At 51.3% G+C, this 278,128-nt stretch overlaps 14 protein-coding genes and 3 long non-coding RNA genes across 19 annotated transcripts; 11 read left to right on the top strand and 6 right to left on the bottom strand.

Annotated features, from left to right (window-relative positions):
• Positions 1-13,245: 13,245 nt before the first annotated feature.
• Positions 13,246-115,061, top strand: LOC111946061 (uncharacterized). The gene is made up of 7 exons (XM_086873312.1): positions 13,246-13,254; positions 13,812-14,323; positions 21,998-22,004; positions 56,062-56,808; positions 76,720-77,443; positions 93,960-93,966; positions 114,275-115,061. Exons 1-7 carry the CDS (start codon positions 13,246-13,248, stop codon positions 115,059-115,061), a joined length of 2,793 nt encoding a protein of 930 aa, XP_086729438.1.
• Positions 20,325-30,771, top strand: LOC111942687 (olfactory receptor 14J1-like). The gene is made up of 3 exons (XM_086873357.1): positions 20,325-21,180; positions 22,116-22,241; positions 29,766-30,771. The coding sequence occupies exons 2-3, from the start codon at positions 22,211-22,213 to the stop codon at positions 30,722-30,724; spliced, it is 990 nt and encodes a 329-aa protein (XP_086729483.1). The 5' UTR covers positions 20,325-21,180; positions 22,116-22,210; the 3' UTR covers positions 30,725-30,771.
• LOC147646536 (maestro heat-like repeat-containing protein family member 7) lies at positions 41,173-50,467 on the bottom strand. Of its 2 annotated transcripts, XR_015281848.1 has the most exons (17): positions 47,130-50,467; positions 46,797-46,938; positions 46,418-46,482; positions 45,946-46,299; positions 45,613-45,761; positions 45,208-45,355; positions 44,811-45,001; positions 44,591-44,728; positions 44,193-44,307; positions 43,883-44,020; positions 43,474-43,650; positions 43,185-43,340; positions 42,924-43,025; positions 42,423-42,525; positions 42,086-42,142; positions 41,348-41,744; positions 41,173-41,276 (listed from the first exon to the last, which is right to left on the bottom strand). XR_015281848.1 is itself a non-coding variant. In XM_086873326.1 (16 exons), the coding sequence occupies exons 2-16, from the start codon at positions 46,912-46,914 to the stop codon at positions 41,620-41,622; spliced, it is 2,136 nt and encodes a 711-aa protein (XP_086729452.1). In that variant the 5' UTR covers positions 46,915-46,938; positions 47,130-50,467; the 3' UTR covers positions 41,173-41,619. The 2 variants fall into 2 exon arrangements, 1 of the variants encoding a protein (XP_086729452.1); XM_086873326.1 differs by having other exon boundaries at positions 41,173-41,744.
• On the top strand, positions 50,398-51,786 carry LOC147646537 (endogenous retrovirus group K member 5 Gag polyprotein-like). The gene has a single exon (XM_086873295.1). It carries the CDS (start codon positions 50,398-50,400, stop codon positions 51,640-51,642), a length of 1,245 nt encoding a protein of 414 aa, XP_086729421.1. The 3' UTR covers positions 51,643-51,786.
• Positions 78,813-90,113, top strand: LOC147646538 (serine/threonine-protein kinase pim-1-like). Its single transcript, XM_086873297.1, has 6 exons — positions 78,813-78,830; positions 88,305-88,508; positions 88,619-88,669; positions 88,874-89,240; positions 89,874-90,050; positions 90,100-90,113. The coding sequence occupies exons 1-6, from the start codon at positions 78,813-78,815 to the stop codon at positions 90,111-90,113; spliced, it is 831 nt and encodes a 276-aa protein (XP_086729423.1).
• Positions 91,414-92,869, top strand: LOC147646539 (uncharacterized). The gene is made up of 2 exons (XR_015281855.1): positions 91,414-91,544; positions 91,831-92,869. It is a non-coding gene; the product is annotated as an uncharacterized LOC147646539 (long non-coding RNA).
• LOC147646540 (uncharacterized) lies at positions 102,700-110,140 on the bottom strand. Its single transcript, XM_086873341.1, has 14 exons — positions 109,059-110,140; positions 108,631-108,702; positions 107,784-107,891; positions 107,058-107,129; positions 106,608-106,679; positions 106,334-106,405; positions 106,151-106,252; positions 105,597-105,704; positions 105,242-105,313; positions 105,082-105,153; positions 104,896-104,994; positions 104,395-104,475; positions 103,608-103,770; positions 102,700-103,076 (listed from the first exon to the last, which is right to left on the bottom strand). The coding sequence occupies exons 1-14, from the start codon at positions 109,153-109,155 to the stop codon at positions 103,028-103,030; spliced, it is 1,239 nt and encodes a 412-aa protein (XP_086729467.1). The 5' UTR covers positions 109,156-110,140; the 3' UTR covers positions 102,700-103,027.
• Positions 115,062-130,393: 15,332 nt separating the features above from the next.
• Positions 130,394-137,771, top strand: LOC147646541 (uncharacterized). 2 transcript variants are annotated; one of them, XR_015281850.1, is made up of 13 exons: positions 130,394-130,620; positions 130,977-131,048; positions 131,137-131,901; positions 132,556-132,627; positions 132,971-133,036; positions 133,244-133,315; positions 133,403-133,504; positions 134,341-134,412; positions 134,501-134,572; positions 134,660-134,758; positions 135,179-135,251; positions 135,879-136,041; positions 136,573-137,771. XR_015281850.1 is itself a non-coding variant. In XM_086873369.1 (12 exons), the coding sequence occupies exons 3-11, from the start codon at positions 131,733-131,735 to the stop codon at positions 135,208-135,210; spliced, it is 756 nt and encodes a 251-aa protein (XP_086729495.1). In that variant the 5' UTR covers positions 130,398-130,620; positions 130,977-131,208; positions 131,296-131,732; the 3' UTR covers positions 135,211-135,251; positions 135,879-137,771. The 2 variants fall into 2 exon arrangements, 1 of the variants encoding a protein (XP_086729495.1); XM_086873369.1 differs by having other exon boundaries at positions 130,398-130,620; positions 130,977-131,208; positions 131,296-131,901; positions 135,879-137,771.
• A 27,944-nt stretch (positions 137,772-165,715) lies between these two features.
• On the top strand, positions 165,716-167,120 carry LOC111941943 (serine/threonine-protein kinase pim-1-like). Its single transcript, XM_086873377.1, has 3 exons — positions 165,716-166,055; positions 166,458-166,634; positions 166,933-167,120. The coding sequence occupies exons 1-3, from the start codon at positions 165,725-165,727 to the stop codon at positions 167,034-167,036; spliced, it is 612 nt and encodes a 203-aa protein (XP_086729503.1). The 5' UTR covers positions 165,716-165,724; the 3' UTR covers positions 167,037-167,120.
• A 2,797-nt stretch (positions 167,121-169,917) lies between these two features.
• Positions 169,918-188,013, bottom strand: LOC147646542 (serine/threonine-protein kinase pim-1-like). The gene is made up of 5 exons (XM_086873298.1): positions 187,987-188,013; positions 171,523-171,889; positions 170,713-170,889; positions 170,309-170,456; positions 169,918-170,119 (listed from the first exon to the last, which is right to left on the bottom strand). Exons 1-4 carry the CDS (start codon positions 188,011-188,013, stop codon positions 170,350-170,352), a joined length of 678 nt encoding a protein of 225 aa, XP_086729424.1. The 3' UTR covers positions 169,918-170,119; positions 170,309-170,349.
• Positions 188,014-191,059: 3,046 nt separating this feature from the next.
• Positions 191,060-194,837, top strand: LOC147646543 (uncharacterized). The gene is made up of 6 exons (XM_086873366.1): positions 191,060-191,278; positions 191,635-191,706; positions 192,305-192,403; positions 192,854-192,961; positions 193,592-193,766; positions 194,294-194,837. The coding sequence occupies exons 1-6, from the start codon at positions 191,182-191,184 to the stop codon at positions 194,535-194,537; spliced, it is 795 nt and encodes a 264-aa protein (XP_086729492.1). The 5' UTR covers positions 191,060-191,181; the 3' UTR covers positions 194,538-194,837.
• A 4,452-nt stretch (positions 194,838-199,289) lies between these two features.
• LOC147646544 (uncharacterized) lies at positions 199,290-209,168 on the bottom strand. The gene is made up of 4 exons (XM_086873354.1): positions 206,330-209,168; positions 204,917-205,070; positions 201,545-201,623; positions 199,290-201,358 (listed from the first exon to the last, which is right to left on the bottom strand). The coding sequence occupies exons 3-4, from the start codon at positions 201,594-201,596 to the stop codon at positions 200,379-200,381; spliced, it is 1,032 nt and encodes a 343-aa protein (XP_086729480.1). The 5' UTR covers positions 201,597-201,623; positions 204,917-205,070; positions 206,330-209,168; the 3' UTR covers positions 199,290-200,378.
• Positions 209,169-215,517: 6,349 nt separating this feature from the next.
• Positions 215,518-227,420, top strand: LOC147646545 (serine/threonine-protein kinase pim-1-like). Its single transcript, XM_086873313.1, has 4 exons — positions 215,518-215,622; positions 226,288-226,654; positions 227,181-227,357; positions 227,407-227,420. Exons 1-4 carry the CDS (start codon positions 215,518-215,520, stop codon positions 227,418-227,420), a joined length of 663 nt encoding a protein of 220 aa, XP_086729439.1.
• Positions 227,421-227,616: 196 nt separating this feature from the next.
• Positions 227,617-228,732, top strand: LOC147646546 (uncharacterized). The gene is made up of 3 exons (XR_015281847.1): positions 227,617-227,761; positions 227,951-228,167; positions 228,715-228,732. It is a non-coding gene; the product is annotated as an uncharacterized LOC147646546 (long non-coding RNA).
• A 6,020-nt stretch (positions 228,733-234,752) lies between these two features.
• Positions 234,753-236,954, top strand: LOC147646547 (olfactory receptor 14C36-like). Its single transcript, XM_086873318.1, has 2 exons — positions 234,753-234,959; positions 235,630-236,954. The coding sequence occupies exons 1-2, from the start codon at positions 234,860-234,862 to the stop codon at positions 236,607-236,609; spliced, it is 1,080 nt and encodes a 359-aa protein (XP_086729444.1). The 5' UTR covers positions 234,753-234,859; the 3' UTR covers positions 236,610-236,954.
• An 11,111-nt stretch (positions 236,955-248,065) lies between these two features.
• LOC111922616 (uncharacterized) lies at positions 248,066-255,504 on the bottom strand. The gene is made up of 3 exons (XR_015281856.1): positions 255,363-255,504; positions 250,117-254,510; positions 248,066-249,930 (listed from the first exon to the last, which is right to left on the bottom strand). It is a non-coding gene; the product is annotated as an uncharacterized LOC111922616 (long non-coding RNA).
• An 18,662-nt stretch (positions 255,505-274,166) lies between these two features.
• LOC147646548 (olfactory receptor 14J1-like) lies at positions 274,167-275,099 on the bottom strand. The gene has a single exon (XM_086873315.1). The coding sequence runs from the start codon at positions 275,097-275,099 to the stop codon at positions 274,167-274,169; it is 933 nt and encodes a 310-aa protein (XP_086729441.1).
• Between the last annotated feature and the right edge of the window lie 3,029 nt (positions 275,100-278,128).

Genomic DNA, 278,128 nt, shown 5'->3' on the forward strand with positions numbered 1-278,128 from the left:
CTACAGGAGGACTTACATTACTTACTCTGGATTTAAACACTCGACCCAAGCGAACTGTTGTTCTCAATTATAATGGAGAATCCCACCAATTAGAAGGACTATTGGATACTGGGGCAGACTCAAGTATTGTTGCTCCACAATATTGGCCCCAGGAATGGCCTATGTTGCCTAGTATGGTTACTGTTACAGGGGTGGGAGGTTTAACTTTAGCAAAAAGGTCTCCACAAATCTAGATTCAATTAGATGGGAAGGTCATCAGTTCTATTTTGTCAATTGTTCCATTACCAGACAAGGTTCAATGTCTAATTGGACGAGATATTTTGTCACAACTTGGTGTTGTTTTGACTAATGAGCACCCTTTAGAATAGAGGCCATTGTTTGGACTTTCCCAATCCCACTCAAATGGATAATCCAGGAACCAGTATGGGTTGAACAGTGGCCTTTAAAAAGGGAAAGTCTGCAACAAGCTCATCAGTTAGTGCTGGAACAATATCAACAAGGACATTTAAAGTTGTCAACAAGTCCTTGGAATACTCCTATTTTTGTTATAAAAAAGAAATCTGGGAAATACCGATTGCTGCATGACTTACGTGCAGTAAATGAACAAATGGAGCCAATGGGGGCGCTACAACCTGGTTTGCCCAATCCTGCAATGTTACCAAAAGATTGGCCCTTGTTAATAATTGATTTAAAAGACTGTTTTTTCACTATCTCATTGCATGAACAGGATACTTGCAGATTTGCTTTTACCTTGCCTTCATTAAATCGAGCAGAACCAGACAAGAGGTTTGAATGGACAGTTTTACCACAAGGTATGCGTAATTCTCCTACCTTGTGCCAGCTTTATGTTGATAACGCTTTGCAGCCACTACGTGCTCGATGGCCTACAACTATTATTTATCACTATATGGATGATATTCTTTTTGCTCAGTCACAACCTTTTACAGATAAACAAGTTAAGGACATTCAAACACAACTATTTCAGAATGGACTGGTTGTTGCACCTGAGAAAATACAGCAGTCATCCCCATGGAAATATCTCGGGTGGACTTTAACTGAACAGTATGTTGCCCCTCAGAAACTGTCACTTAACATGTCACTTCATACTGTTCATGATGCTCAGCGATTGCTTGGAGATTTACAATGGCTTAAACCTGTTGTGGGTATTCCTAATGAACTTTTACAATACTTACGACCTTTGTTAAAAGGAACTGATCCTACAGCACCTATACAGGTCACCAGTGAACAACAAGAAGCTCTCAATAAAATAATGGACTGTATCCAAACAGGTGTTATTCGTAGGCGAGATCCAGACTTAGACATTAATCTTACTGTATGGTTTGGCCCTCAATATCTTATCGGTGCCTTAACGCAGCAACAAAAGAAAACAGGGGAGATATGGGTATTAGAATGGTTGTTGCCACCACTACATCAGAGACATACCTTGATTCAAAAAATTGAAATTTTAGCAAACTTGATAAAACAAGGTCGGAAGCGATTGTGGCAAATTATGGGCACAGATCCAGCTGAAATTACATTTGTAAAGTGTGTAAAGAAAAGTGGTGGATACATTCTAAGTGGGGTCGATCTCCAAGAGGGATTTGTACAGAGTGTTATAACTTTGAAAGAAATTTAACTGAGATTGCATTACAGGAAGGTGTGCAAACAGGACAATTTGAAAAAGGATCTGATAGATGGTGGGAGATTTTTGCTTTTGGCATAAATCCAGAAAATTATTGTTATCATCCTAATACCCCTTTACCATATATTATTGAGATAATCACAATACGTTGTCGCAAGACACTGACACAGGTGAGGTGTGATATTCCAGGGGTAAAAAATAAAAATTGGGAGCAATTCTTAAAACGGCAGTCTCGAGAAAAGGGGTCTTTCCCTGAAAGTTATCCCTGCTGCCGAGAAGATGGAACACCCCGTGGTTCGAAGCAACCGAATCGACGGGCGAGGCAGAGGGGTAAAAGAAAAGGGAAGCAAGATCTTACATGGGATCCAGCCAAGATGCTGGCTGAACTGCCGCAATCCTTTTGAAGTCCTTAAAGGACTACCTCTGATCAGGTTGTTGTTGTGGTTTACTATAATAGAGGGAAATGAAGGATTTTTGATTGACATGGATGAAAGACAAAATATGTGGGTAACGTGGGCTAATCAAACTGGACAGGATACTTTTTGCCTTTCAATGGCTACCCCTTCGGATCCTTTTCGAACTTGTTTAGTGGGCGCACCTTTGGATGATTCATTCAATGCCACAATGTTTAAAAACTGGACAAAGAATTGGAAAACACCCAAGGAAGCTAACAAAACATTATGTGAAATTCCATCAGGTAAATTAATGATCAATATCTGTGACACAGGTTTAATCTCAGCAAATCCCATTGGTGCTCAAAATTGGTACATTGCTACAGGTTTAAATGTTACTGGGTCAGAACCACAAGAGTTAAGACTGTTAGGTTCAGCCCCTAGCAACTACTGTTTGGTTTTTGTCAATTGGGCTAGGAACAATTATGCAAAAAGGTTTCATGGGCCAAATGGTACAAATGTTTCTCCACAAAATTTGCTATATTTGCAAAATAACGATGCATACTGTGGTAATTGGTCTCACAAGGTAAATTCTAGCAGTTCACCTCTACAATTACCACCTGGTATTTTTCTAATCTGTGGAGATCGTGCATGGCAAGGATTGCCAGCAAACCTTTATGGTGGGCCTTGTTATTTTGGGAAATTGACATTGTTTGCACCCACTATACAGCAGCTCTTAGAAACCAATAGAACCAAGTTACGAACAAAGAGAAGTGTGTTTCAATTGGGACCAGAATGCAAAGATAAGGTTGAACTTTGGGAACGTCCTACAGTGATTGTGTCATCTATTTTTACACCTGGAGTATCTAGTGCTCAAGCCTTAACACAGTTACGACGACTGGCATGCTGGACAAGAAAACAGTTTAATATTACATCAAAGGTTTTGTCTGATTTGCTTTCGGATATGAACAGTGTTAGGCATGCTGTATTGCAGAATAGAGCTGCTATTGATTTTTTGCTATTAGCACAAGGCCATGGCTGTGAGGATTTTGATGGGATGTGTTGCATGAATCTTTCTGATCATTCAATGTCTATTTATGCTCGTCTTCAACAACTACAGAGCAATATGAAAAAATTAACCATAGAAACAAATCCTTTAGAGGAATGGTTTCAATCCCTAGGTCTCACAGGATGGTTAAAAAATTTGGCACAAATGGCAATTGTTGTTATATTGATCATTGTGATTGTGTTATTGTTTATTCCTTGCATACTGCAATGCTTGCAAAACATGGTAAAAAAGGCTACTTCTACAGTTTTGTTAGTACAAAAAGAAAACAGGGGAATTATAGAGGAATGGCTAGAGAGCAAAGGTCATATTCCCATGCAGCAGTTAGCTGGGAAAGAATTAGACAATAGAGTACAGTTGGTGTGAGATGTTGCAAAGTCAGGAAGGCCTTGGTGATAGCTGTTAACTGAGAGCAGGACGCTGTGATCAGAAGAATGTGAATTCAGCATAGATGAGCGATCACAGGAATGTAGAATTAGGTGGAGTTGACCTTAAATGAAGTATCCAATAATGAGCTTGCTTTTTGCACTATGTATGAGCCTAATTATTGATGCTATATAAGTGGTGTTAGAGTTACCAATAAACGAGACTTGCTGATCATTCATATTGAGTGCTGCATTTCTCCCACTGAACTCATCAGTACCTTAGTGAATTTAGTGTTTTAATAGCAGATGAGAAGAGACCCTCAACATGTCAAGGTCAGTTGTACCAGTCAGGAGGCCCCTGGGAGGCCAAACCAGCCAGACCTGTTCTATGTTCCCTTGATTTTATGAAGCTCCATAGAGTCACAATGGACCCTTACTTCCATGGGGCCCTTCAGTGTCATAATGGTGCTGTGATTCCATGGGATCCTGCAGTGTCAGAGTGGAGCACTGATTATAAGAAGACCTGCAGTGTCACAGTGGACTCTTGATTCCATGGAGTACCACAGTGTCACAATGGCCTCAGGATCCATCAGGCCCTGCAGTGTCACAATGGTCCCAGCGATTCCATGAGGCCTTGCAGTGTCACAATGGTCTGTGTGGTCCCACAGGCCCCTCAATGTCACGTGACTCCTCTGTTCCATGAGGCCTGAAATGTCACAATGGACCTTGGCGGTTTGCAGTGTCACAAAGGTCTCCTCTGGCTCCACAGTGTCACCCTGGACCTTTGGTTCCATGCAGCCCTGCAGTGTCACAAAGGCCTCTTGGTTTCACGAGGCCCCACAGTATCCCAATGGTCCTCTTGGTTCTGTGGGGACCACAATGGTCTCACTGGTTCCATGAGGTCTCACAGTGTCACAATGCTTTGTTTATTTCATGGTGCCCCACAGTGTCACAATGGTCCCTTGGTTCCATGGGCCCTGTGCTGGTGCATTCCCCCCTCCCCTTCTCAGGCCGCCCTGCCAGCTGAGAAATGCTCCTTGGGCCTGGGCCTTGGCCAACAGCCCCTGGGCTCAGCTCCTCTGCAGCTCATCAGAAACACTGTCTGCTCCCAGGCACTGCTGCTGCCCAAGCAGCTCCTGCTTGCTTCAGGAGCAGCCCTGGGAACTGTTCCTGTTCCCTGCGTGGCACAACATCCCTGTTCTCAGCCTTGCAAAGAAAGCTGTTGATGCCAGGTGTGGCCAGGATGAAACATTGCTGTGCCTGAAGCCCCTCTCTTGGGGCCCTACAAACAGCGCTCCAAAAGGAGCCCCTTGCAGCTCTCCTGGGCCAGCCACCTCCCTCGGAGTGGGGCCTCTGTGAGCCGGGAACTCTCCTGTTTGCTGCACTCGGGGCATCCCCGAACAAGGACGGAGCCTGGGCCGATCCCCCCACTCCTCCAGGCTCAGCCCTTGGCCCGCTGGGGAGATACCAAAGCATCGGCAGGGAGCATTTCCCTGCCCTGCAGGGGAATTTCTCACAGCTGCCTTGCACTGCCTCTTTGTGTCTGTGTGCACACACAAGTGCTGTGCCCTGGCAAATGTGGCAGAAATGCTGCTCTTGGAGGGGTTGGAGTGCCTTGGAGATCTGAGTCAGGCAGGCCTGTGAGGAAGGTTCAGTCACATGGTATAAGCAAAGTTCAATGCTGCCTAGTGTTCTTCTTTTGCTCCATTGTTATGTTTAATATAAATTATGAGCTAATTTAAATACTGTTTAGTATTATTCCTCTGCTAATTTGCTTAGTCATAGGTTGTAAGATGGGTTAAATACAGTAAATGCTGTTGTTTTGCTAAATTGTGACATTTGAGGTTTCATTTAAGGTTAAGGTATAACTGCAGTCCTGTTAAGTTTGTGCTCTGTTAAGTGAGCCAACTCTGGGATGTTGTCATGTGTTGTCATACAGCTGTACTGTTGTCATTCCGATTGGGAACGGCTAGAAAGAACGACATAAACTCTCAAGGGAGTTTCAACACGAGAATTCTCTGGTTTATTGCTTCAGGCTTGTCTTATAGACTGGTACGTGGAAGGTACAGAAAGGAAATTCGTATTGGTTAGCAAAGTGCTACATCACCATCATTGGTCAGGAGCACTCTACCCCCCTGACCTTCTCCTGCAAGGGAAAACAAGACTGCAAAACAACACCTGCAAGGCTGTTTAGCGTCCCTGAGAATTGTTTTAATTCCTTCTCATATTTTTCCCAGGCTATTTTCTCAGGCAGCCCGAGGAGCCATGCGGCCTGTAATTTCTGCAGCTCCCTGCAGCTTGTTCCAAAGCTAGCATCCATATACTGTGATGTCACAGAAGACTGTGATGTCAAAAATTCAACCTGTGATGTCACAGTTTGTTCTGTGATGTCACATCCTGGTCTGTGATGTCACAGAGCCACCCTCTATGATGTCAGTCTGCTCAATGGTCTCACACCATCCTTTATGATGTCACAGCCAGCGCTGTGATGTCATAACCCCATCAGTGATGTCATACAACCATCTCTGTGATGTCATACAGATACCCTGTAATGTCACAGCACATACTTTGACCTCAAAACCAGGTCTATGATGACATACAGCCATGCTATGATGTCACAGCCATCTCTATGATGTCACACAGTCCCCTCTATGATGCTGTAGCTGCTCAGTGACCTCACACAACAAATTCTGGGATGTCACAACCCCATCTGTGACCTCACACAACCCACTCAGAGCTGTCACACAGCCCCTTTCTGACATCACAGCTGCTCTGGGGCTCCAGGACACAGCCACAGAGGTGCTGCTGGGACACAGCCCCCTCTGGCACATCCCACAGCCCCTGCCAGTGCTGAGCCCCTGGCAGCTCTGTCTGGGCCTGCTCTCTGTGTCCCTGAGCTGCCCTGGCAGGGCCCCAGCCCTGCTGGGCTGTGCTCAGGAGCTGCTCCTGGCCAGAGCTGTCTCCCTGTTGCTATGGTCTGTTCCCATGGCAACATCTGCCCCACTGTTATGGTCTGATTCCATGGTAACCATAACCACTCCCCTGTTGCTATGCTATTTACATGACAACCATCACAGGCCCTGTTGCTAAGATCAGTCCCTTAGCAGCTCCATGGAGACCCCATGCCAGGGGTGGTTGCCATGGACACCAGCTCAGGCCTGGAGCCAGAGTCCGTTGCCATGGCAACCATTTGCAGTCCCATCCCCAGGCTCATGGGATCCCAGAGCCACAGAATTGGCTGAGTTGGGAGGGAGCCATGGGGATCCTCCAGTCCAACTGCTGGCCCTGCACAGGACACCCCAACAATCCCAGCCTGGGCCTGGCAGCGCTGGCCAAACGCTGCTGGAGCTCAGCCAGCCCTGGAGCTGGGAGCCTTCCCTGGGGAGCCTGTTCAGTGCCCCAGCAGCCTCACGGGAAAAACCTTTTCCTCACATCCAGCCTAAACCTGCCCGCCTCCGCTCCAGCCGCTCCCTCCACTCCTGTCCCTGGGCACCAGAGGGAAGAGGTTCCCGCAGCCCCCAGCCAGGGACCCGCTCCCAAGGCTGCTGCCATGGCAACCAGGCCTGGCACCAGCTGGGATGCTCGGTTTCCACGGGCTGGGCTTCAGGAATGGCATTCCCCAATTTCCTGCTCCCGCTGAAACCACGCTGCTGCTCGCTTCCCTCCCACCTCCCATGGAAAGCACAAAAGGCAAAGATCCCAGGCTGGCATAAGAAGAATTTATTGAGAACAGCAACGAGATAAGAAACAAACAGACACAGAAACAATTTTGGTAACAGAAAGGATAAGACAAACCATTCACAGGGAAAACTAAAATACCACCAACTGACTCTTCCTGGCCACGTATTTCCTCCTGCCAAGAAAGGACACCCTTCTCTGGTGAGAGAGGGGGAGTCCTTTTCCTGCCCCTGGCAATGACCTGAGATGGGATTGAATATAATGGACCATGATCACAGTCTCACATTCTTTGATTCCACATCATGACATTGCCATGAGCAGGAAAAGGTACAGGTGTCTTCCCAGCATGGATCCCAGGGAACATGGATCACCAGGTCTCTTCCCAATGTGGATTCTCCATGGGCGGATGAAGCTGGAGCAGTGCACAAAGCTCTTCCTGTATTTTGAGGCACTTGCAGGGCTTCCCTTACCGGTGCCACCGTTGGTGTCTGCCAAAGTTAGACCTGTCTGAGAAGCTCTTCCCACACTGGGGACACTTGTAAGGCCTCTCCCCAGTGTGGATATGTTTGTGGGTATTGAGGTTGGATCTGTGGCTGAAGCTCTTCCCACATTCCCCACACTTGTAGGGTCTCTCCCCAGTGTGGATGCGCCGGTGGGTGATGAGGTGGGAGTTTTGCTTGAAGCCCTCCCCACAGTCGGGGCAGCGGAAGGGCCTCTCATCCGTGTGAATTCGCTGGTGCAGGAGGAGATTGGAGCTGGTCTGAAACCTCTTCCCACACTCGGGACACTCATAGGGCCTCTCCCCACTGTGGATGCGCTGGTGGATGATGAGGTGGGAGCTCCTGCTGAAGCCCTTCCCACATTCCCCACACTCATAGGCCCATTCCCCAGTGTGGATCATCTGGTGGCGGATCAGGCTGTTGCTCTGGCTGAAGCTCTTCCCACACTCCAAGCACTTGTAGCGCTTCTCCCCATCCTGAAGCTGCTCATGGACCACCAGCTCAGAGCCCTGGCTGGATCTCCGGCCGCCTTCCCGGCACAGGGTGGGTCTTTCCTCCTTAGAGCACCCTGGGATGGGTTTGGAGCCCCTCCTCCTGCAGGATCTCCAGGGATTTTCCTCCCCGTTGGATTCCTCCACTGTGGAGCTGCTCACAATGGCCTCTTCCACCAGGTTCTGCTGTGAGGATTTGTCCTCCCTGGTCTCCATCCTCAGCTCCTTGTCTGGGGGAGGAAGGACAAGGAGAGGATGGGATTTGCCTCCGTGCCAGAGGGAAGGGGAAGGAGATCCCCCCAGTGCGTCCCCGGCAGGACGGCGTCGGCAGCGGGGTTGTCCTGCAGGCGGGGGCCAGGCTGGGCTGGGAGATGGAGCAGGAGAGAGGGGGAAAGGGGCACTGACTTCCTCCTCACCTGCCTGGGTGTCCTGGAGCATCTTCCTCTTCCTCACAGCCTGCTTCTCCATCCAGCCAAAGTTTGGGATTGGAAACTCCTGGTTTGGCAGAAAACAAGGAATGAGCACATTGAGTTTGATGGTCCCTCTTACCAAGCCCATCTCTAGAAGTCACCCGGGCCTCTGACGTGACTTAGTTTGAAAGGAGTTTGCTAAGGAAGGCAGAAATCACCACTGAAATGGATAAAAAATATAAGCATCCCATCCCCTCCGAATTATTATAATCTTGAAACCAAAGTGCAGTCAGGTAACAATATGGGAAAAGGAATATAAATTCTTTACTAAAGAAAGGAAAATGAAAATGCAGCAGTACAAAAAAAAAAAAAAAACACAACAAAAAGCAACCCACCGACAGAGTCAGAACCTTACACCCCGTTGGTCAGGGTGCTGGTAGCAGTCTGATTAAACGGTGGCTGCAGTACTCCTGGAGACACAGATGTGGTTCTGTTGAAGCAATGATCCTGTTGAAGATTGTAACTTACCTCTGAAGTTCTGGTGCTGTAGATGGGTCTGGTCTCTCCACAGGGAATCCAGTGGACAAAGACTGCCTGTGGTGTTCTGATTCCCAGATTTTATCCAGTCAGGAATGCTTGGCTCCTCCCCCTGGGTGCAGCATCTCACAATGGGATGATGTCATTTTATCAGTCCTGCAGTGAGACTCAATGGCCCATTAACAGAAGATATCCCCCTGGAGGAAGGATGGGTGGTGGAAGAGATAAAGAACACTGCCCCACCTGGTTTTAACAGCTGGCCCATTAACAGGAGATATCCCCCAGTTATGAGGGAATGGGTGATGAAAGAAATAAAGAAAACTGCTCTACCACGTTTTAACAAATGGTGATAGAATACATACTTTTGGTTACATCTTGCATTGCAACCGAAGACATGTGGTCCATAAAAATTTTAGACCACCAAAATTCAGCACTGAAAATGCCTTCCAGGAGTTCTCCATCTCTGTTCTCTCCCTATTGATGTTCAGCGTTTCCCCCCTGTCTCAGCTGCTGGGGGTCACACTTGTACTGGGAGTCCCCTGTCTACTGGGTCCCTCCCCTGCCCAGTGTGCTGGGAGTGCCAGGAATCTGAAAAGTTCCCCCTGTTTCCATCTCCCCACTTAGGGATGCTGGGACACCCCAGTAGCCCCTCAAGGGGAATTTCCCACTCAGCTTTGGAGTTCTTCATTCTTCAAACATCCCCCCCAAAAAACACAACCCCTCAGGATATCTCGGCTGAGCTCCCCCTCCCCGGTCACCTGTGGCATGGGGGTGATGGTCCCATAAGTGGGGGGGCTGTGAATTCAGGGAGTGCTTGACCTCGTGATTCCTTCTCCTTTCTCTGATCTTCCTTTGTCCCTCCTTCAGGCTGAAGAATCTGCTCAAGGAGTCAGAAGCAAAACTCCAAGTCCCTTGGAGCATCAATCAGCCCCACTGTGGGCAGGGACTGCCAAAGGCTCCCCAGGGACTGGTGAGAGCAGATCCTGGAGGCCAGGATTGCCGGGAGCCAAAGGCTCTGAGCAGGGAACTGCAATGCTGAGCCAGCCCTGGCTGGGTTGGAGGAAGCAGAAAGGCCAAGCCCTGAGCCCAGGCCTGGCCCAGCAGGGCCTGTCCCTCACGGGTGGCTCGGGGCTCTTTGTGGGGCAGTGGGATGTAAGGGGCAGCAAGGACAAATGCCATAAACCTGTGTGACACTCCAGATCCTTATGGAACCAAGGGGCCAGTGTGACATTGTGGGAAGTTGTGGAACCAAGGGGATCATTGTGGCACTCTTGGGCCCATGGAACCAAGGGACCAGTGGGACACTCTGGGGCCTTATGGAAACAAGAGGTCACTGTTAGCCTGCGGGGCTGTAACACCCCAGAACACTTCAATGCTGGTGGTAACCAAAGGTTCCTCTGCTTGAGTTTGGTGCACAGGAGAAACAACAACCAGATCTTCTCAGCATGGACAGATGCAAAGAATATTCTTGGTAGGAAGGGACCCACAAGGACCATCAAGTCCAGCTCTTAAGTGAATGGCCCCACAAGGACTGAACCCACAACCTCAGTAATACTGGCACCATGCTCTGACCAACTGAGCTAAGAGGTCAAAATGACACAAAATTTAACAGGCAAAATACAGACAATCAAGGAATTTTGGCAAAGGGTTTAATACAACATCCAACTGAACATAAAACTCTTACCATAGCATTAACTTTGCAAACTTAGCTCATTTATCCTAAAAAGTGTTAACCCTTAAGATTTTGGGTAACATTAAGATATCCAAAAATGTTCCAGGTACGTAGGATAGGAAGGAGAAGAAAAGGAGACCAGAAACACGTAAGATCGACAGAAAAACACTTCCAGGATGATCCCAGTCACTCCCACTACAATCTCAGTCACCCCCAGTATGAGCTGTTACACCCAGCCACCCCCAGTATGGTTCCATTCACACCCAGGCCCTCCCAGCATGATTCCAGTCATGGCCAGAGTGACTCCCTGTCACTCCCAGGATGGGCCCAGTTGCTCCCAGTCACCTCCAGCATGATTCCAGTCACAGCCAGCACCTTTTCAGTCACTCACATTATGATACCAGTTAGTTCCACTTGGATCCCAGTATAATCCCAGCATGGGCACAGCTGTTCCCAGGATTATCCAGTGTGGTTCCAGTTGTTCCCATTTACCTGCACTGTGGTTTCAGTCTCTCCCAGTCTATCCAAGTTGCTCCTAGTCACTCCTCAGGTGCTTCCAGCCTGATCCCAGTTGCTCCCAGACACTCCCAGTCACCCTGAGTGCAGTACTAGTTGCTGCCAGTATGGTCCCAGTCTTGCCCAGCATGGCCCAACTTCTCCCACTGTGATCCCAGTAGGATGCCAGTTACCCTCAGGATGGTTCCAGCTGCTCCCTGTTCCTCCCAGCATGATTCCAGTTGATGCCAGTTGGCCCCAGTATAGTCCCAGTCACTTCCCAGATGATCCCAGCTGCTCCCTGCATGGTCCCAGTTATGCCCAGCTGGAGTTGCCCCCAGTGTAGACCCTGTCACTCCCAGTTGTTCCCAGATGTCCCCAGCATGGTTCCCATTGTTCCCAGTGTGTTCCCAGTCATCCCCAGTATGATCACAGACACTCCCAGTATATCCCAGCTGCCCTCAGCATGTCCATAGCCATTCCCAGACACCCCTAGTAATCCCAGTTAGGTGCTTGTTATCCCAGTATGATCTCAGGTCCAGTATATTCCAGTCAAGCTGGGATTCACTTCCTGAATTCACAGCCCCCCCATCCGTGGGATAAACACCCCCCTATCCCACAGGTTGCCAGGGAGGGGGAGCTCGGCCCAGATATCCTGTGGGGTTCCTGGGTTGGGTTTTTGGGGGTGATGATTAGAGAATGAAGAACACCAAGGCTGAGAAAAAAATGCCCTTTGGGGGGACATTTGGGGTTCCCAGTGGCAGCTGCTGGCAGAGGCAGCCTGGAGGAGCAGAGCCCTGTGACCCCCAGGACCCCAAAGTGGGGAGCCCAGAGAGGAGGAGCGCCATGATTTGTGGGACCCTCAATTGCATAGAGAGGGGCAGGGGGGTCTCCTTGGACCCAATGCACCCCCAACTAGGGAATAAGGGGAGCAGGGACCCTGGGACCCCAAAAACTTCCAGCATCCCTAAGTGGGGAGATGGAAATGGGAGAAAGTTTTCAAATTCCTGGGGCACTCCCAGCAGCCAGAAGAGGTCAGGGACCGAGAAGACAGGGGACCCACAGTACAAGTGTGACCCCCAGCAGCTGGGACAGGGGTGAAACCCTGAATACCAAAAGGGAGAGAACACAAATGGAACTAGAACTCCTGGGAGGCATTTTCAGGGCCAAATTTTAGTGGTGTACAATTTTTATGGACCCCATGTCTTGGGTTGCCATTCAAGATTCAACCAAAAGTATGTATTCTATCACCATCTGTTAAAAACTAGTGGAGCAGTTTTCATTATCTCCTCCATGACCCATCCCTCATAACTGGGGGATATCTTCTGTTAATGGGCCAGCTGTTAAAACCAGGTGGGGCAATGTTCTTTATCTCTTCCACCACCCATCCTTCCTCCAGGGGGATATCTTCTGTTAATGGGCCATTGAGTCTCTCTGCATGACAGATAAAATGACATCATCCCATTGTGAGATGCTCCACCCAGGGGGAGGAGCCAAACATTCCTGCATGGATATAATCTTGGAATCAGAGCACCACAGGCAGTCTTTCTCCACTGGATCCCAGAGGAGAGACCAGACCCATCTACAGCACCGGAACTTCAGAGGTAAGCTACAATCTTCTATGGAATCACTGCTTCAACAGAACCACATCAGTCACTCCAGGAGGACTGCAGCCACCATTTAATCAGACTGCTACCAGCACCCTGACCAACGGGGTGTAAGGTTGTATTCTAACTCTGTTGGTGGGTTGTTTTTTTGTTGTTTGGTTTTTTTTTTTTTTTTGTACTGCTACATTTTCATTTTCCTTTCTTTAGTAAATATCTATTATTCCTATTCCCAGATCATTACCTGAGAGCACTTTGATTTCAAGATTATAAGAATTTGGAGGGGATGGGATGTTTACATTTTTATGCATGTCAGTGCAGGTTTCTGCCTTCCTTACCAAACACCTTTCCTTTCAAACCAAGACACCTCTGATGCCCCAATGACTTCTAAATATGGACTTGGTAAGAAGGACCATCAAACTCCATGTGCTCATTCCTTGTTTTCTCCGAAACCAGGATTTCTCATTCCCAAACCTTGGCCAGATGGAGAAGCAGGCTGTGACAAGAGGAAGATGCCATGGGACACCCAGGCAGGTGAGGAGGAAGTCAGTGCCCCTTTCCCCCTCTCTCCTGCTCCATCTCCCAGCCCAGCCTGGCCCCCGGCTGCAGGACAACCCCGCTGCCGACGCCGTCCTGCCGGGGACGCACTGGGGGGATCTCCTTCCCCTTCCCTCTGGCACGGAGGCAAATCCCATCCTCTCCTTGTCCTTCCTCCCCCAGACAAGGAGCTGAGGATGGAGACCAGGGAGGACAAATCCCCTCAACAGAAGCTCATGGAACAGGCTGTTCTGAGCAGCTCCACGGCACAGGAATCCAATGGGGAGGAAAATCCCCAGAGATCCCACAGGAGGAGGGGCTCCAGAGCCATCCCAGGGTGCTCTGAGGAGGAAAGACCCACCCTGTGCCAGGAAGGCGGCCAGAGATCCAGCCAGGGCTCTGAGCTGTAGGTTTATGAGCAGCTTCAGGATGGGGAGAAGCGCTACAAGTGCTTGGAGTGTGGGAAGAGCTTCAGCCGAAGCAACCAACTGATCCGCCACCAGATGATCCACACTGGGGAATGGGCCTACGAGTGTGGGGAATGTGGGAAGGGCTTCAGCTGCAGCTCCCAGCTCATCATCCACCAGCGCATCCACATGGGGGAGAGGCCCTATGAGTGTTCTGAGTGTGGGAAGAGGTTTCAGAGGAGCTCAGATCTCCTCCTGCACCAGCGGATTCACACGGATGAGAGGCCTTTCCGTTGCCCCGACTGTGGGGAGGGCTTCAATCGAAACTCCAACCTCATCAGGCACCGACGCATCCACACTGGGGAGAGGCTCTACAAGTGTCCCCAGTGTGGGAAGAGCTTCAGCTGCAGCTCCCACCTCAATACCCATAAACGTATCCACACTGGGGAGAGGCCCTACGAGTGTACCCAGTGTGGGAAGAGCTTCTCAGACAAATCTAACTTGACCAGACACCAACGGAGGCACCAGTAAGGGAAGCCCAGCGAGTGCCCCAAGTGCAGGAAAAGCTTTCTCCACAGCTCCAGCCTCATCCCCCCTTGGAGGACCAAGGTTAGGAGGAGACCTGGTGATCCATGTTCCCTGTGATCCATGCTGGGAAGACACCTGTACCTTTTCCTGCCTATGGCAAGGACATGATGTGAGATTAAAGAACTTGAGAGTCTGACCATGTCCCTGTCATTATATTCAATCCCCTTTAGGTCATTACCAGGGGCAGGAAAAGGATTCCCTCTCTCTCACCAGAGGAGAAGAGTGTCCTTTCCAGGCCGGAGGAAATATGTGGCAGGGAAGAGGCCGTCCAGTAGTGTTGTCGTTTTCCCTGTAAATAGTTTGGTTTATCTCTTCTGTTACCAAAATTGTTTCTGTTCCTGTTTGTTTTTTATGTCATTGCTGTTCTCAATAAATTCTTCTTATCCCAGCCCAGGATCTTTGCCTTTTGTGCTTTCCATAGGAGTTGGGAGGGAAGCGAGTGGCAGCAAGGTTTCAGCAGGAAATTGGGGAATGCCATTCCTGAAGCCCAGCCCATGGAAACCGAGCATCCCAGCTGGTGCCAGGCCTGGTTGCCATGGCAGCAGCCTTGGGAGCGGGTCCCTGGCTGGGGGCTGCGGGAACCTCTTCCCTCTGGTGCCCAGGGACAGGAGTGGAGGGAGCGGCTGGAGCTGAGGGGGTGTTATGGGGTGACTTTACCTTTAAGGTTGTTTTGAGAGCTAAGGAAGTTGAAGTTGCTAGGGACTGATGGGAGTCTTTTCTCCTGACCAATTATTGGTCATTACTGGGAATTGACAGCAGTTTTGACCATTGAAAAGTGGGATCAACTTGTGAACGCTACCTTAAGATGTAAAGCCAGAGTACTCTTGTCTCTCTTTGTTTCCTGGCTGTGAAAGGTAACAGAGCTCCAGGCCTCCCGTTCCCTGCCCGCCCATGCGGCTGGGCAGGGGCTGGGCTGAGCTGCCATGTCTCCCGGTCAGGAGATGGGGCCTGCGGGGGGCTTGCCCTGGGCTCTGGCCGGGCCAGGCCGGTTCCTGGCTCAGCTGCAGGTTTTGCTGTGACTGAATTCACCAGGGACTGCCGAGTGAAGAAAGAAAGGGGCTCTGAACCTGCGGCGAGCTGAGGCGGCGACTACACTTTCCAGAGCAGCCATGAAAAATCTTCTATTGCAGACAGCTCTAGCCGCTGCTCCAGCAGAGATCACAGAACCACTTACAAAAGCCTGGGCAAGATTTTAACCCTTTCATTACCCAGATGAGACTTGCAGATTAATTTTTTTTATCCAGAGAAAGAAAAAGAGAGTAATCAACATGTAAAGAGACTTTATAAAACTATCGGAGACAATAAAGAAAAGAATTAAGTTTCAGAAGGGGTAGAGAATAAGAAAATGCTTTATGAGCTGAAATACCTTTCTCTTGAGGCTATGGGAATGGACAATAAGGTCTCGAAAAAACTCCTTTAATTCATGACAGAGTATATGGGGAGGAATGGAGTGTTCAAAGTGTGAATTTTGAATAAAAAGTAGAGTGATTGTGGTGCGGTGAGGTGCTGGAACAGGGTGAAGCGAAAATTTGAGGCCTTGGGAGCCAATGAGAAAACTGTTTTCCAGTAGAGCTCACAAGGACAGATGAAGAAGACTTTTGCCTTTGAATAACTCATCCTTAAAATGCCATCCCTAGACTCATGGCCCATACACACCTCAGAGTGATGTGAAATGGGAGGAGTGAGCTCTGATAGCAGCATTTCTGGGCAGCTGACATCAGGGCAATAGAAAACGATAGCAGAAATAGTTTTCTTGTGAGAAACTCTATAGATTAGCAGAAAGAGACTTCTGTTTCTCTACAAAGACTGATAAAAAGACTCTGTCGAGAATTGGGACTGTTCTGGACACCAAAGTTCCAAGGTTCTTTGGTCTCTGTGTTGTCATGTGAACAAAAGAATGGTGGGTAGTAGGGGATAAAAAGAGTTTTCTGGAAGTTTATTCTGGTGTTCTTATTCTTATATTTTGTCAATAAACTTTCTTTATTCCTTTTAAGATTTAAGCCTGTTTTGCTCTTGTTCTAATCCATATCTCACAGCAAAAAATAAGTAATTTTTTTTAGTTACTCATTTAAAACCATGACATTTAATTTTTGGAGAATGCGGGTAAAAAAAATTAGCATATCTGGACCACTACGTTAATAGTGTTACTGTGAGATAAAAGGTTAATTAAGAGCAAAGCATGATTGTCTTAAATTTATATAGCAGTGATAGTAAAAGTCTCGGGGTGGAAAGTAGTGAATATTTGTTTCTTCTTTTCTGTCAATTTATTGTTTTAAGTTGTATATTAAATATAATTGATAATTTTTAGGTAGGGGTTCACAAGTTGAAGGGGTGGAAAGTCATGGGGTGACTTTACCTTTAAGGTGGTTTTGAGAGCTAAGGAAGATCCCCATGGGTCCCTCCCAACTCAGCCAATTCTGTGGCTCTGGGATCCCATGAGCCTGGGGATGGGACTGCAAATGGTTGCCATGGCAACGGGCTCTGGCTCCAGGCCTGAGCTGGTGTCCATGGCAACCACCCCTGGCATGGGGTCTCCATGGAGCTGCCAAGGGACTGACCATAGCAACAGGGGCTGTGATGGTTGTCATGGAAACAGACCATAGCAACAGGGGGATGGTGATGGTTGCCTACCAAGGATCAGATGTGTTACAGGCCCTCAGATGGGCTCCATGGGAACATTCCAAAAGTCTCCAGGCTGTTCAAGAGCTGGAATGTCACAGGCACTCCAAGGGGCTCCACAGAGACCTCCCAGGGGTTTCTGGGGATGCTGAAGAGCCATGTGGTCAGACGCAGTCCCAGCAATTCCATGGTGACATCCCAGGGGACCTTGGGCTGCCAAGGCACCGCTCTGCCACAGGCACTCCCGGGGCTGTGCTCTGAAAAGCCACTGCTGCTCCAGGAGCCTGACTGGGAAGCAATTGGCCCCAGAACCTTGGGGACAAGATAATAATGAAACAACTCTTCATGGCAGCAGAGACAAGGCAGAGGCAGAGGAAAGGGGAGAGCCAGGCCCAGGGGACATGGCTGCAATGGTGATGGCTGTGAGGTCAGTGCCACTGCAGCAGCCTGGCTGGCCCTCAGCAGACATTCTGGCCAGGAGGGTTGTGAGGGCACCCAGCACATCAGAGAACCCCCACAACAGCAATTCCATCCTTGGGGAGGGGAGGGGCTTTCACTGTGTCAGGTTGCACAGAGCTCCTGCTCTGGGAGCATTCCTGGGATGTGGCATCCATTTGTCTGCAAAAGCAGTTGCAGTTTTGTGCCACTCTGATTGTAAAACATTTCCACCTTCTAACAAATCTAAATCCATTCTTGTTCAGCTTAATGATATTGATCCCTGTCAATGCAAGACTTGGTAGAAAATAACTTTGACCAGTGTTTCCATTTTTACAGACCATGGAGAAGACCTAAAAATCCAGGATGGGGTTTGGATGCCTCATCACATAAGAAGCAGGTAGAGGCTGAGGGCCCTGCGCTGTGCAGCTGCAAGGCCCTGCCAGAGGCAACTTGTGCAGCCCTTTGGCCATGGCTGCTGGCCCTGGGCCTCAGCCCTTGGCCCTTGGCATTCCTGAAACACATCCAGCTTTGCTCAGCACCACAGACACCTTTCCCTTGCTTGTCCCCAGCTGCCATCAGGGCCTCCAGTCTTCTGCTCTGCCTGGAACCTGGGGACGCTTTCTCACTCGTGTCTCTCATTTCAGCTACAAGAAACTTCAGTGTTTCCATCTGACTTGGAGCTCTTGAGAAGTTTCTGGAGCACACTCTGAGGGACTGATGTGTGATGCAGAGAGCCCCAAAGGCCCGAGAGGGTGATGAAAGTGCTGGTGCTGTGTCTGTGCTGCTGAGCTGGGCCGGGCTCCTGGCCCAGAGGCAGCTCCTGGCAAGGGCAGCGCTGCAGAGAGACAGCTCTGGCCAGGAGCAGCTCCTGAGCACAGCCCAGCAGGGCTGGGGCCCTGCCAGGGCAGCTCAGGGACACAGAGAGCAGGCCCAGACAGAGCTGCCAGGGGCTCAGCACTGGCAGGGGCTGTGGGATGTGCCAGAGGGGGCTGTGTCCCAGCAGCACCTCTGTGGCTGTGTCCTGGAGCCCCAGAAGAGCTGTGATGTCAGAAAGGGGCTGTGTGACAGCTCCGAGTGGGTTGTGTGAGGTCACACACATGAGATGGGGCTGTGACATCCCAGAGTTTGTTGTGTGAGGTCCCTGAGCAGCTATGGCATCAGAGAGAGGAATGTGTGAAAGCAGGGTGTGACATTGCAGTGTGGCTCTGTAACATCACAGTGTGGGCTGGGTGATACCACTTAGTGGGTTGTGACATCACAGAGAGGACTGTGGCACCACATGTTTGTGATAGAAAATCCTAGAGTGGGCAGTGACATCATAGAAGAGCCATGTGACATCTCAGGTCAGGTTGTATGACATCACAGTTCTGACTGTGACATCATAGAGTGAATGATGACATCATATGTTGCTGTGTGATGTCACAGGAGGAAATGTGACATCATGAGGTGGATTTGTGTCATCTTAGGGGGGCTGTGACATCACAAAACAGGCTGTGACATCAGAGAATGGTAGTGTAACATCCCAGAGCAGCTTGTGTGACATCAGCGAGTGTGATGTGACATCACAGGTGGCTGTGTGACATCACAGGGTGTACTGTGAGGTCACTGGGGAGGTCTCTCCGCACCGACCCCCCCTCACAGTTCCCCCCAGAGAAGTCCAACACTGCCCTTGCAGCAGCCTGTCTGCACAGAAACAATTCCAGGGCTCTCTGCATTTCCCTTCCCTCACTCTTGCCTCACTCACACACCTCCCAACAACCCACTTGGTGCTTTCAGCTGCAAGGAGTTCAAAGCTTGTCTGTCCTTCAGCAGCTGCTCTAATTCTGCCTTCAGCCAACTCTGGGGTTGTGTTTATTGTAGAACTCCCTGTGTGTCTGAAACATTCCTTGTGTGGCTCTGCCTTGGGGAAGGGGAACCTCCTTGGTGGCACCTTGGGCTTGGCACACACTTGAGGAGGGTGTCTGTTTTCCATGGGGAAACTCAGCAGTTTTAGATTGCTAAAATCAAAGAAGGAAAACCCGTCTTTGCCTGAGTGCAGCCAGTTCTGTGAGCAAAGCAGGTCCCAGGGGAGTGAGGAGAGACAGGATGGGGCTGGGGAATGTGGAGCAAGGTTGTCCCCACTGGGTCAGACCTCAAGGCACAGCTTCTCTGACCTGGCCAGACCTCCTTAGGAGAGACCCTGGATCAATATCCGTCACTGAATGCTGCAATCACCTCTGCTCTAAAGACAACAGGAATAAAAGACACCCTTTAGAATAGGAATACCTATTTCCTAGAAGCTCTTTGAACTATTTCTCCATACCTATTGTAGGAAACTTTCCTAAGAACTGCACCAGACCAGAGGGAAATCAAGGCACAGCCATGGTTTGTTAGGACTTGCTTGATCCTAATGAGCCCCGTGGTGCATTTGGAGCTGAGCCCTTGAACCTCAGGACCTGAGAGGAGACTGCACAAACCTTTCCAGGAGCCCAAGTCAGAGGAAAAACCCAAAGTGTCTCCAAGCATTAATGGGTGCCACTGAGGTCCATCCCCAACACAGGCTCCTCATGGACTCCTTGGAGAAGAGAACTGGAGGCCAGGATTGCACAAAAACCTCCCAGAGACTCAGTGTGGGAAGGAAAATCCAAAGTAGCTGAAAAAGCCCTGAGTATCTCAAAGTATTGATGAGCCCCACTGAGTGTCAATGCAAAGCTCCCAAGGGACTCGTTAAAGCAGATAATTGGGGCCAGGATTGCACAAACTTCTCAGAGACTCGGGGTGGGAAGGAAAAAGGAAAGTACCTTAAGAACCTGAAGTACCTTGAAGCATTAATGAGCCCCACTGAGTGTTGTTACTGACAAAGGCTCTCAAGGGACTAATTACAGCAGATAATTGGAGGCCAGGATTGCACAAAGCTCTCAAAGACTCCAAAGCAAAAGCCAAAGTCCTTTGAAAAAGCTGCAGTCCCTGGGAGCATGAAGGAGCCCCCAGGGCCATTCCTGAGCAAGGCTCCCCAGGGACTCCTTCCAGCAGATCCCTGAGGCCACTGGCATGTGGGCTAGGGGGGATGCTGAGGGCAGGCCAAGGGGGTGACAGTGGCCAGCCTTGCTGGGGCTGTGCCAGGAGGCCCCAGGGCCTCAGGACAAGGTGTCTCCTCACAGCCCTTGCTGGCACAGCATTGGCTGCTGTGGCCCAGGGCACCAAGCCTTGGCTTCTCTTTGTCCCCAGCTGTCATCAGTGCCTCCAGTTCTCTGCTCTGCCTGGGGCCTGGGGACACTTTCTCAGTCACATCCCTCAGTGGGACCCATTAAAAGTGAAAGAAACTTTGGAGTTGGATTCTGACTTGGAGTTCTTGAGAGCTTTCTTCCCCTCCCTGTCAGGGACTGATGTTCAGGGCCTCAGCACAAAGCCCCAAGAGGCTCATTAAAGTCCTGCTGCTGTGTCTGTGCTGCTGAGCTGGGCCGGGCTCCTGGCACAGAGGCAGCTCCTGGAAACCAAGAAGAGCTTCAAAAGCACATTTCTCTTGCTGAGCAGCTCTTCTGCCAGCCCAGCAGGGCTGGGGCACTGCCTGCAGCCACCCTGGGCACAGCCCAGAGGCACAGAGAGCTTCAATCAGTCAGGGCTGGGAAGGTGCTGAGAAGTGCCTGGGGCAGAATCCCTGCCAGCCCTTGGCACAGGAAGCCTCTGGCTGCAGGACAATGCAGCTGCAGCTCCTGGAGGCATCTCCTCAAGCTGGAACATGCCAGTGCCTACAGACTCTGTGAGTACATTCTCTGCCTGTCCCTTGTGCAGAGCAGCCAGGGGTGCCCAGGGCTGTCCTGCAGAGCAGGGTCCTGCAGCCCAGGGCGCTGTGCTGGGGCAGGGACTCTGCTGCCTGCCAGGGACAGCTCTCAGCCGGCCCGGGGAGCTGCTCCCAGCGCTGGGGAGAAGCTGTGGGGGGAAGGAGCCACCCTGAGCAGGGCAGGGGCTGCTGCTGAGAGGGGCTGTGTGGGGCAGGGCTGCTCCCAGCTCCAGACCTGCCTGGGCACAGCTCCAGAGGACACTTCCCAAAAGAAGGTGAGACTGGGATGGATGTAAAGATCAGGAGCTTTCCTGAGACTGTTTTCAATGTCTTGCTTTAAGCAGGGTGGGAAAGCTGGGATGATGACAAAAAGATTTTTGCTTTTTATATATGTTTAATATATTTTTAGATCTGTAAACTATTATTATATAGTTATAAAATGATAATCCTTAATTAACTCTATTAAACTACTATTATATACTTATATAACTATTATCTTTAATTAATTCTGGTATGTTTCCTAACCTTTCTCTTAGATTTTAGAACTATAATCTCATCTTCTAAATAGATTTCTGAAATACTGTATAGTCTTATCATCAGGGAGAGGAGCTACAAGAAGAGCATTTTGTTTTGTAACCAGAATGTGAGCAGTCATAACAAAAATTGGGGCAAAGAAACCCTTGGACCTACTCTAATAGATTGTCTCAGGGGTGTGTAACTGGGGCAGCTGAATCTCCTATTGAATGTTTCTGTTAAATATCCTAATTAATCAACCTTAATAAATTGCTGAAATAAGGGGCCAGGTGTGCCCCATCTCCAATGGGACACCTGGAAGCTTCCAATGAAGCCATTTTTTACTTTACTGTTCTAACACTGTTGCAGAGGTTTGGGGTTTTTTTCTCTTTTGATTATAGACAACAAAGGGGATGAGAGAAGCAGAAGAGGAATTGTAATCCCAGAATCACAGAACATTCTGAGTTGAAGGGGACACAACAGGAACAGCAAAGTAATGTTGGAACATTTACAGAGATGCCAGAATTGTAAGTTTGGGTGCTCAGTCTCTCTGCTGGGAGCCTCCTAAACAGCCTAAATGCACTGCTCTGATATTGTCATTGTTATCTGGGGCTCTCAGGGAGGCTCTGGCATCTGCAGCAGCTGAGTCAGGCCCTGCCCTTGGGACTGCTGCCAGGCAGGTGTGTCCATGGGAATGGGGTGTCCCAGCTTCCCTGTGACTGGTGGGGCTGTGGGCAAAGCAGTCCATGGGAAAGGGGAATGAGCTGAGCCCCCTCCCTGAGATCCCATCATGGGCACACCTGGGCATCTCCTTGCTGTGTCCTTCCAAGCTCTGAGCTGCCCTCCTGGCTGCAAATCTGTGCCAGAGCCTCTCAGAGTTCCCTGAATGTCCCACGGGGAAGGGCAGAGATGCCACAGCTGAGGAAATGCTGTTGGCTCTGCCAAGGGAGCCGTGAGTGTCCTTGGCAGAGGGGGGTGCTGAGCCCTTGCCCAGAGACCTTTAGAGAGGGTGAGACATTCAGGGATCCCTCTGCTCTGGGCAGGGTCTGGTTTATGCCAGGGTGACACAGGAGTGTGATTGTGCTCTGATTCCAGCCAAAGGTGCAAACCCAGGGCAGTTGGGAACAAGCCCATTGTCCTGGGTTGCAGTATATTCTATCACCATCCTCATGTACTGTTGAAACCAGGTGAGGCAGTGCTCCCTGCCTCCCCCCCCCCCCCCCGGGCTACCTTCTGTTAATGGGCCCATCAATGCCCTGCCCCATGACTCATAGATAACTTCCCCCTGTATTGTCCCCTGTTAATGGGCCCACCACTGCCTTGCTGCATGACTCAGAGATAACTTCCTCCTGGACTGTTTTCTGTTAATGGCTCATCAAGGCCTTATCTCATGACTCACCATCCCATTGTGAGATGCTCCTCCCCGAGGGAGGAGCCAAGCATTCCATACTGGATATAAGCTGAGAATTCGAACACCACAGCAGCCCTTACCTACGGGACTTCCAGAGGACAGGAGCTACTGCTGGACTTTCAGCTGAAGACCAGACCCCCTTTCTTCCAGAGGATCACGCTTCAACAAGACCACCTCATCTGGACGACTACCATCACCCTAACAGGGTTCCAAGCTGTATTCTGACTCTGTCAGTGTTTTTGATATTATTACATTTATTCTTTTTATCATTTTCCTATTAAATTATAATTCTGACTTGCGATCTCTCACTGGTTTGATTTCAAACTAGTACATATTTTGGCGCCCAACGTGGGGCACGAACCTGAGAGAAAGTCAGAATTGCAATTTCATATTAACAGAAACCTATCCACCATGGTGGTTGGCTTGTCTATATGGGTACTGTATCTTGCTCTCTATATTTTCCCTCACATGGGGAACTACTTGCCTGTTGTATTGCTCCTGTTGAGACCAGGGAATGGTATGAGAATTGCTTTATTGGTTTATTATGCTTATGGCATGATAACCTGTGAGGCAATGAATACCATTCGGAATATATACTCAATTTTGTTTGCTTGTCCTAGTCTGGGCTGCTACATCTGGGACCTTCTCAACAATCACACCCTGCCCTTGGTGGGAAGAGTGGAGAGTGGTTTCTTCCAGCCTTTCAGGTCAGGCACAGCAGTTTTTAAAAATATTGAGTTCTCTCTGGATGCCAAGGACAGCCTAGTCTTGCTGTTTTGTTTTCTCTGCATGGCCTGCACCATGTACACCATGCTTAGAAACAAAGCACTGTTTGGTGTAGTACAGCGTCTTCTTGAGGAGGAAGAGAAAAGAACCAAGAGCAGAGCAACAGCATCCATGACCACACAGACTGCCACAGAGGAGAAAGAAACCAAGAGCAAAGCCACAGCGTCCGTGTCTACGCAGACTGCCACAGAGGAGAAAGAAACCAAGAGCAAAGCAACAGCATCCGTGTCCACTCAGACTGCCACAGAGGAGAAAGGAACCAAGAGCAAAACAACAGCGTCCATGTCTACGCAGACTACCACAGAGGAGAAAGGAACCAAAAGGGCCATGAGCACCTCCACACAAACAGTCACCGAACCAGAGCAGCCTAAACCGGTAGAAGTTGCCCCCATTCAGAAAAAGAAATCAAAAAGCAAATCAGTCCGCATAGTGACTGATGAAGGTGAGGCAGGACCTTCACACGCAGCGGAGGAGACAGAACCAGAGATTATCACTCGCTCTCTATCCCTAGGTGAGCTGCGTGACCTGCGGAGGGAATTCACCCGCCAGACGAACGAGTCCATCCTAACCTGGCTGCTCCGCATCTGGGACGCTGCAGCAAACGACACCATCCTGGATAGAAGTGAGGCCAGGCAACTGGGATCGCTGTCCCGGGATGTGGTCATTGACCAGGGGATTGGGAGAACCCAAGAAACTCTCAGCCTCTGGAGGCGACTGCTGACAAGTGTAAGGGACAGATACCTCTGCAAAGAAGACCTCCAGGTGCACCAGGGAAAATAGAGCACAATGGAACAGGGTATCCGATGCCTGAGGGAGTTGGCTGTGCTGGAGATCATTTTTGCAGAAGATGAGAGATTTCCTAAGAGCCCAGATGGTGTCCAGTGCACGTCACAGATGTGGCTGAGATTTGCACGGCTTGGACCAGAGATGTACTCCCGTTACCTGGCAACACTGCAATGGAGGGAAGGTGAGGACAGGGTGGGTGTCCTGGCCAATAAACTAAGAATCTACGAGGACACTGTCACTGCCCCGTTTCGCACCCATGTCTCATCTGTGGAAACAAGGCTGGCTGAGCAAGTCCGGAGCTTGATTGAAGAGGGCCATCAGAAACTAAAAAAAGAACTTAAAGAAGAAATTTACCACGTCTCCCCAAAACCAACAAGAGTCTCTGCTATTAAGAGTAGGCATTCCCCAGCCAGGGAGAAAGGATACACTCCACGAGGTAACCTCTGGTTTTTTCTCCAGGAGCATGGAGAAGACATGAGGAAGTGAGATGGAAAACCCACCTCCTCCTTAGCAGCCCGGGTACGTGAACTAAAAAGAGGGACAACTACCACAAGGAGCTCATCTAGAGCCAGCGCCGCTCCGGTCTCTCGTGGCCAGAACATCAGAAGGTATAGAAATGATGATATGAGTGATCCTCTTGAAGAGACATCAAGAGCATATTCACCGGAGGACAGCAACGTGCACCATGACCAGGATTAGAGGGTCCCTGCCTCTAGCCAGGTAGAGGAGAGGGACAACCGGATCTATTGGACAGTGTGGATCCGATGGCCTGGCACATCTGACCCACAAAGATATACGGCTTTGGTTGATACCGGCGCTCAATGCACTCTAATGCCATCAAGGTATGTGGGAGCGGAACCCATTTCTATTTCTAGGGTGACAGGAGGATCCCAGGAGCTCACGGTACTGGAAGCTGAAGTGAGTTTAACTGGGAATGAGTGGCAGAAACACCCCATCGTGACTGGTCCAGAGGCCCCATGCATCCTCGGCATAGATTACCTCAGGAACGGGTACTTCAAAGACCCAAAAGGTTATCGCTGGGCTTTTGGGATAGCTGCTCTAGAGACAGAAGGCATCAGACAACTGAGTACCTTGCCTGGTCTCTCAGACAACCCTTCTGCTGTGGGACTACTGAGAGTTGAAGAACAACAGGTACCAATTGCCAGAGCAACAGTGCACCGTCGGCAATACCGCACCGACAGAAACTCTGTGGTCCCCATCCATACGATGATTCGTGAGCTGGAGAGCCAAGGGGTGGTCAGCAAGGCTCGTTCACCCTTTAACAGCCCCATATGGCCAGTGCGTAAGTCCAGTGGAGAATGGAGACTGACGGTAAATTACCGTGGACTGAATGAAGTCACGCCACCACTGAGTGCAGCCGTACCAGACATGCTGGAGCTTCAGTATGAGCTAGAATCCAAGGCAGCAAAGTAGTACGCGACCATTGATATTGCAAATGCGTTTTTCTCCATTCCTCTGGCAGCAGAGTGCAGGCCTCAGTTTGCCTTCACCTGGAGGGGTGTGCAGTATACCTGGAACCGATTGCCCCAGGAGTGGAAGCACAGTCCTACTATCTGCCATGGACTGATCCAGACTGTGCTAGAAAAGGGTGAGGCTCCAGAACACCTGCAGTACATTGATGACATCATTGTGTGAGGGAACACGGCAGCAGAAGTATTTGAGAAGAGACAGAAGATCATCCAGATTCTCCTGAAGGCTGGTTTTGCCATCAAGAGGAGCAAAGTCAAGGGACCTGCCCGGGAGATCCAGTTCCTGGGAGTAAAGTGGCAAGATAGACGGCGTCAGATTCCCACTGAAGTCATCAATAAGATCACTGCGATGTCTCCACCGACCAACAAGAAGGAAACACAAGCTTTCCTAGGTGCCATAGACTTTTAGAGAATGCACATTCCTGAATATAGCCAGATTGTGAGCCCTCTCTACCTGGTTACCCGCAAGAAGAACAATTTCCATTGGGGCCCTGAACAGCAACAAGCTTTCGCCCAGATCAAGCAAGAAATCGCTCATGCGGTAGCCCTTGGTCCAGTCAGAACGGGGCCAGAAGTGAAAAACGTGCTCTACTCTGCAGCCGGGAACAATGGTCTGTCCTGGAGCCTTTGGCAGAAGGTGCCTGGTGAGACTCGGAGTCGACCACTGGGATTCTGGAGCCGAAGCTACAGAGGATCCGAGGCCAACTACACCCCAACAAAGAAGGAAATTTTAGCCGCCTATGAAAGAGTCCAAGCTGCCTCAGAAGTCATTAGTACTGAAGCGCAGCTGCTTCTGGCACCCCGACTGCTGGTGCTGGGGTGGATGTTCAAGGGAAAGATTCCTTCCACGCATCATGCCACCGATGCTACTTGGAGCAAATGGATTGCCCTCATTACACAGCGTGCCCGTATTAGAAACCTGAACCGCCCTGAGATTCTGGAAATTATAACAAACTGGCCTGAAGGTGAGACTTTTGGATTATCTTCTGAAGAAGAGGAGCAAGTGACACGTGCTGAGGAAGCCCCACCATATAATGAGCTACCGGAGAGTGAAAGACGATATGCCCTCTTCACCGATGGTTCCTGCCGAATTGTAAGCACTAACCGGAAATAGAAAGCTGCTGTATGGAGCCCCACACGACGAGTTGCACAAACTACCGAGGGAGAGGGTGGATCGAGTCAGGTCGCAGAACTTAAAGCTGTCCAGCTGGCTTTAGATATTGCTGAAAGAGAGAAGTAGCCGAGGCTCTATCTCTACACTGACTCCTGGATAGTAGCTAATGCTCTGTGGAGATGGCTGGATCGCTAGAGAAAAGCCAACTGGCAGCGCAGAGGGAAACCCATCTGGGCCGCTGAGATTTGGCAAGACATCGCCGCTCGGGTAGAGAAGCTGATCGTGAAGGTTCGACACGTAGATGCTCATGTACCCAAAAGTCAGGCTAATGAAGAGCACCGTAACAATGAGCAGGTAGATCGAGCTGCCAAAAGTGAAAATATCACAGGTGGATCTGGACTGGCAGTACAAGGGAGAATTATTTTTAGCTCGTTGGGCCCATGATGCCTCTGGTCATCAGGGACGAGATGCAACGTACCGATGGGCTTGTGAGCGAGGAGTGGACCTTACTATGGACAGCATCTCACAAGTTATCCACAACTGCGAGACCTGCGCTGCAATCAAACAGGCCAAGCGGGTGAAGCCTCTGTGGTACGGTGGAAGATGGTCCAAGTACAGGTATGGGGAAGCCTGGCAAATTGACTACATCACCCTTCCCCAAACCCGCCAAGGCAAGCGCTACGTGTTGACCATAGTAGAAGCAACCACTGGATAGCTGGAGACATACCCTGTGCCTCATGCTACTGCCCGGAACACCATCTTGGGCCTAGAAAAGCAAGTCCTTTAGAGACATGGCACTCCTGAGAGAATCGAGTCAGACAACGGGACGCATTTCAAGAACAGCCTCGTAAGTACTTAGGCCAGAAAACATAGAATTGAATGGATCTATCATATCCCTTATCATGCACCAGCTGCTGGGAAAGTTGAACGGTACAATGGACTACTCAAGACTACCCTAAAAGCACTTGGTAGAGGAACCTTCAAAAATTGAGAAGTGAACTTAGCAAAGGCCACCTAGATGGTTAACACCAGAGGATCCATCAATCGAGCTGGTCCTGCCCAGTCTGAACCCTTGCACACGGTAGATAGAGATAAAGTCCCTGTAGTACACATGAGAAGTATGTTAGGAAAGACTGTTTAAATTAATCCCACCTCAGGCAAGAGCAAACCTATCCGTGGGATTGTCTTCGCTCAAAGACCTGGTTGCACTTGGTGAGTAATGCAGAAAGATGGGGAAACCCGATGTGTGCCACAAAGAGACCTCATTTTAAGTGAGAACTGTGTGTAAGGTTCCATTGTATATATATATATATGTGTGTGTGTGTGTGTGGAGTTTAAAGAAGGTACTGATTTGGAATTATGTAGATGGTAATAGAATAAAGGGTGGATTATGTCCTGGGTTGCAGTATATTCTATCACCATCCTCATGTACTGTTGAAACCAGGTGAGGCAGTGCTCCCTGCCTCCCCCCCCCCCCCCGGGCTACCTTCTGTTAATGGGCCCATCAATGCCCTGCCCCATGACTCATAGATAACTTCCCCCTGTATTGTCCCCTGTTAATGGGCCCACCACTGCCTTGCTGCATGACTCAGAGATAACTTCCTCCTGGACTGTTTTCTGTTAATGGCTCATCAAGGCCTTATCTCATGACTCACCATCCCATTGTGAGATGCTCCTCCCCGAGGGAGGAGCCAAGCATTCCATACTGGATATAAGCTGAGAATTCGAACACCACAGCAGCCCTTACCTACGGGACTTCCAGAGGACAGGAGCTACTGCTGGACTTTCAGCTGAAGACCAGACCCCCTTTCTTCCAGAGGATCACGCTTCAACAAGACCACCTCATCTGGACGACTACCATCACCCTAACAGGGTTCCAAGCTGTATTCTGACTCTGTCAGTGTTTTTGATATTATTACATTTATTCTTTTTATCATTTTCCTATTAAATTATAATTCTGACTTGCGATCTCTCACTGGTTTGATTTCAAACTAGTACACCCATCCAGCCCCTCACCTTCCCTAAGCCACAGGGAATCCTTTGCCTCTCACATCTCTCAGTGGGAAATTCTGAGTGCAGCAGAAATGCTGGGGATTTCTGACCTCAGAGAACCAGCAATGATTTGTGGGCAGGAAAAGAATATTTAAAATTTCTTCCTGCTCTCAATATCTTTTAGAAGTGGGAATAAAGATGGCAACAAGCCCTTCTGCATTAGGAGTGATTTCCCTGACAAATCCTGAATATACAGCTTTTCCCCTCTGTTACATGGCCACAAACCCAGGGCAGCAGGGCAAGGATGGCTCCTGGAGAGCCCCCAGGCACGGGCCTGGCTGTTCTTGGCACACTCAGACAGCACAGCTGGAGCACAGTCAGGGACCTGGGTGAAGTTTTCCCAGAGCAGCAACAAGGGTGGGTGAGTCCCAGCCTCTCCTGATTTGTCACTGCTCTTTTTCTTCATGAACAGGTCCCCATGTGCAGCCACAGCAGATGTCCAACAGCAGCTCCATCAGCCACTTCCTCCTGCTGGCATTGGCAGACACGCGGCAGCTGCAGCTCCTGCACTTCTGCCTCTTCCTGGGCATCTCCCTGGCTGCCCTCCTGGGCAACGGCCTCATCATCAGCGCCGTAGCCTGCAGCCACCACCTGCACAGCCCCATGTTCTTGTTCCTGCTCAACCTGGCCCTCACTGACCTGGGCTCCATCTGCACCACTGTGCCCAAAGCCATGCACAATTCCCTCTGGGACACCAGACACATCTCCTACACAGGATGCGCTGCACAAGTATTTTTTTTGTTTTTCTGTGCTGCAACAGAGTATTTTCTCCTGACCATCATGTGCTACGACCGCTACGTGTCCATCTGCAAACCCCTGCACTACGGGACCCTCCTGGGCAGCAGAGCTTGTGCCCACATGGCAGCAGCTGCCTGGGCCAGTGCCTTTCTCTATTCACTGCTGCACACGGCCAATACATTTTCCCTGCCCCTGTGCCATGGCAATGCCCTGGGCCAGTTCTTCTGTGAAATCCCACAGATCCTCAAGCTCTCCTGCTCCAATTCCTACACTAGAGAACTTGGGCTCATTGCAGTCAGTGCCTGTTTGGTACTTGGCTGTTTTGTGTTCATTGTTTTCTCCTATGTGCAGATCTTCAGGGCTGTGCTGAGGATCCCCTCTGAGCAGGGACAAAGGCACAAAGCCTTTTCCACCTGCCTCCCTCACCTGGCTGTGGTCTCCCTGTTTATCAGCACTGGTACATTTGCTCACCTGAAGCCACCCTCCATCTCCTCCCCATCCCTGGATCTGGCAGTGTCAGTTCTGTACTCAGTGGTGCCTCCAGCCCTGAACCCCCTCATCTACAGCCTGAGGAACCAGGAGCTCAAGGCTGCAGTGTGGAGAATGATCACTGGATCATTTCAGGAACATTAAACTGCAGGCCAATTCCTGCAAATAACTTGTAATAAAACTTATCTTTGATACTTCTTGGTGGTCTCATTAAGGAGGTTCATTTATTTAGTTTTGTGTTTTAAAATTGTCTTCAATAACATGTCATTGTTTTGTGCCATTTCTCATTTTGTTTCTCTCCACCTTCCCTGAGGCCACAGACTGTGTCTATGAGGGGCTGTGCTCTTGGTGGCTTTCAATGAACTAAAGAATCTCCCAGCAAACTTTTCTCCAGAGATCCCCCTTTTGTTCCCTTCTCTGGAGCTGCAGCAGCAGTGTCTGTGTGCAGAGCTGGGGGCAGATCAGTGCTGGCACAGCAGCTGTGGCCAGGAGCAGCAGCACTTGGTGTTGCCAGTGCTGCTCCCGTGCCACTGCCCCGCTGCCCTCCTGGCCCTGGTGTTGCTGCAGGGCCTGAGTGCTCTCGGGGCCGGGCACAGCCCTGGGGGTGGCAGTGCCGGGGCTGCAGCAGGGACAGGCCATGGGCACTGCTGGGGCAGCGCTGACGCCTCAGGGCAGGGCCTGGGGGCTCCAGGCTCCTTGCCCAGGCTCTCTCAAGAACACGGCCAGGCCAAAGCTCAGCACAGAAAACCCCTGTGAGCAGCCCCAGGCTGGCCGTGGGCAGGCTGGGGGCAAACAGCATGGCTGGGGCTCTGCAAGGTCCCTGGGGGAGACGGGAAGGAGCAGCAGAGCAGGGGCTGATCCATCCCCACTGCGCTGGACACCCCAGGGCAGCGTCCCAGAGCGTCCTCATGGAGCTGCCAACAACATCCCCCCTGTGCAGCCCTGGCCTCTCCCCCAGCTCAGAGAGGTGCTGCATCCTTGCAGGCACATGTCATGAATAAAATCTCTCAAGAAATCCACCCCGGATAAAATACTGTGTTTAGTTAGGTACAGTTAATGTTCTTATCCCATTTGTAAACCTTGTACCCCTTGTTTACTCCAATGGTTATTAGTAATTACTTTTTAATTAATTAATTAATTAGTAATTAATTACTTACCAGTTTCTGAAGTGTTTTAAAGGTTCTTATGAGACATTCCTGTACCCTTTTCCTTACTTCCCTGCTACCTTGTAAAACAGCTGCTCCCATGGGGGCTAAATCCAACTAACAAAAGCAACCCATTAGAAAGGTATGCCACAGAACGAGGCAACTCCCATGGTCACTGTGCCACACTAGAACAAAGAAACTCCCAGGAAGCTGTGTAACCGAGTAAAATGCAAACTAAGGCATGCAGGACACCAAAACAATGAGCTAACAGAGGAATAAAAGGACAAGGAAACGTATTCGAGCAAGCTATGACGCAAGATCATCTCCCTGCATCAACTAAACCTGCTTAGAAACCATCTTCCTGCATCACCATGACCTGAAGAGGACTGGAAAGGACTGACAGCCCTAGACAGCAAACCAGATCAACAGGTCACTGGCTACTCTCATGAGGACGGCAGCCCCAGCTCTGCAGTGTGTGCTGCAAAGCTGAATTGTGTCTCCTCCTTGGAGCTGACAGTGTGAGAATGGCCGTGATGGAAGCAATCCCTTGGGTCCCCCCCACCCCAAGAGCTGAATCCTAATAAAGGCATCAAACGGGAGTCTTGTCTCCTGGCCAATTTCTTTCAATTACCCTGTGCCGCACGGGCCATTGTTGCAGTGTGTTTATTTTGTTCTGATTATTAAGTGAATGGTTTGCTCCTGTTGTTATGCCCCTATGATTCTGTAATGGTTTTGCCCTCCTGTCAGTTTTTGTAAACCACTCCCCTTTTTCCTGAACCTTCCTTGTCTATCACCTTTAGCCTGCCCCTGGTCCCTGTCATTCAATGTAAACCCAACCCTTTGTTCCAGCAGGTTCCCTGCCTTTCATCCCCTACTCAAAGCCCCATTGGCTTTGCGACTGCCGCCCCTCCCAAATGTTACCCCTATTGGCTCCTAGTATTGTGAACCCTCCTCCTGACTCCTCCCATACTGTATTCCCATTGGTCCTTGGTTTGTACCCTCCCCTCTTTAAATAGGAGAGCACAGGAGTGCTCAGGGCACAGAGTCCTTGGATCCCTGTGTGTCTTTGAGCCCTCGTCCTGTCACCGCTCCTTTCCCTCAGTAAATCCTGTTTCTGGAAAGCTGCTTGGACTCTGGGTCTCCTCCATCTCCTCACTGAAGCCCACGACGCTAAGATCCGCAGAGCCTTGAGTGGCGGAGAGGCTCTGAAGGCTCGGTCTAGGGAAAACAGCTCCCAGACCGTTCCCCACTCCTGGCGCCGCCAGCTGTCAGTGAGCAGAGCTAGCCCAGGTGTGAAGGGCCGTGGCGGGCAGCGTCAGGCCATGGCCGAGGGGGCCTGGACCCACCCGGAGCTCCTCCCGGAGCCCAGCGGACTCCAGCTCAGCGGGGGCCGGCAGCGGGGCATGGCTTAGGCTCAGCAAGGTGTGAGCAGCCGTGGTCCGGCCCAGCCTCAGCCGGGGTCCCGCAGCCTCCCGTCCCCACCCGGTCACTGCTGGGGCCAGCCCGGCCCCGCCAGGCCGAGCCTGTGCGATTCAGCCCTTCTGGGACACAGGGCCAGAAAGACTTCAGCCCTGAAGCAGCAGGCTTTGAGTTCAAGCCTTGGGAAGCACTTGCCAAAGGCTTGATGGCAATTCATACGTTCATCAAGTCACCCCACTGAAAATTATGTTTCTAGAATCTTCCCATGTCTCTCCCCTGACTGGTTGCAATTTGTCGCAGTATTTTGCATCTTTCTAACCCCAGTCTGTGTCTGGACCCATGCCCTCAGACTGCGCCCTCACACCTCCCCTAGATATTGTTGTGTCTGCCCCTAGGCCTGGTCTTTGCACTTTGCTCCTGTGCTGTGCAGGCTTTATGGGCCTCATCCCTACTTGATTTTCCTATTCCAGTTGGTTTTGGGGACGCCAGCGAACCCCCTCCTTTAATTTCCTCCTCGGTTGCCCGGGTGTCAGGGGACCCTGAAGCTTTAAGGATTGTTGTGGCCACTGTCAGCACGACTGCAAGGGCCGCAGTGCAGCGGGGCCCGGCCCGACCGGCAGCCGGGTACCTCCTCAAAGGTGGAAGCAAGAGAGAGATTTCCCTGGCTTGCCTGTCTGCAAAATGTCAATCTCACAGAGGTGGATCCAGCTTTTTAAATGCTTTAATAGGTAGTCAGTTCCCACAGCTAGCCAGCTCTTGGATTTTGCTTGGCACAGGGGCAGCTCTCGCTTAGCAGCTCCTCTCAGTAAAATCATTTCCATGGGGGGCTTCTTCCCTGCTCACCAAATAGCAATTCATGCAAAAGCAGCACAAACTGTTCTTCCTGTCCTCCTATCTTTGCCAGAGAGTGCCTCTCAAAGGGATAATAATTGGGAGGGAGGGGGTTTACATTTTCCATTGCAAAGGAGCCTCCTGCCTCCCTTAGCAGGCCCCTGTCTTTCAAACGAAGACACACACGGTCTCCTTTTGCACCTTCACTTGGCCCCAGCCACTCCTGATCATTTGAAGGAGCGGCTCAGAAGAAGGGGCTGCAATCCCCCAAGGCCTGGGCTGCTCCAGGCCGCTCCTGGTGCCTTGGGCTGTTGAAGGGGTGCCGGGGTGGCCTTTGTGACACAGGCGCGGGGTGCCGGGGTGGCCTTTGTGACACAGGCACAGGGTGCTGGGGTGCCCTTTGTGACACAGGCAGGGGGTGCCGGGGTGCCCTTTGTGACACAGGCACGGGGTGCTGGGGTGCCCTTTGTGACACAGGCAGGGTGCGTCAGGGGCCGTGGTGACGCGGGACCTTGTGGTGCCCAAAGTCCATTGTGACATGGCAGAGCCCCGCCCCGGCTGGGGGGTATATAAAGGGCTTGTGGGGCCCGGGTCAGTCCCAGGACAGTGGCTGTGTCCAGGTACCTGTGTGCACCAGAGGACTGCAGGCACGGAGGAGGAGAAGGCGAAGCCCAAGTCCCAGCCCCCCAGGCCCTGGCCCGGCTCACAGAGAGCCCAGGCCTTGAGGGAGCAGCAGGAGGAGGCTGAGAGGGCAAGCAGAGGGAGGAGAGGAGCCGTGGAGTCCTGCGCTGAGGAAGAGCCAGAGCTCTGCCGAGGAGAAATGAACAAGTTCCAGCAAGGGACTCCAGGGGAAGCCTGCACTGAGCCACAGCTGTCCCCAGGAGAAGCCCAGAGTGGCCAGGAGCTCTCTGAGTGAGATGAAGGCCTTGAGCAAGAGCTGGTCCAAGTATGGGGGAGCTACTGGCATTTCCGGGACTGGGATGAGGGCAGGGAGCAAGAGCCCTCCCCAGCTGTCTCCGAGTGGGGCGAGTGCAGGGAGCAGGAGCCGTGGCAGGCGGACAGCGATCACTGTCAGGAATTCTCAGATTGGGAAGAATCTCCTGAGCAGCGGCTGTCCCCAGGAGAAGGCACGAGCCGCCGGGCACTCTTGGACTGGGAAGCTTGCCGCAAGCAAGAGCTGTGCCAGGATGGCCAGGAGGTGACTGGAGGCAAAGCAAAGAGAAAATCCTCCAGGTCCAGCTGGGATGATGACAGTGATGGAGAGCTGGCTCAGGACAGCAGGGAATACTGCGACATCCTGTGCAGCCAGCTCAAGGCCTGGCAGCGGGAGGATGATGACTGGGATGAGGTGAGCGTCCTGGAGCTGCACGAGGAAAGAGAAGAGGCCAGGCAGCAGAGACTGGCAGATTTAGCCCAAGAGGGAATCCTGCTGCCTGTCCCTCGAGAAGCTTGGGTGGAGTGCCAGGAGCCTGAGCTGTGCCCGCAAGAGCAACTCTGTGCCGGGCCTGGCCCTCTGGCAGCCCAAGCCACGGTGGAAGATGTCTCTGATCCTGGGCAGCTGCTTCCCCACAGAAAAGGCCGCTCGCTCTTGAGGCGGGCACTGCGGGGGCTGCGGGGGCTGCGGGGGCTGTTCCACTGTCCCTGCCTGGCGGCACAGCCACAGGATCAGCGCCTGCTGCCAGCAGCGCCGGGCTGCAGATGGCGGCTGCCCCGCGGCCTGCCCCGCGCCCCGAGGGAGCCGCACGGGCTGCCCCGGCCTGCGCTGGCCTTGCGGGCCGAGTCGGCCCCGGCCGCTCTGCGGCACCCCCGGGGCGGCTCCCCGAGGGCACACGGCAGCCCAAAGCGGCACCCGAAGGGGGACCCTCGCTGCCGGGGCTCAGCGCCGCATCCCGGCCCATCGTCCGGCCGGGAAGGCACCTGGAAAGTCATCGGCTCCCAGCGGCAGCCTGGCACCGCCAGCGGCACCCCTGCACCGGGTCCCCGAGGGCCACAGCCACACGGCTCTTGGCCCTTTGCAGGGACACTGGCTCCAGCTCCTCCCTGCTGGACTCCAAGGCCATTTCCTCTCCTCTGGAAAGGACTCCATGCTGATCCTGGGGCACTTTGGCCATGAGGAATGGACACAGACAGGAGGTGTTGCTCCCAGGACACGACGGCGGCCTGCTGGACTGCAACACACACAATTCTAACAAAAGAAAAGAAAGTTGTGTTTAGGAAGTAGTAGTAGGAAAGAAAAAAACCCAACACCCCCCCCACTAAAACCTGCATAAGACCCTCCAGAAACCAAAAAATGATAAAGAATAAGAATAGGAATATTAGGAAGAAGAGGTAGAAGCTGAAGTAGATGAAGACATAGTAGTACTTAAAACATGGAAAATTAAGAATAAGAATAAAATGTTGGAGTCTGGAATACAGAGTGTGTGCCCTTGTTTCTGATACTTAGTTATAAGATCCAGGTATAAGTTCCCCCAGGCAGGGCAGGTCCCTGGGTGCTGCCCCTGGCCCAGATAGTTTTCAGACGGGAAAAACTATCAGAGGTAAGGTTTTAGAAGACAAAATGTCTTCTCTGCTGAAGAGTGAAAGACAATCTGTGATGCCTGCTGCTTTTGTGATACTTTCTTTCGGTTTCGCCCAGTAGTGCAGCTGCAGACTGGGCACGCTGTATCATCAATATCTGACACTCACACTCCCTTCACTCTTGACTACTTGCTTAAAGCTCCTCTCTTATTATGTGTGCAGGACCCCAGCCTCAGCCAGGGCAGTAAATGGCAGCAGTTTCACATCAGGATGTGGTGACAGCAGTGCCTGCAAACACTCTGCTGTAGCACTGGCAGCGTGGGCTCCCTCCTGAAGGACGAGATGGATCTTCCCCAGCCCCGACAGACAGAGTCCCCTCTTTGCTACCTGCCCCTGATCCTGAGCCCAGAGATGCTGTCTGCCAGCACGTGTGAGAGCTGGTTCTCTGAGGAGATCAGAGGATGTGAGAGCCTGGCAATTTCATCCCAGAGAAGTAAATCCTCGGTGAGAGAGGCTGGCTGCTGGCATTACAATATTCTCAATGCTAATTACCAGAAATCTAGTTTCCAAATCTTTTCACTTTTAAGATACCACTGCAGCAATCAGGCTGAAGTGGGATAATTAAACGAAGCACTGTCTCCTCTCCCCTCCTCCCCCCATCACTCTGCAGCCCTGTCTGTCATTTCCCAGCACGGAATGGCTGAGATGTGGGAGGCTGATAGGAAAGCTCAGTATGTAAAATGCTGAGTGCATTTTACAGGAGGTGCGGCTTCAGCACAGCTTCCTCACTAGGAAAGAGCCACAAGGAGCCCTGGCTGCTCCTGTGGATGGTTTATCACTGAGCTGAGTCCAGTCAAAAGTCGGTGAAAAAGATGTAGGCAAAGAAAGAGAAGAAGGAATGAGAATATTTTGCCCTTTTCCCAAAGCAAGAACAGGCAAAATCTCGCTCTCCTTTTGAAACCCACAGGTTGTGAATCCAGTTTTGGCAGCTGTGATAAATGTGCTGAAGCATCCAAATACTTGGGGTATAAGGAAAGGATTACTGCTTGTCAGAAGTTGTCTATCTTTTGAATATTCTGCCCAAAGCAGCAAACAATTGAGTAACAACTTGGTACTGACAGCTCTTCCTTAAGATACAGCAACCTCAGCCATTGCCTTAGTCCACAGTCTTCTCTCTGTCTCCACGGCTTAATAAAACAACTTTAAATGTTGCAGTTTTGGTCTTAAACCAAGAAGAGGAATTGTTCTTTCACATTGTCGTGGTTTTAAAGCAGTAACTAAAAAATTACTAGAAAACTTACTTATTTCTTGCTGTGAGATATGGCTTAGAGCAAGAGCAAAACAGGCTTAAAACTTAAAAGGAAATAAAGGAAGTTTATTAACAAAACTACAAGAATAAGAAAACTAGAATAACCTCCAGAAAACCCCTATTTTTCCCTCACTACCCAACCATTCCCTTGTTCACATGACAGCATAGAGACAAAAAACTTTGGAACTTTGGTGTTTAAAACAGTCCCAATTCCTGCTAGAGTCTTTTCATCAGTCTTCGTAGAGAAACAGAAGTCTTCTTCTGCTAATCTACGGAGTTTCTCACAAGAAAACTATTTCTGTTATAGCTTTCTATTTCTCTGATGTCAGCTGCCCGGAAATCTGTCATCAGTTCTCTCCTCCCATTTCACATCGCTCTGAGGTGTGTATGGGTCAAATGAGTCTAGGGATGTCATTTTTAAGGATTCAAAGGCAAAAGTTCTCTTCATCTGTCTCTGTGAGCCTCCCTGGAAACAGAAATTTTTCTCTTTGCCTCTCAAGGCTCCAAATCTTCAACTATTACTTCTCCCCTCTGTTCCAGCACTTCACTGTATCACAATTACTCCACCTTTTACTCAAAATCCACACTTTGAACCACTCTATTCCTTCCAATATACTCTGAATTAAAGGAGCTCTTTTTCAGAACGCTATTGTCCATCTCCATTGCTTTAACAGAAAAATATTTCAGCTTAATTAAGGCATCTCTTTATTCTCTCTTCCCCATCTAAAACTTAACTCTTTTCTTCACTGTCTTTGACGGTTTTATGATGTCTTCTTCATGTTATCTCACTCTCACTCTTATCCTTCTCTCTCTCTGAGAAAAAGGAGTAATCTGTCAGTCTCATCCAAGTAGTAAAAGAGTTAAAGTCTTGGAAAGCTGCAGATGTTCGTGGTGTCAGGTTTCAGTTCAGCAGCAGAAACTGCAAACCAAGCCAGGCCGGCTCCATTTCCCCCCTCCCCACCCTCTGTGGCCTTGTCCAGCCTGGAGGGTGGGGAGGAGGCTGAGACAGAGCCTGTTACCTCGTCAGAAGCCAGAAACCAAAGAGAACAAAAGAACCCTGGCTTTACATCTTAAGGTTGTGTTCACAAGTTGATCTCACTTCTCAATGGTTAAAACCACCGCCAATTCTCAGAAATGACCAATAATTGGTCAGAGGAAAAACTCTTATCAGCCTCTCCCAGCTTCAACTTCCTCCCAGCTCCCGAACATATCTTAAAGGTAAAATCACCCCAGGACAACTGTGCATCTCAATACCCAGTTCCTGTAACTCTCCCCCTCTCTCGGAACCTTCGTTAACAATCCAACAGAAAAATTCTCCAGACCGTGCATCTCAGTACTCAGCTCTCATAAAATCTACTCAGACTTTTCCTCCCTTCTCGGAAACTTAGTTAAAAAACCAACAGAAAATATGAATATGCAACAAACTTCAGAAGAAAGAAAAAACCGAGACTGCACAGCCTCAAGCTGTAAAAACTGTATCAAAACTCATCTCTCCAAAAGACAGGCGGTGAGCTTGGGGGAATCAGTGTGACAGAGGCTGGTTCAGAGTTCACCCAGCGCCGATCCTGAGCTCGAAGCTGACTGTGATTGTAGCTGTTTTCATCATTTGATTTTGCAAATTTTTCAATAAAATTGTTATTGATAAATTTGGCTGAATTTCATTTATTACAGTGTACATGCACCTCAGCTGGGCTACTGATTTCACCCCTACCTCAGGCTCACCACCCTTGGGGCTGCTTCCAGACAGCCCAGCTGCATCCCCTTCCCCCTTCAAACCTAGTTTAAAGCCCTCTCAGTGAGTTCTGCCACTTCGTAAGATAAAATTCTTCTACCCTTAAGAGAGATGCAGCCCATCCAGTTCCAGCAGGCCGGGTGCCAGAAAAGTTGCCCCAAGATCAGAGAACCCAGAATTCTGCCGATGACACCAACCCTTGAGCCACTTGTTGATAATGTGGGCTCCCCTATTCCTTTCACTTCTTTTCTGCCACCAAAGGGACTGAGGAAAAGTCTACCTGTGCTCCTGCCCCATCAACCACTGAGCCAGTGCCCTGAAGTCCCTTTGAATTGCCCTGGCACTCCTCTTTTCAGTCTCATCTCTGCCAGCCTGGAGTAGCAGCAGTGGATAATAACCAGAGGGCTGGATCAGCCCAGGAAGTCTCTCAGTGATGCCCCGTAGCCGAGTCCCAGGGAGGCAGCAGACCTCCCTGTGGGATGGCTCCAGTCAGCATGAGGGGCCCTCTGTTCCCCTCAGAAGGGAGTCACCCACTACAACCACCTTTTTTTTTCTTTTTAATAAACTTTGTAACAAAAAGCCAGGCACTGGTAGATGGTGAAATTCTGATTTATAAATATTTTTTCCCATTTTTTATTGTTTTTTCCCCTCTTCACTCCAATAGCATCACAAGTATTGAGAATGAAAAAAGGCCACAGTCCATCATCATTTTCACCGTTTTACAGACGTTTCTAAGAATATTCAGGAATGAGGATGGGCAAAAACAGCACTGCAGGAGCAGGAGTTGACTTCCAGTCCCATCAGAAAGGAAAAGGGGGATCTTCCTGGAAAAAAATCCAATAATATTTTTAAAAAGCCCTAAAAAGTTCCCAAATAAAATAAAAAATTTGGGCCCTCCCAGGCCCTGGTAGCCTGCTGGGCTGGAATTTCTCCTATTCCACCTCCAAATTATTCTTTACCAGTGGATTTGTCTAGAATTTTGTCCCTACTTTCCCCTATTTTTCCTTCTTAAAAATTCTTTTTTCCCCCAGTTCCTTTCTGCTTGTTTCCACTATGTTTTCCTCATTTCCAGTGCTGTATGGGATTTTTTTGGATCTGGATTGTGTCCTGCCTCTCTCCCCACCTTCCGGACCCCTAAATCCCAAAAGAGAATAACCCAAAAAACCTCGGAAGACTGAATCAGTACACGTGGCATTGTACTGTCATTGGAGTGTTCCTAGAAAAACGGGCAGAAATTTGGGATGAACATTCCCTCTCCAGTAGATCCATCAATACCTGCAATGCAGAAGTGGAAAAAGCTGCTGAAATTGGGATTTTGCCTTTCCAGGAGAGATTTTGAACCTGGCTTTATTCATTAACCTTTCAACGTGCACAACAGAGGACGGAACACGGCAGGGCCTTAGACACAACTTTGGTCCCTGACACACACAGGCTCCTTGTCCCACTACTGGCCTTCAGTAACACCTTGAACTCCACAATGCTGTGGAGCCGGGCCTTCAGCACAGGGACCTTTCCAGCCTGATCTGCGCTCCTTCCTCTGCGTCTCTGCACAAAACACGGCGCAGGAGAGAACGGCAGGAGGGGCCTGTGTGTCACAGCGCTCTGGATTTGTGACCCTTCAGCTCCACACAGATGCAGGTCAAGTGAAAAAGGAAAACTGTTTATTGATGAAATGCGAAGCAAAGGGATGAGCAGAGGGGCAAAAAAGGGGATGGGGAGTGTCTGAGGGCTGGAAGGAGGGAGCTACCAAAAGGGATGGAGAGTGGAGGGAAAAAGAAGGGATGGGCAGTGTCTGAGGGCTGCAGGGAGGGAACTATCAAAAGGGAGGGAGAGTGGAGGGAAAAAGAAGGGACGGGCAGTGTCTGAGGGCTGGAAGGAGGGAGCTACCAAAAGGGAGGGAAAGTGGAGGGAAAAAGAAGGGATGGGCAGTGTCTGAGGGCTGCAGGGACAGAGCTATCTACAGGCAGGGGGAGAGCGCTGAAGCCATGTGAGCTTCCCACAGGCTCAGCTGTGCAAGTCATCAGCAGTGCCTGGAGCTCCAGCTGGTCTCTTCTGGTCTCAGCGTAGTCTCATTTTCCACAGCATCTTAAATGAAGACTGGTTCTCCTAAGCCAGCAGACAAACGTAGCTCTGCAGCTCTTTTAGAGAATATCTCTTGAAGATCTGTGTTTGTCTGAGAAGGGTTGTCATCTCTCCTCAGGGCTTGAAGTGCTGGAAGAGAGGGGTACAGAGCCACGATCAGAGCCCGGATCTGTGGGAATCCTAGGAGAAAGTCCTGCCAGGGCCATCCCAGCCTGCTCTTACTGTGGCCACAGGAGTTAAGGGGCCAACAGGACCACCTGCAAGGTACTGGATAAGAATCTCTCCCAACTACATCACCACCCAAATCTCTCACCCTGCATCCCTGAAATCTCTCTGTGATATTCCCACACCACCAAGGTGTCCACACAGAGAGAGAAGCCCTCTGAAGCCATGGCACGGATTACAGCTCCCTGCCCGGGCATTTCAGATCCCCCAGTGCCAGCCCCTCACTGCCCGCTGCCCTCACTCACCCTCGATGAGGGCCTGCAGCTCTTTCTTCTGCCCCCTCAGGAGCCGCCCGGCCATCCCTGGGAACACAGAGCCTGTCAGGGCCCCAGCGGCACAGCTCCCTGCCAGCGGCGCTGCCAGCCCTGTGGCCACACGGCCTCCCGCCCCGGCAGGGCTCAGCCCGGGCCCTTGCCGCATCCTGACTCAGCCCAAGGGCACGGCTGCCAGAGGCCGGCAGCAGCAGCCCCGAGGGCAGCCGGGGCTCCAGGGCGCCGGGCCCGGGTGCCGCTGCCGGGGCAGCAGCCGGGGCCGGGGCCGAGCTGCGGCGGGGCGGGGAGGGAGCCCGGGCTCGTGGCTCACCGATGAACCTGATGGCCGCCTCTTGTAAGGGCTCCTGTGGGCAGTCCAGGTACGGCAGGGCCCGGCGCAGCTGCTCGGCCGCTCGGTTCCTGTCCTGTGCCAGCTGGAGAGAGCGGCAGGAGGGAAGGGTTGGTGCGGGCTCTGCCCCTCGGCCGGGCACTGCCTGCGGCCAGCCCCGGCCTCCCGTGCCCGCCCAGCCCTGAGGCCCGGCCAGCAGCCGCTGGCGCCGGGCTCTGGAGGGGGCAGAGGGCCGGCTGCTGCCCGGGGAGCCGCGGTGCCGCCCCTGCCCGCAGCCCCAGTGTGGGGCTCCATTGGCACCCGGCTCGGGGCCACAGGAGCCTGGAGAAGAAGCCGTGCGGCCCAGGGAAGGGAGCAGCGTGTGGGGCGCAGGCTGGTGCCCCTGGGTGCAGCACCGGGCAGGGGCCACAGCTGCCAGCCCCACACACTGAGCACCGGGACCAGGGGGCTTCTCAAATTTGAGCTAATCCGGGCTGCCCTTACCAGACACTCAGCAAACTTTGATAGCTGCTCCTTCCTAATCAGCTGCTTCAGATTCCTCCTCTTGAGGAACACGGCAACACGAAGCAGCGTTTCCCGAGAGGCCTGGAGAGCAGCAGAGATGCAGAGATGGCACTGCAGCCCAGGGCACAGGACTCTTGTCTGGGTGACAGGGCCCTGAGGAAGCCACAGCCTGGAAGGTTCCAGGACAGGAGGAAGCCGATGCCCTTCCCAGGGATGCACCGGCATCACACAAAACCTGACCTTCGCCACATGCTGGTTCTCATCATGGCAGTGGATGAAGAGTGGAAGCAGGCTCTGGTTCAAAATCTTCTCCAGGGGCTTCTTTCCCTCATCCACTACCAAGTCCATCGCCTTGAAGAAGAGATCAAGGGAGAGCAACTGTACATGGCTGTGGTCCTGGAGGAAAAGAAGAGAAAAAGACCTTAATACCAATTCCCCCAGGCTCACCTGGGCAAAGGCCCAGAAATCTGTAAGACACAAAGTTTCTGGGCAGCAGCCAGTGCCCATGTCTGGGGGCACAGAGCCTTACATGGTCAAAGAGCAGCAGGAGTGCCTGAGCCAGCTTTGGGGCAGTGGTGCTGCGTATCATGATGTCTTTATTCTTGAGAATACTGATGAACACACGGAGGGCCATGCCAACTACATCTCCATCTGCATCACCCAGCAGCTCCTGAAGGCTTCGAGACAGGCTGCACATTCTTATGGCCTGTGTGGAACACAAGGCTGTGCTGGGAAGCCCTGAACGGCTGCAGTGCCAAGACCGCCCTGGCACTGCAACCCCACCCTGCTGCTGCCGGGCCCAGAGGCCAAAGGCCTGTCCCAAAGCACTCAGGCAGGTGAGGCAGGAGAGCTGGGAGCAGCTGCCTCAGCTCCTGAAGCCCAGCCAGCCCAAGGGGCTGCTTTCCCCAGCACAGCTTCAGCTGCTGCCCTGTCCTCACCATCGAGGGTTCCCTGCTGAGCACCACGAGGCCTCTGAGCGCCAGGCGACGCCTCTGTCTGCACTCACTCTGCAGGTGCCTTGATGCGATCTCAAGGACACTGTCACCGTGTTTAGTCAAGTCCAAGCACTCGAGGACCTGAAAGGCACAGGGCAGTGACAGGGGAGCCGGCTGGCAGGAGCCTGGAACTGGGCAGGGCTGGGCCCAGGCAGCAGCACAGGGCGCGGGCACCGTCCCAGGCAGCTGTGGCTATGCAAGGGGACAGGGCTGGCAGGCAGCTCAGTGAGGTAGTGCTGGCCATCGGGCTCACCTCCACAAGGAATGCCAGGAAGGACAGATCACAGCATGGCTCCTCCCTTCTGAGTGACTTGAGCAGGTCGAGTGCAATATGGGAACAGAAGGGGATCAAGCCACGGAGCATCTCCCTGTCAGGGGAAAACAGCACCAAGACCCTGATGGTGGGGGGGGTGGGGGGACAAACCTCTCCCAGGAAAGAATCACAGAGATCTGGCCTTTCCCCAGAATCCCTGGAGGGACCATGGGTGCTTTGGGAAGTGGCTCCTTTTGGGCACCCTCCTCTCAGCCTTTTGCAGTCTGCTTAGCCATCTCTCAGTGATGAGGCCCTCTGGCCAGGACCACAGGGACTGTGTGACACACCCCAGGCACAGGGCACAGATTTCAGAGGCAGTTGGGAGAAGTGAGGCTCACCTGGCCAGCAGACCCACGGCATAGTGCTGGGTGTCAGCACAGAGCAGCGTGTCCCAGCCACGCTTGCGTCCCATTTCCATGACCACACTCTCACACCGCAGTCGGCAGAGCAGAGATTTCATGGCCTGCACTGCAAACCTGTGTGCAGAGCAAAGCCCAGGTCACACTGGGTACACTGGTGTCAGCCACAAGGGCATGGGAAGGACAGGAGGACTGGCACCTGTTGGGGTTGCTGGGAAGGCGGTGTTGCTCCCGGCATGTTTTCCAGAAGCTGTCAACTTCCACTGGTGGCATCTGCTGAGTGGTGATGACAACATGGAACAGCAGAGCCACAAACAGGCGGGCAGAATAAAGCATCATCGCCTCGCAGCACTGTGGCATCTGGACAATCACCCAGAGCACCAGAGTTGCCTGCAAAAGAAGCACACCAAGGCAGTGCTCAGTGCCGAGGTGTCCATGGCGCAGGGCCTGAGGGGAGACACAGGGGGAGCAGCAGGCCTGGTGCCCCCTGAGCCTGCCCCTAGCCCAGGTTTCAGCCCAGCGCCTTAGGCAGGGAGAAGACAGAGAGCTCCTGGGGAAGCAAGCTCCAGGTGATCAAAGGCCATCTCCATACTTACACTCAAGGGAAAAACGTCCTTGTTGTCTCCATCAGAGGTGCAGGTGCTGCAAAGGGGCCAGTTCTCCATCACACAGAGCAGTGTTGGCAGCACTTTCTCTACTGTTGGTCCCGATGAGCCTATGGTTTGCCACATCATGGCAGCAGCTCTGTGGGATCAGAGCTCTGTGTCAGGGGTGTCTCAGTCACAGAGCCATGCCCTTTGTAGCTGTGGGGACCCAAGTGACAGAGCCCTGGTGCCCTGAAGGGCAGGGAGGGAGCACTGGCAGCAGCATCAGGACACAGAGGGGCCCGAGGCTCCTGGACCTCTCTGCCTGTTGGGCAGAGCCCATTGGACAGGCTGTGCAGGGCCATGGGCCATAAAGGCTGGTGAGCCCTGAGCTCTCAAGGCACGTGGGCCCCATACCTGTCACACGATGGGGCACAATGCAGGAGGGTCAGCGCCACATCAGCAGGGTGTTCTTCAGCCAGCCTTATAATGTCAATTTGCTGCCTGACATCCACAGTGACATGGGACACCAGACTCTGGTGAATGTTCCTCACAGTAGCTGACACCTGGAGGAGGCATGGGGAAGACATGGAGTGCTGTCCAAGGCAGCAACTTCCCCAGCTTCCCCCAAGAAGTGCTTCCCTTCCCATCACACTGTGCTGGCCTCAAAGGGTGAGGAGGCCCTGTGGATGTGGCGTGAGGGGGCACAGGATCATGGGAGACCTCCAGTTCTGGCCCCAGGCTGGGTACCTGCTGGTCAGAAGAAGCAGCTCTCTTCTCAACAACGTCAGAAGAAACACGAGGGTCCTTGAAATAATCCCATATGAGCTCTTGGCTTATAGTGGGAGTGGGTGTCCTGTTGGCCTTTGCGATGCCCTGAGTCCCTCCGGTGTCATCATTTTGAATGCCCTCAGTCCCTGCCATGTCAGCCTTTGCCCTGTCAAACTCCACTGCAGCGTCAGACTCTTGTGAGTGCTCAGCTGAATCCGGGCTGACATCAGGCTCTGCCTGGAGCTCGGTCAGCCTGCAGTCAGGCTCAGCTGCGCCCTCAGTTGCTGCTGTGGTGTTCCTTCTACGCCGAATGCGCAGGAATTTGCGGAACCTCTGTGCAGAATGAACAAAGGACTGGGAAGAGAGGCATGTTCCATGGAGTGCTCCAAGCTCCACTGCTGGGCTGAGCAGTGCCAGCAGGCCCAGCCCAGGTGGGGATGGCTGCAGGTACCTGCGCTGCTCTTCGGAAGCGGCAACGGGCAGGCTCCTGCTCTTGTGTCTTTTCCATGGCTGCATCTGGCAAAGAGCAGCCAGAGCTGAGGGGCTGCAGGAGAGGCTGGAGAACACAGCCCAGCCCTGCACTCCCCAGGCAGGGACAGCCCTGGGATGGCTCAGGGGATGGAGCAGGGCCACTGCCAGGGGTCAGCCCCAGCCCCTATTCTGTCTTGTCCTTTCGGCATGTCCACATGGGATGGGACGGGATGGGACGGGACGGGACGGGACGGGACGGGATGGGATGGGATGGGATGGGATGGGATGGGATGGGATGGGATGGGGCAGGGCCCAGCTGACTGCAGCCATCAGCCCTGTGGCCCAGTTCTGCCACTCACCATCCTGCAGTGGCTGGAACTTCTTTGGCTCTTCCGGCTGTTGTGCTAGGGCAGGTCCAGGGTCTGTCTTTCTTTTCCCCCTGAACACTTTGAAGACGCTGAGGAATATGCCCGCCATTACACAATCTTGCCTTGAAGGCACCTTAAAGAGAGATGCCGTGGGAAATCTCTGAGTCAACAAGTCCTGCAGTTGTGCCTTGAAGGCACCTGCGAGAGAGAAGCCCCAGGAAGGCTATAGGACAGCAAGTCCTGCAGTCTGGTCTCGAGGGCTCCTGCCACAATGACTGGAGACTCCTCGTAAATGACTGTGGTCACCAGGTCCCACAGTCTCACCTTGAGGACAGAGGCCAGAAGGATGGGAGATGCCTCAGAAAAGCTCCAGGTCCAAGTACCGGAGTCTGGCCTTGAAGGCACCTGCAAAAGAAAAGTCTTGGGAAGGCCACGGGCCACCAAGTCCCGCAGTCTTGCCCCGCAGGCACCTGCAAAAGAAAAGCCTCGGGAAAGCCACGGGCCACCAAGGCCCGCAGTCTTGCCACGAGGTCACCTGTACAAGTAAAGACTTGGAAAAGCTCCGGGTCCGACACAAACGAGTGTGCTGTGCGGGGGCTCCTCACAGCACCGCTCTGCCGCGTCCTGTCCCGTCGCGTGCACTGGGCACTGTGGCATGGCCCTGTCACCACCAGCTCCTATGTCACCACATGTCACAAAGGGCCCTCTGACACCCTGTCCCTTTCCATCCCATGGTGACCATGTGTCACAAAGGGTCCTTGCACACACTGCCACCTGCCCTTGGGTTGCCCCCATCCCCCCCAAAGTGGCCCAGGTTGGAAGGAATCCCTTGCCCAAAGTGTCTAAGACAGCCCAACAGGATCTTTAGGAACGCCTCAAACCATCAGCAAACACTGCCCTGCTCTGCAGGCTCAGGGCAGCAGAAGGAGCCCCCAGGGCTGCCGACGCAGCCGCAGCAGGAAGGGCACGGGGCCTTGCACAGAATCTGCACAGGGGCCTGGCAGCACTGAAATCAGCAGGTGTGGCAGTGTCCCCACCAAGGCAGACCTGCCACCCCAGCCGAGCCCTGGCAGTGCTGGTGCCCTTCTCCTGCCCCAGAGCCCTGTGCTCCTGGGGGGTTTCTGTGCCAGAGGGCAGCCAAAGCCCCATGCACTGGGGGATGGGCTCCTTCCTGCAGGGGCTGTTGGCAGGAGCTCCTGGAGCTACTGCTGGCAATGCTTAGTCTTGGTCAGATTAATTACATGTGGGAATTATTTTCCCATTGATGTCATTTCCTGCAGCTATAAAACATCTTTGTGGGGAAGGCAGAGAAGGATCTGGCATTTAAGAATCCTCAATTCATGAGAGCTTCCCCATTGCTCAACTCAAGAATTTCCTACAAGTTGCAGACTTCAACAATTAATTGGAATGGCCAGAGAATGTGAAAGAGTTGCAAGTTTGCTTCCCATCTCAAAGCAGCAAGTCCTTTGCCTTAACATCATCCATTGAGAGTCACTTTACAAAATATAACACTACACAGAGGCTAAAAAAAGGCCATTCTTTCGTTTGCAAACCTTTGCTTTTCTATGGAGGGATGATAATATCCTAATTCTCTGAAAAATTAAAGCTCTCAAGGAATGAAAGTTCACTCAGTATTACAAAAGTAGTCCAAACGATTGAGTAGATTACAAAAAGGCTAATCCTCCCCCTGGTACAGATATCTAGGTGGCCAATAAATTACAGCTCTCCCCTCTTCTTTTTTTGCATGAGAAGCAGGACCACTAACAGGAAAAGTCACAGATATTCCTTATGTCCTCCATAACCAAAGCTGAGCCAAACCATGGATGCTCCTGTCAAACTGACTCAAATTCCAGCCTAGACCTCTCACTTCCAGACAACTTCTTCCCCAACACACCCACCAACACCAATGCTCCCAAAACACGCTCACGGAACTCCTCAACACCCCAGCAGGACCCTCAACTGTTCCCATCCCACCACAGAGCTTTCCCACCCTCCAGCAGACCCCCTGGTTCCCTGCACATGCCATGGGATGGCACTCAGCAGGATCTGCCCCAAGGCCTTGCGCGGTAGCAAGCTCAGGCTGCCAGTCCACTGGTTCCTGGATCATCCTTCCCATTGACCCTTCCTGTGCACAGCTGTTACATTTACACATTTGAGCCAGCTTGGACTTCTCCCCCTAACCAGGATTGCTGGGAAAGGATGGAGAGCAGCCTGGCAAGCTCTTTCTCCAGCTCCCTCTTTACTCTTGGGGCAGGTAGAACATTCCACAGGAAAGCAACTGGTGCCACAAGGAGTGGGTGACATCAGGGGAGATCACTCAGAACTGCTAAATCCTGAGGGAACACCGCTGGGTTTGACCTTTGGGTACCTGCACAAACGTCAAGTCAGCTGCCTTAGTTTCCAGGACAGCCCTGTGTTGGCCAGCATCCTGACGTGGATGCAGGACTGCTGCAAGGCACTGCTGGGACCCAGCAGGACAGAACTGGCTGTCTTGTTTACATGTTGAAAATGAGTTATGTGGAGACTTTTGTGGCAGAATGGTTAGGCGAGAAAGGCCATGACTGTACAAACTTGCTAGAGATAAAACACCACTAGTGCAGAGGCAGTCTCAAGGACGGATTGCCCTTGAGATATGGGGAGGAGAACAAGAATGTGGTAAACAGAACGAGAAAGAAGAACCAGGGACGGTCTGGTAACCGCAAGAATGCAGAAGCACATAGCTATGTACCGCAGTGACGTAGATAGCAGAATAACCAATGATGAGCTATACTTTTGCAATATGTATGAGCTAATTAAATCATGTATTTAAACACGAGTGTAATGATCAATAAACGAGATTTGCTTGACGACCACCTGGTGTCTGCGTCTCCCTTCTCCGACAAATGGTGACCCCGACGTGGACCCCCTGCTGAGAAGAAAGCGGGGGAGAGAACACGCCACGGTCGGTGAAGTAGTGTTGGGACCCGAGGCACCCGGGTCGGTGCTAAACGACGAAGGGAAAGCACCCTCAAGGACTACATCGGTGGTCTTGAGCCATACGTGCTGCCGGAGCCGGAGAGGTGCAACAGCGCTGACGACAAAAATGGACAGGCAAGCAGCATATGATTTATTTTTGGGGTTATTAGATAAGCTGGGGGTTAGAGACATAAATCCTAGAAAAGACGTACCGGGATTGCTAGCATGGGGTCACGCGAAGGGTTGTTTTTCCAACCCGCACATGGTACATGAATTGAGTGAGTGGCGTAAGTTAGGAGATGTGTTGTGTGAAGCAGTCTTAGAAGAAGATAAAACAGCAAAAAAGTTAGGAAAAATTTGGCGAGTTGTGCATAATACTCTATTGAAACATCAGGCAGAAAAAAGAGCGGCTCAGCAAGCAGTAGAAGCCTATAAAAGGAATTCACGGTATGGAGATCATGAACCTTTAGCACCAAGTGTCTCTCAAGTAATTATACCTGCTTCTAGCAGTTTGGGCACAGATGATTGTGCTTGGCCCTCGGCGCCCCCTCTCAATGAGTCCACAGAGGACGTTGAAGTGCCTGTCGTAGCCACCTCTGATATTAAGGACCCTTCAGCCCAATCTGTTAAGCCTGGAATGCGTAGTTCACAATCTCCGCCAGAGCCAGATCCTGTCCCTGAGGCAGAGAGTGACCTGTGGGAGGAAATGGCTAGACAGAGGAGAGAAGCATGGAACGCATTGGCTAAGCATGGGCTAGAGAGTGGGGATGAAGTCACCGTGGAGGCGGCGAGGACGTGGGCTCTGCCTGTAGTTTACACCCCGGGGGTAAACCAACAAGGACAAGCTGTTCAGTTAGGGACCTATACACCTCTTGATTGGAAGTTGTTAGCTCAGCTGCGACAGACAGTGAGTCAATTTGGATTTAAGAGTGAACCAGCTAAACAAATGATAGACTACATATTTGATACGCATTTGCTAACTGTCAATGACTGTAGAAGCATTGTGAAACTGATGTTTACTCAACATCAGCAGCTGCTGTTTAACGCACATTGGCAAGCTTTAGTTCAAGAGTCGGTTGGAGTTCAAAGAGGACCCGGTGATCCGTTACAGGGAATTACAGTGGAAGAGATGATGGGATTAGGAAATTATAGAAGAACCGAGGCTCAGATGATTTCCGGACCAGACAAAGTTAGGGAAGCTATGCGTCTGGTTAGAGTTGCTATCAGTCAGGTGAAAGATAGCTCAGGAATTCCCATGTATATGGGAATCAAACAAGGGAGAGAGGAGTCTTTTGGAGACTTTGTTGATAAGGCTGCTACCGCTATAGAACGAGCAGGGGTCCCTGAGTATATGCGAGGGGCTTTGCTTAAACAGTGTGCCTTGCAGAATAGTAACGAGACTACTAAAAGAGTTCTGTCGACCGTGGGGGCTAATTGGACGATTGAGGAAGCCTTAGAAAGAATGGCATTACAACCAACAGGGCAACAAGCATTCCTAGTGAATGCCATTAAAGCATTAGGAGAGGGGTTACAGAAACAGGCAGAAAGTACACAGACACAAGTGTTAGCTGCTCTTGCTCCGCTCCGCGCTCAAGCAGCGGCAACCGCGGCGGCGACCCAGAAGCCCCCTTCCATGAAATGCTACCGCTGTGGAGGAGGAGGGCACATGAGGCGACAATGCCGCGCGACTGGGGTCTGGTGCCAAAATTGTCAAAGCAATACGCACAACTCTTCTGCCTGCCGCCGACGTTCGGGAAACTCACGGCGGAGCGCGAATGGCGGCCGCGCTCAGACACAAGTTGCTGCCGCGACGTCAGCGCCACCTCGTGTCTACAACCAGCCACTGCCGGGAGCTTGGGACTTGACTTGGCAGCAGCAATAAAAACAACGCTGATGACAACACACCCTGTTCGAATTCCTACGGGAGTTTACGGCCCAATAAAGATTAGGGGACAAGTATATGGAGGACTTTTATTGGGGCGCTCCTCGATTTCTGTGATGGGCCTATTTGTTTTACCTGGAGTCATAGATGCAGACTATACCGGAGAGATACAAATTATGGCATATACGCTGTACCCTCCAATTACTGTTGAAGCCGGTCAACGCATTGCCCAACTTATACCACTGCCACAAACAACCAAAGGCATTCAAACATTGATGCAAGGCCCTCGGAATAATCAAGGATTTGGATCATCAGGGATAGCCATGCTCACAATGGACTTAAACAGCAGACCAAAAAAGAAAATAACATTGAAATATGCTGAACAATCAGTAGAACTTTGGGGCTTGTTGGACACGGGAGCAGACACCAGCATAGTATCTCCGGAGTATTGGCCTAGCAGTTGGCCATCCAGACAAACCATGGATACAGTGACCGGAGTTGGGGGATACACGCTAGCTAAAAGAACACCCCCTATACAAGTGATCATAGATGGGCAAACATTAGTGGCTGTGTTGTCCGTTGTCCCTTTACCTCCAACAGTACAGTGTTTAATAGGAAGGGACATTTTAGTCCAGCTTGGAGTTGTTCTATCTAATGAGCACCCTTTGGAGTAATTGCCATTGCTTGGACTTTCCCTATTCCACTTACCTGGACAACCGACAAACCAGTGGTGGTTAAGCAATGGCCTCTAAAAAGGGAAAGTTTGTTGCAAGCACATCAACTAGTCAGAGAACAATTTCAACAAGGTCATCTAAAATTGTCTACTAGCCCATGGAATACTCCTATATTTGTGATCAAGAAGAAATCTGGAAAGTATCGTCTTTTGCATGACTTGAGAGCAGTAAATGATCAAATGGAAGCTATGGGAGCATTGCAACCAGGTCTTCCGAATCCAGCTATGCTCCCACAACATTGGGGCCTTCTGATCATCGATTTAAAGGACTGTTTTTTCACTATCGCCCTCCACCCACAAGATACAAAGCGATTTGCCTTTACCTTGCCTGCAATTAACAGAGGGGAACCTGATAAGCGATTTGAATGGACAGTATTGCCTCAGGGCATGCGTAACTCCCCTACCTTGTGTCAACTATATGTCGATGCAGCCCTACAGCCTTTAAGGCAAAAGTGGCCTGAGACCATAATTTATCATTACATGGATGATATTCTTTTTGCTCAAAAGTCCCAATTCACTTCTGATCAATTGAGAGAGATCCAAACTACATTAGCAAAAGCATCTCTTGTGGTTGCTCAAGAAAAAATACAACAGACCGCACCTTGGAAGTACCTGGGATGGACTATTACCAATCAAATTGTGCGTCCACAAAAACTGCAGCTCTCAACAAAAATTGTCACTTTAAATGACGCGCAACGCCTACTTGATCTTCAATGGTTGAAACCCATAGTTGGCATCCCAAACACCTTACTAAACTGCCTTCGCCCACTGTTGAAGGGAACAGATCCCAGTTCGCATGTCACGATTTCCCCTCAACAGAACAAAGCAATCAAAGATATTCTCCAGTGTATAGAAGTAGGTTTTGTTTCCCGTCGCGATATTGACTTGCCCATTGACCTTACTATATGGAATACCTCAGAACATCTTCTCAGCGCTCTTACACAATTGCAGAAAAAAGCGGGGGAAATGAGGGTCCTGGAATGGCTATCCCCACCACTACAAGCAAAAAGGACAATAAGTACAAAAATTGAACAGATGGCCACCCTGTTATGTAAAGGCCGTACCAGGATAATAGAAATTACTGGAACTGAACCTACAACAATTTACATACCTATAAAAAACGAAGACCTAGACTGGTACCTGCATAATTCGGAGGAGTTACAGACAGCGTTGCTGGGATCAGGAGCATCTGTTTGTACAGGACCTTTAATACCACGACATTTCCTATGGTTAAAAGATTGGGACTGGGTTGCAAAACCGTTGCGGTCAGACCAGCCTATACCAGAAGCCGTTACGGTCTTCACAGATGCCGGGAAAAAGTCAAGGAAAGCAGCCATAACCTGGAGGGAAGGGTCCCAATGGAAACATCACCTGATTGAAGCGGCTCCAGAAGACAGTCTGCAAACATTAGAACTTCTTGCCGTTGTGTGGGCATTAAGTAAACTACAAGGGCCTTTAAATGTAGTCACAGATTCTTACTATGTAGCAGGGGTAGGACAAAGAATAGAAGATGCAGCAGTCAAGGAAGTCCAGAACAAAAGACTATATGAATTGTTGTTGCAACTAAAACGGGCTGTGAGGGCTAGAACAGAACCCTATTGTGTTATTCACATTCGAAGCCACAAGTGGGATGTAGGATTAGGAGAAGGAAATGCAAGGGCAGATAGATTAGTAATGAATGTAGTTGATGACAAAATAACAGAAGCCAAGGAGTCGCATGCTCGATTCCACCAGAATGCAAAAGGATTGGTGCGAGAATATAGAATAGCAATCCAAGAAGCAAAAGCTATAGTAAGAGCTTGTCCAGTTTGCAGTCATCACAATAGTGGTACAGGGTTGGGTTGTGGTGTAAACCCTAGAGGGCTGAAGAGTAATGACATTTGGCAGATGGATATCACGCACGTTTCTGAATTTGGCAGAATGAAGTATGTGCATGTCACCATAGATACATATAGCAAATATATCTGGGCCACAGCTCAATCGGGGGAAAAGGCAAATCAGGTGATTAGGCATTTAACCAGCTGTCTCGCAGTAATGGGACTGCCAAGAGAAATAAAGACTGATAATGGACCTGCATATATTAGTCAGAAGGTCAGTCGATTTATGAGATTGTGGGGAATCAAACATGTTACAGGAATTCCTCACTCACCCACGGGGCAAGCCATAGTTGAAAGAGCAAATGGAACCTTGAAACAGTATCTAAGAAAGCAGGAGCAAATAACAGATCCGCAGGAAAAATTAGCCAGGACTCTTTTTGTTCTAAATCATTTATGTGTTTTTGGGGATGAAAGTGAACCACCAGCAGTTAAGCATGCAGAAAGGGAAGGACAGAAGGAGAGACAGAGTCTAAAAGCTGTCGTTCGATATAGAGACCCAAAAACAGGACTATGGAACGGTCCTGCGGAAGTCTTGTATTGGGGCAGAGGTTATGTTTGTGTTTCCACCCCCTCAGGAACACTGTGGATTCCAGCTAGATGGGTGAAGCCCTGGATTGATACAGCCAATGGCCAGTAACCTCCTTGAGTCAGCCCCAGTAGGTGAATAGTTAGACTCCTGGAGTATGAGAGGATGAGTGAAAAATGTACTTATGATGTTGGCTAGACCAGTTTTGCTTGTTGTTATAATTTTGCTTTTTGGACCATGTATTTTACAATGCATTCAGAACCGCTTAATTGCATTAACTACGGCCTTGTTAGAAAAACACGCTAACCTCGTAATCCAAAAAGAAAACGGGGGAAGTGTGGAGACTTTTGTGGCAGAATGGTTAGGCGAGAAAGGCCATGACTGTACAAACTTGCTAGAGATAAAACACCACTAGTGCAGAGGCAGTCTCAAAGACGGATTGCCCTTGAGATATGGGGAGGAGAACAAGAATGTGGTAGACAGAATGAGAAAGAAGAACCAGGGACGGTCTGGTAATCGCAAGAATGCAGAAGCACATAGCTATGTACCGCAGTAACATAGATAGCAGAATAACCAATGATGAGCTATACTTTTGCAATATGTATGAGCTAATTAAATCATGTATTTAAACACGAGTGTAATGATCAATAAACGAGATTTGCTTGACGACCACCTGGTGTCTGCGTCTCCCTTCTCCGACAGACTTGGGCAGGAGAAACACCCTAACCCAATGTGCTTGTGAATTGTATTTTTCCCCAAACCAGGATTTCCCGTTCCCAAACTTTGGCTGGATGGAGAAGGAGGCTGTGAGGAAGAGGAAGATGCCCCAGGACACCCAGGCAGGTGAGGAGGAAGTCAGTGCCCCTTTCCCCCTCTCTCCTGCTCCATCTCCCAGCCCAGCACGGCCCCCGGCTGCAGGACAACCCCGCTGCCGACGCCGTCCTGCCGGGGACGCACTGGGGGGATCTCCTTCCCCTTCCCTCTGGCACGGAGGCAAATCCCATCCTCTCCTTGTCCTTCCTCCCCCAGACAAGGAGCTGAGGATGGAGACCAGGGAGGAAAAATCCCCACGGCAGAACCTCATGGAAGAGGCTGATTTGAGCAGCTCCACAGCACAGGAATCCAACAGGGAGGAAAAGCCATGGAGATCCCATAGGAGGAGGGGCTCCAAACCCATCCCAGGGTGCTCTGAGGAGGAAAGACCCACCCTGTGCCGGGAAGGCGGCCGGAGATCCAGCCAGGGCTCTGAGCTGGTGGTCCATGAGCAGCCTCAGGATGGGGAGAAGCCCTACAAGTGCTTGGAGTGTGGGAAGAGCTTCAGCCAGAGGAAAACCCTGATCCGCCACCAGATGATCCACACTGGGGAATGGGCCTATCAGTGTGGGCAATGTGGGAAGGGCTTCAGCTGCATCTCCCAACTCATCATCCACCAGCGCATCCACACTGGGGAGAGGCCCTACGAGTGTCCTGAGTGTGGGAAGAGGTTTCAGAGGAGCTCCACTCTCCTCAGGCACCAGCGGATTCACACGGATGAGAGGCCCTTCTGCTGCCCTGACTGTGGGGAGGGCTTCAAGCAGAACTCCCACCTCATCAGGCACCGGCGCATCCACACTGGGGAGAGGCCCTACGAGTGTGGGGAATGTGGGAAGAGCTTCAGCTGGAGCTCCAGCCTGATCTGCCACCAGAAGATCCACACCAGGGAACAGCCCTATGAGTGTGGGGAGTGTGGGATGACCTTCAGCCGGAGGTCCCAGCTGACCATCCACCAGATGATCCACACTGGGGAGAGGCCCTATGAGTGTCCCGAGTGTGGGAAGAGGTTTCAGACCAGCTCCCATCTCCTCCTGCACCAGCGGATTCACACGGATGAGAGGCCCTTCCGCTGCCCTGACTGTGGGGAGGGCTTCAAGCACAACTCCCACCTCATCAGGCACCGGCGCATCCACACTGGGGAGAGGCCCTACGAGTGTCCCCAGTGTGGGAAGAGCTTCACCCAGAGCTCTCACTTGACCCAGCACCAAGAGAGGCACCGTTAAGGGAAGCCCTGTGAGTGCCCCAAGTGCAGGAAGAGCTTTGTGCACTGCCCCAGCTCCATCCCCATCAGAGGACCCACGTTGGGCAGAGCTCTGATGACCCACGTTCCCAGTGATCTGTGCTGGCAACACACTGGGCTGGTGGTCATTCTGGTTTGGTTCTATCTTTTGATTCATCTTCATCTCTTTAAAACAGACAAAATTGGAATAAAAGTCTACAAATTCATCAAAGGCATCTACAACCTCACATTTACTAATGCTTCAAGGGAATCTGGGAGATACTTGGGAGTATTCAGGGGTTGTGGGGTTATTTGGTGGAGTTGTCTCCATTTCTTGGCACTCAAGGAGACGAGAGGGTTCGATCTGTCACCTCAAAACCACTCAGTCCCACTGAAATCTACTCAATCCCACCCAAAATGACTGGATTCCGCAGCCCCTCAGGGTGTGTTGCCTTAAATTTTAGCTTTCATATCTTTCATGTTCTGCACTGCCTAGGTTTGTAGTTTTGAACTTCACATTAGGTGTCACTGAGCTCTCTTCACAGAGTAGGTAGTGTAGGTTTTCCAAGCAAGGCAAACACCCCAATTCAGGAGCCAGCACCGTGGCCTCCCCCCCTGGCCACCCTGGCCAATCTACCCACAAGACATCAATGTGATGGATGGCAAAGCAATGGCGTTTATTGCAGGAGAATTTGACCTTTTATAACCTAGGGTCATTGTGTTACTCCCATCTGCTTACGTTACACTTGAGTGCTATTTGCTAATTACAGAAGGTTTTACTATCCTAACAGAGAGGGGTTTTTGCTAACTTTCCGTTACATCCCGAAATCTTCAGATCGCCAGGCCTTAAACTACAACAGGTAGACAAAACAATTCCTTTTCTAGCTTGATACCAAGGACAGTCGTTACAAGTTCCAAGCCCAAAAGCATAAACAAGGGTGGACTGAAGAGAGAAATAAAGAAGGATGGGACTTCATCATCTGAAGCTGTAACTGGACAATGAACCCAAATATGCAGATGGACCTAAACTTCTAAAAATGTGAGACTTTGTGATCAGTTGTTCATTTTTGTGACCATTTTTGGTCCATCCTGGGTGTAGCCCTGGCTACAAGTACAGGTTATGGTACTGCCCAAGGTGTATCCTTTAAGGCCTTTTAATAAACTTTATTCTTAACTCTGTCCAGCCTCTGTTCTAGGCCAGCCTTCTGAAGGCATCAGGTGGAATGGGGTTGGAAGGGGATTGGGTGAAGTGGGATGCAGATCAGGAGGGGTGAGATGGGCATTGGGTGGGGCAGGATGGATGTGATGGAGTTTGGGAGATGTGAAATGGGGGGGAAATCAGGCTTGGGAAGGCATTCTGAAGTCCAGCAGGAGTGGGATGGATTGGCCTTGGGATTGGGGAGGTGGGGTGGGGTCTGCAATGAGACAGCCAAAGTTTGGGGATGATGAATGGAGGGGAAACCCGTTAGTGAGATTTGGATATTCCATGTTCCCAACGAGATTTTAAGGTAATCTCACATTTCTCAGGAGGTTTTGGGGCACTCCCCAGCTCTTTGGGGGCTCCTGAGAGCAGCTCCATGGAGCCCCATTGCCAGGGCTGGTTGCCATGGGCACGAGCTCAGAGCTGTAGCCAGAGTGCGTTGCCTCAGTGCTGGAGAGCAGAGAAATGATGAATGGCCCCAGACATCTCCAGGGTGTGTTTGGGGGCAGAGCAAGTTCTGCCTGTGTGGGGCGGTCACTGCCCCAGCCCAGCCACTGCAGCCTCTGCTCCAGCCCCAAAGTGGCTGCCAAGCCCCTGGCACCCCAAAAACCCCAGCTGGGAGAGGGAGCAGAGCAGGTGAGGCTGTGACATGGGTGTGACACTGACATGTGCCACGGCCCTGGAGCTCTCAGCAGCTGAGATGGCGCTGGATCCAAGGCTGACTGTGGATCTCTGTCCCTCTCTTTTCTCCTGACTTCCAGTTTTCAAAATCTGGATAGCTTGAAGTTGGACGGGTTGGACGAGTTGGCTCAGTCAGTGCTTAGTGAAGTGATTTCCTCTAATTGCATGCAGCTTTATGATTTCCCGAGGACCTCATTCTCTAAAGTTTGCAGCTGAAAGTTTGTTCCCCATCCTCCTGAGAAGTTTGATGCTTTCTCCCATGCACTGCCCGAGGGGATGGAGGTACCTCAGGTCCCTTTCCAGCAGGGCCCGAGCGAGCTTGGGGCACAGCACAGGAACTGCAATGCTGAGCCAGGCCTGGCTGGGTTGGAGGAAGCAGAAAGGCCAAGCCCTGAGCCCAGGCCTGGCCCAGCAGGGCCTGTCCCTCATGGGTGGCTCGGGGCTCTTTGTGGGGCAGTGGGATGTGAGGGGCAGCAAGGACAAATGCCATAAACCTGCGAGCCCTGCCAGCCTCCTCAGGGAGGGCCGAGGGAGGAGCAAAGACCTTCCTGGGGCTGTGCCCTGGGCCAGGAGGGATTGTGCCAGTGGAGTTGACCCTAAATTTCTTCTCCCAGGCAGCTTTAGGACACGGAACGTGGAGAAGCCAGAGACAACTCTCAGCTTTCTGCAGTCCTCCAGTAGAATCCTGTGTGGGGAGCAGCCTGGGAGCAGGGTTTGTGTGTCAGGGGAGGGGAATTCAGAGCCCTTTTCTCCCCCATGGGCTGAGGATCTGCATTTTCAATGGCCCTGCAGCTGCCAAAGGGGCCTTTTTCACCCAGCTGAGAACAGTTCTGCTGATAGCCTGTCCTAAACCCGTTTTTCCTGCAAGTGTGCCTATGAAGCCTCGTTTTTTACAGCCCCAGGTCTTGTGTGCATGAAGGTGTCTCAGCTGAAGGGTGGAAAAGATCTGCTGGGAGGAGTCCCCTTTATCTTGTTTCTTTGGTGGTTTTAATTTTATATTTTTTTAATTGAATCCTGCTGTCAGCTGTGTGCAGAGCTCTGTAACTGTGTGTGACACTTGTCTGTGGCACTGTGGGGGGTGGCCAAGGGCACCTTCCCCGAGCTGTGTGCAGAGGAATCCACAGCAGCCCAGGCCGGGGGTGCTCAGTGGCCGCTCAGTTCCGCTGACTGGACGCGGCTCTGGCCGCTTCCCTTGGAGCGTCTCCAGGGAGGGAACGCTGGGGCTGCTGGCCCGGCTGTGCTGTCACTGCCACGGGAACGCTGGGGCTGCTGGCCCGGCTGTGCTGTCACTGCCAGGGGAACGCTGGGGCTGCTGGCCCGGCTGTGCTGTCACTGCCAGGGGAACGCTGGGGCTGCTGGCCCGGCTGTGCTGTCACTGCCAGGGGAACGCTGGGGCTGCTGGCCCGGCTGTGCTGTCACTGCCAGGGGAACGCTGGGGCTGCTGGCCCGGCTGTGCTGTCACTGCCAGGGGAACGCTGGGGCTGCCCCGCTCCTGCCCCACCCCATCAGCTCTGCCAGCGCCTCCAGGGGACACAAAGGCTGAGCCCAAGGGTGAGAGTTGCACAAGGGGCTGAGCTGGCATCTGGGACCCATTGGGATCATGGAGTGCAGCCCCCGGCCCTGCACAGACACCCCAACAATCGCAGCCTGTGCATCCCTGGCAGCGCTGGCCAAAGGCTCCTGGAGCTGCGGCAGCCTCGGGGCCGTGCCCATTCCCTGGGGAGCCTGGGCACTGCCCCAGCCCCCTGGGGGGGAAGAAGCTTTTGCTCATCTCCAGCCCAGCCCTGCCCTGGCCCAGCTCCAGCCGTTCCCTCGGCTCCTGTCCCTGCTCACCTGGGCAGAGATCAGAGCTTGCCCACAGAAGCTGTGGCTGCCCCTGGATCCCTGGAAGTGTCCAAGGCCAGGTTGGACAGGGCTTGGAGCAGCCTGGGATAGTGGAAGGTGTCCCTGCCCATGGCAGGGGATGGAATGAGATGAACTTTAAGGTCTCTTCCAGGCCAAGGCATTCTGTGATTCTGTGATTTTGGGAGAGATGCTGAAGCTCTGGCTCAGCTTTATCTCAGCAAATGTCTGGAGCCAGCAGCAGCCATGGGTGGGATCATCTCCTCCTCCCTCTCGCTGTGGCTGTAACTCACCCAAGGGCAGTGTCATAAATGAAATTGAAATTTGGACAGCTAGGGCTATTGGGTTAACAGCAGTTTAATAACAAGAAAAAAAAATGATACAATTTAGTGAATTGAATACAACAAAACAATTTAATAAAAGAATACAATTTAGTGGATTGAATAGCAATTTGATATAGGAATATAATTTATTAAAAGAGTACCATTTATATATATATATTCATATATATATACATATATATATATACATATATATATGAAAAAATACATATACATATATACATATATACGAATATAGCTTGCCAGTAATTATGATTAAAGCATAAGCAAGACTGACTGGCATACAGGGACGGCTTCTCACCCTGCCTCAGGTACAAAACAAAGCAATTCAAACTAAACTTATATACTGTATGCATATATTCATTCATGTTTCCAGTAAGTCTCCTCCAATTTATGATTCTTTAGTTGTATATCACTGTTCTTCATGGTGCATGCTTCACTTGTTGCTAGGGGGTCTTCAGTCTTCTTTTGGTGGTCTTTGGACGAAGGCTTACACTCATCCTCATTGTCTTCTGGATAACCTTACAGGCTGTGTGTGCGTCCTAAGTGTTGTGTTATGTAAGTGAGCATCGTGCTCCACTAATTAGTCTTACACTTCATAATGTTCAGGTCCTGTGCCTAAAGTCGTTCCAACCTTATCCATCTCATGGTCAGTTTTCTCTTGGGACATTTCTTATCTCAAAACTACATCCCCTATCTTAATTTTAACATGTAACACCTGTAGAGGGGTACATCTGCTTTGTAACACTAATTCCCTTGATTGCTTCTAATAATAACTAATTTCAAATAATAACTTTCCAGAAAGTTACAATTTAGTTAACATGAATCATTTCCATTTATCACAGGGGGATTCACGGAGCTCATCCTGATGGATGAGGAAAAGGGAGAGGGAACTCAGCAGTGAGGAGAGCAGCTCTGAACGACACCAAAATCCCACCAGACTTCTGAAACATTGCTGTTCTTCAGCCAGTGACAGGATGAGTCTCTGAGCCTGGGGCTTGGCCTTCCTCATGGTGAGGGGCATCAAGGAAGGCTGCAGTGTGATGGAGACTGTGATGGGCTGGGAACTCACTGGGGGAAAGGAGGGAGCAGTTGTGAAGTAAAAGGCAGGTGGGGGACAGAACTCCTTCAGAGAATAGAACTGTTCTGAGCTACAGCTTGAGCAAGATGAAAAATGTCATTTGGGGTCATCCCAGATGGATTCCATTTCAGAAGTTATGGAACAAGTTTAATTTTTGGGGGGTGTCATGTTTTCCCTTGGAGGTGGACACTGTGCAGACTTGAGCTGCATTGCCAAAATGCTCAAGTCTCTGCTGCAGGTCACAGCGTTTCTTCTTTGGCTGATCCCGGCCCGGTGCTGAGCCCAGCAGAGCCCTGGCAGAGCCCAGAGCAGCCTCAGCATCCGCAGAGCCCGGCTGCAAGGAGAGAAAGCAGAAACCGCCCGTCAGCTGAAGGCTCCTGTCCCCTTGTCCCAGCCAGCCGCGGTGCCCAGGCCATGCTGGCCGTGCTCAGAGCTGGGCCCAAAGCTGCCCATCACTGCTGCCTTGGGGAGCAGAGCAGGAGGGCAGGACATGTGCCCAGCCTGCAGCCAGCCACGGCAGATCCAGCCCCTCAGCAGCTGCCCAGAGCGGGATGCTCCTGTGCCCGCTGCCATCTCCCAAAAGCTCTTGTCCCAGCCATGCCAAGGAGATGAGGACCCACCTCACACCATCCGCTGCCACAAGAAAAGCTGGTCCCAAACGATGTCCTCAGTCTTCTCCAAGGGCACGGCCCATCCACGCCACAGCTGGTCCCAAGCACTTCCTGATCCAGACTGGACCCCACCTGGAACGCTTCCTTTAGAAAAACAAACAACAAATTAATGAAAATAGGTTACAGACAAAAAGGGGAAACAAGAAAAATGGTAAAAAGTCTTATCTCTGTCAGGAGCTTGAGGAAGGCCCAACCCCTACATTCTGGGGAAAAACCCACCCATGGGTGAGGGAAGCCCATGCTTTCTCCCTTCCCCCCTGCACTGTCCCCCAAAATCACGGTGATCCCAAAGCACAGCAGGGGAGTGGAGCAGCCCAAGCCCTTCCTTGCCTGCACAGCAAAGCAGCCGTGCTCAGGTTCTGGAGTCCCTGTGCTCCAAATTGTGGGATTTTTCTTAGATTTTGTGGTATTTTGTGAGGATTTGGTGGGATGTTTCTGGAATTTTTCGGATTTATTTGTACCGTTGTAGAATTTTCTGGAATTTTGTGGGATTTTTCTTGAATTTTATAGGATATTGAGGACATTTTGTGGGAGTTTTCTGGGATTTTGAGGGATTTTTAGCAGACATGAAGGATTTTGAGGTAATTTCTTAGGTTTTGTGGAAATTTGTGTGGGTTTTGTGGGATGTTTCTGGAATTTGTTTGGCTTTGGGGAAAATTTCTGCAATTTTATTGGATTTTTTCCTGGAATTTTGTGGGATTTTGTGGGAACTTAGAGAATTGTGAGGGATTTTTCTTTGATTCTATGGAATTTTGTGGAGATTTGGTGGGATATTTCTGGAATTTGGTAGGGTTTTGAGAACATTTAATGATTTGTGTGGGATTTTTCTGCAATTTTGTGGGATTTTTCTTGAATTTTGCAGGATATTGAGATTTTGTGGTAGTTTTCTGGAATGTTGAGGGATTTTGAGGAGACATGAAGAATTTTGAGGTATTTTTCTTACAGTTTGTGGAAATGTGTGGGGATTTGGTGGGATGTGACTGGAATTTGTTGGGGTTTTGAGAAGATTTCTGCAATTTGGTGGGATTTTCTGAGAATTTTAAGGGATTTTTCTTAGATTTTTTGGATATTCAGGGGATTTTTGGAAATGTTTCTGAAATTTGGTAGGGTTTTGAGAAGATTTCAGCTATTTTGTGGGATTTTTCTGCAATTTTGGGTAAATTTGTGGAGATTTTATGGGATATTTCTGGAATTTGGTGGGGTTTTGAGGGAATTTAGGGAATTGTGTGGGATTTTTCTGCAGATTGGTAGGATTTTGTAGGGACTTGAAGAATTATGAGGGATTTTTCTAACCTATCTTGGAATTTTGTGGAGATTTGGTGGGATCTTTCTGGACTTTGTTGTGGTTTTGAGGAAATTCAGGGAATCGTGTGGGATTTTTCTTGAATTTGGTGGGATTTTTCTTGAATTTTGTCGGATATTGAGAAGATATTGTGGGAGTTTTGTGGAATTTTGTAAGGTTTTCTGGAATTTTTATATAATTTTGAGGAGACTAGAATAATTTTGTGGGATTTTTCTTAGATGTTGTGGAAATTTGAGGCAATTTGGTGGGATGTTTCTGGAATTTGGTGGGATTTTGAGGAAATTTATGAAATTGTGTGGGATTTGTCTGCAGTTTGGTGGGATTTTTCTTGAATTTCATAGGATATTGAGAAGATTTTGTGGAAGTTTTCTGGAATGTTGTGGGATTTTGAGGAGACATGAAGAATTTTGAGGTATTTTCTTAGATTTTGTGGATATGTGTGGGGATTTGGTGGGATGTTTCTGGAATTTTGTGTGATTTTTCCCAATGTTGTGGTATTTTGTAGTATTTTGAGGAGACATGAAAAATTTTGTGGGATTTTTCTTAGATTTTGTGGGATATTCAGGGGATTTTTTGAGATGTTTCTGGAATTTGGCAGGGTTTTCAGAAAATTTAAGTCATTGTGTGGTATTTTTTTCTTGAATGTTGTGGGATTTTGAGGAGACTTGAAGAATTTTGTGGGATTTTTCTTAGATGATGTGGAAATTTGTGGGGATTTGGTGGGATGATTGTGGAATTTGGTGGGGTTTTGAGGAAATTTATGATGTTGTGTGGGATTTGTCTGCAGTTTGGTGGGATTTTTCTTGAATTTCATAGGATATTGAGAAGATATTGTGGGAGTTTTCTGGAATGTTGTGGGATTTTGAGGAGACATGAAGAATTTTGAGGTATTTTCTTAGATTTTCTGGAAATGAGTGGTGATTTTGTGGGATGTTTCTGGAATTTGTTGGGGTTTTGAGGAAATTTAGGAAATTGTGTGGGATTTGTATGCAGCTTGGTGGGATTTTTCTTGAATTTGGTAGGATATTGAAAAGATTTTCCGAGAGTTTTGTAGAATTTTGAAGGATTTTGAGGAGACATGAAGAATTTTGAGGTATTTTCTTAGATTTTGCGGAAATGTTTGGGGATTTGGAGGGATGTGACTGGAATTTGTTGGGGTTTGAGAAGATTTTTGCAATTTGGTGGGATTTTTTTTCTGGAATGTTGTGGGATTTTGTGGAGACTTTAAGAATTTTGTGGTATTTTTCTCTAGATGTTGTGGAAATTTGTGGTTATTTGGTGGGATGTTTCTGAAATTTTGTGGGATTTTTTTGCAATGTTGTGGTATTTTGTGGGATTTTGAGGAGTCTTGAAGCATTTGGTGGGATATTTCTTAGATGTTGTGGAAATTTGTGGCGATTTGGTGGGATGTTTCTGCAGTTTGGTGGGATTTTTCTTGAATTTCATAGGATATTGAGAAGATTTTCTGGGAGTTTAGTGGAATTTTGAGGGGTTTTGAGGAGACATGAAGAATTTTGAGGTATTTTCTTAGATTTTGTGGAAATGAGTGGTGATTTGGTGGGATGTTTCAGGAATTTGGTGCGGTTTTCAGAAAATTTATAAGATATTATGTGGGATTTTTCTGCAATTTTTTTGAATTTTTCTTGAATTTCATGGGATAATGAGAATATTTTGTGGTGTTTTGTGGTATTTTGTGGGACTTTGAGAAGACTTGAAAAGTTTTGTGGAATTTTTCTTAGATTTTGTGGAAATGTGTGGGGATTTGGTGGGATGTGACAGGAATTTGGTGGGGTTTTGAGAAAATTTGTAGGATATTGTGTGGGATTTTTCTGCAATTTGGTGAGGTTTTTCCTGAATTTCATAGCCTATTGAGAAGATTTTCTGGGAGTTTAGTAGAATTTTGAGGGATTTTGAGGCGACATGAAGAATTTTGGGGTATTTTCTTAGATTTTGTGGAAATGTGTGGGGATTTGGTGGGATGATTGTGGAATTTGGTGGGGTTTTGAGGAAATTTATGCAATTGTGTGGGATTTGTCTGCAGTTTTGTGGGATTTTTCTTGAATTTCATAGGATATTGAGAAGATTTTGTGCGAGTTTTCTGTAATGTTGTGGGATTTTGAGGAGACTTGAACAATTTTGTGGGATTTTTCTTAGATTTTGTGGAAATGTGTGGGGATTTGGAGGGATGTGACAGGAATTTGTTGGGGTTTTGAGAAGATTTTTGGAATTTGGTGGGATTTTTTTCTGAAATGTTGTGGGATTTTGTGGAGTCTTGAATAATTCTGTGGGATTTTTCTTAGATGTGGAAATTTGTGGTGATTTGGTGGGATGTTTCTGGAATTTGGTGGGGTTTTGAGGAAATTTATGATGTTGTGTGGGATTTGTCTGTAGTTTGGTGGGATTTTTCTTGAATTTCATAGGATATTGAGAAGATTTTGTGGGAGTTTTGTGGAATTTTTTTTGGATTTTGAGGAGACATGAAGAATTTTGAGGTATTTTCTTAGATTTTGTGGATATGTGTGGGGATTTGGTGGGATGTGACTGGAATTTGTTGGGGTTTTGAGAAGGTTTCTGCAATTTTGTGGAATTGTGTGGGATTTTTCTTAGATGATTGTGGGATATTCAGGGGATTTTTTGAGATGTTTCTGGAATTTGGTAGGGTTTTTAGAACATTTCTGCAATGTTGTGGTATTTTTTTCTGGAATGTTGTGGGATTTTGAGGAGACTTGAAGAATATTGTGGGATTTTTCTTAGATGTTGTGGTAATGTGTGGTGATTTGGTGGGATGTTTCTGGAATTTTGTGTGATTTTTCCCAATGTTGTGGTATTTTGTAGTATTTTGAGGAGACATGAAAAATTTTGTGGGATTTTTCTTAGATGATTGTGGGATATTCAGGGCATTTTTTGAGATGTTTCTGGAATTTGGTGGCATTTTGAGAAGATTTCTGCAATGTTGTGGTATTTTTTTCTAGAATGTTGTGGGATTTTTAGGAGACTTGAAGAATTTTGTGGGATTTTTCTTAGATTTTGTGGAAATTTGTGGGGATTTCGTGGGATGATTGTGGAATTTGGTGGGGTTTTGAGGAAATTTATGAAATTGTGTGGGATTTGTCTGCAGTTTGGTGGGATTTTTCTTGAATTTCATAGGATATTGAGAAGATTTTTGGGGAGTTTTCTGGAATTTTGTGGGATTTTGAGGAGACATGAAGAATTTTGAGGTATTTTCTTAGATTTTCTGGAAATGTGTGGCGATTTGGTGGGATGTTTCTGGAATTTAGTGCGGTTTTCAGAAAATTTGTAGGATATTATGTGGGAATTTTCTGCATTTTTTTGAATTTTTCTTTAATTTCATAGGATAATGAATAGATTTTTTTAAGTTTTGTAGTATTTTTTGGACTTTGAAGAGATTTGAAAAATTTTGTGTAATTTTTCTTAGATTTTGTGGAAATTTGCGGCAATTTGGTGGGATGTTTCTGGAATTTGGTGGGGTTTTGGCAATATTTCAGAATTGTGTGGGATTTTTCTGCAATTTGGTGGGATTTTTCCTGAATTTCATAGAATATCGTGAAGATTTTCTGGGTATTTTGTGGAATTTTGAGAGATTTTGAAGATACATGAAGAATATTGAGGTATTTTCTTAGATTTTGTGCGAATGCGTGGGGAATTGGAGGGATGTGACTGGAATTTGTTGGGGTTTTGAGAAGATTTCTGCAATATTGTGGTACTTTTTTCTGGAATGTTGTGGGATTTTGAGGAGACATGAAGAATTTTGTGGGATTTTTCTTAGATGTTGTGGAAATGTGAGGCGATTTAGAGGGATGTCACTGGAATTTGGTGGGGTTTTGAGGAAATTTATGAAATTGTGTGGAATTTGTCTGCAGTTTGGTGGGGTTTTTCTTGAATTTGGTAGGATATTGAAAAGATTTTGTGGGAGTTTTGTGGAATTTTGAGGAGACATGAAGAATTTTGAGGTATTTTCTTAGATTTTGTGGATATGTGTGGGGATTTGGTGGGATGTGACTGGAATTTGTTGGGGTTTTGAGAAGATTTCTGCAATTTTGTGGAATTGTGTGGGATTTTTCTTAGATTATTGTGGGATATTCATTGGATTTTTTGAGATGTTTCTGGAATCTGGTAGTGTTTTGAGAAGATTTCTGCAATATTGTGGTATTATTTTCTGGAATGTTGTGGGAGTTTGAGGAGACTTGAAGAATTTGGTTGGATTTTCTTAGATTTTGTGGAAATTTGTGGTGATTTGGTGGGATGTTTCTGGAATTTGGTGGGGTTTTGAGGAAATTTATGAAATTGTGTGGGATTTGTCTGCAGTTTGGGCGGATTTTTCTTGAATTTCATAGGATATTGAAAAGATTTTGTGGGAGTTTTGCAGGATTTGGAGGGATTTTGAGGAGACATGAAGAATTTTGAGGTATTTTCTTAGATTTTGTGGAAATGTGTAGGGATTTGGTGGGATGTGCCTGGAATTTGTTGGGGTTTTGAGAAGGTTTCTGCAATTTTGTGGAATTGTGTGGGATTTTTCTTAGATTATTGTGGGATATTCAGGGGATTTTTTGAGATGCTTCTGGAATTTGGCAGGGTTTTCAGAAAATTTATGTAATTTTTTGGTATTTTTTTCTGGAATGTTGTTGGATTTTGAGGAGACTTGAAGAATTTTGAGGTATTTTCTCAGATTTTGTGGAAATGTGTGGTGATTTGGTGGGATGTTTCTGGAATTTGGTGTGGTTTTGAGAAGAATTCTGCAATTTTGTGGGATTTTGTGGGGACTTGAAGAATTTTGTGGGATTTTTCATAGATGTTGTGGAAATTTGTGGCGATTTCGTGGGATGTGGCAGGAACTTCGTGGGATATTTTTTCAATGTTCTGGAATTTTGTGGGATTTTGAGGAGAATTGAAGAATTTGTGGGATTTTTCATACATGTTGTGGAAATTTGTGGCGATTTGGTGGAATGTGATAGTGTCATGGAGTTACTTTCCTTTTAAGGGAGTTGGAGTTGCTGGGAAGTGCTCGGAGTCTTTTCTCCTGACCAATTATCGGTCATTGCTGAGAATTGACAGCAGTTTAGGCCATTGAAAAGTGGGATCAACTTGTGAACTTTACTTTAAAATGTAAAAGCAGAGCTCTCTGAGTTCTCTTTGTTTTCTGGCTGTGGAGGGTGGCGGAGCTCCAGGCCTCCCATCCCTGCCCAGGCCATGCGGCCGGGCGGGGATGGGGCCGGGCCTGCCCCGTCTCCCAGCCGGGGGATGGGGGGGCCTGGGGAAGGTTTTCCTCAGGCCCAGGCCGATCTCTGGCTCGGCTGCAGGTTTTGCTGTAACTACATTCACTAGAAACTGCCCAGTGAAGAAAGAGACAGGCCCTGGACTTGCAGCGGGTTGGAGCAGAGACCACACTCTCCAGAGCAGCCATGAGGAACTTTCCATCGCAGACGGCTCCAGCTCCTGTTCAGCAGAGATCCCCAAACCATCTACAAAAGCCTGGGCAAGATGTTAACTCTTTCATTACCCAGATGAGACTTGCGGATTAATCTTTTTATCCAGAGAGAGAGAGAGAGAGAGATCAACATGAACAGAGACTTTATAAACTACCAGTGACAGGAAAGAAAAGAAGCTTCAAGAAAGGTAGAGAATTAAGAAGATGCTTTAATTAAGCTGAAATATCTCCCTGTTAAAACTATGGAGATGGACAATGAAGTCCTGAAAAGAACTCCTTTAATTCATGATATAAGATCTAGAGAGGAATAGTGTTCAAAGTGTAAATTTGAGTAAAGAGTAATTATAGTATAGTGAAGTACTGGGAGATTAAAAGCCTTGAGAGGCCATGAGAAAACTGTTGAGAGATTTGAAGCCCTGAGAGGCCATGAGAAAACTGTTTTCTGGTGAAGCTCACAGAAACAGATGAAGAAGACTTTTTTTGCCTTTGAATAACTTATCCTTAAAAATGCTATCTCTAGACGCATGGCCCATACATACTTCAGAGTGATGTGAGAATGGGAGGAGTGAACTCTAATAATAGCAGCTCTGAGCAGCTAACATTAGGGCAATAGAAAACTATAACAAAAATAGTTTTCTTGTGAGAAACTCCATAAATTAACAGGAAGAAACTTCTGTTTCTCTATAAAGATTGGTAAAAAGACTAGCAAGAATTGGGACTGTTTTAACTATCAGAGTTCCAGAGTTTTTGTCTCTGTTGTCATGTGAACAAGGGAATAGTGGGTAGATAAGGGATGGAAAGGTTTTTCTGGAAGTTTATTCTGGTGTTCTTATTATTGTAGTTTGTCAATAAACTTTTTTTTTTATTCCCTTTTAAGTTGTATGCCTGTTTTGCTCTTGTTCTAATCCATATCTCACAGCAAGAAGTAAGTAATTTTCTTAGTTATTGGTTTAAAACCACGACACATACCTGGCATGGGGTCCCCATCTCCATCACCAGCAGGTTCCCCAAAACAACCTTGGGACCCCCAATTTCATCCCCGGGATCGCCCAAATTCCCCCATCAGGGTTCCTGTAAACCCCCTTGAGAACCCCCCAAATACCACCGTGGCCCTAAAAACACCCAGAACTTCCGAAAACCCCCCAGGAAACCCTCACAAAGGTTTATACCCAGCATGAGGACCCCATCGCCTTCATCGGCATCACCCAGGTACCCCCAAACCCCTCCCGGGACCCCCAACCCCTCCCGGGCTCCACTGCCGGAACCAACGGGAGCGGTGTTGCCCTTTTAAGAGGAGTTACAGTGGGACCCGACAACACCGGGGGCCCTTAAAGCGGCCATGGTAGAGAGAACCCCCAAAATCCACCCTGGGGAACAAAACATCCCCTACAGGGGCTTGGGGTGGGGGCACCCCTAAAAACGTCACTTAAAGCCGTCATGATCCCCCCTCAAAAGGGGCTTGTGGGGCTGCGGCCGCACAAACACCCTAAAATGGGGAGGAAAAAACACCCCTGTAGTGGTGGGATCCCCCCCAAAAAACCTGAAAAAGAGAAAAACTCCTCTTGAGAGGGGCCTGAAGACCCTGAAGGGCCCTGGAAGAGGGACAAGATCCCCTCCTGTGCTGGGGCCTCCCCGAGCCGGGAACTCTCCCGTTCCTGCACTCGGGGGAGCCCCGAACGACGGCGGCTCCTGGGCTGAGCCCCCCTCAGCCGGGGCTGCGGGGGGAACTGGGGGGGCTGGGACGGGGCTTGGGGCTCCTGGGGTGAACTGGGGGACCCTCAGTGCTCCCACCTCCCCCTGTTCCCCTGTCCCGCCCCGTTCCCATTGTTCCCCCAAAGCTCCGCTGCCCCCAGCTCGGTTTGGGGGGGACCCAGCCCTTTCCCATCGTGTCCCGGCCCGGCCCCGCTCACCCGAGGGCTCCGAACCACGCCCAGGGACAGAGGAGGGACAGAGGAGGAGGAAGAGGAGGGACAGAGCAGGAGGAAGAGGAGGAGCAGGAGGAGGAAGAGCTGGAGCAGGCAGAGGAGGCTCCACCTGCGCTCCCCGCTCTCTGCATCTGCAGCTCCTTCGGGACCATCGCCCCCCATCCCGCAGGTGCCCGGGGAGGGGGAGCTCGCCCCAAATACCCCGGGGCTCCCTGGCTTTGGGGTTTTTGGGGGGGATGTTTGGGGATGGCAGGGCTCCAGAGCCGAGCCGCAGATGCCCCTCGGGGGCACCCCGGGGGTCCCCGGGAGGTGTTTTTGGGGGGTCCCGGTGGCGGTGGCGGCAGAGCCCCGGCAAAGGGGCCGGGGGGATGCGGGTCCGGCATGGCCGGGAAAGGGGTTCGGGGCTCCCGGTGCCGGCAGTGGCTGCTCCCAGCATTGCCCAGTTGCTCACCCCGTGTGGCTCCAGTTTCCTCTGCGCCCCACGATAAGCCAAATCACTCCCAGTCATTCCCTATTAGAGTACAATTTGTCTCCATTTTATCCCATTTTTCCACATTTTTATCCAATTTTTCCCCATTTTTATCCCATTTCTTTCCCATTTTTGCTCTATTTTTTCTAATTTTTATCCCATTTTCATATAATTTTCCCCTATTTTAATCCTATTTCTTATTTTCCCCAATTTTTTCCCCATGTTTTTTCTTTTCCTCTCAATTTTCCCCTTTTTTATCTCATTTGTCCTCATTTTTTCCCATTTTTTTTTCCCTATTTTTCCTCCATTTTTACTCAAATCGTCCCCCATGTTTTCCTATTTTTCCCATTTTTTCCATTTTTAATCTATTATTTCCCCACTTTATGCTATTTTTGCTCCATTTTCTCCCAGTTTTTTCCCCATTTTTACTCCTATTTTCCCCGATTTCTTCCAATTTTCCCCCATTTTTGCCTCATCTTTACCTTTTTTTTTGTATTTTTGTCCCAGGTTTCCCCATTTCCCCCCTCTCCCATTTTTATCCTGGTTTTATCTTACTTTTCCACAATTTTATCCCAATTTTCTTCCATTCCTTTCTCCCATTTTTCCCAATTTTTCCTCCATTTCCATCCCATTATCCCAAAATTTTCCCTATTTTTATCCAATTTTTTTCCCATTTTTTCCCCCCATTTTGGCTCCATTTCTCCCCATTTTCCTCCATTTTTCCTGACATTTTTCTCACTTTTCCCCTATATTTTTGTAGTTTTCCCTAACTTTTCCCCATTCTTCCTCCATTTTTATTTTATTTTTCCCCATTTCCCCCTATCTTCCCCATTTAATTATCCCAAAAATTGAAATTTGGGGTAAAAAAAATAGAAATTTTGGTGGGAAAAAAGGGTGCTTTGGTGGCAAAATTTCATGAATTTAAATCACAGCTTTCCCATGATTTTTCCATGATTTCCAGCCAGAAGGAGGTGTGGGATTCATCCCAATGTTCTGGAAGCTGGAAGAGGACCAAGCCATCAGTCTCCCAAAAAACCTGGAGCAGCTCATCCGCAATTCCACCTTTCCCCAGTCCCTGGATTCTCAGGTCTGGAAATTCTTCTACGATCTCCCAGGTAGGCAATTCCTAAAATTCCATGGAAAAATAGGATAGGGGGATTTAATCCTGGTTTTTTCCTGATTTTTCCCATTTTTTTCCCATTTTTTATCCCCATTTTATCCTGATTCTTCCAGATTATTTTCCTCTTTCTTTTCCTCGTTTTGTCCCAGATTTTTCCATTTTTTTTCCCAATATTTTTTCCAATTTTTTCACTCTTTTTTTCCCCCATTTTTTTCTGTTTTTTCCTAGTTTTTTCCTAATTTTCCCTTGCTTTTTTTCTGATTTTTTCCCTCCTTTTTCTCCCAAATTTTCCCATTTTTTTCCCGTTTTTTATCAAATTTTCCTGATTTTCCCCTGATTTTTCTCTCTTCCCAAATTTTTTTATCTTTTCCCCAACTTTTTCTCAAATTTTTCCCTGATTTTTCTGTTTTTTCCCATTTTTTCCCTGATTTTTCCCAATTTTTTCCCTGATTTTCCCCCAATTTTTTAAATTTTTTTCTGATTTTTTTCAGGTTTTATTCCCTTTTTCTTTTCCTGATTTTTCTCTCATTTTTCACATTTTTTTTTCCTGATTTTTCCCTCTGATCTGTCCTAATATTTCCCCATTTTTTCTAAATTTTTCCTAAATTATGCTTGTTCATTTCCTAAATATTTCCTGGCTTTTTCCCAATTTTTTTAACATTTTCCCAGGTTTTGTCCCCCAGGTTTTTTTCCTCATTTTTCCCTTGATTTTTTTTTCTCTGATTTTCCCCAATTTTTTCCACCATTTCTTTTCCTGATTTCCCCCCATTTTCCCCTGATTTTTCCCTGTATTTCCTAAATTTTTGTACTGATTTTTCCCGATTTTTTCCCAGGTTTCTTTTTTCTCTCTTTTCTTGATTTTACCCATTTTTTCCCAATTTTTTTCCAATTTTTTTTCCTGATTTATCCCTTCTCCTTTCCCAATTTTTTCTGGCTTTCCCCATTTTCTTCCTGAAAATTTTCATTATTTTTTTCTGATTTTTTACAGATTTTTTAATCCTTTTCCTGTTTTTTTCCCTGATTTTCCCCTGATCTTTCTTTTTTTTTTCACATTTTTTTTCTGATTTTTTTGCAAGCTTTCTCAAACATTTTTTTTTTTCCTTGATTTTTCAAATTTTTTTCCGAATTTTTTCTTGATTTCTCCTGATTTTTCCCAGGGTCTTTTTGGCTTTCTTTTCCTGATGTTTCTCTGATTTTTCCCATTTTTTCACTTTTTTTTTTCCCATTCCTTTCCTATTTTTTCCTTATTTTTCTATCTTCCTTTCCCATTTTTTTTCTAGGTTTTTCCCAATTTCTTCTCAAATTTCCCTGAGTTTTCCCTGATTTTTTTCCCAATTTTTTTCCCATTATTTTTCTACTATTTTTAGATTTTATGCCTCTTTCTTTTCCTGGTTATCCCAAGTTCTTTCCCAGTTTTTCTCCTGATTTTCTCAGGTTTTTTTCCAATTCTTCCTGATTTTTTCTTCTTTTCCTATTTTGTCCAGATTTTTTTCCCCATTTTTCCTGATTTTTTTTAAGATTTTTTCCACTTTCTTTTCCTGATTTTTTCCTCAATTTTTCCCATTTATTCCTTGACTTTTCTCTTTTTTTCCCAAATTTTTCCTGATTTTTCCCTTTTTTTTTTTTTATTTCATCCTGGTTTTTTCTCTTTTTTTCCCAAATTTTTCCCTTCTATTTTCCTTTTATTGATCCTGCTTTTTTTCCCATTTTTTTCCCCAATTTTCCAGTTTCCTTCACACTCCCAGTCTGATCCCAGTCACTCCCAGTCTAATCCCAGTCACTCCCAGTATGAGGCCAGTGGCCCCCAGTTGCTCCCTGGCAGTGCCAGTGTGACCCCAGTAGCCTCCAGTGGGATCCCTGGGACTCCCTGTCTCTCCCAGTATATCCCAGTCAGCCCCAGCACGCTCCCAGTCATTCCCAGCTCCTCCCAGTTGCTCTCAGCATGATCCCAGTTGTTCCCAGCCACTCCCAGTCAATCCCAGTATGATTCCAGTCACCCTCAGTGGGATCCCAGTCTCAGCCAGCAGGGACCCAGCTGTTCCCAGTATGATCCCAGTATGATCCCAGTTGAGTGTGATCCCAGAATAGTTGCAATTCTTCCCAGTTCCTACCGGTATGATCCCAGTTGTCCCTGGAATAGTCCCAGTCCATCTCAGCACGGTCCCACTCACTCCCAGTTTCTCCCAGTGTGGTTCCAGCTGTTCCCAGTATGGTCACAGTCACTCCCAGTATATCCCAGCTGCCCTCATCGTGCTTGTGCTCATTCCCAAGGATTCCCAGTTACCCCAGTAAGGTTCCAGTTACCCCAGTCCAAACGAGTCCCTGCCAGTGCTGCCACTCCTGGGATCCCCCAGCCCTCTCTGTGTTCCCCCCTCCCACATCTCCCCAGAGGAGCCCCAAGGGCTGGCAGTCCCGAGCCAGGGTCCCCAGCCAGCCCCAGGTTGGATCTGCAGCCCCCAATTTTCCCAGTTTCCCTCTCCTTTTCCCCGGGCCGGGTTCCCCCCGTCCCCAGCGGGTGGGAGCAGCGGAGAGCCCCGCGCTGCCCATCCCGACCTGTCCCGGCTCCATCCCCGCTCCTGCCGTGGGCTGTGAGGGGTTTGGGAACGGGGCACCGAGGGTGTCACTGCTCCTGGGGGAGGAGGAGGAGGGATGGAAGAGGAGGGATGAAGAAGGAGAGTGAGAAGGGATGGAAGTAGGAGAAGGAGGTGGGGTTAGGGAGGAAGAGGAGGAGGAAGGATGGAAGGGGAGGAGAGGGAGGAAGAGGAGGGACAAAGGAGGATCAGGGAAAGGAGAAGGAACCACAAGGTCGAGCACTCCCTGAATTCATAGCCCCCTCCTGTGGGATCATCACCCACCATCCCACAGGTGATAGGGGAGTGAGAGCTTTGCCCGGATATCCTGGGGGGGTCCCTGGGTTGGGTTTATTTTGCGGGCAGGGATGTTTGGAGAATGTGGAACTCCAAAGCTGAGCGGAAAATCCTACTTGGGGGGACATTGGGGGGTCTCACCATCCTTAAGTGGGGAGATGGAAACAGGGGGAACTTTTCAGATTCCTGGCACTCCCAGCAGCCTGAGGAGGGCAGGGACTGAGCAGACAGGGGAACCCCCAGTACAAGCTTGACTCCCAGCAGCTGGGACAGGCGGGAACCCTTGAACCCCAAACAGGAGAGACTAGAGATGGGGAACTCCTGGGAGGCAATTTCAGGGCTGAATCTTGGTGTTTGGGAGGTTTTTATGGAAGGCTTGTGATTTCTAGAGATGGACTTGGGCAGGAGGAACCCCCTATTCCAATGTGCACATGAATTGTATTTCTCCCCAAACATGGATTTCTCATTCCCAGACTTTTGGCTGGATGGAGGAGGCAGCTGTGAGGAAGATGCACCAGGACACCCAGGCAGGTGAGGAGGAAGTCAGTGCCCCTTTCCCCCTCTCTCCTGCTCCATCTCCCAGCCCAGCCTGGCCCCCGGCTGCAGGACAACCCCGCTGCCGACGCCGTCCTGCCGGGGACGCACTGGGGGGATCTCCTTCCCCTTCCCTCTGGCACGGAGGCAAATCCCATCCTCTCCTTGTCCTTCCTCCCCCAGACCAGGAGCTGAGGATGGAGACCAGGGAGGACAAATCCCCACAGGAGAAGCTCATGGAAGAGGCAATTTTGAGCAGCTCCACGGCACAGGAATCCAATGGGGAGGAAAATCCCCAGAGATCCCGCAGGAGGAGGGGCTCCAAACGCTGCCTAGGGTGCTCTGAGGAGGAAAGACCCACCCTGTGCCGGGAAGGCGGCCAGAGATCCAGCCAGGGCTCTGAGCTGGTGGTCCATGAGCAGCTTCAGGATGGGGAGAAGCCCTACAAGTGCTTGGAGTGTGGGAAGAGCTTCAGCCACAGCAACAGCCTGATCTGTCACCAGATGATCCACACTGGGGAATGGGCCTATGAGTGTGGGGAATGTGGGAAGGGCTTCAGCTGCAACTCTCAACTCATCATCCACCAGCGCATCCACACTGGGGAGAGGCCCTACGAGTGTCCTGAGTGTGGGATGAGGTTTCAGAGCAGCTCCAATCTCCTCAGGCACCAGCGGATTCACACGGATGAGAGGCCCTTCCGCTGCCCTGACTGTGGGGAGGGCTTCAAGCAAAACTCCCACCTCATCACCCACCGGCGCATCCACACTGGGGAGAGGCCCTATGAGTGTGGGGAATGTGGGAAGAGCTTCAGCCACAGCTACAGCCTGACCATCCACCAGAGGACCCACACTGGGGAACGGCCCTATGAGTGTGGGGAGTGTGGGATGACCTTCAGCCGGAGGTTCCAACTGACCATCCACCAGGTGATCCACACTGGGGAGAGGCCCTATGAGTGTCCTGAGTGTGGGAAGAGGTTTCAGAGCAGCTCCCATCTCCTCCAGCACCAGCGAATTCACACGGATGAGAGGCCCTTCCACTGCCCTGACTGTGGGGAGGGCTTCAAGTACAACTCCAACCTCCTCAGGCACCGGCGCATCCACACCGGGGAGAGGCCCTACGAGTGTCCCCAGTGTGGGAAGAGCTTCACCCAGAGCTCTCACTTGACCAAACACCAATGGAGGCACCGGTAAGGGAAGCCCTGTGAGTGCCCCAAGTGCAAGAAGAGCTTCGTGTGCTGCTCCAGCTCCATCTCCCATCAGAGGACCCATGTTGGGCAGAGCTCTGATGACCCACGTTCCCAGTGATCTGTGTTGGGAACACACTGGGGTGATGATCATTTTATTTTGGTTTCAATTATCTTTGGATTTATCTTCATCTATTTAAAACAGAGAAATAGTGGTAAAAATCAACAAATTCATCAAAGGCATCTAAAACCTCACATTTTACTAGTGCTTCAAGGGAATCTGGGAGATACTTGGGGTATTTGGGGGTTGTGGCGTTATTTGGTGGAGTTGTCTCCATTTCTTGGCACTCAAAGAGACGAGAGGGTTTGATCTGTCACCTCAAAACCACTCAATGCCACTGAATTCTACTCAGTCCCTCTCCAAAATTATTCAATTCCACAGCCCCTCAGGGTGTCATGTCTTAAGTTTTAGCTTTCATATTTTTCATATTCTGCACTGCCTAGGTTTGTAGTTTTGAACTTCCTGTTAAGTGTTAGTGAGCTCTCTTCACAGAGTAGGGAGACAAAACAATTCCTTTTCTAGCTTGATACCAAGGACGATTGTTACAAGTTTCAGGCCCAAAAGCATGAAGAAGGGTGGACTGAAGAGAGAAAACAAGAAGGATGGGACTTCATCATCTGAAGCTGTCACTGCACAATGAGCCCAAATATCCAGATGGACCTAAACTTCTAAAAATGTGAGACCTCGTGATGAGTTGTCCATTTTTGTGACCATTTTTGGTCAGTCCTGGGTGTAGCTCTGGCCAGGTTCTTGTACTGCCCAAGGTGTATCCTTTAAGGCCTTTTAATAAACTTTATTCTTAACTCTGTGCAGCCTCTGTTCTAGGTCAGCCTTCTGAAGGCATCAGGTGGAATGGGGTTGGAAGGGGATTGGGTGAAGTGGGATGCAGATCAGGAGGGGTGAGATGGGCATTGGGTGGGGCAGGATGGGTGGGATGGGGATTGGTGTAACTTTTCTCTTTTTGCTTCTTTTGGGCTGAATTTTTTGTGGATATAACTTTTCTCTAGTCTCTCAGCTTCCTTTGTGCTGAATTCCCTGTGGATATAACTTTTCTCTAGTCTCTCAGCCTCCTTTGGGCTGAATTCCTCTGGGATCCTCCCTCATGGGGAGTCCCACTTATCTCAGTCCTTAACATTCGAAGAAAACTCCCGGGCTCATTAGATTCTGGTTTCTGGTGTTTATTGAAGGATCCTTACAAAAACCTGGCAGGTCTATCCAGACGAGCTGCACAAGCTTAAATCACCACAGCCTGGCTCATCTCGTTCTAATGATACAAAATGGCCCCGAACCACGCGGTCTTTTCACCTTTATACCAATTTTTACCCTATTAACTACAGACACGTGTATTGTTATTATATCTCAACAAATAGGTTTTCTAGATTTACTCATGTAATTAAAAGTGCGACTAACTCTAAACCAATCATTCTTTGTGCTTCTAAAAACTGCAGAAGCATGGAAAAGAAGGAAGAAGAAGGATTAAAAACTACACCTTTTTTCCTTCATCTTTACTCCACGTGTGAAACCCTCTAAAAATCTATATTTTCACCTCAGTGTTAAAAGCAACATTTTTCTACTTTCTATCATATTTCTTACAAACTCTGGCTTGCTCAGGGATATTTGGAAGCCTTTCTGTCAATATTATATATGATTCATATATTCTTTAAATAATTGAATAGACAGAGAAATGTCCCTGCATTTCTAGACTCCTACACGTTTCCACAAAATCCCACAAAATTCCACAAAAATCCCACAAAATTCCATAAACATCCCACAAAATTCCCTAAATCTTCTCAAAACCCTACCATATTCCAGAAACATCCCACCAGATCTCTAAAAATTCCACAAAATCAAGAAAAATCCGTCAAAATTTTTCAAGTCTCCACAAAATCCCATAAAATTCTGGAAAAAAATGCCACCAAATTGCAGAAATATTCTCAAAACCCTACCAAATTCCAGAAAAATCCCACAAAATGTCCACAAATTTCCACAAAATCTAAGAATAATCCCACAATATTTGTCAAGTCTCCACGAAATCCCTAAAGATTCCAGAAAAAAAATCTCAGAAAATTCCCTAAATCTTCCCAAAGCCCTACCAAATTCCAATAACATCCCACAAAATCCCCACACATTTCCACAAAATCTAGGAAAATACCTTAAAATCCTTCAAGTCTCCTCAAAATCCCACAAAATTGCAGAAATATCTCACAAAATTGCAGAAATCTTGTGAAAACCCTACCAAATTCCAGACACATCCCACAAAATCTCCACAAATCTCCAAAAAATCAATAAAATATCCAACAAAATTCCAGAAAAAAACTCCAATACAATTGCAGAAATATTCTCAAAACCTCACAAAATTACACTAACATCCTACCAAATTTTCACAAACTTCCACAAAATCTAGAAAAATACCACAAAATTCCCCATGTCTCCTCAAAATTCCTCAAAATTCCACGAAATTACCACCAAATCTCTTCAATATTTTACAGAATTCAAGAAAAATCCCACAAAATATCAGAAAAATCCCATGCAATTCCCTAAATGTACTGAAAACCCCACCAAATTCTAGAAACATCCCACAATATCCCCACTAATTTCCACAAAATCGAAAAAAATACCACAAAATTCTTCATGTCCCCTGAAAATCCCTTAAATTTCCCCAAAACTCCTACAAAATCTCCCCAGTATCCTGCAAAATTCAAGAAAAATCCCACAAAATTCATTAAATGTTCTCAAAACCCCAGCAAATTCCAGAAACATCCCGCCATATCCACAAAATTCCCACAAAATCTAAGAAAAATCCATAACAATTCTTCAAGTCCCCTCAAAATCCCTCAAATTTGCAGAAAAAAATCTCAAAAAATTCCCTACATCTTCCCAAACCCCTACCAAATGCCAGAAATATCCCAAAAAATCCCACAAATTTCCACAAAATCTAAGAAAATACCTCAAAACCCTTCATGTCAACTCAAAATCTTTCAAGATTCCACAAAACTCCCACAAAATCTCCTCAATATCCTAAAAAATTCAAGAAAAATCCCACAAATCGCAGAAAAATCCCACTCAATTCCCTAAATGTTCTCAAAACCTCAGCAAATCTCCAGAAACATCGCACAAAATCCCCACAAATTTCCACAAAATCTAAGAAAAATCTCTCACAATTCTTCAAGTCTAAAAATCCCACAAAATACCAGAAAATTCCACAACAGTACAAAAAAATCCCACAAAATTCCAGAAACATCCCACCAAATCCCCACAAATTTACACAAAATTTCAGAAAAATCCCACACAATTCTTCAAGTCTCTTCAAAATCCCTCAAGATCCTACAAAAATCCCACAAAATCACCTCAATATCCTATAAAATCTAAGAAAAATCCCACCACATGCCAGGAAAATCCCACAAAATCCCCACAAATATCCACAAAATCTAAAATAATACCTCAAAATTCTTCATGTCACCTCAAAATCTTTCAAGATTCCACAAAACTCCCACAAAATCTCCTCAATATCCTAGAAAACTCAAGAAAAATCCCACAAAATCACAGAAAAATCCCACACAATTCCCTAAATGTTCTCAAAAACCCACCACATTCCAGTAACATCCCACAATATCCCCACAAATTTCCATAAAATCTAAAAAAATATCTCAAATTGTTCATGTCTTCTCAAAATCCTTAAAAAATTCCACAAAACTCCCACAAAATCAACCCAATATCCTACAAAATCTAAGAAAAATCCCCCCAAATTGCAGAAAAATCCCATACAATTCCCTAAATGTTCTCGAAACCCCACCAAATTCCAGAAACATCCCACAATATCCCCACATATTTCCACAAAATCTAAAAAAATCCCACAAAATTCTTCATGTCTCCTCAAAAACCCACAAAATAACAGAAAATTCCACAACAGTACAAAAAAATCCCAGAAAATTCCAGAAATATTCCACCAAATCCCCACAAAATTTCAGAAAAATCCCTCACAATTTTTCAAGTCTCTTCAAAATCCCTCAAGATTCTACAAAAATCCCACAAAATCACCCCAATATCCTACAAAATTCAAGGAAAATCCCATGAAATTGCAGAAAAATCCCATACAATTCCCTAAATGATCTGAAAACCCCACCAAATTCCAAAAACATCCCAAAATATCCCCACTAATTTCCACAAAATCTAAGAAAATTCCTCAAAATCCTTCATGTCTCCAAAAAATCTCTCAAAATTCCACAAAACTCCCACAAAATCAACCCAATATCCTACAAAATCTTAGAAAAATCCCACGAAATTGCAGAAAATTCCCATACAATTCCCTAAATGTTCTCAAAAACACACCAAATTTCACAAACATAACACAATATCCCCACAAATTTCCACAAAATCTAAAATAATACCTCAAAATACTTCATGTCACCTCAAAATCCCACAAAATACCAGAAAATTATACAACAGAACAAAAAAATTCCACAAAATTCCAGAAACATCCTACCAAATCTCAACAAAATTTCACAAAATCTAAGAAAATCCCTAACCATTCTTCACGTCTCCTCAAAATCACACCAAGTTTCCAGAAAAAACTCCAACAAAATTGCAGAAAGCTTCTTAAAAACCTACCAAATTCCAGAAAAATCCCACAAAACCCCCACACATTTCCACAAAATCTAAGAAAATACCTCAAAACCCTTCATGTCTCCTCAAAATCCCTCAAAATTCCAAAAAACTCCCACAAAATCACCCCAATATCTTGAAAAATTCAAGAAAAATCCCACAAAATATCAGAAAAATCCCACACAATTCCCTAAATGTTCTCAAAACCCCACCAAATCTCCAGAAACATCCCACAATATCCCCACAAATATCCACAAAATCTAAGAAAAAACTCTCACAATTCTTCAAGTCTCCTCAAAATCCCACAAAATACCAGAAAATTCCACAACAGTACAAAAAAATCCCACAAAATTCCAGAACTATCCTACAAAATCCCCACACATTTCCACAAAATTTCAGAAAAATCCCTCACAATTCTTCAAGTCTCTTCAAAATCCCTCAAGACTCTACAAAAAACCCACAAAATCCCCCCAATATCCTACAAAATCTATGAAAAATCCCTCAAAATGCCAGAAAAATCCCATACAATTCCCTAAATGTTCTCAAAACCCTACCAAATTCCAGAAACATCCCACAATATCCACACAAATATTCACGAAATCTAAAAAAATACCTGTAAATCCTTCATTTCTCCTCAAAATCACACAAAATAGCAGAAAATTCCACAACAGTACCAAAAAATCCCACAAAATTCCAGAAACATCCTACCAAATCTCCACAAAATTCCACAAAATCTAAGAAAATCCCCAACCATTCTTCAAGTCTCCTCAAAATCACACCAAGTTTCCAGAAAAAACTCCAACAAAATTGCAGAAAGCTTCTTAAAACCCCACCAAATTCCAGAAACATCCCACAAAATCCCCACACATTTCCACAAAATCTAAAAAAATACCTCAAAACCCTTCATGTCTCTTCAAAATCTTTCAAGATTATACAAAATTCCCACAAAATCACCCCAATATCCTACAAAATTCAAGAAAAATCACACAAAGTGCCAGAAAAAACCCACACAATTCCCTAAATGTTCTCAAAACCCCACCAAATCTCCAGAAACATCACACAAAATCCCCACAAATTTCCACAAAATCGCAGAAATATCTCTCACAATTCTTCAAGTCTAAGAATCCCACAAAATCCCACAAAATTCCAGAAACATCCTACGAAATCCCCACAAAATTCCACAAAATCTAAGAAAAATCCCTCACAATTCTTCAAGTCTCTTCAAAATCCCTCAAGATTCTACAGAAATCCCACAAAATCTCCTCAATAAACTACAAATTCTAAGAAAAATCTGACAAAATTGCAGAAAAATCCCATACAATTCCCTAAATGTTCTCAAAACCCCACCAAATTCCAGAAACATGCCGCAAAATCCCCACACATTTCCACAAAATCTAAAAAAATACCTCAAAATTCTTCATTTCTCCTCAAAATCACACAAAATAGCAGAAAATTCCACAACAGTACCAAAAAAGTCCCACAAAATTCCAGAAACATCCTACCAAATCTCCACAAAATTCCACAAAATCTAAGAAAATCCCTAACCATTCTTCACGTCTCCTCAAAATCACACCAAGTTTCCAGAAAAAACTCCAACAAAATTGCAGAAAGCTTCTTAAAAACCTACCAAATTCCAGAAACATCCCACAAAATCCCCACACATTTCCACAAAATCTAAGAAAATATCTCAAATTGTTCATGTCTCCTCAAAATCCCTCAAAATTCCAAAAAACTCCCACAAAATCACCCCAATATCTTGAAAAATTCAAGAAAAATCCCACAAAATTGCAGAAAAATCCCATACAATTCCCTAAATGTTCTCAAAACCCCATCAAATTCCAGAAACATCCCACAAAATCCCCACACATTTCCACAAAATCTAAGAAAACACCTCAAAATCCTTCATGTCACCTCAAAATCCCTCAAAATTCCACAAAACTCCCACAAAAGCACCCCAATATCCTACAAAATTCAAGAAAAATCCCGCAAAATTGCAGAAAAATCCCACACAATTCCCTAAATGTTCTCAATACCACAGCAAATCTCCAGAAACATCGCACAAAATCCCCACAAATTTCCACAGAATCGCAGAAAAATCTCTCACAATTCTTCAAGTCTAAAAATCCCACAAAATACCAGAAAAATCCAGAAACATCCCACAAAATCCCCACACATTTCCACAAAATTTCAGAAAAATCCCTCACAATTCTTCAAGTCTCCAAAAAATCCCTCAAGATTCTACAAAAATCCCACCAAATCGCCCCAATATCCTACAAGATCTAAGAAAAATACCGCAAATTGCCAGAAATATCCCACAAAATTCATTAAATGTTCTCAAAACCCCACCAAATTCCAGAAAAATCACACCAAATCCCCACACATTTCCACAAAATCTAAGAAAATACCTCAAAACCCTTCATATCTCCTCAAAATCCCTCTAGATTCCACAAAACTCCCACAAAATCACCTTAATATCCTACAAAATTCAAGAAAAATCACACAGAATTGCAGAAAAATCCCATACAATTCCCTAAATGTTCTCAAAACCTTACCAAATTCCAGAAACATCCCACAATACCCACACAAATATCCACAAAATCTAAGAAAATTCCTCAATATCCTTCATGTCTCCTCAAAATCCCACAAAATACCAGAAATACTCCAGAAAATTCCACAACAGTACAAAAAAGTCCCACAAAATTCCAGAAACATCCTACCAAATCTCCACAAAATTCCCCAAAATCTAAGAAAATCCCTAACCATTCTTCAAGTCTCCTCAAAATCACACCAAGTTTCCAGAAAAAACTCCAACAAAATTGCAGAAAGCTTCTTAAAAACCTACCAAATTCCTAAAATATCCCACAAAATCCCCACACATTTCCACAAAATCTAAAAAAATACGTCACAAATGTTCATGTCTCCACAAAATCCCTCAAAATTCCACAAAACTCCCACAAAATCACCCCAAAATCCTACAAAATTCAAGAAAAATCTGACAAAATTACAGAAAAATCCCACAACATTCATTACATGTTCTCAAAACCCTACCAAATTCCAGAAACGTCCCACAAAATCCCCACAAATTTCCACAAAATCTAAGAAAATACCTCAAAATACTTCATGTCTCCTCAAAATCCCACAAAATAGCAGAAAATTCCACAACAGTACAAAAAAATCCCACAAAATTCCAGAAACATCCCACCAAATCACACAAAATTCTACAGATTTTCAGAAAAATCACACAAAATTCTTCAAGTCTCCTCAAAATCTCTCAAGATTCCAGAAAAAAATCTCACAAAATTCCCTAAATCTTTCCAAAACCATTTCAAATTCCAGAAACATCCCATCAAATCTCCAAAAAATTCCAAAGCAGCAAAGAAAACTCCCTCAAAATTCTTCGTCTCCACAAAATCCCACAGAATTCAAGGAAAATCCCACAAAATTGCAGCAATCTACTCAAAAGACCAACAAATTCCTGAAACATCCCACAAAATCTAAACAAATTTCCACAAAATCTTAGAAAATACCTCAAAATTCTTCATGACTCTCAAAAAGCCCATAAAATTGCACAAATCTCCCACAAAATCTCCTTAATAACCTACAAAATTCAAGAAAAATCCCACCAAAATGCAGAAAAATCCCACACAATTCCCTAAATGTTCTCAAAAACCCACCAAATTCCAGAAATATCCCACAAAATCTAAACAAATTACCACAAAATCTAAGAAAATACCTCAAAATTCTTCAAGTCTCCTCAAAATCCCTCAAGATTCCAGAATTATCCCACAAAATTATTTAAACTTTTGCAAAATCCCATAAAACTCAAAAAAAATCCCATGAAATTGCAAAAAATTAAAAAAAATATCCCTCAATCTTCTTAAACCCCCAACAAATTCCAGAAACATCCCACAAAATATCCTCAAATTTCCACTAAATTCCACAAAAATCCCACAAAATTCCTGAAACATCCCACCAAATTCCAGAAAAGCCCCACAAAATTATTTAATCTACATTTGCCTTGGCAGTTGTAGATCCCGGCTGCTCTTGCCCCTCTTCTGCTTGCCACTTGAATTTTAGCAGTACAGCTGCAATTGCCTCTTTCAATCAGTGCTACCCACTGTGCTTTTGTCACAGGGAACTCAGGATTTTTGTTTCAGGCATCATGATCACTAGAGATCAAAATGCTCCCAACTCCCTGAGCACTAAGTCGAGGGGAATTAAAGCCACACAGGTCACATTTGCAGTGCTCAAACACAGCCCTGTTGCTGCTGCTGCTGCTGCTGAAATAGAATCAACTGACAGAGGCCATCACAGAAATTGCCTCTGCAGTGGCAAATAAAATGAAAAAATCCACCAGGAGAAAGAAAAACCAGAACTTCCCAACTCGCTTCATTGTTTCTTCTGAGCAGCAGAAGAAAAAGGAACAGGGCACCTTTCAGGCAGCTCCACAAGCTCAGGGTTCTCATTTCCTGGGGAATCTGAGATGCAATTGGCCTTGTTAAAAGGATAAAAGCAAAGGGAATGAATTGGGAATTATTAGGAAAAAATGACCCTTCTTACACACAAAGTTCACCAAGTCATTCCCTGCATTTCTCCTTTTCACATTCTTTCTCTCATCCACTGACAGGTCCAGCTTATCATGTTCTGCTGCTTATCATCAACTGATTGTGCTCTTGATTTCTCCCAGTGCAAGAGATGTAGAATCATCTCAACTGAACACAGAAACAAACTCCCTCTGTCAGCCCATCTTCATGTTCCAGATCACTTTCCAGATGTCCATGGGGCTGTTGGAATGATGAGCTCTCCACTGCTGGCTGCAGGCTCTGGAGATTCTTTCTCCACATTCAGCCAGGCTTGTATTCCCCAACAATTCCTGGTAGCCCATCATGTTTTCTTTGGGTAGAAGAGGAACAATGAAAACCTCACCAATGGCACAACTCCCCTGTCCACAAGGAAAAGAAAGAACAAGTTGTCAAGTTCTTCAGCACATTTGTCCTGCTTTGCTGCAAGAGTTGTGCTACACTCACAGTGTGGGAAGCCAAGAGAAGCTGCAGCTGGGGGCACATCTTGTGACAGGAGCTGCGCCTTGTTCTCCAGGACAGGTTTTTGGAAAGAACAGACGGGACTGGGGAGAAGATTCTGGGAAAATTGAAACGGCTTTTTTAAGAAATGAAAATAAAATCCAAAGAAACAAACAATATGTTTTTTTCTATTTTTCTCTATTTTTTTCTCTCTATTCTCTATTTTTATTTTTCCCTTTTCCATCTTGCACTGTTTGTCCATCCCATTCATTCCAAATGGCTCTCACCTCTAAGATCTGAGACTTGGCAAGTTTTAGACCCTGTAAAATACCCTGAGCTATAGCCAGTTTGCCTTGCCCTGTTTTCCTTGGAAAGCAATGCTGGAGACACAAGTGCAGTGCTCGGCTCAGGTACAAATTCTGCATTCAGGGAATGTGCTCAGACGGTGTCTGAGCCTCAGCAGGGACAAGGCACAGCAGCAGCCAAGGGCATTGCTGTGCCCCTGTGCAGGAGTCCAGACTCTGGCTCTTGGCTCAGCAGGGCAAAGTTGCCGTGTTTGGCCAGGCTCAGGGGCTGCCCGGGGAGCGCGGGGCTCGGGGCGGGGCCGAGCGGGCAACGGACAAACGGACACGGGGACAAACGGCCCCGGTGCTTCAGTTGCAGCGGCAGCGGCGGCAGCAGCGGCAGCAGCGGCGGCAGCAGCGAAAGAAGCGATTTTATCAATTTTCTGTGTCTCTTCTCCCTCTCCCACTGTCCCTCATCTTCTCCCGGTCTCCCTTTTCCTGGGTCCCCTTTTCGTCCAGTTTCCCTCTCCCCGTGCCCGCCCGGGCCATGCCCCCAGCCCGCCCCCGGCCCCGGGTGGGGCTGCCCCGGCCCCGTCCCCGTTCCCGTCTCCGCCCATCCCGCCGAGGTCTCCTCTTCGCCTGGCTCTGGCTGTGCTGGGCGGGCATCAGTGCCAGGGGCTGGGGCGGCATCGCTGCCCTTTGGCTCCGCCTGGGCCGACCCCGGCCCCGGCCCCGGCCCCGGCCCCGGCCCCGGCCCCGGCTCCTCCCGGGGCCCGCGGAGGACACAGGCGGTGCGGCCGCTGCCGCCGCCTCCGCTGCGGCTTCCCCGGCCCGAGCTCCGCCGCTGTCGCGTTCCAATGAGGGAACGCCTGCGGGTGCCCGGCCCGGGGAGCTCGGGGAGCGCTCGGGGGCCGTTCCTGGCCCCGGGCCGAGCACTGACGGCCGCGTCTCTTCCCCAGGGAAGGCGCAGCAGGCCCTGCAGCAGCGCTACCGAGTGGGTTCACTGCTGGGGCGCGGCGGCTTTGGCAGAGTTTTTGCGGCCACTCGGCTCTCGGACGGACTCCCGGTGAGCAGAGGGGCCGGCGGCGGGCGGAGGAGGAGGAGGGAAAGGAGGAGGAGGATGGGGCTGGACACGGTGGGCGGTGAGCTGAATCCGCTGCTCCCTTTGGCTTGCAGGTGGCCATCAAAAAGGTGCCACGGAACCGCGTCCGGCACTGGGGCGAGCTGGTGAGTGAGCGGGGCCAGCGGCAGAAGCCGGGCCGTGCCGGGCGGGGATGAGCCGGGGCCCGGCAGGGTGGGAGCCGCCAGGACACCTGCAGGGAGAGCGGGCGTGGGGCCAGCGGAGGGCACAGAGCATCCCGGGCTGGCTGAGGGCTTCCCGAGCCCTGGCACGGCCTCAGCCCCACTGACGGCACCGTGCTCCTCCCGCAGCCCGACGGCACCAGCGCACCCCTGGAGATAGTGCTGCTGGACAAGGTGTCCACAGGCTTCCCCGGTGTGGTGCAGATGCTGGAATGGTTTCAGCTCCCCAACACCATCGTGATGGTGCTGGAGCGCCCGGAGCGGTGTCAGGACCTGCGGCGTTTCATTCGGGCACGGAGGTTCCTGTCCGAGGAAGAGGCGCGGGAGCTGTTCCAGCAGGTGCTGGCGGCCGTGCGGCACTGCACCAGCTGCGGGGTCCTGCACCGAGATATCAAACCTGAGAACGTCTTGGTAGACCTGGACACCAGCCAGGCAAAACTGATTGACTTCGGCTGTGGCACCTACCTGCAGGACACAGCCTACACTCAATTTGCAGGTGAGCCCACACAGGGGTGGTGATCCTGGTCCTGGCATCTCCTGGCCCAACCTGGGTGTGGCAGGAGGGATTCTCCCTTTTGCTGCCAGTCACAGCACTGAGTCTTCAGCCAAGTTGCTTTTGAGCAGAGCTGGGTGGGGACCCATCTTCCATCCTTGCTGGCAGCCTTTGCCTGCCACTCTGCCCAGGACTGGGGCTGGGGCTGGGGCAGCCAGCCTGACAAAATCCCCATGGGTGGGGGTTGCAGAGAGGGGGAGCCAGAACCTGTGCACCAGCTGGTTTGGTGTGCAGGTGAGAATGGGCTTGGACTGCTCTGCTCACCTGGTTTGCCTTGGTTCAAGATATTTTTGGGGCAATGCCAGCAGGGAGGATGTGGGTGTGGTTTTTCCCCAGCACTGAGTGGGTTTATTCTTTGTGTGTCATTGTCAGGCCTTGCCAGGGTTTCTGCTGCCCTCTTCCAGCACCAGTGGCTTCTTTTCCAACCCCAGGTTTGTACCCAAGTCCCAGGTGCTGGTGAGAGGGCAGCAGGTCACCCCGTGTGCCACTGGGGCAGCCCCCACATGCCCAGGGATGCTGGGGCCAGGCTCTGGGAGCAGCAGCATCCCCCTGATGAGCTCCATCCATATTCCATAGGAACACCGTCATACAGCCCCCCGGAATGGAACGACTTCGGCTGGTACCATGGCGAGGCAGCGACCGTCTGGTCCCTGGGCATCCTGCTGCACGAGATGGTCTGCGGGGAGCACCCTTTCAGGAGGGGCAGGAACATCAGATGGGGCCAGCTCCCGCTGCCACAACGGCTCTCCCAAGGTGGATCCTCATCTCTGGGCACGGGGGGAACACCAGTGTTGGGAGACAGCAGCGGGCTCGTGAGCATCCCGCTCTGGCAGCTGCTGAGGAGGTGGCACATGTCCTGCTCTCCTGCTCTCCTCCAAAACAAAGAATTGATGGGAAAGTTTAGGCCCAGCTCTGAGCACATCCAGCGTGGCCTGGGCACAGGAATAGTGGGGCAAAGCCGACAGGAGCCTTCTCCAACTGACCAGTGGTTTGTGGTTTCTCTCCCCAGACTGCTAGATTCTGATCAGGTGGTGTTTATCCCTGAACTCCTTGGACAGGCCCTCATTAGAAGACCTGTCCTGTGATCCCTGGATGCAGGATATTCATCAGCCCTAGAAGAAGGGAGAGAGCCACGGGCACAGTGATGCAGGGACCTGGTAAGTTACAGCTCCACACATGCCCTGGCAATCAGCAGCAAAGAAACCCAGACTTTTTTGTCCTGCCTGTGTCACTGCACTGGGGTCATGGAATGGGAACACACAGCCCTTGTGCTGGAGCTGAGCTGCTCTGCCCAGCACTGGTGGGCACCATCTGAGCTGGTTTTGCTTGTCCTGCTTCACTGACAGCCGGGCCCTGGGCAGAACCCTGACAGCCTGGTGTCACCCCAGGGAAGAAGGAGCCCCTGGAGAAGCTGTACCAGGTGGGGCTGCTGCTGCTGCTGCTGGAGACATGGAGGACAGCAGCAAGGATGACAACCTCTTCCTGCACCTGGCCAGCGGGAGCTGGCGATGATGGACTTTGATTCTGGCACCTTCTTCAAAGCCAGGCTCCACAGGGAATTTTCAGGTAAGTCCAGACCCAGGGGGATGCTCCCAGATTTGTGCATTGGCCGGGAACCAAAGGTTTCCCCTTTGCTGGGGCAGACGCAACTGATTCCTCAGTGGCTGCCCAGCTGGTTTTTGGCAGGGCTGGGGACGTGGGCTGGGGTGGTGACGAAATGGGAGTGGGATCCTGGCCCTGCCAACAGCCCCCAGCACCCACCGTGCCCCGGGCTGGGGCTGGGGCAGCCAGCCCGACACAAACAAACCCCCATGGCAGGAGCACAGGTGGGACTCCAGAACCTGAGCACGGCTGCTTTGCTGTGCAGGCAAGGAAGGGCTTGGGCTGCTCCACTCCCCTGCTTTGCTTTGGGATCACCGTGATTTTGGGGGACAGTGCAGGGGGAAAGGGAGAAAGCATGGGCTTCCCTCACCCATGGGTGGGTTTTTTCCCAGAATGTAGGGGTTGGGCCTTCCTCAAGCTCCTGACAGACATAAGATTTTTTTACCATTTTTCGTTTCCCCTTTTTGTCTGTAACCTATTTTCATTAATTTGTTGTTTGTTTTTCTAAAGGAAGCGTTCTAGGTGGGGTCTAGTCTGGATCAGGAAGTGCTTGGGACCAGCTGTGGCGTGGATGGGCCGTGCCCTTGGAGAAGACTGAGGACATCGTTTGGGACCAGCTTTTCTTGTGGCAGCGGATGGTGTGAGGTGGGTCCTCATCTCCTTGGCATGGCTGGGACAAGAGCTTTTGGGAGATGGCAGCGGGCACAGGAGCATCCCGCTCTGGGCAGCTGCTGAGGGGCTGGATCTGCCGTGGCTGGCTGCAGGCTGGGCACATGTCCTGCCCTCCTGCTCTGCTCCCCAAGGCAGCAGTGATGGGCAGCTTTGGGCCCAGCTCTGAGCACGGCCAGCATGGCCTGGGCACCGCGGCTGGCTGGGACAAGGGGACAGGAGCCTTCAGCTGACGGGCGGTTTCTGCTTTCTCTCCTTGCAGCCGGGCTCTGCAGATGCTGAGGCTGCTCTGGGCTCTGCCAGGGCTCTGCTGGGCTCAGCACCGGGCCAGGATCAGCCAAAGAAGAAACGCTGTGACCTGCAGCAGAGACTTGAGCATTTTGGCAATGCAGCTCAAGTATGCACAGTGTCCACCACCAAGGGAAAACATGACACCTCCCAAAAATTAAACTTGTTCCATAACTTCTGAAATGAAATCCATCTGGGATGACCCCAAATGACATTTTTCAGCTTCCTCAAGCTGTAGCTCAGCCCTTCTCTGAACAGTTCTGTCCCCCACCTGCCTTTTACTTCACAACTGCTCCATCCTTTCCCCCAGTGAGTTCCCAGCCCATCACAGTCTCCATCACACTGCAGCCTTCCTTGATGCCCCTCTCCACGAGTAAGGCCAAGCCCCAGTCTCAGGGACTGTTGGGGGTTAGGTGTCTTTCTTTTTTATTTCTGGCTTGCCCATAGGATTTTTACCCATTAGTTTGGGGTAAAACCTAACTGTGGGTACTTGGTGGGTGCTTGAAAAAAGACAAAGAGTTTGGCCGGGACCAAGGAGGGAAGGGGGCAGGAAAAAAAGGAGGGTGGCAACAGTTTGGTGGGCTTTCTTCAGTTTTGGAGAAGGACACTTCGGGCGCAGAGTTGTTGTGGTGGGGAGAAGGGAATTTCACCATCACCCAGACGGAGCTGCTGCTGCTTCTCCTCCTCCCCTCTTTGTTGGTGGCCTCGCACCCCCTGTCCTGCCGGGACGTGTGGCAGTGCCAGGCACTGCCGTGGAGCTGCTGATCCACCTCAGCCACCGGCCCAGGATCTCAGCTCATCCCTGCTGTTCCAGCCGACTGTTCCTCAGAGCCCTGCAGGAGCACCGGGACTGCCCGCCCGAGGGGGTTTGTGAAACAAAGCCTCTCCTCCATCCCGTCTCAGCCGAGAAAGCTGTCACGGGCCCCTGGTTCTGTTTTCTTGTTAATGCTGAAGTTATTGTTGTTTGTTTGCCTGGTTATAAATTCTAATAAAGAGCTGTTATTCCTATCCTCAGATCTCTGCTTGAAAGCCCCTTGATTTCAGAATTATAATAATTCAGAGGGAGGGGGGTCTACATTTTCATTCCAGGGGAGGCCCCTGCCCTCCCTACCTGACACCTGTCTTCCAAAACAAAGACAGATGGGGAGTTTCTCCATCCTCCTTACCCTTGTGGGGCCAGCAGTGCTCTTGGTTCCTCATGCTCTTTTTGTGGGGCCTTTTGTGTCTGTGCCCCTCCGACTTAGGGGGACAGGGGATATTTGCTGCCCCCTTTCTGCTTCTGGGAAGCCTGTGCGGGCTCTTTGTCCCTCTCTGATTTGGGGGGTGCCAGTATTGTCACCATCCCAGCATCCCCCGGCTGCTCTTTGCCATCTGCCAGGCCAGGGATGTTCTCTGTCCCCTTGCAATTTGTGGGGCTGGCACAAGCACAATTCCCCTCCTCTTTGGGGGGGCTGGCAGTCTCCTCTTCCCCCTCTGACTTGGGGGATGCTCTGGGCTATATCCATCACTTATTTTAGGTTGCCAGGTATTTATCTCCCTTCATTTTGGGGGGCCCGGGGATTGTCTCCATCCTCCTCCAGTTTTGAGGGACCTGGGAGAAGTCTCTGCCTCCAAGCAATTTGGGGGGACTGGTGCAGGCTCCACCCCCCTCTGATTTTGAGGGACAACCTGGAGGAAAGGCACCAAAATCTTGACAAAGGCTGAAGAGAACACTCTGATTACCCCTTTTGCCCAGAGGTTCCCTTAGCTGAAGTTGCTAACAAGGACCAGACTCGCCAGCCCGCAGTGGGTTTCGAGTTCTTTTATTTCCTGGGCCCTCAGTCCTGCGTGGGACACGGGAACTGGGTGCTGCAGAGGCTGTGCCAAGGCATCAGAAATGCCCGCCCAGCACCCAAGGGTGGTAGAAGATCTACTCCAGCACTGGCTGGTCCATGGGGTGCTTGGACAAACAGCAGCGGATCAGATGTTGGCACTCTGGGGAGAGAAGGCAGAAAGCGGCGCTCACTTGCAGAAGGCTCCTGCCCAGCTGCTCCTGGCGCCTGCAGAAGCCGGGCCACGCTGCGTGTGCTGGGAGCTGCCCTTGGCGGGAGAGCGGCACGGCAGGACAAGCGTCCCCTCCTTCAGCCAAGCGTGCCACACCCAGCCTGCCACGGACCACCTGCTGCAGCCGGCCCTTGAGGGCACATGGATGTCCCAGCGCAGCTGCGGGAGGGCCGGGCTGGGCTGTGCGGTGCCACCTGCCAAAGCCTGCCTGCTTCAGGCCGCGTACCAACCTGGAGAGACCTCCTGCGGGAAGAAGAGCTGCCCCAACACGATGTCACGCTCGTTCTCGAAGGGCAGGAACCCGCACACCATCTCAAACAGCAGCACGCCCAGGGACCAGATGGTCGCCCCATCGCCGTGGTAGCAGCGCAGGCCAATCCACTCGGGCGGGCAGTACGTGCGTGTTCCTAGGGGAGACGGGCGGCGCTGCTCAGGCACAGGCTGCTGCCTTCCAGAGCCTGGCGCCAGCCTCCTGCCAGAGGCAGGGGCTGCAGCCATGGCCACAACTTCCCCCCAAGGCCTGCCTGCCTCCCCCTGACAATGGGCCAAAGCCAAGAAACCATTCTGCAAGGCTGACAACACCAGCGGAGCAGCCCAAGGCCTTGTGGGCCTGCCAAGCCGAGGAGCCAGGGCCCGGCTTTTGCAGCCCCTTTCTGTCGGCAGGGCCGGCAGCCGGCTCCTGGGGCACAGCACCTGCCCCGTGCCACAGGGCAGCCGGCAGCCGGCTGAATGCCTCACCCCGCGGCCCAGGAGGGAATGGGGCTGTGCAGTGCCTGGCACTGGGAGCAGGGCCCGCGCTCTGGGCTCACTGGCAAACTGTGTGAAGGCCCGCTCCTGCAAGAAGATGCCGCAACCAAAGTCAATCAGCTTCAGCTCGCCAGTCTCCAGGTTGACGAGGAGGTTCTCTGGCTTGATGTCCCGGTGCAGGACACCACAGGCGATGCAGTGCCACACGGCCTCCAGCACCTGCCAGGAAAAGCCAGCGCGCTGCCTCCTCGCTCAGGAACTCTTGCTCCAGCAGGACGTGCAAGAGATCCTGAGATTGCTCTGGACGCTCCATCACCAGCACGAAGCTGTCAGGCACCTGGAACCAGTCTAGGAGCTGGATGATTCTGCGGCAGCCAAAGCCCTTTTCCATTAGCACAATCTCTGTTGGAACACAGGTGCCGTCGGGCTGTGAGGAGAAGACAATGCCTCCATCACAGGGCCTGATGCTGCCAGGAACCCCCCGAGTGTCCGCATGTGCAGCGGCCACAGCCAGCGCCGGCCACCTTGCTCTGACCTGCTTCTAGGCTGCTCTCAGAGGCCCTGGCCTGGCCTGGGAATGTCCCTCCAGAGCCCCATGGCAGCCTCAGACAGCTCCTCAGGTCTCACCTGCCGGTACAGAAGCCTTGTTGGTATTTGGTGGCTGTATGGGAGCAGCTTCCTGGAGATGGAGGAAACTCCCTGGTCCCCCGGGAATCTTTTCATCCACCAGGCACAGGTTGTTGCCAGCTGGCACGTCCAGCACCGTCACCTGGGAGCTGTGGTCCGGCAGCTGCTGGCTCCAGGACACTTGCTGCTCCTCCCCCTGCTCCTGAGACGGCTCCCCTGGATCGGGCTGGGCTTCCACTTGGACCTGTGGGCTTTCCCTGGCCATGTCAGTGCTCAGGGATGTGCCCATGTTGTTGAAGTCCAAGGGTCCAAGGAAGCTGGGAGACCTGTCCCTGGGCTCTGCACCTTCTGCAGGCTGACAGGTCTGGCTGAGCCTCTCTGAGGGATGGAGGCTGTCAGAGATAGCGGAGGCTCCTGGCACCATGGACGTTCTCTGACCGCCTGAGCTTCTTGCACAGACGGCGGGTCTTCTCTGCTGTGCCATCCTTGCAAGGCTTGAGGCTCTCCCAAGGATGGCCAGTCTTGCTGAGAGCATCCTCCTGAAGGGATGGTGGCTTCTGGAGAAGCTGGGAGAGCCACAGCAGGGCAGGTGGCCTCACCTCATCAGCTTCTCCAGTTCTTTCCACAACGCCAGCCACATCCCAAAGAAGAGCGGCACAGATGTCCCATTGCGTGCCCAGTGCCAGATCATCACTTCCTGCAGCTCTTGGGCCACTGCCATGCAGGGACCGCAGCTGCAGGAGCTCTCCAGAGGGCTTGCGGGAGCACCTGGCCGCCGGCGAGGGGTGGCCTGAGGCCTGGAGAACCTGGGAGCTGCAGGGGCTGCTCGGTTCCTCCATGGGCCTCTGGGCCTAACCCTGGGGCGCTTCCTCGTCTGCCGCCTCCGTGGTTGCCAGTGGCCACCGGCCCAGCAGACAGCCACAGCGGCCAGCAGCAGGACAAGGGCAGCCATCAGGACGCCACCGTCACCCATGGCTACGGCACGTCCCATGGCGACTGCACTGGCAGCTGCGGGGGCTGGGCCGGTTTATATAGGGCTGGCGTGGTGATGTCACAGTGCTGTGGCCAGGACAGCTGTGTGACATCACGGCCCTGCAGCACACCAGAGCTCAACCCCTTTGTGACATCACGGCCCCACCCAATTCAGGGATCACAGCCCTGGCTCATCCCTGAAGATGAACATGGCCTGGAAAAGCCTGGAAATCAGAACCGGAGCTCAGCCCCTTGCAATGAATCCTTCCCTGGAGCAAGCGGCAGCACATCAGGAAGAGTGCTGCTGCCACCTGTGTCAAGCCCTGGCTCCCAGGACGCTGCAGTGGCACCAACTTCAAACAACCACTCCCCTGTGCCAGAGAAGATCCCCCAGAGACAAAGGGAGGGGAAGTTCCTCTGTCTCTGGGGAGCTCTCCTGAAATGGCTGGCGAGGACTGCAAGAGTTTTCTCTTAGCAGCTCACCAACTTCCGCAGAGTCTCCATTCTAAATAAATCTGGATATTCCAAAGAGCGCTCATGCTTGTCCCACTGCTCTGGTTTTGACTGCCATGGGGTTCCTCTCTTCCCAAGAGCTGGCACGTGCTGGGTTTGGATTCAAGATGGGAATGCTGTGGTTCAGTCAGGAGTGGTTTGGTTTCTGCTGAGCAGGGCTTGCCCTCTTCAAGGACTTTGCAGTGTCCCTTGGTACAATGCGTGTTTTCCTCTGGGAAGGGAGGGGTGAGTGTTGAAGACAGAGGCAATAAATGCATTAGAAAACCTGCACTGTGTCTGTGTCCATGTTTGTCAGGGGACCATCCACATCCTGGAAGGGGATGATGTAATTTCTATTTTTTAATTTTTTTTTATTAATGGATTTAACAAGTCAATTTTTATTGTGCCTCACATTTTTGGCCACCTTCATCTCCAGCTGAGCTTTCCGTGCACCAGATTTCTTGCTGCAGTGGCAAGAAGCATCTCTGTATTCTTCTCCTGACCTTCATTCCTTGTCCTCTACCCATCCCATCCCACCCCAGGGAGCAGGGACCGTCCTGGGGCAGATCCAGGAGGATATCCAGGACCATCCCTGCCTGGGACGGGTGCCAAGGAGATCCAGGAGGGTTCAGTGTCCAGCTCTAAGTCCTGGGACACCCTGTGCCGTGCTCCCAACAGCCCTGATTTTCAGGAAGGAGCCACAGCAGCCTCCCGGATATCAATGGATTTTTCTTAAAGGAATTCGCTGTGTTGCTTGTTTCTGTTTTCCTGCTCTTTCTGAGCTCCTGTCAACATGGCATGGAGCTGGAAGAGGTGGAGAGGAGAAACGTCGGTAATGGGAAGACAGAGGGAAATTGCTGGGAAAAGGAAGACACACACCCCTAACGGTGGCTGCAGAAAGCTCCACACACTCCAGCCTGCCCCAAAACCAGGGAAGCCCTGGCTAAAATCCAGGAGAAACACTGCTGAGGATCCAAGGAATCCGAGCCATGATCTGTGTGGAGAGTGTCCCTTACAGGAGGAACGTGAATGGAACCGAGCGAGGCTGGGGCAGGAGGGTCAGAGCGAGCAGAGAAGGGGGGCCCATCAACATCCTAATTTACTGCTCCAGAGAAAGAAAAATTCCCAGCTTTAATTCCAAGGAGGATAATTTAATATCTCCTTGGCATCTGCAGATCTATGACCTGAATCCAGTCATGAGTTTCCTTCAGGTCTCCACCCTTGGGACCAGTTAGACAGATAGTAGGGTTAAACTCTTTCCCACTTGTTAAATCTGGATCTGCCCATTCCATGAGAGACTTTTAATTGTGTCCCTCAGAGAATCCTTCTGGAGCAGAAATCCCAGTGTGAAATGAACGGGAACAGGGAGTGTTGGGCGAAGAACTGACTAATGTGATAAGGGAATGTGCCTCGCTGGGGATCCAAGCCAGCCGAATTTCACCCAGAAAAAAAAAAGAGGGATTAAGTTCAAGCCTTGGGAAGCATTTGATTAAGATGTGGCAAAGAGAAAGGGCTTATGGCAGTTAATATGTTAATCGACTCACCCCTTATAAGGTTATGTTTCTAGAATGTTCCTGGTTCTCTCCCCTGATTGGTTGTTATTTGTTGCAGTATTTTGCATATTTCTAACCCCAGTTTGTGGTTGGACCCATGCCCTCAGGCTCTGCCCTCAGACCTACCCTGTATATTTCTGTGTCTGCCCATAGTCCTGGTCTTCGGAGTTTGTCCCTATACTGCGCACGGTTTATGGGCGTTGTGCTTATTTTATTTCTCATAAAAACTGTTAATTTTAGGTGGACACAAACTCCATCATACCCTTTCATTTTATTTGCACCTCAATTCCCTGAAGTCAGAGATCCCTAAAGTATTAAAGGTACTGGTTTTCAATGGGATAGGATCCATTTAATTCCCAGAAAGAGGCACAGAATTAGATTTGAATCCAAGTTCGGATTCAGCATGGGAATGTAGGGGACAGCACACCGATGGTTTCCCTGTTGCTAAGCAGGGCTTGTCCTGTCCATTGACTTTGCAATCCCCGACTGGGCAATCCATGTCCCATGCTCTGCCAGCAAGGAGGTGACACCATCACCGTTCCCCTCTTCATCCCCGTGTCCTATTTAGACAAGAATCTTCCTTCTCCTCTGCTCCAGAGGGTGCTCGAGTGCCCACAGGGAGCCCCTTCCTCGCTCCCGTGGAACTGGTGAGGGCTGGTGTGATGCAGGGCCGTGATGTCACACAGCTGTCCTGGCCACAGCACTGTGACATCACCACGCCAGCCCTATATAAACCGGCCCAGCCCCCGCAGCTGCCAGTGCAGTCGCCATGGGACGTGCCGTAGCCATGGGTGACGGTGGCGTCCTGATGCCTGCCCTTGTCCTGCTGCTGGCCGCTGTGGCTGGCTGCTGGGCCGGTGGCCACTGGCAACCACGGAGGCGGCAGACGAGGAAGCGCCCCAGGGTTAGGCCCAGAGGCCCATGGAGGAACCGAGCAGCCCCTGCGGCTCCCAGGTTCTCCAGGCCTCGGGCCACCCCTCGCCGGCGGCCAGGTGCTCCCGCAAGCCCTCTGGAGAGCTCCAGCAGCTGCAGTCCCTGCATGGCAGTGGCCCAAGAGCTGCAGGAAGTGATGATCCGGCACTGGGCACACAATGGGACATCTGTGCCGCTCTACTTTGGGATGTGGCTGGCGTTGTGGAAAGAACTGGAGAAGCTGATGAGGTGAGGCCACCTGCCCTGCTGTGGCTCTCCCAGCTTCTCCAGAAGCCGCCATCCCTTCAGGAGGCTGCTCCCAGCAAGATTGACCATCCTTGGGAGAGCCTCAAGCCTTGCAAGGATGGCACAGCAGAGAAGACCCGCCATCTGTGCAAGAAGCTCAGGCGGTCAGAGAACGTCCATGGTACCAGGAGCCTCCACTATCTCTGACAGCCTCCATCCCTAAGAGAGGCTGTATGGCACTGCACGGCTTGCGGCGTCCTGCACCGGGACATCAAGCCAGAGAACCTCCTCGTCAACTTAGACACTGGGGACCTGAAGCTGATGGACTTCGGTTGTGGCACCTTCCTCCAGGAGCGGGCCTTTACAGAGTTTGCCGGTGAGCCCAGAGCGCGGGCCCTGCTCCCAGTGCCAGGCACTGCACAGCCCCAATCCCTCCTGGGCCACGGGGTGCAGCGTTCAGCTGGCTGTTGGAGATGGTGTGCGGGTTCCTGCCCTTCGAGAACGATCGTGACACCGTGTTGGGGCAGCTCTTCTTCCCGCAGGAGGTCTCTCCAGGTTGGTACGTGGCCTGAAGCAGGCAGGCTTTGGCAGGTGGCACCACGCAGCCCAGCCCGGCCCTCCTGCAGCTCCACGGAACGTCCATGTGCCCTCAAGGGCCGGCTGCAGCAGGTGGCCCGTAGCAGGCTGGGTGTGGCACGCTTGGCTGAAGGAGGGGACGCTTGTCCTGCCGTGCCGCTCTCCCGCCAAGGGCAGCTCCCAGCACACGCAGCGTGGCCCGGCTTCTGCAGGCGCCGGGAGCAGCTGGGCAGGAGCCTTCTGCAAGTGAGCGCCGCTTTCTGCCTTCTCTCCCCAGAGTGCCAACATCTGATCCGCTGCTGTTTGTCCAAGCACCCCATGGATCGGCCAGTGCTGGAGCAGATCTTCTACCACCCTTGGGTGTTTGGGCGGGCATTTCTGATGCCTTGGCGCAGCCTCTGCAGCACCCAGTTCCCGTGTCCCACGCAGGACTGAGGGCCCAGGAAATAAAACAACCCAAAACCCACTGCGGGCCTGGAAGTTTTGTCCTGGTTAGCAACTTCAGCTAAGGGAACCTCTGGGCAAAAGGGGTAATCAGAGTGTTCTCTTCAGCCTTTGTCAAGATTTTGGTGCCTTTCCTCCTGGTTGTCCCTCAAAATCAGAGGGGGGTGGAGCCTGCACCAGTCCCCCCAAATCGGTGGGAGACAGAGACTACTCCCAGGCCCCTCAAGACTGGAGGAGGATGGAGACTATCCCTGGGCCTCCCAAACTGAAGGGAGATAAATACCTGGCAACACAAAATAAGAGATGGATGGAGCCCAGAGCATCCCCCAAGTCAGAGGGGGAAGAGGAGACTGCCAGCCTCCCCAAAGAGGAGGGGAATTGTGCCTGTGCCAGCCCCACAAATTGCAAGGGGACAGAGAACACCCCTGGCCTGGCAGAGGGCAAAGAGCGGCCGGGGGATGCCAGGATGGTGACAACACTGGCACCCCCCAAATCAGAGAGGGACAAAGAGCCCGCACAGGCTTCCCAGAAGCAGAAAGGGGGCAGCAAATATCCCCTGTCCCCCTAAGTCGGAGGGGCACAGACACAAAAGGCCCCACAAAAAGAGCATGAGGAACCAAGAGCACTGCTGGCCCCACAAGGGTAAGGAGGATGGAGAAACTCCCCATCTGTCTTTGTTTTGGAAGACAGGTGTCTGCTAGAAAGGGCAGGGGCCTCCCTTGGAATGAAAATGTAGACCCCCTCCCTCTGAATTATTATAATTCTGAAATCAAGGGGCTTTCAGGCAGAGATCTGAGGATAGGAATAACAGTTCTTTATTAGTATTTATAACCAGGCAAACAAACAACAATAACTTCAGCATTAACAAGAAAACAGAACCAGGGGGCCCATGACAGCTTTCTTGGCTGAGATGGGATGGAGGAGAGGCTTTGTTTTCACAAACCCCCTCGGGCGGGCAGTCCCGGTGCTCCTGCAGGGCTCTGAGGAACACTCAGCTGGAACAGCAGGGATGAGCTGAGATCCTGGGCCGGTGGCTGAGGTGGATCAGCAGCTCCGCGGCGGTGCCTGGCACTGCCACACGTCCCGGCAGGACAGGGGGTGCGAGGCCACCAACAAAGAGGGAAGAAGGAGAAGAAGCAGCAGCTCCGTCTGGGTGATGGCGAAATTCCCTTGTCCCCACCGTAACAGCTCTGCGCCCAGTGTCCTCTGAAGCTGAAGAAAGCCCCCCAAACTGTGCCCACCCTCCCCTTTTCCTGCCCCCTTCCCCCCCTGGGCCCAGCCAAACTCTTTGTCTTTTGTCAAGCACCCACCAAGTACCCACAGGTAGGTTGTCTCCCCAACTAATGGGTAAAAATTCCACAGGCAATCCAGAACTAAAAAGAAAAGGGACACCTAACCCTCAACAGGGTGTCTTAATCCCTCTTAGAGTAAACATTACCAATTAAATGCAACTTCATGTTTAATTGCAGAAGTGGAAAAAATGTTCCAGAATTCTAAAACTACTTTGAAAAATATGTTATTAATATAGAAAAAGGAAGAAACATTTGGGGATTACTTCCTACTAAAAATAATTCTAAATATTTCAAAAAATTCTAATTTTTAAAAATAAAAACAAAGATAACAAGGTGGGTTCCCCAAGTCTGTCTGCTGCCTGCCCAGCCAAGGCTGTGGCCAGCCAAGCAGCTGTGCCAGTGCTGGTGGTACCAGCCAGACCCCAGAGCAGAAGCCCAAAGGTGTTGCTCAAGCTCTGCCTTGGCAGGAGGGTCCTGCCTTCAGTCCTGTCCAGACACCAGGGCCAGCACTTTCAGGGACAGAGGGTCCTATTCTGGGTGGTGGCTGCACAGCAATAAGCTGATAACGCAGCTTTGGCAAGGAAAACAGACACTGGCTTGGAGACTCAGGAAGAGAGGTGCAGTTCTCCCTGACTGAATGTAGTGATTAACATTCACACTGTTATAAATGCATATCATATTATTGGCTTTTCTCAAATATTAAAAGGAATCTTATATGTATAAGATTAGAAAATTTTTTTGTATTAATATGGTTTCCTTTATTTCTGTTATTGATGAAACTTTGAAATAGTGGTATAATACATATATGTTAAGCTTTGGCATAGTACTAAAACAAAAACTACTTTAGTTTGTATAACCCAAAGACTGCAAAAGATAGCTGGAGATGCCCCCTACATTCAGAAACTATCTTATCCAGATGAAGACAGCAGTGACCAGAACTCTGGGGGAGGAATTTATTGCATTTCTGTTATCAGGAAACGTAAATCTCATTGGCGCCAAGAAGATTGATCTATTGGGAAGGGGGCAAGAGAAAACTAAACAGAAGAACACCAAAGATCCTAAGAAGAATGTATGAATATGCATGAGAATTTATGGATATGTAGTAGGATTCTGTTTTTAAGGGACAATCTTTTGTCAGTAAGGTGTGCTCTCTTGGCTGAATGCAGAGACACCTGGCCGTATCTCTGTACTTTATTTATTTTTAGATCCGAATTATCTTTTCATTAAACCTTGAAATTCTATAAGAAAAATATGTGAACCTCGTTTTTCACAACACTGAGCTGTTTGGCCGGACATCTGGAGGTGCAGAGGCGCTCCTGTAGAGAAAGAAAGTGGCTGAGGCCCCCAGCTGCCGCTGGCACACAGGGACCCTCCTGCACAGCAGGGCCCAGAGCTGCCAAGGCTCCCCAGCACGGCTGCAGCTGCTGGCACAGCTTGGCCCAGCTGGACAGCTGCCCCTCAAGGCCCTGGAGAGCAGGGGATGGCTCTGGGCAGGGTCCCTGGCCAGGAGCGGGCCCCAGAGCACCTCTGCCTTTCAAGGGCAATCTCGTCCCCGCTCTTTCTCCTGCCCACCTTGCTTTGCCTCTGCCCGCTGCTCCTGGGGCTGCTCTTGGCCAGGCAGCCTCAGTGGCAGCCAGCACTGGCTGCAGCCCCAGCGGGCTCCCCAGGACAAGGCCCAGCAATTAAGAGGCCAATGGAAGCCCTGGGCAGCAGCAGAACTCTCAGCAGAGTTATTTGGACAACCAAGGACTAGCCACAAGTCCACAGCAGCTTCACTGGGAATGTTTCTTTTCTACAACAGACTTTCAAAAGAAGCTGTTTGAGGGAAAAATGAACAAAACACTCACCGTTTTGTCTTCCAGACATACCAGATTCCAACACAGCATAAAATGAAGACAAGCACCAAACAAAGCAGGCCTGCCATTAATTCTAGCCAACAGCGTGTTCCCTGACAGAAACCTCTTCCGATGCCCTTCTGGGAATTGGGAACACGTGTTGTGCCGGCTGCATCTGTGGGAGCAATGGGCAGCGTGAGGCCTGTGCTGTGCTCCACTGCTGAGCTGGCAGCACGGTGGGTATGTCCAGGATATTCCCTGTTTCCCCCAGAGCTGGGGCCTGCAGGCACCTTGCCAGCCCTTGGCACAGGCTGTGCCACACAATAAAACCCAGAAAGCTGAGAGGGGGACCTAGGGACAGCACAGCTGCTTGGGCAGTGACTCCTTCCAGGGCCACGGGCCAAACCCATCCCTGAGCAGCCACTGCCACCCCTGACCCTCCCTGCTCTGTGACAGCTCCTCCAGCCCAAGGGGACAGAGCCAGGCCCTGTCAGGGGCCAGTGCAGCCCCTGCCCAGTTGGGAGCCAGGGCTGGCTGTGGCCCTGGGCTCACAGCAGGGCTCCCGCTCGGGGCTGCTCCTGTGTCTTGGGCCTCAGGATGCTTAGGGCCAGCTCCAGGAGCAGCTGCAGTGGGATGGACACTGGTGCAGGAATCCCGATTCCCAGGGGCTGGGAATGAGCTCCAGAGGCCTGGAAGCCGAGGCACCTCCAGCTTTGGCTGGACCGTGCAAGGAGAGGCCCTGTGGGAAGAGCTGCTGGCACACAGCCCCACGGAGGGCTGAGCCCAGCACAGCAATTACCTCCTGTGCCTGGGCCCGTGCCTGCAATTGCCTCCCTTCCTTCAGGAAATGCCGCCTTCCATAGAGCCTCTCTGTCCATCCCTTGAGAAAGGAAGAGGCACAGCTGGATCAGATGGAACCATTACATAGCAGGGAAGTGGCCTCTTCAGGAGGCAGTGTTTGTCAAAGACATGGAAGAGGATCAGGAAAAGGCCCAGGCTCTCTCTTGTCCAAACCACCTCTCCTGATCTGCTCAGAGACCAGGAAGTTGCAGAGGATCTCAAGGTGTGCATGGGCCATGGTGCAGTTTGGGCAGCCTGCCTGCTGATGCCAAATGCCTTCCTGCAGAGGCTGGGCAGAAACTGCATCCAGGCCAGGCTGGGAAACAGCCCTGCAGGGCTTGAAAGCAGCAGCAGGGCAGCGAGGCTGCCATGGATCCCTTCCCATGGTGCAGGGCATGGCATGTCCAGAAAAAAACCCTGACTGCTGCATCTCAGGAAAAGCTGAGGGAAATGCACCCACCACGCCCTTTGAGCAGTTCCTTCTCTATTTCTTTCAGGATATGGTGTGACTCAAGTGGTTCTTTCTGTCCTGTGGCTCTGTTCTTCCCTCTCGGAGGACCTTAACAAAAAATAGTTCCATTTCCCAGGAATGGATCCCAGAAAAGCAATGCTCAGCCTGTGGGTACGGCAGGGACACACCACTCACCCCTGCGATGGGAGCCGGGCTTGCGGGCAGTGATCGGCAAAGGAGCTGGGAAAGTCCTCCCTGCAGACACACCTGTAACTCAACAGCCACAGAAGCTTCTGTCACCTGCTTCCTACCAGGTTGTCAATGATTATTCCTCAATGGGACACTGAGAACATACCTGCAGGAGGCTCCAAGGGCTTCAAAACTTTATCCAGCCATTCTAATGGAGAATCCTTTCTGGGAACCTCATCTGGAAGGGAGCACAGATCAGAACCATTCCATGGTGTGCTGGGATCCCCTTCTGCCTTAGGGAACTGGGCACTGCCAGGGGGTTGGGTAAGACCATGGGAGCCAGATGTCAGTGGACATGGAGGAAGCTGTAGAGGGGCCTGAAATGCTCTGGGCTGGCTCCTGGTCACTCTCAACACTCTTTCCATGCTCTGTGCAACATCCCTGAAGGGTGGGCGCTCCCCAGCAGCAGAGATGGCAGCTCAAGCCTCAGCAGGGCTCAGGCCCTGGGGCACAGCAATTACCTCCTGGGACTGTGCCTGGCATGGCCTCCCTTCCTGCAGCAGAGGCTGCCCATGAGCCACTGCTTCCTCTGGGAAACGCTGCCTTCAGCACAGCCTCTCCATCCACTTCTGCAGAAAGGGACAGCTGGATCAGATGGCAGCATTCCCCACTGGGCGAGGTGGCATCTTCAGGAGGCAATGCTTGCCAAAGACTTGGTTAAGGACCAGGATATCATATAAACTTTTGGGATTGGCCAGGGCCCTCCTTTCTCCAAACCAACACCATTTCTGATCTACCCAGAGACCAGGGAATCCTACAAGACCTCAGGGTGGGCATGGCCTGTGCTGCAGTTTGGGCTCCCTGTCAGCTGATACCAAATGCCTTCCTGCAGAGGCTGGGGAGAAGCTGCAGCCAGGCCAGGCTGGGAAACAGCCCTGCAGGGCATGAAAGCAGCAGCAGGGCAGCAAGGCTGCCATGGATCCCTTCCCGCTGTGTTGGGCACTGCGTGTGCAGATGTGCAGAGAAAGTCCCCAGCTGCTGAGTCTCAGGAGAAGGCTGAGGGACATGGACCCACCTTGTCCTTCCTGCAGAATTTTCTTCAGCATTTGCCTCATGGGTTTGGATGGCTCATGGGGTTTCATAACTCCTGTAGCTTTGGTATTTCCTCTTGAAGGACCTTAGAGGAAAATAATTCCATTTCCCAGGAATGGATCCCAGAATGCCAATGCTCAGCCTGTGGGGTCAGCACACCACTTACCCCTGTGATGGGAGCCAGGCTTGTGTGCAGCAACCAGCCCAGGAGCTGGGAGAGTCCTCCCTGCAGACACACCTGTAACTCAACAGCCACAGAAGCTTCTGTCATCTCTTCTGATCTGAACAGGCAGCACTGAGCCACAGGAGCAGTGAGAGGATCACACAGGGCGAGGGCACACATGTGCATGGCTCTGTCCTGGCACCTGCAGCGATGCTCTCCTGGCCAAGCCTTGGGCTCTGAGCTGGCAGCTCTCCCAGGGGGAAAGGCCTTCACCTACCCTCACCATCTTCCAGAGCCTCAGTCCTGGGTGTGGGTTGGGAAGCCAGATCACCTTCAGCAAGAGGCTTGGCTGAAAAAAGAGGTAGGACAGAACAGCTCTCGTGGCTCTGTAGGAGACCCTCAGGCTCCCTGGGGCTGGCAAAGGAGCCATGCAAGGCACAGCCCCGGGACACAGCCCTGGGCCCGGCCCCTTCCCTCTCTGCTCCTCTCCGTGGCTGCACAGAGCACATGGAAGGAGACACTGGCATTGCACATGGGAAGAAGATTGACAGCTAAATGCTCCTTCTTCCCACTGGTAGTGACCTGTGGGATCCCTCAGGGCTCTTGAAGGGAGCAGGGCGAGGTTTCCAGAACCCAACAAGCCTGAGATTATGTTAAGAGATATGGCAAATGCTCTTGCCACCTTGTCACTTTGTGTTCTGTCAGTAAAGGGAATAGAAGAACTTGCCTCCAGCATTCTCCAAGATATTCAAAGTATCATTCAGTAGCACTTCCAAATAATTGAGGTTGAGTTCCAAATCTAGAAGGGAGCACAGATCAGAACAGTTTCCATGGTGTGCTGAGATCCCCTTCTACCTTAGGGAACCGGGCAGTGCAAGGGAGTCGCGCTAAGGCTGTGGGTGCCAGATGTCAGTGGACATGGCCACAGCTGCAGAGGGGCCTGGGGGCTCTGGGCTGGCTCCTGGTCACTCTCCACCCTCTTTGCAGGCCCTGTGCAGCATCCCTGGGAGAGGTGGCTGGAGCAGCCCAGGCCCCACTGGGGCCCTCTCTCTGCCACAGCTGAAAGAATTGTAAAAGCAATGGGGAAGAACTACAGCAGGCAGTGCCACAACTGTCCCTCAGGCCCTCCCTCCCTCCTGCCCACATTCTGCTGGGACAGCTCTCCCATCCCATAGGGACTGGGCCAGGCTCTTTCAGGATACAGTGGAGCCTTGCCCTCCCCCTCTGCCTATTCCCCACCATGGGCACCCCTTTGCAGCTGCTGCCAGGATTTGGGACCTGTCTCCCATGGAGGGACCCCAGCAGGACTGCTCAGTAGCCAAGTGCCCTGAGCCTGCTGGGGATAATTCCACTGGGCTGTGCCGGTCTTGTCCGGGCTGTGCCTGCACTGCCAAGCAGCAGAGATGGCAGCTCAAGCCTCAGCAGGGCTCAGGCCCAGGGGCACAGCAATTACCTCCTGGGTCTGTTCCTGGCATGGCCTCCCTTCCTGCAGCAGAGGCTGCCCATGAGCCACTGCTTCCTCCGGGAAACGCTGCCTTCAGCGCAGCCTCTCCTTCTGTCTCTGGAGAAAGGAAGAGGGATACATGCATCAGGTGGGGCTGTTTGTTCCCCAACATGAAGGTGGCATCTTCAGGAGGCAATAGTTGTCAAAGATATGGATAAGTTTCAGGAAGGCATCCAAACTTTGGAGCCAGGCCAGCCACATCTACCACAAGACTGGGAAATTGCAGGGGATTTCAGGGTGTTCATGGCCCATGCTGCAGTTTGGGCTCCCTGACAGCTGATGCCAAATGCCTTCCTGCAGAGGCTGGGGAGAAGCTGCAGCCAGGCCAGGCTGGGAAACAGCCCTGCAGGCTGTGAAAGCAGCAGAGGGGCAGCAAGGCTGCCATGGATCCCTTCCCGCTGTGTTGGGCACAGCGTGTCCAGATGAACAGAGAAAGCCCCCGGCTGCTGAGTCTCAGGAGGAGGCTGAGGGACATGGACCCACTACGGCGTCTCTCCAGATCACTCAGCCTCTTGTCTCCTGTAGGTTTGTTCCTCCCTCTAAGAGGACCTTAACGGAAAGTATTTCCATTTCAGATGAATGGGTCCCACAGAACCAGGGCTCAGCCTGTGGGATCAGCAGGGACACACCACCCACCCCTGTGATGGGAGCTGGGCTTGCGTGCAGCAACCAGAAAAGGAGCTTGAAATGTCCTCGCTGCAGACACACCTGTAACTCAACAGCCACAGCAGCTTCTGTCACCTGCTTCCTGCCACGTTGTCAATGATTATTCCTTGTTGGGACAGTGAGAACATACCTGCATGGGGCTCCAGAGGCAGAAAATCTTCATGAAGCCAAGCTGCTGGAGAAGCCTTCCTACCACCCTCATCTGGAAGGAAGCACAGATCAGAACCATTCCATGGTGTGCTGGGAACCCCTTCTGCCTTAGGGAACTGGGCACTGCAAAGGGGTCGGGGAAGGCCATGGGAGCCAGATGTCAGTGGACATGGCCAAAGCTGCAGAGAGGCCTGGGGAGCTCTGGGCTGGCTCTGGTCACTCTCCACCCTCTTTGCAGGCCCTGTGCAACATCCCTGGAATGGCAGTGGAACCAGCCCAGGGCCCCTGAGGCCTCTGTCCCTCCCACAGAGAAAACCCTCCCTAAAGCCCTGGGGAAAACCATCCCCAACACCTCCCAGGGAGAAGGGAGCACTGTCCCGGGAAAGGGAAGCCAGGCCGCCGGCTCACCTGCTCGCCCTGCTCGCCACGGAGCAGCCTGGGCAGCCCTGTCAGGCAGTGCCACTGCCAGGAGGAGCAGGAGGAGGAGGCGCAGAGCAAAGGCCATGGTGCCTTGCCCACTGCCAGTCCTGCAGCTCTTGCTGCCACCACTGTCCTGACACCGCTGTCCCAATGTCAGCACCGCTGCTGCCGCCGCCGCCGCTGCCACAACAGTCGTGGTCAAGGACTGACTGCTCGGTCCTTGTGGTGCTGGGCAACCACGGGGCTCTGGGACCTCTGTGACCTCAGAGCCTGCTGTCACCTCAGCCTGCTGTCACCCCAGAGCCTTCTGTGACCTCATGGCCTTAGATGTCTGCCCCAAGTGTACTTCCATCTGTACTAGAGGACTGCTCTGACTGTGAATCTTTGACTTCATCAAAGGGTCATTGCTAAACAAAACCTTGGTTTTGCCTGCTGACATTGCTGGACAGGCAGTGTCCCAGGAGATGCTCTTGATGGTTGCCTCTTTTCCTGGGCATGGCACTGGAGGAGGTCCAGGCCCAGGTGATGCCACTGAAGGAAATGTGCCCTCAGCCCAGGAATGCTCAACACGAACTCCCCCAGCCCCTTGGGGCCCTGCCTCTGGTCACAGCAGCCCCTGCCTGGCTCCTGCCTGCCCACACCGTGGTCAGCCCTGCCTGCTCCTGGACATGGAGCTCAGCCAGGGCTGGTGCTGTGTGGGCTTTGCTGGTGGTACCAGCCGGACACTGGGGTGAGAGCTCCATCTCTTTATTGGAACAGAAGAGCTGTGCTGGGCCCTGCCCTGGCAGGAGGGACCCACCTTCAGTCCAGGCCACAGAGCAGGGCGGGTCCCTTCAGGGACACAGGGCCTTGCTTTGGGTGGTGGCAGCATCTGCACAGCAGCAAGCTGGTAATGCAGCTGTGACAGGGACATCACGTATGGGCATGGAGATGTGAAATGTGTGGTGCAGGTGTCCCTGAGGGAGGTGTTGGCCTTTCCTGTGAAGCTGCAGAGGGGAACCTGTTGAGAGAGGAGATGGCTGAGGCCCCAGCTGCAGCTGGCACACAGGAACCCTCCTGCACACTGGGAGATTCTCACTGCGCTCAAAGTTTCCCTCTGAAGACTAAGAGCTGAATGTGGATGGGCTTAGCAGCTGATCTGCAGGCCAAACAATTGAGGTAGCAAAAGAAGAAATTGAGAAAATACAAGTTTATCCATAGCAAGGAAGAAAGCAAGGCAGTTAGCATGGAAACCAATAAAAAGGGATATAAGGGGTATTTGCAGTTGTAATAAATGGAATTGGTTCGTGCTAACTAAATTGTAACTGTTATTAAAGTTCTTATTAGAAACAATCAAGAATCAGTGTTACAAAGCAGATGTACCCCTTTGCAGATGTTACATGTCAAAATTAAGGTACAGGATGTAGTTTAGAAGATAAATGGTGTCTCAAGACCAAAATCGCCTTGAGATGGACCAAAATTAGAACAAATTTAGGCATTGGGCCTAAAGATTAGTAAACATAAGGCTAATTAATAGACTTACATAACACAATGCTCAGTATGTATGCACAAACCTGTAAGGTTATCCAAAGGACAACAAGGAAGAAGAGAAGCCTTCGCCAAAAGACCACCAAAAGAAGACTGAAGACCCCCTAACAACAACTGAGGCATGTGCCGTGAAGAAAAGTGATGTAAAGTCAGAAAAACTTGAAATAGGAGGGAACTTAGAGGAAACATTAAGGAATATGTATAAGGATACAGTATATAAGTTTAGCTTGAAGTGCTTTGTTTTGAATGTGAGGCAGGGTGGGAAGCCTCTGTACCCTGGTCAGTTTTGCTTATGCTTTAATCATACTTAATTACTAGCAGATTATTTATATAAATTTTAATTTTTATTAAACTGTAGTATTTTACTAAACTGTATTCTTTTATAACACATTACTATTCAATTTAGTAAATTGTATTCATTTTTAATTAAACTGCCATTAACCCAAGGGACCTAGTTGTCAAAATTCTAATTTCATTTATAACAATATTTTAACAAAGAAGGCTGTTACAACAACATTGGTATTTACCAAACATGACACAACATGAGCTATATTAACATAGAAGGCCCCTTACGGTGACAACATTCTGCTGTTCAAACTGTAAAACATCTTTGTGTACTGATCAGGAGGTCACGATTTACTCTTTACAATCCTGATGCTGAATGTCTCCTGAGGAGATCTGGTCAGGGAGAAGAATGAGCCCCTTGTGGGCTGCCCCTGTTTGGGCAACCTGCTCCTCACCCCGAGCCTCAGCATGTCTAAAATCGCCCACCTGGGACTGACATCCCAAAACATTGAAAACATTTCTCTTTATAATTTTTCTTTATAATTAAAAACTAATTAATTAATAAAAATAAATTTTTAAGTTTATAATACTATTATTCTGAATTTTTATAACCTAATTTTTATATTTATATAAAAGAATTGATACATTTTGCGCAACTAAAAACATTATCGGTCCTTGGTTCCAAGTACCACAATTCCCTTCATTAATTAATTGGTCACTATTTCTCCCTCTTTATGCTAATTACACATATTTTTAGTCCTTTGATCATCATTTTTATCATTTTCTCAGACAGGGTAAAAGGGGCCACTTTGGGGTCCATGGGGACTTTTCTGAGGAACATTTGGGGCAGTTTTGGGTCTGGGGACGGAACTTAGAGAGAACTTGGGGGTCTGGAGGACACATGGGGAGCCGGGAGGGCACTTGGAGCGGCATTTAGGGATTCTGTGAGACAATTCGGGGTTCGGGGGAGCACTTGGGAGTCCAGGGGGGCACTTGGAGGCCAGGGAGGGGAATCTGGGGGCCCTTCGGTGTCCCGGCGGGCACTTGGGGGGCTGTAACAGGGAATCTCTGGGTCGCGGGGGATGATGGGAGTTGTAGGCGCCGGTATAATGAGGCTTAATGGGCCGCGGAGCATCACGGGAGTTGGAGGCTCAGCGCCAATAGGTTCCGGTGAGGCGCGGGGCATGACGGGAGATGAAGTCCCGCCCGGAATAGCGCTCTATGGGCGCCGCGGAGCATGATGGGAGCTGTAGTCCCGGAAGTGGCTCGGAAGGCGCGTTCGGCGGTGTGGGGAAGCGCTTGGAGAAGACTTCTGCGTCCGAGCTGCAGGTGCTCTGGGCGAATGTACACGGCTCGGGAGCACTTGGGGGGAACCTGGGGAGCTGTGACCGGGCTCTTTAGGTCGCGGGGCACGGCAGGAGGTTTGGGCGCGGAACTGTGTTGTGGGATGATGGGAGATGAATTCCCAGGAGTGGCTGGAAGGGGAATCTGTGGGGTCGGGAGCATTCAGCGATCCAGGGACACTTTGGGGGACCTCGAACGGGCGCTGAGGGGGCACTCGGGGATCCTGAAGGGTCTGGGGGACACATGGGACCTATGGGGGGCGATCCCGGGGTTCTGGGGAGCGCAGGGCATATTCCCAGTTCCTCACAGCCTGGTCTCAATTGCCCCCTGGAGGCTCCTACTGACTGCCAGTCTGATCCCAGTATGATCCCAGTCTGATCCCAGAATGATCCCAGTATGATGTCAGTACACAGCCAGTGCAATCTCAGCCACTGCCAGGATGATCCCAGTACAAACCAGTCCCTGCCAGTGCTGCCACTCCTGGGATCCCCCAGCCCTCTCTGTGTTCCCCCCTCCCACATCTCCCCAGAGGAGCCCCAAGGGCTGGCAGTCCCCAGCCAGGGTCCGCAGCCAGCCCCAGGTTGGATCTGCAGCCCCCAATTTTCCCAGTTTCCCTCCCCTTTTCCCCGGGCCGGCTTCCCCCCGTCCCCAGCGGGTGGGAGCAGCGGAGAGCCCCGCGCTGCCCATCCTGACCTGTCCCGGCTCCATCCCCGCTCCTGCCGTGGGCTGTGAGGGGTTTGGGAACGGGGCACCGAAGGTGTCGCTGCTCCTGGGGGAGGAGGAGGAGGGATGGAAGAGGAGGGATGAAGAAGGAGAGGGAGAAGGGATGGAAGTAGGAGAAGGAGGTGGGGTTAGGGAGGAAGAGGAGGAGGAAGGATGGAAGGGGAGGAGAGGGAGGAAGAGGAGGGACAAAGGAGGATCACGGAAAGGAGAAGGAACCACAAGGTTGAGCACTCCTTGAATTCATAGCCCCCTCCTGTGGGATCATCACCCACCATCCCACAGGTGATGGGGGAGTGGGAGCTTTGCCCGGATATCCTGGGGGGGTCCCTGGGTTGGGTTTATTTTGCGGGCGGGGAATGTTTGGAGAATGTGGAACTCCAAAGCTGAGTGGAAGATCCTACTTGGGGGGACATTGGGGGGTCTCACCATCCCTAAGTGGGGAAATGGAAACAGGGGGAACTTTTTGGATTCCTGGCACTCCCAGCTGCCTGGAGATGGTAGGGACTGAGCAGACAGGTTGTCCCTAGTACAAGCTTGACTCCCAGCAGCTGGGACAGGCGGGAACCCTTGAACCTTCTCTTCTTGAAGACAGGGGAGACTAGAGATGGGGAACTCCTGGGAGGCATTTTCAGAGCTGAATATTGGTGTTTTTTGGAGGTTTTATGGACCCCAGATGTCCGGTGACTTCTAGAGATGAGCTTTGACAGAGGGACCTGCAAACTCAATGTCCTCATCCCTTGTATTTCCCCAAACCAGGATTTCCCATTCCCAAACCTTGGCTGGATGGAGAAGGAGGCTGTGAGGAAGAGGAAGATGCACCAGAACACCCAGGCAGGTGAGGAGGAAGTCAGTGCCCCTTTCCCCCTCTCTCCTGCTCCATCTCCCAGCCCAGCCTGGCCCCCGGCTGCAGGACAACCCCGCTGCCGACGCCGTCCTGCCGGGGACGCACTGGGGGGATCTCCTTCCCCTTCCCTCTGGCACGGAGGCAAATCCCATCCTCTCCTTGTCCTTCCTCCCCCAGACAAGGAGCTGAGGATGGAGACCAGGGAGGACAAATCCCCACAGGAGAAGCTCATGGAAGAGGCTGATTTGAGCAGCTCCACAGCACAGGAATCCCACAGGGAGGAAAATCCCCAGAGATCCCGCAGGAGAAGGGGCTCCAAACGCTGCCTAGGGTGCTCTGAGGAGGAAAGACCCACCCTGTGCCGGGAAGGCGGCCGGAGATCCAGCCGGGGCTCTGAGCTGGTGGTCCATGAGCAGCTTCAGGATGGGGAGAAGCGCTACAAGTGCTTGGAGTGTGGGAATAGCTTCAGCCAGAGCAACAGCCTGATCTGTCATCAGATGATCCACACTGGGGAATGGGCCTATGAGTGTGAGGAATGTGGGAAGGGCTTCAGCTGGAGCTCCCAACTCATCATCCACCAGCGCATCCACACTGGGGAGAGGCCCTACGAGTGTCCCCAGTGTGGGAAGAGGTTTCAGAGGAGCTCCACTCTCCTCAGGCACCAGCGGATTCACAGAGATGAGAGGCCCTTCCGCTGCCCTGACTGTGGGGAGGGCTTCAAGCAGAACTACACCCTCATCACCCACCGGCGCATCCACACTGGGGAGAGGCCCTATGAGTGTGGGGAATGTGGGAAGAGCTTCAGCCGGAACTCCAGCCTGATCTGCCACCAGAGGATCCACACCGGGGAACAGCCCTATGAGTGTGAGAAATGTGGGATGACCTTCAGCCGGAGGTCCCATCTGACCATCCACCAGATGATCCACACTGGGGAGAGGCCCTATGAGTGTCCCGAGTGTGGGAAGAGGTTTCAGACCAGCTCCCATCTCCTCGAGCACCAGCGGATTCACACGGATGAGAGGCCCTTCCGCTGCCCTGACTGCAGGAAGGGCTTCAAGCACAACTCCCACCTCATCACCCACCGGCGCATCCACACTGGGGAGAGGCCCTATGAGTGTGGGGAATGTGGGAAGAGCTTCAGCCACAGCTCCAGCCTCAACACCCACAAACGCCTCCACACTGGGGAGACACCCTACGAGTGTCCCCTGTGTGGGAAGAGCTTCACCTGGAGATCTAGCTTGACCCAACACCAACGGCAGCACCAGTAAGGGAAGCTCTGCAAATGCCCCAAAGTACAGGAAGAGCTTTGTGCACTGCTCCAGCTTCATCCCCCCTTGGAAAATTCAAGGTTGGCAGAGACCTGGTGATCCATGTCCCTTTGATCCATGCTGGGGAGACACCTGTACCTTTTCCTGCCTATGGCAATGACATGATGTGGGATCAAAGAACGTGAGGGTCTGGCCATGGCCCTTTTGTTATATTCAATCCCATCTCAGGTCATTGCCAGGGGCAGGTGTTGGGGGTTAGGTGTCTTTTTTTTTTTAATTCTGGATTGCCCGTGGAATTTTTACCCATTAGTTGTGGGGACAGCCTGACTGTGGATACTTGGTGGGTGCTTGACAAAAGACAAAGAGTTTGGCCGGGCCCAGGGAGGGAAGGGGGGCAGGAAAAGAGGAGAGCGGGGACAGTTCGGGGGGCTTTCTTCAGCTTCGGAGAAGGACACTTTGGGTGCAGAGATGCTGCGGTGGGCACAAGAGAATTTCACCATCACCCACAAAGAGCTGCTGCTTTTTCTCCTTCTCCCCTCTTTGTTGGTGGCCTCACACCCCCTGTCCTGCCGGGACGTGTGGCAGTGCCAGGCACCGCCGCGGAGCTGCTGATCCACCTCAGCCACCGGCCCAGGATCTCAGCTCATCCCTGCTGTTCCAGCTGAGTGTTCTCAGAGCCCTGCAGGAGCACCGGGACTGCCCGCCCGAGGGGGTTTGTGAAACAAAGCCTCTCCTCCATCCCTTCCCGTCTCAGCTGAGAAGGTTGTAACAGGGGCCCTGGTTCTGTTTTCTTGTTAATGCTGAAGTTATTGTTGTTTGTTTGCTTGGTTATAAATACTAATAAAGAACTGTTATTCCTATCCCCAGATCTCTTCCTGAAAGCCCCTTGATTTCAGAATTATAATAATTCATAGGGAGGGGGACTACATTTTCATTCCAGGGGAGGCCCCTGCCCTCCCTAGCAGACACCTGTCTTCCAAAACAAAGACAGATGGGGAGTTTCTCCATCCTCCTCATCCTTGTGGGGCCGGCAGTGCTCTTGGTTCCTCATGCTCTTTTTGTGGGGCCTTTTGTGTCTGTGCCCCTCCGACTTAGGGGGACAGGGGATATTTGCTGCCCCCTTTCTGCTTCTGGGAAGCCTGTGCGGGCTCTTTGTCCCTCTCTGATTTGGGGGTTGCCAGTGTTGTCACCATCCTGGCATCCCCCGGCTGCTCTTTGTCCTTTTCCAGGCCAGGGGTGTTCTCTGTCCCCTTGCAATTTGTGGGGCTGGCACAGGCACAATTCCCCTCCTCTTTGGGGGGGCTGGCAGTCTCCCCTTCCCCCTCTGACTTGGGGGCTGCTGTGGCCTCCATCCATCTCTTATTTTGGGTTGCCAGGTATTTATCTCCCTTCAGTTCGGGGGGCCCGGGGATCGCCTCCATCCTCCTCCAGTTTTGAGGGGCCTGGGAGAAGTCTCTGTCTCCCACCGATTTGGGGGGGACTGGTGCAGGCTCCACCCCCCTCTGATTTTGAGGGACAACCTGGAGGAAAGGCACCAAAATCTTGACAAAGGCTGAAGAGAATGCTCTGATTACCCCTTTTGCCAAGAGGTTCCCTTAGCTGAAGTTGCTAACAAGGACCAGACTCGCGAGCCCGCAGTGGGTTTTGTGTTGTTTTATTTCCTGGGCCCTCAGTCCTGCGTGGGACACGGGAACTGGGTGCTGCAGAGGCTGTGGCAAGGCATCAGAAATGCCCGCCCAACACCCAAGGGTGGTAGAAGATCTGCTCCAGCACTGGCCGGTCCATGGGGTGCTTGGACAAACAGCAGCGGATCAGATGTTGGCACTCTGGGGAGAGAAGGCAGAAAGCGGCGCTCACTTGCAGAAGGCTCCTGCCCAGCTGCTCCTGGCGCCTGCAGAAGCCGGGCCACGCTGCGTGTGCTGGGAGCTGCCCTTGGCGGGAGAGCGGCACGGCAGGACAAGCGTCCCCTCCTTCAGCCAAGCGTGCCACACCCAGCCTGCCACGGGCCACCTGCTGCAGCCGGCCCTTGAGGGCACATGGACGTCCCGCGCAGCTGCGGGAGGGCCGGGCTGGGCTGCGCGGTGCCACCTGCCAAAGCCTGCCTGCTTCAGGCTGCATACCTACCTGGAGAGACCTCCTGCGGGAAGAAGAGCTGCCCCAACACGGTGTCACGCTCGTTCTCGAAGGGCAGGAACCCGCACACCATCTCCAACAGCAGCACACCCAGGGACCAGATGGTCGCCCCATCACCGTGGTAGCAGTGCAGGCCGATCCACTCGGGCGGGCAGTACGTGCGTGTTCCTAGGGGAGACGGGCGGCGCTGCTCAAGCGCAGGCTGCTGCCTTCCAGAACCTGGCGTCAGCCTCCTGCCAGAGGCAGGGGCTGCAGCCGTGGCCACAACTTCCCCCCAAGGCCTGCCTGCCTCCCCCTGACAATGGGCCAAAGCCAAGAATCCATTCTGCAAGGCTGACAACGCCAGCGGAGCAGCCCAAGGCCTTGTGGGCCTGCCAAGCCGAGGAGCCAGGGCCCGGCTTTTGCAGCCCCTTTCTGTCGGCAGGGCCGGCAGCCGGCTCCTGGGGCACAGCACCTGCCCCGTGCCACAGGGCAGCCGGCAGCCGGCTGAATGCCGCACCCCGCAGCCCAGGAGGGAATGGGGCCGTGCAGTGCCTGGCACTGGGAGCAGGGCCCGCGCTCTGGGCTCACCGGCAAACTGTGCAAAGGCCCACTCCTGGAGGAAGGTGCCGCAACCGAAGTCGATCAGCTTCAGCTTGCCAGTCTCTGGGTTGATGAGGAGGTTCTCTGGTTTGATGTCCCGGTGCAGGACGCCGCAAGCCGTGCAGTGCCATACGGCCTCTCTGAGGGATGGAGGCTGTCAGAGATAGCGGAGGCTCCTGGCACCATGGACGTTCTCTGACCGCCTGAGCTTCTTGCACGGATGGCGGGTCTTCTCTGCTGTGCCATCCTTGCAAGGCTTGAGGCTCTCCCAAGGATGGTCAATCTTGCTGGGAGCATCCTCCTGAAGGGATGGTAGCTTCTGGAGAAGCTGGGAGAGCCACAGCAGGGCAGGTGGCCTCACCTCATCAGCTTCTCCAGTTCTTTCCACAACGCCAGCCACATCCCAAAGTAGAGCGGCACAGATGTCCCATTGTGTGCCCAGTGCCGGATCATCACTTCCTGCAGCTCTTGGGCCACTGCCATGCAGGGACCGCAGCTGCTGGAGCTCTCCAGAGGGCTTGCGGGAGCACCTGGCCGCCGGCGAGGGGTGGCCCGAGGCCTGGAGGACCTGGGAACTGCAGGGGCTGCTTGGTTCCTCCATGGGCCTCTGGGCCTAACCCTGGGGCGCTTCCTCGTCTGACACCTCCACGGTTTCCAGTGGCCACCGGCCCAGCAGACAGCCACAGCAGCCAGCAGCAGGACAAGGGCAGCCATCAGGACACCACCGTCACCCATGGCTACGGCACGTCCCATGGCGACTGCACTGGCAGCTGTGGGGGCTGGCCCGGTTTATATAGGGCTGGCGTGGTGATGTCACAGTGCTGTGGCCAGGACAGCTGTGTGACATCACGGCCCTGCATCACACCAGCCCTCACCAGTTCCACGGGAGCGAGGAAGGGGCTCCCTGTGGGCACTCGAGCACCCTCTGGAGCAGAGGAGAAGGAAGATTCTTGTCTAAATAGGACACGGGGATGAAGAGGGGAACGGTGATGGTGTCACCTCCTTGCTGGCAGAGCATGGGACATGGATTGTCCAGTCAGGGATTGCAAAGTCCTTGAACAGGACAAGCCCTGCTCAGCAACATGGAAACCATCGGTGTGCTGTCCACTACATTCCCATGCTGAATCCGAACTTGGATTCAAATCTAATTCTGTGCCTCTTTCTGGGAATTAAATGGATCCTATCCCATTGAAAACCAGTACCTTTAAAACTTTTGGTTTCTCTGACTTCAGGGAATTGAGGTGCAAATAAAATGAAAGGGTATGATGGAGTTTGTGTCTGCCTAAAATTAACACTTTAATGAGAAATAAAATAGGGACTGTGCCCATAAACTGTGCGCAGTATAGGGACAAACTGCAAAGACCAGGACTACGGGCAGACACAAAAATATACAGGGTAGGTCTGAGGGCAGAGTCTGAGGGCATGGGTCCAACCACAAACTGGGGTTAGAAATATGCAAAATACTGCAACAAATAACAACCAATCAGGGGAGAGAACCGGGAACATTCTAGAAACATAATCTTATGAGGGGTGAGATGATTAACATATTAACTGCCATAAGCCCTTTCTCTTTGCCATAACTTAAACAAATGCTTCCCAAGGCTTGAACTTAATCCCTCTTTTTTTTCTGGGTGAAATTCAGCTGGCTTGGATCCCCAGCGAGGCACATTCCCATATCACATTAGTCAGTTCTTCACCCAACACTCCCTGTCCCGTTCATTTCACACCAGCACTTCTACTCCAGAAGGATTCTCTGAGGGACACAATAAAAAGTCTCTCATGGAATGGGAGGATCCAGATTTAACAAGTGGGAAAGAGATTAACCCCACTATCTGTTTAACTGGTCCCAAGGGTGGAGACCTGAAGGAAACTCATGACTGGATTCAGGTCATAGATCTGCAGGTGCCAAGGAGATATTAAATTATCCTCCTTGGAATTAAAGCTGGGAATTTTTCTTTCTCTGGAGCAGTAAATTAGGATGTTGATGGGCCCCCCTTCTCTGCTCGCTCTGACCCTCCTGCCCCAGCCTCACTCGGTTCCATTCACGTTCCTCATGTCAGGGACACTCTCCACACAGATCATGGCTCGGATTCCTTGGATCCTCAGCAGTGTTTCTCCTGGATTTTAGCCAGGGCTGTCCCTGGTTTTGGGGCAGGCTGGAGCGTGTGGAGCTTTCTGCAGCCACCGTTAGGGGTGTGTGTCTCCCTTTTCCCCAGCAATTTCCTTCTGTCTTCTCCTTCCTGACGTTTCTCCTCTCCACCTCTTCCACCTCCATGCCATGTTGACAGGAGCTCAGAAAGAGCAGGAAAACAGAAACAAGCTCCACAGCGAATTCCTGGAAGAAAAATCCATGGATGGCCGGGAGGCTGCTGTGGCTCCTTCCTGAAAATCGGGGCTGTTGGGAGCACAGCACAAGGTGTCCCAGGACTTAGAGCTGGACACTGAACCCTCCTGGATCTCCTTGGCACCCGTCCCAGGCAGGGATGGTCCTGGATATCCTCCTGGATCTGCCCCAGGACGGTCCCTGCTCCCTGGGGTGGGATGGGACGGGTAGAGGACAAGGAATGAAGGTCAGGAGAATACAGAGATGCTTCTTGCCACTGCAGCAAGAAATTTGGTGCAGTGAAAGCTCAGCTGGAGATGAAGGTGGCCAAACATGTGAGGCACAATAAAAATTGACTTGTTAAATCCATTAATAAAAAAAAATTAAAAAATAGAAATTACATCATCCCCTTCCAGGATGTGGGTGGTCACCTGACAAACACGGACACAGACACAGTGCAGGTTTTCTAATGTATTTATTGCCTCTGTCTTCAACACTCACCCCTCCCTTCCCAGAGGAAAACACGCATTGTACCAAGGGACACTGCAAAGTCCTTGAAGAGGGCAAGCCCTGCTCAGCAGAAACCAAACCACCCCAGACTGAACCACAGCATCCCCATCTTGAATCCAAACCCAGCATGTGCCAGCTCTTGGGAAGAGAGGAACCCCATGGCAGTCAAAACTAGAGCAGTGGGACAAGCATGAGCGCTCTTTGGAATATCCAGATTTATTTAGAGCAGAGGCTCTGCAGAAGTTGGTGAGCTGCTATGAGAAAACTTTTGCAGTCCTCGCCAGCCATTTCAGGAGAGCTCCTCAGAGACAGAGGAACTTCTCCTCCCTTTGTCTCTGGGGGATCTTCTCTGGCACAGAGTAGTGGTTCTTTGAAGTTGGTGCCGCTATGGCGTCCTGAGATCCGGGGGCTTGACACAGGTGGTAGCAGCACTCTTCCTGATGTGCTGCCATTTGCTCCAGGGAAGGATCCATTGCAAGGGGCTGAGCTCCGGTTCTGATTTCCAGGCTTTTCCAGGCCATGTTCATCTTCAGGGATGAGCCAGGGCTGTGATCCCTGAATTGGGTGGGGCCGTGATGTCACAAAGGGGCTGAGCGCTGGTGTGATGCAGGGCCGTGATGTCACACAGCTGGCCTGGCCACAGCACTGTGACATCACCGCGCCAGCCCTATATAAACCGGGCCAGCCCCCGCAGCTGCCAGTGCAGTCGCCATGGGACGTGCCGTAGCCATGGGTGACGGTGGCGTCCTGATGGCTGCCCTTGTCCTGCTGCTGGCCGCTGTGGCTGTCTGCTGGGCCGGTGGCCACTGGAAACCATGGAGGCGGCAGACGAGGAAGCGCCCCAGGGTTAGGCCCAGAGGCCCATGGAGGAACCGAGCAGCCCCTGCGGCTCCCAGGTTCTCCAGGCCTCGGGCCACCCCTCGCCGGCGGCCAGGTGCTCCCGCAACCCCTCTGGAGAGCTCCAGCAGCTGCAGTCCCTGCATGGCAGTGGCCCAAGAGCTACAGGAAGTGATGATCCGGCACTGGGCACGCAATGGGACATCTGTGCCGTTCTACTTTGGAATGTGGCTGGCGTTGTGGAAAGAACTGGAGAAGCTGATGAGGTGAGGCCACCTGCCCTGCTGTGGCTCTCCCAGCTTCTCCAGAAGCCACCATCCCTTCAGGAGGATGCTCTCAGCAAGATTGACCATCCTTGGGAGAGCCTCAAGCCTTGCAAGGATGGCACAGCAGAGAAGACCCGCCGTCCGTGCAAGAAGCTCAGGCGGTCAGAGAACGTCCATGGTGCCAGGAGCCTCCACTATCTCTGACAGCCTCCATCCCTCAGAGAGGCTGTATGGCACTGCACCGCCTGCGGCATCCTGCACCGGGACATCAAGCCAGAGAACCTCCTAGTCAACCCGGAGACTGGCAACCTGAAGCTGATCGACTTCGGTTGCGGCATCTTCTTGCAGGAGCGGGCCTTCACACAGTTTGCCGGTGAGCCCAGTGCGCGGGCTCTGCTCCCAGTGCCAGGCACTGCACAGCCCCATTCCCTCCTGGTCCGTGGGGTGCGGCATTCAGCCGGCTGCCGGCTGCCCTGTGGCATGGGGCAGGTGCTGTGCCACAGGAGCCGGCTGCCAGCCCTGCCGACAGAAAGGGGCTGCAAAAGCCGGGCCCTGGCTCCTCGGCTTGGCAGGCCCACAAGGCCTTGGGCTGCTCCGCTGGCGTTGTCAGCCTTGCAGAATGGTTTCTTGGCTTTGGCCCATTGTCAGGGGGAGGCAGGCAGGCCTTGGGGGGAAGTTGTGGCCATGGCTGCAGCCCCTGCCTCTGGCAGGAGGCTGGCACCAGGCTCTGGAAGGCAGCAGCCTGCGCCTGAGCAGTGCCACCCGTCTCCCCTAAGAACACGCACGTACTGCCCGCCCGAGCGGATCGGCCTGCGCTGCTACCACGGCGATGGGGCGACCATCTGGTCCCTGGGCGTGCTGCTGTTTGAGATGGTGTGCGGGTTCCTGCCCTTCGAGAACGAGTGTGACACCGTGTTGGGGCAGCTCTTCTTCCCGCAGGAGGTCTCTCCAGGTTGGTATGCGGCCTGAAGCAGGCAGGCTTTGGCAGGTGGCACCGCACAGCCCAGCCTGGCCCTCCCGCAGCTGCGTGGGACGTCCATGTGCCCTCAAGGGCCGGCTGCAGCAGGTGGCCCGTGGCAGGCTGGGTGTGGCACGCTTGGCTGAAGGAGGGGACGCTTGTCCTGCCGTGCCGCTCTCCCGCCAAGGGCAGCTCCCAGCACACGCAGCGTGGCCCGGCTTCTGCAGGCGCCAGGAGCAGCTGGGCAGGAGCCTTCTGCAAGTGAGCGCTGCTTTCTGCCTTCTCTCCCCAGAGTGCCAACATCTGATCCGCTGGTATTTGTCCAAGCATGCCATGGACCGGCCGGTGCTGGAGCAGATCTTCTACCACCCTTGGGTGTTGGGCGGGCATTTCTGATGCCTTGGCGCAGCCTCTTCAGCACCCAGTTCCCGTGTCCCATGCAGGACTGAGGGCCCAGGAAATAAAACAACCCAAAACCCACTGCAGGCTGGCGAGTCTGGTCCTTGTTAGCAACTTCAGCTAAGGGAACCTCTTGGCAAAAGGGGTAATCAGAGCGTTCCCTTCAGCCTTTGTCAAAATTTTGGTGCCTTTTCTCCAGGTTGTCCCTCAAAATCAGAGTGGGGTGGAGCCTGCACCAGTCCCCCCAAATCGGTGGGAGACAGAGACTACTCCCAGGCCCCTCAAAACTGGAGGAGGATGGAGGCGATCCCCGGGCCCCCCAAACTGTAGGGAGATCAATACATGCCCCGCTCCCAGAATAAAAGATGGATGGAGCCCACAGCAGCCCCCAAGTCAGAGGGGGACAAAGAGCCCACACAGGCTTCCCAGAAGCAGAAAGGGGGCAGAAAATATCCCCTGTCCTCCTAATTCGGAGGGGCACAGACACAAAAGGCCCCACAAAAAGAGCATGAGGAACCAAGAGCACTGCTGGCCCCACAGAGATAAGGAGGATGGAGAAACTCCCCATCTGTCTTTGTTTTGGAAGACAGGTGTCTGCTAGGGAGGGCAGGGGCCTCCCCTGGAATGAAAACGTAGACCCCCTCCCTCTATATTATTATAATTCTGAAATCAAGGGGCTTTCAGACAGAGATCTGGGGATAGGAATAACAGTTCTTTATTAGGATTTATAACCAGGCAAACAAACAACAATAACTACAGCATTAGCAAGAAAACAGAACCAGGGGCCCGTGACAGCTTTCTCAGCTGAGACGGGAAGGGATGGAGGAGAGGCTTTGTTTCACAAACCCCCTCGGGCGGGCAGTCCCGGTGCTCCTGCAGGGCTCTGAGGAACACTCAGCTGGAACAGCAGGGATGAGCTGAGATCCTGGGCCGGTGGCTGAGGTGGATCAGCAGCTCCGCGGCGGTGCCTGGCACTGCCACACGTCCCGGCAGGACAGGGGGTGCGAGGCCACCAACAAAGAGGGGAGAAGGAGTAGCAGCAGCAGCTCCGTGTGAGTGATGGTGAAATTCTCTTGTGCCCACCGCAGCATCTCTGCACCCAAAGTGTCCTTCTCCGAAGCTGAAGAAAGCCCCCCAAACTGTCCCCGCTCTCCTCTTTTCCTGCCCCCCTTCCCTCCCTGGGCCCAGCCAAACTCTTTGTCTTTTGTCAAGCACCCACCAAGTACCCACAGTTAGGCTGTCCCCACAACTAATGGGTAAAAATTCCACAGGTAATCCAGAATTAAAAAAAAAAAAGACACCTAACCCCCAACACCTGCCCCTGGTAATGACCTGAGATGAAATTGAATATAACAAAAGGGCCATGGCCAGACCCTCACGTTCTTTGATCCCACATCATGTCATTGCCATAGGCAGGAAAAGGTACAGGTGTCTCCCCAGCATGGATCACAGGGAACATGGATCACCAGGTCTCTGCCAAACTTGAATTTTCCAAGGGGGGATGAAGCTGGAGCAGTGCACAAAGCTCTTCCTGTACTTTGGGGCATTTGCAGAGCTTCCCTTACTGGTGCTGCCGTTGGTGTTGGGTCAAGCTAGATCTCCAGGTGAAGCTCTTCCCACACAGGGGACACTCGTAGGGTGTCTCCCCAGTGTGGAGGCGTTTGTGGGTGTTGAGGCTGGAGCTGTGGCTGAAGCTCTTCCCACATTCCCCACACTCGTAGGGCCTCTCCCCAGTGTGGATGCGCCGGTGGGTGATGAGGTGGGAGTTGTGCTTGAAGCCCTTCCTGCAGTCAGGGCAGCGGAAGGGCCTCTCATCCGTGTGAATCCGCTGGTGCTCGAGGAGATGGGAGCTGGTCTGAAACCTCTTCCCACACTCGGGACACTCATAGGGCCTCTCCCCAGTGTGGATCATCTGGTGGATGGTCAGATGGGACCTCCGGCTGAAGGTCATCCCACATTTCTCACACTCATAGGGCTGTTCCCCGGTGTGGATCCTCTGGTGGCAGATCAGGCTGGAGTTCCGGCTGAAGCTCTTCCCACACTCCCCACACTCATAGGGCCTCTCCCCAGTGTGGATGCGCCGGTGGGTGATGAGGGTGTAGTTCTGCTTGAAGCCCTCCCCACAGTCAGGGCAGCAGAAGGGCCTCTCATCCGTGTGAATCCGCTGGTGCAGGAGGAGACTGGAGCTGCTCTGAAACCTCTTCCCACACTCAGGACACTCGTAGGGCCTCTCCCCAGTGTGGATGCGCTGGTGGATGATGAGTTGGGAGCTCCAGCTGAAGCCCTTCCCACATTCCTCACACTCATAGGCCCATTCCCCAGTGTGGATCATCTGGTGGCAGATCAGGCTGTTGCTCCGGCTGAAGCTCTTCCCACACTCCAAGCACTTGTAGCGCTTCTCCCCATCCTGAAGCTGCTCATGGACCACCAGCTCAGAGCCCTGGCTGGATCTCCGGCCGCCTTCCCGGCACAGGGTGGGTCTTTCCTCCTCAGAGCACCCTAGGCAGCGTTTGGAGCCCCTCCTCCTGCGGGATCTCTGAAGATTTTCCTCCCCATTGGATTCCTGTGCCGTGGAGCTGCTCAGAATGGCCTCTTCCATGAGCTTCTCCTGTGGGGATTTGTCCTCCCTGGTCTCCATCCTCAGCTCCTGGTCTGGGGGAGGAAGGACAAGGAGAGGATGGGATTTGCCTCCGTGCCAGAGGGAAGGGGAAGGAGATCCCCCCAGTGCGTCCCCGGCAGGACGGCGTCGGCAGCGGGGTTGCCCTGCAGCCGGGGGCCAGGCTGGGCTGGGAGATGGAGCAGGAGAGAGGGGGAAAGGGGCACTGACTTCCTCCTCACCTGCCTGGGTGTCCTGGAGCATCTTCCTCTTCCTCACAGCCTCCTTCTCCATCCAGCCAAGGTTTGGGAATGGGAAATCCTGGTTTGGGGAAATACAAGGGATGAGGACATTGAGTTTGAAGGTCCCTCTGTCCAAGCTCATCTCTAGAAGTCACCGAACATCTGGGGTCCATAAAACCTCCAAAAAACACCAATATTCAGCTCTGAAAATGCCTCCCAGGAGTTCCCCATCTCTCGTCTCCCCTGTCTTCAAGGAGAGAAGGTTCAAGTGTTCCCGCCTGTCCCAGCTGCTGGGAGTCAAGCTTGTACTGGGGACAACCTGTCTGCTCGGTCCCTACCATCCCCAGGCAGCTGGGAGTGCCAGGAATCCGAAAAGTTCCCCGTTTCCATTTCCCCACTTAGGGATGGTGAGACCCCCCAATGTCCCCCCAAGTAGGATTTTCCGCTCAGCTTTGGAGTTCCACATTCTCCAAACATTCCCCCCCCGCAAAAGAAACCCAACCCAGGGACCCCCCCAGGATATCCGGGCAAAGCTCCCACTCCCCCATCACCTGTGGGATGGTGGGTGATGATCCCACAGGAGGGGACTATGAATTCAGGGAGTGCTCGACCTTGTGGTTCCTTCTCCTTTCCCTGATCCTCCTTTGTCCCTCCTCTGCCTCCCTCTCCTCCCCTTCCATCCTTCCTCCTCCTTCTCCTCCCTAATGCCAGCTTCTTCTCCTACTTCCATCCCTTCTCTCTCTCCTTCTTCCTCCCTCCTCTTCCATCCCTCCTCCTCCTCCCCCAGGAGCAGCGACACCTTCGGTGCCCCGTTCCCAAACCCCTCACAGCCCACGGCAGGAGCGGGGATGGAGCCGGGACAGGTCGGGATGGGCAGCGCGGGGCTCTCCGCTGCTCCCACCCGCTGGGGACGGAGGGAACCCGGCCCGGGGAAAAGGAGAGGAAAACTGGGAAAATTGGAGGCTGCAGATCCAACCTGGGGCTGGCTGGGGACCCTGGCTGGGGACTGCCAGCCCTTGGGGCTCCTCTGGGGAGATGTGGGAGGGGGGAACACAGAGAGGGCTGGGGGATCCCAGGAGTGGCAGCACTGGCAGAGACTGGTTTGTACTGGGATCATCCTGGCAGTGGCTGAGATTGCACTGGCTGTGTTCTGACATCATACTGGGATCATTCTGGGATCAGACTGGGATCAGACTGGCAGTCAGTAGGAGCCTCCAGGGGGCAATTGAGACCAGGTTGTCAGGAACTGGGAATATGCCCTGCACTCCCCAGAACCCCGGGATCGCCCCCCATATGTCCCATGTGTCCCCCAGACCCTTCAGGATCCCCGACTGCCCCCTCAGCACCCGTTCGAAGCCCCCCAAAGCGTCCCTGGATCCCTGAATGCTCTCGACCCCACAGATTCCCCTTCCAGCCACTCCTGGGAATTCATCTCCCATCATCCCACAACACAGTTCCGCGCCCAAACCTCCTGCCGTGCCCTCGCCCTAAAGAGCCCGGTTACAGCTCCCCAGGTTGCCCCCAAGTGCTCCCGAGCCCTATACATTCGCCCCGAGCACCTGCAGCTCGGACGCAGAAGTCTTCTCCATGCGCTTCCCCACACCGCCGAACGCGCCTTCCGAGCCACTTCCGGGACTACAGCTCCCATCATGCTCCGCGGCGCCCATAGAGCGCTATTCCGGGCGGGACTTCATCTCCCGTCATGGCCCGCGCCTCACCGGAACCTATTGGCGCTGAGCCTCCAACTCCCGTGATGCTCCGCGGCCCCACTAAGCCGTATTATACCAGCGCCTACAACTCCCATCATCCCCCGCGACCCAGAGATTCCCTGTTACAGCCCCCCGAGTGCCCGCCCGGACTCCGAAGGGCGCCCAGATTCCCCTCCCTGACCTCCAAGTGCCCCCCTGGACCCCCAAGTGCTCCCCCGAACCCCGAATTGTCTCACAGAATCCCTAAATGCCGCTCCAAGTGCCCTCCCGGCTCCCCATGTGTCCTCCAGACCCCCAAGTTCTCTCTAAGTTCCGTCCCCCGAACCAAAACTGCCCCAAATGTTCCCCAGAAAAGTCTCCATGGACCCCAATGTGACCCCTTTCACCCTGTCTGAGAAAATGATAAAAATGATGATCAAAGGACTAAAAATATGTGTAATTAGCATAAAGAGGGAGAAATAGTGACCAATTAATTAATGAAGGGAATTGTGGTACTTGGAACCAAGGACCGATAATGTTTTTAGTTGCGCAAAATGTATCAATTCTTTTATATAAATATAAAAATTAGGTTATAAAAATTCAGAATAATAGTATTATAAACCTAAAAAATTATTTTTATTAATTAATTAGATTTTAATTATAAAGAAAAATTATAAAGAGAAATATTTTCAATGTTTTGGGATGTCAGTCCCAGGTGGGCGATGTCAGACATGCTGAGGCTCGGGGTGAGGAGCAGGTTGTCCAAACAGGGGCAGCCCACAAGGGGCTCATTCTTCTCCCTGACCAGACCTCCTCAGGAGACATTCAGCATCAGGATTGTAAAGAGCAAATCGTGACCTCCTGATCAGTACACAAAGATGTTTTACAGTTTGAACAGTAGAATGTTGTCACCGTAAGGGGCCTTCTTTGTTAATATAGCTCATGTTGTGTCATGTTTGGTAAATACCAATGTTGTTGTAACAGCCTTCTTTGTTAAAATATTGTTATAAATGAAATTAGAATTTTGACAACTAGGTCCCTTGGGTTAATGGCAGTTTAATTAAAAATGAATACAATTTACTAAATTGAATAGTAATGTGTTATAAAAGAATACAGTTTAGTAAAATACTATAGTCTAATAAAAATTAAAATGTATATATATAATCTGCTAGTAATTAAGTATGATTAAAGCATAAGCAAAACTGACCAGGGTACAGAGGCTTCCCACCCTGCCTCAAGTTCAAAACAAAGCACTTCAAGCTAAACTTATATACTGTATGCTTATACATATTCATTAATGTTTCCTGTAAGTTTCCTCCTATTTCCAATTTTTCTGACTTTACATCACTTTTCTTCACGGCACATGCCTCAGTTGTTGTTAGGGGGTCTTCAGTCTTCTTTTGGTGGTCTTTTGGCGAAGGCTTCTCTTCTTCCTTGTTGTCCTTTGGATAACCTTACAGGTTTGTGCATACATACTGAGCATTGTGTTATGTAAGTCTATTAATTAGCCTTATGTTTACTAATCTTTAGGCCCAATGCCTAAATTTGTTCTAATTTTGGTCCATCTCAAGGCAATTTTGGTCTTGAGACACCATTTATCTTCTAAACTACGTCCTGTACCTTAATTTTGACATGTAACATCTGCAAAGGGGTACATCTGCTTTGTAACACTGATTCTTGATTGTTTCTAATAATAACTTTAATAACAGTTACAATTTAGTTAGCACGAACCAATTCCATTTATTACAACTGCAAATACCCCTTACATCCCTTTTTATTGGTTTCCATGCTAACTGCCTTGCTTTCTTCCTTGCTATGGATAAACTTGTATTTTCTCAATTTCTTCTTTTGCTACCTCAATTGTTTGGCCTGCAGATCAGCTGCTAAGCCCATCCACATTCAGCTCTTAGTCTTCAGAGGGAAACTTTGAGCACAGTGAGAATCTCGCAGTGTGCAGGAGGGTCCCTGTGTGCCAGCTGCAGCTGGGGCCTCAGCCATCTCCTCTCTCAACAGGTTCCCCTCTGCAGCTTCACAGGAAAGGCCAACACCTCCCTCAGGGACACCTGCACCACACATTTCACATCTCCATGCCTGTACGTGATGTCCCTGTCACAGCTGCATTACCAGCTTGCTGCTGTGCAGATGCTGCCACCACCCAAAGCAAGGCCCTATGTCCCTGAAGGGACCCGCCCTGCTCTGTGGCCTGGACTGAAGGTGGGTCCCTCCTGCCAGGGCAGGGCCCAGCACAGCTCTTCTGTTCCAATAAAGAGATGGAGCTCTCACCCCAGTGTCTGGCTGGTACCACCAGCAAAGCCCACACAGCACCAGCCCTGGCTGAGCTCCATGTCCAGGAGCAGGCAGGGCTGACCACGGTGTGGGCAGGCAGGAGCCAGACAGGGGCTGCTGTGACCAGAGGCAGGGCCCCAAGGGGCTGGGGGAGTCTGTGTTGAGCATCCCTGGGCTGAGGGCACATTTCCTTCAGTGGCATCACCTGGGCCTGGACCTCCTCCAGTGCCATGCCCAGGAAAAGAGGCAACCATCAAGAGCATCTCCTGGGACACTGCCTGTCCAGCAATGTCAGCAGGCAAAACCAAGGTTTTGTTTAGCAATGACCCTTTGATGAAATCAAAGATTTACAGTCAGAGCAGTCCTCTAGTACAGATGGGAGTACACTTGGGGCGGACACTTAAGGCCATGAGGTCACAGAAGGCTCTGGGGTGACAGCAGGCTGAGGTGACAGCAGGCTCTGAGGTCACAGAGGTCCCAGAGCCCCGTGGTTGCCCAGCACCACAAGGACCGAGCAGTCAGTCCTTGACCACGACTGTTGTGGCAGCAGCGGCGGCGGCAGCAGCGGTGCTGACATTGGGACAGCGGTGTCAGGACAGTGGTGGCAGCAAGAGCTGCAGGACTGGCAGTGGGCAAGGCACCATGGCCTTTGCTCTGCGCCTCCTCCTCCTGCTCCTCCTGGCAGTGGCCCTGCCTGACAGGGCTGCCCAGGCTGCTCCGTGGCGAGCAGGGCGAGCAGGTGAGCCAGCAGCCTGGCTTCCCTTTCCTGGGACAGTGCTCCCTTCTCCCTGGGAAGTGTTGGGGATGGTTTTCCCCAGGGCTTTAGGGAGGATATTCTCTGTGGGAGGGACAGAGGCCTCAGGGGCCCTGGGCTGGTCCCACTGCCCTTCCAGGGATGTTGCATAGGGTCTGCAAAGAGGGTGGAGAGTGACCAGAGCCAGCCCAGAGCTCCCCAGGCCTCTCTGCAGCTTTGGCCATGTCCATTGACATCTGGCTCCCACAGCCTTCCCCGACCCCTTTGCAGTGCCCAGTTCCCTAAGGCAGAAGGGGGTCCCAGCACACCATGGAATGGTTCTGATCTGTGCTCCCTTCCAGATGAGGGTGGTAGGAAGGCTTCTCAGGCAGCTTGGCTTCATGAAGATTTTCTTCCTCTGGAGCCCCATGCAGGTATGTTCTCACTGTCACAACAAGGAATAATCACTGACAACGTGGCAGGAACCAGGTGACAGAAGCTGCTGTGGCTGTTGAGTTACAGGTGTGTCTGCAGCGAGGACATTTCAAGCTCCTTTTCTGGTTGCTGCACGCAAGCCCAGCTCCCATCACAGGGGTGAGTGGTGTGTCCCTGCTGATCCCACAGGCTGAGCCCTGGTTCTGTGGGATCCATTCATCTGAAATGGTAATACTTTCTGTTAAGGTTCTCCTATAGGGAGGAACAAACCTACAGGAGACAAGAGGCTGAGTGAACTGGAGAGACGCCGTGGTGGGTCCCTGTCCCTCAGCCTTCTCCTGAGACTCAGCAGCCGGGGGCTTTCTCTGTACATCTGGACACGCCATGCCCGGCACAGCAGGAAGGGATCCATGTCAGCCTTGCTGCCCTGCTGCTGCTTTCACAGCCTGCAGGGCTGTTTCCCAGCCTGGCCTGGCTGCAGCTTCTCCCCAGCCTCTGCAGGAAGGCATTTGGCATCAGCTGTCAGGGAGCCCAAACTGCAGCACGGGCCATGCACACCCTGAAATCCCCTGCAATTTCCCAGTCTTGTGGTAGATGTGGCTGGCCTGGCTCCAAAGTTTGGATGCCTTCCTGAAACTTATCCATATCTTTGACAACTATTGCCTCCTGAAGATGCCACCTTCATGTTGGGGAACAAACAGCCCCACCTGATGCATGTATCCCTCTTCCTTTCTCCAGAGACGGAAGGAGAGGCTGCGCTGAAGGCAGCATTTCCCGGAGGAAGCAGTGGCTCATGGGCAGCCTCTGCTGCAGGAAGGGAGGCCATGCCAGGCACAGTCACAGTCCCAGGAGGTAATTGCTGTGCCTCTGGGCCTGAGCCCTGCTGAGGCTTGAGCTGCCATCTCTGCTGCTTGGCAGTGCAGGCACAGCCCGGACAAGACCGGCACAGCCCAGTGGAATTATCCCCAGCAGGCTCAGGGCACTTGGCTACTGAGCAGTCCTGCTGGGGTCCCTCCATGGGAGACAGGTCCCAAAACCTGGCAGCAGCTGCAAAGGGGTGCCCATGATGGGGAATAGGCAGAGGGGGAGGGCAAGGCTCCACAGTATCCTGAATGAGCCTGGCCCAGTCCCTATGGGATGGGAGAGCTGTCCCAGCAGAATGTGGGCAGGAGGGAGGGAGGGCCTGAGGGACAGTTGTGGCACTGCCTGCTGTAGTTCTTCCCCATTGCTTTTACAATTCTTTCAGCTGTGGCAGAGAGAGGGCCCCAGTGGGGCCTGGGCTGCTCCAGCCACCTCTCCCAGGGATGCTGCACAGGGCCTGCAAAGAGGGTGGAGAGTGACCAGGAGCCAGCCCAGAGCCCCCAGGCCCCTCTGCAGCTGTGGCCATGTCCACTGACATCTGGCACCCACAGCCTTAGCACGGCTCCTTTGCACTGCCCCGTTCCCTAAGGTAGAAGGGGATCTTGGAACACCATGGAAACAGTTCTGATCTGTGCCCCCTTCTAGATTTGGAATACAACCTCAATTATTTGGAAGTGCTACTGAATGATACTTTGAATATCTTGGAGAATGCTGGAGGCAAGTTCTTCTATTCCCTTTACTGACAGAACACAAAATGACAAGGTGGCAAGAGCTCACTCATGTGCCATATCTCTTAAAATAATCTCAGGCCTGAGGGATCCCACAGGTCACTGTCAGTGTGAGGAAGGTGAATTTAGGCATCAGTCTTCTTCCCATGTGCAATGCCAGTGTCTCCTTCCCTGTGTGCTGTGCAGCCACAGAGAAGATCAGAGAGGGAAGGGGCCGGGCCCAGGGCTGTGTCCCGGGGCTGTGCCTTGCACAGTTCCTTTACTGGCCCCAGAGAGCCTGAGGATCCTCCTACAGTGCCATGGGAGCTGATATGTCCTGCCTTTCTTTGCAGCCAAGCCTCTTGGTGCAGGTGATGCAGCTTCTCAACCCACACCCAGGACTGAGGCTCTGGAAGATGGTGAGGGTAGGTGAAGGCCTTTCCCCCTGGGAGAGCTGCCAGCTCAGAGCCCAAGGCTTGGCCAGGAGAGCATCGCTGATGGTGCCAGGACAGAGCCATGCACGTGTGTGCCCTCGCCCTGCGTGATCCTCTCACACTCCTGAGGCTCAGTGCTGCCTGTTCAGATCAGAAGAGATGACAGAAGCTTCTGTGGCTGTTGAGTTACAGGTGTGTCTGCAGGGAGGACTCTCCCAGCTCCTGGGTTGGTTGCTGCACACAAGCCTGGCTCCCATCACAGGGGTGAGTGGTGTGTCCCTGCTGACCCCACAGGCTGAGCATTGGCATTCTGGGATCCATTCCTGGGAAATGGAATTATTTTCCTCTAAGGTCCTTCAAGAGGAAATACCAAAGCTACAGGAGTTATGAAACCCCATGAGCCATCCAAACCCATGAGGCAAATGCTGAAGAAAATTCTGCAGGAAGGACAAGGTGGGTCCATGTCCCTCAGCCTTCTCCTGAGACTCAGCAGCTGGGGACTTTCTCTGCACATCTGCACACGCAGTGCCCAACACAGCGGGAAGGGATCCATGGCAGCCTTGCTGCCCTGCTGCTGCTTTCATGCCCTGCAGGGCTGTTTCCCAGCCTGGCCTGGCTGCAGCTTCTCCCCAGCCTCTGCAGGAAGGCATTTGGTATCAGCTGACAGGGAGCCCAAACTGCAGCACAGGCCATGCCCACCCTGAGGTCTTGTAGGATTCCCTGGTCTCTGGGTAGATCAGAAATGGCAGCTATTTGGAGAAAGGAGGGCTCTGGCCAATCCCAAAAGTTGATATGATATCCTGGTCCTTAACCAAGTCTTTGGCAAGCATTGCCTCCTGAAGATGCCACCTCCCCAGTGGGGAATGCTGCCATCTGATCCAGCTGTCCCTTTCTCCAGAGACGGAAAGAGAGGCTGTGCTGAAGGCAGCGTTTCCCGGAGGAAGCAGTGGCTCATGGGCAGCCTCTGCTGCAGGAAGGGAGGCCATGCCAGGCACAGTCACAGGAGGTAATTGCTGTGCCCCAGGGCCTGAGCCCTGCTGAGGCTTGAGCTGCCATCTCTGCTGCTGGGGAGCGCCCACCCTTCAGGGATGTTGCACAGGGCATGGAAAGAGTGTTGAGAGTGACCAGGAGCCAGCCCAGAGCATTTCAGGCCCCTCTACAGCTTTCTCCATGTCCACTGACATCTGGCTCCCATGGTCTTACCCAACCCCCTGGCAGTGCCCAGTTCCCTAAGGCTGAAGGTGATCCCAGCACACCATGGAATGGTTCTGATCTGTGCTCCCTTCCAGATGAGGTTCCCAGGAAGGATTCTCCATTAGATTGGCTGGATAAAGTTTTGAAGCCCTTGGAGCCTCCTGCAGGTATGTTCTCAGTGTCCCATCGAGGAATAATCATTGACAACCTGGTAGGAACCAGGTGACAGAAGCTTCTGTGGCTGTTGAGTTACAGGTGTGTCTGCAGGGAGGACTTTCCCAGCTCCTTTGCTGATCACTGCCCACAAGCCCGGCTCCCATCGCAGGGGTGAGTGGTGTGTCCCTGCCGTACCCACAGGCTGAGCATTGCTTTTCTGGGATCCATTCCTGGGAAATGGAACTATTTTTTATTAAGGTCCTCCGAGAGGGAAGAACAAAGCCACAGGACAGAAAGAATCACTTGAGTCACACCACATCCTGAAAGAAATAGAGAAGGAACTGCTCAAAGGGCGTGGTGGGTGCATTTCCCTCAGCCTTTCCTGAGACTCTGCAGCCAGGGGCTTTCTCTGGACATGCCATGCCCTGCACCATGGGAAGGGATCCATGGCAGCCTCGCTGCCCTGCTGCTGCTTTCAAGCCCTGCAGGGCTGTTTCCCAGCCTGGCCTGGATGCAGTTTCTGCCCAGCCTCTGCAGGAAGGCATTTGGCATCAGCAGGCAGGCTGCCCAAACTGCGCCATGGGCCATGCACACCTTGAGATCCTCTGCAACTTCCTGGTCTCTGAGCAGATCAGGAGAGGTGGTTTGGACAAGAGAGAGCCTGGGCCTTTTCCTGATCCTCTTCCATGTCTTTGACAAGCACTGCCTCCTGAAGAGGCCACTTCCCTGCTATGTGATGGTTCCATCTGATCCAGCTGTGCCTCTTCCTTTCTCAAGGGATGGACAGAGAGGAAGGCGGCATTTCCTGAAGGAAGGGAGGCAATTGCAGGCACGGGCCCAGGCACAGGAGGTAATTGCTGTGCTGGGCTCAGCCCTCCGTGGGGCTGTGTGCCAGCAGCTCTTCCCACAGGGCCTCTCCTTGCACTGCCTGGCAGCAGCCAAAGCTGGAGGTGCCTCGGCTTCCAGGCCTCTGGAGCTCATTCCCAGCCCCTGGGAATCGGGATTCCTGCACCAGTGTCCATCCCACTGCAGCTGCTCCTGGAACTGGCCCTAAGCATCCAGAGGCCCAAGGCACAGGAGCAGCCCCGAGCGGGAGCCCTGCTGCGATCCCAGGGCCACAGCCAGCCCTGGCTCCCAGCTGGGCAGGGGCTGCACTGGCCCCTGACAGGGCCTGGCTCTGTCCCCTTGGGCTGGGGGAGCTGTCACGGAGCAGGGAGGGTCAGGGGAGGCAGTGGCTGCTCAGGGATGGGTTTGGCCCGTGTCCCTGGAAGGAGCCACTGCCCAAGCAGCTGCGCTGTCCCCGGGCTCTGCTCCCGGCCTTCTGGGTTTTATTGTGTGGCACAGCCTGTGCCAAGGGACAGCAAGGTGCCTGCAGGCCTCAGCTTTGGGGGAACAGAACATCCTGGACATACCCACCGTGCTGCCAGCTCAGCAGTGGAGCACAGCACAGGCCTCACGCTGCCCATTGCTCCCACAGATGCAGCCAGCACAACACGTGTTCCCAATTTCCAGAAGGGCATCAGAAGAGGTTTCTGTCAGGGAACACACTGTTGGCTAGAATTAATGGCAGGCCTGCTTTGTTTGGTGCTTGTCTTCGTTTTATGCGGTGTTGGAATCTGGTATGCCTGCAAGAGAAAACGGTGAGTGTTTCGTTCATCTTTCCCTCAAACAGCTTCTTTTGAAAGTCTGTTGTAGAAAAGAAACATTCCCAGTGAAGCTGCTGTGGACTTGTGGCTAGTCCTTGGTTGTCCAAATAACTCTGCTGAGAGTTCTGCTGCTGCCCAGGGCTTCCATTGGCCTCTTAATTGCTGGGCCTTGTCCTGGGGAGCCCGCTGGGGCTGCAGCCAGTGCTGGCTGCCACTGAGGCTGCCTGGCCAAGAGCAGCCCCAGGAGCAGCAGGCAGAGACAAAGCAAGGTGGGCAGGAGAAAGAGCGGGGACGAGATTGCCCTTGAAAGGCAGAGGTGCTCTGGGGCCCGCTCCTGGCCAGGGACCCTGCCCAGAGCCATCCCCTGCTCTCCAGGGCCTTGAGGGGCAGCTGTCCAGCTGGGCCAAGCTGTGCCAGCAGCTCCAGCCGTGCTGGGGAGCCTTGGCAGCTCTGGGCCCTGCTGTGCAGGAGGGTCCCTGTGTGCCAGCGGCAGCTGGGGGCCTCAGCCACTTTCTTTCTCTACAGGAGCGCCTCTGCACCTCCAGATGTCCGGCCAAACAGCTCAGTGTTGTGAAAAATGAGGTTCACATATTTTTCTTATAGAATTTAAAGGTTTAATAAAAAGATGATTCGGAGCTAAAAATAAAGTACATAGATACGGCCAGGTGTCTCTGCATTCAGCCAAGAGAGCACACCAGACTAACAAAGGATTGTCCCTTAAAAACAGAATCCTACTACATATCCATAAATTCTCATGCATATTCATACATTCTTCTTAGGATCTTTGGTGTTCTTCTGTTTAGTTTTCTCTTGCCCCCTTCCCAATAGATCAATCTTCTTGGCGCCAACGAGATTTACATTCCCTGATAACAGAAATGCAATAAATTCCTCCCCCAGAGTTCTGGTCACTGCTGTCTTCATCTGGGTAAGATAGTTTCTGAATGTAGGGGGCATCTCCAGCTATCTTTTGCAGTCTTTGGGTTATACAAACTAAAGTAGTTTTTGTTTTAATACTATGCTGTAATAAATTAATCTATGAGTAAAAATTCGTAAAGGGTATAAATAAAATATATATATATGTGATTCCAATGGCATAAAATACAACATGTAGTGGGAATAAGTCCTTCTCCGGATCTGGTCGTGATTCTCCTCCGAGAGGCAACAGATTGCAGCCAAACACCCAGATAACGATCACAAGCAGGCACATCAGCCCAGGCCATCGAACAAACAAAAGAACGGGCCCGGACGAGATATCGCGGATCTGAGCACCTCCGCCCTGCCCGCCTGTGTTGGAGAAGTGGAAAAAAAACTAGACAAAGGAAGAGGAGCCAGCCGAGATAAGCCATCGGCTCCAGGATGGGTCCCACCACTCCACCCTAATGGCCCGGACCAAAATGATATCAAAAAGACATCCTGGACCTCTTTACATATGAGGAGCCTCTGCCCAGCGTCTATTGACTCTATTCTCCGGTGCCAGGAAATCTATTCTTCGAACAATCAAGAACCTCTTAGCGAAGGGTGCCTGCTTGGAATTTGGCCTCGGGACACAAACTTCCTATAAAAACCCAGGCCAAGTGACTCTCAGGCGTGGATTTGGGAGCACCTATACCTTGTGTATAGACCCTGTCCACCCAGCGCTGCGCTGCTTATTTTATTGTTGTTTTTTCTCGTTGTTCGAATTTATTACTGTTTTATAATAAATTTTTCTTTTATATAACCCGAAATTGCCTTTGCATTTATAACACAATGCTTTGATAGGCTTCTAATTCCCCAGAAGGGATTGATCCCCTTTTCTGCACATTCGTAAAGGTTATATCCTTCATGATGAATGCACCCTTTTTCCCTCTTGTCTAAGGACCAATATTGGTTGGGTTCTTGGGGAACTCATTTAATTCCTAGATTCTTCATTATAAGATATCTTTTGCATGCCATCCGCCCCACCAGGGTTCTATATCTTTTTCCAGTTTGTAGAATACAGTCTTCCCCAATTACCTTAGCCTTTAATTCCCATTTTTCCCTTCTCCTATACCCTGGTGTTCTTTGGTTTTCCCCAGTTCGTTTTATGCTTAAAATTTCTCGAGGTTTTAAGCTAATTCCCTCCCAGGGCCAAATATCAGACATTTTAGTACTCCCACATACCCAACAATCAGTTATATTTAATTCCTTGCTGATCTTTTCAGCTGAATCAATGAACAAGTTCTTCCCACTCAAATTTTCCTATTCTTCATTTCCCACGCTCATGTCCACTCTTTTCTCCTTTACCACATCAGGTTCACCTTTTACTGGTTCGTTCATTTCAAAGCACAGCCAAGTATCCCTCATGGGACAGTCTCCCAAAAGACATTCTCTAAAAGTGGCTGTATTTCTGGTAATCCAATATGTTTTTCCGTTTTCTTGGCATTCTTCTAATTGTGATTTGTTATAACAAGAAGGACTCAAATTTGTGTGGACCCTTACCAGGGACCCTAGATTTTCCCCATCATACAAGGGATAATAACATTTCATGCAAGAGTCTGTCCCCATGGCATTGGTGAGGTGCATTGCTATCACCAGACCTTGATGAGCCTTGTGATGATCCTTTTAGGCTCCCTCCTGTCCGTGACTCCCAAGAGGTCAGCAGGAACCATGTTTGATCTCCCCTGGTCTTGCCTCTTGGGGTTTTCCTCACACTTTTTTGGGAGTCTGGGTCCAAGGCTTACAGCTTTATTATTTTTTTTGTCCTTCTCCTTTTTACTGTTGTCGGTTTTGGTCTTGGGAAAAGTTGCCCAGGGAGGGATATAGTCTTGGCTAGGAAATTGGAGCCTTATTCGGGGGGGAGGGGAGGGTTATTTTACTTTTTAAAATAATAATAATAATAATATAGTTACAAGTTAAGCACAACTGGAAAACACTTTAACATTAGTTCACAAACTTTAAAGAAACACTTAACCACAAATGTTGCAGCCAAGAGAACACTTAACAACAACTGTTGTAATTCCAGTTCCTGGTTGGGGACTTTAGTCTCTGGGTTTCCTTCTTAAGGTTATTTTCAAGTCCTTGGTGTTGGGGACAACAGTCCAGTTAGAGGGATCTTTTTCAGAGTTTACTTCCCCATCTGGTGGTGCCACTGGTCCTTTAACTCAAGTCACGTGTGTCCACCCTTTTTCCCGGGTTCTCACAGCCGTATGTGTGGTGAGTTGAACTTGGTAGGGTCCTTCAAACTTTGGAGTGAGAGGAGAGTTAGCCCAAGATTTTACCAATACCCAATCCCCAGGGTTGATATGGTGTGTGTCTACCTCAAAGGGAGGAGTTTGAGGGAGATACCCTTTTTTCCTGAGGTTTTCTAAAGTTTTAACAACAGTTTCCAAATACCTCCTTGAGGTTTCCTCCCCTTCAGTATACTGGGCAGTGCTGTAAGGAGTAATTAGGAAGGGGAGTCCAAATAACATTTCATAGGGGGATACCCCTAAATCTGCTCAAGGTCGGGTTCTTATATGTAATAAAGCCAAAGGGAAACATTTTATCCAATCTAATTTAGTCTCCAGAGTCAGCTTGGTTAAGGTCGTTTTTATGGTCTTATTCATCCGTTCTACCCGACTGGAGCTCTGGGGATGCCATGGGGTGTGTAACCTCCACTTTATCCCCAGGGCTTCAGTGGTTTCCTGGAGGACACGGGCAGTGAAATGGGGGCCTTGGTCCGAGTCTATGTTATTGATTAACCCATACCTGGGGACAATATGTTCCAAAAGTATTTTGACTACTACTCTCTCTGTTTCATTCCAAGTAGGAAAAGCCTCTGGCCAATGGGTCAGGTTATCTACGATCACTAGCAGGTGTTTGTATCCCTGTCCTAGAGGCATTTCTGTGAAATCAATTTACACATTTTGGAAGGGTCTCTCCGCTAGTTCCCTCCCCTCTTGTACAGGTTTCGTCATCACTCGTTGGTTTACCCTTTGACACATTACACAGCCCTGAGTGATGGCCTTTGCTATATCATAAACCCCTATGCAGATGTTCTCCCTCAAGGAGTGGACACATAGACCCTGCGTCCCCCAATGTGTCAATTTGTGTATTTCATCCAATACCCTGCTATTGCAGTCCGCAACTCCAGGATCTCGTCCAGAGAAGCAGCAGGATTCTGGGAACCAGCATCAAACACCAACCGAGACGGGCTCCCGTTCATGAAACCATTTATTCAGCATGGGAACAAAGTCAGGTCCAGAACAGAGAGCTCTGAACAGAGGCACAGCAGGGGTTTTTGAGGGACAGAACCCCCGAGGGTTTCCACCTTTGAGGGTGGAGTTCAGGGTCAGGGAGCAGTAGAAGCACACCAAGGGAGAACCCCTCAGGGACGCAAACCCAATCAGAACTCCTGGGCCGCCCTTCTCAAGGGGTTTGGGGTGGGACAATGTAACTCTTTGTCTCCCTGAGGCTGCTGCCACACCACTATAATATTTTTTCCCCTGATCTATCATGCTGAGCACCATGCAAGGCCATAGAGAGGTCAAGACAACCTCTGTTTTTAAACTCTGCCCTGCAGCTATTCCTTACGGTGCTGTCAGCAGGGAAGACATTTTGTGTTCTAAAACCTTACCTCTGATAGTTTTTCCCATCTGAAAACTATCTGGGCCAGGGGCAACACCCAGGGACCTGCCCTGCCTGGGGGAACCTATACCTGGATCTTATAACTAAGTATCAGAAACAAGGGCACACACTCTGTATTCCAGACTCCAACATTTTATTCTTATTCTTAATTTTCCATGTTTTAAGTACTACTATGTCTTCATCTACTTCAGCTTCTACCTCTTCTTCCTAATATTCCTATTCTTATTCTTTATCATTTTTTGGTTTCTGGAGGGTCTTATGCAGGTTTTAGTGGGGGGGTGGGGTGTTGGGGGTTGGGGTTTTTTTCTTTCCTACTACTACTTTCTAAACACAACTTTCTTTTCTTTTGTTAGAATTGTGTGTGTTGCAGTCCAGCAGGCTGCCGTCGTGTCCTGGGAGCAACACCTCCTGTCTGTGTCCATTCCTCATGGCCAAAGTGCCCCAGGATCAGCATGGAGTCCTTTCCGGAGGAGAGGAAATGGCCTTGGAGTCCAGCAGGGAGGAGCTGGAGCCAGTGTCCCTGCAAAGGGCCAAGAGCCGTGTGGCTGTGGCCCTCGGGGACCCGGTGCAGGGGTGCCGCTGGCGGTGCCAGGCTGCCGCTGGGAGCCGATGACTTTCCAGGTGCCTTCCCGGCCGGACGATGGGCCGGGATGCGGCACTGAGCCCCGGCAGCGAGGGTCCCCCTTTGGGTGCCGCTTTGGGCTGCCGTGTGCCCTCGGGGAGCTGCCCCAGGGGTGCTGCAGAGCGGCCGGGGCCAGCTCGGCCCACAGGGCCAGCGCAGGCCAGGGCAGCCCGTGCGGCTCCCTTGGGGCGCGGGGCAGGCCGCAGGGCAGCCGCCATCTGCAGCCCGGCGCTGCTGGCAGTGGGCGCTGATCCTGTGGCTGTGCCGCCAGGCAGGGGCAGTGGAACAGCCCCCGCAGCCCCTGCAGCCCCCGCAGCCCCCGCAGCACCTGCAGCGCCCACCTCAAGAGCGAGCGGCCTTTCCTGTGGGGAAGCAGCTGCCCAGGAGAAGAGACATCTTCCACCGTGGCTTGGGCTGCCAGAGGGCCAGGCCCAGCACAGAGTTGCTCTTGTGGGCACAGCTCGGGCTCCTGGCACTCCACCCAAGCTTCTCGAGGGACAGGCAGCAGGATTCCCTCCTGGGCTAAATCTGCCAGTCTCTGCTGCCTGGCCTCTTCTCCTTCCTCGTGCAGCTCCAGGACGCTCACCTCATCCCAGTCATCATCCTCCCGCTGCCAGGCCTTGAGCTGGCTGCACAGGATGTCGCAGTATTCCCTGCTGTCCTGAGCCAGCTCTCCATCACTGTCATCATCCCAGCTGGACCTGGAGGATTTTCTCTTTGCTTTGCCTCCAGTCACCTCCTGGCCATCCTGGCACAGCTCTTGCTTGCGGCAAGCTTCCCAGTCCAAGAGTGCCCGGCGGCTCGTGCCTTCTCCTGGGGACAGCCGCTGCTCAGGAGATTCTTCCCAATCTGGGAATTCCTGACAGTGATCGCTGTCCGCCTGCCATGGCTCCTGCTCCCTGCACTCGCCCCACTCGGAGACAACTGGGGAGGGCTCTTGCTCCCTGCCCTCATCCCAGTCCCGCAAATGCCAGTAGCTCCCCCATACTTGGACCAGCTCTTGCTCAAGGCCTTCATCCCACTCAGAGAGCTCCTGGCAGCTCTGGGCTTCTCCTGGGGACAGCTGTGGCTCAGTGCAGGCTTCCCCTGGCGTCCCTTGCTGGAACTTGTTCATTTCTCCTCGGCAGAGCTCTGGCTCTTCCTCAGCGCAGGACTCCACGGCTCCTCTCCTCCCTCTGCTTGCCCTCTCAGCCTCCTCCTGCTGCTCCCTCAAGGCCTGGGCTCTCTGTGAGCCGGGCCAGGGCCTGGGGGGCTGGGACTTGGGCTTCGCCTTCTCCTCCTCCTTGCCTGCAGTCCTCTGGCGCACACAGGTACCTGGACACAGCCACTGTCCTGGGACTGACCCAGGCCCCACAAGCCCTTTATATACCCCCCAGCCGGGGCGGGGCTCTGCCATGTCACAATGGACTTTGGGCACCGCAAGGTCCCGTGTCACCACGGCCCCTGACACACCGTGCCTGTGTCACAAAGGGCACCCCAGCACCCCGTGCCTGTGTCACAAAGGCCACCCCGGCACCCTGTGCCTGTGTCACAAAGGCCACCCCGGTACCCCGTGCCTGTGTCACAAAGGCCACCCCGGCACCCCGTGCCTGTGTCACAAAGGCCACCCCAGCACCCCTTCAACAGCCCAAGGCACCAGGAGCGGCCTGGAGCAGCCCAGGCCTTGGGGGATTGCAGCCCCTTCTTCTGAGCCACTCCTAGAGTATATAGTACTAGTATTCTATTACTATGATTGGATATAGAGTGATTGTGGTGCAGTGAGGTGCTGGAACAGGGTGAAGTGAAAATTTGAGGCCTTGAGAGCCAATGAGAAAACTGTTTTCCAGTAGAGCTCACAAAGACAGATGAAGAAGACTTTTGCCTTTGAATAACTCATCCTTTAAATGCCATCCCTAGACTCATGGCCCATACACATCTCAGAGTGATGTGAAATGGGAGGAGTGAGCTCTGGTAGCATCATTTCTGGGCAGCTGACATCAGGGCAATAGAAAACTATAGCAGAAATAGTTTTCTTGTGAGAAACTCTATAGATTAGCAGAAAGAGACTTCTGTTCCTCTACAAAGACTGATTAGAAGACTCTAGCGAGAATAGGGACTGTTCTGGACACCAAAGTTCCAAGGTTCTTTGTTCTCCGTGTTGTCATGTGAACAAAAGAATGGTGGGTAGTAGGGGATAAAAAGAGTTTTCTGGAAGTTTATTCTGGTGTTCTTATTCTTATATTTTGTCAATAATCTTTCTTTATTCCTTTTAAGTTTTAAGCCTGTTTTGCTCTTGTTCTAATCCATATCTCACAGCAAAAAAGAAGTCATTTTTTTGTTAGTTACTGGTTTAAAACCACGACACTGCATTACCAGCTTGCTGCTGTGCAGATGCTGCCACCACCCAAAGCAAGGCCCTGTGTCCCTGAAGGGACCCGCCCTGCTCTGTGGCCTGGACTGAAGGTGGGTCCCTCCTGCCAGGGCAGGGCCCAGCACAGCTCTTCTGTTCCAATAAAGAGATGGAGCTCTCACCCCAGTGTCTGGCTGGTACCACCAGCAAAGCCCACACAGCACCAGCCCTGGCTGAGCTCCATGTCCAGGAGCAGGCAGGGCTGACCACGGTGTGGGCAGGCAGGAGCCAGGCAGGGGCTGCTGTGACCAGAGGCAGGGCCCCGAGGGGCTGGGGGAGTCTGTGTTGAGCATCCCTGGGCTGAGGGCACATTTCCTTCAGTGGCATCACCTGGGCCTGGACCTCCTCCAGTGCCATGCCCAGGAAAAGAGGCAACCATCAAGAGCATCTCCTGGGACACTGCCTGTCCAGCAATGTCAGCAGGCAAAACCAAGGTTTTGTTTAGCAATAACCCTTTGATGAAGTCAAAGATTCACAGTCAGAACAGTCCTCTAGTACAGATGGGAGTACACTTGGGGCGGACACTTAAGGCCATGAGGTCACAGAAGGCTCTGGGGTGACATCAGGCTGAGGTGACAGCAGGCTCTGAGGTCACAGAGGTCCCAGAGCCCCGTGGTTGCCCAGCACCACAAGGACCGAGCAGTCAGTCCTTGACCACGACTGTTGTGGCAGCAGCGGCGGCGGCAGCAGCGGTGCTGACATTGGGACAGCGGTGTCAGGACAGTGGTGGCAGCAAGAGCTGCAGGACTGGCAGTGGGCAAGGCACCATGGCCTTTGCTCTGCGCCTCCTCCTCCTGCTCCTCCTGGCAGTGGCCCTGCCTGACAGGGCTGCCCAGGCTGCTCCGTGGCGAGCAGGGCGAGCAGGTGAGCCGGCGGCCTGGCTTCCCTTTCCCGGGACAGTGCTCCCTTCTCCCTGGGAGGTGTTGGGGATGGTTTTCCCCAGGGCTTTAGGGAGGGTTTTCTCTGTGGGAGGGAGAGAGGCCTCAGGGGCCCTGGGCTGGTCCCACTGCCCTTCCAGGGATGTTGCACAGGGCCTGCAAAGAGGGTGGAGAGTGACCAGAGCCAGCCCAGAGCTCCCCAGGCCCCTCTGCAGCTTTGGCCATGTCCATTGACATCTGGCTCCCACAGCCTTCCCCGACCCCTTTGCAGTGCCCAGTTCCCTAAGGCAGAAGGGGGTCCCAGCACACCATGGAATGGTTCTGATCTGTGCTCCCTTCCAGATGAGGGTGGTAGGAAGGCTTCTCAGGCAGCTTGGCTTCATGAAGATTTTCTGCCTCTGGAGCCCCATGCAGGTATGTTCTCACTGTCCCAACAAGGAATAAACACTGATACCCTGGCAGGAAGCATGTGACAGAAGCTGCTGTGGCTGTTGAGTTACAGGTGTGTCTGCAGCGAGGACATTTCAAGCTCCTTTTCTGGTTGCTGCACGCAAGCCCAGCTCCCATCACAGGGGTGGGTGGTGTGTCCCTGCTGATCCCACAGGCTGAGCCCTGGTTCTGTGGGACCCATTCATCTGAAATGGAAATACTTTCTGTTAAGGTCCTCCTAGAGGGAGGAACAAACCTACAGGACACAAGATGTTGAGTGATCTGGAGAGACGCCCTGGTGGGTCCATGTCCCTCAGCCTTCTCCTGAGACTCAGCAGCCGGGGGCTTTCTCTGTACATCTGGACACGCCATGCCCGGCACAGCAGGAAGGGATCCATGTCAGCCTTGCTGCCCCTCTGCTGCTTTCACAGCCTGCAGGGCTGTTTCCCAGCCTGGCCTGGATGCAGCTTCTCCCCAGCCTCTGCAGGAAGGCATTTGGCATCAGCTGACAGGGAGCCCAAACTGCAGCACGGGCCATGCACACCCTGAAATCCCCTGCAATTTCCCAGTCTTGTGGTAGATGTGGCTGGCCTGGCTCCAAAGTTTGGATGCCTTCCTGAAACTTATCCATATCTTTGACAACTATTGCCTCCTGAAGATGCCACCTTCATGTTGGGGAACAAACAGCCCCACCTGATGCATGTATCCCTCTTCCTTTCTCCAGAGATGAACCCAAAGGCTGTGCTGAAGGCAGCATTTCCCAGAGGAAGCAGTGGCCCATGGGCAGCCTCTGCTGCAGGAAGGGAGGCCATGCCAGGCACAGTCCCAGGAGGTAATTGCTGTGCCTCTGGGCCTGAGCCCTGCTGAGGCTTGAGCTGCCATCTCTGCTGCTTGGCAGTGCAGACACAGCCCGGACAAGACCAGCACAGCCCAGTGGAATTATCCCCAGCAGGCTCAGGGCACTCGGCTACTGAGCAGTCCTGCTGGGGTCCCTCCATGGGAGACAGGTCCCAAATCCTGGCACCAGCTGCAAAGGGGTGCCCATGGTGGGGAATAGGCAGAGGGGGAGGGCAAGGCTCCACTGTATCCTGAAAGAACCTGGCTCTATCCCTATGGGATGGGAGAGCTGTCCCAGCAGAATGTGGGCAGGAGGGAGGGAGGGCCTGAGGGACAGTTGTGGCACTGCCTGCTGTAGTTCTTCCCCATTGCTTTTACAATTCTTTCAGCTGTGGCAGAGAGAGGGCCCCAGTGAGGCCTGGGCTGCTCCAGCCACCTCTCCCAGGGATGCTGCACAGGGCCTGCAAAGAGGGTGGAGAGTGACCAGGAGCCAGCCCAGAGCCCCCAGGCCCCTCTGCAGCTGTGGCCATGTCCACTGACATCTGGCACCCACAGCCTTAGTGCGACTCCCTTGCACTGCCCCGTTCCCTAAGGTAGAAGGGGATCTCAGCACACCATGGAAACTGTTCTGATCTGTGCTCCCTTCTAGATTTGGAACTCAACCTCAATTATTTGGAAGTGCTACTGAATGATACTTTGAATATCTTGGAGAATGCTGGAGGCAAGTTCTTCTATTCCCTTTACTGACAGAACACAAAATGACAAGGTGGCAAGAGCATTTGCCATATCTCTTAACATAATCTCAGGCTTGATGGGTTCTGGAAACCTCACCCTGCTCCCTTCTAGAGCCCTGAGTGATCCCACAGGTCACTACCAGTGGGAAGAAGGAGCATTTAGCTGTCAATCTTCTTCCCGTGTACAATGTCAGTGTCTCCTTCCATGTGCTCTGTGCAGCCACGGAGAAGAGCAGAGAGGGAAGGGGCCGGGCCCAGGGCTGTGTCCCGGGGCTGTGCCTTGCATGGCTCCTTTGCCAGCCCCAGGGAGCCTGAGGGTCTCCTACAGAGCCACGAGAGCTGTTCTGTCCTACCTCTTTTTCAGCCAAACCTCTTGCTGAAGGTGATCTGGCTTCCCAACCCACACCCAGGACTGAGGCTCTGGAAGATGGTGAGGGTAGGTGAAGGCCTTTCCCCCTGGGAGAGCTGCCAGCTCAGAGCCCAAGGCTTGGCCAGGAGAGCATCGCTGCAGGTGCCAGGACAGAGCCATGCACATGTGTGCCCTCGCCCTGCGTGATCCTCTCACTGCTCCTGTGGCTCAGTGCTGCCTGTTCAGATCAGAAGAGATGACAGAAGCTTCTGTGGCTGTTGAGTTACAGGTGTGTCTGCAGGGAGGACTTTCCCAGCTCCTGGGTTGGTTGCTGCACACAAGCCTGGCTCCCATCGCAGGGGTGAGTGGTGTGTCCCTGCTGACCCCACAGGCTGAGCATTTGCATTCTGGGATCCATTCCTGTGAAATGGAATTATTTTGCTCTAAGGTCCTTCAAGAGGAAATACCAAAGCTACAGGAGTTATAAAACCCCATGAGCCATCCAAACCCATGAGGCAAATGCTGAAGAAAATTCTGCAGGAAGGACAAGGTGGGTCCATGTCCCTCAGCCTTCTCCTGAGACTCAGCAGCCAGGGGCTTTCTCTGCACATCTGCACACGCAGTGCCCAACACAGCAGGAAGGGATCCATGGCAGCCTTGCTGCCCTGCTACTGCTTTCAAGCCCTGCAGGGCTGTTTCCCAGCCTGGCCTGGCTGCAGCTTCTCCCCAGCCTCTGCAGGAAGGCATTTGTCATCAGCTGACAGGATTCCCAAAGTGCAGCATAGGCCATGCCCACACTGAGATCTTGTAGTATTCCCCAGTGTCCGGGTAGACCAAAAATGGCAGCTGTTTGGAGAAGGGAGGGCCCTGGCCAATCCCAAAAGTTTATATGATATCCTGGTCCTTAACCAAGTCTTTGGCAAGCATTGCCTCCTGAAGATGCCACCTCCCCAGTGGGGAATGCTGCCATCTGATCCAACTGTCCCTTTCTGCAGAAGTGGATGGAGAGGCTGTGCTGAAGGCAGCGTTTCCCAGAGGAAGCAGTGGCTCATGGGCAGCCTCTGCTGCAGGAAGGGAGGCCATGCCAGGCACAGTCCCAGGAGGTAATTGCTGTGCCCCTGGGCCTGAGCCCTGCTGAGGCTTGAGCTGCCATCTCTGCTGCTGGGGAGCGCCCACCCTTCAGGGATGTTGCACAGGGCATGGAAAGAGTGTTGAGAGTGACCAGGAGCCAGCCCAGAGCATTCCAGGCCCCTCTACAGCTTTGGCCATGTCCATTGACATCTGGCTCCCATGGTCTTACCCAACCCCCTGGCAGTGCCCAGTTCCCTAAGGCTGAAGGTGATCCCAGCACACCATGGAATGGTTCTGATCTGTGCTCCCTTCCAGATGAGGTTCCCAGGAAGGATTCTCCATTAGATTGGCTGGATAAAGTTTTGAAGCCCTTGGAGCCTCCTGCAGGTATGTTCTCAGTGTCCCATCGAGGAATAATCATTGACAACCTGGTAGGAAGCAGGTGACAGAAGCTTCTGTGGCTGTTGAGTTACAGGTGTGTCTGCAGGGAGGACTTTCCCAGCTCCTTTGCTGATCACTGCACACAAGCCTGGCTCCCATCACAGGGGTGAGTGGTGTGTCCCTGCCGTACCCACAGGCTGAGCATTGCTTTTCTGGGATCCATTCCTGAGAAATGGAACTATTTTTTGTTAAGGTCCTCCGAGAGGGAAGAACAAAGCCACAGGACAGAAAGAATCACTTGAGTCACACCACATCCTGAAAGAAATAGAGAAGGAACTGCTCAAAGGGCGTGGTGGGTGCATTTCCCTCAGCCTTTCCTGAGATGCAGCAGTCAGGGGCTTTCTCTGGACATGCCATGCCCTGCACCATGGGAAGGGATCCATGGCAGCCTCGCTGCCCTGCTGCTGCTTTCAAGCCCTGCAGGGCTGTTTCCCAGCCTGGCCCGGATGCAGTTTCTGCCCAGCCTCTGCAGGAAGGCATTTGGCATCAGCAGGCAGGCTGCCCAAACTGCACCATGGCCCATGCACACCTTGAGATCCTCTGCAACTTCCTGGTCTCTGAGCAGATCAGGAGAGGTGGTGGTTTGGACAAGAGAGAGCCTGGGCCTTTTCCTGATCCTCTTCCATGTCTTTGACAAGCACTGCCTCCTGAAGAGGCCACTTCCCTGCTATGTGATGGTTCCATCTGATCCAGCTGTGCCTCTTCCTTTCTCAAGGGATGGACAGAGAGGCTCTATGGAAGGCGGCATTTCCTGAACGAAGGGAGGCAATTGCAGGCACGGGCCCAGGCACAGGAGGTAATTGCTGTGCTGGGCTCAGCCCTCCGTGGGGCTGTGTGCCAGCAGCTCTTCCCACAGGGCCTCTCCTTGCACGGTCCAGCCAAAGCTGGAGGTGCCTCGGCTTCCAGGCCTCTGGAGCTCATTCCCAGCCCCTGGGAATCGGGATTCCTGCACCAGTGTCCATCCCACTGCAGCTGCTCCCAGAGTTGGCCCTAAGCATCCAGAGGCCCAAGGCACAGGAGCAGCCCCAAGTGGGAGCCCTGCTGCGATCCCAGGGCCACAGCCAGCCCTGGCTCCCAACTGGGCAGGGGCTGCACTGGCCCCTGACAGGGCCTGGCTCTGTCCCCTTGGGCTGGGGGAGCTGTCATAGAGCAGGGAGGGTCAGGGGTGGCAGTGGCTGCTCAGGGATGGGTTTGGCCCGTGGCCCTGGAAGGAGCCACTGCCCAAGCAGCTGTGCTGTCCCTAGGTCCCCCTCTCAGCTTTCTGGGTTTTATTGTGTGGCACAGCCTGTGCCAAGGGCTGGCAAGGTGCCTGCAGGCCCCAGCTCTGGGGGAAACAGGGAATATCCTGGACATACCCACCGTGCTGCCAGCTCAGCAGTGGAGCACAGCACAGGCCTCACGCTGCCCATTGCTCCCACAGATGCAGCCGGCACAACACGTGTTCCCAATTCCCAGAAGGGCATCGGAAGAGGTTTCTGTCAGGGAACACGCTGTTGGCTAGAATTAATGGCAGGCCTGCTTTGTTTGGTGCTTGTCTTCGTTTTATGCGGTGTTGGAATCTGGTATGCCTGGAAGACAAAACGGTGAGTGTTTCGTTCATTTTTCCCTCAAACAGCTTCTTTTGAAAGTCTGTTGTAGAAAAGAAACATTCCCAGTGAAGCTGCTGTGGACTTGTGGATAGTCCTTGGTTGCCCAAAACACTCTGCTGAGAGTTCTGCTGCTGCCCAGGGCTTTCATTGGCCTCTTAATTGCTGGGCCTTGTCCTGGGGAGCCCGCTGGGGCTGCAGCCAGTGCTGGCTGCCACTGAGGCTGCCTGGCCAAGAGCAGCCCCAGGAGCAGCGGGCAGAGGCAAAGCAAGGTGGGCAGGAGAAAGAGCGGGGACGAGATTGCCCTTGAAAGGCAGAGGTGCTCTGGGGCCCGCTCCTGGCCAGGGACCCTGCCCAGAGCCATCCCCTGCTCTCCAGGGCCTTGAGGGGCAGCTGTCCAGCTGGGCCAAGCTGTGCCAGCAGCTGCAGCCGTGCTGGGGAGCCTTGGCAGCTCTGGGCCCTGCTGTGCAGGAGGGTCCCTGTGTGCCAGCGGCAGCTGGGGGCCTCAGCCACTTTCTTTCTCTACAGGAGCGCCTCTGCACCTCCAGATGTCCGGCCAAACAGCTCAGTGTTGTGAAAAACGAGGTTCACATATTTTTCTTATAGAATTTAAAGGTTTAATAAAAAGATAATTCGGATCTAAAAATAAAGTAAAGTACAGAGATACAGCCAGGTGTCTCTGCATTCAGCCAAGAGAGCACACCTTACTAATGAGAGGAATGATGAGCTTGTCTTTACAAACAAGCTGTGGGTCAGTTGATAAGATGTAGCTATCAGTGAGAGACGACAGAAACAATGAGATGGATTCCAGTAGAAGATCAAAGAGGCACTGAAAGAACACTATGAATTCCATAAAAGTTAAGAAGGGATTATGCATTGGGGGTGGGGGGGGAAGGTACCCCAGGTATCAGGCGTTCCGGGAAGCTTGTACCTCTCAAGTACCTCAGCCTATGGGGAAAGAGAAGGGACAAGCGGCCGGGAATTAGGATAAAAAGGAGGCTGCGCCCTCCAAAAATTTGAGAGACCCCAGGGGAATGCCCCGTGGCCTCTCCCTTTATTCGAATAAAGAAAAAGGACTCCTCTGTCTCCTTTTTGGACATAAACCTCTGGTGTTCGTGGATTAATTTTCCTGACAATTTTTGGGGGCTCGTCCGGGATATTTCCACCGTCCGGGGCGGCGGGCAGCGAGCGGAGCTGAAGGCGCGCCTCACCCAGTTTCGGTGATCAGCTCCCCTTGGTGGCAGCCAGCACCGGGCGATCGATTGGGTTCCCGAGACCGTCCAGGAGACAGACGAGAGGCGGACCAGGGGGGTCCGTGAAGAGTCCACAGGGAAGGACCACTGAAAACCTCACCAGTGAGTAAAATGAGATCTTCGGGGAGCAAGCCTGGGAGGGCACCCAGGGAGGGTAGCACAGGCAAGCCTGGGAGGGCACCCAGGGAGGGTAGCACAGGTCAAACAGAGCACCCATGGAGGGTTGCAAGGGTACAGCCGGGAAGGAGTCCTGGCAAAAGGGATGACGATCCCACAATACCCCCGGAGAGTCCCTTGGGGAGAATGCTGAGATCTTGGGACAGATTATGCATTCACACAGAGGTAACTATGGAGATGATGGTAAAATATTGTTATTATGTATGGCCAGAGTATAAGTTGCCAAATGGACTTGTATGGCCACCTTAGAAAACAGAATTCATTTGTGTTGAATTTTGTGGAGGTATCTAGAGGAGAATTGAGAAAAAATGGATTAAAAGGGAATGTAGATTGATATAGTTTAAACAAACAACAAAAGAAACCTATGTGTTAAGAAAAAAAATATAAAGAGAAGAGGAAAAAACGAGGGGTGGGGAAGAAGAAAACAGTGAAGATTAAAATGTTTTTCAGCACCTTCCCCCATCTTGTCCTCTGGTGTTACCAGCTGACCTAAGGCCAGCTGCAGGTCCCTGTATCCTCACCTTCCAGAACTAGAAGGGATCAGGGAAATGCTGTTCCTACAGCACCACCTGAGAACAACAGTGGTGTAAGGGGGAGGGAGCAGCATATCATATCAATGCCTGAAACTAGAAGGGGTCTCAAAAATCCACGCCCGGGGTGGGGGGGCAATAAAGGAAGTCAAGAAAGAGTCTTTGGCAGCAGGAGATGGATGGATTGTGTTAGTGTGCTAGAACAGAATTGGTTAATGGAGAGTGTAGAGAGATATGGTTGAAGCAGGGACCAGGAGTGGAGGTGCAGGACCAGGAGCACAGGCTGGGGGCCTGTGGGGCTGTTGGGACTCAGCACTGGGCAGTGCCTGACCCCACCGGCCCCGAGCAGGGGCAGCAGCAGCTGCCGGCCCTTTGAGGCTGCAGGACGCCCTGGCCGCCTGTGGTGCTGCTGGCCGTGCCCGCCGGGAGCCCTGAAGCGGGGAGGAGCTGTTTGGACAATGTGGCAGGACAGAGACTGGCTCTGGTATTTGGTGTGTGGTAAACAGAGTGAGCACAAGGAGGAAAGGCGAAGGTGATGGCCTTTTTCAGGCCAGAGAAAGAAAAACCGCAAGGTCCAAGGGGTCCCCCGGGACAGAAGGGACGGGATCGGTCACAAGGAAGTGGCAGAGGCTTTTTCTCCCCAGCAAGGGAGACCCAAGCCAAACAGTGGCTGGGAAAGGATCAGTGTGCTGTCTGCAGGGCATAGGACACTGAGAACGGCAATGTCTGCAAAAAAAAGCCAAGAACAGCTGGACTGCCGAGAAAGTCCAGAAGATAAGAGAAATGGATTGTTAAGAGTGTCAAAGGCTCTCATTATATCCACCAACCTAGAGCCGTTATCAACTTCTAAAGTAGGTCTGGATCGAGGAGAGGTGTGTGTCTTAGTAAAAACAAAGACCTCTCGATTCACCTTAATTTTTATCCCCGAGGGGGAAAATTGTCTAAAGGATTTTTTAATCGTTCAAAGGAGTTGTGAGAATTGTAGTTTCTTCTGTGGGCTCAGAAGTTTAACCATCTTTCTTTGAAAGAATTGTAAAAATTGTAGTAAATTAATTTGGAGATTTAATTAATTTGTCTACATGAAGTTTTGTGCAAAATGGCTCCAGTTTGGAGGGGACCACACCCCTCTGCTTTTTGTATGTTTTGTTGTAAAAAGCCAGAATTGGCAAGTTTCAGTTATGAAGCCAATGCTGCAAGTCATACCTTGTGGGGAACATCCCCACCAGTCTGTGGTTTGTTGTAGCCCTAAAGCAAATTCTGTAACTGCAACCTTGTAAAAATAGTGTCCTATAGAAAGCCTGAGTATTTGTCATGCACTTCCTCTGTGGAAATTATGAGAAAACTTTAAAGGAAAGTATTTTGTTTCTTTCCTTAATAAAAGTTTTAAATGTTAAAAGTTATAAAATGTTATAAATATTAGAGTTTCCTTAATAGAAGTTAATTTGTTAGTCATCTCCCTATGCCTAAGATAGACTTAATGCAAAAATTAAGATAAGGAGTGGTTAATTACTAAAAAGAAAAAAAGGAATAAATAAAGAAATGTAATGTAATTGGCTTGAAGCAGTGGCATTACTTGCTGCTGAACTAAATCATGTTTATACAAAGTCACACAAAAGAAATTTTGGTTCAAGAGCATGGGGGAACACAGAGACCTGTTGCCTATTTTTCTAAAATGTTAGACCCAGTAGCCAGAATCTGGCCCTATTGTCTGCAGAACTGCGCAGCCACAGCTCTGATGGTGGCTGAGGCCCGAAAGCTGACAAGGGGGGTTATCTGATTGTTAAAGTTTCACACCAGATTAAAGCGTTGTTAACTGAGAGAGCCTCTAAGTGGATGACCAGCTCTCGGTTACTACAATATGAATTCTGTCTATTAGAACAGGAGGATTTAGAATTTAAAAGCAAGGAAAGTTTTAACCCAGCCTCCTGTTTGAATGGCCCTGAGGAAGGGAGCCAAGGAAAATTCCATGATTGTATTCAAGTAATAGATCTACAAACTAGGGCAAGGAATGATCTGAGAGACATCCCGTGGCCTGAGGGGGAAAACGTGTTTATTGATGGGTCTTCAAAAGTGATAGAAGGAAGACGATTTACAGGATACTCTGTCGTGAGTGGAAAGCAATTAAAGGAAGGGGGGAGGTTACCGGCCACCTGGTCAGCTCAGACGGCCGAGCTGTATGCCCTCGTGAGAGCTTGTGAGTTATACCAAGACAAGACAGTAAATATTTTTACTGATTCTAAATATGCATATGGTGTGATACACGCATTTGGGAAACTGTGGGAAGAGAGAGGTTTATTAACCTGCAGAGGAAAAACGTTGGCTCATGAGAACTTAATCTCCCGCCTATTGGAGGTGGTGAATTTACCAAAAAAGGTAGCAATAATACACATCAAGGGACACCAGGCAGGGTGCTCGGAAGAGGCAGTAAGAAATAGACTGGCTGATGAAGAAGCTCGGAAAGCTGCATTGTTGCCAGAAATCTCTAAGTTACTTCCCTTGCTCCCAGTAACTGCCCCCTTGCCAGAGAAGCTGTCTTTTTCACCAGAAGAACTTGACATAGTTAAAAAGAGTGGGGCAGAAGAAAGAGGGGGTAATTAGTTTACAAGAGATGGTAAGCAGTGGATACCGAAAGCTTTAGCCTCACAACTGCTAAAACAGCTCCACGAAGGGAGTCATTGGGGCTCCCGAGGGATAGCAGAAGCCTTCCTCAAAATGTATGCTGCTGTGGGTCTTTTTGTTCTGGCAAAACGAGCTGTTGATAGTTGTTTGATTTGTGCTAAGACAAATAACAAAGTTACAAAGAAACTGGCCAGGGGCGGGAGGCCTTGGGCTGTACGTCCCTTCCAGAGGTGCCAAGTGGATTTTACTGAGATGCCCCGAGTGAAGAGATTTTTTAGTATGTCTGTTATGAGTAGCCAGAAGTGTTCCCAAGTGTTTCCGTAACTACAAAGTCAATTATTAAAGTATTTTTTTTTTTAAAAACAAGATCAGGTCGAGTTGAAAAAAAAATGAATAGAAAAATAAAGAAGCATCTTCTAAAGCTGGTGATAGAAACTGATATGCCATGGGTGTAGCTCTTGACACTAGCTTTAGCAAGAGTAAGGGCCAGACCGAAGAGAAATATTCAACTATCTCCCTTTGAACTGAAGTTTAGAATTCCTTATCTTTGTAATTCTCGGCCTGAGTCAGGAGTAGAGTTAAGTGATGGATATTTAGAACAATTTGTGGCCTGGATACTGTCTCTTGTGAAATTTATTCGACAGGAAACTCTGCTGGCACAGACCCTGCCTTTGGACAAGTGAAAACCAAGAGACTGAGTCCTAGTTAAAGAGTAGAAAGAAGCACCACTAGTGGCTAAGTGGCGTGGACCTTTCCAGCTGTTGCTGACCACAGAAACAGCCGTCAAGAGAGCTGAACACGAGTCAAGGTCTCTGAGGCCCCAGAGGTTTGGACATCTCAGCTAGAAGAGAAAGATGGGAAGCCGCGACTGACACTCTGCAGGAGTGGACTGAAGCAGTAGCTGGTGTGTCGACATCGGGGGAAGCCCTGAGTGCCTCCCCACAGACTGCCTGCTGAAATAGTCTGAGCATCCCTACTCTCAGATCTCCAGACACTGGGAGCCAATCCATGCTGTCATTGCTTTCTTTATGCTAAGCTGTTTCTGTGCTTTCACTTGCCACAAGTGGTGTAGAAGACAACGTGAAATTGAAAATTAGAAATTAGATTATAACACTATTAGAATGTTTCTCTTAATAATTTTACCTTTATATTTTCAGTTAAGTTAGAGTCTAAAGTGAGAAAATAAGTTTTTTTACTTTAAGAGAACAAGTAGCAAAGACCTTTAACCTTAAAAACTGTTGGGTCTGTAGAGGGCCAGGAGGATCTGAAAGCTGGCCATGGGTGGCCAGCCCAGTCGAGCCTAAATGGTGGGTTAGCACCCTGAGTGAAGTCCATAATGGAACTAGATTTTGAGACAAAGAAGGAAGTCCATGGCAGCTTCATTCTTCTGAAAGAGGCATTTATTGCTTAAACAGAACAGGAAGCACATATGTGGGAAAGAGCGTTTGTGACTGGACTTTATCTTTAAGTTTAGATTGTTAGGCCCCCAACTGCCCTCCTTATGACTGTTCCAGATATAGAGGCAGATGGAATCAAACGCATGTTAAGCTCACTAATAGTAGCTGGGTAAGGTGTTCCTTCCATAATTACCAAAAAGATTTTGAAGGCTGTAAAGCAGTGGAGAAGGATAAGTTTTTTGACCCTTTATTTTTAAGCTGCCCCTGAGATAATTCCACAAGTAAGACACATGTTGTCCGAGACTATCAGTGGAAATGGCAACACCGAAATGGAACTAGAACCCTTTTTAACAGGTTCTGGTCCAGATCTAATAAAACAGATCTGGGATGTGATTGCAAGTGGAAACCTCATGTAGGAGCTTGGAAATGTAAATATTGTGATTCTTATGGCGAGGCAACTATTGTGGGTGGACCACTAGGCCCTGGAAGCAAGCTGTATTTTGACCCACCAGTTGATGATGAAAATTAGAAAGGTCCCTTCGCTAATGAGACCTGGGCTCTAAAGGGGCATTACTGGATTTGTGGCCAAAATGCTTACCGCAGGCTACCCCCAAACTGGTCAGGAATATGTTATGTGGGGTATATTAGACCATTGTTCTTTCTGCTACCACAAGTTTAAGGAAATCAGTTAGGAATCAAAGTATATGATGATCTAATTAGAGAGAAGCGGTCCATTGATGCATCCCTGGTTGGAAGGAGCACCCAAAAGTGGGGAAAAGATGAATGGCCACCTGAACGGATCATACAACACTATGGACCAGCTACCTGGAACCCAAATGAATTAATATCAGGTGCCAGAGAACCCATTTATAATCTAAATCGGATAATTAGGTTGCAAGCTGTCTTTGAAATAATAGTCAACCAGACAGCTACAGCTCTTGACCTTCTTGCTGACCAGTCTACTCAGATGAGAAATGCAATATTTCAACATCGGATGGTATTAGACTATTTATTAGCAGAAGAAGGGGGGGTGTGTGGAAAATTGAATGACTCAAACTGCTGTTTGCAAATAAATGACAATGGAAAAGTAGTAAAACAAATAACAAAAAGAATAAGAAAGTTAGCCCATGTACCGGTCCAAACATGGAAAGGATGGGAATGGGACATGTTTTCATGGTTACCTGGTAGCCTATGGGTCAAACAAATGCTTTTTTTCCTCTCATGTGTTGTAGCAACTCTAATCTTTTCACCATGTATGATCCCTTGCTTAATACAACTCATTCAACATGTGATCAAAAGAATGCAGGTAGTAGCCGTGCCTACTGATCCAGAGATAGCTACAAAAGGGCGGAAAGTAATGCCACTGCAAATAATTGCAAAGCCAAAAAGGACCCAAGAACAAGAAATTAAGTAAATGATAACTAAAGTTTGTAAAGACAATTATTAACAAAAATTAAAAGGAGGGATTGAGAGGAATGATGAGCTTGTCTTTACAAACAAGCTGTGGGTCAGTTGATAAGATGTAGCTATCAGTGAGAGACGACAGAAACAATGAGATGGATTCCAGTAGAAGATCAAAGAGGCACTGAAAGAACACTATGAATTCCATAAAAGTTAAGAAGGGATTATGCATTGGAGGTGGGGGGGGAAGGTACCCCAGGTATCAGGCGTTCCGGGAAGCCTGTACCTCTCAAGTACCTCAGCCTATGGGGAAAGGGAGAAGGGACAAGCGGCCGGGAATAAGGATAAAAAGGAGGCTGCGCCCTCCAAAAATTTGAGAGACCCCAGGGGAATGCCCCGTGGCCTCTCCCTTTATTCGAATAAAGAAAAAGGACTCCTCTGTCTCCTTTTTGGACATAAACCTCTGGTGTTCGTGGATTAATTTTCCTGACACTAACAAAGGATTTGTCCCTTAAAAACAGAATCCTACTACATATCCATAAATTCTCATGCATATTCATACATTCTTCTTAGGATCTTTGGTGTTCTTCTGTTTAGTTTTCTCTTGCCCCCTTCCCAATAGATCAATCTTCTTGGCGCCAATGAGATTTACATTTCCTGATAACAGAAATGCAATAAATTCCTCCCCCAGAGTTCTGGTCACTGCTGTCTTCATCTGGATAAGATAGTTCCTGAATGTAGGGGGCATCTCCAGCTATCTTTTGCAGTCTTTGGGTTATACAAACTAAAGTAGTTTTTGTTTTAGTACTATGCCAAAGCTTAACATATATGTATTATACCACTATTTCAAAGTTTCATCAATAACAGAAATAAAGGAAACCATATTAATACAAAAAAATTTTCTAATCTTATACATATAAGATTCCTTTTAATATTTGAGAAAAGCCAATAATATGATATGCATTTATAACAGTGTGAATGTAAAGCACTACATTCGGTCAGGGAGAACTGCACCTCTCTTCCTGAGTCTCCAAGCCAGTGTCTGTTTTCCTTGCCAAAGCTGCGTTATCAGCTTATTGCTGTGCGGCCACCACCCAGACCAGGACCCTCTGTCCCTGAAAGTGCTGGCCCTGGTGTCTGGACAGGACTGAAGGCAGGACCCTCCTGCCAAGGCAGAGCTTGAGCAACACCTTTGGGCTTCTGCTCTGGGGTCTGGCTGGTACCAGCAGCACTGGCACAGCTGCTTGGCTGGCCACAGCCTTGGCTGGGCAGGCAGCAGACAGACTTGGGGAACCCACCTTGTTATCTTCATTTTTTATTTTTAAAAAGTAGAATATTTTTGAAATATTTAGAATTATTTTTAGTAGGAAGTAATCCCCAAATGTTTCTTCCCTTTTGCAATATTAATAACATATTTTTCAAAGTAGTTTTAGAATTCTGGAACATTTTTTCCACTTCTGCAATTAAACAGGAAGTTGCATTTAATTGATAATATTTACTCTAAGAGGGATTAAGACACACTGTTGGGGGTTAGGTGTCCCTTTTTTTTTTTAGTTCTGGCTTGCCTGTGGAATTTTTACCCATTAGTTGTGGGGAAAACCTAACTGTGGGTACTTGGTGGGTGCTTGAAAAAAGACAAAGAGTTTGGCCGGTCCCAGGGGGGGAAGGGGACAGGAAAAAGGAGGATGGGGACAGTTTGGGGGGCTTTCTTCAGCTTGGGAGAAGGACACGTTGGGTGCAGAGCTGCTGCGGTGGGCACAAGAGAATTTCACCGTCACTCACACGGAGCTGCTGCTGCTTCTCCTTCTCCCCTCTTTGTTGGTGGCCTCGCACCCCCTGTCCTGCCGGGACATGTGGCAGTGCCAGGCACCGCCGCGGAGCTGCTGATCCACCTCAGCCACCGGCCCAGGATCTCAGCTCATCCCTGCTGTTCCAGCTGAGTGTTCCTCAGAGCCCTGCAGGAGCACCAGGACTGCCCACCCGAGGGGGTTTGTGAAACAAAGCCTCTCCTCCATCCCGTCTCAGCCGAGAAAGCTGTCACGGGGTCCCTGGTTCTGTTTTCTTGCTAATGCTGTAGTTATTGTTGTTTGTTTGCCTGGTTATAAATTCTAATAAAGAACTGTTATTCCTATCCTCAGATCTCTTCCTGCAAGCCCCTTGATTTCAGAATTATAATAATATAGAGGGAGGGGGGTCTACGTTTTCATTCCAGGGGAGGCCCCTGCCCTTTCTAGCAGACACCTGTCTTCCAAAACAAAGACAGATGGGGAGTTTCTCCATCCTCCTTACCCTTGTGGGGCCAGCAGTGCTCTTGGTTCCTCATGCTCTTTTTGTGGGGCCTTTTGTGTCTGTGCCCCTCCGACTTAGGGGGACAGGGGATATTTGCTGCCCCCTTTCTGCTTCTGGGAAGCCTGTGCGGGCTCTTTGTCCCTCTCTGATTTGGGGGGTGCCAGTGTTGTCACCATCCTGGCATCCCCCGGCCGCTCTTTGCCCTTTGCCAGGCCAGGGGTGTTCTCTGTCCCCTTGCAATTTGTGGGGCTGGCACAGGCACAATTCCCCTCCTCTTTGGGGGGGCTGGCAGTCTCCTCTTCCCCCTGTGACTTGGGGGATGCTCTGGGCTCCATCCATCTCTTATTTTGTGTTGCCAGGTATTTATCTCCCTTCAGTTTGGGAGGCCCAGGGATAGTCTCCATCCTCCTCCAGTCTTGAGGGGCCTGGGAGTAGTCTCTGTCTCCCACCGATTTGGGGGGACTGGTGCAGGCTCCACCCCCCTCTGATTTTGAGGGACAACCTGGAGGAAAGGCACCAAAATCTTGACAAAGGCTGAAGAGAACACTCTGATTACCCCTTTTGCCCAGAGGTTCCCTTAGCTGAAGTTGCTAACAAGGACAAGACTTCCAGGCCCGCAGTGGGTTTTGGGTTGTTTTATTTCCTGGGCCCTCAGTCCTGCGTGGGACACGGGAACTGGGTGCTGAAGAGGCTGCGCCAAGGCATCAGAAATGCCCGCCCAACACCCAAGGGTGGTAGAAGATCTGCTCCAGCACTGGCCGGTCCATGGGGTGCTTGGACAAACAGCAGCGGATCAGATGTTGGCACTCTGGGGAGAGAAGGCAGAAAGCGGCGCTCACTTGCAGAAGGCTCCTGCCCAGCTGCTCCCGGCGCCTGCAGAAGCCGGGCCACGCTGCGTGTGCTGGGAGCTGCCCTTGGCGGGAGAGCGGCACGGCAGGACAAGCGTCCCCTCCTTCAGCCAAGCGTGCCACACCCAGCCTGCCACGGGCCACCTGCTGCAGCCGGCCCTTGAGGGCACATGGACGTCCCGCGCAGCTGCGGGAGGGCCGGGCTGGGCTGCGCGGTGCCACCTACCAAAGCCTGCCTTCTTCAGGGCGCGTACCAACCTGGAGAGACCTCCTGCGGGAAGAAGAGCTGCCCCAACACGGTGTCACGCTTGTTCTCGAAGGGCAGGAACCCGCACACCATCTCCAACAGCCAGCTGAACGCTGCACCCCGTGGCCCAGGAGGGAATGGGGCTGTGCAGTGCCTGGCACTGGGAGCAGGGCCTGCGCTCTGGGCTCACCGGCAAACTCTGTAAAGGCCCGCTCCTGGAGGAAGGTGCCACAACCGAAGTCCATCAGCTTCAGGTCCCCAGTGTCTGGGTTGACGAGGAGGTTCTCTGGCTTGATGTCCCGGTGCAGGACGCCGCAAGCCGTGCAGTGCCATACAGCCTCTCTTAGGGATGGAGGCTGTCAGAGATAGTGGAGGCTCCTGGCACCATGGACGTTCTCTGACCGCCTGAGCTTCTTGCACGGATGGCGGGTCTTCTCTGCTGTGCCATCCTTACATAGCTTGAGGCTCTCCCAAGGTCAATCTTGCTGGGAGCAGCCTCCTGAAGGGATGGCGGCTTCTGGAGAAGCTGGGAGAGCCACAGCAGGGCAGGTGGCCTCACCTCATCAGCTTCTCCAGTTCTTTCCACAACGCCAGCCACATCCCAAAGAAGAGCGGCACAGATGTCCCATTGCGTGCCCAGTGCCAGATCATCCCTTCCTGCAGCTCTTGGGCCACTGCCATGCAGGGACCGCAGCTGCTGGAGCTCTCCAGGGGGCTTGCGGGAGCACCTGGCCGCCGGCGAGGGGTGGCTCGAGGCCTGGAGAACCTGGGAGCCGCAGGGGCTGCTCGGTTCCTCCATGGGCCTCTGGGCCTAACCCTGGGGCGCTTCCTCGTCTGCCGCCTCCATGGTTGCCAGTGGCCACCGGCCCAGCAGACAGCCACAGCGGCCAGCAGCAGGACAAGGGCAGCCATCAGGACGCCACCGTCACCCATGGCTACGGCACGTCCCATGGCGACTGCACTGGCAGCTGCGGGGGCTGGCCCGGTTTATATAGGGCTGGCGCGGTGATGTCACAGTGCTGTGGCCAGGCCAGCTGTGTGACATCACGGCCCTGCATCACACCAGAGCTTAACCCCTTTGTGACATCACAGCCCTGCGTCACCCCAGCCCTCACCAGTTCCACGGGAGCGAGGAAGGGGCTCCCTGTGGGCACTCGAGCACCCTCTGGAGCAGAGGAGAAGGAAGATCCTTGTCTAAATAGGACACGGGGATGAAGAGGGGAACGGTGATGGTGTCACCTCCTTGCTGGCAGAGCATGGGACATGGATTGTCCAGTCGGGGATTGCAAAGTCAATGGACAGGACAAGCCCTGCTTAGCAACAGGGAAACCATCGGTGTGCTGTCCCCTACATTCCCATGCTGAATCCGAACTTGGATTCAAATCTAATTCTGTGCCTCTTTCTGGGAATTAAATGGATGTTATCCTATTGAAAACCAGTACCTTTAATACTTTAGGGATCTCTGACTTCAGGGAATTGAGGTGCAAATAAAATGAAAGGGTATGATGCAGTTTGTGTCCACCTAAAATTAACACTTTTTATGAGAAATAAAATAAGCACAACTCCCATAAACCGTGCGCAGTATAGGGACAAACTCCAAAGACCAGGACTATGGGCAGACACAGAAATATACAGGGTAGGTCTGAGGGCAGAGCCTGAGGGCATGGGTCCAACCACAAACTGGGGTTAGAAATATGCAAAATACTGCAACAAATAACAACCAATCAGGGGAGAGAACCAGGAACATTCTAGAAACATAACCTTATAAGGGGTGAGTCCATTAACATATTAACTGCCATAAGCCCTTTCTCTTTGCCATAACTTAAACAAATGCTTCCCAAGGCTTGAACTTAATCCCTCTTTTTTTCCCTGGGTGAAATTCGGCTGGCTTGGATCCCCAGCGAGGCACATTCCCATATCACATTAATCAGTTCTTCACCCAACACTCCCTGTCCCCGTTCATTTCACACTGGGAATTCTGCTCCAGAAGGATTCTGTGAGGGACACAATTAAAAGTCTCTCATGGAACAGGAGGATCCAGATTTAAGAAGTGGGAAAGAGTTTAACCCCACTATCTGTTTAACTGGTCCCGAGGGTGGAGACCTGAAGGAAACTCATGACTGGATTCAGGTCATAGATCTGCAGATGCCAAGGAGATATTAAATTATCCTCCTTGGAATTAAAGCTGGGAATTTTTCTTTCTCTGGAGCAGTAAATTAGGATGTTGATGGGCCCCCCTTCTCTGCTCGCTCTGACCCTCCTGCCCCAGCCTCGCTCGGTTCCATTCACGTTCCTCCTGTCAGGGACACTCTCCACACAGATCATGGCTCGGATTCCTTGGATCCTCAGCAGTGTTTTCCTTGGATTTTAGCCAGGGTTGTCCCTGGTTTTGGGGCAGGCTGGAGTGTGTGGAGCTTTCTGCAGCCACCATTATGGGTGTGTGTCTTCCTTTTCCCAGCAATTTCCCTCTGTCTTCCCATTACCGACGTTTCTCCTCTCCACCTCTTCCAGCTCCATGCCATGTTGACAGGAGCTCAGAAAGAGCAGGAAAACAGAAACAAGCTCCACAGTGAATTCCTGGAAGAAAAATCCATGGATGGTCAGGTGACTGCTGAGGCTCCTTCCTGAAAATCAGGGCTGTTGGGAGCACGGCACAGGGTGTCCCAGGACTTAGAGCTGGACACTGAACCCTCCTGGATCTCCTTGGCACCCGTCCCAGGCAGGGATGGTCCTGGATATCCTCCTGGATCTGCCCCAGGAAGGTCCCTGCTCCCTGGGGCGGGATGGGATGGGTAGAGGACAAGGAATGAAGATCAGGAGAAGAATACAGAGATGCTTCTTGCCACTTCAGCAAGAAATTTGGTGCACTGAAAGCTCAGCTGGAGACGAACGTGGCCAAAAATGTGAGGCACAATAAAAACTGACTTCTTAATACATTAAAAAAAGAAATTATAGAAATTACATCGTCCCCTTCCAGGATGTGCATGGTCCCCTGACAAACATGGACACAGACACATTGCAGGTTTTCTAATGCATTTATTGCCTCTGTCTTCAACACTCACCTCTCCCTTCCCAGAGGAAAAAACGCATTGTACCAAGGCACACTGCAAAGTCCTTGAAGAGGGCAAGCCCTGCTCAGCAGAAACCAAACCACTCCTGACTGAACCACAGCATTCCCATCTTGAATCCAAACCCAGCATGTGCCAGCTCTTGGGAAGAGAGGAACCCCATGGCAGTCAAAACCAGAGCAGTGGGACAAGCATGAGCGCTCTTTGGAAAATCCTGATTTATTTAGAGCAGAGGCTCTGCAGAAGTTGGTGAGCTGCTATGAGAAAACTCTTGCAGTCCTCGCCAGCCATTTCAGGAGAGCTCCCCAGAGACAGAGGAACTTCTCCTCCCTTTGCCTCTTGGGGATCTTCTCTGGCACAGGGTAGTGATTGTTTGAAGTTGGTGCCGCTGCAGCGTCCTGGGAGCCAGGGCTTGACACAGCAGCACTCTTCCTGATGTGCTGCCACTTGCTCCTGGGGAGGATTCATTGCAAGGGGCTGAGCTCCGGTTCTGATTTCCAGGCTTTTCCAGGCCATGTTCATCTTCAGGGATGAGCCAGGGCTGTGATCCCTGAATTGGGTGGGGCCGTGATGTCACAAAGGGGCTGAGCGCTAGGGTGATGCAGGGCCGTGATGTCACACAGCTGTCCTGGCCACAGCACTGTGACATCACTGCTCCAGCCCTATATAAACCAGGCCAGCCCCCGCATCTGCCAGTGCAGTCGCCATGGGACGTGCCGTAGCCATGGGTGACGGTGGCGTCCTGATGGCTGCCCTTGTCCTGCTGCTGGCCGCTGTGGCTGTCTGCTGGGCCGGTGGCCACCGGCAACCACGGAGGCGGCAGACGAGGAAGCGCCCCAGGGTTAGGCCCAGAGGCCCATGGAGGAACCGAGCAGCCCCTGCGGCTCCCAGGTTCTCCAGGCCTCGGGCCACCCCTCGCCGGCGGCCAGGTGCTCCCGCAAGCCCTCTGGAGAGCCCCAGCAGCTGCGGTCCCTGCATGGCAGTGGCCCAAGAGCTGCAGGAAGTGATGATCCGGCACTGGGCACGCAATGGGACATCTGTGCCAGTCTTCTTTGGGATGTGGCTGGCGTTGTGGAAAGAACTGGAGAAGCTGATGAGGTGAGGCCACCTGCCCTGCTGTGGCTCTCCCAGCTTCTCCAGAAGCCGCCATCCCTTCAGGAGGCTGCTCCCAGCAAGACTGGCCATCCTTGGGAGAGCCTCAAGCCTTGCAAGGATAGCACAGCAGAGAAGACCCGCCATCCATGCAAGGAGCTCAGGCTGTCAGAGAACGTCCATGGTGCCAGGAGCCTCCGCTATCTCTGACAGCCTCCATCCCTCGGAGAGGCTCAGCCAGACCTGTCAGCCTGCAGAAGGTGCAGAGCCCAGGGACAGGTCTCCCAGCTTTCTTGGACCCTTGGACTTCAACAACATGGGCGTGACCCTGAGCACTGACATGGCCAGGGAAAGCCCCCAGGTCCAAGTGGGAGCCCAGCCTGATCCAGGGGAGCCGTCTCAGGAGCAGGTGGAGGAGCAGCAAGTGTCCTGGAACCAGCAGCTGCAGGACCACAGCTCCCAGGTGACGGTGCTGGATGTGCCAGCTGGCAACAGCCCGTGCCTGGTAGAGGAGACAATTCTCGAGGGAACAGGGAGTTTCCTCCATCTCCAGGAAGCTGCTCCCATAGAGCCACCAAATACCAACAAGGCTTCTGTACCGGCAGGTGAGACCTGAGGAGCTGTCTGAGGCTGCCATGGGGCTCTGGAGGGGCATTCGTAGGCCAGGCCAGGGCTTCTGAGAGCAGCCTAGAAGCAGGTCAGAGCAAGGTGGCCGGTGCTGGCTGTGGCCACTGCACTGGCGGGCACTTGGGGGGTTCCTGGCAGCATCAGGCCCTGTGATGGAGGCCTCCTCCTCACAGCCCGACGGCACCTGTGTTCCACTGGAGATCGTGCTAATGGAAAAGGTAGGCTTTGGCTGCCGCAGAATTATCCAGCTCCTCGACTGGTTCGAGCTGCCTGACAGCTTCGTTCTGGTGATGGAGCGTCCAGAGCAATCTCGGGATCTCTTGCACATCCTGCTGGAGCAAGAGTTCCTGAGCGAGGAGGCGGCGCGCTGGCTTTTCTGGCAGGTGCTGGAGGCCGTGTGGCACTGCACCACCTGCGGCATCCTGCACCGGGACATCAAGCCAGAGAACCTCCTCGTCAACCCAGACACTGGCGACCTGAAGCTGATCGGCTTTGGTTGTGGCACCTTCCTCCAGGAGCGGGCCTGCACACAGTTTGCCGGTGAGCCCAGAGCGCGGGCCCTGCTCCCAGTGCCAGGCACTGCACGGCCCCATTCCCTCCTGGGCCGCGGGGTGCAGCATTCAGCCGGCTGCCGGCTGCCCTGTGGCACGGGGCAGGTGCTGTGCCCCAGGAGCCGGCTGCCGGCCCTGCCGACAGAAAGGGGCTGCAAAAGCCGGGCCCCGGGTCCTCAGCTTGGCAGGCCCACAAGGCCTTGGGCTGCTCCGCTGGCGTTGTCAGCCTTGCAGAATGGTTTCTTGGCTTTGGCCCATTGTCAAGGGGAGGCAGGCAGGCCTTGGGGGAAAGTTGTGGCCATGGCTGCAGTCCCTGCCTCTGGCAGGAGGCTGGCACCAGGCTCTGGAAGGCAGCAGCCTGCGCCTGAGCAGCGCCGCCCGTCTCCCCTAGGAACACGCACGTACTGCCCGCCCGAGTGGATCGGCCTGCGCTGCTACCACGGCGATGGGGCGACCATCTGGTCCCTGGGCGTGCTGCTGTTGGAGATGGTGTGCGGGTTCCTGCCCTTCGAGAACGAGTGTGACACCGTGTTGGGGCAGCTCTTCTTCCCGCAGGAGGTCTCTCCAGGTTGGTACGCGGCCTGAAGAAGGCAGGCTTTGGCAGGTGGCACCGCGCAGCCCAGCCCGGCCCTCCCGCAGCTGCACGGGACGTCCATGTGCCCTCAAGGGCCGGCTGCAGCAGGTGGCCCGTGGCAGGCTGGGTGTGGCGCGCTTGGCTGAAGGAGGGGACGCTTGTCCTGCCGTGCCGCTCTCCCGCCAAGGGCAGCTCCCAGCACACGCAGCGTGGCCCGGCTTCTGCAGGCGCCGGGAGCAGCTGGGCAGGAGCCTTCTGCAAGTGAGCGCCGCTTTCTGCCTTCTCTCCCCAGAGTGCCAACATCTGATCCGCTGCTGTTTGTCCAAGCACCCCATGGACCGGCCGGTGCTGGAGCAGATCTTCTACCACCCTTGGCTGTTGGGCGGGCATTTCTGATGCCTTGGCGCAGCCTCTGCAGCACCCAGTTCCCGTGTCCCATGCAGGACTGAGGGCCCAGGAAATAAAAGAACTCGAAACCCATGGCGGGCTGGCGAGTCTGGTCCTTGTTAGCAACTTCAGCTAAGGGAACCTCTGGGCAAAAGGGGTAATCAGAGTGTTCTCTTCAGCCTTTGTCAAGATTTTGGTGCCTTTCCTCCTGGTTGTCCCTCAAAATCAGAGGGGGGTGGAGCCTGCACCAGTCCCCCCAAATCGGTGGGAGACAGAGACTTCTCCCAGGTCCCTCAAAACTGGAGGAGGATGGAGACAATCCCCGGGCCCCCCAAAATGAAGGGAGATAAATACCTGCCCCCCCCAAACTAAGAGATAGATGTAGCCCAGAGCATCCCCCAAGTCAGAGGGGGAAGAGGAGACTGCCAGCCCCCCCAAAGAGGAGGGGAATTGTGCCTGTGCCAGCCCCACAAATTGCAAGGGGACAGAGAACACCCCTGGCCTGGCAGATGGCAAAGAGCAGACGGGGGCTGCTGGGATGGTGACAACACTGGCACCCCCCAAATCAGAGAGGGACAAAGAGCCCGCACAGGCTTCCCAGAAGCAGAAAGGGGGCAGCAAATATCCCCTGTCCCCCTAAGTTGGAGGGGCACAGACACAAAAGGCCCCACAAAAAGAGCATGAGGAACCAAGAGCACTGCTGGCCCCACAAGGGTAAGGAGGATGGAGAAACTCCCCATCTGTCTTTGTTTTGGAAGACAGGTGTCAGGTAGGGAGGGCAGGGGCCTCCCCTGGAATGAAAACCTAGACCCCCTCCCTCTGAATTATTATAATTCTGAAATCAAGGGGCTTTCAGGCAGAGATCTGAGGATAGGAATAACAGTTCTTTATTAGAATTTATAACCAGGCAAACAAACAACAATAACTACAGCATTAGCAAGAAAACAGAACCAGGGGGCCCATGACAGCTTTCTCGGCTGAGACGGGATGGAGGAGAGGCTTTGTTTCACAAACCCCCTCGGGCGGGCAGTCCCGGTGCTCCTGCAGGGCTCTGAGGAACAGTCGGCTGGAACAGCAGGGATGAGCTGAGATCCTGGGCCGGTGGCTGAGGTGGATCAGCAGCTCCGTGGCGGTGCCTGGCACTGCCACACGTCCCGGCAGGACAGGGGGTGCGAGGCTACCAACAAAGAGGGGAGGAGGAGAAGCAGCAGCAGCTCCGTCTGGATGATGGTGAAATTCCCTTCTCCCCACCACAACAACTCTGCGCCCGAAGTGTCCTTCTCCAAAACTGAAGAAAGCCCACCAAACTGTCGCCACCCTCCTTTTTTTCCTGCCCCCTTCCCTCCTTGGTCCCGGCCAAACTCTTTGTCTTTTTTCAAGCACCCACCAAGTACCCACAGTTAGGTTTTACCCAAAACTAATGGGTAAAAATCCTATGGGCAAGTCAGAAATAAAAAACAAAGACACCTAACCCCCAACAGTCCCTGAGACTGGGGCTTGGCCTTCCTCGTGGAGAGGGGCATCAAGGAAGGCTGCAGTGTGATGGAGACTGTGATGGGCTGGGAACTCACTGGGGGAAAGGAGGGAGCAGTTGTGAAGTAAAAGGCAGGTGGGGGAGAGAAGTGTTCAGAGAAGAGCTGAGCTACAGCTTGAGCAAGCTGAAAAATGTCATTTGGGGTCATCCCAGATTGATTTCATTTCAGAAGTCATGGAAGAAGTTTAATTTTTGGGGGTGTCATGTTTTCCCTTGGAGGTGGACACTCTGCAGACTTGAGCTGCATTGCCAAAATGCTCAAGTCTCTGCTGCAGGTCACAGCGTTTCTTCTTTGGCTGATCCTGGCCCGGTGCTGAGCCCAGCAGAGCCCTGGCAGAGCCCAGAGCAGCCTCAGCATCCGCAGAGCCCGGCTGCGAGGAGAGAAAGCAGAAACCGCCCGTCAGCTGAAGGCTCCTGTCCCCTTGTCCCAGCCAGCCGCGGTGCCCAGGCCATGCTGGCCGTGCTCAGAGCTGGGCCCAAAGCTGCCCATCACTGCTGCCTTGGGGAGCAGAGCAGGAGGGCAGGACATGTGCCCAGCCTGCAGCCAGCCACGGCAGATCCAGCCCCTCAGCAGCTGCCCAGAGCGGGATGCTCCTGTGCCCGCTGCCATCTCCCAAAAGCTCTTGTCCCAGCCATGCCAAGGAGATGAGGACCCACCTCACACCATCCGCTGCCACAAGAAAAGCTGGTCCCAAACGATGTCCTCAGTCTTCTCCAAGGGCACGGCCCATCCACGCCACAGCTGGTCCCAAGCACTTCCTGATCCAGACTGGACCCCACCTAGAATGCTTCCTTTAGAAAAACAAACAACAAATTAATGAAAATAGGTAACAGACAAAAAGGGGAAACAAGAAAAATGGTAAAAAATCTTATGTCTGTCAGGAGCTTGAGGAAGGCCCAACCCCTACATTCTGGGGAAAAACCCACCCATGGGTGAGGGAAGCCCATGCTTTCTCCCTTTCCCCCTGCACTGTCCCCCAAAATCACGGTGATCCCAAAGCAAAGCAGGGGAGTGGAGCAGCCCAAGCCCTTCCTTGGCTGCACAGCAAAGCAGCCGTGCTCAGGTTCTGGAGTCCCACCTGTGCTCCTGCCATGGGGGTTTGTTTGTGTCGGGCTGGCTGCCCCAGCCCCAGCTGGGGCACGGTGGGTGCTGGGGGCTGTTGGCAGGGCCAGGATCCCACTCCCATTTCGTAACCACCCCAGCCCACGTCCCCAGCCCTGCCAAAAACCAGCTGGGCAGCCACTGAGGAATCAGTTGCATCTGCCCCAGCAAAGGGGAAACCTTTGGTTCCCGGCCAATGCACAAATCTGGGAGCATCCCCCTGGGTCTGGACTTACCTGAAAATTCTCTGTGGAGCCTGGCTTTGAAGAAGGTGCCAGAATCAAAGTCCATCATCGCCAGCTCCTGCTGGCCAGGTGCAGGAAGAGGTTGTCATCCTTGCTGCTGTTCTCCATGTCTCCAGCAGCAGCAGCAGCAGCCCCACCTGGTACAGCTTCTCCAGGGGCTCCTTCTTCCCTGGGGTGACACCAGGCTGTCAGGGTTCTGCCCAGGGCCCGGCTGTCAGTGAAGCAGGACAAGCAAAACCAGCTCAGATGGTGCCCACCAGTGCTGGGCAGAGCAGCTCAGCTCCAGCACAAGGGCTGTGTGTTCCCATTCCATGACCCCAGTGCAGTGACACAGGCAGGACAAAAAAGCCTGGGTTTCTTTGCTGCTGATTGCCAGGGCATGTGTGGAGCTGTAACTTACCAGGTCCCTGCATCACTGTGCCTGTGGCTCTCTCCTTTCTTCTAGGGCTGATGAATATCCTGCACCCAGGGATCACAGGACAGGTCTTCTAATGAGGGCCTGTCCAAGGAGTTCAGGGATAAACACCACCTGATCAGAATCTGGCAGTCTGGGGAGAGAAACCACAAACCACTGGTCAGTTGGAGAAGGCTCCTGTCTGCTTTGCCCCACTATTCCCATGCCCAGACCACACTGGATGTGCTCAGAGCTGGGCCTAAACTTTCCCATCAATTGTTTGTTTTGGAGGAGAGCAGGAGAGCAGGACATGTGCCACCTCCTCAGCAGCTGCCAGAGCGGGATGCTCACGAGCCCGCTGCTGTCTCCCAACACTGGTGTTCCCCCCGTGCCCAGAGATGAGGATCCACCTTGGGAGAGCCGTTGTGGCAGCGGGAGCTGGCCCCATCTGATGTTCCTGCCCCTCCTGAAAGGGTGCTCCCCGCAGACCATCTCGTGCAGCAGGATGCCCAGGGACCAGACGGTCGCTGCCTCGCCATGGTACCAGCCGAAGTCGTTCCATTCCGGGGGGCTGTATGACGGTGTTCCTATGGAATATGGATGGAGCTCATCAGGGGGATGCTGCTGCTCCCAGAGCCTGGCCCCAGCATCCCTGGGCATGTGGGGGCTGCCCCAGTGGCACATGGGGTCACCTGCTGCCCTCTCACCAGCACCTGGGACTTGGGTACAAACCTGGGGTTGGAAAAGAAGCCACTGGTGCTGGAAGAGGGCAGCAGAAACCCTGGCAAGGCCCGACCATGACACACAAAGGGAAATACCCACTCAGTGCTGGGGAAAAACCACACCCACATCCTCCCTGCTGGCATTGCCCAAAAAATATCTTGAACCAAGACAAACCAGGTGAGCAGAGCAGTCCAAGCCCATTCTCACCTGCACACCAAACCAGCAGGTGCACAGCTTCTGCCTCCCCCTCTCTGCTACTCCCACCCACGGGGGTTTTGTCAGGCTGGCTGCCCCAGCCCCAGCCCCAGTCCTGGGCAGAGTGGCAGGCAAAGGCTGCCAGCAGGGCTGGAAGATGGGTCCCCACCCAGTTCTGCTCAGAAGCAACTTGGCTGAAGACTCAGTCCTGTGACTGGCAGCCAAAGGGAGAATCCCTCCTGCCACACCCAGGTTGGGCCAGGAGATGCCAGGACCGGGAGCCTGCCCCTGTGTGGGCTCACCTGCAAACTGAGTGTAGGCTGTGTCCTGCAGGTAGGTGCCACAGCCGAAGTCAATCAGTTTTGCCTCGCCGGTGTCCAGGTCTACCAAGACGTTCTCAGGTTTGATATCTCGGTGCAGGACCCCGCAGCTGGTGCAGTGCCGCACGGCCGCCAGCACCTGCTGGAACAGCTCCCGCGCCTCTTCCTCGGACAGGAACCTCCGTGCCCGAATGAAACGCCGCAGGTCCTGACACCGCTCCGGGCGCTCCAGCACCATCACGATGGTGTTGGGGAGCTGAAACCATTCCAGCAGCTGCACCACACCGGGGAAGCCTGTGGACACCTTGTCCAGCAGCACTATCTCCAGGGGTGCGCTGGTGCCGTCGGGCTGCGGGAGGAGCACGGTGCCGTCAGTGGGGCTGAGGCCGTGCCAGGGCTCGGGAAGCCCTCAGCCAGCCCGGGATGCTCTGTGCCCTCCGCTGGCCCCACGCCCGCTCTCCCTGCAGGTGTCCTGGCGGCTCCCACCCTGCCGGGCCCCGGCTCATCCCCGCCCGGCACGGCCCGGCTTCTGCCGCTGGCCCCGCTCACTCACCAGCTCGCCCCAGTGCCGGACGCGGTTCCGTGGCACCTTTTTGATGGCCACCTGCAAGCCAAAGGGAACAGCGGATTCAGCTCACCGCCCACCGTGTCCAGCCCCATCCTCCTCCTCCGCCCCCTCCTCCTCCTCCGCCCGCCGCCGGCCCCTCTGCTCACCGGGAGTCCGTCCGAGAGCCGAGTGGCCGCAAAAACTCTGCCAAAGCCGCCGCGCCCCAGCAGTGACCCCACTCGGTAGCGCTGCTGCAGGGCCTGCTGCGCCTTCCCTGGGGAAGAGACGCGGCCGTCAGTGCTCGGCCCGGGGCCAGGAACGGCCCCCGAGCGCTCCCCGAGCTCCCCGGGCCGGGCACCCGCAGGCGTTCCCTCATTGGAACGCGACAGCGGCGGAGCTCGGGCCGGGGAAGCCGCAGCGGAGGCGGCGGCAGCGGCCGCACCGCCTGTGTCCTCCGCGGGCCCCGGGAGGAGCCGGGGCCGGGGCCGGGGCCGGGGCCGGGGCCGAGGCCGGGGCCGGGGTCGGGGTCGGGGTCGGGCCAGGCGGAGCCAAAGGGCAGCGATGCCGCCCCAGCCCCTGGCACTGATGCCCGCCCAGCACAGCCAGAGCCAGCACAGCCAGAGCTGGGCGGAGGCGAGACCGCGGAGGGACGGACGGGGCCGGGGCCGGGGCAGCCCCGCCCGGGGCCGGGGGCGGGCTGGGGGCATGGCCCGGGTGGGCACGGGGAGAGGGAAACTGGAAAAGAAGGGGACACAGGAAAAGGGAGATCAGGAGAGGATGCGGGACAGTGGAAGAGGGAGAGGAGAGACAGAAATCGATTAATTCTCTGCTTTCGCTGCTTTCGCCGCTGCTGCCGCTGCCGCCGCTGCCGCTGCAACTGAAGCACCGGGGCCGTTTGTCCCCGTGTCCGTTTGTCCGTTGCCCGCTCGGCCCCGCCCCGAGCCCCGCGCTCCCCGGGCAGCCCCTGAGCCTGGCCAAACACGGGAACTTGGCCCTGCTGAGCCAAGAGCCAGAGTCTGGACTCCTGCACAGGGGCACAGCAATGCCCTTGGCTGCTGCTGTGCCTTGTCCCTGCTGAGGCTCAGACACCGTCTGAGCACATTCCCTGAATGCAGAATTTGTACCTGAGCCAAGCACTGCACTTGTGTCTCCAGCATTGCTTTCCAAGGAAAACAGGGCAAGGCAAACTGGCTATAGCTCAGGGTATTTTACAGTGTCTAAAACTTGCCAAGTCTCAGATCTTAGAGGTGAGATCCATTTGGAATGAATGGGATGGAGAAACAGCGCAAGATGGAAAAGGGAAACATAAAAATAAATAGAGAAAAATAGAAAAAAAACTTAGTGGTTGTTTCTTTGGATTTTATTTTCATTTCTTAAAAAAGCTGTTTCAGTTTTCCCAGAATCTTCTCCCCAGTCCCGTCTGTTCTTTCCAAAAACCTGTCCTGGAGAACAAGGCGCAGCTCCTGTCACAAGATGTGCCCCCAGCTGCAGCTTCTCTTGGCTCCCCACACTGTGAGTGCAGCACAACTCTTGCAGCAAAGCAGGACAAATGTTTGAAGAACTTGACAACTTGTTCTTTCTTTTCCTTGTGGACAGGGGAGTTGTGCCATTGGTGAGGTTTTCATTGTTGCTCTTCTACCCAAAGAAAACATGATGGGCTGCCAGGAATTGTTGGGGAATACAAGCCTGGCTGAATGTGGAGAAAGAATCTCCAGAGCCTGCAGCCACCAGTGGAGAGCTCATCATTCCAACAGCCCCATGGACATCTGGAAAGTGATCTGGAACATGAAGATGGGCTGACAGAGGGAGTTTGTTTCTGTGTTCAGTTGAGATGATTCTACATCTCTTGCAGTGGGAGAAATCAAGAGCACAATCAGTTGATGATAAGCAGCAGAACATGATAAGCTGGACCTCTCAGTGGATGAGAGAAAGAATGTGAAAAGGAGAAATGCAGGGAATGACTTGGTGAACTTTGTGTGTAAGAAGGGTCATTTTTTCCTAATAATTCCCAATTCATTCCCCTTGCTTTTATCCTTTTAACAAGGCCAATTGCATCTCAGATTCCCCAGGAAATGAGAACCTTGTGGAGCTGCCTGAAAGGTGCCCTGTTCCTTTTTCTTCTGCTGCTCAGAAGAAACAATGAAGCGAGTTGGGAAGTTCTGGTTTTTCTTTCTCCTGGAGGATTTTTTCATTTTATTTGCCACTGCAGAGGCAATTTCTGTGATGGCCTCTGTCAGTTGATTCTATTTCAGCAGCAGCAGCAGCAGCAACAGGGCTGTGTTTGAGCACTGCAAATGTGACCTGTGTGGCTTTAATTCCCCTCGACTTAGTGCTCAGGGAGTTGGGAGCATTTTGATCTCTAGTGATCATGATGCCTGAAACAAAAATCCTGAGTTCCCTGTGACAAAAGCACAGTGGGTAGCACTGATTGAAAGAGGCAATTGCAGCTGTACTGCTAAAATTCAGGTGGCAAGCAGAAGAGGGGCAAGAGCAGCCGGGATCTGCAATTGCCAAGACAAATGTAGATTAAATAATTTTGTGGGACTTTTCTGGAATTTGGTGGGATGTTTCAGGAATTTTGTGGGATTTTTCTGGAATTTAGTGGAAATTTGAGGATATTTTGTGGGATGTTTCTGGAATTTGTTGGGGGTTTAAGAAGATTGAGGGATTTTTTTTTAATTTTTTGCAATTTCATGAGATTTTTTTTGAGTTTTATGGGATTTTGCAAAAGTTTAAATAATTTTGTGGTATCATTCTGGAATCTTGAGGAATTTTGAGGAGACTTGAAGAATTTTGAGGTATTTTCTTCGATTTTGTGGTAATTTGTTTAGATTTTGTGGGATGTTTCTGGAATTTGGTGGGGTTTTGATAACATTTAAGGAATTTTGTGGGATTTTTCTGCAATTTTGTGGGATTCTTCTTGAATTTTGTAGGATATTGGGGTGATTTGTGGGATTTTTGTAGAATCTTGGGGTATTTTGTAGCGACTTGAAGAATTGTGAGGGATTTTTCTGAAATTTTGTGGAAATTTGTGGGGATTTGGTGGGATATTTCGGGAGTTTTCTGGGATTTTTTTTCACTGTTGTGGAATTTTCTGGTATTTTGTGGGATTTTTACACTTGAAGAATTGTGAGAGATTTTTCTTAGACTTTGTGGAAATTTGTGGGGATTTTGTGCGATGTTTCTGGAGATTTGGTGGGGTTTTGAGAACATTTAAGGAATTGTGTGGGATTTTTGTGCAATTTGGTGGGATTTTTCTTGAATTTTGTAGGATATTGAGGAGATTTTGTGGGAGTTCTGTGGAATCTTGAAAGATTTTGAGGTGACATGAAGAATTGTGAGGGATTGTTCTGAAATTTTGTGGAAATTTGTGGGATTTTGTGGGATATTTCTGGAATTTGGTAGGGTTTTGGGAAGATGTAGGGATTTTTTTTAGATTTTTTTTCTGGAATTCGGTGTGATTTTGAGGGGACTTGAAGAATTGTGAGGGATTTTTCTTAGATTTTTTGGAGATTTGGTAGGATGTTTCTGGAATTTTGTGAGATTTTTTTGTACTGTTGCGGAATTTTCTGGTATTTTGTGGGGTTTTGAGGAGACATGAAGAATTTTGAGGTATTTTTTAGATTTTGTGGAAATGTGTGGGGATATTGTAGGATGTTTATGGAATTTGGTGGGGTTTTGAGAACGTTTAATGAATTTTGTGGGATGTTTTTGAATTTTGCAGGATATTGTGGAGATTTTGTAGGAGTTTTGTGGAAATTTAAGGGATTTTCTGGAGACGTGAAGGATTTTGAGGTGTTTTCTTAGATTTTGTGGAAATGTGTGGGGATATTGTGGGATGTTACTGGAATTTGGTGGGGTTTTCAGAACATTTAGGGAATTGTATGGGATTTTTCTGCAATTTGGTGGGATTTTTCTTGAAAATTTGTAGTATATTGAGGAGATTTTGTGGGAGTTTTGTGAAATCTTGAAAGATTTTGAGATGACATGAAGGCTTTTGAGGTATTTTCTTAGATTTTGTGGAAATGTGTGTGGATTTTGTGGGATATTTCTGGAATTTGGTGGGGTTTTGAGCAATTTAATGATTTTTGTGGGATTTTTCTTCAATTTTTGGGATTTTTCTTAGATTTTTTAGGATATTGGGGTGATTTTGTGGGAGTTTTGTGGAATTTTGAGGGATTTTGAAAAGTCATGAAGGGCTTTGAGGTATTTTCTTTGATTTTGTGGAAATGTGTGGGGGTTTTGTGGGATGTTTGTGGAATTTGGTAGGCTTTTAAGAAGCTTTCTGCAATTTTGTTGGAGTTTTTTCTGGAAACTTGGTGTGATTTTGAGGAAACGTGAAGAATGCTTAGGGATTTTCTTAGATTTTGTGAAATTTTGTTGAGATTTGGTAGGATGTTTCTGGAATTTTGTGGGATTTTTTTGTTCTATTGTGGAATTTTCTTGTATTTTGTGGGATTTTGAGGTGACATGAAGTATTTTGAGGTATTTTTTTAGATTTTGTGGAAATTTGTGGGGATATTGTGTGATGTTTCTGGAATTTGGTGGGGTTTTGAGAACATTTAGGGAATTGTATGGGATTTTTCTGCAATTTCATGAGATTTTTCTTGAATTTTGTAGGATATTGGGGTGATTTTGTGGGATTTTCGTAAAATCCTGAGGGATTTTGTAGCGACTTCAAGAATTGTGAGGGATTTTTCTTTGATTTTTGTGGAATTTTGTGGAGATTTGGTTGGATGTTTCTGGAATTTTGTGGGATTTTTTTGTACTGTTGTGGAATTTTCTGTTATTTTGTGGGATTTTGAGGTGACATGAAGGATTTTGAGGTATTTTCTTAGATTTTGTGGATATTTGTGATGATATTGTGGGATGTTTCAGGAATTTGGTGGGGTTTTGAGAACATTAATGAATTTTGTGGGATTTTTCTTGAATTTTGCAGTATATTGTGGAGATTTTGTTGGAGTTTTTTGGAAATTTAAGGGATTTTCTGGAGGCATGAAAGATTTTGAGGTGTTTTCTTAGATTTTGTGGAAATATGTGGGGATATTGTGGGATGTTTCTGGAATTTGGTTGGGGTTTGAGAACATTTAGGGAATTGTATGAGATTTTTCTGCAATTTGGTGGGATTTTTCTTGAATTTTGTAGTATATTGAGGAGATTTTGTGGGAGTTTTGTGGAATCCTGAGGGATTTTGAGGTGACATGAAGAATTGTGAGGGATTTTTCTGAAATTTTGTGGAAATGTGTGGGGTTTTTGTTGGATATTTCTTAAATTTGGTTGGGTATTGAGCAATTTAATGAATTTTGTTGGATTTTTCTTCAGTTTTTGGAATTTTTCTAAGATTTTGTAGGACATTGGAGTGATTTTGTGGGAGTTTTGTGGAATTTTGAGGGATTTTGAGGAGACATGAACAATTTGAGGTATTTTTTTAGATTTTGTGGAAATTTGTGGGGGTTTTGTGGGATGTTTGTGGAATTTGGTAGGTTTTTAAGAAGTTTTCTGCAATTTTGTTGGAGTTTTTTCTGGAATTTGGTGGGATTTTGAGGAGACGTGAAGAATGGTTAGGGATTTTTTTAGATTTTGTGAAATTTTGTTGAGATTTGGTAGGATGTTTCTGGAATTTTGTGGAATTTTTTTGTACTGTTGTGGAATTTTCTGGTATTTTGTGGGATTTTGAGGAGGCATGAAGGATTTTGAGGTATTTTCTTAGATTTTGTGGAAATTAGTGGGGATATTGTGGGATGTTTCTGGAATTTGGTGGGGTTTTGAGAACCTTTAATGAATTTTGTGGGATTTTTCTTGAATTTTGCAGCATATTGTGGAGATTTTGTAGGAGTTTTGTGGAAATTTAAGGGATTTTCTGGAGGCATGAAGGGTTTTGAGGTGTTTTCTTAGATTTTGTGGAAATGTGTGGGGATATTGTGGAATGTTTTTGGAATTTGGTGGGGTTTTCAGAACATTTAGGGAATTGTATGTTATTTTTCTGCAATTTCATGGGATTTTTCTTGAATTTTGTAGGATATTGGGGTGATTTTGTGGGAGTTTTGTGGAATTTTAAGGGATTTTAAGGAGTCATGAAGGGTTTTGAGGTATTTTCTTAGATTTTGTGGAAATGTGTGGGTGTTTTGTGGGATGTTTCTGGAATTTGGTAGGTTTTTAAGAAGCTTTCTGCAATTCTGTTGGGAGTTTTTTCTGGAAACTTGGTGTGATTTTGAGGAGACGTGAAGAATGGTTAGGGATTTTCTTAGATTTTGTGAAATTTTGTTGAGATTTGGTAGGATGTTTCTGGAATTTTGTGGAATTTTTTTGTTCTGTTGTGGAATTTTCTGGTATTTTGTGGGATTTTGAGGTGACATGAAGTATTTTCAGGTACTTTTTTAGATTTTGTGGAAATTTGTGGGAATATTGTGGGATGTTTCTGGAATTTGGTGGGGTTTTGAGAACATTTAGTGAATTTTGTGGGATTTTTCTTGAATTTTGTAGGATATTGGGGTGATTTTGTGGGATTTTCGTAAAATCTTGGGGGATTTTGTAGTGACTTGAAGAATTGTGAGGGATTTTTCTTAGATTTTGTGGAATTTTGTGGAGATTTGGTAGGATGTTTCTGGAATTTTGTGGGATTTTTTTGTACTGTTGTGAAATTTTCTGGGATTTTGTGGGATTTTGAGGAGACACGGAGAATTTTGAGGTATTATTTTAGATTTTGTGGAAATTTGTGGGGATATTGTGTTATATTTCTGAAATTTGGTGTGTTTTTGAGAACATTTAGGGAATTGTATGGGATTTTTCTGCAATTTCCTGGGATTTTTCTAAGATTTTGTAGGATATTGGGGTGATTTTGTAGGAGTTTTGTGGAATCTTGAAAGATTTTGAAGAGTCATGAAGGATTTTGAGGTATTTTCTTATATTTTGTGGAAATGTGTGGGGATTTTGTGGGATATTTCTCGAATTTGGTGGGGTTTTGAAAACATTTAATGAATTTTGTGGGATATTTCTGGCATTTTTTGGGATTTTTCTTAGATTTTGTAGGATATTGGGGTGATTTTGTGGGAGGTTTGTGGAATTTTTTAAGGATTTTGAGAAGACGAACAATTTGAGATATTTTTTTAGATTTTGTGGAAATTTGTGGGGATATTGTGGGATGTTTCTGGAATTTGGTGGGGTTTTGAGAACATTTAGGGAATTGTGTGGGAACATTTAGGGAATTTTTTGTGATTTTGTGGGATTTTTCTTGAATTTTGTAGAATATTAAGGAGATTTTGTGGGAGTTTTGTGGAATCTTGAAAGATTTTGAGGTGATATGAAGAATTTTGAGGTATTATTTTAGATTTTGTGGATATTTGTGGGGATTTTGTGGGATTTTTCTGGCATGTGGTGGGATTTTTCTTAGATTTTGTAGGATATTGAGGTGATTTGGTGGGATTTTTGTAGGATCTTGAGGGATTTTGGAGAGACTTTAAGAATTGTGTGGGATTTTTCTGAAATTTTGTGTAAATTTGTGGGGATTTGGTGGGATATTTCGGGAGTTTTCTGGGATTTTTTTGTACTGTTGTGGAATTTTCTGGTATTTTGTGGGATTTTTAGACTTGAAGAATTGTGAGAGATTTTTCTTAGATTTTGTGGAAATTTGTGGGGATTTTGTGCGGTGTTTCTGGAGCTTTGCTGGGGTTTTGAGAAAATTTAGGGAATTGTGTGGGATTTTTCTGCAATTTGTGGGATTTTTCTTGAATTTTGTAGGATATTGAGGAGATTTTGTGGGAGTTTTGTGGAATCTTGAAAGATTTTGAGTTGACATGAAGGGTTTTGAGGTATTTTCTTAGATTTTGTGGAAATTTGTGGGATTTTTTGGGATATTTCTGGCATTTGGTAGGGGTTTGGGAAGATGTAGGGAATTTTTTGGAGATTTTTTTCTGCAAATTTGAGGGATTTTGTGGGGACTTGAAGAATTGTTATGGATTTTTCTTAGATTTTGTGGGAATTTTGTGGATATGGCGGGATGTTTCTGGAATTTGCCAGGGTTTTGAGAACATTTAATGAATTTTGTGGGATTTTTCTTGAATTTTGCAGGATACTGGGGAGATTTTGTAGCAGTTTTGGGGAAATTTAAGGGATTTTCAGGGGACATGAAGAATTTTGAGGTATTTTTTTCGATTTTGTGGAAATTAGTGGGGATATTGTGGGATGTTTCTAGAATTTGGTGGGGTTTTCAGAAAATTTAGGGAATTGCATGTGATTTTTCTGATATTTTGTGGGATTTTTCTTGAATTCTGTAAAATATTGAAGAAATTTGGTGGTAATTTTGTGGAATTTTGAGGAATTTTGAGGAGACATGGGGAATTTTGTGGTATTTTTCTAGATTTTGTGGAAGTTTGTGAAAATTTGGTAGGATGTTAGTGTAATTTTGTGAGGTTTTGAGAATATTTCTGCAATTGTATTGGAGTTTTTTTCTGGAATTTTGTTGGATATTTTATTGATTTTTTGGAGATTTGTGGAGATTTTGTGGGATGTATCTGGAATTTGGTAGGGTTTTCACAAGATTTCTGCAATTTTGTGAGATATTTCTGCAATTTTGTGAGATTTTTCTGCAATTTTGTGGGATTTTGAGGAGACTTGAAGGATTTTGAGGTATTTTCTTAGATTTTGTGGAAATGTGTGGGGATTTTGTGGGATGTTATTGGAATTTGGTAGGGCTTTGGGAAGATTTAGGGAATTTTCTGAGATTTTTTTCTGGAATCTTTAGGGATTTCGTGGAGACTTGACAAATATTGTGGGATTATTCTTAGATTTTGTGGAAATTTTTGGAGATTTTGTGGGATTTTTCTGGAGTTTGGTAGGGTTTTGAGAATATTTCTGCAATTTGGTGGCATTTTTTTCCAGAATTTTATGGGATTTTGTGGAGACTTGAAAAATTTTGACGGATTTTTCTTGATTTTGTGGAATTTTTAGAGATCTGGTGGGATGTTTCTGGAATATGGTAGGGTTTTGAGAAGATTTAGGGAATTTTGTGGGATGTTTATGGAATTTTGTGGGATTCTTGTGGAATTTTGTGGGATTTTGTGGAAACGTGTAGGAGTCTAGAAATGCAGGGACATTTCTCTGTCTATTCAATTATTTAAAGAATATATGAATCATATATAATATTGACAGAACGGCTTCCAAATATCCCTGAGCAAGCCAGGGTTTTTAAGAAATATAATAGAAAGTAGAAAAATGTTGCTTTTAACACTGAGGTGAAAATATAGATTTTTAGAGGGTTTCACACGTGGAGTAAAGATGAAGGAAAAAAGGTGTAGTTTTTAATCCTTCTTCTTCCTTCTTCTCCATGCTTCTGCAGTTTTTAGAAGCACAAAGAATGACTGGTTTAGAGTTAGCCGCACTTTTAATTATGTGAGTAGATCTAGAAAACCTGTTTGTTGAGATATAATAACAATACACGTGTCTGTAGTTAATAGGGTAAAAATTGGTATAAAGGTGAAAAGACCGCGTGGTTCGGGGCCATTTTGTATCATTAGAACGAGATGAGCCAGGCTGTGGTGATTTAAGCTTGTGCAGCTCGTCTGGATAGACCTGACAAGTTTCTGTAAGGATCCTTCAATAAACACCAGAAACCAGAATCTAATGAGCCCGGGAGTTTTCTTCGAATGTTAAGGACTGAGATAAGTGGGACTCCCCATGAGGGAGGATCCCAGAGGAATTCAGCCCAAAGGAGGCTGAGAGACTAGAGAAAAGTTATATCCACAGGGAATTCAGCACAAAGGAGGCTGAGAGACTAGAGAAAAGCTATATCCACAGGGAATTCAGCCCAAAGGAGGCTGAGAGACTAGAGAAAAGTTATATCCACAGGGAATTCAGCACAAAGGAAGCTGAGAGACTAGAGAAAAGTTATATCCACAGGGAATTCAGCCCAAAAGAAGCAAAAAGAGAAAAGTTACACCAATCCCCATCCCACCCATCCTGCCCCCCCCAACGCCCATCTCACCCCTCCTGATCTGCATCCCACTTCACCCAATCCCCTTCCAACCCCATTCCACCTGATGCCTTCAGAAGGCTGACCTAGAACAGAGGCTGGACAGAGTTAAGAATAAAGTTTATTAAAAGGCCTTAAAGGATACACCTTGGGCAGTACAAGAGCCTGGCCAGAGCTACACCCAGGACTGACCAAAAATGGCCACAAAAATGGACAACTCATCACGAGGTCTCACATTTTTAGAAGTTTAGGTCCATCTGGACATTGGGGCTCATTGTGCAGTGACAGCTTCAGATGATGAAGTCCCATCCTTCTTGTTTTCTCTCTTCAGTCCACCCTTGTTTATGCTTTTGGGCTTGGAACTTGTAACGACTGTCCTTGGTATCAAGCTAGAAAAGGAATTGTTTTGTCTACCTGTTGTAGTTTAAGGCCTGGCGATCTGAAGATTTCGGGATGTAACGGAAAGTTAGCAAAAACCCCTCTCTGTTAGGATAGTAAAACCTTCTGTAATTAGCAAATTGCACTCAAGTGTAACGTAAGCAGATGGGAGTAACACAATGACCCTAGGTTATAAAAGGTCAAATTCTCCTGCAATAAACGCCATTGCTTTGCCATCCATCACATTGATGTCTTGTGGGTAGATTGGCCAGGGTGGCCATGGGGGGAGGCCATGGTGCTGGCTCCTGAATTGGGGTGTTTGCCTTGCTTGGAAAACCTACACTACCTACTCTGTGAAGAGAGCTCAGTGACACCTAATGTGAAGTTCAAAACTACAAACCTAGGCAGTGCAGAACATGAAAGATATGAAAGCTAAAATTTAAGGCAACACACCCTGAGGGGCTGCGGAATCCAGTCATTTTGGGTGGGACTGAGTAGATTTCAGTGGCACTGAGTGGTTTTGAGGTGACAGATCGAACCCTCTCGTCTCCTTAAGTGCCAAGAAATGGAGACAACTCCACCAAATAACCCCACAACCCCTGAATACTCCCAAGTATCTCCCAGATTCCCTTGAAGCATTAGTAAATGTGAGGTTTTAGATGCCTTTGATGAATTTGTAGACTTTTATTCCAATTTTGTCTGTTTTAAAGAGATGAAGATGAATCAAAAGATAGAACCAAACCAGAATGACCACCAGCCCAGTGTGTTGCCAACACAGATCACTGGGAATGTGGGTCATCAGAGCTCTGCCCAACGTGGGTCCTCTGATGGGGGATGGAGCTGGAGCAGTGCACAAAGCTCTTCCTGCACTTGGGGCACTCACAGGGCTTCCCTTACCGGTGCCTCTGTTGGTGCTGGGTCAAGTGAGAGCTCTGGCTGAAGCTCTTCCCACATTCCCCACACTCATAGGGCCTCTCCCCAGTGTGGATGCGCCGGTGGGTGATGAGGTGGGAATTGTACTTGAAGCCCTCCCCACAGTCAGGGCAGCGGAAGGGCCTCTCATCCGTGTGAATCCGCTGGTGCCGGAGGAGATGGGAGCTGCTCTGAAACCTCTTCCCACACTCGGGACACTCGTAGGGCCTCTCCCCAGTGTGGATGCGCTGGTGGATGATGAGTTGAGAGTTGCAGCTGAAGCCCTTCCCACATTCCCCACACTCATAGGGCCATTCCCCAGTGTGGATCATCTGGTGGCGGATCAGGCTGTTGCTCTGTCTGAAGCTCTTCCCACACTCCAAGCACTTGTAGGGCTTCTCCCCATCCTGAAGCTGCTCATGGACCACCAGCTCAGAGCTCTGGCTGGATCTCCGGCCGCCTTCCCGGCACAGGGTGGGTCTTTCCTCCTCAGAGCACCCTGGGATGGGTTTGGAGCCCCTCCTCCTGTGGGATCTCTGGGGATTTTCCTCCCTGTTGGATTCCTGCACTGTGGTACCGCTGAAAACGGCCTCTTCCACGAGGTTCTGCCGTGGGGATTTGTCCACCCTGGTCTCCATCCTCAGCTCCTTGTCTGGGGGAGTAAGGACAAGGAGAGGATGGGATTTGCCTCCGTGCCAGAGGGAAGGGGAAGGAGATCCCCCCAGTGCGTCCCCGGCAGGACGGCGTCGGCAGCGGGGTTGTCCTGCAGCCGGGGGCCAGGCTGGGCTGGGAGATGGAGCAGGAGAGAGGGGGAAAGGGGCACTGACTTCCTCCTCACCTGCCTCGGTGTCCTGGGGCATCTTCCTCTTCCTTGCAGCCTCCTTCTCCATCCAGCCAAGGTTTGGGAATGGGAAATCCTGGTTTGGGGAAATACAAGGGATGAGGACATTGAGTTTGAAGGTCCCTCTGTCCAAGCTCATCTCTAGAAGTCACCGGATATCTGGGGTCCAAAAAACCTCCAAAAAACACCAAGATTCAGCCCTGAAAATGCCTCATAGGAGTTCCCCATCTCTAGTCTCTCCTGTTTCGGGTTCAAGGGTTCCCGCCTGTCCCAGCTGCTGGGAGTCAAGCTTGTACTGGGGACAACCTGTCTGCTCGGTCCCTACCATCCCCAGGCAGCTGGGAGTGCCAGGAATCCAAAAAGTTCCCCCTGTTTCCATTTCCCCACTTAGGGATGGTGAGACCCCCCAGTGTCCCCCCAAGTAGGATTTTCCGCTCAGCTTTGGAGTTCCACATTCTCCAAACATCCCCCTCCCCCAAAATAAACCCAACTCAGGGACCCCCCCCAGGGATATCCAGGCAAAGCTCCCACTCCCCCATCACCTGTGGGATGGTGGGTGATGATCCCACAGGAGGGGGCTATGAATTCAAGGAGTGCTCAGCCTTGTGGTTCCTTCTCCTTTCCCTGATCCTCCTTTGTCCCTCCTCTTCCTCCCTCTCCTCCCCTTCCATCCTTCCTCCTCCTCTTCCTCCCTAACCCCACCTCCTTCTCCTACTTCCATCCCTTCTCTCTCTCCTTCTTCCTCCCTCCTCTTCCATCCCTCCTCCTCCTCCCCCAGGAGCAGTGACACCCTCGGTGCCCCGTTCCCAAACCCCTCACAGCCCACGGCAGGAGCGGGGATGGAGCCGGGACAGGTCGGGATGGGCAGCGCGGGGCTCTCCGCTGCTCCCACCCGCTGGGGACGGGGGGAACCCGGCCCGGGGAAAAGGAGAGGGAAACTGGGAAAATTGGGGGCTGCAGATCCAACCTGGGGCTGGCTGGGGACCCTGGCTGGGGACTGCCAGCCCTTGGGGCTCCTCTGGGGAGATGTGGGAGGGGGGAAAGCAGAGAGGGCTGGGGGATCCCAGGAGTGGCAGCACTGGCAGGAACTGGTTTGTACTGGGATCATCCTGGCAGTGGCTGAGATTGCACTGGCTGTGTACTGACATCATACTGGGATCATACTGGGATCAGACTGGGATCAGACTGGCAGTCAGTAGGAGCCTGCAGGGGGCAATTGAGACCAGGCTGTGAGGAACTGGGAATATGCCCTGCGCTCCCCAGAACCCCGGGATCGCCCCCCATATGTCCCATGTGTCCCCCAGACCCTTCAGGATCCCCGAGTGCCCCCTCACTGCCCGTTCGGGACCCCCCAAAGTGTCCCTGGATCCCCGAATGCTCCCAACCCCACAGATTCCCCTTCTAGCCACTGCTGGGAATTCATCTCCCATCATTCCACAACACAGTTCCGCGCCCAAACCTCCTGCCGTGCCCCCCGCCCTAAAGAGCCCGGTCACAGCTCCCCAGGCTCCTCCCAAGTGCTCCCGAGCCGTGTACATTCACCCCGAGCACCTGCAGCCACGGCTCGGACGCAAAAATATTCTCCAAGCGCTTCCCCACACCGCCAAACGCGCCTTCGAAGCCACTTCCGGGACTACAGCTCCCATCATGCTCCGCGGCGCCCATAGAGCGCTATTCCAGCCGGGACTTCATCTCCCGTCATGCACCGCGCCTCACTGGAACCCATTGGAGCTGTGCCTATAACTCCCGTGATGCTCCGCGGCACCATTAAGCCTCATTATACTGGCACCTACAACTCCCATCATCCCCCGCGGCCCAGAGATTCCCCGTTACAGCCCCCCAAGTGCCGGCCCGGACCCCGAAGGGCCCCCAGATTCCCCTCCCTGACCTCCAAGTGCCCCCCTGGACTCCCAAGTGCTCCCCCGAACCCCGAATTGTCCCACAGAATCCCCTAGTCCCCCTTCAAGTGGCCCACCCGGCTCTCCCAAGTGTCCTCCAGACCCCCAAGTTCTCTCTAAATTCCCTCCCCAGACCCAAAACTGCCCCAAATGTTCCTCAGAAAAGTCTCCATTGACCCCAAAGTGGTCCCTTTTACCCTGTCTGAGAATAATTTAAAAATGATGATCAAAGGACTAAAATAGGAATAATGAGCATAAAGGGGGTGAAAGAGTGGTCAATTAATTAAAGAAGGGGATTGTGGTACTTAGAAGCAAGGATCAATAACGGGTTTCGTTCCTAAAAATGTATCAATTCTTTTATAAAAATATAAAAAATAGGTTATAAAAATACAGAATAATATTATTATAAAAATTAAATTTTTTATTAATTAATTAGATTTTAATGATAAAGAAAAGTTGATAAATGTTCTCAATGTTTTGGGATGTCAGTCCCAGCTGGGCGATGTCAGACATGCTGAGGCTTGGGGTGAGGAGCAGGTTGTCCAAACAGGGGCAGCCCACAGGGGGCTCATTCTTCTCTGTGACCAGACCTCCTCAGGAGACATTCAGCATTAGGATCACTTGGGGAATGCTTCTGACACCTCTCAACTAGAAAATAAAAAAATACACCCTTGATTTAAAAATAAAAAAAAAAAATGTGGTGGATTTTCAAATCTTCCTCCTTAACAGAACTCCAAACTGACTCCAAGCAGCTGCACAAGCCTTGGACTTGAAGACAGTGGAAGGAAGAGAAAGAGCCCCCGAGGCTTTCTGTATTTTAATGAAACCCAGGGTGCATTTGGGGCTGAGTCCAGCACCCTCAGGCACTGAGAGAAGGTTGAAGAAGCTGCTCAAGGAGTCAGAAGCAAAACTCCAAGTCCCTTGGAGCATCCCTGGGCCCCACTGACTGCCGGCTCCTGGCACACACAGCCATGGCATGGTCCAGTCTCACGCTGGGACACCTCCTGCACCAAAATTCTACCCTGGCAGGGACTTTTCTTTCTCCTCCCCTCCAGGCTGAACCTGCCAAGCTGCACTTTGGGGAGGTTTCCTTCACTTGCCACTGCCAAGGAAAGCTGTGTCTCCTGCTGTTCACAGACAGAGAAGAGCTGCTGGGGGATGTGGGGGTTGGAGGCTGCCTGGGGTACAGTGGCCATGAAATCATCGAGTTTTGAAATATTCTGTGAAAGAAGGAGGGGCATCAACAAAACTCCTACACTGGACTTAGGAAGAAGAGACTTCAGCCAATTAAGGTTGCAGATTTGGGGAGTACCAAATCAGCTACTGAGTTTTTCTAAGGGAAACAGCCTTTTAAAACAAAGGATTCCAGGAAGGATGGACACACTTCAAGAAAAAAGTCTTGAAGGAGCAGGAACAGCCTGTCCCCCTGTGACAAAAAATGAGCCAGTGAGGAAAATGACCAACCTAGGTGGGCAGGGAGCTTTTGGAGGAACTCAGGGAAAAGATGAGAGTGCATCACCGTTGGACAGAGGGGCAGGCAACTCAGGAAATGTTTAAGGATGTCATTAGGTCATGCAGAAAGAAAAGCAGAGAGGTGAAAGTTCAATTAGAGCTTAACATGGCTGCTTCTGTGAAGGATAATAAAAATGTTTTTATAAATACATTAATGGCAAAAGGAAGGCTATGGACAACCTCCATTCCTTATTGGGGGAGATATGGAAACCAAAGATGAGGAAAAGGCTGAGGTACTTAACTCCTTCTTTGCCTCAATTTTCAACATCAAGACAGGATTTCCTCAGGACAAGTGTTCTCCTGAGCTGGTAGATGAGGACAGGGAGCAGAAGAGCCCTCTGTAATCCAGGAGGAAGCAGTCAGAGACCTGCTGAGCCACTCAGATGCTCACAGGTGGATGGGATCGGATGGGATCCATGCTAGGGGGATGAGGGAGCTGGTGGATGAGCTCCCCAAGCTGCTCTCCATCATTTCTCCTCATCAGTCCTGGCTCACTGGGGAGGTCCCAGAGGACTGGAGGTGCCAGTGTGAGCCCATCCCCAAGAAGGGCTGGCAGGAGGCTCTGGGGAACTGCAGGCCTGTCAGCCTGAGCTCGGTGCCTGGTGAGGTTTTGGAACAGATCCCCTTGAGTGCCATCACACGGCACCTCCAGGATGGCCCAGGGCTCAGACCCAGCCAGCGTGGCTTTAGGAGGGGCAGGTCCTGCCTGACCAACCTGATCTCCTTTTATAACCAGCTGACCCGCCTGGTGGGTGCGGGAAAGGCTCTGGATGTGTCGAGCTGGACTTGAGCAAGGCCTTGGACACGGAGAGCCGCAGCATTCCCTGGAAAAGCTGCAGCCCACGGCTTGGACAGGAGCACTCTTTGCTGGCTGCAGAACTGGCTGGAGGCCGGGCCCAGAGAGTGGTGGGGATGGTGCTGCATCCAGCTGGTGTCCAGTCGCTGGTGGTGTCCCCAGGGATCTGTGCTGGGCCCAGGCCTGGTTAATATCTTCACTGAGGGTCTGGCTGAGGGGGTCGAGTCCAGCACTCACAAATTGCAGATGACACCAAGCTGGCTGCGAGTGGGGATCTGCTGGAGGGCAGGACAAGGAGACACAGCCTTGAGCTGCACCAGGGCAGGTTTAGGCTGGACAATAGGAAGGAGTTCTTCCCAGAAAGGCTGATTGGGAATTGGAATGGGCTGGCCAGGGGGGAGGTGACAGAGTCACTGTCCGTCTCCAGTGGTCTGGGGGAGTGACATCAATCTGTGCTTAATAACTGATTTTGCTTTAAAACAATTGCTTCAAAAATTCTTCCTGTTACACACTGAGTGTCTGTGCTGGTTTTATATTAGTTGATATTTGGTGAGGAGGGAAGAAGCCACCCATGCAAATGACTTTTTCTAGGAGGGAGCTGCTAAGAGCTTCCTCTGTGCTTAGCAAAACCAACAGCTGGCTGGCTCTGAGAATTGTCAAGGTATTAAATAATTTAGAAGCTGTATCCTCCTGTGTGAAATCCACATTTTAAAGACAGGCAAGCCCAGGAAAGCTCTCTGTTGTTTCCAGCTGTGAAGAGTTAACTGGGTGCTGGTCAGGCCGGCCCTGCTCCAGCCTGGCCTGCACCGAGCCGGGCTCCGCCAGGCCCCGGGAGCGGCTCTGGGCTGGGCCAGGCCCCTTCACCACGGCCCGCACGGCCCCAGCGGCTGCCGGGCACAGGGAGGGGAAGCCATCGGCCCGCAGCTGGGATTGAAGGGAGCAGGGGCCTGGGACCAGCCATGTGGGCAGAACAGCCACGACTGTTCTGGCCGGGCCCCCTGAGATCTTGGCACAGCCCCAGGGCTGCCTGAAATCCATCACCGTGACTGCTTCGGCCACTGCCCGGCAGAAACCATCATGAGCATCTGCAGGTCTGGGTGAGATATGAACTCTTTCTGTGCACAGATGAGACCTGCAGACCTCCATCCTCCCCTTGGGTGAGAGAAAAGGACAGAGTGGGAGACTAATGCCACAAGTATGGTAGGCTACACCTGTCTTCATGTATCATTGAATTAGAGAAATACTCTCTCCAGGGCAAATTATGCAACACTTCGCCTCACAATCCATCAGTCTTAATTACAGTGAGTGGTAGATCCTAATAACAATCCAATTAGAGCAAATCAACATGGTGTGAATGGCAAGAAGAATTTGCTTGTCAACAGATGAATATGTCCCGCTCAAGAATGAACAAAATCTGCCTTTACTTGGAAGAAAGTAAACATGGAGCAATGCAGTATTTGGGTTTTATCCAGTGATAAATGGGGCAAGAAGTTGTAACAACTCACCTGTTTTACAGAACACAAGTACTGATACAGTCAATGGTGCAACCACATTGAAGGGATCTTCAGGACATTCCTTTATTTCTTAACAAGGAATGGGCAGAAAAATGCTGGCATTTGTCTGAACTGGAAGCCATGTTCCTCTCCTGTTTCTCCTTGAGCACACTGTTTTTTGCAGACTTCACTTTGCAGGCCATCAATCCTCTTCTGGCCAACAGCTAAATGGCACAACTACCAAAACACAGGTGCCAGCATCATCACCCCAGCATTATTCCAGCACTGCTCTGCTGGTGCACAGGTGCACAGAATGGCTTGGCTTGGAAGGGACATTTAAAGGCCATCTAGTCCAGTGCCCTGCAGAGAGCAGGGACACCTTTGGATCAGGTTGCTCAGAGCATGAGCTTGAATGTCAGCAGGGATGGATGCGCACCTCTCTGGGCAACCTGTGCCAGGGTTTCAAAACCCACAGTGTAAAAAACGTCTTTCTTACGTCTAGTCCAAATCTACCATCTTTTAGATTGAGAACATTCCCCCTCAGTCTTGTCACAATGGGCCCTACTAAAAATTCTGTCCTGTCTATTTTACAAGCCCCCTTAAAGTACTGAAAGGTAGCAATCAGGTCTATGTGGAGACTTCCAGGCTGAACACCCCCAGCTATCCCAGCCTGTCCCCAAAGCAGAGGGGCTCCAGCCCTCAGAGCATTTTGTCCCTCCTCAGGACCAGCTCCAACAGGACCATGTCCTTCCTGTGCTGGGCACCCAGAGGTGGATGCAGTACTCCAGGTGAGCTCACACCAGAGCAGAGGAGTGGTGGAATCACCTCCTTCAAGCTGCTGGGCACCCTCATTTGGGGGCACAAGGCTGGCTCATGTCCAGCCTCTCTCCTTGCAGCAGCCACAAGTCCTTCTCAGCAGGGCTGCTCTCCATCCCTTCATCCCCCAGCCTGTGAGATCAGCTGGGCTGGGACCCTGTCATAGCCCTTGGACAGAGCTGCTGGGCAGGATGAGCTCCCTAGTGAAGGAGGCAGATCCCACTCCCCACACAATTCCACCCTGGCCATGAGGTCACAGAAGGCTCTGGGGTGACAGCAGGCTGAGGTGACAGCAGGCTCTGAGGTCACAGAGGTCCCAGAGCCCCGTGGTTGCCCAGCACCACAAGGACCGAGCAGTCAGTCCTTGACCACGACTGTTGTGGCAGCAGCGGCGGTGGCAGCAGCGGTGCTGACATTGGGACAGCGGTGTCAGGACAGTGGTGGCAGCAAGAGCTGCAGGACTGGCAGAGGGCAAGGCACCATGGCCTTTGCTCTGCGCCTCCTCCTCCTGCTCCTCCTGGCAGTGGCCCTGCCTGACAGGGCTGCCCAGGCTGCTCCGTGGCGAGCAGGGCGAGCAGGTGAGCCGGCAGCCTCGGTCCCCCTTCCTGGGACAGTGCTCCCTTCTCCCTGGGAAGTGTTGGGGATGGTTTTCCCCAGGGCTTTAGGGAGGGTTTCCTCTGTGGGAGGGACAGAGGCCTCAGGGGCCCTTGGCTGGTCCCACTGCCCCTCCAGGGATGTTGCACGGGGCCTGCAAAGAGGGTGGAGAGTGCCCAGAGCCAGCCCACAGCTCCCCAGGCCACTCTGCAGCTTTGGCCATGTCCATTGACATCTGGCTCCCACAGCCTTACCCATTCACCTTGCAGTGCCCAGTTCCCTAAAACAGAATGGGATCCCAGCACACCATGGAATGGTTCTGATCTGTGCTCCCTTCTAGATTGGGATCGTGACATGGAGTACCTGAAAGCCCTGGCACATAATGGTTTGAGATCCATGGAGAATGTTGGAGGCAAGTTCTCAATGTCCCTTTCTGCACAGAACAATCAGTGTCAAGGTGGCAAGAGCTCACTCACGTGCCATTTCCCTTGAGAGTCTGAAGGTTGATGGATTCTGGAAACCTTGCCCTGCTCCCTTCTGGAGCCCTGAGTGATCCCACAGCATTGCTGTCAGTGGGAGGAAGAAGCATTTAGCTGTCAATCCTCTTCCCATGTGCAATGCCAATGTCTCCTTCCGTGTGCTCTGTGCAGCCACGGAGAAGAGCAAAGAGGAAGGGGCCAGGCCTAGGGCTGTGTCCCAGGGCTGTGCCTTGTGTATCTCCTTTGCTAGCCCCAGGGAACCTGAGCTGTTCTGGCTGCCACTGCCAAGCCCTGGTCCTGCCTGGGGCTCAGTTCAGAGCTGCTGGCAGCTCCAGGGAGTCCTTTCTCCCCTGACTGCCATGCAAGGGGCTCCTTCCATCCCAGTGTGGGGCCACTGCAGGCACGTGGTCCCCCTGCTCCTGCTCCTGCGTGGAAGGTGGAGAGGAGGGAGTGCCTTGGAGGGCAGCAGTCACCCAGGTGCACTCACTGCCACTCTGGCCTGAAGGAGAAATGGAACTACTTTCCATTAAGGTCCTCCTAGATGGAAGAACCAAGACACAGAAGACAAGAAATCCCTGGAGGCATCCCAACTTCTGGACAAGATGCTGAGTGACCTGGAGAGACGCCGTGGTGGGTCCATGTCCCTCAGCCTTCTCCTGAGACTCAGCAGCCGGGGGCTTTCTCTGCACATCTGGACACTGTGCCCGGCACAGCAGGAAGGGATCCATGGCAGCCTCACTGCCCTGCTGCTGCTTTCATGGCCTGCAGGGCTGTTTCCCAGCCTGGCCTGGCTGCAGCTTCTCCCCAGCCTCTGCAGGAAGGCATTTGGCATCAGCTGACAGGGAGCCCAAAGTGCAGCAAGGGTCATAAACAACCTGAGATCCCCTGCAATTTCCCGGTCTTGGGCTAGATCAGGTGTAGGGACTGTTTGGAGGAGGGAGGGCCCTGGCCCAGCCCCAATAACCTGGGTGTTTTCCCTGTCCTTATCCATGATTTGACAAGTATTGCCTCCTGAAGATACCACCTCACCTAATGGTGAACAGTTCTATCTCATCCAGCTGTCCCTTTTCCTTTCTCAAGTGCTGGAGGAAATGTCTGTGCAGACAATGACATATGCTAGAGGAAGCAATGTCTCTGTGCCAGCTGCTGATGCAGGAAAGGAGGAGATGCCAGGCCCAGACACAGGAGGTAATTGCTGTGCTGGGCTCTCCCTCAGTGGGGCTGTGTGCCAGCAACTCTTCCCCCATGGCTGGCCCTTGCATGGCTGAGCAGCAGCCAAAGCTGGAGGTGCCGCGGCTTCCAGGCCTCTGGAGCTCATTCCCAGCCCTTAGGAAAAGGGACTCGTTCACCAACATCTCCCTCCCACTGCAGCTGCTCCTGGAGCTGGCCCTAAGCATCCAGAGGCCCAAGGCACAGGAGCAGCCCCGAGTGGGAGCCCTGCTGCGATCCCAGGGCCACAGCCAGCCCTGGCTCCCAACTGGGCAGGGGCTGCACTGGCCCCTGACAGGGCCTGGCTCTGTCCCCTTGGGCTGGGGGAGCTGTCACGGAGCAGGGAGGGTCAGGGGTGGCAGTGGCTGCTCAGGGATGGGTTTGGCCCGTGTCCCTGGAAGGAGCCACTGCCCAAGCAGCTGCACTGCCCCTGGGCTCTGCTCCCGGCCTTCTGGGCTTTGTTGGGTGGCACAGCCTGTGCCAAGGGACAGCAAGGTGCCTGCAGGCCCCAGCTCTGGGGGAAACAGAGAATGTCCTGGCCATATCCAGTGTGCTGCCAGCTCAGCCGTGGAGCACAGCACAGGCTCACGCTGCCCATTGCTCCCACAGAAGCGCTTGGCAAGTCAAATATAAATGCTGAGAATGCACCGAGCACCCCAAGAGTGTTCTGCCCGCAGGATGTGCGCAAGTCCTGCATGATAGGCACAGCAGTGACACTGTTCACAGTGCCCCTTTCCATGGTTCTCTGCTATGTTGGATTCCGGTGGTGGAAGGACAAGAAACGGTAAGTTGTTGTTCATCTCCACCCTCCAGCTTCTTGAAAGGCTGCTCATAGCCAGGAGACATTCCCAATGAGGCTGCTGTGGACTTGTGGCTAGTCCTTGGTTGTCCAAAACACTCTGCTGAGAGTTCTGCTGCTGCCCAGGCCTTTCATTGGCCTCTTAATTGCTGGGCCTTGTCCTGGGGAGCCCGCTGGGGCTGCAGCCAGTGCTGGCTGCCACTGAGGCTGCCTGGCCAAGAGCAGCCCCAGGAGCAGCGGGCAGAGGCAAAGCAAGGTGGGCAGGAGAAAGAGCAGGGACGGGATTGTCCTTGACAGGCAGAGGTGCTCTGGGGCCCGCTCCTGGCCAGGGACCCTGCCCAGAGCCATCCCCTGCTCACCAGGGCCTTGAGGGGCAGCTGTCCAGCTGGGCCAAGCTGTGCCAGCAGCTCCAGCCGTGCTGGGGAGCCTTGGCAGCTCTGGGCCCTGCTGTGCAGGAGGGTCCCTGTGTGCCAGCGGCAGCTGGGGGCCTCAGCCACCTCTTCTCTCCACAGTCGCCCTGCTGCAGCTCCAGCTTCCCGGCCAAGAAGGCGCGACTCTCCCTCGCCCCCAGGGAGCCCAAAGACTGTCCGGTTTGACAGCTCTCAGACGTGGCCTCAGAAGGAGGAATCGTTCCAGAAAGCAGAACACCAGCACTCCATGCCTCCTCCACGGCCCCCCAGCCCAGCTGTGAAGCAGAAGCCCCCTGAGATCCCCCCACCTCCTCCCCTCCCGAGCCGGCCACCCTGGTCCAGCTAGGACTGAAAGTGGGCCAGTCACAGCAGGGCTTGGGCCACCAACAGCTTGGGCCATCTGCTCTTGGCTACAGATAACACGTTACCTGTGGGTAACAGCCAGAGGCAGTTTTCCTACTGTTTTACTTTCAACAGGGAAGGGCTGAAGATTCTTCCCATGCCCTGTCTCATCCTTCACTCTTTTGATTTTCATATAGCTAGGTGCTTGCTAAATCTTTTCAAATAACTTTATTAACACTTCATGTTTTATCCCACCTACCAAGGAAAAAAGAAAAATTAAAAAAATTCTTCAGTTTAGACTTCATTTTTACTGTGCTTGGGCCTCTCAGATTTTGAGCAATTGATTTTCCATGGTACTTCTTCCCTTTTCCTTCCTATCTACCAAAAGTTCGTCTGGACAGGAAAATCAACAGAATTACTGAGATTCACTTCAAAACCCAGAGGAGAATCTGTCACAAAATATTCTCTCTGTGTACTGCACAACAAGAAATATTCAGAGGAAAATACTGTGGGAGCTGAGGCTTGTGGAACTCCCAGAATCCTGAGCCTGCAGAGGAGACAAACAGCCCTGGCAGTGGCTGAGGGGAATTCTCCTCAGACTCCTCAGAAAGTGTGTCACTTCAGGAGGGAAAGATTTAAACTTTGCCTTACCTTCCTCCTGTGCTAAAATGTAAGGCTTCTCCTGAGAAAATACTGAGCTACAAACAATTCTCTGTTCCTCAACAAAGATACTCAGGTGCTCAACTTAGAGTAAAACTAAATGCGGTCAGAAATTTCCCATCAAAGCCCATTTGCAGAGAAACCCCACCATATGTGAGCAAATATTTATTAGCACCGGTTCACTCTAAAGATTGCTCCTTTTTGATCCCAGAGAGAATATTAGAACCATTTGCTCTTGACAGGACTCCTTGGATGGCCCCCAGACCTGGCTCCTCACCACGCCTTGCCTGGGCTGCTCATGCAGCCGGGTAGCACCACCTGACTTTGCCACCCTGTTCAGACCTTGGGCATGGCTGGTGCCACAGTCCCCTCTGGTGCCACTGTCCCCTCTGCTGCCACCGTCCCCTCTGGTGTCATGGTCCTCTCCTGGCTCGTGGCGTGTCCCTGCTGCTGGAGGAGTCCTGCTCGTGCTGCTGCTGGCATTCAACAAGGCCAGTGCTGCTCCCCAGCCAAAGAGGGACTAAAGTCACTGCTTTTGGCAGCTCATTGGAACGAGTTCAACACTTCCTCATCTCTATCACAGATAAAAACCCACATACTCCTAAAACCCACATACCAGCATTATAAACTCACCTCATCTACAGAGGTGAGGAGCCCTGAGCAAACAGAAGGTCGGCTTTCAAGCACATTGGGTTTTTAATTTAGTGGAAGCACTCAGCTGTTCACAAGCCTTATTTGCTAAACTGGACTGTGTGATGCTATTCTTTTGCTCATGTTAAAGAGGAGCCAGGGAGAAATTAGCTAAGAAACCAGAAACATTTGAGGCTCAGGTCTGGCACACAAATAGAGCAGGGTGGCACCTGCCCGCTCTGCCCGCATCCCTTTTTCTGCCAGACAAAGGCGGACGTGGCTCCACTGGCGGCACCATGGAAAGGGTTCTGATCTGTGCTCCCTTCTAGACTGAGGTCAGAACATGGATTATCTGGAAGCCCTGGCACATGGCAGTTTGAGATCCATGGAGAATGCTGGAGGCAAGTTCTCAGTGTCCCTTTCCACACAGAACAATCAGTGTCAATGTGGCAAGGGCTCACTCACATCCATTGCCTCCTGAAGATGCCACCTCCTGTAATGGTTAACAGTTCTATTGTTGTGGTGTGTTTTGTTTGAATGGTTTCTCCCATTATTCCCCTAAGTCATTGGTTTGCTCCTAGTTTGTATCCTCCTACCCACCTATCAAATCCTGCCTCAAGCCCAGCCCTTGTTTTCTCATGTTCCCCATCTGTCATTACACCCATTTGTCAGTCTTCCCTTAGGCCAGCCTCCTACCTGAACCACCCCTCTGGAAATCCCCTGATCTCCAATGCCCCATTGGCCCATGTGACCCACTCTGCTCCCCTTGTTTCCCCTATTGTATTGTTGAATGGAACCTTCCACTCCTCCCACAGCTTCTTCCTATTGGTTAAAATTTTGTACCCTCCCTCTGGCCTCCCCCATATAAAAACCCCCACACACAGTTGTGTTCTCGGTCTTCAGTCCCTGGACCCTGCAGTGGAGTAAAAGCCTTTGGAACCCATACTGGAGGTCTCCTCCTCATCCTTGTCTCCACCATGTGCCTACCAATATCCTTGTGCCGTGGAGCATTTGCTCTAAGCCGCACCTTGGGTCACCCCGCTGCCGAGTGTCACGATCCCCTAACACAAGTGGGAGTCGTGAGAGGTTCGTTTGAGCTCAGAGTGCAAAAAGGACACCAGGGGATTTCAGTTTAAATCACAACAGCACTAAGGCATCTTTATTGTAGTGCCAGCAGCAAGGGTTATGTGATAGATGAGAGGGGGAGAGAAGGAGAGAGGGAGAGAGGGGTAAAGAGCCAATGTAAAGAGAGAAAAGAGGGGGTTATAGTTACCAACAGACGAGACAGGGTCGCCGGTGTCTTCTTCAATGGGGAGATCTCTCTCGAAGAAAGTAACTTGGAAAAGTCACTTTTACAGTCTGTTTCAAAGCAAGGGGCAGCTGGCCAAGAGGTGGGGAAATTCCCAGGCTATTGTGATGAGACCCCTTGCTCTGGGAAGCAGGTGTAAGGTACAGAACAGGCTGCTCCTTACGAGTCCCTGCTCAGCAGCAGGAATGAAGGCAGTGTACCTTGACAGCACAACAAGCACACCTGCAAACCATCACCTGGCAAGCTTCCACCTCAACCAGGCCAGAACCCCTGCACAAAGTCCCTTGGGGTCTTCAGGGTCTTGGTCTCTGTTTTTGTGATGGTTGTGAGGCAGATGAGGGCAACTTCAGACTGTCTCTTACACCCTAGTAACCCCAAATGACACCAATGAAACCAAATTACCACAAAGAACCCCAAATTACTCTAAAGGACCCCTCTGATGCCTCACCTGACCCCAAATTACCCCAATGACCCCACAGCTGACCCCACAGGGCATGGACATTTACCCCCTGGTGAGCTCGGTCCTATACAGCCCCAAATCCTTCAAAAATCCCCAAAATTTGACCCTGGGAACTTCCTGGATGAGCAGGGTCAGTTCCAGCACAACAAAACCTTTGTGCCCTTCTCGGCCAGTGGGCACCCCAAAAATCCCATAAATCCTTGGGGTGGGGCCCTAAATCCTTCTGGAATCCCAAAAATCCCCAAATTCCTTTGGGGTGGGGCCCTACATTCTTTTGGGATCCCCTAAATCCCATAAATCCTCGGGGTGGGTACTCCAGACCCATTTGGGACCCCCACCCCTGAAACCCCCAGACCATTTGGGGACCCCAATCCCAAAGCTCCCAGACCCTTTAGGGACCCCCCAGACTCTGAAGCTCCCAGACCCTTTAGAATCCCCTAGGCCCTTTTGGGATCCCCAACTACTGAAACCCCCAGCCCCTTTTGGGACCCCCAGCCCCTTTTGGGACCCCCTGACCCTTTAGACACTCCCACCCCTTTTGGGACCCCTAGGCCCTTTTGGGACCCCCTGACCCTTTAGAGATCCCCACCCCTTTTGGGACCCCCAGCCCCTTTGGGACCCCAGCCCCTCTGGAGACCCCCACCCCTTTTGAGACCCCGGACACTTTGTGGTGGGGCGGTGCTGACGCCCCCTCCCCACAGGGCAGCGGCTGTGCCTGGGGGAGGTGCTGGTGCGGGCAGAGCTGTTCCTGTTCCTGACCTCGCTGCTGCAGCGCCTGCGGCCGCGACCCCCGGCACCCCCCGAGGAGCTGCCCACGGCCCCCCTGGAGAGCGGCTGTGCCAACATCCTGTCCCCCTTCCAGCTCTGCCTGCTGCCCCAATGAGACCCCTCCCAAATTCCAGACTGCTCCCCAAATTCAGGAACTGCCCCAGGACCGGGACCCTTCCCCATGGCTGGAAAATCTCCCCCCAGATCCTCCCCAGATTCCACTCCCAACATCCCCCTCGCTTCCAGCTCAGGATGGTGCCCTGATTGAGACCTCTCCTCAAATCGCACTCCTGAGATGCCTCCCCATCGCTGGAAAATCTCCCCAAATCCAACCCAAACCCTGCCCCAAAATCAGGAATTCCGCTTGAGACCCCTCCCCAAATTCAGGCCTCCCCAAAGTGCCCCTCCTCAGTGGGATCAGGACCCCTCCCCATCAATGGAAATTCCCCCAAACCAAAAAAATTCTCCCCAAATCCCCCTTACCAAAATCAGAACCTCCCCCAGGACCCCTGAATTTCCCCCTAAAACCACCAAATTCCTCCCCCAAAATCCCAAAATTCCTCACAAATCCCCCCCAAAACCAAAAACCCCCCATACACCCTCAAAAGTCCCAGATCCTCCCAAGACTAAAAAATTTCCCACAAAACTCCAAATTTTCCCAAAAATCCCAAATTTTCCCCCCAAAATTCACCCCACCCCCTAAATTTTTCCCCAAAACCCCCAAATTTCCCCCCCAAAACCCCAAATCCTCCCCCTAAAAAACCAGAAGTTCTCCCCAAAACACCAAATTTCCCCCCCAAACCCCCAAATTCCCCCCAATTTCCCAAATTCCACCCCAAAACTCAGGAGATCCCCTGCAAAAAACCAGTGACCCCTCCCAAGAAACCCCCCAAAATTGCAACTCCTTTCCTCAAAAATCACCAAAAAGCTGAGAACATAAATTTTTTATTTCACATTTTTCACACTTTGGGTAGGGGGGGAAACCCCAGATTTCCTGGGATTTTTCCCATTTTTTGGGGGATGGGAGTGCCCCCAACTTTTCCAGCACCCTTGGCGACACCTCTCCAAAATTCCTGCCCCAGTCCCCCCAAATTAAATGCACATAAATAAAAAGAGGGGAAAAAATAGGGAAAAAAGGTAAAAATAAAAAAAAAAAAGAAAAAAAAGACCACCCCCACCCCATTTTGGGGAAAGGGGGACAGAGGAAAAATTGAGGGAGGGGGTGATTCCCCCCCAAAGAAATTGAGGGACCCCTCAAAAAAATTGTGGGAACCCTCTCCAAAAAAAGCCCACTTTGAAGAATGCCAAAGCCACCAAAAAATAGAAAAAAAAACCAAGAAACAAAACCCAAAAAACAAAAAAGGATAAAATTTGGGGGAGAACCCCCAAAAAATGTGACAAAAATGGGGGAACCCCTCCTTGAATCCAAAGAATTTTTTAATTTTTTTTTTTTTCCCAAAAGCAGCAGGTTCTTGGGAGTGGCAGGGGAGGAGAGACCCCCTCCAAATTCCTGGGGCTGTCCCTGAGATCCAGCCGAGGCACCTGGTCCTGGAGGGGGACAAAAAGGGCATTTTAAGGAAATTAAAGGAATTTTGGGGGACTTGGGTGAATTTTAGGGAATTTTGGGGGGCTCTGGGGGCAGGTCTCAATTTTGTGGGGTCTTGCGTTCCGGGGCCGCAACATCATGTCCACGGAGGCCACATTTACCAGGAACCAGTCGGGGACACCAACGAGATGGGATTCTGCTCAGGAAACCATTTATTCAGCTCAGGAACAAACTCAGATCCAGAGACAGCCCCAAACAGAGGCAGGGAGATGGGGTTTGAGAACCAGGGTGGAGTTCAAGGTCAGGGACCACTGGGAACACAGCAAGGGAAAAACCCCAGGGGCCCAAACCCAATCAGAAATCCCTGGGCTGCCACCCCACGAGGGGCCCAGGATGGAGTTTCTTCCTGGGCTCGCAGGGCCCAACCTTCGAGGCAGAGGCTTCCCTTACCGGTGCCTCTGTTGCTGTTGGGTCAAGTTAGAGATCTGGGTGAAGCTCTTCCCACACTGGGGACACTTGTAGGGCCATCTCCAGCGTGGATGCGCCGGTGCCTGACAAGGGTGGAGTTGTACTTGAACCCCTTCCTGCAGTCAGGGCAGCGGAAGGGCCTCTCATCCGTGTGAATCCACTGGTGCTGGAGGAGATGGGAGCTGCTCTGAAACCTCTTCCTGCATTCAGGACACTCATAGGGCCTCTCCCCGGTGTGGATGCGCTGGTGGATGGTCAGTTGGGACCTCTGGCTGAAACCCTTCCCACATTCCCCACACTCATAGGGACGTTCCCCAGTGTGGGTCCTCTGGTGGATGGTCAGGCTGGAGCTGCAGCTGAAGCTCTTCCCACACTGGGGACACTCGTAGGGCCTCTCCCCAGTGTGGATGCGCTGGTGCCTGATGAGGTGGGAGTTTCGCTTGAAGCCCTCCCCACAGTCAGGGCAGCGGAAGGGCCTCTCATCCGTGTGAATCCGCTGGTGCACGAGGAGAGTGGAGCTCCTCTGAAACCTCTTCCCACACTCGGGACACTCATAGGGCCTCTCCCCAGTGTGGATGCGCTGGTGGATGATGAGTTGAGAGCTGAAGCTGAAGCCCTTCCCACATTCCCCACACTCATAGGCCCATTCCCCAGTGTGGATCATCTGGTGGCTGATCAGGCTGTTGCTCTGGCTGAAGCTCTTCCCACACTCCAAGCACTTGTAGCGCTTCTCCCCATCCTGAACCTGCTCATGGACCACCAGCTCAGAGCCCCAGCTGGATCTCCGGCCGCCTTCCCGGCACAGGGTGGGTCTTTCCTCCTCAGAGCACCCTGGGATGGGTTTGGAGCCCCTCCTCCTGTGGGATCTCTGGGGATTTTCCTCCCCGTTGGATTCCTGCACTGTGGTACCGCTGAAAACGGCCTCTTCCACGAGGTTCTGCCGTGGGGATTTGTCCACCCTGGTCTCCATCCTCAGCTCCTTGTCTGGGGGAGTAAGGACAAGGAGAGGATGGGATTTGCCTCCGTGCCAGAGGGAAGGGGAAGGAGATCCCCCCAGTGCGTCCCCGGCAGGACGGCGTCGGCAGCGGGGTTGTCCTGCAGCCGGGGGCCAGGCTGGGCTGGGAGATGGAGCAGGAGAGAGGGGGAAAGGGGCACTGACTTCCTCCTCACCTGCCTGGGTGTCCTGGGACGTCTTCCTCTTCCTCACAGCCTCCTCCTCCATCCAGCCAAGGTTTGGGAATGGGAAATCCTGGTTTGGGGAAAAATACAATTCATGAGCACATTGGAATAGGGGGTTCCTCCTGCCCAAGGCCCTCTCTAGAAGTCACAGGGCACCTTGTGCCCATATAAACCTCCTAAACACCAAGTTTCAGCCCTGAAAACGCCTCCCAGGAGTTCCCCATCTCTGGTCTCTCCCCTTTGCTGTTCATGGGTTCCCCCCTGTTCCAGCTGCTGGGGGTCACGCTTGTACTGTGGGTCCCCCATCTACTCGGTCCCTGCCCTCCCCTTGCTTCTGAGAGTGCCAGGAATCCAAAAAGTTCCTCTCATTTCTGTCTCAACATTTAGGGATGTTGGAGGTTTTTGGGGTCCCAGGGTCCCTTCTCCCCTTATTCTCTTCTTGGGGGTGCAGGTGGTCCATGGAGACCCCCCTGACCCCTCTCCAGGCTGTTGAGGGTCTTGTGAATTGTGGCGCTCCCCTTCTCTGGGTGTCCTGGGGGACACAGGGCTCTGCTCCTCCAGGCTGCCTCTGCCAGCAGCTGCCACCAGGACCCCCCAAGGGGCATTTTCTGCTCAGCTTTGGAGTTCTTCATTCGCCGAACATTCTCCCCAAAAACCCAACCCAGGGACCCCCCAGGATATCTGGGCCGAGCTCCCCCTCCCTGGTTATTGCTGGGATGGGGGGGGTGATGATCCCACGGGTGGGGGACTGTGAATTTGGGGAATGCTGGACTGGGATATACTGGGTGTGACTGAGATAATACTGGGATAACAAGCACCTGACTGGGGTTACTGGGAGTGTCTGGGAATGGCTATGGACATGCTGAGAACAACTGGGATATACTGGGAACACACTGGGAACAACGGGAACCATGCTGGGGACAACTGAAAGCAACTGGGCGTGACTGGGACCATGCTGGGAGGGGATGGGACTATACTTGGGGCTACTGGGTGCAACTGGGATCACACTGGGAGAAACAGGGAGCAACTGGAACCACGCTGAGGGCAACTGGGATCTAACTGGGATCACAGTGGAAGCAGCTGGGCCATGCTGGGCAAGACTGGGACCATACTGGCAGCAACTGGGACTGCACTCAGGGTGACTGGGAGTGGCTGGAGCAACTGGGAACAGCTGGAACCACACTGGGGGCAACTGGGAGTGAGTGGGACCATGCTGAGATGGACTGGGACTATTCCAGGGACAACTGGGATCACACTGGTAGGAACTGGGAAGAATTGCAACTATTCTGGGATCATACTCAACTGGGATCATACTGGGATCACAGTGGGAGCAGCTGGGTCCCTGCTGGCTGAGACTGGGATCCCACTGAGGGTGACTGGAATCATACTGGGATTGACTGGGAGTGGCTGGGAACAACTGGAATCATGCTGAGAGCAACTGGGAGGAGCTGGGAATGACTGGGAGCGTGCTGGGGCTGACTGGGATATACTGGGAGAGACAGGGAGTCCCAGGGATCACACTGGAGGCTACTGGGGTCACACTGGCACTGCCAGGGAGCAACTGGGGGCCACTGGCCTCATACTGGGAGTGACTGGGATCAGACTGGGAGTTACTGGGATGATACTGGGAGTGTGAAGGAAACTGGAAAATTGGGGAAAAAATGGGAAAAAAAGCAGGATCAATAAAAGGAAAATAGAAGGGAAAAATCAGGGGAAAAAAATAGAAAAAACCAGGATGAAATAAAAAAAAAAAAAGGGAAAATCAGGAAAAATTTGGGAAAAAAAGAGAAAAGTCAAGGAATAAATGGGAAAAATTGGGGAAAAAATCAGGAAAAGAAAGTGGAAAAAATCTTGAAAAAAATCAGGAAAAATGGGGAAAAAAATCAGGACAAAATCTGGGAAAAATCAGGAAAAATCAGGAAGAATTGGAAAAAAAACTGAGAAAATCAGGAGAAAAACTGGGAAAGAACTTGGAAAAACCAGGAAAATAAAGAGGCATAAAATCTAAAAATAGTAGAAAAATAATGGGAAAAAAATTCGGAAAAAACCAGGGAAAACTCAGGGAAATTTGAGAAGAAATTGGGAAAAAGCTAGAAAAAAAATGGGAAAGGAAGATAGAAAAATCAGGAAAAAATAGGAAAGGCATGGAAAAAAAAAGAAGTGAAAAAATGGGAAAAATCAGGGAAATATCAGGAAAAGAAAGCCAAAAAGACCCTGGGAAAAACCAGGCGAAATCAAGAAAAAATTCGGAAAAAAATTTGAAAAATCAAGGAAAAAACAAAAATGTTTGAGAAAGCTTGCAAAAAAATCAGAAAAAAAATGTGAAAAAAAAGAAAGATCAGGGGAAAATCAGGGAAAAAAAACAGGAAAAGGATTAAAAAATCTGTAAAAAATCAGAAAAAAATAATGAAAAATTTCAGGAAGAAAATGGGGAAAGCCAGAAAAAATTGGGAAAGGAAAAAGGATAAATCGGGAAAAAAACTGGAAAAGAATTGGGAAAAAATGGGTAAAATCAAGAAAAGAGAGAAAAAAGAAACCTGGGAAAAAATCGGGAAAAATCAGTACAAAAATTAGGAAATACAGGGAAAAATGGGGGGAAATCAGGAAAAGAAATGGTGGAAAAAACTGGGAAAAATCAGAGAAAAAAAAATCAAGGGAAAAATGAGGAAAAAAACCTGGGGGACAAAACCTGGGAAAATGTTAAAAAAATTGGGAAAAAGCCAGGAAATATTTAGGAAATGAACAAGCATAATTTAGGAAAAATTTGGAAAACATGGGGAAATATTGGGACAGATCAGAGGGAAAAATCAGGAAAAAAAAATGTGAAAAATGAAAGAAAAATCAGGAAAAGAAAAAGGGAATAAAACCTGAAAAAAATCAGAAAAAAATTTAAAAAATTGGGGGAAAATCAGGGAAAAAATTGGGAAAAATCAGGGAAAAAATGGGAAAAAACAGAAAAATCAGGGAAAAATTTGAGAAAAAGTTGGGGAAAAGATAAAAAAATTTGGGAAGAGAGAAAAATCAGGGGAAAATCAGGAAAATTTGATAAAAAACGGGAAAAAAATGGGAAAATTTGGGAGAAAAAGGAGGGAAAAAATCAGAAAAAAAGCAAGGGAAAATTAGGAAAAAACTAGGAAAAAACAGAAAAAAATGGGGGAAAAAAAGAGTGAAAAAATTGGAAAAAATATTGGGAAAAAAAATGGAAAAATCTGGGACAAAACGAGGAAAAGAAAGAGGAAAATAATCTGGAAGAATCAGGATAAAATGGGGATAAAAAATGGGAAAAAAATGGGAAAAATCAGGAAAAAAACAGGATTAAATCCCCCTATCCCATTTTTCCATGGAATTTTAGGAATTGCCTACCTGGGAGATCGTAGAAGAATTTCCAGACCTGAGAATCCAGGGACTGGGGAAAGGTGGAATTGCGGATGAGCTGCGCAAGGTTTTTTGGAAGACTGATGGCTTGGTCCTCTTCCAGCTTCCAGAACATTGGGATGAATCCCACACCTCCTTCTGGCTGGAAATCATGGAAAAATCATGGGAAAGCTGTGATTTAAATTCATGAAATTTTGCCACCAAAGCACCCTTTTTTCCCACCAAAATTTCTATTTTTTTTACCCCAAATTTCAATTTTTGGGATAATTAAATGGGGAAGATAGGGGGAAATGGGGAAAAATAAAATAAAAATGGAGGAAGAATGGGGAAAAGTTAGGGAAAACTACAAAAATATAGGGGAAAAGTGAGAAAAATGTCAGGAAAAATGGAGGAAAATGGGGAGAAATGGAGCCAAAATGGGGGGAAAAAATGGGAAAAAATTGGATACAAATAGGGAAAATTTTGGGATAATGGGATGGAAATGGAGGAAAAATTGGGAAAAATGGGAGAAAGGAATGGAAGAAAATTGGGATAAAATTGTGGAAAAGTAAGATAAAACCAGGATAAAAATGGGAGAGGGGGGAAATGGGAAAAACTGGGACAAAAATACAAAAAAAAAGGTAAAGATGAGGCAAAAATGGGGGAAAATTGGAAGAAATCGGGGAAAATAGGAGTAAAAATGGGGAAAAAACTGGGAGAAAATGGAGCAAAAATAGCATAAAGTGGGGAAATAATAGATTAAAAATGGAAAAAATGGGAAAAATAGGAAAACATGGGGGACGATTTGAGTAAAAATGGAGGAAAAATAGGGATAAAAAATGGGAAAAAATGAGGACAAATGAGATAAAAAAGGGGAAAATTGAGAGGAAAAGAAAAAACATGGGGAAAAAATTGGGGAAAATAAGAAATAGGATTAAAATAGGGGAAAATTACATGAAAATGGGATAAAAATTAGAAAAAATAGAGCAAAAATGGGAAAGAAATGGGATAAAAATGGGGAAAAATTGGATAAAAATGTGGAAAAATGGGATAAAATGGAGACAAATTGTACTCTAATAGGGAATGACTGGGAGTGATTTGGCTTATCGTGGGGCGCAGAGGAAACTGGAGCCACACGGGGTGAGCAACTGGGCAATGCTGGGAGCAGCCACTGCCGGCACCGGGAGCCCCGAACCCCTTTCCCGGCCATGCCGGACCCGCATCCCCCCGGCCCCTTTGCCGGGGCTCTGCCGCCACCGCCACCGGGACCCCCCAAAAACACCTCCCGGGGACCCCCGGGGTGCCCCCGAGGGGCATCTGCGGCTCGGCTCTGGAGCCCTGCCATCCCCAAACACCCCCCCCAAAAACCCCAAAGCCAGGGAGCCCCGAGGTATTTGGGGCGAGCTCCCCCTCCCCGGGCACCTGCGGGATGGGGGGCGATGGTCCCGAAGGAGCTGCAGATGCAGAGAGCGGGGAGCGCAGGTGGAGCCTCCTCTGCCTGCTCCAGCTCTTCCTCCTCCTGCTCCTCCTCTTCCTCCTCCTCTGTCCGTCCTCTTCCTCCTCCTCTGTCCCTCCTCTGTCCCTGGGCGTGGTTCGGAGCCCTCGGGTGAGCGGGGCCGGGCCGGGACACGATGGGAAAGGGCTGGGTCCCCCCCAAACCGAGCTGGGGGCAGCGGAGCTTTGGGGGAACTATGGGAACGGGGCGGGACAGGGGAACAGGGGGAGGTGGGAGCACTGAGGGTCCCCCAGTTCACCCCAGGAGCCCCAAGCCCCGTCCCAGCCCCCCCAGTTCCCCCCGCAGCCCCGGCTGAGGGGGGCTCAGCCCAGGAGCCGCCGTCGTTCGGGGCTCCCCCGAGTGCAGGAACGGGAGAGTTCCCGGCTCGGGGAGGCCCCAGCACAGGAGGGGATCTTGTCCCTCTTCCAGGGCCTTTCAGGGTCTTCAGGCCCCTCTCAAGAGGAGTTTTTCTCTTTTTCAGGTTTTTTGGGGGGGATCCCACCACTACAGGGGTGTTTTTTCCTCCCCATTTTAGGGTGTTTGTGCGGCCACAGCCCCACAAGCCCCTTTGGAGGGGGGATCATGACGGCTTTAAGTGACATTTTTAGGGGTGCCCCCACCCCAAGCCCCTGTAGGGGATGTTTTGTCCCCCAGGGTGGATTTTGGGGGTTCTCTCTACCATGGCCGCTTTAAGGGCCCCCGGTGTTGTCGGGTCCCACTGTAACTCCTCTTAAAAGGGCAACACCGCTCCCGTTGGTTCCGGCAGTGGAGCCCGGGAGGGGTTGGGGGTCCCGGGAGGGGTTTGGGGGTACCTGGGTGATGCCGATGAAGGCGATGGGGTCCCCATGCTGGGTATAAACCTTTGTGAGCGTTTCCTGGGGGGTTTTCGGAAGTTCTGGGTGTTTTTGGGGCCATGGTGGTTTTTTGGAAGTTCCCAAGGGGGTTTACAGGGGTCCTGATGAGGGAATTTGGGCGATCCCGGGAGTGGAATTTGGGATCTCAAGGTTGTTTTGAGGAACCTGCTGGTGATGGAGATGGGGACCCCATGCCAGGTATAAACCTTCTCAATGTCTGTATGGGGTTTTGCGGTTTTGGGGAGTTTTTGGAGCATCCAGGGATGTGTTTGGGATCAGGAAAGGTTGGGGTGTCCCGGGGGCTTTGGGGGTTCTCGGCAGGTTTGGGGGTACCTGGGCAATGTGGGTGGCAGTGCTGGGGACCCCGTGCCGGGTTTGAACCTTCTCACTGCGCACGGGCAGCGTCAGCGTGTTCAGGGAGATCCTGGGGGGCCCGGGGGGTCACCCCAAATCCCAGGGACCCCAAATGCTGAGGGACCCCCCAAACTGCCCTCACCGCTGGATCTGCTGCAGGCAGGGGGGCACCAGCACTCGGCCCCCACCCTCCACCATCACAGGGGGGCTGTGGAAGAAATCTGGGGGTGCACGGACAGGTCGGGTGGGACTCCCAAAGTCCTGGGGGAGGGGACACGGGGGGACTTCCAGGAATTCCCATTATGGGGGAAAGAAGCGGGACCAGGAAGAGTTTGGGGGGGCTGGGTGGGTCATGGGGGGACTCCCAGGAGTCTTGTGGGGGGTGGGGAGGGCAGAGAATAGGGCGACCCCCAGGATGGGTTTGGGGGGGAACCGGATTGGAGCTCCCATGGCAGTGGGATGGGGAGATCTGCCCGTGGAATTCCATGGGAATGGCATGGCAGTGAGATCCGTCTACAGAATTCCCATGGGAATTGGACAGCAGTGGGATCCATCCATGGAGATCTCACGGGAATGGGATGTCTGAGATCCATCCATACAATTTCCATGCGAATTCCCACATTCCCAAATTTTGCTCTCCCAAATCCCACATTCCCATTCCCATATTCCCATGGGAATTTTGCCCTCCCCACCTTTACACTGCAGCGCCTCCCGCCCATATCTGACATATTTCCGGAGACATTCCCTGCAGCTGTGAGCCAGGGAATTTGTTAATCCCTCAGCCTGGATCTCAGGGATCCCCATGGCGGTGCCACAGTTGCCATCGCAGCCCCACAGATCCCCAGCCCCGGCTCCCCCCGCTCAGCCCCGCTCTGGCTGTGCCGCTGCTGCAGCATCTGCAGCTCCCCGCTGGCCCCGTGCCGGTGCCGCTCCTTGTGCCACCTCTGGCTATCCCAATATCCCAGCTCTGGCTATCCCAATATCCCAGCCCTGGCTATCCCAATATCCCAGCTCTGGCTATCCCAATATCCCAGCCCTGGCTATCCCAATATCCCAGCCCTGGCTATCCCAATATCCCAGCCCTGCCTATCCCAGTATCCCAGCCCTGGCTATCCCAAGATCCCGGCTCGGCTCCGCCCGGCCCCGCTCGCTGCGGCGGCGCTGGAAGGGGAGCCCAGCCAGGGACCCCATGGACATGGACTGCGGGAAGCCCGGGCCGGGCTCCGACAGCGCCGCGTGCAGGGAACGCAGGGAGAGGAGAACTGGGGCGACATTTGGAGATTCGGGATCGGGGGGGTCACGGCTGAAGGAAAGGGGGAACGGGGAGAGCCGGGAAGGGCATTGGGGGATGCCAGGAGTGACAAGAGGGGAGGCTAGGGCTGGCTAGATGTGGCATGGCTGGAGTTCAGGGCGTTCCTGTACCCAGGAAAAGGAGCTCCAAGGGTCCCCGCTGTCCCCATTGCCAGGACAGGGCAGGGAAAGCCGGGATGGCTGGGAATAGGGGTCCCGGGTGTCCTGAGTGCTGAGGAAAGGAGGGGCTGGCTGCTGGGAGAGGCAGGAATAGGGGTCCGGGGGGTAAATGGGTCAAGGAGAAGGGGGTCTGGGGGCTGCGAGAGGCGGGATGGCCGGGAAAGGGGTGCAGGCGTTCCTGGTGCCGGATAAGGGGGTGCAGGGTGGGACCCACGGCCGGGAATGGGGGTTCGGTGGGATGGCGGCGCCCAGGAATGGGGGTTTAGGAGCCCCTCGGCGCTCCGGAATGGGCGATTCCGGAAGAGTCCCGGTGCCGGGGGTCCCCCTCACCTCTCGCCGCCGCCCGGGAGCGCCCCCGGCCCCAGCGCTGGAGCCATCGCGCTGCTCCGCTGCGGCCCCGCCCACAGCCCAGGCCCCGCCCACAGATCCGCCTCCGGCCCCGCCATTGGCGCCGCTCTTTGCTGCCCGCCAGTGACAGCCCGAGGCTGCAGTGACGTCACCGGTCGCCGGGCAGATCCCGGCGGCGCAGGGCGGCCAAGGCGGAAGCGAAAGTGCCCGAGGGAGCGCGGGGGGAGGGGACGGGGCAATTCCAGGGAATTCCCCTGGATCCCCTCCCGGGATCCCCCGGGACCCTCCTCGGCCGCGCACTGCGGGACCCCCGGGACAAACTGGGCTGAACTCCCGGGCCCTGCGCTCAAACTCTGCCTGGAACCCGCCGGCTTCGGCCCAAAGCGGGGGAAGCCCCGGCATCCGCGGATCCCATTTTTCCTGCGGCTGCGGCTCCCCAGCCCCGGCGGAGCAGGAGCGGCCGCTGGGAGCCCGAGCCCCGATTCCCGATCTCCTTCTCTCTCTCTCTGCTGCTCTCTCCCTCTCCTTTGGGTGATCAGAAATGCCAGAGCGGCTGGAGAGCCCCGTGCCCAGCTCGGCTTTCCCTGGAAAGGGAGGCCTGGGGGTGCGGTGCCCCGGGATGGCCGGGAATGGGGCTCCGGGGGTCCCCGGGCTGACGGAACCGGGGGATCCAGGGGCTGGCAGGGGAGGATCCCCGGGAAAGGGGGTGCAGGGCGCTGTTGGTGCAGGAGAAGGGGGTGCAGGGGGTCCCGGAGCTGGGCAAGGAGATGCGGGGGGGTCCCAGGGCCCAGGAATGGGGATCCAAGGGGGTCCCAGGGGGGCTCCCCAAAGCCCCTCCCAGGGCACAGCAGGAGCTGGGTCAGGAGCTCTGGCAGAGACCAAAGGGGGTGAGCCCCGCATGGGGGGGACATGGGGGAGTCACAGGCGCTCCCGGGGGGGGACACGACCCCCGGGGACCCCTCCTCACCTTCTCCCACGTACCCCAACAGAGCCCCTAAATGGATGAGCAGAGCTCGGTGACTGCAGTATGAAACTTGTTCAGTGGCACAGAAGGATTTAGAATTGAGGACAGGGGAAGGGTTTAACCCAGCCTCCTGTTTGAACAGCCTGGAGAGGGGGCTGGGGAGAAACCCATGCCTGCATTGAATTGAGAGAGATCCAGACCCGGGCTGGGAGAGATTTGAGGCACACCCACCTTTGGACTTTGCTGTCCACAACACCCTGTCACATAAAGGTAAAACCTTACAAAAGAAAGGACTTGTAAAATTGTGGTTTAGGACTTGTTACTTGGGCTTAATGTAGCTAGCAGCTGGCCTGATAAGTTCCCAGGCAAAAACATCTTGAGAATGAAAAGTTTGTTAACATAACAAACTATTCTTGGGGAGAAAAACAAGTGCACCTGTAGTAACAAGGGATCTGTCCCATGGGAATCAGTAGAAAAAGTATGTAAACATTGTTAGAGAGAAAAGTTTGGACTGACGTGTACACTCACCATTACCAACCAGTGAACTGAGTTCCCAACCAACTGGAATTAAGCACGCTGCCTTCTGATAACCATGTAAATATAAGCTGTGTGCAATAAAGCTTTGGCTATGGTGGAAGAAGAAACAGGTGTCATTGTCCATCTCTACTGCGACACACCCAAGCAGGACATCGGGTCCTGCCGAAGCAGTGGAAAGAAGCAGCTCTGGTGGCCAAGTGGCACGGCCCATTCCAAGTGTCCCTGAGCACAGAAACAGCCCCAGCACAGCTGAACACGGGGGGACCCCTCAGCCTCGGCTCAAGGGCTCTGCAGCCCCGCAGATTTGGATTTCCTGGCTGCAGCAGGAGGATGGGAGCCGCCCCTGAGCCTGCACTGAAGGCAAGGCAGCAGCAGCCAGGGCTCCCCAGTGGGGGAAGCCCCTGGGCCTGCCCACAGATCCTCTGCTGAAATCCTCGGCCTGGGCACCCTCCTTTGGCATCTCCAGCCCCTGCGGGACAATCCTGGCTGGCACTGCTGGAGCTTCAGGGCTTTCTGTGCCTGCCCTCGCCACAGCTGCTGGGGAAGGCACCGTGAGAATTCCACTCTGGCTCTCAATTACACTCACACTCTGGGCTGGCTGGGATTAGAGTATTGGAAAATAGCCCAAGTGTAAAATTATTTTTTATTTGATTTCTCCAGTCAAGCTTGGTTTGCATTTGCCTTGGAATTTTAAAGGTTTTTTTTAAGGGATGTTCCACCACTCAGCAGAGATGAGCTTAACATCTCAATAGACTGGGAACAGCCCAAAAGATTCCCACAAAGACAACGACCATCAACAAAACATCAAGGCCCCACAGCAAACATCAACCAACATCTACCCCAGACACTGCCCTGGCACAGCTGGAGACACCTGGTCTGGAAAAGGCTGAGCAGGAAATCCAGGAGTGCAGACCTAATTCACATCAGAGACACAGAAATCCGGGTGCAACAGGAAACCGAACACTAAGGGCTCCACAACTTGGAAACAATGAACACTAAACCAAGGGATTTCTATGGGTTCAGACTGTATAAAGTTTAGGAAACATCTAGTAAAACTCACATGTCATGGAATGATTTTCTCTGCACATGCAGACTATGTGTGGTTGAAATGATTCTGTTCAGAATCAAGTCATGCTTTATTTCTCTAATGACATTGTTGGAGAGTTTTTGCTTTTCACAGTTTCAGTGAAAGGATTACTCCATTGGAAGAATTTTTCATAATTATTCTACTTTTATATTGTCAGTTCTGTTTGGGCCAGGGGTGTGAGAATCAGTTTTTAGTCAGAGGAGAAGAAAAAAAAAACTTGATTGCTTTCTAATATTTGTTTTTATGTTTGTGCGTGGCTCTTAGTGATGACAAAACTATGGTATGGGTTTTTCCATGCTCACCTTTAAGCTGCATTTTGAAAACCAGAAGACCTTGAAATGTGGTCCTTTAAAATGGAAACAGTTAATAGAAAATTGTCTTAAAAAAGAAAAAAAAAAAATTGGGGGGGGTGGGGGGTGGGGTTGGGGCTCCATGTGAGTCATCCCATGGCTGCCCTGGAAGAGAAGCTTCATTCCAGGCAGCCAGCAGAGGAGCTTTAGAAATGCAAATTAACACCTCTGGGGCAAAGCCTGGACAATGTACCAGGGTGTTCCTGCCTGGGGGAGGAATTGGGCTGAATTCCTCTGCCCCTCACCCCAAGCTCTGCCTGCTGGCACAGATGGAATTTGCACAGCTAAATGCAGAACCCATGGTGAGGATATATGACTCTGCAGCAGAAATTGGTTAAGCTAAAAAGGAAAACTGCAAATGGACAATGCTGTGAAAATTTCACTATAAAAAATGGGGGAGAATCATCCCACTCCCCACCTCAACTTCTGCTCTCACTTTCTATGTTATCTAGGGTGAATTACAGCTCCGGATTTTGTTGCTACCCCATGTTAAGGGAATTCAGTTGGGAATCCAAGTATGTGCTGATTTAATTAGAGAAAAGCCCAAAATTGATGCAGCCCTGGCTGGAGGGAGCACCCAAAAATGGGGAAAATATGAACAGCCACCAGAACAAATCCTGCAACACCACGGACCAGCCCCTGGGAACCCTAACAAATTCATATCAGGAGCCAGAGAACTAATTTATCATTTCCATGGCATAATTAGATTACAGGATGTCCTCAAAATAATACCCAACCAGACAGCTCCAGTTCCTGACTTTCTTCACAACCAATCCACCCAGATGAGGAACACAACATTTCACCATGGGATGGAGTCACATTATCTTTTAGCAGAAAAAGGAGGCAGAGTTTGTGGAAAATTACATGACTCAAACTGCTGTTGGCAAATAGATCACAGAGGAAAAGTGGAGAAACAGATGACAAAGGATATAAGAAAAATGTCATGTACTGGTCCAAACATGGAAAGGATGGGAATGGGCAACTTTTTTGTGGTTCCCTGGCAGACCATGGGTTAAACGAATGCACTTTCTCCTCTTACGTTCTACAGCAACTCTCATCTTTTCACCATGCACACACCTTGCTGAGTGCAGCTCATTCAGCAGCTGAGCAAGGGGATGCAGGGGGCAGCCAGGCCTCCTGAGCCACAAACGGCTACAAAAGGACAGCGAATGAGGGCACTGAGAGCAATCCCAAAATCAAAGAACACCCAGGAAGAAAAAACAGAGCCAATGAGTGAATCTGCTTGCAGATAGGGCCACGGACTTGCACATAAGGAAGCAATGGGAAAAAGCCTCAGTTTCAGAAAATGTTACCAATTGACAAGGACCGCTGCTCTGACAAAGTCCCGCTAAATTCCTGAACTTCCAGAAGAACAAAGACTTAACAGAGCCATCAATATCGGATGTTATACAAAAGTGGGGGGTACATATTAACCGGGACATGCACGAGGCAGATGGGGAAGTCTGAACCTTCCAAGCACCTCCGCCAGTGGGGAAAGGGACAGGGACACGCGGCCGGGAAAATCAGGACAAAAACGAGGCCGCGTCCTCCAGCAGCTGGAGAGAGCGCACGGCAAATGCCCCATGGCCTCTCCCTTTGGGCAGCAATAAAGTCACTCTCACACCGCTCCTCTGCCTCCTTTGGCCACACAAACCTCTGGCGCCGGGAATTTGCCCGCCCAGCCCCGGGCACAGCGCAGCCACCTCCGGGCTACCGACACGAAGCGGGACGAGCCAGCGCTGCTCCGGCACCGGCTCCTGCCGAGGCCCCAGCGGGAAGGAGACCGCGGGCAGCCGCTCCCGCAGCGCCCTCACGCCAGGGCCAACACGGGCCGGCCACGGCACAAGCCACCCGCCACAGCCCCCCGCCGCCCCCTCCCGGGCCCGCGGCGAGCCCCGAGCCCCCGCAGAACCGAGCGCGGCTCCCACCTGCGATGGCTGGGGCCGCCTCCGAGCTCCGCCGCCGCCTCACCGGGCTCCGGCCGCTGCCGCCGCTGCCGGGCCCGCACAGACGCTCTGGCAATGGCGGCTCTCCTGCCCCACGGCCGCCCTGGGGACGCCAGCGGGGCCGGGCTTGTCCCCGCTCTGCCCAATCAGCGCGCGCCAGGGCCAAGAGTGACAGCAGCAGCAGCCAATCGCAGCCAGCGGCGGGCTCTGCACACGGCACAGCCCCGCCCCGCGCTCTCAGGGCCCCCCGGGCTGTGTGAGGGGAAGGGCGGAGATGAGGAACAGGCCTGGAACGGGCCCGGCCCGAGCCGCCATTGAGCTCCCAACACAAACAAAGTTCTCCGCAGCTCCCGGCCCGCCTTTCCCTGCCCTGGGTGTTCGGTGGCTCCGGCTCAGCGGGAAGCCCTGGAGCCTCACTTCTCCCAGCGCTAATTGGGAGCATCAGTGCATCGCTCGGATTTCCCCCAAAAAGGGAAAACCGCCCCAAATCCCTGTGGAGGATTGGGGGAGGAGAGAGATTTCTGGCAGAAAACTCCAAAAACTCCGAGCACGATCATGAGAAGTAAAGGAAGACCCTTAAAACCAGCTTCCCCCACCCCTCCCTCCTCCCAGCTGCGCCTCCTCCCCCGGCAGTGCAGGGACACAGGGAATGGGGCCATGGTCACTCCATCCCCCGGGGCTTTTCCCGCTGCTCAGGGACAGGAGTCGTTCCCCTGCTGCACCCTGGGCTCTCTCCCACCGGAGACTTCTCCAGGAACTTCTCCAAGCTGAGTCCATCCCATGGGGAACAGCCCCTCACAGTGCTGCAGCGTGGGTCACTCTGCCACGGGGTCAGTCCTTCTGAAAAGAACAGGCAAGGAGAGCAGCTCCTTTTTAATGCCTTTATTGAGGGCAGCTCTAGGTGGGGGAAGCTCAACCACTGCTGTTCCAAATGGATGACCCAGAGGAAAAAATGTTCAATATTGCCACAGGGCAGAGCTGGGGATTCTGCCTTCACGTGAGCCTCTAGAAGGACTCTGGTTTACTGTAAATCTTGGGTAGTCGTGGAGAGCAAATGTGGTTTAGTTATGGTGATAAAGTCTGGAACATCAGTCAATTGCTCAATGTTCTCCCTTGCTCCTCAGTGTAGGTTGGAGTCCGGTTTGTGCCCTGGCTCGCTGATTCTAGGGGTCTTTGGATGTTAATCCCACTGGGTGCTACCCCCCATGGGAGTTGGGCTCATCTACACACTGGGTGCTGTCATCGGTGCCATGGGGGGTGCCAGGAGCAGCAGAGGCAATAGACAAGGCCAGGTGGCATTAACAAGGCTGGTACAACAACATTGGTATTTACCAAACATGACACAACATGAGCTATATTAACAAAGAAGGCCCCTTACGGTGACAACATTCTACTGCTCAAACTGTAAAACATCTTCGTGTACTGATCAGGGGGTAACGATTTGCTCTTTACAATCCTGATGCTGAATGTCTCCTGAGGAGGTCTGGTCAGGGAGAAGAATGAGCCCCTTGTGGGCTGCCCCTGTTTGGACAACCTGCTCCTCACACCGAGCCTCAGCATGTCTGACATCGCCCAGCTGGGACTGACATCCCAAAACATTGAGAACATTTATCAATTTTTGTTTATCATTAAAATCTAATTAATTTATAAAAATAAAATTTTACTTTTTATAATAATATTATTCTGTATTCTTATAACCTTGTTTTTGCATTTATATAAAAGAATTGATACCTTTTCAGGAACAAAAAACATTATTGTTCTCTGGCTCTAAGTACCACAATTGCCTTCATTAATTAACTGACCTCTATTTCTCCCTCTTTATGCCAATTACTCCTATTTTTAGCCCGTTAGTCATAATTTTGAAATTATTCTCAGACAGGGTAAAAGGAGGCACTTTGGGGTCCATGGAGACTTTTCTGGGGAACATTTGGGGCAGCTTTGTGTCTGGGGAGGGAATTTAGAGAGAACTTGGGGGTCTGGAGGACACTTAGGGGAATCGAGTGCGCACTTGGAGGGGCATTTAGGGATTCTGTGGGACAATTCGGGGTCAGGGGGCACTTGGGGGTCCAGGGGGGGAATCTGGGGACCCTTTGGGGTCCGAGCGGGCACTCGGGGGGCTGTAACAGGGAATCTCTGGGCCGCGGGGGATGATGGGAGCTGTAGGCGCCGGTATAATACGGTTTAAAGGTGCCGCGGAGCATCACGGGAGTTGTAGGCGCACCTCCAAAATCCCACAAAATTGTTCGTATGTCCTCAAAATCCCTCAAAATTAAAAAAAACCCACAGAATTTCTTGAAAATTCTCAAAACCCTACGAAATCCAGAAACATCCCACAAAATGTCCACAAATTTCTACAAAATCTGAGAAAAATCCCTCTAAATTCAAGTCTCCTAAAAATCCCACAAAATTCCACAAAAATCACACAAAATTCCAGAAATATCCCAAAAAATTCCCTAAATCTTAAAACCTTACCAAATTCCAGAAACGTTCCACAAAAACTCCACAAATTTCCACACAATCTAAGAAAAATCTTTCAAAATTCTTCAAGTCTTCTCAAAATCCCACAAAACCCAGAAAATTCCACAACATTCCAAAAAAATCCTACAAAATTTCAGAAAAATCCCACAAAATTATTTAAATTTTCTCAAAATCCCTCAAAATTCTTGAAATGCCCAAGAAAATTTACTCAAAAATCCCACAAAATTCCAGAAAAATTCCTCAAAATTTCAGAAAAAAGGCACAAAATTCAAGAAACATCCCACAAAATCTTTACAAATTACAACACAATCCTAGAAAAATACCTCAAACTTCTTCATGTCTCCTCAAAATCCCTCAAAATTCCAGAATCATCCCTCAAAATTCCAGAAAAATACCACAAAATACCACAATCATCCTAACAAACTCTCTAAATCTTCTCAAAACCCTACCAAATTCCACAAACATCCCACAAAATTCCAGAATAATCTTCTCAAAACCCTACCAAATTCCAGAAACTTCCCACAAAATCTTTACAAATTTAAACACAATCTAAGGAAATCTTTGGAAAATCCTTCAAGTATCCACAAAATCTCACCAAATTCCAGAATATTCCACAACATTCCAAAAAAACCACACAAAATTCCAGAAACGTCCCACAAAATTCTTTACATTTCTCAAAATCCCACAAAATTCCAGAAAAGCATCACGAAATTGTGAAAAAACCCTCAAAATTCCCTAAACCTTCTCAAAACACTACCAAATTCCACAAACAACCCACAAAATCTTTACAAATTTCCACACAATCTACGAAAAATCCCCCAAAATTCTTCATGTCTCGTCAAAATCCTTCAAAATTCCACAAAAATCCCACAAAATTCCAGAAAAATCCTACAGAATTCCAGAAACATCCCACAAAATTCCCTAAATCTTCTCAAAACCCTACCAAATTCCAGAAACATCCCACAAAATCTTTTCCAATTTCCATACAATCTTAGAAAAACCTTTCAAAATTCTTCAACTCTCCTCAAAATCCCACAAATTTCCAGAAAAATCCCACAAAATTCCAGAAACATCCCACAGAATTCCTCAAACATCCCAACAATCTCCCTAAATCTTCTCAAAACCCTACCAAATTCCAGGAAAATCCCACAAAATCATTACAAATTTCCACACAATCTAGGAAAAATCCCTCAAAATTCTTCAAGTCTCCTCAATATCCCAAAAAAATCCTGAAACATCCCATAAAATTCTTTAAATTTTCTCAAAATCCCACAAAAATCTTGAAAAGCATTACGAAATAGTGAAAAAATCCCACAAAGCGCCCTAAATCTTCTCAAAACCCTACCAAATTCCAGAAAAATCCCACAAAATCTCCTCAAATTCCCCATATTTAAGAAAAATCCATCAAAATTTTTCAAGTCTCCTCAATATCCCACAAATTTTCCAGGAAAAATCCCTCAAAATTCCCTAAACATCCCACAAAATCATCACAAATTTCCACACAGTCTCGAAAAATAACTCAAAATTCTTCATATCTCCTCAAAACCCCTCAAAGTTTTAGAAAAATCTAACAAAATTATTTAAATTTTCTCAAAATCCCACAAATTTTCATAAACATCCCACAAAATCTCAATATCCCACAAAATTCCTGTAAAATCCCACAATATTCTAGAAACATCCCACAAAATCTCAACAAATTTCCACAAAATCCCAGAAAAATCCCTCAAAATTTTTCAAGTCTCTTCAAAATCCCACAAAAGTCCAGAGAATTCCACAACATTCCAAAAAAATCCCACAAAATTCCAGAAAAATCCCAGAAAAATGTTTAAATTTTCTCAACATCCCACTAAATTCAATAAAAATTCCTCAAATTTCAAGATAATCACACAAAATTCAAGAAAAATCTGTTAAAATTATTTAAATTTTCTCAAAATCCCATTAAATTCCAGCAAAATCCCACGAAATTGCTGAAAAATTAAAAAAAAACCTAAATCTTTTCAAAATCCTACCAAATTCCAGAAACATCTCACAAAATACCCTCAATATCCTGCAAAATTCCACAAAAATTCCATAAAATTCCACAAATATCTCACAAAATTCCAGTAAAATCTGATGAAATTGTTAGCGTTCAGGAACACACATAATCACAAATGATCATATGCAGGTGCTTTATTAAGAGCTCTGGGTGTCAGGGGTACACATACCCAAATCTGACCCATCTTGGTTTTGAACTGAACATCTTTTATACTCTATCATTATATAACTTACATATTAATTATTAAACTTACATTGTTCTATTGTATGCATTGTTTTTACCCAAGCATGGATTTCTCGTGATCCCCCAGGCCCCTAACATTGTTCCATGTGTTCCTTAAACAATAATTATATCTAATCATATCTAACAATTGTATCACGAACATCTACAGAATACACAGGTGCAGTTTGACCTGATCTTTAGCAAGCACAAGGCCTAACATTTCCCAGGGCCTACTTTTCGAATGCCTTTCCAAACCTAACTTCCTTTCTAAGTCCCCGAATTTTATAACATTTTGAGACCTTTTACTATCACTTACAGGACTTGTGCTCCAGACCCCTCACCAGCCTTGTTGCCCTTCTCTGGACATGCTCCAGCCCCTCCATGGCCTTCCTAAATTGTGGGCCAAGAACTGGACACAGCACTCGAGGTGCTGCCCAACCAGTGCAGAGTAGAGGGGAGGAATCCCTGCCCTGCTCCTGCTGGCCACATCATTCCTGATCCAGGCCAGGAGCCATTGGCCTTCTTGGCCACCTGGGCACACTGCTGGTTCATGCCCAGCCTGCTGTCCATCAGTGCCCCAGCTCCCTTTCTGCCTGGCTGCTGTCCAGCCACTCTATCCCCAGCCTTTATATTGCATGGGTTGTTATGGCCAAAGTGCAGGCCTGACGCTTGGACTTGTTAAACCTCACCTTGTTGGGTTTGGGCCCTGGATCCAGCCTGTCCAGCTGCCTGTGCAGAGCCCTCCTACCCTGCAGCACATCAACACTCCCAGCCAACCTGGTGTCACCACAGTTCCATGGGGCCCTGGAGTGTCACAATGGTCTCCAGGATTCCATGAGGACTCCCAGCAATCCAATTTTGGATCATACTGGGAGTGACTGGACTCATACTGGGAGTATCTGAGAATGACTGGGAACACACCATGCACATCATCCCCCATACTGGGGGTGACTGGGAGCAACTGGGACCATGCTGGGAGCCAATGGCATCATACTGGGACTGACTGGGTTGATCTAGTCAGAGGCAACTGGGACCATCCTGGGAGTGCTGCCATGTGACAAGGATCATACTGGAGCTTACTGGGCTCATGATGGTGTTGAAAGGGAACAACTGGGATCTCTGAACACCAAAGGTTCCTTCCCTGCTCACTGAAGAAGGAGCTTCCCAGTATCCATGTGTGAGGGGACCTTCACCTGAACCAGATGCTGTTAGGAGAAAAAGCTGCCTGTGCTGGAAAATCCCACACAACAAGTCAGTGCCAAGAGAGCATTTTGCTTTCACAACTTCCCTCCTGGAGCCACAGTCCTTTTGGATCACACAGCAAGCAAGAGAACAGCACAAAATACAAGGCTGTGTCCAGTTTTTGGCTAGGCCAGCAAACAGAGGGAGTGCCAGAGTTCACTGCCACAGACTCTTCTCTGGGGAACAGAACCCCCCCAGGCTCCATTCCAAATTCTGTGCACAGCCTGCTGGCTACAAACAACCCCTTTTTAAAGAAGTTGTTGGCAGGAGCTTTCCCAAATAAATGGCATCCTAATGGCAATTTTCTTTCAAAATCACCTCAGTTCCAAAGGAAGAACAGGAAGCCCACAGCAATCCCAAAGGCACATATGGTGCACCTGGGGAAATCCTCGACTTAGGGACCCAGTGGGTTAAAAAATACCCATCAGAAGCCACAGAGTGCAGAGTGCAAACTGCAGCAACCACTTGCTGGATCATTTTGGCTGCACACGTCTGCAGACTGTCTGTCCCCCTGCCAGGACAGAAGGACACCCGTCAGGGGCTGGGCTGGCTGCTGAGAATGCCTCGGGCAGGAGGATCCTCAGGCAATGAGCAGGTGCCCAGAGCCGCTCTGACACTGAGGCCTCTGTGCCCCACAGCAACGGGAACACCACAAGGACACGGCAACGTTCCTGTGACATCACAGCAGCAGTTCCCCCAAAAACTGCCTGGAAGGTTCTCCTGGGTCACCAAGGAGCACAAAGGATCCTCAGAGGGCACAACCTATTGCTCAAGGGATCCAAGAGGAACTCAGAAAATGCAGCAAATGAGGACACCCCACAGCCCAGCCTGAACACTGAGAAGGAACAAAGATGTGACCAAACCAATGGAAATACAACTTTTGGTCACTGATGCTTCTGACTAAAACCAGCAAGGCTTGTTCCATCTGGGATCTTAGTTCTAGTTGTAGAAACAAGCAAGGTTCTCTACTGTCAATGTCCAGAAAGCAGGAACTTGGGGGAAAGAAGGCTGAGAGTGCCAAAGCCTTGTGTGACTCCTTGGACATCTTGTGGCTGAGGGTGTCCAAGGCAATGGACTCACAAGTGGGGTCCCTGCCCTCCCCACTGACAGCTGCCATCTCTCCTTCAGCCCCACATGTGTCTCCAACAACCTCCTGTCAAGGGCCTCCATCCACACATTCCATCAGCAGCCACAGATCCTCATCCACGAGGTCACCCAGCATCCCTGAGGCCACAGCAGGGAGTGCTCCTGGCATCTGGTAGAGCACTGTGGCTTTCCTGGGATCCTTCTGGTGCCTGTGGCTGAGAGGAGTGGGGTGGATGGAACCAGGACGGGTCGCAGATCAGCAGCCCCACTGCAAGCAGTGCTTTCTCCTGCTGTGTGGGGACTGTGGGGTGACTGATATTGGGACTCCTCTGGCTTTGGCTCCTGCGGAGCACACAGTGGCTCAGGCACTGGGCTGAGGGAAGGGGTGCCATGGAAACCCAGCACAGGCATTTCTCTTTGGAGAGGGGGTTCTGCAGGGAGACAGGAGAAGAAGAGACTTTCCTGTCTGCTGAGATTCCCCCTCCTCCTTCAGCAGCCATTCCACAATCCATCAGTACCAGAGTTCATAGGATCACTTCCATGCCAGGGAGCACAAGGCACTCAAAACTGAACCCTGCCAGAGCCCAGCCCTGCCTGCCCATTTGGAGGGTGTGGGGGAATGGAATTTCAGCAGGAGCTGACCCACAATGATACTTTGCCACTTGTGGGTTTCTCACAGCCTTGGAAGGAGTTTGAGATCTCTGTCCCCAACACCTGCTCACCCTTCAAGTGCACACACAAGCCTGGGGGCAATTCAGGTTCCCTGGAGTGGTGGCTGCTTCCCTTGAAAACAGGAGCTGTTGTCTTTTCCAGTGTGCTTAACTCCTTCTACCTATTAGAAAGTGGGTGAGTAAAGGAAATGACCCTGGAGAAAGGGGACCAGAAACGGGGAAAAGGATGAAACATGTCTGAATTACAAATGAAATCTATTTCATTTATTTCTTTACTACTAATCTATTACAAACAAAAACATGTTTCTGAGCTGATTGTTGGGATTCAGGGCTTTATTTCTTGTTCTTGTTGTTATTATTATTTATTAGTATTACTTTTCACTGTCAAGACTTTTAAATCTTAGACATGAATAAAAATGGCTGGATGTCTCTCACTGGGAAAATTCCCTTGCTTTTCCCACTGTGATTAAACTGTACAGTCATTTCCAAGTTGCCAGTGGATTCTAAAGATGGAAAATCCTTTTAATGGTGGGTTTGGTGTGATTTGGAGCTGGGGAAGGGTCTCATCCCTTCCCAGAAGTGCCCCAAGCCCGCTCTGCTGCCATGTCTGCACTCGCGGCCCCTCACGGCTGCTCTGCCCTGGGGACATGGTGGGACCCCTCCTGCCAGGGCTGAGGCTCCTCATGGCCCCTCACAGCCCCTCATGGCCCCATAGAACCTCTCATGGCCCCATAGAACGTCTCTTGGCCCCTCACAGCCCCTCATGGCCCCTCACAGCCCCTCATGGCCCCACAGAACCTCTCATGGCCCCACAGAACCTCTCACAGCCCCTCATGTCCCTTCATGGCCCCTCATTTCCCCTCACAGCCCCTCATGGCCCCATAGAACCTCTCATGGCCCCATAGAACCTCTCATTTCCCCTCACGGCCCCTCACAGCCCCAGGGGCTCCTCCCAAAGGAGAAGGGGTCGGGCCCTGCTCACTTTCCTTTTATTTCGGTCCCTTCACAGCGCCGAGTAAAGAAAGGCTGAATGGAGCCTTTCCCCAGCGTTTCCCTCGGGGTTCATTGCGGGCTGAAGCTCTGTGCTGGCGCTGGCCCGAGCACCAACATCCCTGCAGCCCCCAAGGCCTTTGCTGTCCCCCCGTGTCCATTCCCTGTCCCCGAGTCCCGCCCGGCTCTGGCAGCAGCAGCAGCCGCAGCGCAGCGGGCGCAGGCCCGGCCCGGCCGGGGCTCCCGGCCAGGAGCAGCAGCAGCGCCGGCCCTTCCCACCTGCTCCTGCCTCGGCTTGCCAGGGCTTTTGCCAGGGCAATGCTGGACTACAGCAACAATCCCCCACAAACAGCCCTGATTCCTCAGGGCCCGCCTCTGCTGCCCTCAGCCAGCCCTCAGAGGAAGAAAGGATCGGGTTCCAGCGCTGTTTTCAGCCCTGTTTTACTCACCCTGAGGTGACAGCAGGAGGCTGTTGGTGCCTTGGCCTTGGCAATTGTAGATCCCGGCTGGTCTTGCCCCTCTTCTGCTTGCCACTTGAATTTTAGCAGTACAGCTGCAATTGCCTCTTTCAATCAGTGCTACCCACTGTGCTTTTGTCACAGGGAACTCAGGATTTTTGTTTCAGGCATCATGATCACTAGAGATCAAAATGCTCCCAACTCCCTGAGCACTAAGTCGAGGGGAATTAAAGCCACACAGGTCACATTTGCAGTGCTCAAACACAGCCCTGTTGCTGCTGCTGCTGCTGCTGAAATAGAATCAACTGACAGAGGCCATCACAGAAATTGCCTCTGCAGTGGCAAATAAAATGAAAAAATCCACCAGGAGAAAGAAAAACCAGAACTTCCCAACTCGCTTCATTGTTTCTTCTGAGCAGCAGCAGAAAAAGGAACAGGGCACCTTTCAGGCAGCTCCACAAGCTCAGGGTTCTCATTTCATTGGGAATCTGAGATGCAATTGGCCTTGTTAAAAGGATAAAAGCAAAGGGAATGAATTGGGAATTATTAGGAAAAAATGACCCTTCTTACACACAAAGTTCACCAAGTCATTCCCTGCATTTCTCCTTTTCACATTCTTTCTCTCATCCACTGACAGGTCCAGCTTATCATGTTCTGCTGCTTATCATCAACTGATTGTGCTCTTGATTTCTCCCACTGCAAGAGATGTAGAATCATCTCAACTGAACACAGAAACAAACTCCCTCTGTCAGCCCATCTTCATGTTCCAGATCACTTTCCAGATGTCCATGGGGCTGTTGGAATGATGAGCTCTCCACTGCTGGCTGCAGGCTCTGGAGATTCTTTCTCCACATTCAGCCAGGCTTGTATTCCCCAACAATTCCTGGTAGCCCATCATGTTTTCTTTGGGTAGAAGAGGAACAATGAAAACCTCACCAATGGCACAACTCCCCTGTCCACGAGGAAAAGAAAGAACAAGTTGTCAAGTTCTTCAAACATTTGTCCTGCTTTGCTGCAAGAGTTGTGCTGCACTCACAGTGTGGGGAGCCAAGAGAAGCTGCAGCTGGGGGCACATCTTGTGACAGGAGCTGCGCCTTGTTCTCCAGGACAGGTTTTTGGAAAGAACAGACGGGACTGGGGAGAAGATTCTGGGAAAATTGAAACGGCTTTTTTAAGAAATGAAAATAAAATCCAAAGAAACAACCACTAAGATTTTTTTTCTATTTTTCTCTCTTTATTTTTATGTTTCCCTTTTCCATCTTGCACTGTTTGTCCATCCCATTCATTCCAAATGGCTCTCACCTCTAAGATCTGAGACTTGGCAAGTTTTAGACCCTGTAAAATACCCTGAGCTATAGCCAGTTTGCCTTGCCCTGTTTACCTTGGAAAGCAATGCTGGAGACACAAGTGCAGTGCTCGGCTCAGGTACAAATTCTGCATTCAGGGAATGTGCTCAGACGGTGTCTGAGCCTCAGCAGGGACAAGGCACAGCAGCAGCCAAGGGCATTGCTGTGCCCCTGTGCAGGAGTCCAGACTCTGGCTCTTGGCTCAGCAGGGCAAAGTTGCCGTGTTTGGCCAGGCTCAGGGGCTGCCCGGGGAGCGCGGGGCTCGGGGCGGGGCCGAGCGGGCAACGGACAAACGGACACGGGGACAAACGGCCCCGGTGCTTCAGTTGCAGCGGCAGCGGCGGCAGCAGCAGCAGTGGAAGCAGACAAAAAGCGAATTTCTTGACTCCGTCGATTCTCCTCTCCCTCTCCCACTGTCCCGCACCCCATCCCCGTCGCCCTTTTCCTGTGTCCCCTTCTCTTCCAGGTTCCCTCTCCCCGTGCCCACCCGGGCCATGCCCCCGGTCCGCCCCCGGCCCCGGGCGGGGCTGCCCCGGCCCCGGCCCCGTCCCCGTCCCCGTCCGTCCCTCCGCGGTCTCGCCTCCGCCCAGTTCTGGCTGTGCTGGCTCTGGCGCTGCTGGGCGGGCATCATTGCCTGGGGCTGGGGCGGCATCGCTGCCCTTTGGCTCCGCCTGGCCCGGCCCCGGCCCCGGCCCCGGCCCCGGCCCCGGCCCCGGCCCCGGCCCCGGCCCCGGCCCCGGCCCCGGCCCCGGCCCCGGCCCCGGCCCCGGCCCCGGCTCCTCCCGGGGCCCGCGGAGGACACAGGCGGTGCGGCCGCTGCCGCCGCCTCCGCTGCGGCTTCCCCGGCCCGAGCTCCGCCGCTGTCGCGTTCCAATGAGGGAACGCCTGCGGGTGCCCGGCCCGGGGAGCTCGGGGAGCGCTCGGGGGCCGTTCCTGGCCCCGGGCCGAGCACTGACGGCCGCGTCTCTTCCCCAGGGAAGGCGCAGCAGGCCCTGCAGCAGCGCTACCGAGTGGGTTCACTGCTGGGGCGCGGCGGCTTTGGCAGAGTTTTTGCGGCCACTCGGCTCTCGGACGGACTCCCGGTGAGCAGAGGGGCCGGCGGCGGGCGGAGGAGGAGGAGGGGGCGGAGGAGGAGGATGGGGCTGGACACGGTGGGCGGTGAGCTGAATCCGCTGTTCCCTTTGGCTTGCAGGTGGCCATCAAAAAGGTGCCACGGAACCGCGTCCGGCACTGGGGCGAGCTGGTGAGTGAGCGGGGCCAGCGGCAGAAGCCGGGCCGTGCCGGGCGGGGATGAGCCGGGGCCCGGCAGGGTGGGAGCCGCCAGGACACCTGGAGGGAGAGCGGGCGTGGGGCCGGCGGAGGGCACAGAGCATCCCGGGCTGGCTGAGGGCTTCCCGAGCCCTGGCACGGCCTCAGCCCCACTGACGGCACCGTGCTCCTCCCGCAGCCCGACGGCACCAGCGCACCCCTGGAGATAGTGCTGCTGGACAAGGTGTCCACAGGCTTCCCCGGTGTGGTGCAGATGCTGGAATGGTTTCAGCTCCCCAACACCATCGTGATGGTGCTGGAGCGCCCGGAGCGGTGTCAGGACCTGCGGCGTTTCATTCGGGCACGGAGGTTCCTGTCCGAGGAAGAGGCGCGGGAGCTGTTCCAGCAGGTGCTGGCGGCCGTGCGGCACTGCACCAGCTGCGGGGTCCTGCACCGAGATATCAAACCGGAGAACGTCTTGGTAGACCTGGACACCGGCGACGCAAAACTGATCGACTTCGGCTGTGGCACCTACCTGCAGGACACGGCCTACACTCAATTTGCAGGTGAGCCCACACAGGGGTGGTGATCCTGGTCCTGGCATCTCCTGGCCCAACCTGGGTGTGGCAGCAGGGATTCTCCCAGGACTGGGGCTGGGGCTGGGGCAGCCAGCCTGACAAAATCCCCCATGGGTGGGTGTAGAAGAGAGGGGGAGGCAGAACCTGTGCATCAGCTGGTTTGGTGTGCAGGTGAGAATGGGCTTGGACTGCTCTGCTCACCTGGTTTGCCTTGGTTCAAGATATTTTTTGGGCAATGCCAGCAGGGAGGATGTGGGTGTGGTTTTTCCCCAGCACTGAGTGGGTATTTCCCTTTGTGTGTCATGGTCGGGCCTTGCCAGGGTTTCTGCTGCCCTCTTCCAACACCAGTGGCTTCTTTTCCAACCCCAGGTTTGTACCCAAGTCCCAGGTGCTGGTGAGAGGGCAGCAGGTCACCCCGTGTGCCACTGGGGTAGTCCCCACATGCCCAGGGATGCTGGGGCCAGGCTCTGGGAGCAGCAGCATCCCCCTGATGAGCTCCATCCATATTCCATAGGAACACCGTCATACAGCCCCCCGGAATGGAACGACTTCGGCTGGTACCATGGCGAGGCAGCGACCGTCTGGTCCCTGGGCATCCTGCTGCACGAGATGGTCTGCGGGGAGCACCCTTTCAGGAGGGGCAGGAACATCAGATGGGGCCAGCTCCCGCTGCCACAACGGCTCTCCCAAGGTGGATCCTCATCTCTGGGCACGGGGGGAACACCAGTGTTGGGAGACAGCAGCGGGCTCGTGAGCATCCCGCTCTGGCAGCTGCTGAGGAGGTGGCACATGTCCTGCTCTCCTGCTCTCCTCCAAAACAAAGAATTGATGGGAAAGTTTAGGCCCAGCTCTGAGCACATCCAGCGTGGCCTGGGCATGGGAATAGTGGGGCAAAGCAGACAGGAGCCTTCTCCAACTGACCAGTGGTTTGTGGTTTCTCTCCCCAGACTGCCAGATTCTGATCAGGTGGTGTTTATCCCTGAACTCCTTGGACAGGCCCTCATTAGAAGACCTGTCCTGTGATCCCTGGATGCAGGATATTCATCAGCCCTAGAAGAAGGGAGAGAGCCACAGGCACAGTGATGCAGGGACCTGGTAAGTTAGAGCTCCACACATGCCCTGGCAATCAGCAGCAAAGAAACCCAGACTTTTTTGTCCTGCCTGTGTCACTGCACTGGGGTCATGGAATGGGAACACACAGCCCTTGTGCTGGAGCTGAGCTGCTCTGCCCAGCACTGGTGGGCACCATCTGAGCTGGTTTTGCTTGTCCTGCTTCACTGACAGCCGGGCCCTGGGCAGAACCCTGACAGCCTGGTGTCACCCCAGGGAAGAAGGAGCCCCTGGAGAAGCTGTACCAGGTGGGGCTGCTGCTGCTGCTGGAGACATGGAGAACAGCAGCAAGGATGACAACCTCTTCCTCCACCTGGCCAGCGGGAGCTGGCGATGATGGACTTTGATTCTGGCACCTTCTTCAAAGCCAGGCTCCACAGGGAATTTTCAGGTAAGTCCAGACCCAGGGGGATGCTCCCAGATTTGTGCATTGGCCGGGAACCAAAGGTTTCCCTTTCACTGGGGCAGATGCAGCTGATTCCTCAGTGGCTGCCCAGCTGGTTTTTGGCAGGGCTGGGGACGTGGGCTGGGGTGGGTACGAAATGGGAGTGGGATCCTGGCCCTGCCAACAGCCCCCAGCACCCACCGTGCCCCGGGCTGGGGCTGGGGCAGCCAGCCCGACACAAACAAACCCCCATGGCAGGAGCACAGGTGGGACTCCAGAACCTGAGCACGGCTGCTTTGCTGTGCAGGCAAGGAAGGGCTTGGGCTGCTCCACTCCCCTGCTTTGCTTTGGGATCACCGTGATTTTGGGGGACAGTGCAGGGGGAAAGGGAGAAAGCATGGGCTTCCCTCACTTGTGGGTGGGTTTTTCCCTAGAATGTAGGGGTTGGGCCTACCTCAAGCTCCAGTCAGAGATAAGATTTTTTACCATTTTTCTTGTTTCCCCTTTTTGTCTGTAACCTATTTTCATTAATTTGTTGTTTGTTTTTCTAAAGGAAGCGTTCTAGGTGGGGTCCAGTCTGGATCAGGAAGTGCTTGGGACCAGCTGTGGCGTGGATGGGCCGTGCCCTTGGAGAAGACTGAGGACATCGTTTGGGACCAGCTTTTCTTGTGGCAGCGGATGGTGTGAGGTGGGTCCTCATCTCCTTGGCATGGCTGGGACAAGAGCTTTTGGGAGATGGCAGCGGGCACAGGAGCATCCCGCTCTGGGCAGCTGCTGAGGGGCTGGATCTGCCGTGGCTGGCTGCAGGCTGGGCACATGTCCTGCCCTCCTGCTCTGCTCCCCAAGGCAGCAGTGATGGGCAGCTTTGGGCCCAGCTCTGAGCACGGCCAGCATGGCCTGGGCACCGCGGCTGGCTGGGACAAGGGGACAGGAGCCTTCAGCTGACGGGCGGTTTCTGCTTTCTCTCCTTGCAGCCGGGCTCTGCGGATGCTGAGGCTGCTCTGGGCTCTGCCAGGGCTCTGCTGGGCTCAGCACCGGGCCGGGATCAGCCAAAGAAGAAACGCTGTGACCTGCAGCAGAGACTTGAGCATTTTGGCAATGCAGCTCAAGTCTGCACAGTGTCCACCTCCAAGGGAAAACATGACACCCCCCAAAAATTAAACTTTTTCCATGATTTCTGAAATGAAATCCATCTGGGATGACCCCAAATGACATTTTTCAGCTTGCTCAAGCTGTAGCTCAGCCCTTCTCTGAACAGTTCTGTCCCCACACCTGCCTTTTACTTCACAACTGCTCCCTCCTTTCCCCCAGTGAGTTCCCAGCCCATCACAGTCTCCATCACACTGCAGCCTTCCTTGATGCCCCTCACCATGAGGAAGGCCAAGCCCCAGTCTCAGGGACTCATCCAGTCTGTGGCTGAAGAACAGCAATGTCTGTGCCAGGGGCTCTTGGATGTCTCTGTATCCATGGACAGAAGGGCCTGTCAGTGCCAGGGGCTCTTGGATGTCTCTGTATCCATGGACAGAAGGGTCTGTCTGTGCCAGGCGCTCTTGGATGTCTCTGTATCCATGGACAGAAGGGTCTGTCCTTGCAAAGGTTTCCATAATATCTTTGTACCCATGAGTATGGAATGAGCACAGAGAGTGAAAGTGTCAGTCACGTTGTTTGCACACTCCTTCCTTTCCATCCAAGACACATCCATGCACACCTCCACATACAGATATATTAAAAGGATAGGGATGGATAGAGATTTCCCACAGAGCTCTAACTTTGGCAGAACTCACCTTGTAAGCCATGGCCAGGGCATTTTTTTCCCAGCTCTGTGTCAGTAGGTGTCCAAGAGCTGAAGGGAACAGCATTTAGAAGCAGTTTCAGGATTTCTAGGCAGGAAAGGGAGCTGACAACCATCCACATAACTCACCATATTGTCATGGAGTTACTTTACCTTTAAGGGAGTTGGAGTTGCTGGGAAGTGCTTGGAGTCTTTTCTCCTGACCAAGTATTTGTCATTGCTGGGAATTGACAGCAGTTTAGGCCATTGAAAAGTGGGATCAACTTGTGAACCCTACCTTAAAATGTAAAAGCAGAGCTCTCTGGGTTCTCTTTGTTTTCTGGCTGTGGAGGGTGGCGGAGCTCCAGGCCTCCCATCCCTGCCCAGGCCATGCGGCCGGGCGGGGATGGGGCCGGGCCTGCCCCTGGCCGGGAGATGGGGGGGGCCTGGGGAAGGTTTTCCCCGGGCCGGGCCGGGCCGGGCCGAGCCGATCTCTGGCTCGGCTGCAGGTTTTGCTGTAACTAATTCACTAGAAACTGCCCAGTGAAGAAAGAGAGAGGCCCTGGACTTGCAGCGGGTTGGAGCAGAGACTACACGCTCCAGAGCAGCCATGAGGAACTTCCCATCGCAGACAGCTCCAGCTCCTGTTCGGCAGAGATCTCCGAACCATCTACAAAAGCCTGGGCAAGATTTTAACTCTTTCATTACCCAGATGAGACTTGCGGATTAATCTTTTTATCCAGAGAGAGAGAGAGAGAGATCAACATGAAAAGAGACTTTATAAACTACCAGTGACAAGAAAGAAAAGAAGCTTCAGGAAAGGTAGAGAATTAAGAAGATGCTTTAATTAAGCTGAAATATCTCCCTGTTAAAACTATGGAGATGGACAATGAAGTCCTGAAAAGAACTCCTTTAATTCATGATATAAGATCTAGAGAGGAATAGTGTTCAAAGTGTAAATTTGAGTAAAAAGTAGAGTAATTATGGTATAGTGAAGTGCTGGGAGATTTGAAGCCTTGAGAGGCAATGAGAAAACTGTTGAGAGATTTGAAGCCTTGAGAGGCCATGAGAAAACTGTTTTCTGGTGAAGCTCACAGAAACAGATGAAGAAGACTTTTTTTTTGCCTTTGAATAACTTATCCTTAAAAATGCTATCTCTAGACTCATGGCCCATACATACTTCAGAGTGATGTGAAAATGGGAGGAGTGAACTCTAATAATAGCAGCTCTGAGCAGCTAACATTAGGGCAATAGAAAACTATAACAAAAATAGTTTTCTTGTGAGAAATTCCATAAATTAACAGGAAGAAACTTCTGATTCTCTATAAAGACTGATGAAAAGACTAGCAAGAATTGAGACTGTTTTAACCATCAAAGTTCCAGAGTTTTTGTCTCTGTTGTCATGTGAACAAGGGAATAGTGGGTAGATAGGGGATGGAAAGGTTTTTCTGGAAGTTTATTCTGGTGTTCTTATTATTGTGGTTTGTCAATAAACTTTTTTTTTTTTTCCCCTTTTAAGTTGTATGCCTGTTTTGCTCTTACTCTAATCCATATCTCACAGCAAGAAGTAAGTAATTTTCTTAGTTAGTGGTTTAAAACCACGACATTGTGTGACATCACTGAGTGGGATGTGACACCACAGGTGGCTGTGTGACATCTCAGGGGCAGTATGAGGTCACTGGGGAGGTCACTCCACCCCAACTCCCCCTCACAGCTTCCCCCAGAGAACTCCAAAGCTGCTTGTACAGCAGCCTGTCTGCACAGAAACACTCCCAGGGCTCTCTGCATTTCCCTTCCCTCACTCTTGCCTCACTCACACACCTCCCAACAACCCACTTGGTGCTTTCAGCTGCAAGGAGTTCAAAGCTTGTCTGTCCTTCAGCAGCTGCTCTAATTCTGCCTTCAGACAACTCTGGGGTTGTGTTTATTGTAGAACTCCCTGTGTGTCTGAAACATTCCTTGTGTGGTTCTGCCTTGGGGAAGGGGAACCTCCTTGGTGGCACCTTGGCCTTGGCACACACTTGAGGAGGGTGTCTGTTTTCCATGGGGAAACTCAGCAGTTTTAGATTGCTAAAATCAAAGAAGGAAAACCCCTCTTTGCCTGAGTGCAGCCAGTTCTGTGAGCAAAGCAGGTCCCAGGGGAGTGAGGAGAGACAGGATGGGGCTGGGGAATGTGGAGCAAGGTTGTCCCCACTGGGTCAGACCTCAAGGCACAGCTTCTCTGACCTGGCCAGACCTCCTTAGGAGAGACCCTGGATCAATATCCATCACTGAGTGCTGCAATCACCTCTGCTCTAAAGAGAACAGGAATAAAAGACACCCTTTAAAATAGGAATACATATTTCTTAGAAGCTCTTTGAACTATTTCTCCGTAACTATTTAGGAAACTTTCCTAGGAACTGCACCAGACCAGAGGGAAATCAAGGCACAGCCATGGTTTGTTAGGATTTGCTTGATCCTAATGAGCCCCGTGGTGCATTTGGAGCTGAGCCCTTGAACCTCAGGGCCTGAGAGGAGATTGCACAAACCTTTCCAGGAGTCCAAGCCAGAGGAAAAACCCAAAGTTTCTCGAGGCATTAATGGGTGCCACTGAGGTCCATCCCCAACACAGGCTCCTCATGGACTCCTTGGAGGAGAGAACTGGAGGACAGGATTGCACAAAAACCTCCCAGAGACTCAGTGTGGGAAGGAAAATCCAAAGTAGCTGAAAAAACCCTGAGTATCTCAAAGTATTGATGAGCCCCACTGAGTGTCAATGCAAAGCTCCCAAGGGACTCGTTAAAGCAGATAATTGGGGCCAGGATTGCACAAACTTCTCAGAGACTCAGGGTGGGAAGGAAAAAGGAAAGTGCCTTAAGAACCTGAAGTACCTTGAAGCATTAATGAGCCCCACTGAGTGCTGTTACTGACAAAGCCTCTCAAGGGACTAATTACAGCAGATAATTGGAGTCCAGGATTGCACAAAGCTCTCAGAGACTCCAAGGCAAAAGCCAAAGTCCTTTGAAAAAGCTGCAGTCCCTGGGAACATGAAGGAGCCCCCAGGGCCATTCCTGAGCAAGGCTCCCCAGGGACTCCTTCCAGCAGATCCCTGAGGCCACTGGCATGTGGGCTAGGGGGGATGCTGAGGGCAGGCCAAGGGGGTGACAGTGGCCAGCCTTGCTGGGGCTGTGCCAGGAGGCCCCAGGGCCTCAGGACAAGGTGTCTCCTCACAGCCCTTGCTGGCACAGCATTGGCTGCTGTGGCCCAGGGCACCAAGCCTTGGCTTCTCTTTGTCCCCAGCTGTCATCAGTGCCTCCAGTTCTCTGCTCTGCCTGGGGCCTGGGGACACTTTCTCAGTCACGTCCCTCACTGGGACCCATTAAAAGTGAAAGAAACTTTGGAGTTGGATTCTAACTTGGAGTTCTTGAGAGCTTTCTTCCTCTCCCTGTCAGGGACTGATGTTCAGGGCCTCAGCACAAAGCCCCAAGAGGCTCATTAAAGTCCTGCTGCTGTGTCTGTGCTGCTGAGCTGGGCCGGGCTCCTGGCACCGAGGCAGCTCCTGGAAACCAAGAAGAGCTTCAAAAGCACATTTCTCTTGCTGAGCAGCTCTTCTGCCAGCCCAGCAGGGCTGGGGCACTGCCTGCAGCCACCCTGGGCACAGCCCAGAGGCACAGAGAGCTTCAATCAGTCAGGGCTGGGAAGGTGCTGAGAAGTGCCTGGGGCAGAATCCCTGCCAGCCCTTGGCACAGGAAGCCTCTGGCTGCAGGACAATGCAGCTGCAGCTCCTGGAGGCATCTCCTAAAGCTGGAACATGCCAGTGCCTACAGACTCTGTGAGTACAGCTCTGAGTATTTCTGGTGGAGGGGAGGTGAATGCTCCTGAAACTCTGATATGCTGAGGGTTCCTGATCAGTCATGGAATATTTGGAAGATAAGGATTTTGATAAAAATGAGGACATTTTCTAAGACTTTGTATTCAGTTTCCTACTATTGCAGAATGGCAGGGAGGGGGGATAAAGATTAAAGGTATTATGAATTTTGACAATGCCTGAGATAGCTGAACTGTTACTTTTAGTGATCAGTAGGTTTACAGCGGATTCCTAATGTGTTTTCAGCCACTCTGCCCATGGACTGCACCATGTAAATTATACAGGGAGCACAGCAAGTCAGGGGCTGCATAAAAGGGAAGTTTGTGCTTTTTTAATCTAGTGCTTTGGGTTGCCTGGATGGGAAATTGCACATTGATATTCAGCTCTCATTTCATTTCTCTATTCAACCTCTTGTGACAGGTTGCGATAAATTAAAAAAAATAAATTCTCAAATCTTAACCAGGCAGGGACAGAAATCAGCACAGGGTCCCTTACAGGCAGCATCAGTGTCGCTTTTCCAGCCTCCTCAGGGTTGCTCTGCCATTGCCATCAGAGCCTGCAGAGCCAGAGCTGCCCCTGGGCAGTGCCCTGAGCTGGGAGGGCTCTGCAGGGCAGAGCTGAGCCCCCAGGGCTGGGCTGGGCTGGGGCTGGGCTGGCAGGGCCCAGCCCTGGGCACAGGGCAGCAGCTGCTGGCAGGGACAGCTCCAGGCAGCAGAGCCCTGGGCAGGCAGTGGGGGGAAAGTGGCACCAAGCTGTGCTGGGATTTTAGTTTAAAGTTTAAAGTTTAAAGTCTTTTCCCAAATTAACTATTCCATGATTACTTTTATACAGATCCCCATGCCAAGACACAGCAAATGTCTGATTGGAAATGCCTGAGGGTGATTGTCCTGCACTGGTGCTGCCTGGCAGGGGCTGGGCAGGGCTGGGCAAGGAAAGGCTTTTCCTCAGGGCCTGGCTCTCTCTCCTTGCATTGCCCAGGTGCTCCTGGCATTGCTGACAGCTCTCTGGGAATGGCAGCTCCAGCTGCAGGGCAGACCCAGCCCTTGGGCTCCTCCTGTGCAGGCTGGGCACAGCAATGGGATGTCCCAGCTCCCTCTGCCCCAGGAGCTCTGGGCAGGGCAGGCTGGGAGGCTGGGAATGACCCGACTCTCCTCCAGCAGTGCCATGGACAGGACCCTTGGTGTGTCCTTGGGATGCCACCCAAGCTGTGAGCTGTCTCCAGGGGACACTGAGGACAGGAGTGTCCTTGGCCAGGAGTGGGGCTGAGACTCTGAGAAAGGCTGAACCAGTTTGCTGTGCTTTGGGTCCCTCTGCTCTCAGCTGTGTCAGGCTGATTTCCAGGGGAACACAGTGCCTGCCCTCGATCTCAGAAAGGGCATCTGGGGACAGATGGAGTGACAGAGCAGCTCCCTGCACCCTCCACTGAGTTACAGCCAATGCTCTGGCATTGCACATTTCTCTCTGATCTCTCTGGGCACACCCAAACCCTCTCAAACTGCCTTTGGCCATCACCATTCCTGACCCCTGGGACAGGAGATGCTGCCAGGCTCCTCTGCCTCAGGAACAGTTTGGGATGATGCAGTCCAACCCCAGGACTGGCCCCTGACCCCGTTCCCATGACCCCACTGCTGCAGAGCAGAGCTGACTCCTCACTGTCCATGGGCAGAGCCCCTGCTCATCACAGCAACAAGGCCAGATCCCAGCAGAGCTCCAGGCACGGGGCTGAAGGAAGGGCTCTGAGAAAAGGAAAATTGGGTGGCACAGAGCAGCAGGAGCCGGGCTGGGAGAAAGGACTTGGACATTGCTCAGCCAAGTCTCCCTTGACTTGTCACTTTCTCCTCCTTCAACAGAACTCCATGGCCAGAGTGAAGAAATGTCCAACAGCAGCTCCATCAGCCACTTCCTCCTGCTGGCATTGGCAGACACGCGGCAGCTGCAGCTCCTGCACTTCTGCCTCTTCCTGGGCATCTCCCTGGCTGCCCTCCTGGGCAACGGCCTCATCATCAGCGCCGTAGCCTGCAGCCACCACCTGCACAGCCCCATGTTCTTCTTCCTGCTCAACCTGGCCCTCACTGACCTGGGCTGCATCTGCACCACTGTGCCCAAAGCCATGCACAATTCCCTCTGGGACACCAGGACCATCTCCTATGCAGGATGCGCTGCACAGGTTTTTCTGATTTTCTTCTTCTTTGGATCAGAGCTTGCCCTGCTGACCATCATGTGCTACGACCGCTACGTGTCCATCTGCAAACCCCTGCACTACGGGACCCTCCTGGGCAGCAGAGCTTGTGCCCACATGGCAGCAGCTGCCTGGGCCAGTGCCTTTCTCTATTCACTGCTGCACACAGCCAATACATTTTCCCTGCCCCTGTGCCATGGCAATGCCCTGGGACAGTTCTTCTGTGAAGTGCCACACATCCTCAAGCTCTCCTGCTCTCACTCAAACCTCAGGAAACTGGGGCTTCTCATAGTTTGTGCTTTTCTGTTATTTGGCTGTTTTGTGTTCATTGTTTTCTCCTATGTGCAGATCTTCAGGGCTGTGCTGAGGATCCCCTCTGAGCAGGGACGGCACAAAGCCTTTTCCACCTGCCTCCCTCACCTGGCTGTGGTCTCCCTGTTCCTCAGCACTGCCATATTTGCCTACCTTAAGCCCCCCTCCATCTCCTCCCCTTCTCTGGATGTGTCACTGTCAGTTCTGTACTCAGTGGTGCCTCCAGTCCTGAACCCCCTCATCTACAGCCTGAGGAACCAGGAGCTCAGGGATTCCCTAAGGAAAATGATGACTAGATACTTTTCAGAAACAAAAAAGTGTTTGTTTTTTGCTTCATAGTTTTCAGATTGGAACTCATGACTGGCTCATTCCCAGTCTTTGGTGGTGGCAATGTATTCTTGCCATAATGTTGTGCTCAATTAAATGGTTTTATTCATCCCTCATCTAATTCGCTGTCTGCCTCAAGTTTTATCCAGAAGTTCTGTAAACCAGGATTTGTACTATTGCTTTATATGAACAAAATAAACTGCCTTGCACTGCCTTGTTTATCAGGGATCCCAACTCAGACCTGCAGTTAGAGGGGAGAAAGGGAAAAGTCCCACACCAGCAGCACTGCCAGGGAGCAGCAGCACTTGGTCCTTTCAGAGCCGCTCTGCCCAGCTCCATACTCCCCTTCTCAGCCCTTCTGTGGGTGCCAGGCCAGAGTGCTCTGGCAGCTTGGTCACTGTCCTGCTGCGTGTCCGTGCTGTGCCCACAGGCAGGGACAGGCCATGGGCACTGACGGGACACAGCTGGGTTCCAGCAGCAGTTCCAGCAGCAAAGGACATCTCCTGAGGGCAGGGCAGGAAGGCTTTGCTCTCCTCCAGAGCTCCTGTCAGGAATGTGCTCCAGGAATGGGTTGGCAAAGCAAACCTCAGTGTACAGCAGTGCCCTGGCGCAGCAAGAGCTCCTGGGATGGACCTGAGGGAGCAGCTGAACAGGGCCTGGGCTCTGTCTGTGTTCCAGGGACAACGTGGGAAGGTGCCCCAGGGCAATTGTGCCCCAGCAGCCCTGCAACCACCACTGCCAGCACTGGCCTCTGCCCTCACCTGCAGGAGGTTGTTTGTCCCTGCATGGAGGGACACCAAGGGACCAGGCCAGCAGTCCATGTTTGCTCTGTACTCAGGAGACTTCAGTGCATGGTGTGTGTGTGGGGAGATGAACCCCAGTGAGCACCAACACCATCAGCAGCACCCAGGCTGGCACAATTCCAGTGGCACAAACAGTGCCTTGAGGCCACTTCACTCAGGAGGAATGTCCTCTGGGAAACCACCTGAATTCTTTGCTGGGCTGTGCTGAGGACTGCATGGAGAGAAACATCCAAGGCAGGGAAGCTGCAGGGAAAATGCTCAGCACAGCCATGGATGGCACAGAGAGACATTGGAGTGCTGGGTCTGTGGGGAGAAATCCCAGCTGCCTTCTCCTTCTGAACCACCCTGAGGACACAGCTGTGCTGTGTTCTGGGCACTGACCTGGAACTGAGGGATGTGAAAAAGGCCTTTGGTGTCAGGGATGTGGAGAAGGCTGGGTAGTGTCTCTGTGTGACCTCTCTCAAACCCCTTGGAAAGGCCAGAGCCATCCCAGAGGGTCCTGGGCACTTGGGAAAGGCAGACCTGGAAGCAGTCTGCAGACAGGGCAGGGAGGGGGACTGGGAGTGTTACAGACTGGTCAGGCACAGCAGGGAATGTGGCAAATCCTCCTGCAGCCATTGCAGGCCCTGGCAGGACAAGGCGGGGACTGCAGAACCCCTGTGGGAGGGAAAAGAAGGGGATGTCGTGTGCCCAGACTTGAGCAGGGCCTGTGACAGGATCTGCTGCGGTCTCCTCAGAGCCTGAGTAGAGAGAACTGGGCTGAAGGGGTGGAACCTGGGGTGGGTGGGAATTTGGCTGAACAGTGAGGGTCAAATGCCACCCGTGGTACAGAGTCCCCTTGGCAGCCACTCCCCGGTGACATTGCTCACTGACCAGCCCTTGACTGCTGTGGCACATTCATCTATTCCCTGTATCATGGGACAAAATGCACTTCCAAGTCCTTTGTGGGCAATGCCAAAGTGCTAGGAGCTGTTGAGCAGCCTCACCTGGTTAATGCTGCCTGCTGGAGAAAAGCTGAGCAAAACAACACTGGTGGGTTACATGTGTTCAGCCATTGGGGCCCAGCAAGCTTCTCTGTCCCTCTCTCTCTGTGATGTTCAAACTTAAGGGGAAGGGAGCACCCAAGTTTTGCAGGTGCTTGTGGATGAAAGAAATGAAAAATCTGAGAGAGTCCATGAAGGTCTGCTGAGGTCTTCATTTCTTCATGTGGGAACAGGAATGACACAGCACCAATAGGATGATCAGATCATTTGTTTATTCTCCAAACTTGGTTACATTTATACTGTATACAAAGCTATTCATGCATGCATCTCCTCTATAATTAGTTGCGTGCTAACTACACGTGCTGTTCACACGCCCTTATAAACATTTTTATTGGATAATTACATTTGCATATATTAGACCACAACTTGCTCAACTTCCCTATCTCTCATCCTGTTTGGCTCTTACTTTGAGTTCTTTTGCTGATCACAACTGTTCCTTCCCTGTCTGATAACCTTGCCCTCATTCTTAACTGTTTCTCTTTATGGTCAAATTTGTTCTGATGCAGCCCAGACTCCTACATCTCCCTCTCTTTTCTCTGAAATTCGAGTAACTAAATTGTGCAATGTTTGTTGAAGGCCTTGTAACAAACAAGGAAGAATCAGCATAAAACTTAAAAATACAATCAGTAACATTATTACTCCCTTAACTAGGGTCTGCCACCAATCCCCTAGGCCCAAACTAGCAAGCCAGTCTGAAAAGGGGTCATGTTCTTCTGTGATATGTTTCATAATTTCATGCAATTGTGCCAGTTGTTTATGAATACTTTGGGAGTGGCCAGATAAGTTAAAACAGCACATTCCTTCAGAATCTTCACACCCTTGTCCATGTGCTAATAACAAAAAATCTATAGGTGTGTGATTTTGCAAGGTGACATGCCTGATACTATCAACATCAGTTAGCAACTCACTCAGCATTTTCAAAATCAAACTAAGCTGTTTTTCTCCCCAACAGGCAAGATGAGCTATGTTTTTCACATTTATGGCAGCCATTCCTCCAGTAAAAGGAAAGATGTTGCAATGACAGCCACCAGTGATGGCAATTGCACATTATCATTACAAGTCTCATCAAAATTCTGAACAGATTGACATGATCTTTGATGATGACTTTGACTGGCATTCAATAAATCTCTCATGTGATGGGCAAATAATGTTAGTCAACCAAGATAGCATGGTCCACCAACAGGTCATCTTGGAAGAGCAGGCCATGCTCGATTCCACAAATCAAAAATATTCCCAGTGGGAGTTCCCACCCTCCTGAAGTATTTACTGTCAGACCCCTGTTTTTAATCTGTTCTATGAAGATTGCCCTGTAACATTTTAATAATCTTCAAATTATGTTTTTTCCCCTTGTTTCTGTAACCAGCTAAACCAGGGATCTCCAAACCAAACTACTCCTGTACCATTAACTGGTGTCCACGGTGGGGTCATGCTGTCACAGCTAGGCAGAACAGCAACATTAACATCCAAGGTTGGGAAAACACTGGCTAACAAATCCAATTCTTGAAATGCGATAGGATACGATCAGTTCAAATTTTCAATTACTGTTTTCTGCCAGGGTGCATTAGGCATAGACAGGCAAGTGTACTGTCCTTTTGGACTTAGACAGTCACTATTTGTGCCACTAGTTAAATTTACTGTCTCAGGGTCCCACCAACCAGAAAAGTCTGTTTCATTCTCCTGAAGGGGAATGCCAATTAAGCAAGTTCAAAAAGGGTCACTGGCCTGCTGTAAACTGAGACCAAAATCCTGAATACCAGATGCATTAGCCAGGTTACCCAAACATTCGTTTGTGATTTGTCAAGAAACGCCCCCTCTCCATACATTGACAAACCCCCAAAAATCAACATTAACATCGCCATGGCCATGCATGTCACCATTGTCTTTCTGCCTTGTCCCATTCGCTACTCTGAACTTGCCAACTTTGGGGAACTCCAACTCCCTGTCCACACTTGGTGTTCACTACCTTATTGCCTTGTCTAATACGTAATAATGCTAAGCATTTAAGAAGCTCAAAGCTAATATCTGCTAATACTCTCTGCCCAAAATCTTCAATCAGTTCCAATGCATTCAAAAACTGTTGCTGTTCACACAGCACTCTGCACCCCTTGGAACATTCACTCCAGGAAACTGACCAAATGGTGTACCAACAAAATCAATCAACCACTGTGCTCTAGACTAGGAAATAACCCGTGTGATACATGGCTGACACTTATACACCTCCTCTATTTCACGCGCCCGAGTGACTCTCCAACTCTTGTTTACACCAGAAGCAATACATCAATAGCCAGGGTCAACAGTCCAGCCCATGTTCTCCACAAACACGTTCAAGAGCCTCTAATTGTCTCTTGTCAACTGATTTCATGTGAAGAGCCGCATGAGATCTTGCAAAACACAGCAAGATCTGGCAAAAAACGGTGTCCTTCTTGTCAGGGTGACAATAAGGTGAGCCCCATTGTTTAGGGGTGAAATAAGTAGCCCAGCTGAGGTGCAGGGATACCAATGCACCCAGCATAGGAAAAAATCAGGAGGAGCTGGCGCCATGGTGCAACAGCAAAGCTATGATGTAGTTGCCATCACGGAAACATGGTGGGATGACTCACATAACTGGAGCACTGCACTGAATGTCAACAAGCTCTTCAGAAGAGTCAGGAAAGGGAGAAGAGGTGGAGGGGTGGCCCTTTATGTTAGGGAGGCTTTTGACACCACAGGTATTGAAACTAGTGACAACGAATTTGAATGTCTATGGGTAAGAATTAAGAAGAAGGCCCACACGGCTGACATTATCCTCCTGGGAGTCTGTTATCATCCACCCAACCAGGAAGAAGAGGTGGACAATTCATTCTGCAAGTAGCTGGAGAATGTCTCAGGATCACCAGCCCTTGTTCTTATAGGCAACTTCAACCTGCCAGACATCTGCTGGGAACTTAATACAGCAGAAAAGAGGCAGTCCAGGAACAGTTTAGAGTGCACGGAGGACAATTTTCTGTTGCAGCTGGTGGGTGAGCCCAATAGAGGAGGAGCTATGTTAGATTTGTTGTTTGCAAATAGAGATGGGCTGGTGGGCAATGTGGTGGTTGGAGGCCGCTTGGGGCACAGTGATCATGAAATTATAGAATTCTCAATACTTAGTGAAATCGGAAGGAACAAAAATAAGACTTTTACATTGAACTTCTGGAAAGCAGACATTGGCCTATTTAGGAAACTTATTCAGAGGGTTCCTTGGGAAGTAGCCCTTAAAAACAAAGGTGCCCAGGAAAGGTGGATTATTGGAAAACCACTCAGACAATTTGTTGGAGTCAGAGGCACAGAGATTTTGCCCTTATCTCTGATACCTGGCTCTGACATCCAAGAAAACACTGAATTTCATATAACATCCTGAAAACAATTGTTAAATAGAAAAGCTAGAGGTGTAAATGTGTAAATTAGAAAGTTTTCTTATGTCACTGGGTGAAAAAGATAAAAGTTTGGAGTTTAAACTAGTTTAGAGAACAGAAGACAAGACGGAGGATTTAGGGTGTTGTCTCTTGTCCTCCTTTCTTCTTCATGTTCTTCCTCTAGGGGTTTTTGGGTAGTAGTAGGTGATTGGATAGAGAATGCTGCAGTGCAGCACACAGGTGTTGGGTAATTGGGTCACTAAGAAAAATAATTTACTTGGCATTTATTAACTGGGTAAATGGACATATAAAAAACCTTGAAGAAGATCTTTGTTAGTCATTTTGCACCTTTCTATCTTAGTGCACATAGCTGCTTGTGGCTCCTTGTACCCTGTATACATGTAATGGAGATAAAAGAAGAATAAACAACCAAACAAGAGAAAACTGCCTCTCTCTCGTCAGTCTCAGTCCAAGAGGGGAAACGAACCCAACCACGAATGTCCTATCAAGACAGAGTGGCACCAAAATGTTTGGTACCTTGAATGTGAATGCCCCTTTTGAAAAAACAAAAAAAAGAGAAGAGAGTGGAAATCTGGGAAAACTCCATGGAAAGGAGAAAAATAAGATCTTGGTAATCCTGGTGCTGGTGAGAGCAGATAAGCCAGAGCCAGACGTCTGTGAGCTGTGGAACAGATCACGGATAGAGGAGCTGAGAGAAAAGCTGACTGTAAGGTCAGGTAAGTTGTCAAAAGGGAGCAAAAATATGGGAAACATGTCCAAACCTGAGAGGGAGGTTTTGGCTATCTTGGAAACTGTGGTCAAGGAGCACCCAATCTCTGTACCCACAGATGAGCTTAAAAGCCTTCTATCCTGGATACAGGCAGAATTCCCTAACATGGATCCACAGAAAATTTTTACCCCAAGCCTGTGGGATAAGATAAACATGAGAATATATAGAAAGGCCACTCTTAGAGACCAGGCAGCAACTAAACCTCTGTTGGCTTCTAGAGTGATTTATGAAGTCATTTTCACTAAACGGAACTCTGAAACACAGGCAAGGGATGCTACAGACCAGCACAGGAAGGGAGACCCTGATGGATATGCTGGAAAAGGCTGAGTCTCTGCCTCTGTAATTCCATGGGGATTGGGACACCTTTATCTCACAAGACATCACCCAAAGTGTTGGAAATCCTTTCAAAGGATGGAATTATGGCAGTAAAAGCCACACAAGACACGGTATCTCCTACAAACAGGGCAGAAGCAAGAGACGGGAGAGGAATGGACAATACGGGCTCAGAAAAAGAACAGACGGGCTTGTCTCAGTCAGCTGCAGAATTCTCAAAATTCTTGCAGGCTGCAGAATCTGTGCAAACCTCCCTGAATTTTATCTTAGCAAAGGGAGTGTCTAAACTTGTTGAAAGCCTAGAGGAACAACTATACAGAGACTTGGGAGCAATTCTAAAACCTGTGGATTCGGGATGTATCAATACAAAGTTCAGCATCCCTGGGCTGCTTTCCACAAAGCAGCTGAAAGGAAGAAATCAAGCAACAAGAGGAAAAATATAATAATAATAATAATAAAAAATTTAATTAGGCAATGCAAAAATCAAAAGCATTGTAAATTGCATTGCTGGCTAATCTGCAAATTATTGCGGTCACAATTGAGCTTCAGAGAGAAGCCCCTATTGAATAAAATGCTTTCAAAAGTAAATCAAAAAGTTTACAAATATTGCATAATAGAATAAATATAGATATTGCATTTCTAATGATATCTGTTGGTTTTGCTTTTTATAAATAACATGAAAAATTATGATAGTCATTCATCCCAAGAAATTTAAAAGATTTTTGCTTTGCTTCAGTATTCTCAATAAATGAATGTTTTGAAAATGTCTTCTCTATACATCTACTTCTAATGTAGCATTTTATAATATAAAGTTGTATATAAAATATCATGTATATACATATATATATAAGGTGATCACCAGGCATTACTACTGTAATTACTGTCAATTTCCGAAAAATGCATTTTTTAAAAATTGAATTGAAAAAATACATAGTTAACCCTGCACAGGTTTCTCTCATTCTTTAACCTTTTCCTTCATTTGAACAAGTATATTATAGATTTAATTCAACACAGTTTTCAGTAATCTCAAAGTTAAGCTGAAAGACATCCAAATAATAGCTAGTTGATTAAATTATAATTGTTAGGAATTTTGTTTAAAGAAAGAAAGCTAAGGGCTTCCCTCCAGTTTAAAGCTGAGATCCAGGCCAGGCCTTAACTTTACCTGGATGGAGAATTTACCAATAAACCCAGAAGTTTTCTGCATCAAAACAATATTCAGGTCAGTTTGACTTGGCAATCAGTGAATTAATATAACAGCTGGATCCTTACAGTGAGCTTGAAGAATTGTTATCTGGACATAATTGTCCAATCCGTCACTCATTTATCAGCTGTTGCAGGCTCTGGGATGATAGTACATAAAGTACATTGAATAATCTATACTATACATTATTTGGATCATTATAATATCACATTATATCAATTGTGAATCTACTTAACAAGCTCTGGATTGCTGTAAAAGTGTTCTTTACTCCATGTATACATGTACATCTGTTTTACTAGGATGGTTTTTCATGTTCATAACATAAAAAAAAAATATCTTATTTTCTCCTCTCTGTGACAGCCCCAGTGTTCCACTCTCTGTGACAGCACAGCAGTGACAGCCCCAGTGTTCCCCTGTCTGTGACATCACAGAATTGACAGCCCAAATTTCCTCCTCTCTGTGACACCACAGCCGTGACAGCCCCAGTGTACCCCACTCTGTGACACCACAACCCTGACGGTCCCATAGTTCTTTTCTCTGTGACACCACAATGGTGACAGCCCTAATTTCCTCCTCTCTGTGACACCTCTCGTGGTTTTAAAGCATTAGTTAAAAAATCACTGGAAAACTTGTACATTTCTTGCTGTGAGGTGTGGATTATGAGAAGGGCAAAAGAAGCTTAAAACTTAAAGAAATTATTAAGTTTATTAACCAAACTACAAGGATAAGAAACCAGAAGAAAACTTCCAGAAACCCTTTTTCCCCACCACGCTGCCATTCCTGTCCTTAATTGACATTTAGAGAAAAAAAAAAAGCTGGTGGTAAAACAGTCCTAACTTTGCTGTAGTCTTTTCACCAGTCTTTGTTGAGAAAAAGAAGTTCTCTTTTGTCAATCTATGGAGTTTTTCACCAGAAAACCATTTTTTCGTCCTTTGCTTCCTATTGCTCTGATGCCAGTGGCCCAGAAAACTCTGCCATCAGTCCTTTCCCCCCATTTCACACCACTCTGAGCTGTGTTCTTGGGCCATGATTCAAGGGGTGTCATTTGAAGGATGAGATCTTCAAAGGCAAAAGCTCTCTTCATTTGTCTCTGTGATCATCTCTGGAAACAGAAATTTTTGCTTTGACTCTTAAGAGCCACAAATCTTCAACAACTCTCACTTCTCCTTTTCTCTTCCAGCATCTCCTAGGATTACAATGATTTCACCATTTACTCAGCTTTATCAATTAATTACTTTTGCTCAGATCTACACTTTGAAATACTCCATTCCCCCCAAAATACTGTTTCAGGAAAGAAAGGAGTTTTTTCAGAACATTATTGTCCCTCTTCATGGCTCGAACAAAAGAAAACTTCAGCTTATTCAGGCATCTCCTTCTTCTCTTCCCATCTGAGGGTTAATTCCTTCCCTCACTGCCTTTGAGAGTTGATGCTGTTTCTTTCCATGTTGATCCCTCTCTCCTCCCCTCTCTCTGGACAAAGGATTAATCTGCAAGTCTCATCTGCCTAGTGAAAGGGTTAAACACTTGCCCAGGCCTTGATCTCTGCCAGGGCAGCGGCTGGAGCTGTTTGCCACGGAAGAATTTTGGTAGCTGCTCTGGAGGAGTGTGGCCACTGTCTCAGCACGCCGCAGCTCAAGAGCTTTCCCTCCCCTTCCTCGGCAGTCTCTGCTGAAGGCCAGCAGCATCAGAAACTGCAGCTGAGCCAGGAACCAGCCTGGCCCGGCAGCCCCGCTGCACAAGGCTCAGCGAGCCCTACCAGAGCTTCAGCCCCTCTGGGAAGGGGCTCCTGTCACTTCACAGTCTCCATCCACCACCAGGAACCGCAGAACTCCGGCCAGCCCCGCTCCCCCCGCGGCCTTGTCTGGCCTGGGTGGGGGGAGGCAGAACCGGAGCCCTGTTAACTCTTCAAAAGCCAGAAACCAAGAGAAAGAGAAATTCCCGGGCTTAAGTTTTATGGGGTGGTGTTCACAGGTTGATGTCAGATTTCAATGGTCAAAACTACTGTCAATTCTCAGAAATGGCCAGATATTGGCCAGGAGAAACAACTCCCATCAGCCTCCAGCAACCTTAACTTCCTTTGCTGTTTCTCTTTTTATCTTAAATGTCAATCTATCACACACCACAGCAGTGACAGCCCCAATCTCCTTCTCTCTGTGACACCACAGCAGTGACAGCCCCAATCTCCTTCTCTCTGTGACACCACAGCAGTGACAGCCCCAATCTCCTTCTCTCTGTGACACCACAGCAGTGACAGCCCCAATCTCCTTCTCTCTATGACACCACAGCAGTGACAGCCCCAATCTCCTTCTCTCTGTGACACCACAGCAGTGACAGCCCCAATCTCCTTCTCTCTGTGACACTACAGCAATCACAGCCCCAGTGTTCCCCAAGTCGTGACACCACAGCAATGAGAGCTCCTAATTACCTTTTCTCTGTGACACCACAGAAGTGAGAGCCCTAATCTCCTTCTCTCTCTGACAGCACAGCAGTCACAGCCCCTTTGTTCCCCTCTCTGTGACACCAGAGCAGTGACAGCCTCCATTTTCTCCTCTCATTGACACGCGCTATGAGCAAAGCAGGAAGCACAGTGCCTGTGGAAAAGCAAGCTGCATATCTTTCTCAGTTTCACCTGAGAAAGTGGCCTGGGAAATCAAAAGGAGGAATTAAAACAATCCTCAGAGACAGAAGACAGCGTTGCAGGTGCTGTTTGTCAGTTTCTTGTTTTCTTGCAAGAGAAGGTCGTGGGGTGGTGTATCCCACTGACCAGTGGCAGTGTTGTGTTTGTTCGCTAACCAATAAGAGTTTTACCTTTCTGTACTTTACATATCGGTCTATAAAAGAAGATCTCAGGTAATTAAACTCACTTTCCTTTTCAACTCATAGGAGAGTCCATATTGTGCTTCTCGTCGCTCCCAATAGCATGACAGGAACCCCCAAAAAATGCATCAAAAATGGGGGAACTCCCCCTTGAATCCAAGGGATTTTGGGTAATTTTTTTCCCAAAAGCAGCAGGTTTTTCGGGGTGGGGGGGAGGAGAGACCCCCTCTAAATTCCTTGAGATGTCCCCAAGGCACCGTCTGCGGAGGCAGCGGAGGGTGAATAAAAGGGCATTTTATGGAAATTATGGGAATTTTGGGGGATTTGGCAAATTTTAGGGAATTTTTTGATTTTTGGGGGGGTCTGGGAGGGTCTTGATTTTGCGAGGTCTTGTGTTCCAGGGCCAGGCTGCAGGATCATGTCCAGGGAAGCCACAGTTGCCAGGAACAGGCATGGGACACCAACGAGATGGGATTCTGCTCAGGAAACCATTTATTCAGCTCAGGAACAAACTCAGATCCAGAGACAGACCCAAACAGAGGCAGGGAGATAGGGTTTGAGAACCAGGGTGGAGTTCAAGGTCAGGAACCACTGGGAACACAGCAAGGGAAAAACCCCAGGGGCCCAAACCCAATCAGAAATCCCTGGGCTGCCACCCCACAAGGGGTCCAGGGTGGAGTTTCTTCCTGGGCTCGCAGGGCCCATCCTCTGAGGCAGAGGGATGGAATTCCCTCTTGCCCACGCCTCTCACTTTAACAGTGTTCATTTGAAACTAAATCTTTGCATCCCTGGGCAGGGGAATCTCACAGAAAAACTCAGTAATGGCCTCCTGCTCCCTTCATCACCCCCAAACTTTGGCTGTCTCATTGCAGACCCCACCTCACCTCCCCAATCCCAACCTCAACCCACCCCATCCCTGCTGGACATCAAGATCCCCTTCCCAAGCTCTATTTCCACCATTTCACACCCCCCAAACTCCATCCCACCCATCCTGCCCCACACAATGCCCATCTCACCCCTCCTGATCTGCATCCCACTTCACCCAATCCCCTTCCAACCCCATTCCACCTGATGCCTTCAGAAGGCTGACCTAGAACAGAGGCTGGACAGAGTTAAGAATGAAGTTTATTAAAAGGCCTTAAAGGATACACCTTGGGCAGTACAAGAACCTGGACAGGGCTACACCCAAAATGGACCAGAAATGGTCACAAAAATGGACAAGTGATCATGAGGTCTCACATTTTCAGAAGTTTAGATCCATCTGCATATTTGGATTCATTGTCCAGTTACAGCTTCAGATGATGAAGCCCCATCCTTCTTGTTTTCTCTCTACAGTCCACCCTTGTTCATGCTTTTGGGCCTGGAACTTGTAACAATTGTCCTTGGTATCAAGCTAGAAAAGGAATTGTTTTGTCTACCTCTTCTGTGAAGGGAGCTCACTAACACTTAATAGGAAGTTCAAAACTACAAACCTAGGCAGTGCAGAATATGAAAAATATGAAAGCTAAAACTTAAGGCAACACACCCTGAGGGACTGTGGAATCCAGTCATTCTGGGTGGGATTGAGTAGATTTCAATGGCACTGAGTGATTTTGAGGTGACAGATTGAACTCACTCGTCTCCTTGAGTGCCAAGAGATGGAGACAAATAAACCAAATACCCCCAAAACCCTCCCCATTACCTCCCTGAATACCAGATTCCCTTCAAGCACTAGTAAAAAGTGAGGCTTTAGATGCCTTTGACAAATCTGTTGACTTTTACCCCAATTTTGTCTGTTTTAAAGGGATGAAGATGAATGAAAATGAGGGCCAAATCAAAATGACCACCAGCCCAATGTGTTCTCAACACAGATCACTGGGTACGTGGGTCATCAGAGCTCTGCCCAACGTGGGTCCTCTGATGGGGGATGGAGCTGGGGCAGTGCACGAAGCTCTTCCTGCACTTGGGGCACTTGCAGGGCTTCCCTTACCGGTGCCTCCGTTGGTGTTGGGTCAAGTGAGAGCTCCTGGAGAAGCTCTTCCCACACTGGGGACACTCATAGGGCCTCTCCCCAGTGTGGATGCGCCAGTGCCTGATGAGGTTGGAGTTGCGCTTGAAGCCCTCCCCACAGTCAGGGCAGCGGAAGGGCCTCTCATCCGTGTGAATCCTCAGGTGCCTGAGGAGAGTGGAGCTGGTCTGAAACCTCTTCCCATACTCAGAGCACTCGTAGGGCCTCTCCCCAGTGTGGATCATCTGGTGGATGGTCAGCTGGGACCTCCATCTGAAGGTCATCCCACACTCCCCACACTCATAGGGCCTCTCCCCAGTGTGAGTCCTCTGGTGGCGGATCAGGTGGGATCTCTGGCTGAAGCTCTTCCCACATTCCCCACACTCGTAGGGCCTCTCCCCCGTGTGGATGCGCCGGTGGGTGATGAGGTGGGAGTTGTGCTTGAAGCCCTCCCCACAGTCAGGGCAGCGGAAGGGCCTCTCATCCGTGTGAATCCGCTGGTGCCTGAGGAGAGTGGATCTGGTCTGAAACCTCTTCCCACACTCGAGACACTCGTAGGGCCTCTCCCCAGTGTGGATGCGCTGGTGGATGATGAGGTGGGAGCTACAGTAGAAGCCCTACCCACATTCCCCACACTCGTAGGCCCATTCCCCAGTGTGGATCATCTGGTGGCAGATCAGTTTGGTGCTCGAGCTGAAGCTCTTCCCACACTCCAAGCACTTGTAGGGCTTCTCCCCATCCTGAAGCTGCTCATGGACCACCAGCTCAGAGCCCCGGCTGGATCTCCGGCCGCCTTCCCGGCACAGGGTGGGTCTTTCCTCCTCAGAGCACCCTGGGATGGCTTTGGAGCCCCTCCTCCTGCGGGATCTCCATGGCTTTTCCTCCCCATTGGATTCCTGTGCCGTGGAGCTGCTCAAAAAGGCCTCTTCCATGAGGTTCTGCCGTGGGGATTTGTCCTCCCTGCTCTCCATCCTCAGCTCCTTGTCTGGGGGAGGAAGGACAAGGAGAGGATGGGATTTGCCTCCGTGCCAGAGGGAAGGGGAAGGAGATCCCCCCAGTGCGTCCCCGGCAGGACGGCGTCGGCAGCGGGGCTGTCCTGCAGCCGGGGGCCAGGCTGGGCTGGGAGATGGAGCAGGAGAGAGGGGGAAAGGGACACTGACTTCCTCCTCACCTGCCTGGGTGTCCTGGAGCATCTTCCTCTTCCTCACAGCAGCCTCCTTCTCCATCTGGCCAAGATTTGGGAATGGGAAATCCTGGTTTGGGGAAAAATACAATTCATGACCACATTGGATTAGGGGGCTCCTCCTGCCCAAGTCCATCTTTAGAAATCACAAGCTATCCATAAAAACCTCCAAAACATCAAGATTCAACCCTGAAAATGCCTCCCAGGAGTTCCCCATCTCTGGTCTCTCCCCTGTGGTGTTCAGGGGTTCCCCCCTGTCCCAGCTGCTGGGGATCACGCTTGTATTGGGGGTCCCCTGTCTGCTCAGTCCCTGTCCTTCCCAGGCTGCTGGGAGTGCCAGGAATCTGAAAAGTTCCCCCACTTCCATCTCCCCACTTAGGGATGCTGGGACCCCCCAGTGTCTCCACAAGGGGCATTTTCCACTCAGCTTTGCAGTCCTTAAGTCACAAATATCCCCTCCCAAAAAACCAACCCAGGGACCCCCCAGGATATCTGGGCTGAGCTCCCCCTCTCGGGGCACCTGTGGCATGGGGGGTGATGATCCCACAGGTGGGGGACTGTAAATTCAGGGAGTTCTTGACCTCTTGGTTCCTTCTCCTTTCCCTGATCCTTCTTTGTCCCTCCTCTTCCTGTTGAAGTTCATTTAAACAATTATGGTATGTCCCAAGGGAAGAACTCACCCTTGGTTTTGTATAAGGTCAGTCCCTACCTACCCTCCCTTTTCTTTTCCCCATCCCATTGGCTGTAACCCCCCTGTATCCCCTGGCCACCCCCTCCCCCAAGTTTAAGAGACAGCACCCGAGGAATCTCAGCCTCTCTCTTGCTCCGGGCGCTCCACATACAATGAACCCAGGACCACGCCTCGTAACTCTGAGCCTTCTTTGTCTAAAATACCTTAGGTCCATGTTGGATATATTTTGAGACCCCTTCCCACCTGTGTTCTGTGAAGGGCAGACACATCCCCATGGGGGACGAGAATGAAGGGGTTTGTGGAGTATTTCCAACATCTTCCTCCCTCTCCTCCCCTTCCATCCCTTCTTCTCCTCCCTAATGCCAGGTCCTTCTCCTGCTTCCATCCCTTCTCTCTCTCCTTCTTCATCCCTCCTCTTCCATCTCTCCCCCTCCTCCCCCAGGAGCAGTGACACCCTCGGTGCCCCGTTCCCAAACCCCTCACAGCCCACGGCAGGAGCGGGGATGGAGCCGGGACAGGTCGGGATGGGCAGCGCGGGGCTCTCCGCTGCTCCCACCCGCTGGGGACGGGGGGAACCCGGCCCGGGGAAAAGGAGAGGGAAACTGGGAAAATTGGGGGCTGCAGATCCAACCTGGGGCTGGCTGGGGACCCTGGCTGGGGACTGCCAGCCCTTGGGGCTCCTCTGGGGAGATGTGGGACTGGGGGGAACACAGAGAGGGCTGGGGGATCCCAGGAGTGGCAGCACTGGCAGGGACTGGTTTGGACTGGGGTAACTGGAACCCTACTGGGGCAACTGGGAATCCTTGGGAGTGAGCACAAGCATGCTGAGGGCACATGGGATATACTGGGAGTGTCTGTGACCATCCTGGGGAAATTGAAATCACGCTGGGAACAACGGGAACCGTGCTGGGGACAACTGGGAACAACTGGGATTGACTGGGTCTGCACCGGGGGCAACTGGGCATGACTGAGACCATGCTGGGAGGGTCTGGGATCATCTGGGGAGGGACTGGGACTATACTGGAGGCAACTGGGTGCAACTGGGATCAACTGGAAGGTACTGGAGCCATGCTGAGGGGACTGAGGCCACAGCTGGGAACATACTGGGAGCAACTGGGACTAACTGGGAAAGAAGGGGATCATTCTGAGGTAACTAAAGTCTTACTGGGGCAACTGGGATATACTGGGAGTGTCTGTGACCATACTGGGAACAGCTGGAACCACACTGGGGGCAACTGGGAGTGAGTGGGACCATGCTGAGATGGACTGGGACTATTCCAGGGACAACTGGGATCACACTGATAGGAACTGGGAACAATTACAACTATTCTGGGATCATACTCAACTGGGATCATACTGGGATCACAGTGGGAGCAGCTGGGTCCCTGCTGGCTGAGACTGGGATCCCACTGAGGGTGACTGGAATCATACTGGGATTGACTGGGAGTGGCTGGGAACAACTGGGATCATGCTGAGAGCAACTGGGAGGAGCTGGGAATGACTGGGAGCGTGCTGGGGCTGACTGGGATATACTGGGAGAGACAGGGAGTCCCAGGGATCACACTGGAAGCTACTGGGGTCACACTGGCACTGCCAGGGAGCAACTGGGGGCCACTGGCCTCATCCTGGGAGTGACTGGGATTAGACTGGGAGTTACTGGGATCAGACTGGGAGTGTGGCGGAAACTGGAAAACTGCGGAAAAAAATGGGAAAACAGGATAAATTCAAGGAAAATAGAAGGGAAGAAACAGAAAAAAATCAGGGTGAAATAAAAAAAAAAGGGGGGAAAAATCAGGAAAAAATTGGGGAAAATTTGGGAAAAATGGAAAAATTTGACAAAAAAATGGGGAAAAGCAGAAAAATTTGGGGGAAAAAAGAGAAAACTCAAGGAAAAAATGGGAAAAACAGGAAAAAATCAGGAAAAGAAAGTCAAAAAAATCTGGGAAAAATGGGGAAAAAATCAGGACAAATAAGAAAAGAAGGAAAAATCATTAAAAACTAGAAAAAATGGGACAAAAATCAGAAAATCAGAAAATCAGGAAAAAAACTGGGAAATAACTTGGAAAAATTGGAGAAAATATAGAAAATAAAGAGGTTAAAATATGGGGGGAAAAAGGGGAATAAATGGGAGAAAATCTGGAAAAGACCCAGGAAAAATCAGGGGAAAATTAGGAAATTTGAGAAAAAATTGGGAAAAAGCTAGAAAAAAATTTGGGAAAGGAAAAGAGAAAAATCAGGAAAAATGGGAAATACATGAAAAAACCTGTAAAAAATTGTGAAAAATCAGGGAAAGTATTAAGAAAAGAAAGCTGAAAAGACCCTCGGAAAAATCAGGAAAAAATTGGGAAAAATATTGGAAAAATCATGGAAAAACCAGAAATATTTGAGAAAAAATTGCAAAAAACTCAGGAAAATGATTGGGGAAAACCAGAAAAATTTGGGAAAGGAAAAGGGAAAAATCAGGAAATAAAATGGGGAAAAAATGGGAAAAAATACAAAAATGAAGGAAAAGTTTTAGAAAAAATTGGGGAAAAATTGGGAAAAAATCAGAAAAATAAAGAAATCGTGAAAAAAATCAAGAAAAATCAGGAAACAAATAGGGAAAACCAGGAAAAAGATTGGGAAAAAAATGGGTAAAATTGAGAAAAAAGAGAGGGAAGAAACCTGGAAAAATCAGGAAAAATCAGTAATAAAAATAGGAAATACAGGAAAAAACAGGGGAAAATTGTGAAACAACTGGAGAATAAGCAGGAAAAAACTGCAAAAAGAAGAGGGAAAAATAAGGAAAAAATGAGTGAAAATAAGGAAAAAATTGGGAAAAAACAGGGAAAAATCAGAAAAGAAAGAGGAAGAAGACCAGGAAAAAAACTGTGAAAAATCAAGGAAAAAAAATCAAGGAAAAAATGAGGAAAAGAAAGAGGGGAAAAAAAATCTTGGAAAAATGGGAAAAAAAAATTAGGAAATAGCCAGGAAATATTTAGAAAATGAAAATGAAAAAAATCCGGAAAAATTAAAAAAAAAAGGGGAAATTCAAGGACATATCAGAGGGAAAAATCCAGAAAAAAATGTGCTAAAAAAAAGTGAAAAAAATTGTGAAAAATGAGAGAAAAATCAGGAAAATAAAAAAGAATAAAACCTGGAAAAAATCAGGGAAAAAAATCAGAAAAAAAAGTTTAAAAAATGGAGGAAAATCAGGGAAAAAAATTAGGAAAAACAGAAAAAATTGGGGAAAAAAGCGGAAAAACCAGAAAAATTACAGAAAAAATTGAGAAAAGTTGGGAAAAAGACAGAAAATTTTGGGAAAAAGAGAGGGAAAAATCAGGGGAAAATCAGGAAAATTTGGGAAAAAATTGGGGAAAAAAACAGGAAAAATTTGGGAAAATTCAGGGTAAAATGAGGGAAAAATCAGGAAAAAATGGGGGAAAAAAAGAGAGTAAGAATTAAGGAAAATATTGGGAAAAAATGGGAAAAATCAGAAAAAAACCAGGATGAAATCTCCCAATCCCATTTTTCCATGGAATTTTAGGAACTGCCTAGCTGGGAGGTCGTTGAAGAATTTACAGACCTGGGAATCCAGGGATTGGGGAAAGGTGGAATTGTGGACGAGCTGGTCCAGATTTTTGGGAAGGTAGATTACCTGGTCCTCTTCAAGGCTCCAGAATGTTCGGATGAATCCTACGCCTCTTTCTGGCTGGAAATCATGGAAAAATCAAGGAAAAATAATGGAAAAATCATGGGAAAGCTGTGATTCAAATTCATGGAGTTTTTCCCCTAAAGAACCCTTTATTCCAGTCAAAATTTCAAATTTTCCCCCCCTCAGAATTTGAATTTTTGGGATGATTAAATAGGCAAGATGATAGATTAAAAATGGAAAAAAATTGGGAAAAAATAGGAAAACACGGGGAAATATTTGAGTAAAAATTGAAGAAAAATAGGAAAAAATAGGAAAAAAAATCACAAAAATTGGGAAAAAATTGAGGAAAAATGAGATAAAAAGGGGAAATTGAGAGAAAACAAAAAAAAATGGGGAAAAATTTGGGGAAAAAATAGGATAATAATGGGGAAAAATTATATGAAAATGGGATAAAAATGAGGAAAAATAGAGCAAAAACTGGAAAAAAATATGGGATAAAAATGGGGAAAAATAGGATAAAAATGTGGAAAAATGGGATAAAATGCAGACAAATTGTACCCTAACAGGGAATGACTGGGAGTGACAGGGCTCATACTGGGGTGCCGAGGAAACTGGAACCACATGGGCAGAACAACTGGGCTCATGCTGGGAGCAGCCACTGCCGGCACCGGGAGCCCCGAACCCCTTTCCCGGCCATGCCGGACCCGCATCCCCCCGGCCCCTTTGCCGGGGCTCTGCCGCCACCGCCACCGGGACCCCCCAAAAACACCTCCCGGGGACCCCCGGGGTGCCCCCGAGGGGCATCTGCGGCTCGGCTCTGGAGCCCTGCCATCCCCAAACATCCCCCCCAAAAACCCCAAAGCCAGGGAGCCCCGGGGTATTTGGGGCGAGCTCCCCCTCCCCGGGCACCTGCGGGATGGGGGGCGATGGTCCCGAAGGAGCTGCAGATGCAGAGAGCGGGGAGCGCAGGTGGAGCCTCCTCTGCCTGCTCCAGCTCTTCCTCCTCCTGCCCCTCCTCTTCCTCCTCCTCTGTCCCTCCTCTTCCTCCCCCTCTGTCCCTCCTCTGTCCCTGGGCGTGGTTCGGAGCCCTCGGGTGAGCGGGGCCGGGCCGGGACACGATGGGAAAGGGCTGGGTCCCCCCCAAACCGAGCTGGGGGCAGCGGAGCTTTGGGGGAACAATGGGAACGGGGCGGGACAGGGGAACAGGGGGAGGTGGGAGCACTGAGGGTCCCCCAGTTCACCCCAGGAGCCCCAAGCCCCGTCCCAGCCCCCCCAGTTCCCCCCGCAGCCCCGGCTGAGGGGGGCTCAGCCCAGGAGCCGCCGTCGTTCGGGGCTCCCCCGAGTGCAGGAACGGGAGAGTTCCCGGCTCGGGGAGGCCCCAGCAAAGGAGGGGATCTTGTCCCTCTTCCAGGGCCTTTCAGGGTCTTCAGGCCCCTCTCAAGAGGAGTTTTTCTCTTTTTCAAGTTTTTTTCGGGGGGATCCCACCACTACAGGGGTGTTTTTTCCTCCCCATTTTAGGGTGTTTGCGCGGCCGCAGCCCCACAAGCCCCTTTTGAGGGGGGATCATGACGGCTTTAAGTGACATTTTTAGGGGTGCCCCCACCCCAAGCCCCTGTAGGGGATGTTTTGTCCCCCAGGGTGGATTTTGGGGGTTCTCTCTACCATGGCCGCTTTAAGGGCCCCCGGTGTTGTCGGGTCCCACTGTAACTCCTCTTAAAAGGGCAACACCGCTCCCGTTGGTTCCGGCAGTGGAGCCCGGGAGGGGTTGGGGGTCCCGGGAGGGGTTGGGGGTACCTGGGTGATGCCGATGAAGGTGTCCATGGGGATCCCGTGCTCGGTATAAACCTTCATGAGGGGTTCCTGGGGGTTTTCAGAAGTTCTGGGTGTTTTTGGGGCCACGGTGGTTTTTGGGGGGTTCCCAAGGGGGTTTACAGGGGTCCTGATGGGGGAATTTGGGTGATCCCGGGGGTGGAATTGGGGGTCCCAAGGCTGTTTTGGGGAACCTGCTGGTGATGGAGATGGGGACCCCATGCCAGGTATGAACCTTCTCAATGTCTGTATGGAGTTTTGCGGTTTTGGGGAGTTTTTGGAGCATCCAGGGCTGTGTTTGGGATCAGGGGAGGTTGGGGTGTCCCGGGGGGGTTGGGGGTTCTCGGCAGGTTTGGGGGTACCTGGGCAATGCGGGTGGCAGTGCTGGGGACCCCGTGCCGGGTTTGAACCTTCTCACTGCGCACGGGCAGCGTCAGCGTGTTCAGGGAGATCCTGGGGGCCCGGGGGGTCACCCCAAATCCCAGGGACCCCAAATGCTGAGGGACCCCCCGAACTGCCCTCACTGCTGGATCTGCTGCAGGCAGGGGGGCACCAGCACTCGGCCCCCACCCTCCACCATCACAGGGGGGCTGTGGAAGAAATCTGGGGGTGCACGGACAGGTCGGGTGGGACTCCCAAAGTCCTGGGGGAGGGGACACGGGGGGACTCCCAGGAATTCCCATTATGGGGGAAAGAAGAGGGACCAGGAAGAGTTTGGGGGGGCTGGGTGGGTCATGGGGGGACCCCCAGGAGTCTTGTGGGGGGTGGGAAGGGCAAAGAACAGGGCGATCCCCAGGATGGGTTTGGAGGGGAACCAGATTGGAGCTCCCATGGCTGCGGGATGGGAAGATCTGCCCATGGAATTCCATGGGAATGGAATGGCAGTGAGATCCATCCACAGAATTCCCATGGGAATGGGACAGCAGCGGGATCCATTCACGGAGATCCCGTGGGAGTGCGATGTCTGAGATCCATCCATGGAATTTCCGTGGGAATTCCCACGTTCCCAAATTTTGCCCTCCCAAATCCCACATTCCCATTCCCATATTCCCATGGGAATTCTGCCCTCCCCACCTTTACACTCCAGCACCTCCCGCCCATATCTGACATATTTCCGGAGACATTCCCTGCAGCTGTGAGCCAGGGAATTTGTTAATCCCTCAGCCTGGATCTCAGGGATCCCCATGGCGGTGCCACAGTTGCCATCGCAGCCCCACAGATCCCCCAGCCCCGGCTCCCCCCGCTCAGCCCCGCTCTGGCTGTGCCGCTGCTGCAGCATCTGCAGCTCCGCGCTGGCCCCGCCATTGGCGCCGCTCTTTGCTGCCCGCCAGTGGCAGCCCGAGGCTGCAGTGACGTCACCGGTCGCCGGGCAGATCCCGGCGGCGCAGGGCGGCCAAGGCGGAAGCGAAAGTGCCCGAGGGAGCGCGGGGGGAGGGGACGGGGCAATTCCAGGGAATTCCCCTGGATCCCCTCCCGGGATCCCCCGGGACCCTCCTCGGCCGCGCACTGCGGGACCCCCGGGACAAACTGGGCTGAACTCCCGGGCCCTGCGCCCAAACTCTGCCTGGAACCCGCCGGCTTCGGCCCAAAGCGGGGGAAGCCCCGGCATCCGCGGATCCCATTTTTCCTGCGGCTGCGGCTCCCCAGCCCCGGCGGAGCAGGAGCGGGCGCTGGGAGCCCGAGCCCCGATTCCCGATCTCCTTCTCTCTCTGCTGCTCTCTCCCTCTCCTTTGGGTGATCAGAAATGCCAGAGCGGCTGGAGAGCCCCGTGCCCAGCTCGGCTTTCCCTGGAAAGGGAGGCCTGGGGGTGCGGTGCCCCGGGATGGCCGGGAATGGGGCTCCGGGGGTCCCCGGGCTGACGGAACCGGGGGATCCAGGGGCTGCCAGGGGAGGATCCCCGGGAACGGGGATGCAGGGCGCTGTTGGTGCAGGAGAAGGGGGTGCAGGGGGTCCCGGAACTGGGCAAGGAGATGAGGGGGGGCCCAGGGCCCAGGAATGGGGATCCAAGGGGGTCCCAGGGGGGCTCCCCAAAGCCCCTCCCAGGGCACAGCAGGAGCTGGGTCAGGAGCTCTGGCAGAGACAAAAGGGGGTGAGCCCGGCATGGGGGGGACATGGGGGAGTCACAGGCGCTCCCAGTGGGGGGACACGACCCCCGGGGACCCCTCATCACCTTCTCCCACGTACCCCAACAGAGCCCCTAAATGGATGAGCAGAGCTCGGTGACTGCAGTATGAAACTTGTTCAGTGGCACAGGAGGATTTAGAATTGAGGACAGGGGAAGGGTTTAACCCAGCCTCCTGTTTGAACAGCCTGGAGAGGGGGCTGGGAAGAAACCCATGCCTGCATTGAACTGAGAGAGATCCAGACCCGGGCTGGGAGAGATTTGAGACAAACCCACTTTTGGACTTTGCTGTCCACAACACCCTGTCACATAAAGGTAAAACCTTACAAAAGAAAGGACTTGGAAAATCATGGTTTAGGAGGATTTGTTGTGTGAGCTTAGTGTAGCTAGCAGCTGGCCTGATAAGTTCCCAGGCAAAAACATCTTGAGAATGAAAAGTTTGTTAACATAACAAACTATTCTTGGGGAGAAAAACAAGTGCACCTGTAGTAACAAGGGATCTGTCCCATGGGAATCAGTAGAAAAAGTATGAAAACATTGTTAGAGAGAAAAGTTTGGATTGATGTGTACACTCACCATTACCAACCAGTGAACTGAGTTCCCAACCAACTGGAATTAAGCACGGTGCCTTCTGATAACCATGTAAATATAAGCTGTGTGCAATAAAGCTTTGGCTATGGTGGAAGAAGAAACAGGTGTCATTGTCCATCTCTACTACGACACACCCAAGCAGGACATCGGGTCCTGCCGAAGCAGTGGAAAGAAGCAGCTCTGGTGGCCAAGTGGCACGGCCCATTCCAAGTGTCCCTGAGCACAGAAACAGCCCCAGCACAGCTGAACACGGGGGGACCCCTCAGCCTCGGCTCAAGGGCTCTGCAGCCCTGCAGATTTGGATTTCCCGGCTGCAGCAGGAGGATGGGAGCCGCCCCTGAGCCTGCACTGAAGGCAAGGCAGCAGCAGCCAGGGCTCCCCAGCGGGGGAAGCCCCTGGGGCTGCCCACAGATCCTCTGCTGAAATCCTCGGCCTGGGCACCCTCCTTTGGCATCTCCAGCCCCTGCGGGACAATCCTGGCTGGCACTGCTGGAGCTTCAGGGCTTTCTGTGCCTGCCCTCGCCACAGCTGCTGGGGAAGGCACCGGGAGAATTCCACTCTGGCTCTCAATTACACTCACACTCTGGGCTGGCTGGGATTAGAGTACTGGAAAATATACCAGGTGTAAAATTATTCTTTATTTGATTTCTCCAGTTAGGCTTGGTTTGCATTTGCCTTGGGGAAAGGAATTTTAAAGGTTTTTTTTACGGGACGTTCCACCACTCAGCAGAGATGAGCTTAACATCTCAACAGACTGGGAACAGCCCAAAAGATTCCCACAAAGACAACGACCATCAACAAAACATCAAGGCCCCACAGCAAACATCAACCAACATCTACCCCAGACACTGCCCTGGCACAGCTGGAGACACCTGGTCTGGAAAAGGCTGAGCAGGAAATCCAGGAGTGCAGACCTAATTCACATCAGAGGCACAGAAATCCGGGTGCAACAGGAAACCAAACACTAAGGACTCCACAACTTGGAATGAACACTAAACTAATGAATTTCTATGGGTTCAGACTGAATAAAGTTTAGGAAATATCTAGTAAAACTCCCATGTCATGGAATGATTTTCTCTGCACATGCAGACTATGTGTGGTTGAAATGATTCTGTTCAGAATCAAGTCATGCCTTATTTCTCTAAAGACATTGTTGGAGAGTTTTTGCTTTTCACAGTTTCAGTGAAAGGATTACACCATTAGAATAATTTTTTGTAATAATTATTTTATAGTGTCAGTTCTGTTTGGGCCAGGGGTTTGAGAATCAGTTTTTAGTCAGAGGAGAAGAAAAATAAAACATTTGATTGCTTTCTAATTTTTGTTTTTATGTTTGTGCATGGCTCTTAGTGATGACAAAATTATGGTATGGGTTTTTCCATGTTCACCTTTAAGCTGCATTTTGAAAAGTAGAAGAGTTTGAAAAGCGGCCCTTTAAAAGGTAAACAGTTAATAGAAAATTGTTAAAAAAAACCCAAAAAACCAGATTGTGGCTGCCCTGGAAGAGAAGCTTCATTCCAGGGAGCCAGGAGAGGAGCTTTAGAAATGCACATTAACACCTCTGGGGCAAAGCCTGGACAATGTACCAGGGTCTTCCTGCCTGGGGGAGGAATTGGCCTGAATTCCTCTGCCCCTCACCCCAAGCTCTGCCTGGGGGCACAGATGGAATTTGCACAGCTAAAGGCAGAGCCAATAGTGAGGATATCTGACTCTGCAGCAGAAATTGGTTAAGTTGAAAAGGAAAATGACAAATGGAGATTGTTGTGAAAACTTCACTATAAAAAATGGGGGAGAATCATCCCACTCCCCACCTCAACTTGTGCTCTCACTTTCTATGTTATCCAGGGTGAATTAGAGCACTGGGGTTTTTTTGCTACCACAAGTTCAGGGAAAACAGTTGGGAATGCAAACATGTGCTGATTTAATTAGAGAAAAGCCAAAAATTGATGCAGCCCTGGTTGGAGGGAGCGCCCAAAAATGGGGAAAAGATGAACGGCCACCAGAACAAATCCTGCAACACCATGGGCCAGCCCCGGGGAACCCTAATGAATTCATATCTGGAGCCAGAGAACCCATTTATCATTTCCATGGCATAATTAGATTACAGGATGTCCTCAAAATAATCCCCAACCAGTCAGCTCCAGTTCCTGACTTTCTTCCCAACCAATCCACTCAGATGAGGAACACAACATTTCACCATGGGATGGAGTCAGATTATCTTTTAGCAGAAAAAGGAGGCAGCTTGTGGAAAATTAAATGATGTTGTTGGCAAATAGATCACAAAGGAAAAGTGGTGAAAGAGATAACAAGGAAGTAAGAAAGCAGTGTACTGGTCCAAACATGAACAGATGGGAATGGAACACATCTCCATGTTTGCCTGGCAGACCATGGGTTAAACGAATGCACTTTCTCCTCTTGTGTTCTACAGCAACTCTCATCTTTTCACCATGCACACACCTTGCTGAGTGCAGCTCATTCAGCAGCTGAGCAAGGGGATGCAGGGGGCAGCCAGGCCTCCTGAGCCACAAACGGCTACAAAAGGACAGCGAATGAGGGCACTGAGAGCAATCCCAAAATCAAAGAACAACCAGGAAGAAAAAACAGAGTCAATGAGTGAATCTGCTTGCAGATAGGGCCATGGACTTGCACATACGGAAGCAATGGGAAAAAGCATCAGTTTCAGAAAATGTTACTAATTGACAAGGACCGCTGCTCTGACAAAGTCCCGCTAAATTCCTGAACTTCCAGAAGAACAAAGACTTAACAGAGCCATCAATATCGGATGTTATACAAAAGTGGTGGGTACATATTAACCGGGACATGCACGAGGCAGATGGGGAAGTCTGAACCTTCCAAGCACCTCCGCCAGTGGGGAAAGGGACAGGGACACGCGGCCGGGAAAATCAGGACAAAAACGAGGCCGCGTCCTCCAGCAGCTGGAGAGAGCGCATGGCAAATGCCCCACGGCCTCTCCCTTTGGGCAGCAATAAAGTCACTCTCACACCGCTCCTCGGGCTCCTTTGGCCACACAAACCTCTGGCGCCGGGAATTTTCCCGCCCAGCCCCGGGCACAGCGCAGCCACCTCCGGGCTACCGACACGAACCGGGACGAGCCAGCGCTGCTCCGGCACCGGCTCCTGCCGAGGCCCCAGCGGGAAGGAGACCGCGGGCAGCCGCTCCCGCAGCGCCCTCACGCCAGGGCCAACACGGGCCGGCTACGGCACAAGCCACCCGCCACAGCCCCCTGCCGCCCCCTCCCGGGCCCGCGGCGAGCCCCGAGCCCCCGCAGAACCGAGCGCGGCTCCCACCTGCGATGGCTGGGGCCGCCTCCGAGCTCCGCCGCCGCCTCACCGGGCTCCGGCCGCTGCCGCCGCTGCCGGGCCCGCACAGACGCTCCGGCAATGGCGGCTCTCCTGCCCCACGGACGCCCTGGGGGCGCCAGCGGGGCCGGGCTTGTCCCCGCTCTGCCCAATCAGCGCGCGCCAGAGCCACGAGTGACGGCAGCAGCAGCCAATCGCAGCCAGCGGCGGGCTCTGCACACGGCAGAGCCCCGCCCCGCGCTCTCAGGGCCCGCCCCGGGCTGTGTGAGGGGAAGGGCGGAGATGAGGAACAGGCCTGGAACGGGCCCGGCCCGAGCCGCCATTGAGCTCCCAACATAAACAAAGTTCTCCGCAGCTCCCGGCCCGCTTTTCCCTGCCCTGGGTGTTCGGTGGCTCCGGCTCAGCGGGAAGCCCTGGAGCCTCACTTCTCCCACCTCTGATTAGAAGCATCAGTGCATCGCTCGGATTTCTCCCGAAAAGGGAAAACTGCCCCAAATACCTGTGGATGAGTGGGGGAGGAGGGAGATTTCTGGCAGAAAATTCCAAAAACTAGAGAAGGATTGTGAGAAGTAAATTAATACCCCTAAAACCAACTTCCCCCCACCCCTTCCTCCTCCCAGCTGTGCCTCCTACCCCGGCACTGCAGGTGAGGTGAATTAAAGGGCCAGGAGACCTTCTGCTCCCATTAACAAGCCTTTATTAGAGAGAACTGGGCCTAGAGGTGCGGGCTCGGGGTGCGCGCCGCCACTGCTCCCTGTGGTCGATGTGGAGGAGGAGGAGGAGGATCACACGGGCCTGTTGTCATCCCCTGTCAGCAGGACCGGAGCCTCTATCTTCACTGTGATCGCCTGGAGACTCTGTCTCAGGCTCAAAGGTCTAGGGGTGTCTTCCCTCTCAAGTCCTGCCCAGGTCATGGCAACCAGCTTGCCGGACTGGGATTGGCACACCCAGTCTCCCCAGGTCCCCGCTGCCTCCACAGTGGGGTCCTCCAGATGTTCCCTGAGTGTGGCTCGTTGTCCAGGGCTGTCTTTGCTCCCAGGTGGTAATATGATTTTAATATGCACCCATGTGCAAGTCTTTATGGGAAATGGGGAAGTTCATCCTGGGCAGCAGCGGCTAAATTGCCTGACAGGTTGGAAGAGAATAAGGGATGGGGATACAAATGCAAGGATAAAACAAGTACGAACTTCTTAACAGTGAACCCTTTTGGGACTTACAACACCAAAACCCCTTATCCAGGGACCTAAACTGGGATTGAAACAGGAACATATAATTTGAACATTGGGATTTTTATTTATAACAATATCCCCCCTCTTTTAATTTGACCAGGCATCAGCCTGCGTCAACTTGTTGTTTCAGGCTCCTGGTAGTGAAACTTCTTTAGTCTTTGGTATTGGTCATATACCCTTTTTGCTTCTTTCAGCTCTGAACTTTCTAACATTAGGATCTCAGTTTTTCCCTTCTCTTGGGTTATTTCTAATGAGTTGTAGATCGTGCTGCTAGACTGTATTACTGAGGTAATCATTCTGATCATAGATGGGATGACGCAGGGAAGAAATAACAGTCCTGCTAGTCCCGCTATACCAATGAATGCCACCTTTTCCCACCAGCCCTTAAAGGACCAGAAACTATCCCACCAATCAGTATTCAGGATCGGTGTCCATTCTTGGTTCCCTACGTAGGAGATTTTTCTGATCTCTTTAGAAATGTTCCAGATTACTTCACTTTTATCATCTATTTCTTGGCAGCATTCAGAGGTGTTGAACTTCCCACAGATTCCCCCCTCATCAGTGAGAAGGTAATCTACTGCCAGTCGGAGTTGGTACACCAGGTACATCAGGTCTGGGAGAGGTGGTCACTTATATGATCAAGGGCCAGGGCTGTTTTGTTCCATGTTATTTCAATTACAGCTTGGAGCCTGATTATTCTGTTTAACATGTATATTGGGGTCCTATATCCCCAGGACCCATCCTGGGCCCAGGTCGCTGGCCCATAAGTTCTTATTATTTTCTCCAGGGTCCAGACTGTTCCTTTCCAATTCTGGGTCCCTCCTGTGCTTATTACACGCCTCTTCTTCCTTTTTAGGGGCTTCTTTAGGTTGTCATATAGTGGTACTCCAAGCTCTGAGCCAATCTCTTTTGGGAGCAGGAAGAAAGCTGGCTTTATCACCCCAATCGTGCAGCTACCTGACCAGTCTCCTGGTAGATGTGTATAAGCTGCATCCCCGCAGATCCAAAAGAAATCATCTGGGGCTTCCCAAAAACGCTCCCTGTCTTCATAGGGGTACTCCCAATGCTTTGATAGGCTTCTAATTCCCCAGAAGGGATTGATCCCTTTTTCTGCACATTCATAAAGGTTATACCCTTTGTGATGAATGCACCCTTTTTCCCTCTTCTCTAAGGATCAATATCTTAGGTTGGGCTCCTGGGGGAACCCATTTAGTTCCTAGATTCTTCGTTATATCTTTTGCATGCCATCCGCCCCACCAGGGTTCTATATCTTTTTCCAGTTTGTAGAATACAGTCTTCCCCAATTACCTTAGCCTTTAATTCCCATTTTTCTCTTCTCCTATACCCTGGTGTTCTTTGGCCTTCCCCAGTTCATTTTATGCTTAGAATTTCTCAAGGTTTCAAGCTAATTCCCTCCCAGGGCCAAATATCAGACATTTCAGTACTCCCACATACCCAACAATCAGTTATATTTAATTCCTTGCTGATCTTTTCAACTAAATCAATGAACAAGTTCTTCCCACTCAAATTTTCCCATTCTTCATTTCCCACGCTCATGTCCACTCTTTTCTCCTTTACCACATCAGGTTCACCTTTTACTGGTTCGTTCTTTTCAAAGCACAGCCAAGTATCCCTCATGGGACAGTCTCCCAAAAGACGTTCTCTAAAAGTGGCCGTATTTCTGGTAATCCAATATGTTTTTCTGTTTTCTTGGCATTCTTCTAATTGTGATTTGTTATAACAAGAAGGACTCAAATTTGTGTGGACCCTTACCAGGGACCCTAGATTTTCCCCATCATACAAGGGATAATAACATTTCATGCAAGAGTCTGTCCCCATGGCATTGGTGAGGTGCATTGCTATCACCAGACCTACCATGAGCCTTGTGATGATCCTTTTAGGCTCCCTGCAGTCCGTGACTCACAAGAGTCCAGCAGGAACCATGTTTGATCTCCCCTGGTCTTGCCTCTTGGGGTTTTCCTCACACTCTTTTGGGGGTCTGGGTCCAAGGCTTACAGCTTTATTATTTTTTTTGTCCTTCTCCTTTTTACTGTTGTCGGTTTTGGTCTTGGGAAAAGCTGCCCAGGGAGGGATATAGTCTTGGCTAGGAAATTGGAGCCTTATTCGGGGGGGGAGGGGTTCTTTTACTTTTTCAACTAATAATAATAATAATAATAATAATAATAATAATAATAATAATAGTTACAAGTTAACCACAACTGGAAAACACCTTAACATTAGTTCACAAACTTTAAAGAAACACTTAACCACAAATGTTGCAGCCAAGAGAACACTTAACAACAACTGTTGTAATTCCAGTTCCTGGTTGGGGACTTTAGTCTCTGGGTTTCCTTCTTTAGGTTATTTTCAAGTCCTTGGTGTTGGGGACAACAGTCCAGTTAGAGGAATCTTTTTTGGAGTTTACTTCCCCATCTGGTGGTGCCACTGGTCCTTTAACTCGACTCATGTGTGTCCACCCTTTTTCCTGGGTTCTCACAGCCGTATGTGTGGTGAGTTGAAATTGGTAGGGTCCTTCAAACTTTGGAGTGAGAGGAGAGTTAGCCCAAGATTTTACCAATACCCAATCCCCGGGGTTAATATGGTGTGTGTCTACCTCAAAGGGAGGAGTTTGAGGGAGATACCCTTTTTTCCTGAGGTTTTCTAAAGTTTTAACAACAGTTTCCAAATACCTCCTTGAGGTTTCTTCCCCTTCAGTATACCGGGCAGTGCTGTAAGGAGTAATTAGGAAGGGGAGTTCAAATAACATTTCATAGGGGGATACCCCTAAATCTGCTCGAGGTTGGGTTCTTATCTGTAATAAAGCCAAAGGGAAACATTTTATCCAATCTAATTTAGTCTCCAGAGTCAGCTTGGTTAAGGTCGTTTTTATGGTCTTATTCATCCATTCTACCCGACCGGAGCTCTGGGGATGCCATGGGGTGTGTAACCTCCACTTTATCCCCAGGGCTTCAGTGGTTTCCTGGAGGACACGGGCAGTGAAATGGGGGCCTTGGTCCGAGTCTATGTTATTGATTAACCCATACCTGGGGACAATATGTTCCAAAAGTATTTTGACTACTACTCTCGCTGTTTCATTCCAAGTGGGAAAAGCCTCTGGCCAATGGGTCAGGTGATCTACGATCACTAGCAGGTGTTTGTATCCCTGTCCTAGAGGCATTTCTGTGAAATCAATTTACACATTTTGGAAGGGTCTCTCCGCTAGTTCCCTCCCCCCTGGTACGGGTTTCGTCATCACTCGTTGGTTTACCCTTTGACACGTTACACAGCCCTGAGTGATGGCCTTTGCTATATCATAAACCCCTATGCAGATGTTCTCCCTCAAGGAGTGGTCACATAGACCCTGCATCCCCCAATGTGTCAATTTGTGTATTTCATCCAATACCCTTTGTTCCAGTCCGCAACTCCAGGATCTCATCCAGGGAAGCAGCAGGATTCTGGGGACCAGCATCAAACACCAACCGAGACGGGCTCCCGTTCATGAAACCATTTATTCAGCATGGGAACAAAGTCAGGCCCAGAACAGAGAGCCCTGAACAGAGGCACAGCAGGGGTTTTTGAGAGACAGAACCCCCGAGGGTTTCCACCTTTGAGGGTGGAGTTCAGGGTCAGGGACGAGTAGAAGCACAGCAAGGGAGAACCCCCCAGGGACTCAAACCCAATCAGAACTCCTGGGCCGCCCTTCTCAAGGGGTTTGGGGTGGGACAATGTAACTCTTTGTCTCCCTGAGGCCACTGCCACATCTGCTCCTTTCTTATTTTTTTTTAATTTTTTTTTTTTATTTTAATTAGGAGCTTAAAATGTTTCCAAACATATACCTTAAAATCTCACCTCCTCCACAGAGCACCCGCTTTGCTTTGTGGGACAACAAAATCTCAATAACAAAACACATTAAGCAAACAGAAAAAACAATATTGAAAACAAACATTTAAATCTCGGACCACGCCAGGCAAATGAAACAGTGATGGTACTTAATGCAAACATAATGGTTTTTCAGTTCAGTCTCTTGCAGTTTAGGATTCTCTTTGAGGAAGGGTGCAGCTCTTAGATCTCCTCTCACGAGGGGCAGAGTTCTTCCATCTCCAGTTTCGGCTCTGGTTCCCATATGGGTGTAGCTGCTTTAGATGATCTCGGTGAAACACTGGCTCTGGGAGCTCAGGTTCCAGTTTCGATTTCCCCAGAGGAGGTGTTGCCCAGGATGGAAAAGGCAGAGCCCCCAGGGGTGGAGCACTGAACAAAGGGGTGGGAGTGAAGCAGGAGTTACTGGGGGAAGGGAAGGTTCGGGGCTGGAAAAGAAGGAGCAAGGTGGGAAACAAGGGATCCCAGACCGCGTTGCCAGAGGCATCTTGAGATGGTGGGGGAGGCCGGGATGGACTTTCCCGGACTGGGAATGGGGAATATGGAAAGACAGGGGGTGAAGGAGGCCACGGAACAGCGGGCAGACGGCAGCACACCCGCATCACTCTGGATGTTCTCCGTCCCTTGCCTGCCTTCAGAACAGGGATGGGATGGCAAAAAGACACCGGGGTGATGGGGAGTTGGCAGCAGCCCCAAGCCATTTTGGCTTTTTTCACCCTTTGTCCTGCCCTTAGGAACAGGGGAAAGGGGAAGGTACAAGGAGGTATACACAAAAAAAAAAAAAAAAGGAACTTCACAGAAGACAAAAACAGTCCACCAGAAGAGCCATACCATCCAATATCGTCCATAATGTTAATATAATCGTCCATAATGTTAATATAATCATCCATAATATGTCTCGTTGGGTGATGTAAGGTTTTTGTCCCAGTGTCTGGTCTCGGCTCCCACACCTCCGTAAGCCCTTTTCGTCCCCATGCCCGAGGCACTCCCAACCCAGCCTTCCTGCCAGGTACTCTCGAGTCCTCATTTCTTAGGCAGGGGTCTCGCTGGCTCTCAGGCCATCAGCCGGTGACTTACGAGGTGTCCATGGAGCCGGGTCCTGCTGTTCTCATGCTTCGCTGGATGCCACGCAATCTCTCACCATATGTTGCAGTCAGCAACCTCAGGATCTCGTCCAGGGAAGCAGCAGGATTCTGGGGACCAGCATCAAACACCAACCGAGACGGGCTCCCAGTTCACGAAACCATTTATTCAGCATGGGAACAAAGTCAGGTCCAGAACAGAGAGCCCCGAACAGAGGCACAGCAGGGGTTTTTAGGGACAGAACTCTCAAGGGTCCCCACCTTTGAGGGTGGAGTTCAGGGTCAGGGACCAGTAGAAGCACAGCAAGGGAGAACCCCCCAGGGACTCAAACCCAATCAGAACTCCTGGGCCGCCCTTCTCAAGGGGTTTGGGGTGGGACAGTGTAACTCTTTGTCTCCCTGAGGCCGCTGCCACACCACTATAATATTTTTTCCCCTGATCTATCATGCTGAGCACCATGCAAGGCTGTAGAGAGGTCAAGACAACCTCTGTTTTTAAAACTCTGCCCTGCAGCTATTCCTTACGGTGCTGTCAACAGGGAAGACATTTTGTCTTCTAAAACCTTACTTCTGATAGTTTTTCCCATCTGAAAACTACCTGGGCCAGGGGCAGCACCCAGGGACCTGCCCTGCCTGGGGGAACTTATACCTGGATCTTATAACTAAGTATCAGAAACAAGGGCACACACTCTGTATTCCAGACTCCAACATTTTATTCTTATTCTTAATTTTCCATGTTTTAAGTACTACTACGTCTTCATCTACTTCAGCTTCTACCTCTTCTTCCTAATATTCCTATTCTTATTTATCATTTTTTGGTTTCTGGATGGTCTTATGCAGGTTTTGGGGGGGGAGGGGGGGGCAGGGTTTGGGGTTTTTTTCTTTTCTACTACTACTTCCTAAACACAACTTTCTTTTCGTTTGTTAGAATTGTGTGTGTTGCAGTCCAGCAGGCCGCCGTCGTGTCCTGGGAGCAACACCTCCTGTCTGTGTCCATTCCTCATGGCCAAAGTGCCCCAGGATCAGCATGGAGTCCTTTCCGAAAGAGAGGAAATGGCCTTGGAGTCCAGCAGGGAGGAGCTGGAGCCAGTGTCCCTGCAAAGGGCCAAGAGCCGTGTGGCTGTGGCCCTCGGGGACCCGGTGCAGGGGTGCCGCTGGCGGTGCCATGCTGCCGCTGGGAGCCGATGACTTTCCAGGTGCCTTCCCGGCCGGACGATGGGCCGGGATGCGGCGCTGAGCCCCGGCAGCGAGGGTCCCCCTTTGGGTGCCACTTTGGGCTGCCATGTGCCCTCGGGGAGCTGCCCCGGGGGTGCCACAGAGCGGCCGGGGCCGACTCGGCCGGCAGGGCCAGCGCAGGCCGGGGCAGCCCGTGCGGCTCCCTCGGGGCGCCGGGCAGGCCGCGGGGCAGCCGCCATCTGCAGCCCGGCGCTGCTGGCAGCGGGCGCTGATCCTGTGGCTGTGCCGCCAGGTAGGGGCAGTGGAACAGTCCCCGCAGCCCCCGCAGCCCCCGCAGCGCCCGCAGCACTCGCAGCGCCCGCAGTGCCCACCTCAAGAGCGAGCGGCCTTTCCTGTGGGGAAGCGGCTGCCCAGGAGAAGAGACATCTTCCACCGTGGCTTGGGCTGCCAGAGGGCCAGGCCCGGCACAGAGTTGCTCTTGCGGGCACAGCTCGGGTTCCTGGCACTCCACCCAAGCTTCTCGAGGGACAGGCAGCAGGATTCCCTCTTGGGCTAAATCTGCCAGTCTCTGCTGCCTGGCCTCTTCTCCTTCCTCGTGCAGCTCCAGGACGCTCACCTCATCCCAGTCATCGTCCTCCCGCTGCCAGGCCTTGAGCTGGCTGCACAGGATGTCGCAGTATTCCCTGCTGTCCTGAGCCAGCTCTCCATCACTGTCATCATCCCAGCTGGACCTGGAGGATTTTCTCTTTGCTTTGCCTCCAGTCACCTCCTGGCCATCCTGGGACAGCTCTTGCTTGCGGCAAGCTTCCCAGTCCAAGAGTGCCCGGCGGCTCGTGCCTTCTCCTGGGGACAGCCGCTGCTCAGGAGATTCTTCCCAATCTGAGAATTCCTGACAGTGATCGCTGTCCGCCTGCCACGGCTCCTGCTCCCTGCACTCACCCCACTCGGAGACAGCTGGGGAGGGCTCTTGCTCCCTGCCCTCATCCCAGTCCCGGAAATGCCAGTAGCTCCCCCATACTTGGACCAGCTCTTGCTCAAGGCCTTCATCCCACTCAGAGAGCTCCTGGCAGCTCTGGGCTTCTCCTGGGGACAGCTGTGGCTCAGTGCAGGCTTCCCCTGGAGTCCCTTGCTGGAACTTGTTCATTTCTCCTCGGCAGAGCTCTGTCTCTTCCTCAGCGCAGGACTCCACGGCTCCTCTCCTCCCTCTGCTTGCCCTCTCAGCCTCCTCCTGCTGCTCCCTCAAGGCCTGGGCTCTCTGTGAGCCGGGCCAGGGCCTGTGGGGCTGGGACTTGGGCTTCGCCTTCTCCTCCTCCGTGCCTGCAGTCCTCTGGCGCACACAGGTACCTGGACACAGCCACTGTCCTGGGACTGACCCAGGCCCCACAAGCCCTTTATATACCCCCCAGCCGGGGCGGGGCTCTGCCATGTCACAATGGACTTTGGGCACCGCAAGGTCCCGCGTCACCACGGGCCCTGACACACCGTGCCTGTGTCACAAAGGGCACCCCGGCACCCCATGCCTGTGTCACAAAGTCCACCCCGGCACCCCGTGCCTGTGTCACAAAGGCCACCCTGGCACCCCGTGCCTGTGTCACAAAGGCCACCCTGGCACCCCGTGCCTGTGTCACAAAGGCCACCCCGGCACCCCTTCAACAGCCCAAGGCACCAGGAGCGGCCTGGAGCAGCCCAGGCCTTGGGGGATTGCAGCCCCTTCTTCTGAGCCGCTCCTTCAAATGATCAGGAGTGGCTGGGGCCAAGTGAAGGTGCAAAAGGAGACCGTGTGTGTCTTCGTTTGAAAGACAGGGGCCTGCTAAGGGAGGCAGGAGGCTCCTTTGCAATGGAAAATGTAAACCCCCTCGCTCCCAATTATTATCCCTTTGAAAGGCACTCTCTGGCAAAGATAGGAGGACAGGAAGAACAGTTTGTGCTGCTTTTGCATGAATTGCTATTTGGTGAGCAGGGAAGAAGCCCCCCATGGAAATGATTTTCCTGAGAGGAGCTGCTAAGCAAGAGCTGCCCCTGTGCCAAGCAAAATCCAAGAGCTGGCTAGCTGTGGGAACTGACTACCTATTAAAGCATTTAAAAAGCTGGATCCACCTCGGTGAGATTGACATTTTGCAGACAGGCAAGCCCGGGAAATCTCTCTCCTGCTTCCACCTTTGAGGAGGTACCCGGCTGCCGGTCGGGCCGGGCCCCGCTGCACTGCGGCCCTTGCAGTCGTGCTGACAGTGGCCACAACAATCCTTAAAGCTTCAGGGTCCCCTGACACCCGGGCAACCGAGGAGGAAATTAAAGGAGCGGGTTCGCTGGAGTCCCCAAAACCAACTGGAACAGGAAAATCAAGTAGGGATGAGGCCCATAAAGCCTGCGCAGCACAGGAGCAAAGTGCAAAGACCAGGCCTAGGGGCAGACACAACAATATCTAGGGGAGGTGTGAGGGCGCAGTCTGAGGGCATGGGTCCAGACACAGACTGGGGTTAGAAAGATGCAAAATACTGTGACAAATTGCAACCAATCCGGGGAGAGATAAGGGAAGATTCTAGAAACATAACTTTCAGTGGGGTGACTTGATGAACGTATGAATTGCCATCAAGCCTTTGGCAAGTGCTTCCCAAGGCTTGAACTCAAAGCCTGCTGCTTCAGGGCTGAAGTCTTTCTGGCCCTGTGTCCCAGAAGGGCTGAATCGCACAGGCTCGGCCTGGCGGGGCCGGGCTGGCCCCAGCAGTGACCGGGTGGGGACGGGAGGCTGCGGGACCCCGGCTGAGGCTGGGCCGGACCACGGCTGCTCACACCTTGCCGAGCCTAAGCCGTGCCCTGCTGCCGGCCCCCGCTGAGCTGGAGTCCGCTGGGCTCCGGGAGGAGCTCCGGGTGGGTCCAGGCCCCGTCGGCCACGGCCCGTGCAGCACATGGTAATTGAAAGAAATTGGCCAGGAGACAAGACTCCTGTTTGATGCCTTTATTAGGATTCAGCTCTTGGGGTGGCGGGGGCCGAGGGGTTGCTTGCACCACAGCCATTCCCACACTGTCAGCTCCAAGGAGGAGACACAATTCAGCTTTGCAGCACACACTGCAGAGCTGGGGCTTCCGTCCTCATGAGAGTAGCCAGGGACCTGTCATCCTGGTTTGCTGTCTAGGGCTGTCAGTCCTTTCCAGTCCTCTTTAGGTCATGGTGATGCAGGAAGATGGTTTCTAAGCAGGTTTAGGTGATGCAGGGAGATGATCTTGCATCATAGCTTGCTCAAATATGTTTCCTTGTTGCTTTATTCCTCTGTTAGCTTGTTGTTTTGGTGTCCTGCATGCCTTAGTCTGCATTTTACTCGGTTACACAGCTTCCTGGGAGTTTCTTTGTTCTAGTGTGGCAGTGACCATGGGAGTTGTCTCCTTCTGTGGCATACCTTTCTAATGGGTTGCTTTTGTTAGTTGGATTTAGCCCCCATGGGAGCAGCTCTGTTACAAGGTAGCAGGGAAGTAAGGGGAAAGGGTACAGGAATGTCTCATAAGAACCTTTAAAACACTTCAGAAACTGGTAAGTAATTAACATTACTAATAACCATCGGAGTAAACAAGGGGTACAAGGTTTACAAATGGGATGAGAACATTAACTGTACCTAACTAAACACAGTATTTTATCCGGGGTGGATTTCTTGAGAGATTTTATTCATGACATGTACCTGCAAGGATGCGGCACCTCTCTGAGCTGGGGGAGAGGCCAGGGCTGCACAGGGGGGATGTTGTTGGCAGCTCCATGAGGACGCTCTGGGACGCTGCCCTGGGGTGTCCAGCGCAGTGGGGATGGATCAGCCCCTGATCTGCTGCTCCTTCCCATCTCCCCCAGGGACCTTGCAGAGCCCCAGCCATGCTGTTTGCCCCCAGCCTGCCCACGGCCAACCTGGGGCTGCTCACGGGGGTTTTCTGTGCTGAGCTTTGGCCTGGCCGTGTTCTTGAGAGAGCCTGGGCAAGGAGCCTGGAGCCCCCAGGCCCTGCCCTGAGGCGTCAGCGCTGCCCCAGCAGTGCCCATGGCCTGTCCCTGCTGCAGCCCCGGCACTGCCACCCCCAGGGCTGTGCCCGGCCCCGAGAGCACTCAGGCCCTGCAGCAACACCAGGGCCAGGAGGGCAGCGGGGCAGTGGCACGGGAGCAGCACTGGCAACACCAAGTGCTGCTGCTCCTGGGCACAGCTGCTGTGCCAGCACTGATCTGCCCCAGCTCTGCACACAGACACTGCTGCTGCAGCTCCAGAGAAGGGAACAAAAGGGGCATCTCTGGAGAAAACTTTCCTGGGAGATCCTTTAGTTCATTTAAATCCACCAAGAGTGCAGCGCCTCATGGACACAGTCTGTGGGCACAGGGAACGTGGAGAGAAACAAAATGAGAATTGGCACAAAACAATGACATTTTATTGTGGACAAGATTAAAAAAGTAAAACAAATAAAAAGAACCTCCAAAGGAAAACCAGAAAGAACTATCAAAGGTGATTTTTCTTACAAGTGATTTGCAGAAATTGGTCAGCAGTTTAATGTTCCTGAAATGATCCCGTCATCATTCTCCACACTGCAGCCTTGAGCTCCTGGTTCCTCAGGCTGTAGATGAGGGGGTTCAGGGCTGGAGGCACCACTGAGTACAGAACTGACAGGGCCATATCCAGGGATGGGGATGAGATGGAGGGGGGCTTCAGGTGAGCAAATATGATAGTGCTAATAAACAGGGAGAGCACAGCCAGGTGAGGGAGGCAGGTGGAAAAGGCTTTGTGCCGTCCCTGCTCAGAGCGGATCCTCAGCACAGCCCTGAAGATCTGCACATAGGAGAAAACCATGAACACAAAACAGCCAAGTACCAAACAGGCACTGACTGCAATGAACCCAAGTTCTCTAGTGTAGGAATTGGAGCAGGAGAGCTTGAGGATCTGTGGGATTTCACAGAAGAACTGGCCCAGGGCATTGCCATGGCACAGGGGCAGGGAAAATGTATTGGCTGTGTGCATGAGAGCATTGAGAAAGGCACTGGCCCAGGCAGCTGCTGCCATGTGGGCACAAGCTCTGCTGCCCAGGAGGGTCCCGTAGTGCAGGGGTTTGCAGATGGACACGTAGCGGTCATAACACATGATGGTCAGGAGAGAAAACCCTGCTCCAAGGAAGAAGAGAAGGAAAAAGAGCTGTGCAGCACATCCTGTGTAGGAGATGTCTCTGGTGTCCCAGAGGGAATTGTGCATGGCTTTGGGCACAGTGGTGCAGATGGAGCCCAGGTCAGTGAGGGCCAGGTTGAGCAGGAAGAAGAACATGGGGCTGTGCAGGTGGTGGCTGCAGGCTACGGCGCTGATGATGAGGCCGTTGCCCAGGAGGGCAGCCAGGGAGATGCCCAGGAAGAGGCAGAAGTGCAGGAGCTGCAGCTGCCGCGTGTCTGCCAATGCCAGCAGGAGGAAGTGGCTGATGGAGCTGCTGTTGGGCATTTCTTCACTCTGGCCATGGAGTTCTGTTGAAGGAGGAGAAAGTGACAAGTCAGGGGAGACTTGGCTGAGCAATGTCCAAGTCCTTTCTCCCAGCCCTGCTCCTGCTGCTCTGTGCTACCCAATTTTCCTTTTCTCAGAGCCCTTCCTTCAGCCCCGTTCCTGGAGCTCTGCTGGGATCTGGCCCCATTGCTGTGATGAGCAGGGGCTCTGCCCATGGACAGTGAGGAGTCAGATCTGCTCTGCAGCAGTGGGGTCATGGGAACGGGGTCAGGGGCCAGTCCTGGGGTTGGACTGCATCATCCCAAACTGCTCCTGAGGCAGAGGAGCCTGGCTGCATCTCCTGTCCCAGGGCTCAGGAATGGTGATGGCCAAAGGCAGTTTGAGAGGGTTTCCTGCTGTGCCCAGGGAGATCAGAGAGAAATGTGCAATGCAGGAGCATTGGCTGTAACTCAGTGGAGGGTCAGGGGAGCTGCTCTGTCACTCCATCTGTCCCCAGATGCCCTTTCTTAGATCAAGGGCAGGCAATGTGTTCCCCTGAAAATCAGCCTGACACAGCTGAGAGCAGAGGGACACACAGCAGAGCAAACTGGTTCAGCCTTTCTCAGAGTCTCAGCCCCACTCCTGGCCAAGGACACTCCTGTCCCCAGTGTCCCCTGGAGACAGCTCACAGCTTGGGTGGCACCCCAAGGACACACCAAGGGTCCTGTCCATGGCACTGCTGGAGGAGAGTCGGGTCATTCCCAGCCTCCCAGCCTGCCCTGCCCAGAGCTCCTGGGGCAGAGGGAGCTGGGACATCCCATTGCTGTGCCCAGCCTGCACTGGAGGAGCCCAAGGGCTGGGCCTGCCCTGCAGCTGGAGCTGCCATTCCCAGAGAGCTGTCAGCAATGCCAGGAGCACCTGGGCAAGGCAAGGAGAGAGAGCCAGGCCCTGAGGAAAAGCCTTTCCTTGCCCAGCCCTGCCCAGCCCCTGCCAGGCAGCACCAGTGCAGGACAATCACCCTCAGGCATTTGCATTGAGACATTTGCTGTGTCTTGGCATGGGGATCAGTATAAAAGTAATCATGCAATAGTTAATTTGGGAAAAGACTTTAAACTTTAAACTAAAATCCCAGCACAGCTTGGTGCCACTTTCCCCCCACTGCCTGCCCAGGGCTCTGCTGCCTGGAGCTGTCCCTGCCAGCAGCTGCTGCCCTGTGCCCAGGGCTGGACCCTGCCAGCCCAGCCCCAGCCCAGCCCAGCCCTGGGGGCTCAGCTCTGCCCTGCAGAGCCCTCCCAGCTCAGGGCACTGCCCAGGGGCAGCTCTGGCTCTGCAGGCTCTGATGGCAATGGCAGAGCAACCCTGAGGAGGCTGGAAAAGCGACACTGATGCTGCCTGTAAGGGACCCTGTGCTGATTTCTGTCACGGCCTGGTTAAGATTTGAGAATTTATTTTTTTTAATTTATCGCAACCTGTCACAAGAGGTTGAATAGAGAAATGAAATGAGAGCTGAATATCTATGTGAAATTTCCCATCCAGGGAACCCAAAGCACTAGATTAAAAAAGCACAAACTTCCCTTTTATGCAGCCCCTGACTTGCTGTGGTCCTTGTATAATTTACTTGGTGCAGTCCATGGGCAGAGTGGCTGAAAGTACATTAGGAATCTCCTGTAAACCTACTGATCACTAAAAGTAACAGTTCAGCTATCTCAGGCATTGTCAAAATTCATAATACCTTTAATCTTTATCCCCCCTCCCTGCCATTCTGCAATAGTAGGAAACTGAATATAAAGTCTTAGGAAATGTCCTCATTTTTATCAAAATCCTTATCTTTCAAATATTCCATGACTGACCAGGAACCCTCAGCATATCAGAGCTTCAGGAGCATTCACCTCCCCTCCACCAGAAATACTCAGAGCTGTACTCACAGGGTCTGTAGGCACTGGGATGTTCCAGCTTTAGGAGATGCCTCCAGGAGCTGCAGCTGCATTGTCCTGCAGCCAGAGGCTTCCTGTGTCAAGGGCTGGCAGGGATTCTGCCCCAGGCACTTCTCAGCACCTTCCCAGCCCTGACTGATTGAAGCTCTCTGTGCCTCTGGGCTGTGCCCAGGGTGGCTGCAGGCAGTGCCCCAGCCCTGCTGGGCTGGCAGAAGAGCTGCTCAGCAAGAGAAATGTGCTTTTGAAGCTCTTCTTGGTTTCCAGGAGCTGCCTCTGTGCCAGGAGCCCGGCCCAGCTCAGCAGCACAGACACAGCAGCAGGACTTTAATGAGCCTCTTGGGGCTTTGTGCTGAGGCCCTGAACATCACTCCCTGACAGGGAGGGGAAGAAAGCTCTCAAGAACTCCAAGTCAGAATCCAACTCCAAAGTTTCTTTCACTTTTAATGGGTCCCACTGAGGGACGTGACTGAGAAAGTGTCCCCAGGCCCCAGGCAGAGCAGAGAACTGGAGGCACTGATGACAGCTGGGGACAAAGAGAAGCCAAGGCTTGGTGCCCTGGGCCACAGCAGCCAAAGCTGTGCCAGCAAGGGCTGTGAGGAGACACCTTGTCCTGAGGCCCTGGGGCCTCCTGGCACAGCCCCAGCAAGGCTGGCCACTGTCACCCCCTTGGCCTGCCCTCAGCATCCCCCCTAGCCCACATGCCAGTGGCCTCAGGGATCTGCTGGAAGGAGTCCCTGGGGAGCCTTGCTCAGGAATGGCCCTGGGGGCTCCTTCATGTTCCCAGGGACTGCAGCTTTTTCAAAGGACTTTGGCTTTTGCCTTGGAGTCTCTGAGAGCTTTGTGCAATCCTGGCCTCCAATTATCTGCTGTAATTAGTCCCTTGAGAGCCTTTGTCAGCAACAACACTCAGTGGGGCTCATTAATGCTTTAAGGTACTTCAGGTTCTTAAGGCACTTTCCTTTTTCCTTCCCACCCTGAGTCTCTGAGAAGTTTGTGCAATCCTGGCCCCAATTATCTGCTTTAATGAGTCCCTTGGGAGCTTTGCATTGACACAGTGGGTCTCATCAATACTTTGAGATACTCAGGGTTTTTTCAGCTACTTTGGATTTTCCTTCC

This window comes from Cyanistes caeruleus, unplaced genomic scaffold (genome assembly GCF_971803275.1).
Source record: "Cyanistes caeruleus unplaced genomic scaffold, bCyaCae1.hap1.1 HAP1_SCAFFOLD_94, whole genome shotgun sequence".
In the NCBI taxonomy this organism is placed as follows: domain Eukaryota; kingdom Metazoa; phylum Chordata; class Aves; order Passeriformes; family Paridae; genus Cyanistes; species Cyanistes caeruleus.

Bases quoted from the DNA above. Each gene is read 5' to 3' on its own strand.
- LOC111946061 (XM_086873312.1), top strand. The intron at 56,809-76,719 runs CGTTAAGGGAAG...GAGCAGCTTCAG, and splicing joins CCCAGCACCAAGAGAGGCAC to GATGGGGAGAAGCCCTACAA.
- LOC111942687 (XM_086873357.1), top strand. From the start codon at position 22,211: ATGTTGGAACATTTACAGAGATGCCAGAATT. The intron at 22,242-29,765 runs GTAAGTTTGGGT...CTTCATGAACAG, and splicing joins TTTACAGAGATGCCAGAATT to GTCCCCATGTGCAGCCACAG.
- LOC147646536 (XM_086873326.1), bottom strand. From the start codon at position 46,914: ATGGCGGGCATATTCCTCAGCGTCTTCAAAGTGTTCAGGGGGAAAAGA. The intron at 43,026-43,184 runs GTCAGGTTTTGT...GCTGCTCTCCAG, and splicing joins AGAACCAGCATGTGGCGAAG to GCCTCTCGGGAAACGCTGCT. The intron at 42,526-42,923 runs GTAAGGGCAGCC...CGCTCTCTCCAG, and splicing joins CAAAGTTTGCTGAGTGTCTG to CTGGCACAGGACAGGAACCG.
- LOC147646537 (XM_086873295.1), top strand. From the start codon at position 50,398: ATGCGTAGTTCACAATCTCCGCCAGAGCCAGATCCTGTCCCTGAGGCA.
- LOC147646538 (XM_086873297.1), top strand. The intron at 88,509-88,618 runs GTGAGCAGAGGG...TTTGGCTTGCAG, and splicing joins GGCTCTCGGACGGACTCCCG to GTGGCCATCAAAAAGGTGCC. The intron at 89,241-89,873 runs GTGAGCCCACAC...CATATTCCATAG, and splicing joins AGCCTACACTCAATTTGCAG to GAACACCGTCATACAGCCCC.
- LOC147646540 (XM_086873341.1), bottom strand. From the start codon at position 109,155: ATGGCCTTTGCTCTGCGCCTCCTCCTCCTGCTCCTCCTGGCAGTGGCA. The intron at 106,253-106,333 runs GTAAGTGGTGTG...TTTTCCTCTAAG, and splicing joins GCCTGGCTCCCATCACAGGG to GTCCTTCAAGAGGAAATACC. The intron at 103,771-104,394 runs GTAATTGCTGTG...TTGCTCCCACAG, and splicing joins CACGGGCCCAGGCACAGGAG to ATGCAGCCGGCACAACACGT.
- LOC147646541 (XM_086873369.1), top strand. From the start codon at position 131,733: ATGTTGGGGAACAAACAGCCCCACCTGATGCATGTATCCCTCTTCCTT. The intron at 133,505-134,340 runs GTGGGTCCATGT...GCTCCCTTCCAG, and splicing joins AATTCTGCAGGAAGGACAAG to ATGAGGTTCCCAGGAAGGAT. The intron at 134,413-134,500 runs GTATGTTCTCAG...GTTGAGTTACAG, and splicing joins GCCCTTGGAGCCTCCTGCAG to GTGTGTCTGCAGGGAGGACT.
- LOC111941943 (XM_086873377.1), top strand. From the start codon at position 165,725: ATGGAAAAGGTAGGCTTTGGCTGCCGCAGAATTATCCAGCTCCTCGAC. The intron at 166,056-166,457 runs GTGAGCCCAGAG...CGTCTCCCCTAG, and splicing joins GGCCTGCACACAGTTTGCCG to GAACACGCACGTACTGCCCG. The intron at 166,635-166,932 runs GTTGGTACGCGG...TTCTCTCCCCAG, and splicing joins CCCGCAGGAGGTCTCTCCAG to AGTGCCAACATCTGATCCGC.
- LOC147646542 (XM_086873298.1), bottom strand. From the start codon at position 188,013: ATGGATCCCATCCGATCCCATCCACCT. The intron at 171,890-187,986 runs GTGAGCATCTGA...CTCCTCCCGCAG, and splicing joins CCATCCGATCCCATCCACCT to CCCGACGGCACCAGCGCACC. The intron at 170,457-170,712 runs GTGGATCCTCAT...TTCTCTCCCCAG, and splicing joins GCCACAACGGCTCTCCCAAG to ACTGCCAGATTCTGATCAGG.
- LOC147646543 (XM_086873366.1), top strand. From the start codon at position 191,182: ATGGCCTTTGCTCTGCGCCTCCTCCTCCTGCTCCTCCTGGCAGTGGCC. The intron at 192,962-193,591 runs GTAATTGCTGTG...TTGCTCCCACAG, and splicing joins GCCAGGCCCAGACACAGGAG to AAGCGCTTGGCAAGTCAAAT. The intron at 193,767-194,293 runs GTAAGTTGTTGT...TTCTCTCCACAG, and splicing joins TGGTGGAAGGACAAGAAACG to TCGCCCTGCTGCAGCTCCAG.
- LOC147646544 (XM_086873354.1), bottom strand. From the start codon at position 201,596: ATGGAGGAGGAGGCTGTGAGGAAGAGGAAGACGTCCCAGGACACCCAG. The intron at 201,359-201,544 runs GTGAGGAGGAAG...TTACTCCCCCAG, and splicing joins GTCCCAGGACACCCAGGCAG to ACAAGGAGCTGAGGATGGAG.
- LOC147646545 (XM_086873313.1), top strand. From the start codon at position 215,518: ATGGGAGTTGGGCTCATCTACACACTGGGTGCTGTCATCGGTGCCATG. The intron at 215,623-226,287 runs GTACAACAACAT...CTCCTCCCGCAG, and splicing joins AGGTGGCATTAACAAGGCTG to CCCGACGGCACCAGCGCACC. The intron at 226,655-227,180 runs GTGAGCCCACAC...CATATTCCATAG, and splicing joins GGCCTACACTCAATTTGCAG to GAACACCGTCATACAGCCCC.
- LOC147646547 (XM_086873318.1), top strand. From the start codon at position 234,860: ATGTCCCAGCTCCCTCTGCCCCAGGAGCTCTGGGCAGGGCAGGCTGGG. The intron at 234,960-235,629 runs GTGTGTCCTTGG...CTCCTTCAACAG, and splicing joins TGCCATGGACAGGACCCTTG to AACTCCATGGCCAGAGTGAA.
- LOC147646548 (XM_086873315.1), bottom strand. From the start codon at position 275,099: ATGCCCAACAGCAGCTCCATCAGCCACTTCCTCCTGCTGGCATTGGCA.